This window comes from Geotrypetes seraphini, chromosome 19, assembly GCF_902459505.1.
Source record: "Geotrypetes seraphini chromosome 19, aGeoSer1.1, whole genome shotgun sequence".
In the NCBI taxonomy this organism is placed as follows: Eukaryota; Metazoa; Chordata; class Amphibia; order Gymnophiona; family Dermophiidae; genus Geotrypetes; species Geotrypetes seraphini.
This window is the reverse complement of record NC_047102.1, coordinates 15,025,046-15,313,403: the sequence shown is the minus strand read 5'-3', so window position 1 is coordinate 15,313,403 and position 288,358 is coordinate 15,025,046. Positions and strand designations below refer to the sequence as shown.

General features: G+C 42.3%; 4 protein-coding genes and 1 long non-coding RNA gene across 8 annotated transcripts in view; 1 reads left to right on the top strand and 4 right to left on the bottom strand.

Annotated features, from left to right (window-relative positions):
- The window catches only part of LOC117352143, a 256,878-nt gene extending 205,634 nt beyond the window's left edge, over nt 1-51,244 (bottom strand). The window contains exon 1 of the long non-coding RNA XR_004537594.1: nt 51,173-51,244. This is a non-coding gene — a long non-coding RNA (uncharacterized LOC117352143). The remainder of the gene's footprint in view (nt 1-51,172) is intronic.
- Nucleotides 51,245-79,515: 28,271 nt separating this feature from the next.
- On the bottom strand, nt 79,516-80,532 carry LOC117352297 (N-lysine methyltransferase KMT5A-like). The gene has a single exon (XM_033928684.1). The coding sequence runs from the start codon at nt 80,486-80,488 to the stop codon at nt 79,628-79,630; it is 861 nt and encodes a 286-aa protein (XP_033784575.1). The 5' UTR covers nt 80,489-80,532; the 3' UTR covers nt 79,516-79,627.
- Nucleotides 80,533-104,951: 24,419 nt separating this feature from the next.
- ARNTL (aryl hydrocarbon receptor nuclear translocator like) lies at nt 104,952-189,586 on the top strand. 3 transcript variants are annotated; one of them, XM_033928833.1, is made up of 19 exons: nt 104,952-105,074; nt 127,851-127,979; nt 130,108-130,255; nt 133,375-133,395; nt 135,473-135,511; nt 138,606-138,647; nt 140,830-140,987; nt 149,752-149,831; nt 155,658-155,750; nt 159,799-159,916; nt 164,839-164,988; nt 167,219-167,462; nt 167,643-167,749; nt 169,683-169,833; nt 171,999-172,087; nt 176,614-176,722; nt 182,319-182,412; nt 185,647-185,749; nt 188,631-189,586. In XM_033928833.1, the coding sequence occupies exons 3-19, from the start codon at nt 130,116-130,118 to the stop codon at nt 188,786-188,788; spliced, it is 1,896 nt and encodes a 631-aa protein (XP_033784724.1). In that variant the 5' UTR covers nt 104,952-105,074; nt 127,851-127,979; nt 130,108-130,115; the 3' UTR covers nt 188,789-189,586. The 3 variants fall into 3 exon arrangements, with proteins under 3 accessions (XP_033784724.1, XP_033784722.1, XP_033784723.1); XM_033928831.1 differs by having other exon boundaries at nt 167,216-167,462; nt 188,631-189,584; XM_033928832.1 differs by lacking the exon at nt 104,952-105,074 and adding an exon at nt 112,591-112,688 and having other exon boundaries at nt 167,216-167,462; nt 188,631-189,584.
- A 2,531-nt stretch (nt 189,587-192,117) lies between these two features.
- BTBD10 (BTB domain containing 10) lies at nt 192,118-234,436 on the bottom strand. Of its 2 annotated transcripts, none has more exons than XM_033928802.1 (9): nt 234,270-234,436; nt 228,150-228,296; nt 216,090-216,289; nt 215,252-215,537; nt 212,668-212,770; nt 202,146-202,266; nt 196,982-197,179; nt 195,135-195,245; nt 192,118-193,256 (listed from the first exon to the last, which is right to left on the bottom strand). In XM_033928802.1, exons 2-9 carry the CDS (start codon nt 228,248-228,250, stop codon nt 192,946-192,948), a joined length of 1,431 nt encoding a protein of 476 aa, XP_033784693.1. In that variant the 5' UTR covers nt 228,251-228,296; nt 234,270-234,436; the 3' UTR covers nt 192,118-192,945. The 2 variants fall into 2 exon arrangements, with proteins under 2 accessions (XP_033784693.1, XP_033784692.1); XM_033928801.1 differs by lacking the exon at nt 234,270-234,436 and adding an exon at nt 234,183-234,241 and having other exon boundaries at nt 192,946-193,256.
- Nucleotides 234,437-246,867: 12,431 nt separating this feature from the next.
- Nucleotides 246,868-280,250, bottom strand: PTH (parathyroid hormone). Its single transcript, XM_033928779.1, has 3 exons — nt 280,178-280,250; nt 247,246-247,338; nt 246,868-247,165 (listed from the first exon to the last, which is right to left on the bottom strand). Exons 1-3 carry the CDS (start codon nt 280,219-280,221, stop codon nt 246,868-246,870), a joined length of 435 nt encoding a protein of 144 aa, XP_033784670.1. The 5' UTR covers nt 280,222-280,250.
- Between the last annotated feature and the right edge of the window lie 8,108 nt (nt 280,251-288,358).

The following is a 288,358-nucleotide window of genomic DNA, read 5'->3' as shown; positions in this document are numbered from 1 at the left end:
ATGTCATAATGCCTCATTCCACCAAAGAGCCATCCTCAACAGTGATGTCACAATGGCTTGACCATGCTATACTTGGCTCACATAAGAACATAAGAATAGCATTACTGGGTCAGATTAATGGTCTATCCTAGTATCCTGCTCCCAACAGCGGCCAATCCAAGTCACAAGTACCTGGCAGAAACCCTCATCATAGCAACATTCCATGCCACCGATCCCAGGGCCAGCAGTGATCAAATTGTTTTGCATCTGTAAGACGTTTGTCACATTTCTCCAGGGCCTGGAGGTTAATTGAAGGAGGTACAAGACAAATGGTTTTGCTAGGATGCCTGATACCCTTGCACTAGCTCTTCATAGGAGCAGAAGGAAGCAAGTAGGATACAAAAAGGAATTAAAAACTAACACAGAAAGACATTGGAATAGTCTAATTCTCTTTCCCCCCTTCCTTACTTGGATTTTTGGATGCAGGAATCCCTTTCAATGTAAATTTTGATGTTTCCTGTGACTGAGATTGTAACTGGGAGTTTTAAGAACACATCAAAGAGTCTGGCTCAGCTCTAATCCATTATTATTATATTTCTGCACCAGATTAACCGTAACTCGGACTCACCTTGTGCATTCAAGCCAGCAAAGAAAGCAAAGCCTCGTCAGCCATGCAGTATAGCACAACAACATCCCCCTTCAGCCAGCTCAAGCAGGACTCTGGAAACTGAGCTCACCCATAAATGATTAACTTCTTCTCTTGTTATTCTCTTAGCTTTCTCTCCCTGTTCGGTTATCTGTAGCCGCTGCCGAGTTTTATGAATAGCAGGCCTACCTGTATTGAAGGAACCTTTCCCTGGTGATTCATCTTACATTCTCGTAATACCAAAAGGCAATTTTATTGTGTTGAACTTCTGAATGGGAACAAGCAGATGATTCATTTCTGCATCCAGAACTGCTAAAGCTAACAGTCCATAGCATCTCTTGAAATACTACTATTTATTTCTCGTGGTGTTTTATGGGAAACGGAATCTGGTTCATTGTTTGTAACGTCTGTGAGTTTGATGTTATAATAGGGCATCCCTGTGGAATGTTCAAGAAAGGCCGTAATTCTATAAAAAGATGCTTAAAGTTAGGTGCCTGGATTGGCACACCCGGCTGATCTAGTGGGAGATTGTGACGCAGTGGTTAAAGCTTCAACCGCAGCTCCTTGTGACCCTGGGCAAGTCACTTAATCCCCAGGAACATTAGATAGATTTTGAGCCCGCCAGGACAGACAGGGGAAAATGCTTGAGTACCTGAATAAATTCATGTAAACCTAAACTAAACTAAACCTTAGGTTTGTATACCGCACCATCTCCGCAAGCGCAGAGCTCGGCACGGTTTACAGAGGTTGAGAGGAAAGGAACTACAAAGATGGATATAGGAGAGGTACTAAGAAGATAGAGAGGGACAGGGTACTAGAGAACGGGGGGTGATTAGATTTTTGAAAAGAGCCAAGTTTTCAAGTGTTTGTGGAAGGATTGGAAGGAGCTAGAATTTCTGAGCGGGGATGAGAGGTTGTTCCAGAGTTCTGTGGTTCTAAAGGGGAGGGATGTTCCAAGTTTTCCTGCGCGGGATATACCTTTTATAGAGGGGAAAGATAGTTTCAGTTTTTGGGAGGATCTAGAGGAGAGTGGGTTTGAGGAATTCCAAAAGAGTGGGATAACGGGAGGAAGGATGCCATGTAGAATCTTGAAGGCTATGCCGTTCTGAGCTCCCCTGGGAGAACATTATAGAACATTGAATAAATAAATAGTGTGAAAAGCTCCAGCCTCTGATAACCAGAGCTGGTATTGTGACATCATAATGCCTCATTCAACCAATGCCTGAGAGCCAACCTCATCAGTGATGTCACAATGGCTCGATTGCCCTTTACTTGGCTCACTTTTGCTACATTTTGATTTCTCGAGTGGTGCAGTGGTTAAAGCTACAGCCTCAGCACCCTGGGGTTGTGGGTTCAAACCCACGCTGCTCCTTGTGACCCTGGGCAAGTCACTTAATCCCCCCATTGCCCCAGGAACATTAGACAGATTGTGAGCCCACCATGACAGACAGGGAAAAATGCTTGCGAACCTGAATAAATTCACGTAAACCGTTCTGAGCTCCCCTGGGAGAACAGTATTAAAATAAATCTAGATGACTGTCTTACCCCCAGTGGCATAGCGAGGGTGAGAGGCACCTGGGGTGTGATGCCCCTTCTCCGCCCCCCTCCTCAATCTACTCCTTCCCCAACCCCTCCTGCCCCTTCCCTGCACCTTTTTAACGTTCCCGGCGCAAGCAGCAAGCCCAACCTGCTGCTTGCCCCAGCGTCGGCTCTTCCTCTGCCGTCACTCTCTAGGCGCTGGTCCAGGAAGTGATCTAGGAACTAGGATCACTAGGAAGTGATCCAACCTTTTTTTTTTTTTTAAACCCTGCTAAGCTTACTGCTTTTGCCGCATTTTCCAGCAACAAATTCCAGAACTGAATTACACGTTGAGTGAATGAAAACTTAAGACTTGCCCAGAGTTATAAGGAGTCACAGTGAGAATTGAGCCTTGACCCTCCCCCTTCATTTCCCAGCCCACTGCACATCAATCCCTTGTAACAAAATTCATTTCTGGTCCTTTCTTGTTCTTAGCTCTCTACTGATGTAGCCTACCTGGCTGTACTAGTGTGAAGCTCTTGACATTTGTCTCAGATAACAGCTTACAATTCTGCTTCTGTGTGTGCACAGTCGCTCTTCCTCTGTCTCTTTAGACTTTCTGCCTTGGTCTCTAGTACAGTGCTGGGCTATTCCAAGTGCTTTCCTGAATATCGTCTTTGAGGAGCTTTCTTCTGAAGTTCTCTTGACATGGGTCAAATGACAAAGCCCCGTCAAATCCCAAGAGAATGGCTGCATAATATACAGCTTAAAGCGGCAAGTGGAGTTGTCTCAATTACAGATCCCTAAAGAGGGTTCTTTGAGGACTGTATATCAAATTCTTACACATAAAAACATCAGTCTGTTGCAAGGTTCAATACCCTGTAGTACTTGATAGCTTTAGAAAAGAAAAGCCATGGGATGGCGTCCTTCAGCTCACCTGTTTACTGTACATGTATAATGCATGTGCTGTGGAAAAGCTTTTAGTGTTAATAATTAGGGAGGTGCAAATGTTCCAAAGTCAAACTCTAGTCAGATATAGGCTGATATTCAGTCTCCACATTGGTATTTTATTTAAATGCCAGGCTGTGGCATTTCAGGTTATAGTCCAGTATTAAGAATCAGCTACTATCCTGTTACACAGATATTGGCATTGATTATATGACTGGTTTCCAGAGAACTTCCAGTTCCACCAAGCACCATCCTGGATGGTACCTGGGCTGTACCTGAATGAAGTGGCATGGGTAAGCGTGAATCAATTGATTGCTCTTTCAAAAAGTATAAAGGCTGCAGAGTACTCCCGAAAGTTACACAGTGGTACATTTAAAACAAATAGAATATTTTTTCACTCAATATATGGTTAATAAACATAGTAGATGACGGCAGATAAAGACCCGGATGGTCCATCCAGTCTGCCCAACCTTGCCCACGCTTTAAATTACTGATTTAATTTAAATTTTCCTTCTTCTTAGCTATTTCTGGGCCAGAACCCAAAGCTCTACCCGGTTCCGTCTACTGAAGTTTCCGTCAATTCTCACTCCAGCCCATCTAAACCATCCCAGCCATCGAAGCCCTCCCCAACCAAACGGCCATATACGGACACAGACCCGTGCAAGTCTGCCCAGTACTGGCCTTAGTTCTTCAATATTTACCATTATTTTCCGATTAGAGATCCTCTGTGTTCATCCCACGCTTTTTTGAACTCTGGAACTCATTGCCGGAGCAAGTGGTAAAAGCAGTTAGTATAGCTAGGTTTAAAAAAAGGTTTGGACAAAGTCTTGGAAGGAAAATCTCTTAAGTAGCTTGGAATCTTGCTACGCTTTGGGATTCTGCCAGGTACTTGTGACTGGGACTGACCTCTATTAGAAACAAGATACTGGGCTAGATGAATCCTTGGTTCTTATTCTATGGACGCGCCTTAGTAAAAGAGGGGGTAAGTTATTAACAAAAAAGTCAAATCAAAAGCGGTTAACAATAGATAAAAATCAAAGGGGTATAATAATAAAAAAAACCAACAACAAAAAAAACAAACCAATAAAATAAACACAACAGGGGAAACGTATACTGTACAATTAACAATACTGGATACAAAGTGACAATCAAGGGCAGGAAAAGTTTACAATAGCAAGAGGTAAGAACAGGAGGATGGGGAAGAAGAAAGCAAAGGAGGAACTAAACTGAAGAGTTAATGGTCAATAATAATAATGGTGAAATGACAGGCTTTCAAAGTGTGATTTAAATGATTTAAGAGATTTAAAATATTTCCATTATTTCATTTGTGGACGGTTTAATATCTTTTTCCTGGGTTTCTTCTTTTTCTCTTTGTATTTTGGAATTGATAATATTTCTACATTTCTGTATATCTCAATGGATTTGGTGATGTTAAATTTGAAATGCAATAATAATAATAAAAAAAATCCCCTATGGATGTGTTCCCATTCTGGAACTCACCAGTGCTTTCAGAACGACTTGCAATTTTAATAGGGTTTTAGCAGACTTTCCTTATGTTTTTACCTGTTATGTTTCTTTCCTAGTTGATTTTGTAGTTCCTCCCTTTTTCCCTATTGTATTTGTAAGTCTGTATGTCCTATTTGTACTACTGTATGGACAGGTCATTGTAAAATAACCTGATCTTTTTAACTGTACACCGCCGAGAAACTCTGTAGAGGCGATTTAGCAAATTTTTAATAAAACTTGAAACTACACATCAGTCTTCAGCCAGCACTATACATATTTTGTAAAAGGCTAAGATCTTACAGAGCTTTATATAAAATATTTGCCTTCTTTTAAGTGACCCAACTTAGCCATCCTCTTTGGCACTCAGCCAACTTTTATAGTTTGAAATAGGTGCCCTAACGCTTGCCCAGGTCATGCCTATCCTCCTGGCATTTGATTTGTTTTGTGTGTTGTTGGGGTTGTTTTTTTTCATTGCTTCCTCTCACCCACATCTGTTCTGTGCAAACTTGTTCCTGAACTGCACCCAGCCTGCGACCTGTGCTCAGAAGTAGCCTCAAGCAGGAGGTGCATCTGTGCCCTCTGTGATCCTGGTATGTGAAGAGGAGCGATGGTAACACCCAATCATAAATGCAGCTTTGATTTATGGTTTATTGGGGAAGTCAAACTCGCCTCCTTCTTCAAGCGAGGTAGAAGGTATTCTATTCAAGAGGGAGGGTGGATACACAAAGAGCACAGACAGTTAAATTAATAACTCTGGTTGATGCTCACCAAAGAAAGGCAGGGTGGAAGGCGGATGCAGGAGGACAGATCCAGCTGCTGAACTGATCGACTATAGCGAAATATCTTCAAACTCCAGAATGCGTATGGTAGTGTCTCGCAAACACTAAATCCTGTGCCCCGGTAGGAAGGCACCTGGAAGTGCGCGGACGTCGATGCGTTGACATCACACAAATGCGTGATGTCATTGTGTCGCCATTTGTGTTTTTTTTCACTCTCTGGAAACTTAGACCCATCAAATCATATTTTGATACGTCAGCATTCAGAATCCTGGTACAATCCCTCGTACTAAGTCAACTTGATTACTGTAACATCGCCTATTTAGCAATCTCCCAAAAGAATATGCGACGTTTACAATTATTGCAAAATGCAGCGGTCAGACTAATCTTCGGGCTAAAGAAATTTGATCACGTGACACCCTACTACCACTGGCTACCGATGGAAGCACGCGTAAAGTTTAAGTTCGCTTGCCCCTAAATACATAACCGACCTTTTCTCCTTTTCAGCCAACAGACACAAGAGAAGCTCACACTCGAACTTCGTTTCCCCCCCCCCCCAGTTAGAGGATGTAAACTGAAAAAACATCATGAACACCTTCTCTCATATCAGGCGGCATTATGGGGTAAAGATCTAGAACAATTGCTTTCGCCCACTGCCTATGAGGAATTCAGGAAGTGCCTAAAAACATATCTGTTCCTGAAACATCTAGACAGCTGACCCGTACATCTCTTTCTCCTCAATAATGGTTCTCTTGACCTATCAACCACTTGCTTTCACCTTAAGTTCAATCAATTTGTACCTTCTTTTATTCTTTTGTAAACCGCATAGAACTTCACGGTTCTGTGGTATATAAACTGTTATTATTATTATTATCTGTGCATGCGCGGAGGCCCATCTGGCTGTGACCCGCTTCGGTGGAGGGATCCGGAAGGTGCGGGGAGAGGAGGAGAGAAACCGGCCAGGAAGAGAGTCATCTGCGCCGGCTGACTTGCTACAGGACGTGCATCTCGCCGCGTGGATGACTCTCCTCCTCGCCGGTGTGTCGTGGCGCACCTGAAATCTCAGGAGGCACACAGTCTGCAATACACTGGTGTATGGCATGCTTTTCAAGCTGAAAATCAAGATTTATTTAAAGAATTTCTTACTCCTCTATGGTATGTCTAAATATATGCTTATATTTTTTTTAAATTAATGTTGTATCTCGCTTAGTAAAACTAAATAAGCAATTCATCAAACTAAAATAAAAGTTGAAACTTAAAACTTGTTCCAACCAGTGGCATAGTAAGGGGCGTGGCAGGGGGGTGAGGTCCGCCCCAGGCAGGGTCTTCCTAAGGGCGTGGCACTCCTCCTCTTCTGCGCCCCCCCCCCCGCTCTTCTCCTTGCCACGCACATGCTCCCCTTGCTTTCCCCGGTGTGAGGTTGCTGCCCGCGTCAGCATCGGCGCTCCCTCTGACATCACTTTCGGGACCCGCACCTAGGAAGTGACATCAAAGGGCCAGCCGACATCGACACCGAGGAGGAATTTCACGCCTGCCGCAGAAAACTTTGCCCTTCTAATGTACCCTACTATTTCAAAGGATAACAGTGCACGGTCACTTAGGGCTCCTCTTATCAAGCTGCGTTAGCGGTTTAACGCGTGTAATACCGCGTGCTAAACTTGAGCAGGCGGTTGTTTTTAGGCCAGCGCGGGGGTTAACGCAATGATGAAAAGTCACGCGCGTTAACCCTGCCAGCGCGGCTTGATAAAAGGAGCCCTTAGCGGTCCTTTTAGTAAGGCATGCTAGCTGTTTTGATGGGCGCTAAATGCTAACGCGCGAATGCGTCCATTATATCTTACGGACGTGTTCACACACGTCAGCCTTTAGCGCACGCTAAATCGGCTACCGCACCTGAGTGAAAGGACTACTTAAAGGAATGTGCATTTAGGAATCTTATCTTTTCGACTAGATGACGATTACATAACATAACTTTATTCTTCTATACCGCCATAATCAAACAATTTCTAGGCGGTTTACACATAAGAAGGCTGGACAATCAGCGAAATACAATTAATTAAAAAGTCAACAATTTCTTAACTATGTTCAGTACAAAAATTTTTGTTAACCATAGTATTCACGCTTAAGAAATGAATTTATCAAAAAGCGGCTGTTTTAATTACTTTTCGAAATGCACCATAAGACAACATAACTCCACCGATACAATTACCCCACCAGGGCTGCTGTTTACTTGCTTGAAATGCAAGAGTCTTATCTGCAGCCATTAATTGGTCTTGTATCAAATTGTGGTCATATTTGCTGTTATCAAGAAAGTTCCATTTACACTTCTCCTTGATGCGATTTCAAAAAAATATCTCATGCGTTCATTTTTTTTTTGTGCCTTATAATATGAAGTATTCCATCTTTGGTGGTTGTACTGTAGGGTCATGAAATGGTTAACTGTTGTTTAAAATATTGCTCTGGCCTACATAGCTGAAAACAGTGTACAATCTATTGACCTCATCTGCCTAAAATGTATGTCCCTACCTTCCCACATTGTATGCTAAATAGATAAGAGTTTGAGCCATGATGTACCCTGCCCTTCTGTACATTTAACTGTAAGAGTTAGATAAGTGTCCTGCTAGTGACCTGCTAGTGTGAGCTTAGAACCAATGAGTGTTAAGAAAAGTAACACGTGAAAAGCTTTTTCTAGAATTCAGTTGTATAGCCAGAAAAATGAATAAATATCTCTGTAACTTCCTGGTTTCGGCACTTCTGAGCCAGCTTGGAGCTCAGGGTTCCAGCATGCATTCTGTAATAAATCTCTTGTACTTTCTTCACGCCCCTGACTTTGTGTTTCCAAGTGACCTTTCAGTACAATAGGAAATTGTGGAACAGAGTGTGTCCTCTTTTTTAACTTTAAAAATCTGGTAACCCTCCCCCCCTCTCCACTGGCAGGATTGTAGGTAAGGGACTCCTAATCAGCTTAGAGGGACCAGTGCTCCCTTCCTGCTTCAGTATCTGTGACTAAGTGGCTCACTGGCCACTTCTGTTCATGGAGGAATGGAGGACCTGAGTTTGTAATGTTGTTCATCTGGTCCCCAGTTTCACAAGTGTGCTAGAATTACAATAAAGAGTTTCTGAAATAAAAATAAGATGAACACATTTTCCAACTTTCAAGGTAATAAAATAATGTCAGCATTAATGCTCTGGGCCATGTTTATACCCCTCCCCTCCCCCCCAAAAAATAAATCATCTAAGAAGGGGTCTGTGATAGTTTTCAGCATTTCATCCCAATGGGGAGAAATTTAATGTACCTTTATTCCGGTTACAGTGTTCATTTCACCCCTGACAGCACGGCCTGAAAATAAAACTTGAGAAAGATCCATGTTAAGATCTAGGTCTCAGTTGACTGAGGAAGTTTGGCGTTGAGCAGGGTGGTCCTATTCCTTAAAGCATAACTCTTCTCTAAGCTGCTCCCCTGACCCTAGCTCTTCAAAGAAAAGGGGAAGGGCGGCCTGGTAAGTTTTAATTAGGCAATAAATAATACGAATTGCGGTCCTTTCAATGAAATATGCCGTGACGCTTCCCTTTCCGAGCAGATCCGTTTACCTGCGGACAGCTCCTGAAGATATCGCCTGCCCAACTCAGGTATCACTCTAGATGGCCAAAATGATAAGGCCTCTTTTCGTGCAGAGCTCAACACAGAAGAGCACTTTGGATTAGACGTTCCTCTATCTGGAAACTCCTACCCTGTGGGAGAAAATGTTGGGTTTCAGCTCACATTCCGTTATCCAGAAAAGCATCTATTATCTATTTGGCACTGCAGACGTCACATCTATGCCTAATCCAGTGACTGACACATGACCATGTAACAGACTAATAGCATTTTATATGTGTTATGTGCAGGCCAAAACATTTTTTAGAGCACAGTATTCAGTAAATAGTTGTCCTTTTGTCAGATTTGTACATGTTACACCAAGTTTCGTATTGTTTTCAAGGTTACGAACATAACCATCAGGCCCAGTATCCTGTCTCCAACCATGGCCAACCCAGGTCCCAAGTACCTGGCAGAAACCCAAAGAGTAGCAACATTCCAGAGCTGAGATTGTGATGTCATAATGCCTCAGTCCACCAGTGCCTAAGAGCCAGACTCATCAGTGATGTCACAATGACTTGATTGTCATATGGTTTGCTCTCATAAGAACATAAAAATTGCCACACTGGGACAGACCGAAGGTCCATCAAGCCCAGCATCCTGTTTCCAACAGTGGCAAACCCAGGTTCCAAGTACCTCGCTAGATCCCAAGTAGCAAAACAGATTCTATGCTGCTTATCCAAAGACTAAGCAGTGGATTTCCCCAAGCTATCTCAATAATGGCCTATGGACGTCTCTTTTAGGAAATTATCCAAACTTTTATATAACCCCGCTAAGCTAACAGATTTCACCCTTCTCCGGCAACGAATTCCAGAGTTTGTGTGACGAAATATTTTCTCCGGTTCGTTTTAAATCTACCACTTAGTAGCTTCATCGCACGTCCCCCCTACTCCTAGTATTTTTGGAAAGAGTGAACCCTACCCTTTCCACTCCACTCATTATTTTATAGACCTCTAAAATATCACCCCTGAGCTGTCTCTTCTGCAAGGTGAAGAGCCCTAGCCGCCTTAGCCTTTCCTCATAAGGAAGTCATCCCATCCTTTTTATCATTTTTGTCACCCTTCTCTGTACCTTTTCTAATTCCGCTATATCTTTTATGAGATACGATGACCAGAACTGCACACTGTATTCAAGGTGCAGCCATACCGTAGAGCGATACAAGGGCATTAGAATATTTTCATCTTTGTTTTCCATTCCTTTCCTGATAATTCCTAACATTCTATTTGCATTCTTAGTCGCTACCACACAATGAGCTGTGTGTTTCAACGTATCCTCAACAATGACACCTAGATCCTTTTCCTGGGCAGTGACTCCTAACAGAACCCAGCATCACATAGCTATAGTTCGGGTTCCTCTTTCCCACATGCACTACTTTATACTTGCTCACATTAAAAGGTTCTGGTATTAACTTTTAAAGTCATGCATTATAAGATTCCTTGGTATTTAACATAATTGATGAGGCTTTATCAACTGTCTAGATCATTAAGATCAGATGGAAAATTACGACTATCAACGTGTACATTATGCTAATATGAAAACATCTATAATATCAGTTGAAGGTGCTTTTTTATAGAACAATCGAACAGGACGGTTGAGGTTGATTTTCTGATATTCAAAAATGTCATAAACTATTGAAAACAACTTTGTTTGTGGAGGCATTCTCTTGATTGACCTGGGATCTTGATTGAACATGTTTTAGATATGTCTGTTTACTTATTTGTATGTTGGTTTTATGATGATTATGTTTGTAGTTTTGTAAACCGCTTAGGTCTAGACGGGTTAGAAATTTTTTAAATAAATAAATATGGGGAAACTTCTATTATCTGTAAAGATACAGTATCCCTTGTCAGATCTAAGGTGCTCTGCTGTATATAGATCACACCAGAAACGTTTGAATTTGCATTTATTATGGCTTAATTTGACTACACTTGGAGAGGTATTTGGAGCAGATGCAGTGGTGAGCTCTGGGAGTTTGCTGCTGAGGCTGGTAGGGGTGAGTTACTTGACGGGGAAGTGGAAGGGCAGAAACATAAGAACATATGAAAAGCCTTACTGGGTCAGTCCATCAAGCCCAGTAGCCCGTTCTCACGGTGGCCAATCCAGTACCTGGCTAAAACCCAAGGAGTAGTAACATTCCATGCTACCAATATAGGGCTTCCCCCATGTCTTTCTCAATAACAGACTAGGGACTTTTCCTCCAGGAACTTGTCCAAACCTTTTTTTTAAACCAGCTACGCTATCCGCTCTTACCACATCCTCTGGCAACGCGTTCCAGAGCTTAACTATTCTCCGAGTGAAAAAAAAAAAATTCCTCCTATTGGTTTTAGAAGTATTTCCCTTCCATCCTCACAGCAAGCTTTGTTGGTCTAACTTCTCATATTTCTTTGCAAAGTACGCAATAGAGAGTCGGCTTACGTTGGCCCAAAGTTATAGAATTCTCTGCCCTTGACTTTGCATCAAAAGATTAATTTCCCTGAAGTTCCCTAAATTAAAGTATGGTTATTGCCTCTGTAAGAAGGATCTTAAGTTGCATATTTAGATGACATTATAGCCCTAATTTAAAGATCAGAAGCGTATAATTTATATATGCTTTTGTTATAGTTTTTTGGTTAGGACATACTATATGAGATAGGGGGTGGGGGGTGATTTCACCTATTAATATGGTGAAGAAGAACTTACTGGAGAGCTTCAATAGCCAGGGATGCCTTGCTCCCTATATCACATGAACACTATGCTTGGATCTGGTGGGAAGCAGGGAGAACTTTCTATTATGGTTTGGATCTAACATTTTGGGCTCCTTTTACGAAGGCGTGTTAGGGCCTTAACGCGCAGAATAGCGCGCGCGCTAACTGCTACCGCCTCCTATTGAGCGCAGAATAGCGTGCACTATAGTATGCACTAATCCAGTGCGTGCGCTAAAAACACTAGCGCACCTTCGTAAAAGGAGCTCAGAACGGTTTACATGAATTTATTCAGGTACTCAAGCATTTTTCCTTATCTGTCCTGGTGGTCTCACAATCTATCTAATGTACCTGGGGCAATGGGGGGGATTAAGTGACTTGCCCAGGGTCACAAGGAGCAGCGTGGGTTTGAACCCACAACCCCAGGTCGCTGAGGCTGTAGCTTTAACCACTGCGCCATTCTAGAAATCAAAATGTAGTAAAAGAGAGCCAAGTAAAGGACAATCAAGCCATTGTGACATCACTGATGAGGCATTAGGCATTGGTTGAATGAGGTATTTTGATGTCACAATTCCAGCTCTGCTTATCATTCTATTTTCTATACTGCTCTTCCAGCAGAGCTCAGAATGGTTTACATGAATTTATTCAGGTACTCAATGCATTTTTCTGTCTGTCCTGGCAGGCTCACAATCTATCTAATGGGGGAATTAAGCAGCTTGGAGCAGCATGGGTTTGAACCCACAACCTCAGGGGGCGGAGACTGTAGTTTTAACCACTGTGCCACACACTCCCCTGTGTCACATTTTGGAAGTCTCCCTAGTGGTTCCTTTCTCTCAGATGACTTTAATAACTACTTTTGCCTTAGAACCAGATAGGAATTGGGCCTTGAGACTGTGTTTGTGATATAACGATGTTTTGTTTGTGGGCCAGTGAGTTTCAGTTTTTTCCTGATTTTCCAGAGTCACTTAGGTGAGGTTTAAGGCTTTTTGGCTGTGTGTCCACAGGTTTTGCCCCTGGGATTGACATTTATCCAACAGCTTCCATGCAAGTGTTAAGCATGGTGATAACAGTTCCTGACCCAAAACAATTCATGTAAGGGTTAATTCATCTGGTAAGGTAATTTCTATATCCTTCTAATCACTTTTCTGTCTCACTTGAGGTTATTTCCACCTGGGCTATGCTCCCCACTTTTCCGTGGTTCATGCTTTATGGACCTCAGTATAACTTCTTTTTTCTAAAGAACCCATGGCATTCCCAGATCGTGTATGTAGGAAGGAAAAATAGTACCATAGTAGATGACAGCAGATAAAGACCCGAATGGTCCATCCAGCCTGCCCAACCTGATTCAATTTAAATTTTTTTAATTTTTTCTTCTTAGCTATTTCTGGGCAAGAATCCAAAGCTCTACCCAGTACTGTGCTTGGGTTCCAACTGCCGAAATCTCCATCAAAACCTACTCCAGCCCATCTACACCCTCCCAGCCCATCCCCCACCAAACGGCCATACACAGACCGTGCAAGTCTGCCCAGTACCGGCCTTAGTTCAATATTTAATATTATTTTCTGATTCTAGATCCTCTGTGTTCATCCCACGCTTCTTTGAACTCCGTCACCGTTTTCCTCTCCACCATCTCTCTCGGGAGCGCATTCCAGGCATCCACCACCCTTCTCCGTAAAGTAGAATTGCAAATGTTTCTGGGCTTGGGACACAGGATGAAGGAAGGAGAAAGGCTAGGATGGGGGAAAGAAAATGAGATTCAGAGAGGGAGCAAGTGAAAGGAGAAACCTTTTTCACTTGATTTTTGTCAACATTTTTGTACCACACGTTCGGCAAACAAGAAGAAAATCATTTTGGCAGAACTTGTGACACTTCTGGCTTAATATGCAACATGTACATAGTACAGTAAGTAAACCTAAGCCAGGATCAACACATTCATAGCGGGCAAGTAAAGAGCATGCCTGGCATTCTAATGGGAGCTTTATTGCGGAAACCAGAGTCACTTGAGCTTCTCTATTTACAGGACATCAATAGGTGGCTGTATGGCTGCCAAGTTTAACAATGCCAATAGGTTTACCACCTGGAAGATACACATGATCTTAAGAGTCATTGTACAAGGGGTTCCTGAGCTTTCATTTTAGTTTTGTTCAGTATAGAGAAGCAGGCAATATTAAAACTGTATTTCGAGAAAAAAAAAAAAACAAGCATTGTTTTGTGGTCATAAAGTGAATGTGTTTCCTGACATCTCCAGGCAGACTCAACATTGAAGAAAGCCGTTCCTACAGCTTAAGCCTAAGGTTTTGGGTGTGGGAGCAACCTTTTGTTCTCAAATTTCCATGCACGTGTTTGATTGCCTATGCAAGTGATAAATATGTGATTATGGATTAGAGAATGACACGGTGACAAAATTCATCACTGTTCCCGTCCCTGTGGATAACCGCGGTAAACCATCTTCATGTCATTCTTTAAGGAGAGAGGGAAGAATCAGAGTATGAATGGCCACAACCACTGACCCGCAAGCTTTGCTTTGAAGAATGCTGAGATTGAGCAGCAACATTCCAGAGCTGAGATTGTGATGTCATAATGCCTCATTCCACCAGTGCCTAAGAGCCCTCAGCAGTGATGTCACAATGGCTTCATTATCCTTGGCTCCCATAAGAATCAGTATGAATGGGCCCAGCCACTGACCCACAAGCTTTGCTTTGAAGAATGCTGATGTAGAAGGACTGAGGTTGAGAATGACAGTCTCTGGCATCCAGAGCAGATATTGTGATGTCATAATGCCTCATTTCACCAGTGCCTAAGAGCCAATCACATCAGTGATGTCACAATGGCTTCATTATCCTTGGCTCACATAAGAATCAGAGTATGAATGGCCACAACCACTGACCCGCAAGCTTGTTGCTTTGAAGAACGCTGGTGTAGAAATAGACACTAGAAAATGACATGGGATTATTTCCCGCGGTTATCCACAGGGACGGGAACGGTGATGAATTTTGTCACCGTGTCATTCTCTATTATGGATACCATTCAGTTAGACGATTTCCTTAAAGATAAACCTTTATTGAAAGTTTCATAGAATTTTCTTTGGTTGAGGATAATTTGTGACAGACAGAAAAGAAATTGGCCAACTTATGCCTGTTCCTATGGAGAAAAGATTTATTTAATTAATATATTTGCGACTCCAATAATGTGGACTATATCTTTGTGGTGCAAAAAAATACGATCACGTTTCAACCCTTTTGTTCAACGCACATTGGTTACCAGCTGAACATAGAATTAGCTATAAAATTTTACTTTTAACACTCACAACAAAATTAAATAATCAACCGGACTTCATCAACAGACTTCTAATTCCTTATAGCACATCAAAATCTCTCCGTTCAACTGCTCAGAATCTCCTTGTCATGCCTTCTTTAAAATTGATTAATACGTTGCGTTCCAATAACTTTGCGGTTACTGCCCCTACCCTATGCAATTTGCTGCCTAACTACTTGCACTGTGAATCCGATTTAAAACAATTTAAAGCAAAACTAAAAACATTCTTGTTCCAAGAGGCTTTTGGATAACAACTGTCCTTTTTAAGGGCATTCTTTAAAACAACTGCTTTTTTTACCCTAACCTATTGTTTTTTCCTTTAATGTCACTCCTTTTCTATAATAATTGTAGTTCTTCCCCATTACCCTATTGTTTGAGGTAGTTCCGTACGTTCCATCAAAACCTTTTGTTACGTTTGGATGTTATCTAGTATCCCTTGTTTTTATGCATTTTTATGTAATTTTACATTGTAAACCGCTTAGAAACCCGAATAAGCGGTCTAAAAATTTTTTTTAATAAACTTGAAACTTGAAAGAAAAAGATTTTCTTCTTTCCTTTAAATTGGTTTATTTTATTGTAGATGTTCCTGTATTTTATTATTTTTGTATGTAACAAATATTAAATAAAGTATTTTAAAAAATAGTTTTGTTCAGTATTCATTGGAAAAAAAAAAAGGAAATGAATAGCGGAACCCTTGACAAGGGCACTTGGCGCACTGGCTTCCGATAGAAGCCAGGGTTGCTTTCAAATTTGGATCATTATGTTACAAGGTGTTGTTTGGGTCTTACAGCAAATTTATCTGAAGGATCGCTTTGAACTGGCTGTATCAAGACGGTCTCGATGTCTTTTATCATATTTTACTTTCCCTTCTGTTAAGGCATGTCGTTACAAAAAATACTTTGATAAGGTTATTCTCGTTTCAGGCAGCAATCGGAGCAAGGAGCTTAGTCAGTTAATAGTTACCGCTGTATTGTATAAACATTTCAGAAAACTCTTGAAAACTTATTTATTTGACAAATTTTTATTTGTTGCTTTGTGTAATTCCTGAGAATGTGTCAGATTCATAGCTGTGAACCGCATGGAACTGAATAAGGTTATGCAGTATATAAATGGAAATATAACGTAATGTAATGTAAGGTGACAGTCATTTGAAAATGTATTTCCATTTAGAATTCTCATTCCTCCTTTAGATAATTTCATCACATGCAGGGCAGGATTAATTAGTTGAGGGCCCCTAGGCTTCCAAGTACACTGGGCCCCCCTGCCCCGCCCCACCCCACCATGCGCCCAGGCGGAAACAGGAAGCTGTGTCAGAGGGAAGCTTTGGGCAAGCAACACTGCTTGCACAATTACAGTTCCCGTTGCCTTTCTTACTCGCGTTGCTTGCTTGTCTTATTTTCCGTCGATGGGGGGGGGCATGTTTCCAATCGGGGTGGGGCCCGCGTTGCCGATCGGGGGGGGCCCACATTGGCGATCAGAGGGGCCCATCGCCGTTTGGAAAAAAACAATGTTGATGCCCTCCTTCATTGGGCCCCCCTGACCATTTCGGGCCCTAGGCACGTGCCTACTTGGCCTATTGGTTAATCCTGCCCTGATCACATGAAGAAACTATAGATGGCCTAGGCAATAAACTCAGATAGACAGAGTACAGTATTTCTTTGGTGTTGCATCTTTCTGGTTTGCAAAGCTATTGCTTTTATATCTTTTACTGCTAGCTCCTTCTTAGGAAACAATCTGCTTTTAACACTGACAAGGGGTGGTTTGCTATTTTTAGTTTAAGTTCCGGATATAAGACACAATGCAACAACTTGCCTTCCATAGTATACAAGTACAGAAGAGCAACTAAAGTTCCATCATTATTTTTTTTAATTCCAAATATTTTTTTATTGAAATTTTTTAAACAAGTGGAACATAACAAATAGAACAAACATGGTAGTTGCCAGTGTTCGAGAACATAAATGGACACTTAAAATTTGCAAATAGTAAACACGTAATAAGAATTGTAATGATTAGAAAAATCTTGTTTCCCTTAAATTTACAAGTTCAATTATGGGGTGGGAGGGAGGGTATTTTTATTGTTACATGTTGTATAAGTATTGATTATATGATAGATAAGGGTGGGGAAGGGGGGAGATAAGAGAATATTATATGTATTATTGTTGATTATTAAGTGATATATTTATGGTTATTTATATGGATATGTTATCACACTTATAAGTTTAAAAATGAATAAAGATTAAAAAAAAAAAAAAAAAGAATTCTGTAAACACACACGGCAACTTCAATGGAGTTGGAAGAAAATCCTGGAGAGGGAGGAGAGAATAATACCTTGCTCAGTAAATAAGTACAGATGGGGTGTTTTGCATTGTAATGTAAGTAGCAGGATCTCTGCCACCAAACCTAATATTTCATCACATGCATGCTTATTTCTCTGAAGCGTCAAACCATGGGGTTGCTGAGTACTGCTTATTTTCTGTCTTAGACTGGGCTCACAAATTTCTTTGGATGACGCATATATATAGTTTTAAACTGTATAAAAATACTGTAAAACAGTTTAAGCATATTCTTTTTCGTAAGGGCAACTGAAGAATGAAGAAAAGAGAAGACCAGCTTATAGTGATGTGATCAAAATGAAGGCTGAAGAAAAGGGAAGGCCAGCTGATGGTAATCTGTGATCCAACCAAAGGATAAAGGAAAGGGAAAACCAGTTCACAGCAATAAGAACACAAGAATGGGACAGACCGAAGGTCCAACAGTGACCAACCCAGGTCTCAAGTACCTAGCTAGATTCCAAGTAATAAAACAGATTTGGCTTATGGACTTCTCTCTTAGGAAATTAGTCAATCTTTTTTTAAACCCTACTAAGCTAATTGATTTCACCATATTCTCCGGCAACGAATTCCAGAGTATGTATGATTGAATCAAAGACTGAAGAAAAGGGAAAACCCGTTAAAGCAATAAGAACACAAGAATTGGCATACTGGGACAGACCGAAGGTCCATGAAACCCAGTATCCTGTTTCCAACAGTGACCAACCCAGGTCTCAAGAACCTAGCTAGATTCCAAGTAATAAAACAGATTTTATGCTTCTTATCCTAGGATAAGCAGTGGACTTCCCCAAGCCTTCTCAATAATGGCCTATGGGCTTCTCTCTTAGGAAATTATTCAGTCTTTTTTTAAAACCATACTAAGCTAACTGATTTCACCACATTCTCCGGCAACAAATTCCAGAGTATGTATGATTGAATCAAAGACTGAAGAAAAGGGAAAGCCAAAGTCAGTTTAGAGCACTGTGTAATGGGAAGACTAACTTATGTATGATCGAATTGAAGGCTAAAGGAAAGGAAAGACCAACTTATAGCAATGTGTTATCCTGCTCAAGGCTGAAGTAAGGGAAGAAAAAACAAGGAAGGCAACCAAGTCACATCAAGGTCTGCGTGGGGGAAGCCCACAGTGCCAAACTTGTCTCACAACTTATAAGCCAAATACAGTGTAACAAGTCAAAAAAGCATGTCACACTGTATAATGTTATAGGCCGCTCTCAGTGTGAACCCTCAGTGATAGGAGCACAGCTCCGACACTTCACTTCTGGGTCAAGGCAATAAGCCTCCACCCACACACCATCATCGAGCGCCCTGTGTGTGCAAGAATCAAAGCAATCAACAATCAAAGTGAGTAAATAAAACTCAACACAACACAAGCAAGCAACCTGAGCGACCCCCACACAAACCCTGCCAGCCAAACCCCCTCAAAAAGCACGCACAAAATCACAACGAAATCAAAAACCAAACCAAAAAGTGAAGAACATATCCAAAAATAAACAATACTTATCCAAAACTGTCACACCGACGGAAAAACCGCGCCAGGAGGAAAGGTTCAACCGCGCTGGTTTCGGGAGGAGCCCTTCTTCAGGAACCTGGCCTCCAACAGAACACGAGCAGAGAGGACGGCTGGACGGCTGACCCCGCCCTCCAGCCGTCCTCTCTGCTCGTGTTCTGTTGGAGGCCAGGTTCCTGAAGAAGGGCTCCTCCCGAAACCAGCGCGGTTGAACCTTTCTTCCTGGCGCGGTTTTTCCGTCGGTGTGACAGTTTTGGATAAGTATTGTTTATTTTTGGATATGTTCTTCACTTTTTGGTATGGTTTTTGATTTCGTTGTGATTTTGTGCATGCTTTTTGAGGGGGTTTGGCTGGCAGGGTTTGTGTGGGGGTCGCTCAGGTTGCTTGCTTGTGTTGTGTTGAGTTTTATTTACTCACTTTGATTGTTGATTGCTTTGATTCTTGCACACACAGGGCGCTCGATGATGGTGTATGGGTGGAGGCTTATTGCCTTGACCCAGAAGTGAAGTGTCGGAGCTGTGCTCCTATCACTGAGGGTTCACACTGAGAGCGCCCTATAACATTATACAGTGTGACATGCTTTTTTGACTTGTTACACTGTATTTGGCTTATAAGTTGTGAGACAAGTTTGGCACTGTGGGCTTCCCCCACGCAGACCTTGATGTGACTTGGTTGCCTTCCTTGTTTTTTCTAGTTTAGGATTTGTTTGGCAAATCAGGAGTGTCTTGTTGTTGGTGAAGTAAGGGAAGGCCAAGTACAAAATCAGGACCTGCACATAACATGTAAACTGCCTTGATTGTAACCATAGAAAAACAGTATATATAATCCCATCCTTTTTCCCTTTTCATTATAGCAACTTTTAATCCATTAAAAGGCTAAAGAAAAAAGGAAGACCATTTTATAGCAATCTATACATTTTTTTTATCAACCCTCTTATCCAGTTCAGTTATGCAATTAGGGTAGTTATTTCACAAGTTCAATTTGTGATTTGCACACATATGAACCAGTATTTAGCTGTGCATAACACTTACAGATCTAAATCCCAATTTTAGAAAGCCAGCATGTGCATGTCCAAATCACAAATGCATGTTGTTTCACTTGGCAAATCCTATATAATGCATGGTCTGAAAAGCATATATGTACTTTTCATTAATACAGGCAATTATAAAATGACCCTGAAATGTGGCGATCAGCGAACTGGCGTGTGAATAAGTAGACATTAGTGCATGCTAATGTCATGTTATCAGCACGCTCTGTTTGCTTCTACCGAATTCCAGACACTAATGGCATCAGCAGAGCGACTTTGCCTGTCTGAATAGGGATAATGACAGAAGCTGAGAATACGGGCAGAATTATCCACTGATGCAGGTGTTTTCAGATTTAGGATGCAAATATTTGGATTTGCTCCAGCAGCGGATTTATGTTTGCTTTTAATTTTTTTTCTAAATTTCAAGCTGGGGGGGGGTAATCATTTCAGCCCTGTATGAACAGGCGGAAAGTAGACAACCTCAACGGAACAACGAGTGGACGCGGTTAAAGGCTCCCATAACGAACACTGAACCCAATGCCTTGGTTCTATCCATTCTTTTCCAAGTTTATTTACTGGATTCACTATACCATCTCTCAGGACACATCAAGTGAAATAGTTTACAAAATTAGATTCAGCCAAAAGTACTATTAAAATAAGCCTATCAAAAAGACATAAAAGTTAGTATCTCTTATATCTTTCGTTCTTAGTACAGTGGCTAAGGCACTGGTCTGGGAACCCTTGGATCACCAGGTTCAAGTTCCACTGTTCCTCCCCTTTTGGTTGGCATGGTGGGACTTGTCAACCAAGTGTTTATGCACGGGTGGCTGTGGCCTACTCCACATGATGGGCATGGCTCTGACCACCTCGTTGGGCAGACTGGATGCAGGATAAAACCCAACAAAGAAACACATGGGGAAGGGACTGCGCGCCTCGGCCTCTAGAACAAATGCAACTTGTTAGGAACCATCATAAGGTAAAAACATATCACATAAGTAAATCCAAGCCTAATATATTCCCTCTTTTGTGAACGCATAGTGCGGGTTTTAGCGGCGGTAACTGCTCCAACGCTCATAGACTTCCAAAAAGAGGGGGATAGAGTCCTTTTACTTTTATCTTTGAGGTTGAGGGGTGGTAGATTCAGGGGCAATGTTAGGAAATTCTACTTTACGGAGAGGGTGGTGGATGCCTGGAATGCGCTCCCGAGAGAGGTGGTGGAGAGTAAAACTGTGACTAAGTTCAAAGAAGCGTGGGATGAACACAGAAGATTTAGAATCAGAAAATAATATTAAAGATTGAACTAGGCCAGTTACTGGGCAGACTTGTACGGTCTGTGTCTGTGTATGGCTGTTTGGAGGAGGATGGGCAGGGGAGGGCTTCAATGGCTGGGAGGGTGTAGATGGGCTGGAGTAAGTCTTAACAGAGATTTCGGCAGTTGGAACCCAAGCACAGTACCGGGTAAAGCTTTGGATTCTCGCCCAGAAATAGCTAAGAAGAAAAAATAAAAAAATAAAAAAATTTTAAATTGAATCAGGTTGGGCAGACTGGATGGACCATTCGGGTCTTTATCTGCCGTCATCTACTATGTTACTATGTTACCCAACACGATCCGTGTTTCGGCTTCCATTAGAAAGCCTTCCTCAGGATTGGCCACCGTGAGAATGGGCTACTGGGCTTGATGGACCTTTGGTCTTACCTAGTAAGGCTATTTTTAAGCTCTTATCAGAGAGAGAGAGAATATATTTAAGGCAAAATATGGTATTTGTCTGTCTTTCAATCCCATAGCAGGATCCAGGGCTGCAGGGCAATGCGGAGTAAGGGATAAGCAGAGCAGATAAATGGAAAGGAGTGAAGGCAAGAAGCACCTATCACAATGGAAAACAGGGACTTTTTTTTCAAGGTGGGTCAGGCTAAGCGGGAGGGAGAGATGAGGCTACAGAGTCCGTGATGGAGTGGACAGAAGTGGTCATTTATTCAGGACAGACATGATGAAGGCAGGAGGTGGAAGTGTCACCCAGCAGGAGAAATAAAGAGTTCACAAAGATACTCTGCTCAGTTTCACTGGGTGACAAACAGAGAGCATAATTTGTAATTCCACCCTTCCTGCCCCTTTTTAGAAACGTACTGCATTGGCTGTTTAGCAATTCATTGTGCAGTTTTAAAATGTTTGCAGTAATGTGGTTGGTGCCTGTAATGACGCCATCAGCTGTATAACCTGTTTTCAAATATATATGTTTAAAAATCAAGAGTGGAATGGAAGGAGAAACTGTGTAGAAAAGGGGACAGTATATGCCATCAAACCCTAGAAATCTATGAGCCATTGAAAATCAGATAACTCCCATATTCTGACAGATTGAAGCAGTTGGGACTTTTCTCCCTGGAAAAGCGAAGACTTAGAGGAGACATGATAGAAACCTTCAAGATCCTGAAGGGCATAGAAAAAGTAGACAGGGACAGATTTTTTAAATTAAGGGGCACCACAAGTACAAAGGGGCACTTGGAGAAATTGAAAGGGGACAGGTTTAGAACAAACGCTAGGAAGTTCTTTTTCACTCAGAGGGTAGTGGACACATGGAACGCGCTTCCAGAGGCTGTTGTAGACAAGAAAACATTAAATGGTTTCAAAGAAGGTTTGGATAGATTCCTAGAAGAAAAAGGGATTGGGGGGTATAGATAGGTATAGACCATTGCTCAGACAATGGGCCTGATGGGCCGCCGCGGGAGCGGACCGCTGAGCAGGATGGACCTATGGTCTGCCTCAGCGGAGGCAACTTCTTATGTTCTTATGTTCTTTGCATCATTCTCTGAGTGCGCTTGGAAGCCAGCGATGGATGTGCAGCAGAATTCAGATCCACAGGAGTCTAACAGGAGACGCGATGGGAATGCTTTAGCCACTGGATGTGTTTCATTTTCTGCCTTGCTGTTTTATATACAAGGGATGTACTGAAAGGAATGCAAACACAGGTATAACTTTTTCATTAACTGACATAGGTTGTTCAAACTGTACATGTTGGTAGAGTAACTCTTCGTCTATACAGGTGTTTCAGAATCTTTGTCTTCATTGCAGGTGAATAATGAATTCCAAGCAGAAGCAACATGCGTTCACAGAGAAGGCATGGCACCATTGACAACAGCTATGTGCAAAGATAGATGAAGAGGTTTAAAGAAGGGGAAACCAGTATCGAGGACAAACCGTGTAGTGGGAGACCATTAACTGCGACCACTGACACGAATCGTCTGCGAATGGATGAATTGATTCATGCAGACAGATGAGTCACAATCCATGAGCTTGTTACACAACTGGACTGTGGAAGACTTAGGATATCGAAAAGTGGGTGAAAAGTGGGTAGCTCAGCAGCTGACACCCAATTTGAAGGAGGAAAGGGTAGAAGTCTGCTTTGATCTGCTGGAAGCCTTTGAAGCCAATGAAGACACTTTTTTTCTGATCTGGTGATGGGATGAAATGTGGGCGTATCTTTATGATCCAGAAATGAAGAATCAGTCAATGGAATGGTGTCAAACCTCTTCTCCAAGGCATAAGAAGTTCAAGAGCCAGCGATCAGTATGGAAAATCATGGTAACTATTTTTTTTAGATGAGAAGGGCGTCATTCCCTTTGATTTTCTGGAACGTGGTCATACTGTGACCAACGAGCGGTACATTGAGACCTTCAAGAAGGTTAGAGAAGCCACTAGGAGGAAAAGACCAAACAAGAATCTAGAAACGATCCACATTCACCATGACAATGCACGACTACATGCATCTCTGGCAACAAATCAGGCGATCAGCAATTTGGGCTGGTCATTGGTCCCCCATCCACCGTACAGCTTGGATCTTCTGGTGCCCTCTGACTTCCACTTGTTCGGCCCAATGAAGGACAATCTTTGGGGAAAACAATTTGATGACACAAACGAGGTGAAAGTGGGTACTGACAGTGCACACCTGAATTTTTTCAAAGAGGAATCGAGAGCTGGGTTCAACGATGGCGCAAATGTGTCGCTTTGATGGAGACTGAGTTGAGTAGTACCTTTGTTTAGAGGAAGAGTTACTCTACCAAAATGTGCAATTTGAACGACCTATGTCAATTAATAAAAAAGTTATATCCACTTTTGCATTACTTTCTGTACAGCCCTCGTATCACTGGCCTGTGTACAGACATGAAGAACATGAGAGGGACACAAAGCAAGTAGTGAGATAAAGGGTATTCTAGATGAATCATATCACTGTGTTGAAGCACACCAGCGAGATTAAACACCTGCCCTTGGCTAGAGAATTGTTCTCCTATTCAGAAACTCAGTTTCGTTCCTTATAAAACAGCATAAGCCGGATTTTCAGCAGGGTCAGCCAGCAGTTAAAGTTAAGAATCAGTTCATTGGTGCTGTTTAAATAGCACTACTGAATATATCTGTGAGCTCTTATTGATATTCAGCACTTATATTCACTATTTCTGCGATCTAACTTGTGCATATAGGTTAAATGCCGAGCAGCTGAATTTCACTGCTCAGCATGTAGCTTTTGGCCTGGGCCTTGTCTTGCCTACAGCTTCTCTTCCTCAATACATGTGGAGGGGCATTTTCAATATGACATCCAAATCCGATTTTGGACGGTTTGCGGAACACGCACAAAAATCCAGTAGAGAACGTGACCATTTTTGAAACAGAAAAAAATTCTATCTTTATATTTCGAAAATGTTCGTTTTTCAGATGTATGCAGTGGTATAGTTTCATGTTTATTAAAATTTGAAATACCACCTTATCCAAAATCAAAGCGGGTTTTATACAGTTAATAAATAATATGAAACGAGGGGACAACAAAAACAACACCTAAAACAAAAGACAACATTTTGACAGACAGACAATGACCAACTGGAATGAAAGGAGATGGGGAGGAACTACAATGTTTTTACAGAAAAGAACAAAGAAAGGTAAAAAATAGAAGGAGGGTAGCTGTGCTACCGTAGACTTGAAACATCCTTACAAGGACGATTATGATTTGAACGCATCTTTAAAGAGAAACGTTTTTAAACTGGATTTAAATTGATCTAGAACCGTGATTTCTCTTTAAGTGGTTTGGGGGCAGAATTCCAAAGCGAGGGGGCCATGACAGAAAAGATGCTGGTTCTCATAGTATTGATGTGCCTAAGTGACAGGATAGCTACTAAATTTTGGTTAGCGAATAGGAAGGAACGTTGAGAAAAATGAGGGATCAGGAGTCTGTTAATAAAATCTGGCTGGCCTTGTGGATGATTAGATATTCAATAGGCAGCCAGTGGGCTTTAACCAGAAGTGGAGTGACGTGATCATACTTGCGAGCATTAAGAATGATTTTTATGGCTGTGTTTTGTACGATTGGAAGGCGCCTTATTTCTTTCTTGGTGATGCCTTTATATAGCGCGTTACTGTAGTCTAGGCATGAATGCACCAGAGTGTTAAGTGAAGACTGATCCGGTAATTTGGCGAGGGAACGTATCATGAGGAGTCGATAAAAACATTTCCAAACCACAGAACTTATTTGATCATATGTTAGATTCCTGTCGAAGATGACCCCTAGTAACTTAATGAGTGGAACAGATTGGAGTGGGACAGATTTAATTTCAAGGCCATCCTTCACAGGAAATATCTTAGTTTTGAACTAAGCCAATTACTAATTTTCTTCAGGTTCGGATTGATGTTTCAAATTTCATCAGGGTTGTCAAGATTAATCGGATGTGTTAATTGAATGTCATCCGCATATGCGAAAATTGAAAAACCAATAGACTGTCTAAGAGTAATTAGCGGGGCCAAGAATGTGCTAAATAAGAGTGGGGAGAGAATTGAACCTTGTGGGATGCCAACATCGTTTGAGAAAGTATCTGAGGTAGAGCCGTTAAATGTCACTTTGGATGAACGACCTTCGAAGTGTGAAATAAACCAATCCAAGTAAGGGGGTGTGGTCTTCCTAAGGGCACAGCGACACCCCTCCTCCCCGCCCCCTCACTCGCTCCCTGCTCCTCTCCTTGCCGTGAGCGCGCCCCTTGCCTTTCCATGTACCTTTTTGGTGCTCTCTCTGATGTCACTTCTGGGATCCGTGCCCAGGAAGTGACATCAAAGGGGGGGGGTAAGGGAAAGGGAAGGGGGCACGTTTGCGGCAGAGAAGGGGGTGCCTTTCACCCTTACTACACCACCTTACGTGGGTCTCTTTTTGAACCATTAAGGAAAAAAAAAAAACCCACATCCAAAAGAAAAATGCACAAAACAAGTCACTGGGATGTCAGTATTTATCGTAGACTGGTCACACAGACATCTCAGCAGAGCAGTGGTGCTCCTTAGGATGTACTGCAGTAAACTTCACAAAAGGGGTCCCAGGTACACACCTCACCATAACCCCTTTATTTTGTATGGTGAGCCCTCCAAAACCTGCTGGACCCAACTGTACACCACACCAATAGCCCTTATACCTGCAGGTGTCATCTATATGAAGGTGCCGTGGGTTTCGGAAGGCTCACATATTCCACCATAAGTGTAGTAGTTAGAGCGGGATATGAGTAGGACTGCCAGATTTTCCAATCGGAAAATCGGGATCCCTAGACCCACCCCCAGGTCCGCCCTGTTCTGCCCATCCCCGCCTTAAATCCCGCCCCAGCCCCACCCTACCGGACAAAGAGCCGGGTTTTGAAAAGCCGTCTGGACCCCCGGACATGTCCTTCTGAGAAATCCAGATGTCTGGTAACCCTAGATCTGAGCTTGTGTCCCCATCTCTATAATTGACTACAAATGCACTAGGCTATTCCAGGAATCTTCTTGCTCCTCTACTAGAACTGGCCATAACATCTGAACCTATCATACAGACAGGTATGTACTGTTTCATCCATAGGGTTACCAGGTTTTCAGAAGTAGAAACCCGAACATATGGCCCGGCTCTGGTATGCCCCAGCCCTGCCCCCACAAAGCCTCGTCTTTCTTCTCTGACCTCCAGGTTACGTCTAGAGGGCTTCTGAGCATGCGCAGATGCATGCGACATCATCCATGCATGCTCAGAGGCCCTCCAGACATGGACAGAGGTCGGGGCGTTCCAAAACCCAGACAAACTACCGTATTTTGGAAAGTCCGTCTGGACACCCAGACAGTCCTCTAAAAAGAGGACATGTCCAGGTTTTCCCAGACGTCTGGTATCCCTATTCATTCTCATCTTTGGAGAGTGGTTGGTGGGAGGGGGTGTCATGTCTTCATTGTTCCAGTGGTCACCTAGCCCATATGGGCACCTTTTTGACACTTATTTATTGTTAAAATAGATCTTGCAGCAAACATCCAAATTGTGCCGAGGATATTTTCTAAAATGCTCCCTCCAATTCAACTTCCTTTTTCTGCATGGGAGTGGAAGTGGCAAAGGGGAGGCTCTGGCATCGGCCATAGGCAGAATGAGTACATCGCTACCATTGCCAGGGACCTCTTTAAAAGGGGAGGCGATGAGAGAGAGAGGGAAAGTCACTGGAATGCAGGCAGGTGGGGGTCAGAGATAGAGAATGACACGGTGACAAAATTCATCACCGTTCCCGTCCCCGCGGATAACCGCAGGAAACCATCTTCATGTCATTCTTTAAGGAGAGAGGGAAGAATCAGAGTATGAATAGCCACAACCACTGACCCGCAAGCTTTGCTTTGAAGAATGCTGGTGTAAAAGGACCAAGGTTGAGTAGCAACATTCCAGAGCTGAGATTGTGATGTCATAATGCCTCATTCCACCAGTGTCTAAGAGCCAACCTCATCAGTGATGTCACAATGGCTTCATTATCCTTGGCTCTCATAAGAATCAGAGTATGAATGGCCACAACTACTGACCCGCAAGCTTTGCTTTGAAGAATGCTGGTGTAGAAGGTTGAAATAGACACTAGAAAATGACATGGGATTATTTCCCGTGGTTATCCACGGGGATGGGAACGGTGATGAATTTTGTCACCGTGTCATTCTCTAGTCAGAGAGAAAAGCTTTTGCCCACCCACTGTGGGCCCAGGCCTACATAAAATTGCCTGTCTGAATTTGCTACCGTGTGTCTGCCTTTGCAAAGACTAAATATGATATTCTACAAGCGAAAGGTTTGACACGTACACAAGCTAGCATAATTTATCAAATTATTCAGCTACCAAAAATTAACACAGAAGGCTCCATAAATCCAAAAACTGGCGATGAAGGCCAAGCTTTTTGTTTCGATACCTACTACTTAGAGAAACTATAGACAGGAGAGCACACTCCCTTTATCATTGTGCTGTTGTGAAACTCCACTTTAAAAGCTTTGCGACCTTACTTACTGCCAAAATGCTAGACTACCTTGCAAGCATGAAGCCGGGCTGACTGATCTCCTCCGACTCCAACATGTTCTTCCAAGCCCAGCATTCATCTCCAGACATATAATATCTCTTTTATGGGGTGTGTTTTTCTTTTCTAGAAATGCCTCTAGCATGTACCAGTAACTTCATCGTTCCTCTTTGGTGCATTTTTTTTTTTTTCTTTTCCCCTCCTCTTTTTAATTGTTTTATATGTAAACAAAAGGTTCCTCCCAAATACAGAACGCCTCCGTGCATTTCTGAAGGTTCATAATTTTTTTTTTTAAAAGCCGATGGTCCGGGGTGGCCTCTCTTCTTTAACGTTTGCCTATACAGAGAAGCGGTAGCCCGGAATACATATACAAGGAGGTCATGCATTGGTATATGTACAAAGGGAGATGATTATTAAGAAGTTATTTTTAAAAAGTTGAACTTTTGCCACGTCTTAATTTATTGCAGAAGTCACTAACCTGCAGTGTCTCAGTATATCAACTATGCAAGGTGTGATACTCAGGGCTGGCTCAGCCTATGGACCAGGTTAGGCCCTGGCCAGGGCACCAGTGATAAAGGATGTCAAAATCACAATCTGGTTTACCTTCAGATTTCTAGAGGGATAGATGCCAGATTGGGATTTTGGTACCCTTTATCATCAGTGCCCTGAGCCAATGCCTCTCCTGGTCCAGAAGGAAGGGGAGACACTAGATCAAAGATGGAGGGATTATGGGGGGAGGGGGGATGCCAGTGCAAAAGTTGACTCAGGGCATCACAGTCTCTTGTCGTTATTCATTCTGCGTGGCAGCATCATGCCTGTTTACTACAGCCCAATGCTCCTTGGCTACATCTTAAAGGGGACAGGTAATCTAATGCAAATCGGTCCCTCATCATCACCACTTCCCGTCCCCCGAAGCCCCCTCTCATCCTGAACCATTTTCTCCAAAGATCCTGAACTCTTCCCTCCAAAGATGGATGACTAAGACACCAAACTACTGCACTGGAAAAAGCCTCAGAACCAGGGAGAGCATAGATGTTTGCCCTTCTTTCATGAATCAAAGGCATAAAAAAAACTCCGGAACGCTATGATTTAATGCAGAAACGATGTTAGCACATCAAAACAAGCACAATTTTAAACAAACAACCCCCCCCCCCGCCATGAGGGGGGTTTTATGCCTTTGATTCATGAGAGAAGGGCAAACATCTATGCTCTCTCTGGTTCTGAGGCTTTTTCCAGTGTAGTAGTTTGGTGTCTTAGTCATCCATCTTTGGAGGGAAGAGTTCAGGATCTTTGGAGAAAAGGGTTCAGGATGAGAGGGGGCTTCGGGGGACGGGAAGTGGTGATGAGGAGGGACCGATTTGCATTAGATTACCTGTCCCCTTTAAATACCTGTCCCCTTTAAGATGTAGGTGCTAGTGAACCTATATCCAGTGAAGTAGTTTAGAGGGGCATCATTAAAAGAAACGTCTAAGTCCATTTTGGGTCTAAGTCGCTAGTCGCCCATAGTTGGCAGTGTCAAAAGTCCATTCCCGAAAAATGCGTCCAAAATATTTTGTTTTTCGAAAAGTCATTTAATTATGCGTCCAGCGGTTTGATCGTCCAGACTGCTAAATCGTCTATCTTTATACCCCCCATTCTCGTCTAAAAATTCGTCCAAGTCAAAAACGCCTAGAAGAAGACCTTTTGGACATGGGAGGGACCAGCAAAGTGATGGACTGGACACCCAGACATGGTAACACAGTAGTGGGGCACCTTATAGGGCACTGCTGTGAACTTCACTAAAAGGGTGCCACATAAACATCTCATCACAACTCTCTTATAGGTCATGGTGAGGCCCCCAAAACCCACTAATATCCACCTGTCTACCACCCCAATAGCCCTTATGGCTGCAGGTGCCACCTATAGGGCAGTACAAAAGGGTTTTGGGAGGTACACATGTTTAACCATGAATGCAGTGGTTAGAGTGGCTTATGGGCCTGGGTCCTCCTCATTAGCCCACCCCCCACCTCTGTGCAGCTCTACTAGGCTTTTCTATGCCAGGTGCTGATGTTCAGAAGGCAGATGTGTATGTTTTTATTCCAATTTTTATGGCAGTAAGGGTGGGTGGGTCTGTACTTTGTGTCTGCAGTGGTTCTCTGGCCACTTTGGATACCTTTTTGCCACTTATACCTGTTTTTAGATGGCCTAAGTCACTACGTATAAGTTCCGTCTAGGCAGTCTCGTTAAACCTTTGGTTCTACTTGCAGTATGACTACGTTTAGGCCGGCCCACATCCCGCCCAAATCCCACCCTCACCACTCCTCCTAACACGCCCCTTTTAGCTCTGGGCTGTACAAGGCCTGTTGTTTTTAAATACGTCTACAACCCGGTTCGATTATCGGCACTTGGCTTACTGATCGTCCGAGTGCCGATTTAGACCAGTTTTTAGACGTATTTCCGTTTCGATTATGAGCCCCTTAGTGTCTTAGCTGTTGCTATCTCTCCACTTCTAATTCTATAATTTTTCGGTGGTGAGATCTATGGATGGTACATGGGGGAGGAGGGGAGGAGGGGCTTGGAGGCCTGGACCCCCCAATTTAGGCTTGGTCCCTCTCTAGAACAGCAACACCTCTTCAGCTTTGCTGGCAGGGATGCCATAGCCCTGTCAGCCAAATAAATACAGTACCGCTGCTCTCCTCATCCCCCACATTGCTTCCTGCAGAGTTTGGCAGCTACCACTACTACTATTAATTATTTTTAGAGCACTACCAGACGTACACAGCACTGTACAGAGTCACAAAGGGCAGCTGAAGGCATACAAATCTGCAAATGGTCTTTTTCTAGCTTCCCTTTCAGAGGGCTGTAATAAAGCATGGAGCACCCCCAGTAGAGAATGACCGATACGATATGCTCCATACATAACATGAATAATATTCTGAAATGCTTCCAAAACCAGCAGGTTAATTCCTTGATTATGCAATGTCTTGCCACATTCACCATGCCAACTATCAATAAAATCTCCATTAGTTCTTTAACCTATATTCAAGGGATTCACTGCCATAAAATTTGATGGTACCTCTAAGGGCAGCTCCAAGGGAGTAAGTTAAGCTTCTGAAAATTTCTTCTCAGGTTTTTATCATCTCGCTCACCAACTTTTGTCATCTGAGAATACTGGTTCTTCTGTTTCTAGATTGAATTGCGAAAGTGCAAAGAAGAACACAAAGGCTCTGGATGTCCAGGAAAAATGATTTATTCAAATAGTCAATTTGAAGTCAAAATAAAAGCAACCTTGGGATTTATTAGCTTTGGAATGCGTCACTGATGGTACATGCTCGCAGAAGTGAGGTAGGTATGGGATCAAACGGCCACAGATTTTCTTAATTATGGTAACATTTATCAGAACATCCTAGGAAGCACCCTAGCCATAAGTTCAAAGTCCATGCTTCATTCTCTTCACCGTTCATGCAAAGGCTCATTCTCCTGCTAGGCCACAAATGATATGCATCTGCTTTCCTGGCCACAAATATTCTAGAAGCACAGCTGCCAAAGGAAAAATGCTCCGAAAAATGTTCTGGGTGCAAAAGAGAGTTGTCTGGGCCCTGGCAAACATGTAAATCGATCCCCACTGCCCCCAGGGGGATATGCTCTGCCCTCTCCCCTGGAATCACCGATGACACAGCGGCCGCATCCTCCAGCTCAGGAAGCAGACCAGGAGAAAGGGGGCAGGGGAAGCTAAGGAACCAAATGCAGCAGCCACCAGGTTACTCATCCTCACTTTCAGGGCACTTCTGGATCACCATTTACCTGCTACCAACTGTTTTCTTTTTTTTTTTTTTTTTTTTAATTTAATTTTTAAAGTTTGCAATATCATACCAAACAATACACTTGTAACAAACAAAAAAAAAGTCAAAAAGAAATACAATACAAACTAAACTAAAACTTAGCTTTACATACCGGGTCATCAACCAGAAGAAGCTTGACTTGGTTAACAATAATTTTAAAAAGACATACTAAAAGACAACAAGAATTACAAGAGGATTAATTTTCGAAGTGTTAAGCGAATAAAAAAGTTTTTAAAGCAACAAAAGCAATGTACTGTATCTCGGAGGAAATTAGACTTCTCATTGGACCAGCAAAGACAGGAAGAGTGGTTGATTACTAGGGAGAAATACTAAAAAAGAAAAATACTTTGTAGAAAGGCATATAACATGACTAACCATAGCACTTCATTAACACACTAGACATGATCACTAATATTGTCCCCAAAAAATCTTCTTGAAGTCCAAAAATGATCTCAATTGGTCAGCAGCAAAAGAAAAACATACTTAGTACCCAGATACCATACCATATATGTATATGGATAGGCTAAAAAAAAAAATCCACCCAATCTCTTAATCTCATCTCTCATTGCTAAGAATCCTTTCCCTCTATTCTGTATTGTTTTTGTAACATCTGAATAAATCCATACTTTATGGCCACAGAAAAGTTTTTGAAAATATGATCTCATTATTGTATTAAGATCTTGCTCAATAACCAAGGACACCAGTAGAGCCAATCTCTCTGATACTTCTAGCAATGAGGATTTCAGAATCACCGATATATCTTGTAAGACCTTATCATCTCATTGAACTTGATCTTGGCATTGATTTTGATCAATATTACGGTCGTGACCTACCCCAACAGCCACAGGTCTAGTAGGTAAATAATAATAATAATAACTTTATTTTTCTATACCACCATAGTCAGATAACTTCTAGGCGGTTCAACATTGAAAGGCGGTTCACTCTAGAAAAATTCAAAACTAAACTGAAAACTTTCCTTTTTAATGACGCCTTCACAATTTAACCCCAACGAAAAATTTTTCTTTTTAAAGAATTTTAATAAGTCTTAGAACCAACCTTTTCTTCTGTCCACAATCTCATTTTAATCATCTTCATTTTTTAACCCCTTCCTTATGTGTTTTCCATTTTTGTATCCCACTCTTTAATTATATATTGTAATTTCTTCCCCGACCTATCCCTTTGTTTCCAGTTCTTGTCAAATTGTCTATGTCCCGTCAGTCTTTATTTATTTTATATATCTTTTTAATCTGTAATTTTAATTTCTTGTAAATCGCTTTGAAGAATGACAAAGCGATTAATCAAATACATATTAAACTTGAAACTTGAAAGAAGGCTGGACATTCAGCGAATTACAGAAGCATGAGGGGAAAGTTACAGAGGAAGGGGTGGGGGGGGTGGGAGTTGAGGGAAAAATAAGAGGGGTTGAAAGTGGGAGGGAAAGTGAGAGGGGTGAAAACAAAGGATGTAAACGAACTAAGACCAGTACTGGACAGACTTGCACGGTCTGTGTCCCGTATGTGTTGATTTGGTGTAGGATGGGCTAACTCAGTCTTACCCTTATCCATGTTTTGAGTTAAAAGTCTCCATCTTACTGGCCATCTGGGGAACTTCATCAGCAGTTTTCCCCACAGTCGCATCAAGTTTTTGCAGAACTTGCCAGATTCCTTCAAGGGTAACCACCGCGGGTGTGGCAAACTTCACAGATGCACCCATGATCGATTCTTTGGCAGTCAGCTCAACAGCTCAACCTCCTCTCTGCAGAGATCAGCTGCCGATCCAATGGCCTGCATGTCACCTGTGGGTTTATCCCGGAGCTCTGCTAGAAATGGAGGTACGCTAAGCAGCCGACAGGGACAGCATGGCTTCATGTTCCATCAGAGAAGACAGCACTGCCTCGCTCTTCTCCAAAGCATGACCCCCCTTGACTCGGTGACTCGGGTATAGCTCGGTCGAGGGAAGGCTGGGTTGGGGATGACATTCTAACTGGAAAGGAAACAGTCTTAATGACCCCTTTCCACTTAGTATGAGGCATTTTGTAAAAGAAGAAGTATGGAATTTTCAGCCTCAAACCTCCAACTTGTAAAATGCCGCCATCTTGGCCTCTCCCTCCCCACAAGTGTATTTTAATATCAGGCCATACAATTTCTAATGGCCATCCATCATCACAAAAACTAAATCATTAACATAAACATAACATAAAATCAACTTCTAGACCGCATTACCTTGAAGATCTATGCGGTTTACAATTCTACTAAACACTCATCATGAAACGCTCATCATGAAAAATTAATTATCCCAAAAACCTAGAAAACAAATAAGCCTTCAAACGCCTTCTGAATTCCAAATATGAGAAAGACACTATTCTTTGGCATTCCATCAACTGAAAATCAGAAGGAAGAGAAAATTGGGGTTCAGTGCTACTTTTAAACAATTGCAATTCCTGCAAGAAAATGTTTTGTGCACGACAACTTGTACCCTGGGCTTCCTCACACTGCAGTTCCTGCCAAGAACTCTTTGCAAATTATACCTGAGGGAAACGTGAAGCGTTCACGGTCACGGTTGAACTGACAGCAGGAAAGTCTTCATGCTACACCACAGAAACTAGTCTGATGGAATCAATGCCTTGTAATTTATCAGTGTTCACGTCACGCGGACTTTCAAATGAACAAATCTCTTCTGGAAGAGTGCATAAAGCATGTCTCTTCTTGCTGCGGCCAAACCCTGTTCTGATTTTCCCCCCTTTTGGCACAAGACTACAATATTCCATCTTCCAGAAGACAAAAGACGGGCCAGGCCAAATTAATTGCTAAACTCTGACAAAATGAATTAATCCTTACATGTGCTCACTTTTCCAAATGGGCACACTACAAAGAAAAGCTCGGCATCAATATAAATGATATTGTACTCAATAACCAAAGAAAGACACTACTGATATATCTTACAAATACTGATTGGAGGGAGGGAGAGTCAGCCAACGAAAGACTGGCAGTCAGCTGGGCAAGAAAACTAATTAACCGTATTTCGTTTTTCTAGACAGGCGCTCATGAAGGGAATGATCTCATGCAGCAAGATGAATGGCAGCACTGTGCCCATGATTGCTATCAACCTGGGAAAGATTCACGAGACTCATTTGGATTCTGAACCATCAGTTTTCTTTTGCAAGATCTTGATCTGTACAGAGAATAAAGGACAAGCGCAAACTATCTCCTCCGTACACTGTTCTACACATTCGGGAGAAAGAAGTAAATCCGGCCTTTTGTATCTTGGCTCTTCTAGTCCATTTAGAGCAATTTTAATGCTCATTCTGTTTGACGTGAGATCTCTACAGCGCATTACACGTGAAATGTAGCCCTCGTTCAGCTATGGGCTTTTATTATAACACTGGCAAGCCAAGATAAAGGAGAGAAAGTTGCTGAGTCAAGACTCTGATTAAGAATCTTGTTAGTGCTGTAGCTTAGGAAGTATGAGGGGCCGTTAAAAAATTCTCAGCCCATCCAAGAAGAGAATGATGTAGAGCAGTGGTCTCAAATTCGTGGCCCACGGGCTGCATGCGGCCCGTCAGGTACTATTTTGAGGCCCTCGGTATTATAAATAATGATTCTTTATGGAAAACCTGTGCCTTAAGTGTCCGGTGGTCACAGCTGGTGGTGCAGCTTGTGCGTGTGTCCAGTGCTGGAGGAGGTGAGAGCTAAAGGTGGTTGCACACGTGACCGCCGGACACTTAAGGCACAAGTTTTCCATAAAGAATCATTCTTTATAAAACTGATGAAGCCGTCTGCACAGTGTGCGGTGGCGGCCCAAAGGGAGAACAGAATGCTAGGAATGATAAAGAAGGGGATCAGGAACAGATCAGAGAAGGTTATTATGCCGCTGTACCGAGCCATGGTGCACCCTCACCTGGAGTATTGCGTACAGCACTGGTCGCTGTAAATGAAGAAGGACACAGTACTACTCGAAAGGGTCCAGAGAAGAGCGACTAAGATGGTTAAGGGGTTGGAGGAGTTGCCGTACAGTGAGAGATTAGAGAAATTCCCTTGAACAGAGGAGAATGAGAGGGGACATGATCGAAACGTTCAAGGTACTGAAGGGAATAGACTTAGTAGATAAGGACAGGTTGTTCACCCTCTCCAAGGTAGGGAGAACGAGAGGGCACTCTCTAAAGTTGAAAGGGGATAGATTCTTCTTCACCCAGAGAGTGGTAAAAACTGGAACGCTCTTCCAGAGGCTGTTGTAGGGGGAAACACCCTCCAGGGATTCAAGACAAAGTAGATAAAGACAGGTTGTTCAACCTCTCCAAGGTAGACAGAATGAGAGGGCACTCATTCTGAAAGGGGATAGATTCCGTACAAACGTAAGGAAGTTCTTCTTCACCCAGAGAGAGTGGTAGAAAACTGGACCTCCTCCGGCGTCTGTCATAGGGGAAAACACCCTCTAGGGATTCAAGACAAAGTTGGACAAGTTCCTGCTGAACAAGAACATATGCTGATAGGGCTAGTCTCAGTTAGGGTGCTGGTCTTAGACCAGAGGGCCGCTGCGTGAGCGGACTGCTGGGCGTGATGAACCACTGGTCTGACTCAGCAGCGGCAATTCTTATGTTCTTGAGTTGATACTTTGATAGTTTTTCACTTTCTGCATGTTGCACTACTCTCAGCTGTGTATAGCTGAAATTATCAGAAGCAATTAAGGAAAGATTTATAAACTATAATGAGTTTTACCTTATGCAAAGTTGTCATTTCTGTAATAAGACATTGACTATTTTTTTCTGCGGCCCTCCAAGTACCTACAAATCCAAAATGTGGTTTGAGTTTGAGACCGCTGATGTAGAGCCATGAAACATACAAGTTATTCCACATTTTTCTTGACACTTTTCATTTCAATGATATGAAATGAAGAGTGGAATAACTCGTAAATTTCATGGCTCCACATCATTCTTTTCTTGGTTAGACTGAGAACTTTTCAGCAGCTCCCTAGTATTGCGATGTTATAATGCCTCATTCTACCAATGCCTAAAAGCCAACCTCATCAGTGATGTCACAATGGTTTGTGCCCATTTATTAGATGCATTTGCCTCATTGAAATGAAAGTGTGGAATAGCTTGTACGTTTCATGGCTCCACATCATTCTTTTCTTGATTGGGCTGAGAACTTTTCAGCGGCGCCCCTGGTAGGTAGATTGCATCTACATGACCTGTAAATGAAGGTTTTTTGAAAAGATAAAGTTGAAATGAACCCATGAATGTAGGCGTGGAGTTTCTGCCTCTCTGATCCCTGTTCTAACAGTCTGACAGAGAACGGCAGATCCAAGACAAGAGACACAGGGAGTGCCCTGTGCAAATGAACTCAAATGGCAAACACTTCCTGTAAAGTAGCCTGAGAAAATGTTTCTTCTCAAAGAGGGTTTAGAAGAGACTTCCAGTGGATATAAAGGGGTTTTAATGATAATAGTCTCAGATTCCAAAGAACAGCCTGTGCTCAGAGCTCAGCTTAATAATTCTTTGATTTTGTTTTCCATATTTCTCACTTTAGAAATATCAACTGCCAACACTGGGATAAAGTCTGTAACTACTTTTGACAGATAGATTTGCACCAGTTCTCAGTGGGAAATTTGTATCTGCTTTTAATCTGGGTTCTTTTTTTTTCATAGATCGTATGTATACTCTTATTTGACGCCCACAATTGTGTGCTGAAGCCTGGTGCGTATCGGGTGTATTCCGAAATTGCATGTGTAATTTAATTGACAAATGAGCAGTTAATTGGTAATAATTAGGAATGAACAATTCATTACTGGGGCTAATAGGAAAAAAAATTGAATTTACATGCTCATCTTCCTAGTTGGTATATGCTATAAAGATGCACACATAAATACTTATGTATGGTCTGAAAAGGGGGTGTGGCCCAAGGAGGGAGAGGGCGGGTCATGGGTGTTCCTAGAATTTGCCCGCAGTGTTATAGAACAAAGTTTCTCAACTTCTTCAAGCCAAGTACCCCCTAAGTCTAACAAATATCAACCGAGTATTCCGACCACTGACTGCCCAAGCTTTATCCCAGACCTGCCCAAGCTCCGCCCTAAACCCTGCCCCCCATAATAATAGTACCAATTGTAAATGCAATTTCTTCCATTCATCTTTCATATGTATATATAATATAATCTTATTAACAATACATCATGATATCCACAAAATTAAACTACACAAAGCACACTGTACACAGAGAAAATTTTAATTATCATTTATATTCTATTTTTTTTTTCAAAGAGGTCAAGCAGATGACTTTAAAATATGCAATGTCACCTCAGTGACAGCTATAGAAAAGTAGACAAATATCGTGCAAAATATAGACAGCAGATATAAATTCTCAAAACTGACACATTTCAATCACATAAATTAAAAATAAAATCATTTTCTCTACCTTTGTTGTCTGGTGATTTTATTTTTCCCAGTTTCTAGTTGCACTTCCTTCTGCCTGTGCTCTTAACTGTCTTTCCAGAACCTTCATATCCATTGGCTATTTTTCTCTCCTTCTTCACTTTCTGACCTACATCCGGCTTTGGCATCAACTTTTAACATTCAACTTTTTTTCATTTTTCTGCTTTCTTTTCAAAATCTATTTTTCCATGTATTTCCTTCCCTTCCTATCTCTCTCCTTTCCAATGGTTTGGCATCTCTCTCTCCTTCCCTCCCCTCCTCAGTGGTCCGACATCTCTCTCCTTCCTTTCTTCCCTTTCCATAGTCTGGCAACTCTCTCCTCTCCTTACTGCAGTCTGGCATCTCTCTCTCTCTCCCTCCTTCCCTAGTCTGATATCTCTCTTTCTCTCCTTCCCTCCCCCTTCCCCTTTCAGTGGTCTGACATCTCCCTCCTTCCATCACCCTTCTCCGGATCTGACATCTCTCCATTCTTTGAACCATCTCTCCTTCCCCCCAATGTAACATTTCCCCTTTTCTGGCCCTCTCCGAGTGAAACATCTCTTCCTCCTTTCCCTCCACCAACATTTCTTTCTCTCTGCCTCCTGTATGCTTCCTCATTCCCTCCCCCAACCAAAATCTCTCTCCCTCCATAAGTCCAACTTTTCACTCTCTGCCCTCTCCCCCTTCCCCTGAATGTGTCATTTCTCCTTCCCTCCTTTCTGCCCTCCCCATCCAACTTCTCCCCCTCTCTCTTTCCATGAGTCCAACACTTTCTGCCTCCTGCACGCTTCCTCATCACCCCTTCCCTCAAGTGTGACATCCCTCCTTCCTGCTCCCCAGTCCATCTTTTCCCAACTCCACTCAAAACTAACATGCTTTCTCCTCATGCACCATTTCTTATTCCCCTCTACCCCATGTCCATTTCTCCCTCTCTCACCACTCTTATCCCTTCTGCAACAATTTTCTTTCCTTCCATCCCCACCAACCATACTCAAAACATGCTTTCTCCCCATGCACTAGCTCTCCTTCCCCTTCACCCCATGTCCATTTCTCCCTCACCAGTCTCAACTCTCCTGCAACATTTTTCCTTCCTTTCTTCCCTCCTTTAACCCCAGCCCCACTCACAACTAAAATGCTCCCATTTGCTCTAACAGGTTAGCGGCAGCAATTCCTATACAATACCATCCGCTAACCCCGAAGCCTCTCCTCTGTTGCATCCTGCCTGGGCAGAAACAGGAAATTCTGAAAGAGGGTAGGACCTGGCAGAAGAGAAGCTTCTGGGTTAGCGGCAGGCAGTGTGTAGGAATTGCTGCCACTAACCCACTGAAGGAGCACAGTAGTGCAGAAGAAGCAGGGACTATGGGACCAAGACTGCAAAATTAATTGCAGGGGTGGCATTGGCGGTGACAACAGTGGCTCCACTGAGGAGGAAGGACGGCAGGAAACACACACAGTGCTGTGTAATCCCCCCACCCAGCAGTTCATGTACCCCAAGGGGTACGTGTACTGTGTGTTGAGAACCTCTGTTATAAAATATGACAGATATGAACTTAACCTAATTTAGGCATGAGACTTTCCACCTGGTTTCAGTTGGTATAAACCCTTGCATGCCAAATTGGACATGGATCCAGGCATTAAGCGCTATTCTATAAACTATGATGCCCAACTCAGCACCATTTAAAGAATAGTACTTGGGTTTGAATTCTAGATATGGTACCGTGAGTTAGGCAGTAGTAGGCACTAAACACCACCTATTGTAATTGCTTTAATTGGTTTAAATTGGCACAGTAATTGATCATGCCATTAAAAACCAATAATTGATATTTTTTAAAAGTGTTCCTTTTATCCTCAATGCAAAATGCCCACTGAAATTGCCTTTAACTTTTAATGTCTGATAAGACTGTAGAGTCAAATATTAAGATCCAAAGAACGTTTTCATTCTATATGAGCAAACTTTAATCATTTTCAACCAAACAGAAACAAACTTCTTCTGAGAGAGGAGACAGAATAATCATTCTGATTAAGTAATTCAGGTCTATTGATATTCTGGATTAGAAAATAACATGCCCTCTATATTTGTGTAATTAATAAAAATCAGTGCCAGTTTTCTTCAAATATTTCAGGTTTGTTATTTCTAAGGGCGGTAAGTTTATCCATAAAATATATTTCCCACACCCTTTGTAGCCATTTAATTCCTGATGAGAGGAGGGAATTATTTCCCACAACGCAGAAACACCCTTAAATAGGTGTTCAGTAAATCTTTACGATTTTCCTCTTTCCTATTTTACAGATTCAGTAAAACTTTTAAGGGGTGAAATGCTAATGATGCATTAGTAATAGTTATAACAGGATTAATTATCTTTCCTCCAAATTACTTTCATTTTCAGTAGGACCACTAAATAAGATGAAAATGATGATATGATATGCTGTAGTGGGAGGGGCCGCTGAAAAGGTCTCAGCACAACCAATAAAGTTAGGGCAGTCTCCATCGAGGACTGTATACTAAGGGCCTGATTCTGTATAGCACACCAGTCTCAGCGGCTGAGAATCGCACACTGGCGTTCTAATTAGCGCCCATGTCAACCGGCGCCAGTTAGAGAACCTTGCCTGCCTGATCGCAAAGACAGGTGGCTCAGTTGCTTATCTTTGCCAAGGGATCACTTGCCATCATCTGATCGCGGCATGGACATCCCCGATCAGCTGAGCCGGCAGGATTCCCCGAAACCGCAGCTTCCCCTGCCGCGATCGGCAGAGTTGGCTGCGGCAGAGGACTCCCTGACGCCCACCCTCAAGATTGACAGGAGGGATGCCCACGCCCTTCTAACCACTGGGCCCCCCTCAATCCCCTGATACCCCACCCTGAACTCACGACACCCCCAACTCCCCACTCTGACCCCAACCTGAACACCCCAGGAAATTATCCAAACCTTTCTTAAAACCAGCTACGTTCCATCCCCTTTATCATCTTGGTCGCTCTTCTTTCAACCTTTTCTAACTAATTAGCACATGAACTTCTGCTGCCTAAAAAATAGGAGCTCATGCAAATGGCCGTACTCTAAAGGGAAAATTAACATGTGGCCATGAATAGAAAATCTGAAAACTGACCATTTTACCCCATGGTAAAAATGGCCTTTAGTTGTACATCCGTAGGAACCACATAAGGGGGCACTAAGTGGAGAAGTGATCTAGTGGTCGGAGCTGCTGGCTCGGCACACTGAGGTTATGGATTTGATCCCAGCACTGCTGCTTATGACCCTGGGCAAGTTACTTAACCCTCTGTTGCTTCAGGTGCCACTCGGACAAATAGGAAAAATAGAGTACCTGATTTTAAAAATTGCTCTACACTGGCTTGGATGAATCTCTCTTCATAAAGGTGGTTAATAAATAAGGCCACTTTTTACTGCAGATTAGTAACAGGGCCATAAGAATTTAGGATGAGTGAGCCATGTTGGGTCAAACCGTGGTCATTGAATTCCAGCATCCTGTCTGGGTCACAAGTATCCTACAGGTATATTTATGTGTGCGTGCATATTAATTCGCCATAGGGTTTACCAGACATCCGGGGAAACCAGGACATGTCTGGGTTCCCAGAAGGACTTTTCAAAACCCGACAGTTTGTCCGGGTTTTGGAAAGCCTTAACGAGCTCAGGCCACATCCGGAGGGCCTCTTAGTGCGCGCGGATGATGTCACAGACGCGGTCAGAGCTTGTCGGGGAAGAAGATGAGGCTTTAAAGGCCGGGGGGGGGGCAGGACCTGAGGCGGGATTGGAGGCGAAACAGGGCAGGGATGGGGGCAAACAGGGCAGGGCCATGCGTCTGGGTTTGTGAGGCTCCAGATATGGTAACCTACTTTGCCATCAAAATAATTTCAATGATCGCACCAGCGTCATTAAATGTCTCCAACCAGCTAAAGTGATGCTCCTATAAAAAGCACGCTGCTAACAAGTAGATTTAAAAACATGACTATGAAACATGAAAGGAAGACAGACAAGTTGGCAAGAAATTCATGAACTAGGATTACTCTGTCACTGTAAAGGTCCTTGTGATTAAAAATCCTAGACACTTGTAGTGCAGAAGGGCACCGCGCTGCCGATCAGAACTAATTTATTTAAATTGCTGCAGATGGACGCTGAAAAAAATAAATACGCTGACGCAGGTGTTTCAGTCCATGAAGCTGAAAATTGGCAGCCATTCATAGGATGTATTCTACTCTATCCTTACTGTCAAATATGAACAATGACAGGAGCTGACATGACGAAAAATAACCTCATGCCTGAATGTGCCTGTATTATTTAAAAAAAAAAAAAAAAATATTTAAAAAACCAGCAGATGGATAAGGCAGGAAACACTTAATCTGCTTATTTCACAATACTGCCCAAATTTCAAGCTGTCTGAAAAAAAAAAAAAAAAAAAAATCCGATTAGTTATGAATCTCATCACATGGTAAACAGGTGGCACTTCAGGCCAAGCCATTCTCATACTCTCAGAAAGATTCAAGGTTTGCTAGGACGAACTGAGAATTATTGTCCTTTATCTTTTCTTGTAAATTTGTTTGATTAGAAATTTAACATGTTTACTCATAATGTGGGCTTAAAAGGAATTATGTATGTATGAATGATTATGTATTGTTTTGTGAGATTTCTCTTTTTTTCCTTTTGAATTATTGGATATTGTAATGTATTCAAAATTATAATAAAAAAAAAAAAAAGAAAGATTTATACCCGAGAACAACCGATAGCTTTGCTTGGAAAACTAGGTGCGTCGGAGTTCTCCGATGTGAATAACTCTACAGTATAGGCGATTTTTAAAAAATTTTCTTCATTTATCTATGTACAATCACTAAATATAGTGAAGGCAGTATTGTGCTCAAAAAATAAAATACAAAATCAAAAAATGAACACGAAAATAATGGTAATAGATATCATCTGAGGAAGGGAAAAGACCGCAAATGTCCCCCGTGCCCAAAGCTCATGGCTTGGTTCAAGGGCACCTATGGGGGCAAGGGTATTATCATGGGTCAAAATTACTAACAATAGCTCCGCAAGTCCATTTTTCAATTCTATCGGCACTCTGGGATGTATACCATCCGGTCCAGGCAATTTGCTACTGTTCAATTTGTCAAAATGACCCATTACATCATCCAGTGTTACAGCGTGTTTCTCTGATTCATCAGAACTGAATACCATTTCTGGCACCGGTAACTCCCCCCACGTCTTCCTCAGTGAAGACTGAAGTAAAGAATTCATTTAATCTCTCTCTGTGGCCCCTAGAGTGGCTATCATCACCGTGTTCTCTGTGCAGCTTGAATCTCCAGCAAACACAGGTTGCTCAGCCAAAGTCCCAGCATCTGCTCTTTATATCAAGCTCACCCTGACAGCCCGATGAAGCCTCTTTAACTTCAAGCTACGTCACACAAGCTTTCATTTAATTGCCAAGACTAAAATCATTTTAGAAGGGTTCCTTGGTTCGTAAATACAGTAGTAGGCAGGTATGGAAAGTAGCAATTATAAAAAAGCCACTAATTATACATATATCTTTGTGGCATGGGGGAATAGTTTGGGCAGGCCTGAAAAGTATGCTTGCATTTCCTATTTTACGTGTTGGTGTTTATATCTGTCCCAAGTCACGTGTGCCAGCTAACTGCCCTTTTTTGGGCATAGAAAAAGGGATTGAGAGGGAATTTGTCCTCTTTTACTGTGTAAAATCACAGTTAAAAATCCAAAAACTTATGGGTCCTTTTACTAAGGTGCGGTAGCCGATTTAGCACGCGCTAAATCGATTAGTGCATGCCAAATCAGTTAGTGCGCGCTAAAACGCTTTAGCGGGCCTTTGTATAAGAGGGGGTTAGAGTTTTGTAGCTTGGCTTTATAACTGGTTCCTCTTGGACAGCCACTTTTACAAAGTCCAGCACTTACAAAGGCTGCAAAATTGAAAAGCTCCAGGAGATGCTGTTCTTTCTTTGAACGTGTTTCTTTGTAAAACGGCTGTTCCTGTTCTACATGACACCAGTTACTTGTGTTTTATAAAAGGCTTCGTGCTCACTGAGCCCTTTACAAAATATTGTGAAATTTTTAAATGACCTGATTTGAAAGTCCCTTTTTCTACCTAAAGAACTTGTGCAAAATCAGACTTCACGCTGCAAACATTAAGGACCTGCAGGGCTTATAACAGGATGCTTCTGTGCTGTCCAAAAAAAGTGCCTGTTTTAAGCCTATTTTATAGAGGCCCAAATATCCTCCGACTGCATAAAATATGAGGTGGGCATCATATGAGCAAAATTGCTGCTGAATGTCTTCATTTTGTATTTTCATTTTCTATTTTGACTTTAAGTATAAAACACTATATATAAAATGCATGCTATTATCTTATTCGAAATGCTCCATAATCTCATTATCAAGTCAGCTGTGGAAAACATGGTGAAGAATGTCAAATGTCAAGATAGGTTTCTGCAAGGAACGTTTTTGTTTGTTTGTTTTTTTGCTGATGATTGAGATTGGTGGATGATGTAATATTTAGGCTCACACCATACGCTAAAGCAGGGGTGTCAAAGTCCCTCCTCGAGGGCGGCAATCCAGTCGGGTTTTCAGGATTTCCCCAATGAATATGCATGAGATCTATTTGCATGCACTGCTTTCATTGTACGCTAATAGATCTCATGCACATTCATTGGGGAAATCCTGAAAACCCAACTGGATTGCGGCCCTCGAGGAGGGACTTTCTTTTCTGAGCGTGAAGAGCTCATTGAGTGAATATGTTAAATATTTAAGCCCACATCTTATACATAGAATTTTGGAATTTTATAAAAATAAATAGACACTCAAAACGTTGTTTGCACTCCACCCAAACCACAGACTCAGGAGCACCTAAACAGAGATTAAAGTAGGTGGACGTGTATGCAGTTGCACAAGTTTATAAAAGTCCTTTTACATGTGGGAAAGCTCAGTACAATACAATGCTCCCTTTAATCTAAGATCACATTGCTTATTTATTTCCATGTTTGAACTGGTATTCAAGGATCGCACAGGACAAGTTATAGCAAAATATAGGAAAACAGTCAACGGGTTCCTTCTTCACTCATACAAGAACCCTAGAGGTCTAACTCTTTAATAGACTTTTCTCCTATTTTTCAAGTTCAAGTTTATTTGAGATTTGATAAAATCGCTTTTTTCAAAGATTACAAAGCGATGAACAATAAAAATAAAAATAGGGGCGGGAACTATCAGTTTTTAAGGGGATCACAGCCATACTTTCAACAAGAGAGAGGTGGAGGGAGGAATTACAACTTAAGCTCCTTTTACTAAGCTGCGATAAGGCTAGACCTAAACGCCAGCATTGAGCTGGCGTTAGTTCTAGCCACGTAGCGTGGGTTTAGCGTGCGCTAAAATCCTGCGTGTGTTAGAAACGCTATCACACTTAGTAAAAGGAGCCCTTACCGGGGCTGGTAACAGGTTCCAGGTTTGAGGAGCAGTGACCGAGAAAAGTGTGTTTCGCTTAGTATTTATAGTTCCTAGGGATAGAATTTCGAGGAGATTTTTATCTTCAGATCGTAAGGTACGGAAAGGAGCATACGGGATAATAACTCTCTCTAGGAATAGCGGAGCTTTGAATTGTAGAACTTTAAATGTAATTAATGCCTGTTTATAGATAATTCTGTGGTTGACAGGGAGCCAAGGCGCGTTCCTTAATAAAGGTGCGATATGATCAAATTTCCTTTTTCCTGTGATAATTGGAAAGGGCCTAAGTGCAAGTTTTCTGGTCTTCAAGCAGGTCGCTTCATTTATGAGCACCAGAAATGCTCTGGCTGCTGAGGAGCACGAGGCGAGTGGCAGACCGTCGGGCAAGCTGACTTGAGCGGCACCTCTCAACACCACAACCGTCGTTTCATTTCATCTGCTAAAGCCGCATTGTGCGCTCGGCCTAATTCCCGAGCTGCGAAGTCACGAAATTGTGTTCGCTAGAGCAGAAAGGTGAACTGTGGCCTACTAAGTGAAAGCAGAAAGGGCACCTCCATTTGACTTTTATAAACCACTTGGGGGCCTACAGGGAGCGCACGATGGTTTCCACAGTGACATTCCTGCCTCACAAAACTGAAGGGCAAGCTTCTGAAATAGGCAGATGCAAACAATGGCTAGCATTTCAGCCTTGGCCTAGGTATAGGAATAGGATTAGGGCAACTGAAATGCTTACAAACGGTACAAAATGCTGCAATTCAATTGTTAGGCCGTGCATATATTCGTGATCATGCGACACCTCTGTGTCTGAAATTCCATTGGTTGCCAAGGGAATTTAGAATCAAATGTAAGATCTTGATGCTGGCATATCGAGCATTATTTCAGCTACAGCCACCGTATCTTTTTATGCACCGAGGCGTTTATTACGATCTTTGAATGATAATAGGGTCGCCGTTCCCCATATCTCGAAGGCCCATCTTGCCTCGACTAGAGATTGTGCGTTTTTTTTATTTAGTTCCACGGTTTTGGAATAATTTGCTTTTAGACTTGCGAAAAGAGGAATCGTATATAAAGTTTAAAAGACATCTAAAAGCACACTTTTTCCAATTGGCTTTTTTTCAAATTGAAGAAATGAGTTGGGGATTGCAATCTGTATTTATGTGGTCATGGATTTTTTTTACAGAATATTTTAAATTTGTATTAATTAGTTTATTTTATTATTGATATTTGATTGTCATAGAATTTTATGTATTTTGAAAAAAAAAAAAAAGGAGGTTTCTTTTTTTCTTTCTTTCCTTTTCTATTCTTGAATGGAGTTCTTTACTAAATTACTTTGTAATATATATTGTTAACTGCTTGGATCATTTTTGGTAATTATGCAGTATATAAAGTTTTTAAGAAACATAAACAGAACCGAATCTTATATTTTGCAGCATAAATCAAATATGGTTTAATCTAGGCTTACCAGAGGTCTGGATTTACCCGGATGTGTCCTCATTTTGGAGGACTTGTACGGGTGTCCAAATGGCTTTTCAAACCCCGGCACTTTGTTTGGGTTTTGAAAAACTTCCAGATCGGGACTATGTCAGAAGAGCATCTTCTGGAGGCTGTTATAGGGGAAAACACCCTCCAGGGATTCAAGACGAAGTTAGACAAGTTCCTGCTGAACCAGAACGTATGCAGATAAGGCTAGACTCAGTTAGGGCACTGGTCTTTGATCTAAGGGCCGCTGTGTGAGCGGACTGCTGGGCACGATGGACCACTGGTCTGACCCAGCAGCGGCAATTCTTATGTTCTTATCTGCGCCTGCGCAACGCGGTGATGTCCGAAGAATGCGGTGATGTCAGAAGAACGCGGTGATGTCAGAAGAAGCTTTATCAGCCCAAAACCCGAAGTTATAATGCCATTATAGAGATCCATGGTGAGACCGCACCTGGAGTACTGTGTCCAGTTTTGGAGGCCGCTTTACCAAAAGGATGTGAAGAGAATTGAGTCGGTTCAGAGAATGGCCACAAGGATGGTCTCAGGACTTAAAGATCGTCTGAGCAGTCTGCGCTTTTACTCGCTCGAGGAGCGTAGAGAAAGGGGGGACATGGTAGAAACTTTCATGTACATAACGGGCCGCATCAAGGAGGAGGAGGAAATCTTCACTCTTACGGGTCCCACGGTGACAAGAGGACATCCGCTAAAACTTAGGGGAGGAAGATTTCATGGGGACACCAGGAAATACTTCTTTACCGAGAGGGTGGTTGATAGATGGAATGGTCTTCCACGTCAGGTAGTCGAGGCTAGTAGCAGGCTCGACTTCAAGAGACGATGGGACAAACATGTGGGGTCGCTACAGAGGTATGATAGGGGATAGTTTCTCGAGGGTGGAAGGGATCATGATTGGGCAGACTTGTTGGGCCGCCGGCCCTTTTCTGCCGTCGTAGTCTATGTTTCTATCTGCACAAGCACAGATTCACTCCCGACTTGGCTATAAGCACAAGAACAAGTTGAGGGGGCGGGGCTGGGGGCAAGGCAGGTTTTAATGGGGGGGGGGGGGCTTGGGGCGTGGCCATGGATCTGGATTTTACAATAGTAAAATCTGGTAACCCTAGTATAATCATTGCATTGTCACAAAACTGTTCATTATTACACTTTTCAAATATTTGGTACCTACTAACATAAGACTCTTATAATAACCATGCAATATGTACGAGTTACCAGTTAAACACTGCCTAGCACACAATGTAGAAAACACATATCGAAAACCAAAAGCTCTTCCAAGTGGGAATTATTTTTTTTTCTACTTTGTGGGTTGTTTCTGTGTGATGAATGTTCAACAGTGTAGAAGAACCAGGCAAGCTCTGGAAGCTGATTATAGGGTTGGAACCAAAATACTTTTCTAATTCATAATAAAGTTCTCAAGGCACAAAGGCACCATTGTCTCAGCTCACCGTTTGTGAAATGTTCAGTCTAAATCTTGCATAATGATTATTATTTTTTTTTTTAATAGTCTTCTTCTAAGATGATCAGATACCATTGAGGCCTCCTTGGAGCTTTGATTGATTGTGGATCAAGGTGGCCTTGTAACACTTCAGCATAGTATTCAACTTGGTGGATCAGCGCATTCTGATCGAGTGTCTGCAGGAGACAGGGAAAATCTGGGATTTTCTTGGAACGGTTTCCTTCCAATTTTGGATGATCATAAAGAGAGTGATACTGAAAAGCTTCTCATCTCAGCTCCTGCGTTCTACGTTTTCACAAGTATCCTTGTTATCCCCCTGCTTAGCTTACTCCATATTCAGCCCCTTTAGTGAAATTAATATAAACAATTGATTTTATGATATCTGCAGTAGAGAGTTGCGCAGGGACAGAAATATCACCCATCCCCGCCCGTCCCCACCAGGATCCTCTCCGTCCCCACCAGGATCCTCTCCGTCTTCACCCATCCCCACATAGTAGATGACGGCAGATAAAGACCCGAATGGTCCATCCAGTCTGCCCAACCTGATTCAATTTAAATTTTTTTTTATTTTTTATTTTTTTTTTCTTCTTAGCTATTTCTGGGCGAGAATCCAAAGCTTTACCCGGTACTGTGCTTGAGTTCCAACTGCCAAAATCTCTGTTAAGACTTACTCCAGCCCATCTACACCCTCCCAGCCATTGAAGCCCTCCCCTGCCCATTCTCTACCAAACGGCCATACACAGACACAGACCGTGCAAGTCTGCCCAGTAACTGGCCTTAGTTCAATATTTAATATTATTTTCTGATTCTAAATCTTCTGTGTTCATCCCACGCTTCTTTGAACTCAGTCACAGTTTTACTCTCCACCACCTCTCTCGGGAGCGCATTCCAGGCATCCACCACCCTCTCCGTAAAGTAGAATTTCCTAACATTGCCCCTGAATCTACCACCCCTCAACCTCAAATTATGTCCTCTGGTTTTACCATTTTCCTTTCTCTGGAAAAGATTTTGTTCTACGTTAATACCCTTTAAGTATTTGAACGTCTGAATCATATCTCCCCTGTCTCTCCTTTCCTCTAGGGTATACATATTCAGGTCTTCCAGTCTCTCCTCATACGTCTTCTGGCGCAAGCCTCCTATCATTTTCGTCGCCCTCCTCTGGACCGCCTCAAGTCTTCTTACGTCTTTCGCCAGATACGGTCTCCAAAACTGAACACAATACTCCAAGTGGGGCCTCACCAATGACCTGTACAGGGGCATCAACACCTTCTTCCTTCTACTGACTACACCTCTCTTTATACAGCCCAGAATCCTTCTGGCGTCCCCGTGGGAGTCCCGTTGGGTAGAGGGGGATCCCCGTGGGAGTCCCAAGGGCCAGAGGGGGGTCCCCGTGGGAGTCCCGTGGGTTAGGGGGGATTCCCGCGATCCACGTTCCTGTGCAGAACTCTGATCTGCAGCCCTCTCTGAGCCCTTAGGGGCAAGACCAAGGCAATAGATCATTGAAACTATGCTCGCTCCTTGATGGATATCTGGATGTAACTGATCTCTCGTAAATCAGTGGTATTACGGACTAGAAGATCTCATAATTAAATTAGGCAATGTTAAAATTTTATCATCTGATTATGTAACTTGTGAAGCATATAGGTGGATTTTGCTGTAAGCCTGGGAAAACAACTGTCTTTAACAGTCAGAAACTGCATTTTAGTTTTGCTAAGATTGAGCCATCATATTCAGAATCGTTTTTATCTTAAGATGATCTTCAGATGGTGATGCATTCAGTAATCATATCTAAACTTTGTTATTGCAATGTACGCTTACTGACACTTATTGGGAATATAGGAGACATCTAAATACATATGTTTTTGAAGTATTTAGGCAGTTAATTCGTAAAAATTTTATTATGCACTATTTTGATCATTTTAGTGTCTCTAATTATTGGCTTTTAACTTTTTTAGTTCTATTCAACTTCTGCTATTGGTTTTTTTTTAACTATTGTAAACTGCATAGAACTTTACCGCCCTGCGGTATATAAACTGATTATTATAATTATAATATATTACTATTTTATGAAGTTGCGTAAGGGTTTATCACAGACCCCTACGGTAAAAGCTCCGACACTCAGAATTTCTATGAGCATCAGAGCTTTTACCACAGTGGTCTGCAATTTTTTATTTTTTTTTTTTAAACCCTTAGGCAGCTTGATAAAAGGGGGCTATATTACTTTTATAAGCAATAAACTATTTTTCATAGTAACCTACCTAGACTAGTGACTGTTTTATATTACCTTTGGAAAATGACTTACCCAACAGTTGCTACTTGTTACTTTAAAAGTAATATATTACAGTGATATGTTGCTAGTAATATATTACTGATGCAATTACTTTTCTTACCTTTTCCTTTGATAATTGGCATTCATCCCTCTCAGATTTAGATTGCCTATTGTTCACAGCTTTGATATCTCCTGAGGAAAGAAGAATATTATAAATTACAAAAAAAAAAACAATAAACCATAAGATATTAGTAATATATTACTTGCTCAACACAAAATGTAGGGCTGCCTAGCCAATCAGGTTTGCAGGATTGCCACAATAAATATACCTGAGAGAGATGGGCAAATAAAGGGTCTTCAATAGATGCGAATGTACCTCATATATATTCATTGGAGCACTGGCCTAGCAAGGAGGGTGCGAGGGGTGCGGTCCACCCCCGGGCGCGGTCTTCCTCGGTACGCTGGCACCCCTCCTCTTTTCCGCCCCCTTCTCACTCTTCCTCCTACGGCGTGCACATCTGCGCCCATTCCCCATGAGCAGCGAAGAACTTGCTGCTCATGCCGGCTTTGGAGCACTCTCTGACCTCACGCCGAAGTTAGAAAGGTTATGCGGAAGGGGTCCAGGCGTGGGGGGCAGGGAAGAGGGCAGGAGAGGGGCACCACTGCCCCCCCCCCCTCATGTACCGGTTCCTCTCGCTACGCATTGGGGTAATCCTAAAAGCCTGACTGTGTAGGTGTGCCAGCAGCAGATAGTTGAGAAGTGGCACAGTGGTTAGAGCTACAGTTTTAGCACCCTGTGGTTGTGGGTTCAAAGCCCGCACTGCAAGTCACTTAATCCTCCACTACCCCAGGTACATTAGATTGTGAGTCCCACTGGGCCAGATAAGAAAAATGCTTGAACTACCTATATGTAAACTGCTTTGCGTATAGTTGTATAACTACAAAAAGGCACCCCCCTTGTAACTTCTTAAAAGATAAACAATAACTGACCTTTAATGCTTCATAAGTGTATTTTGCATTATAATTGACTAATTTTGTTCTTTATTGATTTGAGAATATCACCTATATGTGTAGATAGACAGACAGATGAGAGTGCCAAATCTTTTCAGAGATGACTAGCTGATAGTTGAAAGACAAGTCAATGAAATACTTAAAAGCAGATCTATTCATTCCATGTCAAACACCCCTGAGATGGAATGTTTGCAAATTCCTTCAGTAAAGCCCAAATGGTGCATCACACTGCGACCTGAATGACCATCTCTCAGAATAGGCATCTGCAGTATGCCAGACATGCAAAGGCCAACGCTTTCACCATTTAACAACCACATAAAGATTCATAGGTCAGGTAGAGTAGCTTCTTCAGCTGAGAGAGGTCAACAAAGACTGACCATTCAGGACGTGCTTCACTCAAGACTTGCCTACTGTCACAAAGTTTCAATACTAGGCAAATGGAAAAGTGTATAGCTTCCTTTATGGGTATTTAGGCCTGAAATTGCTTTTAAAATACTTTTATCGACTTTTTTCAAGTTTTAATGACAGATGAGCCTCTCTATCTGGCTTGTTTCTTGAATCCGTACACACCAGGGGTGTCAAAGTTCCTCCTCGAGGGCCGCAATCCAGTCGGGTTTTCAGGATTTCCCCCAATGAATATGCATGAGATCTATTTACATGCACTGCTTTCAATACATATTCATTGGGGAAATCCTGAAAACCCGACTGGATTCCGGCCCTCGAGGACCGACTTTGACACCTGTGATATATACCGTCGAGAGCCCCTTAGATCGGAAATCATCCATGAGCATATTAGGGCTGCCACTTTTCTGTAAAAGGTTCACAACTTTGGAATTCTTTACCATTAGCTCTTCATTATTTTTAGCTCTTCATTATTTTATTTTTTTTCTCTTTCTCTCCTTCTCTTCATACCTTCCCTATGTACTAACCCAACCTGCTTACTTTTTTTTTTTATAAATTGTATTTTTTTCTTTCTTCCCCCTTTCCCATTGTTTCGTGTGGATTGTTTACCCCAGTTTGTTTTTAATTTAAAATAGTTAATTTTAATTACAATGTATTTGTGATTTTAGAAATTTAATTTTATTTCTTTGTAAAACGCTTTGTATTCTGAAAAGCGTTTAATCAAATAATATAATAAACTTGAAACTTGAAACTTCAATTATTGGGAACAATCGATAAGTTTAAAGATGAGTTTAAAACATTTCTTTTCTTTTTTTCAGATGCTTATCAAAATAAATCGTGGTAATTGGCACTTGAGAACCTTCTGCCAAACATAAGAGGTTTTAACCTAATGTGTTTTCCTTCCCTTCTAGCCTTTAAAAATTGTAGTTCTTCCTTTAACCTTATTCTTACATTGTATCTTATTTTATGATACTATTTTAGTTATTAAGATTTTTAAAATGTAAGCCGCTCAGGATTGGTAGCCCTCCACTGACAGCGAAATAACTAGTGCATCTGAATGTCTACTGCTTTGATATCTTATATAAGAAAATTAATCTACAATTTCTTTCTTTTTTATTTACCACTTATGTCCTAAGTGGTTTTATATTTAGGTATTTTATCATATTTCCCTGTCTGTCCTCGTGGGCTCATAATCTATCTAATGTACCTGGCGCAATGGGGGGATTAAGTGACTTGCCCAGGGTCACAGGGAGCAGTGAGGGATTTGAACCCACAACCTCAGGGTGCGCATGGTTAGGTGCAGATCGTGGGCCTGTTTTTGAGTTAGGATCCGTTAGGTGACTAACTTAAGCGGTGTCAGGTCAAAAGCGCGCCGGGAAAAGGCGCGCCCAGACAATTGAGCGCAGCACGGAGGCGCGCGCCGCTCTAAATTACTGTTTTTAGGGCTCTGACGGGGGGGGCGTGGGAGGGATCCCCCCACTTTACTTAATAGACATTGCGCCGTGTTGTGGGGCGTTGTGGGGGGTGTGGGGGGTTGTAACCCCCCACATTTTACTGAAAACTTAACTTTTTCCCTGTTTTTAGGGAAAAAGTTAAGTTTACAGTAAAATGTGGAGGGTTACAACCCCCCAAACCCCCCATAATGCCGGCGCGATGTCTATTAAGTAAAGTGGGGGGGTTCCCCAACAAAACCCCCCGTCGGAGCCCCTAAAAACAGTAATTTTGAGCGGCGCGCACCTCCGCACTGCGCTCAATTGTCCGGGTGCGCCTTTGTCTTTCGCGCCGTTGTCTATGAACCAACTTAAGCACAGGCATTTAAGCCAAGAAAACCCCGGCATAAATAGGTTGCACCCAAATGTTAGAAGGCTTAGCACCGTGGATTGAAGACAAAGTTTTATTTTATTTTTCTTTCCAGCTTATGATTTATCTTTAATCTTATCTATTGTTTTGCCTTTTGTCTTTGTTTTGTTCTATTTCTATCATTTAAATTTCTCCAGAATTCTACTGTTCAACGGCTCCCCCTTCTGCTTCTATTCCTTTCTCTCCTCTCTTCTACCTTCCAAAGTATTTAGATCAATGCTGTCTTATTAAAATGTTTATTTTATTTTTATTTTTCCTCTAACTCTACTTTTCACTTCTCTATTACCCTCCAGGTACTTTAGTTAGATTGTGAGCCTTCGGGACAGTAAGGGAATTTTTCAAGTACCTTTCTTATTTCTAATCTTAATGTATATTTTCTGTAAACCGCTTAGAACCTAACGGATGTAGCGATATATAAGAAATAAATTACATACATATATAAGAAATAAATTACATAATGGGCACCTTGTATGCAATCATGCTTAGCGCTGCACTAGTTTGAGCTGATTTTTTTAAGGTGACATATATAGTAACATACATAGTAACATAGTAGATGACGGCAGATAAAGATCCGAATTGTCCATCTAGTCTTCCCAACCTGATTCAATTTAATTTCTTCTTCTTCTTAGCTATTTCTGGGCAAGGTTCCAAAGCTCTGCCCATTACTGTCCTTAGGTTCCAACTACTGAAGTCTCCGTGAAAGCTCACTCCAGCCCATCTACACCCTCCCAGCCATCCCCAGACCATCCTCTACCAAAAGGCCATATACAAACACAGACCATGCAAGTCTGCCCAGTATTGGCCTTAGTCCGTCAACACTTATTAACACACGGCGGCATTTCATCTTTTCTGTCACAGCCCCTCAAACGTAGAATTCCCTCCCTATTTATTTAAGGGAAGAACGCAATTTGGATAAATTTAAGAGCAAACTAAAAAGCTTTCTTTTTAAAGATGCATTTGATAATTAGAAAGCTTGACTAGAAGTTTCATTCCAATTCCATAATCTCTCTGAGGTTCATTGATCTCTTCCTTCCTATTGTTTTGTTTTTTTTACCATAATTGTCTTCTCTCCTATTAATAATTGTATTTCTTTTCCCATCCTTTCCTTTTGTTTTAATATGTTTGTAAAGTTAGTCTCCAATATGTTTCGTAAGGCTTAGTTCTTTGTTTGTTTTGTTGTCCCTTAAACTTTGTAATTTTACTGATAAGTCCATCGCTTAGAATTTTGAATAGGCGATCAATCACATTTATAATAAACTTGAAACTTAAACTTGATTTACTATTATTTTCTGATTATAGATCCTCTGTGTTCATCCCACGCTTTTTTGAATTCTGTCACCGTTTTTCTCTCCACCACCTCTCTCGGGAGCACATTAAAATTTTCAGTACCACCTCGTTTGCCACACAAGTCTAGGTGGCGGTGAGTATATTAACGGGGACGGGCAGTCCCATTTTAAAATATTTAAAAAAGTTCCGGTGCCAGTTCTTGCACCTTTTTTGCAGTCACGCTCAAGCAGCAAATGAGTTGTCTGCAAATTACCCACCCATCCCAATCCAGATAAAAGTATCTATTTTTACCTGCATTTTGGGATGTGTTATCGGTGGGATGAAAAAAGTACAATGTGATTTTCAAGTTTATGCCTTTTGTTTTTTACAAAATGTCTATGTTGTTCCTGAGCACGCCCTAAAATCAGCTGAGGAGGCTGTTCTGGTGGTCCTTTTGGTGAAACATGCTAAGCTGTCTAAGGCTAAGCAGAGAGGATTTTCGTGTGATCTGGAATGTTCTACCAAAGGACTTGTGCCTTTTAAAGGATTATGGGTCTTTTGACGGAGATTTCAGACGTGGTTATTCATCTAAGCTTTTGACTTGAGATAAAAGAGGAGAGAAAGATGTGATCAGAGGTGGGGATGACTATATTAATTTTATATTTTAAGTTAGGAAAGATTTAGTTGATTAATGGGAGTTTCTGAAAGGAAAGCGTCTTACACGTACTTGAAAGTGATGTTTGTAGGCTTGGGGGGTTTCCATGGATGTTATAAGGTAGGCTGGAAATTATCCTAAGACTGGTGGTTTGGTGGGTCAGATAAGGAGGTTTCTATGAATCTTGGAGTGCTCATGGAGGTTTTTGTTTTTTTTAACATAATGTCTATCATACCAATCACAGACAGAAGGAGTTAAAATGGCACATTTGATAATATGTAAGTTAAATACTTTTTAATGATTATAATTGGTTTGAGTGCTGTGTTTGAGCCTGGTAATGTTATTATTGTCTGGATGACCTGGCTTATGTACCCCTGCTGCACTGCACCTCTCCCCTTCCCCTCCCCCCACCCCCAGACACTGGGGATGTAATTAATTTGGTTTCATGCAATCAGCGGCCCAGACCTGTCAATATATGCTTCTCTAACACATGCATTTCAACGCTACCGGCATCTCCTGACCTGTCTCTAATTGTGGATCGTTACAGGCCGGCACTTCATTTTGTGCATCATCTGGGCATCAATGGGAGAGCTCATTTTAATATTGATGAACTCGTAATCCATTTAACAGATTTTTATGCTGCTTATCGAAGGAATAAGCAGATTTCCCAAAGCCATCTCAATAATGGCCTATGGACAGAAGAACTAAGGCCCATTCTGGGCAGACTTGCACAGTCTATGTCCCGTATATGGCCATATGGGCTGGGGAGGGCATCAACGGTTGGGATAGTTTAGAGATAGTACTGGGCAGAGCTCTGGGTTTCTGGCCCAGAAATATCTACGAAAAGTACAATTTAAATTAAATCATTAATGGTTGGGCAGACTGGATGGACCATTTGGGTCTTTATCTGCCATCATTTACTAGGTTATGCTACATATAATTATCGGAGGTTGCTACAAACCACGGAAAAGAATTCGATTAGCCATTTCGGCCATTGGTAGCTGAAACACTTTGATGCTAAACCGGTTAGATCTGGTTTAGCGTTTAAGGCATGGTGAGTTTTGAGCATATGGGGCCTGAGTCCTTTTTAAAGCTAGAAAAAAAAAAAAGAGCAAAAACTGTCTCTTTTCTCCTGACTAGATTTGTTCTGTCTTTCTCTAAAATTTGGAAAGTCCATACGGATCTGTGGTATTACTTAATGGGAGGAAAGTCTGCATCTAGTGGGGCTCCCGGATAAGAAAAAGTAAGTAAATCCTGTATTTAGGTAAATTACAAAGCAATGCATTTAAACTTTCTCTATGCCCTTCATGATCTTGTAGGTCTCTATCATGTCTCCTCTGAGTCTCCGCTTTTCCAGGGAGAAGAGCTCCAGATTGGAGAAGCTGGAGCTCTTCTCCCTGGAAAAGCGGAGACTCAGAGGAGACATGATAGAGACCTACAAGATCATGAAGGGCATGGAGAAAGTGGAGAGAGACAGATTCTTCAAACTTTCAAAACATAAAAGAACAAGAGGGCATTCGGAAAAATTAGAAGGGGATAGATTCAAAACAAATGCTAGGAAGTTTTTCTTTACTCAGCGGGTGGTGGACACCTGGAATGCGCTTCCAGAGGATGTAATAGGGCAGAGTACGGTACTGGGGTTTAAGAAAGGATTGGACAATTTCCTGTTGGAAAAGGGGTATAGATAGAGGATTATTACGCAGGTTCTGGACCTGTTGGGCCGCCGCGTGAGCGGACTGCTGGGCACGATGGACCTCAGGTCTGACCCGGCAGAGGCATTGCTTATGTGCTTATGCATTTAATACCTCTTATTTATAGCAGATTTTCCCATCTCGATGTCTATTTTTTTCCCACTAATTAGCCATTTTCCTACAGAAAAACCAAGCTCTTATAAAAGCAGTAACTGCAACACCCTTTATTTGCTCAAGAACTGGTCAGGCAGCAGTCAGAACAAGCCAAACCATCAACAGCCTCCTTCGGTACTGACTGTAAATTCATTAGGGAAGCAAAAGTAACGTATTTAAGCTTTAAAGGTTTCTTTGTGTTTGTCCCTTCCACCCCTGATGTAGGTTATAGTGTTGCTTCTGCAACAGAACCATGGGCTGGAGAATGTCCCCGCAGACGCTGCTTTCTGTTGCTGATACAGGAAAAATCAATAGAGGTAATTCTACTTCATAAGAACATAAGAATAGACTTACTGGGTCAGACCAATGGTCCATCAAGCCCAGTAGCCCGTTCTCACGGTGGCCAATCCAGGTCACTAGTACCTGGCCAAAACCCAAGGAGTAGCAACATTCCATGCAGAATCCCCAAAGAGTAGCAAGATTCCGGAATCCTCCAGAGTACCAACATTCCATGCTACTGATCCAGGGCAAGCAGTGGCTTCCCCCATGTCTGTCTCAATAACAGACTATGGACTTTTCCTCCAGGTACTTGTCCAAACCTTCCTTAAAACCAGCTACGCTATCCGCTCTTACCACAACCTCTAGCAACGCGTTCCAGAGCTTAACTATTCTCTGAGTGAAAAAACATTTCCTCCTATTGGTTTTAAAAGTATTTCCCTGTAACTTCATTGAGTGTCTCCTAGTCTTTGTAATTTTTGACGGAGCGAAAAATCGATCCACTTGTACCCATTCTACTCCACTCAGGGTTTTGTAGACTTCAATCCTATCTCCCCTCAGCCGTCTCTTTTCCAGGCTGAAGAGCCCTAACCATTTTAGTCTTTCTCCATACGAAAGGAGTTCCATCCACTTTGTCATCTTGGTCGCTCTTCCAACTTACCGTACTTCCAATCCAGGAAGGCACTGAAAATACATCTATTCTCTTTACTGCATTGACCTATTCTAAGGCATTCATTTGTAAGACATCTACGCCCCTGTATCATTTCTAATATTTTCTCACATGCAAGTACGAATTGTCACTGTTGACCAGTTGGTATCTCACTGTTCATTGATTGTCATTGACCAGTTCACTGTTCTGTGAGTATTATTGCTCAGTTAACACAGCACTTTATCTAAAACCTTGTTTGCACAACTTCACCTGCTTTGCCTGATTACCCTGCCCGGCTCGGCCTCCACAGCCAGGCGAGGGATGCACAAAGCGCTAAGGCGCAGGTCCAGTCGGTACATCCCTCGGCTAGGGAGTCACCCATATGTGGCTGACTCATCCTGCTTGTCCTAGGAGAAAGTGTAGTTAGTTACCTGTAACGTAGATTCTCCGTGGACAGCAGGATAGTCAGCCACACAACCCACCCGCCTCCCCATACGGCCGATCCGGCCACAGCTAGGAACATCCTGGGGATTAGGGGGAAGCAGGGGGAAATGGGTAGGGCTCAGGCATGCCCAGTGGGGCCCGGGCACTGCACATGCTCAGAGAAAAAAAAAAAAAAAAATGTCTCTGAGCTATTGGAGAGCTTATCCACAAATTGGGAGCTGTTGGGACAACACCCATATGTGGCTGACTATCCTGCTGTCCACGGAGAACCTACGTTACAGGTAAGTAACTACACTTTCTCTTTACTGCATTGACCTATTCTAAGGCATTCATTTGTAAGACATCTAGGCCCCTGTATCATTTCTAATATTGTGTAAGCCGCAGTGATTCCTAGCCGACACTTGCAGGACACAAGAATCAATATGGTATAGTAAGGGACTGGGACTTGTATACCGCCTTTTTATTAATTTATTGATTAAATTTTCTATATCGTTCTCCCAAGGGAGCTTAGAACGGTTTACATTCATTTATTCAGGTACTCAAGCATTTTTCCCTGTCTGTCCTGGCGGGCTCACAATCTACCTGGAGAAATGGGAGGATTAAGTGACTTTTTATAGTTTTACAACACTCAAAGCAATTTTTACACAGAGCTGTTCTTAAAATGAGGTGTCAATTTTGCGTTCAAAAACATAGACTTACATGTGTGATTGGTGCCATTCAGGGCCTGGCGCCATTCAACGAACGCGGTGTGCACTTTGCATAATATGTAACTACCACTGGGCGGAGTGAGGAGTGTCGTGGGCATGCGCAGTGGCGTAGCGAGGGTGAGAGGCGACAGGGGCGGTGGCGCCCCTCCCCCACCCCTCTTCTCTGCCTCCACCTCCACACGCTCCTTCCCCGCCCCCCTCCTGCCGTGCGCGCGCCACTTCTCTCCCCTGCAAGGTTCCTGGCGTGAGCAGCAACACCCACACTGCCGTCACGCCAGCGTCGGCTCTTCCTCTGACGTCGCTTCCTGGGCACGAGTTCAGGAATTTTGGATAAGAAGGGGAGAAGGGAGATGGGGCAATAATTGCTGGGGTACCTTTCCTTTTATTTGACTTCTTTAAACATCCAGGGTGGGTGGGTGGGGGGAGGGGAATGTATTATTGTTTGCTACACTTAATTATCTATATTAATGAAATTAAATATGTACTTCTTTTATTAATTATGGAGAGGAGGGGGGGAAATGATTGTTTTTTTAAATTATTTCTATATTTAAAGTGCATTCTGTATAGTGTTTATGTTTAAATTCATTGTATGGCACTGTTAACATTTGAAAATTAATAAAAATTTATACACACACACACACAAATAATTGCTGGGGTCTAGTGACTGTTTTTTTCGAGGCGTGGCGTCAGAGAAATACCGCTCTGTGCATTCTGCAATAATTCTGGCTTTGAAGGTCCAGGAAGGTTTAACTTTAAATAGCAGTGTACGAAGTTTCACTCAGAACTGCTGCCACAGATGAGGCGTGCCAGGTTCTGTTTTCAAAAGAATTTATCCATAGGCACAAAAGCGGACTAATCCTTTCAGAAGCAGGAACCGATGTGTTTCAGTAACTGCTGAAAGATTTTAGCACACAAATTGCATTCTGGTGCAGGAACAGAACATACCAAACTGTCACACTGTAAATACACTGCGGGAGAAAAAAGAGACCTAAGCAAATGAACCGAGATGGGGCAGATAAAGTGCATAGATCTCTGCACAACTGAGCTACCACTGCTACTTATCATTTCTATAGCATTGCTAGAAGTACACAGCACTGTACATTAGAACATTCAAGACATGGTCCCTGCTCAGAAGAGCTTACAATGTTTATGTTTTATGAATATTTGATTTAGAGAACTAAAATGATTAACGACCATTCTGTAGTTCGCTGGAAATGTCCAGTTTTTTTGTCTTTTGTGAACCGTGAGGTTTTGCGGTCTATAAATGTGATATGATGTAATATTGTAATACCGCTTAAGCATATTACAGATAGAAGCGGTTACATTAAAATCCAGGTACTTAAGACTTCCCAATCTGTGCCGAAGGCTCACAATCGAGCTAAAGTACCCGTGTAAACAATTATTAAGATAAAGAAAAAAGATATAACAAAATTCCAAGAATGGGTGAGGGGAAAAAGAAACAATATTAAATCACAATAAAAGATAAATAAAATGGGAAGCAGAATACGAGATGTAAAATAAAAATGACGCAAAATAAAAGTTCAGTTTGGCTCAGTTCAGTGTACGGAAGTAGCAGGATGGGAGAGGAAGCAGGCCCGCAGGCAATCCCTCGATGCCAATCTGTCGCCGTCCGAAGACGGCCTCAGGATCCCAACTAAAGGTGAATTGCTCACCTCCATCTCCGGGCTATAAAGTCAGGAGCTCATGCTCACCATTGCGCCGACATCGGAGCCTGACGATACGGCCAAGTAGGCAGGGACCCAGGCAGACAACAGTTGCGTGACATCTCTCCGACCACTGCAGGGCTCTCCAGGCAAGCGGACTGACCAAGAGAGAAGACAACCACACCCTCTCAAGCATGCTGGACGCCCCCCAGGGCCACCTCCTCCACCGAAGCGCATCCCAAGAGAACAAAAAGGAGGACATTCAAGATATGGTCCCTTCTCAGAAGAGCTTACAAACATGACAAGTAGGGTGTTGGGGAGTTTATCAGGCATGAATGCCTTACAGTGAGTGGGGATTAGGAGTTAAAAGCAATCTCAAAGAAACTGGTCTTGAGCCTGGGTTTGAATACAGCCAGGGACGGAGCTAGATGTAGTGATTCAGGAAGTCTGTTCCAGGCGTAAGGCGCAGCAAGAGAGAAGGAGCAGAGTCTGGAGTAGGAATTAGTGGAGAAGGGTACTGATAAGAGAGATGTATCTGATGAATGGAGTTTCCAGGAAGGACTATAGGGAGAGATAAGAGAGGAGAGATATTGAGGACAGAGTGAATGCATTTGTAAGTCAGTAAGAGGAATTTGAATTGTATAGGTAACCAATGGAGTGATCTGAGGAGAGGGGTTATGTGGGTATAGTGACTCTGGCGGAATATAAGTCATGCAGTGGAATTTTGGATGGATTGAAGGGGAGAGAGATGGCTACATGGAAGACCTGTGAGAAGCAAGTTGCAGCAGTTGAGGTGGGAGGTGATAAGGATGTGGAGTTTTGGTGGTGAGCTCTGAGAGGAAGGGTCAAATTTTGGTGATATTATAGAGAAAGAAGTGACAGGTTTGGGGGGTCTGTGGATTTGTGCAGGGATGGAGAGAGAGAGGAGCCAAAGATGACCCCCAAGGTTGCGAGATGAGAAGACGGGGCGGATGAGAGCGCCATCCGCTGAAATAGAGCTAACACATCTAGCAGATTTCTAACCTCTGAGCGATTGAAGGGATTTTGCACATAACTCCTGCCTTGTCACTAGTGGTCCAAGGTCAGTTACATCCAGATCCTGTCCTTCAAGGGCTTACTCTTAACAAGCATGATCTAATGTAGAGAATGACATGGTGACAAAATTCAGCACCGTTCCCATCCCCACAGATAACCGCAGGAAACAATCCCGTGTCATTCTTTCATGTCTATCTCAACCTCAGTCCTTCTGCACCAGCATTCTTCAGTGCAAGGCTTGAGGGTCAGTGGTTGTGCCCATTCAGACTCTTGATTCTTCCCTCTCTCCTTGAAGAATGACATTGAGATGGTTTCCCGCGGTTATTTGTGGGGACGGGAATGGTGATGAATTTTGTCACTGTGTCATTCTCTCATCTAATGCATGTCTAATGCACATTGCTTCTTCAAGATGAATGCAGATTTGACCCAACGCACAATAAAATATAATGAGATGTGTCGTACGCAAATGAATGCAAAGCAGCTCATTATTAAGCATTAAACTTTCTAAGCTATGTTATTCATGTAAACTTAACACCACCTCCAGAAATCAGACTCCAATTTAAAGGAGCCACCAAGTCCTGATCCCTTTTCCAAATTCCTTTGTTAACCCCCCCCCCCCCCCCCCTCCAGCCCCAATCAGACGCAGAAGTGCCCAGGGATTGCTCCTGCCTCTGCCACCTACTATGATGATCCTTAGCCAGTACCAGTAGGGGAGTACAGAAGGTGGATGGATTCTTTGGGGGAGGGGAAGGGAAGGGGTATTTGGTTAAGGGTTCTAGGGCATTGAAAAAAGACCGGGGGGGTGGAGGAATATTTAAAAAGCGATTAAGGGCGGGTATGTTGTTTACAAAGCATTGGTCCAGCCCATTTTAAGATCGTGGTTCTGTCTTGGGCCTGCTGTATCTCTATTGTTACAGCTGAGAATCCACAAAATTCCCAACTGCAGCAATGCATAATTAACTGTATCTTGCGATTCACTAACTTGCGATACAATGGGGACACACTCTTTTATTTCAGGTTAATAAACAGGCCTCGTCTGTATCTGAGGCAATAGAGATTAAGTGACTTGTCCAAGGTCACAAAGAATGGCAGTATGATTTGAACCCTCCCTTCAACAGTGCCCTAGCAACTCAGCTACTCCTAAAACTTTTACTTTATTTTGAGTCCCAATCCTCGGGACTCACCCAGCCAGTGGTTCTCAAGATACCCATTATAAATATGCATGAGACAGATTTCCATAGGATAGAAGCAGTGTATGAAAATGTATTTCATGCATATTCTTTGAAAACCTTATTTAAATAAATAAATTACAGATCCAAATATGCTCCTTGTGACCCTGGGCAAGTCACTTAATCGCCCCTTTGCCCCAGGTACATTAGATAGATTGTGAGCCCACCGAAGAAGACAGGGAAAAATGCTTGAGTACCTGAATAAATTAATTTAAACCGTTTTGAACTCCCTTGGGAGAACAGTATAGAAAATGGAATAAATAAATAGTGTGAAAAGTTCCAGCCTCTGATAACCAGAGCTGGTATTGTGACATCATAATGCCTCATTCCACCAATGCCTAAGAGTCAACCTTATCGGTGATGTCACAATGGCTTCACTGTCCTTTACTTGGCTCACTTTTACTACACTTTGAGTTCTAGAGTGATACAGTGGTTAAAGCTACAGCCTTAGCACCCTGAGGTTGTGGGTTCAAACCTACGCTGCTCCTGTGACCTTGGGCAAGTCACTTAATCCCCCCATTGCCCCAGGTACATTAGATAGATTGTGAGCCTGCCGGAACAGACAGGGAAAACTGCTTGAGTACCTGAATAAATTCATGTAAACCATTCTGAGCTCCCCTGAGGGAACGGTATAGAAAATTGAATAAATAAATAATCTTTGAATTGATGTTAGTCTAGTCCTAATAAAACTAGATGATGACGGCATTACCACATAAACATAGAAACATGAAGGCAGATAAAGGCCAAATGGCCCATCCAGTCTGCACATCCGCAGCCGCTAGCTCCTCTCCCAAAGAGATCCCATGTGCCTATCCCAGGCTTTCCTGAATTCAGTCTCTGTCTCCATCACCTCTTCCGGGAGACTGTTCCATGCATCTACCACCCTTTCCGTAAAAAAGTATTTCCTTAAATTACTCCAGAGCCTATCACCTCTTAACTTCATCCTATGCCCTCTCATTCTAGAGTATTCCTTCATTTAAAAAAGTTTCGCCTCCTGTACATATCATACCTCCCCTCTTCCGCCTCTCCTCCAAAGTATACATATTGAGATCTTTAAGCCTGTCTCCAAACGCCTTATGACATAGACTATCAACCATTTCAGTTTTAGTTGCCTTCCTCTGGACCGACTCCATCCTGTTTATATCTTTTTTTGAAAGTGTGGTCTCCAGAATTGTACACAATATTCAAAATGAGGTTAAAGCTCACAAGAGAATTTGGGTTATCTGTTAAGTTAAATGCTAGCCTGTATATACAAGCCTGCTGCCTGGAGGTTATCAGAAAAGCTGCGCTGTACGTAGCAGACCCAGAAATAAACAGAATTCTGTTTGCTGTAAGTTTGGCTGGCCCCGTGGTCATTTGAGGCTATCTGGCAGCAGTTCTGAGTAGAGGCAATCTCTCACAAATGCATTATCATTCATGCAAATGGGTTAATATCAATCTATCTGTGTTAAGTGCTTGCATTAAGCAACATAGGCATTTAACTTGTGTTAATGTCTGTCTGAATTACTGCTAATGGACTTTGATAAATAGAGGCCTTAATGTGAACAAATTCTGGATGGAAACTCTTGGCACAAAAGAATAGGCTGGCACAACATCCTTAGCAAGGGACCTCTAGATGGTCCTGGCCCCACAGTCTGTTCAAAACCAGCTCAGTCTGACCTGAATCTAGCACTAGATTTACCTAAATACTGAATCCTTATCCCCAGTCATGCTTGCTCTGAAGCTCTCAAGAATAGGGTAGCATCTCTCGCCTCTTCAATCCGTTCAAAATTCTGCTACGCGACTCATAATCCGTGAGAGCCGCTATTCTCACATTACCAAAGACCAGTGCCCTGTTTGAGTCTAGCCTTACCTACATACGTTCTGGTTCAGCAGGAACTTGTCTAACCTGGTCTTGAATCCCTGGAAGGTGTTTTCCCCTATAACAGCCTCCGGAAGAGCGTTCCAGGTTTCTACCACTCTCTGGGTGAAGAAGAACTTCTTTATGTTTGTACGGAATCTATCCCCTTTCAACTTTAGAGATTGCCCTCTCGTTCTCTCTGCCTTGGAGAGGGTGAACAACCTGTCTTTCTCTACTAAGTCTATTCCCTTCATTATGTCGAATGTGATCTTGTGGTTCTCCTTGTGACCCTGGGCAAGTCATTTAACTCTCTATTACCCTCCAGGTACTTTAGTTAGATTGTGAGCCTTCGGGACAGTAAGGGAATTTTTCAAGTACCTTTCTTATTTCTAATCTTAATGTATATTTTCTGTAAACCGCTTAGAACCTAACGGATGTAGCGGTATATAAGAAATAAATTACATTACATTATATTACATTGTGAGCCCACCAGGACAGATAGGGAAAAATACTTGAATAGAAGCGGTATATAAGAAATATAAGTAAATAAATGGAAAATGTAAGCCTTTAACTTTTCACTTAGAACTTCTGAGTTATGGGCCAATGTTGAAAAACCACCCCTCAACCACCAGCTGCCAAGCTGTGGCCTGAGAACAATTCTGTGTTCTACAGGGAGAAGCAGCTTGAGTTTTCAAGAGAGCCCCCCCCCCCCAAGTCTGGCATTATGCAAATGAACCAAATTCTTAGACTGCGTGTATGCAAATCAATTTGTGAATATTCACCAAGATCAAAAAGCAGACGTGTTTGCATTCCTCAAGAGCAGCAGCTAGGTCTGATTCCCAAAGTGATTTAAGCAAGTCACCTGGGCCATTCGCTGCCCCCCCTAACCCCCCCTATGAATATTACAACAACCAGAACAGTCAGCTGCTAGCCGACAGATTGGATAAGTCAAGTGGAGCCAAGGCAGATAATGGACTGGGCTGTTCTTCTCTCCAGCCACAATGACGGTCCAAACGTTGCAGATATCATAATTTACAGTCAAAATGTTAAGACTTTGGCCGCACCACCTGCTTACGAATGAAAGGGCTGTGTGTGAAGCTGCAGCAGATGGTGAGACTTCCACTGCTACCTCTCTCACTATGGAAAGTTTCAGTCCAGGCCTAAATTTATAGCCGAAGGAAACAAAAGTATTTGCATTGATGTTGCCCTGGTCCGTCACTTTGAAGTTGGACAATGCCACATTTTCCTCCTTCTGCACTGGCGTGGCCGTCGTCTAGGCTTTGAACACGGGCTTTTCGGGTAACCCATGATCTGCAATCGAAACAGATGTGGTTCCATGTTGCTTGCATTCTTTTTTTAAATGCTGGCTAGTTTCTACAGTAAATGTATGTGTCACATGGCAGCAATGGGGAAATAGTTTATCTTGTCCAGTAAGAGAAATAATGATCCTTTAAGATGAACGAATAATTACATAAATAAATACCCTTTCTTTAACTGAATTTCATACATTTCTAAGCATTACCCAAAAAGAAATAAGACACTTACAAATCATCCAAAATGCCTCTATTAAGCTCATCATGAGAACCAAGAGAATGATATGGGGGCCATGAAACTTACGAGTTATTCCACACTTTTCTTGACAGTGTTTGTTTCAATGAGACAAATTCATGTAGCAAATGAGCACAAGTATAGGGAAACCAAACCACTGTGACATCACTGATGAGGATGGCTCTTTAGGCACTGTTGGAAGGAGGCATTATGACATCACAATATGAGAAGCCACTGGAAAGTTCTCAGCCCAGCCATGAAGAGAATGATATGGAGCTATGAAACTTATGAGTTATTCCACACTTTTCTTGACAGTTTTTGTTTCAATAAGGCAAATGCATCTAGTAAGTGGGCAGAAGTATAGGGAAAACAAGCCACTGTGACATCACTGATGAGGTTGGCTCTTTAGGCACTGGTTGAATGATGTATTATGACATCACAACACGAGGGGCCACTGAAAGGTTCTCAGCCCAACCAAGAAGAGAATGATGAGGAGCCATGAAACTTACAAGTTATTCCACACTTTTCTTAACACTTTTCATTTCAATGAGGAGGAGTGGCCTAGTGGTTAGGGCTGCAGCCTCAACACCCTCAGGTTGCAGGTTCTAGCCTAGCACTGTTCCTTGTGACCCTGGTCACTTAACACAAACAAAAACAAAGAAATCCACAGAGAAAAAAGTCCAAGAGAAACCAAAGAAACACTGTGGAGAGACAATGTTCCTGAAATGGACTTTATTAAAACTATTTTTAAAAAAAATCAACATAGCAATCCACATAGAAACCTTAAGGACCTAGTCCGCTGGGAGCACTGGACCCAACACGGTCTATGTTTCGACAAGAGAGTCTTCCTCAGGGGTCCCTGCTGGTCCTAGGGTGGAAGATACGTGGAAAAGCTAAACAGTCCAAAAATACAAATTCGTAGGAGCTCCGCAGGATATGCGCTGCAAAAACCAAAACACTCCATTGTTCCAGGTACACTAGCCAGATTGTGAGAACCAGGACAGATACAGAGGAGTAGCTGAATATAAACCATTTAGGCTATAAGTGGTCTATAAATGCGAAAAATAGAATTAGTGGATTTCCCCAAGCCATCTCAATGATGGTCTATGGACTTCTCTTTTAGGAAATTAGCCAGAACTTTTTTTTTTTTAACCCTGTTAAGCTAACTGATTTCACCACATTCTTCAGTAATGAATTCTAGAGTTTAGTTACACGTTGAGTAAAGAAATATTTTCTCCGGTTTGTTTTAAATCTACTACTTAGTAGCTTCATCGTGTGCCCTCTAGTCCTAGTATTTTTCAAAACAGTAAACAAGCGATTCACATCTACCCTTTCCACTCCACTCAGTATTTTATAGACCTCTATCATATCTCCCCTGAGCACCCATTTCCTCTGTCTCCCCTCACTTTCCCTCACCTCTTCTTTTGCTCCTCCTACCCCGCCAAAATTAATGTTAAAAATACCTTAACTTATGGGATCCCCAAGCACTATCAGCTGAAAAAATCCAGAGCCTACACCAAGTCAGTTAAAGTGTGGCAGTCAGTGGCAGCACTTTAAACTTCTGATGCCAGTACCACACGCGTGAAAGCATAGCCACAATGAGTACCATGCTTAAGAACATAAGAAGTTGCCTCTGCTGGGGCAGACCAGAGGTCCATCCTGCCCAGCGGTCCGCTCCCGCGGCGGCCGATCAGGCCCACTGCCTGAACAGTGGTCTCTGACTAATTTTGTAATTTACCTCTAATCCTGTCCCTAAAACCTTACCTCTACTCCTATCTGTACCCCTCAATCCCTTTGTCCTCCAGGGATTGAGGGGTACAGATAGGAGTAGAGGTAAGGTTATAGGGACAGGATTAGAGGTAAATTACAAATGCTTGAACGGACTCAGATCAGGCTCTGGATTTCTTCAGCTGGCAGGTAGGGGATCCCCACGCGTGAATGGTGTGCCTGAGGCAAAAGTGGAGCGGCCCAGACTCACGTGGGCTAACATGGCAACCGTACTGCATTCTGACATCTTCCGCAGGAATGGGAAAGGGATTGGGAGACCACCTCTTTATAGTTTTACAACCGCACTCAAAGTGGTTTTATATACAGGTACTTCAAGCGTTTTCCGTGTCTGTCCCCAAATGAGAAAGGACGCTGAGAAAGAGCTCCTTTAAGAACCCTTGAAAAAAAATAAAAATAAAACCCTTTGGGCAAAACAGGTCCCGTTGGGGCACGCTAGATATATTGCATTAAAAGGATAAGTAAAAAAGAAACATGTGCTGTTGTTTAGTTTTTATTTTTGAATAATGATAGAAAGGAATACAGCAGTAAGTAAACAAGCTACATTTCATAAGGAGGCAATTAGATGAGCCAAAGCTGGACATTCACAAATATTGTGTGTAATTATGGCTTTGAAGACCTTTTTGCCATCCTGTAATTGAACCCGAACTAGTGAGGTGTGCGGCTGTTGTGGCTGTTTCCAGTTTGCCTCACTCTTTCATCTTCTACATCCTTTTAGTGTTTGCTAAGTTTGAGCTGAGGTTGTAGCTCTAACCACTATGGGGAAGGGGTAAAACACAGACCTGACGAACCTCGCGGATCTAAACCCGCACGTCCTTAAAAATCTGAGGTCCGTGCCGCTGGTAGCTAGTTTCTGGCTCTGACAGACCCCGGTGACAATTTAGCGCTGACGGATCCTTCTTAGCATAGGGAGGGGAAAGTATTAGGATCCGTCAGCGCTAAAACGTCACCGAGGTCTGTCAGAGCCAGAGACTAGTGCTGGAGCGGCACTAAAACGAATCCTTTAAACTGGTTTCCTGCAGCCCCAGTAAATCGGCTCTTGACAGACCTCGGTGACATTGTAGCGCTGACGGATCCTAATACTTTTCCCTCCCTATGCTGAGACGGATCCGTCAGTGCTAAATTGTCACCGAGGTCTGTCAGAGCCAGAAACTAACTACAAGCGGCACGGACCTCAGATTTTTAAGGACGTGCGGGTTTAGATCCGCGAGGTCCGTCAGGTCCGTCAGGTCCGCATTTTACCCTTTCCCACCACTATGCGACACTCTCCTGCAGGAATGTAACTCCTTTCTGAAACAAACTTGGCAAACAAAAACATTCCTGAAAATAAAAATAATAATAATTTTATTCTTATATACCGCCATACCGAAAAAGTTCTAGGGATGTAGGGGATTCGGGGGGGATTGATGGTGTGGGGATGACTACCTGAAGGAACAACAGGGAGTTGTCCACATCGGATGTTTCAGTTTATTGAGGGGGGGTGGGGGGATTCGAGTTTCAATGAAGGGAATATCTATTTTTAGTATGGTATTTTGTTATTGCTTTTTTGTGATTTCTGTTTATGATGTTCTTCTGTTTTGCTGCATACTGTGGAGTTGATTGTGCTTTGATATCCACAATTTTGCTTGTATATCATCAAAATTGTAATAAAGATTTTCAAGTTAAAAAAAAAAGTTCTAGGCGGTTCACAACAAGGTGAACTAATACATGGGATACAGATAAAATACAAATTAGAATAATGGACTTAAAAACAGATAAAGACAGAAAGCATTTACAATATAATGCAGAAAATACCGGCATGGCAGGGAAAGAAGTAATACATAGAACAGATAAAATACCTCAACTTGAATATAAGGAACTTGATTGAAAAAATGAAGCAGAATGCATTAAGATACCAGCCTATCAAAGAGTTGGGGCTTTAACAATTTTCTAAAATCAAGATAAAAGAGACCTCTAACATAATTTTTCCATGCCATACATTCAATTTAGCGGCTTGAAATGAGAGGGTTCTCTCAAGGAACTTCTTATAACGACAGGATTTTATGGAAGGATATGAAAACAAGCGCACTCTAAGTGTGGTCTTTTTGGCATGTCAAAGAAAAATTAGACACAAGATAACCTGGTAACAAACCCGAAACTAATTTATAACAAATGCTCCCATTTTTTTAAACCACAAATGAGGCGAACGGCAGTATTCTGAATCACATCTCAATAGAGATGTCATAAAAACTGAATCTACCAGGGCATAGGGCAAGCAACGGAGTACACAGATTTAACAGGTTCATTTGGGGGGGAAAAAAACTCCGCTTTTTTATTCCTGTTCTTTTAGCATGTGCGGGCATATGCTTTACTATACAACTCTGCCCCCTTGTGTCCAATTTACTACATACAGTAAGGAGACTGATGCAAAAACTGACCAGATCCTACTACAGGGGCTGATTCTACAAGAAAAATGGCATCTGCTGCATGGAAATCACGTTCAGGTGCATCCAAACATGGAATTCCTAGATGAGGAAAACCTACGTGATCCCCACCAACACGGATTCACCCAGGGTAGATCCTGCCAATATAATCTAATTAGCTTTTTTGACTGGAGATGCCGGAGAGTCACTGGACGTGGTATATTTGGACTTTAGTAAAGCTTTTGATAGCGTCCCACACCGAAGGTTATTGAACAAGCTGAAATCGATAGGATTAGGGGACACTCTAACTACATGGGTTGGGGATTGGCTGAGCGGTAGACTTCAGAAGGTGGTGGTAAACGGAACCCCATCCAAAATGTCAGACGTGATCAGTGGAGTGCCGCAAGGCTCGGTCTTGGGCACGATTCTATTCAACTTATTCATAAGAGATATGACCCAAGGACTTAGAGGAAGGGTATCACTGTTCGCCGATGACGCCAAACTTTGCAACATAGTAGGTAAAAGCATTTTGCCTGATAATATGACGCAGGACCTTCTGCTGCTGGAACGATGGTCAGCAACTTGGCAGCTAGGCTTCAATGCTAAAAAGTGTAAGGTAATGCACCTGGGTAAGAGAAACCCACGCAGAACTTACATACTAAATGGTGAGACCTTGGTCGAGACCACGGCGGAACGTGATCTAGGGGTGATCATTAGTGATGACATGAAGGCTGCCAATCAAATGGAGAAGGCTTCCTCCAGGGCAAGACAAATGATGGGTTGTATCCGTAGAGGTTTTGTCAGCAGGAGACCTGAAGTCATGATGTCGCTATACAGGTCCATGGTGAGGCCTCATTTGGAGTATTGTGTTCAATTCTGGAGACCACACTACCGTAAGGATGTGCTGAGAATCGAGTTGGTTCAGCGAATGGCCACCAGGATGGTCTTGGGGCTTAAGGATCTCAAGAATGAAGAAAGACTGAATAAATTGCGGCTGTACTCACTTGAGGAACGAAGAGAAAGGGGAGACATGATTGAAACGTTTAAGTACATCACGATCCGTATCAAGTCGGAAGATGATTATCTTCTGCCTCATGGGACCCTCGACAACCAGAGGGCATCCGCTGAAAATCAGGGGAGGGAAGTTTCATAGCAACTCCAGAAAGTACTTTTTCACTGAAAGAGTGGTGGATCATTGGAACAAACTCCCACTGCAGGTGATTGAGGTCAGCAGCGTGTCAGATTTTAAGAGGAAATGGGATACTCATGTGGGATCTCTAAGGGAGTGAATTCAGGGGCGCAGGTATTTGGAATGGGCAGACTTGGTGGGCTATAGCCCTTTTCTGCCGTCATTTTCTATGTTTCTATGAATTGTTGTTCAATTGATTCTTATAGAAAAAATATTTCTGTGTATGTACCATAGATTTGAATCATATGCATATGAGAAAAAAATTACATCCAGAACCCTCACGAACTTGAAGTTTAACAAATCACCTTGGTCATTCCTAGATACCTATGTACGTTCTGCTTCGTAGACACGCCTGTCTTCCTTTTCTTTAATTTCCTTTTCTTTATTTTTCTTTCATCTTTCTCCCTTTTTTCTGTTGTTCTCCCTCACTTTCTTCTTATATTCTCTTCACATGCAGTTCTAATAGTAGGAACCTTTCTCACTGTTATGTTCCTCTATAGTTAAATATAGATTTATATGCTCTTTATACAGAAAGCTTTATTTTGACTTCATGTATTTGAACTGCTTCCTGTATTTTCTAAAAATACTCAATAAAAAACTATTGAACTCAAAAAAAAAAAAAGAAAAAATATTTCTTCTTAATCTGTCGTCCGACAATTCATGCTGTTGCATCAAACCTCAAACTGGTTTTTCAAATGCATACAGATCAGCTGAAACAGCCGAATAAAACTGTAATTTAATCACGCCATTATCCATGGTACATTATCCGTGATTGAAGTAAGGGTACAATTTAAGGCCCCCTTTTATGAAGCCGCATTAGGCTTTTTTTTTATCGCCGGCCATGGCGGTATTAGCTCCGATGCTCATAGGAATTCTATCAGCGTCAGAGCTAATGCCGATATAAATGCCGATAATGCTGGTGATATAAAAGCCTAAAACAGCTTCATAAAGGGGGGGCGGAGTAAGTTGTGCATTTTAATTTTCAAAAATTGTTTTTGCAGATTTACTGGAAACTTTGGTTGGGGGTTTTTTTTTTTATCCGCCTCTAAATAATTGTTTATATAATCCCTAGAAATCCAAATTTGCTTGCTTTTCCCAAAGTGTGTGGGACTTACTTCCCCCAGATTGCTTCATTCCTCATTGGTATTTCAGGCTGCATCGATTTGGTGACATTACCTCATTCCCTGGAACTTATCTGGACAAGGAACACTGTTAAGTAGAAATTAAGTGGGTAAGGTTCCCCAACCTTTTGTTTCCTTACCCATCCTTTCTATTTATTTTTGAATTGTATTTAATCCATTTTTTTTCCTTTTTCTCCCCCCCCCCCCCCTCCTCTTCATCAGTGTTTTTACATCATAACTGTTTTAATGTCCTGTTTGTTGGAAATTTTTTATTTTTTCTATTTTTAATTTTGTAAATCGCATTGGATTTGGATACTGCGATTATATCAAATATTTTAAATAAACTTGAAAACTTGAAACTTGATTTAGGAGTACTTTGCGCTTTCACAAGTTTGTATTTTTTAAAGTTCAACAGTTCAACGCCTCAGAAAACTGGGACTGTTCACCCTCGAGAAGAGAAGATTGCGAGGGGATTTGATAGAGACCTTTAAAATATTAAAAGGATTTGATAAAATAGACCAGGAAACAGCATTGCTAACATTTTCGGAGGTGACACGGACACGGGGTCATGGCCTGAAACTGAGTGGCAGCAGGTTTAGGACAAATGTTAGGAAGTTCTGTTTCACACAGCGAGTGGTGGGCGCTTGGAACGCTCTCCCGGAGGAGGTTGTGGCGGAGACTACTGTTCCGAGTTTCAAGCGCAAGTTGGATGCACATCTTCTTGAAAATCATATTGAGGGATACAGGAAATCAGGGTCTCCAAAAAGGTGTACTTAAATGGGCCACCGCGTGTGCAGATCGCCGGACAAGATGGACCTCTGTCTGATCCTGTGACGGCATTTCTTATGTTCTTATGTTTTTATGTACAATGAAAGCTCTGTTCTTGCCTTTGATGCACAGGCAAGATCTCCAGAGGTAGGAAGTTCATGAGCCTTTAGAAAGGCCCGGGTCCGTGTTGCAGATGTGACTCATCCGAATTCATAATAATTGCCTTCTGACCCCTCTCCCCAGCTCCTGAGCCAGGCTGTATATCAGAGCTGAGTCATAAAGCACTCGGGCTTGCCGGAGGCAATATGCCAGTCTGCCTGTCCATCTGTACAGTGTGTGGCGCAGTGGTTGAAGCTACAGCCTCCGCACCCTGGGGTTGTGGGTTCAAATCCCACGCTGCTCCTTGTGACCCTGGGCAAGTCACTTAATCCTCCAGAGCCCCAGGTACGTTAGATAGACTGTGAGCCCACTGGGACAGATAGGGAAAACGCTTGAGTACCTGATTGTAAAACCGCTTAGATAACCTTGATAGGCGGTATATAAAAAAATCCTAATAATAATAATAATCTGCAGGAAGAGGAGGCGGCGGTATATGAAAAGCAAGCACTCACTGCTATCAGATTCCTATACCCACTATAATCTCCCCAACTCTGAAATGTCCTGTCTAAATTAGATTGTAAGCTCTTCTGAGCAGGGACCTTTCTATTGTGTGTTAGAATGTACGGCGCTGCGTTCGCCTTTCAGCGTTATAGAAATAATAAACAGTAGTAGCAATTCAACTTGTAAAATCTCTCATTTAGATCTGCCCTAAATTCTTAGTTACTGAATCAAAACCACAAATCTTTTTATTCAGGATTAAGAGCAATTTCACAATCTGTCACACATGACTTATTATTACTCGAAAGGGTCCAGAGAAGAGCGACTAAGATGGTTAAGGGGTTGGAGGAGCCGCTGTACAGCGAAAGATTAGAGAAACTGGGCCTCTTCTCCCTCAAACGGAGGATATTGAGAGGGGACATGATAGAAACATTCAAAATACTGAAGGTGATAGACTTAGTAGATAAGGACAGGTTGTTCACCCTCTCCAAGGTAGGGAGAACGAGAGGGCACTCTCTAAAGTTGAAAGGGGATAGATTCCGTACAAACGTAAGGAAGTTCTTCTTCACCCAGAGAGTGGTAGAAAGCTGGAACGCTCTTCCGGAGGCTGTTATAGGAGTAAGTACCCTTCAGGGATTCAAGACAAAGTAGATAAGGACAGGTTGTTCACCCTCTCCAAGGCAGAGAGAACGAGAGGGCACTCTCTAAAGTTAAAAGGGGATAGATTCCGTAGAAACGTAAGGAAGTTCTTCTTCACCCAGAGAGTGGTGGAAAACTGGAACGCTCTTCCGGAGGCTGTTATAGGGGAAAACACCCTCCAGGGATTCAAGACAAAGTTAGACAAGTTCCTGCTGAACCAGAAAGTACGCAGGTAAGGCTAGACTCAAATAGGGCACTGGTCTTTGACCAGAGGGCCACCGCGTGAGCGTACTGCTGGGCACGATGGACCACTGGTCTGACCCATCAGTGGCAATTCTTATGTTCTCTTGCCTATTCATTATCAGACCTCCCCCCCCCCCTCCTTTACAAAGCCGCGCTAGTGTTTTTAGCGCCGGCCGCCGCGGTAACAACTCCGATGCTCATAGAATTCCTATGAGTGTCTGAGCTGTTACCTCCATAGCTGGTGCTAAAAACCACATTGCTCTTATGTAAAAGGGGGAAGAATAGTTACCAAGTGAATAATATACAGAATCTAAATTCCTCTTTTTTGAGAACTGTGGACAAAATGGAAGGTGAACTAAATTTTTTTTTTTGATAAAAATTGCTTCCTAGCCCTAGAGAAAGTATCTGTAGAGCAGAAGGTTGAGGAAGTACAAAATCCTGGAGTGGCTTTGGTGAAAGATAAGAGCTTAGTTCAAAGGAAAATTGAATCTCTGGAAAGCCAGTTAAGGTGACATAATTTACCCAAGTCTCCATTGAAAAATTAAGAGGGGACAGATTCAGAATCAATGCTAGGAAGTTCTTCTTCACCCAAAGGGTGGTGGACACCTGGAATGCGCTTCCACAGGGCTTGATAGGAAAGAGTACGGTTTTGGGGTTCAAGAAGGGATTGGATGATTTCCTGAAGGAAAAGGGAATGGAAGGTATAGAGAGAGGATTACTATACAGGTACTGGACCTGATGGGCAGCCGCGTGAGTGGATTGCTGGGCATGATGGACCTCTGGTCTGACCCAGCAGAGGCACTGCTTATGTTCTTATATCTTCAGTGGACTTGGTAAGAAAATATCTTAAAGAGGTTCTCAGGATTCCAGAAGAAGCTCTTCCCTCGACTGTAAAAGCTCAATAGGTTTTTGGGAGAGAATCTGGGAGGAATTAGACCTCTGAAAGTCCTGATCCGGTTGTAGATTTAACTGGCTTTCTTGAATCTTCCTTTGAAATAGATTATAGATTCAGGCCCCACATGTACAGTCAATTTCAAACTTCAAAAAATTTCTGTGTATAAAAAGATTGTATTAAAATAAAGCTCTGAAGTGACACCTCCCCCTCTAAAATGTCTATGAAAACTGAAAAAAATCTCCAAATGAACCCAGAAACCCATGAAAGGTTTTCCATACATATTCCTACTTGCTATTAACCTGCATGAACCAGTAGAGGGTGCCTATAGATTAAATAAGAGCTCAGATGCCTTGTGGCCTCATTCCATAGATGTCACCATCCTCTCTTTAAGCTGAATCTTCGCAGAGAGCTGTGATCTGAAACTCTGTAATTGATTAACCTGTAAGTAGAAATTATGATTCTGTGAATTACAAGTGAATTATGATTCAGATGTAGTTAAAGGTGCTATTAAGAGATCATTTATAATATGAGTAGCGATAGGCTTTAATGTGGAGTATGTTAATAGGGCCATCGAGGCTGTTTTCTGATATTTTAGACCTTGGGTAACTACTGAAGACAGCTTTTGTTTGTGGAAGCATTCTCTTGATTGAATTGAGATTCTGATTGTAAATGTTTTAGAAGTATTTATTTGTTTATCTATGTATGTGTTAGTTCTATGCTGATTATGTATGTTTTATGTAAACTGCTTAGGTTTAAGTGGGTCAAAAATTTTTTTTAAATAAATAAAATATCAAAACAGGTCAATTGCCAAGCTTATGTTTAGTAGTCTACTTTGCAGACAAGAGGATTATGTTATTTATGTCTCCAATCTATTCACATACCCCAACTGGGCTATCAATTTGCTAAGATGGTACCAGAAATAGAACACAACAATCTGATTTGCAAAGTGGTGTGTGATGTCCTCTGGATTAGCCAAGGAAGGTTACCAGGTCAGTAACACGGAGAGAGAGTGTCATGCCTTTGATGATCTCAAGGTTTTCAGGCATTTTTGAAGATAATTTCCCAAACCTGACTTGGTATCTGATATCCGTAATGAGGGATACATTTGCATGCACTGGCAAATACAGATGTATTCCGTACCTTTTCATTGTGGTTTAACCTAAAACTCAGCTGGGCTGTGGGCTTACCAGGAGAGGTCCTAGAACAGTGGTTCTCAACCCTGTCCTGGGGACCCCCCAGCCAGTCGGGTTTTCAAGATATCCCTAATGAATATGCATGAGAGAGATTTGCATGTAATGGAAGTAACAGGTATGCAAATCTCTCTCATGCATATTCATTAGGGATATCTTGAAAACCCGACTGGCTGGGGGGTCCCCAGCACAGGGTTGAGAACCACTGTTCTAGAATGTCATATTCTATACCCTTCTAGTGGAGGTGGGTGAGAGACAAGGAGTGATGAAATTACTGCTACTATTAATTATTTCTATAGCGCTACCAGACGTACGCAGCGCTGTACAGAGTCACAAAGAGGAAAACAGTCCCTGCTCGAAAGGGATTCAAAAACACACGGGACGAACAGGATCCCTATTAAGAGGATGGAATCAGAGCAAAATTTCAATGGTCCACGCTGGCAGTATAGGGGCCGATGTGGTAGAATTCCTCGCCCCTTGAGATAAGGCGTCATTTTGCAGTTCAGACAAATGGTTAAAACTAGGCTATTGTAGAAAGCAGTTCCTACAGGTGAAGACTAGAACTCTGGCGACAGGAGCTTCATTCTTCTATAAGTTGCCTCGTAAATGCCTTTTGTAGATCCTGTTCAATTGGAACAGTTTCCTCAAGATAAAAATGTACCTCAAATTATTCCTGAAAAAGAATTACTAGCAGTTGAGGATAAAGGTGAATAAAAAAAGTTCTATAAGATTTGAAGAAGAGCAATAAAAGGTTTCCTAAACTTATGTTACTTATCAAAGCAGCCTCAATAACGTGGGCTTGATTAATGCAATATTGTTTAAGAATATATTTCCTGTATTTGATTTTTTTATTTCTGTAATTTTATTATGTTTACGTAATAAATGAATAACTATAAATTTTTTTTAAAAACTAGGCTATTGGAGCGAAGTTTCTCATTATAATTTTGGGGGTTTAGCCTATGGGTTTGGGTTTTTTTTTTCTCTCATTCTTGCTGAGAGTTGTATTTTTAGAGTGTAGTTTTATTACATTTTTGTCTTTAATGATGCTTTTAGTATTGTTGCTTCAGTTTGGTTATGTTATATGTTTGCATTTTATTATATATGTTATGCTGTTACCCGCCTAGAATTGTAGGATAGAAACATCTAAGACTCTGTTTGAGCCTGTTTTAAATCTTGCAATTTCCATTTAGATTCTATGAGGGAAAAAAAAGAGGTAAAATTTAAAACCATGCAAAGCTACTTTGTAAGATGCCTGCAAAAATTAAAATAAAGAAAAAATCTGTTCAACAGGATTCATTCAGTCTACAGAAAAATAATTTAGTGTTTCAACCAGGGATGAGCTTCAATAGAAGCCTTACTTCTATCACTATAGTCATATAAGAGTTCTTCATCCACTTTAATATCCTGTGAGGCAATTAAGATAAGATGAGGTACGCCATTGACGTCATGAAGCTTTGTGTGACAGTTTCCATTTTTACTATGATTGATTAACCTTCCAAGACAGTGGGTCTCCCGTGTAGCATCAACACAGTATGTTTTGCTTAGATACTGAAAGTAGTACATGTAGCAGCCGGTAGAAGAGTCTTGTGCATATAATTGTTCTCGCTTTTTTGCATCTGTGAACTCAATAAGATCCCCATGGTACTCTACTACAAATTCTCCTCTGCAAAAATTCCTGGTAGCAATTACTCCCCTACCTTTACCATCAATGAAATCAATCTTCATTCCTTCTTCTTTCCCACTTTCAATTAATTCATCTATTCTCCTCTTTTCTTCAGACTTCAATTCCGTTTTACTCTTTCTAGAGCTTCTTCTGACAGGAAAATAGTCTGTGACCTTCCGATTCTGAGAATTCTTTCCTTGACCTTTTTTCTTTGGTGCAGACTTTGCTTCACTCTGTTTCTCAGTTTCTAGCTTTCTGCTCACTTTATCCCCAGTAGGCACAGCTCCATTTTTCAGTATTTCTGAAGTTTCTTGGTTCTGGTTATAGATGAGATCACTCTCCTTGCCTTTCTGTTCTTCACACTTTTCAGCAGGCTCCACGGAGTTAACATTTTTCTCTTCAGGTTTCTTGTGCATTTCATTTAATGTTTTCCCCTGACATTTCACCTCTTGATGTGTGGCTGAGTTTTCTTCTTGAAGTGGAGGACGAGTACTTGGAGACTTATTAGGGCTCATGAAAGTGTAAATCTTGGGTTACCCAATAAATATGTTTTCCCCGTTCATTTTCGGATGGTTTTCAATGTTAGCTTCACCTGTTCCCGTACGTATGTATGAAAGAAACGCTCTTTTTTTCTCCTTGACGAGGTACGAGACCTCTTTAGTGAACCATTGGGGTTTTTTGTTTCTTTGTTGTTTATTTACCGATTTTATGTAGCGGATAGTTGCCTCGTGTAGGGTCAATTTCAGGTTTGACCACATGGCTTCCACATTATCAATTGCTTCTTGATCCTGCAGCGTCTGATGGACGAAATCTCCCATACGTGCGAAATCAGTGCCCCGGAAATTGAGTACCCTCGTTTTTATTTGTGATTTAGGGAAGCCTTTCCTGAGGTTGAACCATACCATGTTATGGTCACTGGTAGCTAGCGTTTCTCCCACTGAGACCTCCAAGACACTCTCGCCGATATACGGGTTATACATTTTTAAATAAATAAAGAATGACTTTTGCATTTCAAAAAAGACACCAAGGGGGGTCATCTGCATGAAAAAGCAAGTACAACTTCCAACCACCTTAATTGAAACACTCCTTTAACTCCTGACATTTACTAAGTTATTATGTTACTATGTTCTATTCTTCTGTAGAACAATATGTATCAATGTCAAGATCAATCAAGAGAACTCTGAATGTAGTCTAGTTTATATTCTTCTATCCTTAATGATAGGGACGGCCCAGGACATCAGATGCCCTAGGTGAACCTTCAGCTATACTGTCCTCTTCCACATAGTCAAGCATCTCCCCTTCCCCTCTAACTCTCCCCCCTCCCCCGAGTTGGTCAACTTCTCATTTCTCCATCCCTACCCTGCATCCAACATCTCCTCCCTTCCCGTCTTGCTGACACTGCCTCCCCCCACCTCCTCCATGGTTGACCCAAAGTTTAAGGAGGTGTGCCTCAGAGGGAAGCGGGACAACTCTGTGTTTCAGGGCCTGTCCAGCACTGATGCTTCTTTAATCTTCTGGCTAGCCAACAAGAGTAGGGGCAGCAGCAGTAAGCCCAGCGGCAAGAAAGGACGTTGGAGAAGGATCTCATATGCACTGGAATCATGCTGCCACCCCATTCCGAAGTTCTGCCACTCTAGACAGCCGTGTAATCTGCTTGATGACTGAGCCTTGTATGATGACCTAATATCATGAAATGGGGGTCACATGTACTGGGCTACAACAGAAAGATGCAATCAGGGTGGCAACCACAACAGGATTATTCAGGCGTAAAATGAGTATTTTCTGGCAGCAAAAAAAAAAAAAGTGCCAATACTAAATTGCCAACCTCCCTCCCCCCTCCCCCCCTACACACACACACACACACAATGGCCATGCTTCCTACGATCAGTCACAAAATCCATGAAAAGACAGAACTGATGTGCAGAGCTTGGAATCTTTCATTAATACTTAGGGACAATGGGTCAATTTTAGGACCCCTGAGTACCTCCTGTAAAAAAGGTTCCGTAACGAAAGCGCGCCAGACATTGGCGCGCTGACAAAGACACGCCGACAATAGTGTGCGCGCTGCCGGTCCCGCCACTTTAAACTGGTAACATTACTGCTTTGAGGGGGTATGGGGGAAGCCCCCCAGTACATGTAGCAGTCCTCGCGCTCCTGTTGGGGGGGGGGGGGAGAGGGGTGAACCCCATCCCAGTACACTTAAAACTTCCCTTTTCCATTCGGTTTTTGGAAATCAGGAGTTTTTAAGTGTAGTGGGAGAGTACTTACGTTAAAGGTTTAAAGTGGAGGGACCGGTGGGCGCATCCATCCTGCGCACGATTGTCGGTGCGTCTTTGTCGGAGCGATTTTGTCCTGCGCTCAATTGACGGGTCACCGATAAAAAACCCTGAAAACACTTGTACAGTCCTAGTTTTGGAAGGAAAGCTGGGGTAGGTGGGCGGACGCTGACCTCACCCACCCTTCTTTGCCATCTCATTGTTTGTCAAGTCTCTGCCGCTAGGTGTGCAAACGCATTATGATTTGCAACCCTGTACACGCTACCATTATAGACACAGAGAGCTTGCTGCTCGACTGTTGGCGCTGATGTCAGGTTCAGTGGTCCTGAGGCAGTAATAGAACGCCAAAAAATTATCGTTGACCTATTTTTGATTAGAATTTTGTTATACGTTAGTAGAAAAGATTTATTTTTCTCAAAAGATGTACTAAAGGACAGTTATTCAGTGTGTTCATGAAAGTTTTTTTAATGCCAATGATGGGTAGGAGGGAGGGACCCACGGCAACAAGAGGGCATCCGTTGAAAATCAGGGGTGGGAAATTTCATGGTGACACCAGAAAATATTTCTTCACCGAAAGGGTGGTTGATCCCTGGAATAATCTTCCACAACAGGCAATTGAGGCCAGCAGCGTGCCAGATTTTAAGAAAAGATGGGATTGGCATGTGGGATCTCTTCATGGAGGTAGTTAGGGGGTGGGCCATTAGTGTGGGCAGACTAGATGGGCCGTGGCCCTTTTCTGCCGTCATGTTCTATGTTTCTATGACTCACCCAGTACTGAGGCTTTTTCTTTCATGTGCACTAAAATTACTGGTGTTTAAATTTGACTATTTTTTGTGGAGTGATTTTTTTTTTTTTTTATGCTTAAGTTGTGGTCATTATAGACACAAATACCAGGTGTGCAAACCTAACCTACATCTCAGCTCAGTCCTCCTCACCAGGCTGGTTTTCAGGATCTCCAAAATGAATATGTATGACATAGATTTGCATATACTGCCCTCCATTATACATTGTAGAGCCCCAAGCAGCTGTGAATATTTGTCCAAGGCTAAGATTTAAAGTAAAAAAGCAAGAACCTCACAACATTATATATCAGGAATTGATTACAAGAGCTAATAGCTTACAAGCAATGTCGATTTATAATCCTGCAGTGGAGAAATTTACTTGAAAAGGTACCAGCTTTCAACAATCACAGAAGATACCCACTGCAAATAACAAGAGTCTATTTTTCCTGTTACATGGCTATTTATTTCCATTTATTAACTGCCTTATGAAGAGCTTCACCCAAGGTGGCATAAGCTTGCCATATACACTGGTTTCCCTGAATTTTATTCATTGATTCTAACTTCTTCATGTTGCAAAGAAGAGGGAAATATTGATTTCTTATTTACTGGGCTCTCTTTCAATTAATAGATAAATTGCACTAACCCTAGAGAGACTCTAGATGCTGGAATAATTAAATCTTCACTATAGACTAGATTCAGCACAGTGGCAGACTAGTTTACTGACATTTCCCCCAGCACTTCACATGAGAATATAAGAGCTGCCATACTGGGACAGACTGAAAATCCCTGAAGCCCAGTATCCTGTTTCCAACAGTGATCAACCCAGGTCCCAAGTACCTGGCAGAAATCCAAAGAGTGGCAACATTCCAAAGCTGAAATTGTGATGTCATAATTCCTCATTCCACCAATGCCTAAGAGCCAACCTCAGCAGTGATGTCACAATGGCTTCATTGTCTGACACTTGGCTCACATAAGAACATAACAATTGCTTTACTGGGATAGACCAAAGGTCCATCAAGCCCAGTATCCTGTTTCCAACAGTGGCCAACCCAGGTTCCCAAGTACCTGGCAGAAATCCAAAGAGTGGCAACATTCCAAAGCTGAAATTGTGATGTCATAATTCCTCATTCCACCAATGCCTAAGAGCCAACCTCAGCAGTGATGTCACAATGGCTTCATTGTCTGACACTTGGCTCACATAAGAACATAACAATTGCTTTACTGGGATAGACCAAAGGTCCATCAAGCCCAGTATCCTGTTTCCAACAGTGGCCAACCCAGGTTCCCAAGTACCTGGCAGAAATCCAAAGAGTGGCAACATTCCAAAGCTGAAATTGTGATGTCATAATTCCTCATTCCACCAATGCCTAAAGAGCCAACCTCATCAGTGATGTCACAATGGCTTGATTGTCTTATACTTGGCTCACTTGAGAACAGCCATACTGGGACAGTTCAAAGGTTCATCAAGCCTTTTGGAGGAGAATGAAGGAATAAACAGCTTTAGTGCCCCCACACCTACCTTATACTAATGTACAATCCTGCACATCACATGATTGCCTCCTACTGAACCAAGTTGTCTTGATTTGCTCCTCCTTACCTTTCATCCATACAACAAATGATATCAAAATCGAGGCATGCAATTCACTAGACCTGGGGATAACTAAGGGGCACTTTCACTAGGCCACGGTTAAAAGGAGCCTTAGCACCACCACACGCTTGATTTTTCCTGCACGCTAAAAGCCATTTTTACCACAGCTGTAAAAATAGCCTTTGTGGGCCAGATTCTGCAACCTGTGCCAGTACAGGCTGGTGCCTCCAAACCTGGCGCTGGTCGCGTATCAACCAAGGCCTACATTTCCGGTGCTTACCTTGCAAGTGATACCAACAATGAGGCAGCAAAAGTCACTAGATTCCGAGAGAGGAAACTCAAAAAGCGAAAACCCCTGGAAGTGAAAACGCAACTTGAAAAAAAAAAATCTATTAATCAATAATTAATAATAGTGATGCGGTGCCCTTAGTGTATAGGATCAGCGATGGGAGAATATCTCCAGCGCTTATTCCATAAGGTAGAGGCCCCCCATGCCCCCACCTGCACACCATCATAATAATAATAACAGTTTATATACCGCAATACCGTTAAGTTCTATGCGGTTTACAATAGATTAAGCGAGGTACAAATTGATTGAATTTAAGAGGGGGAGGGGGGAGAGGAGAGTTAATAGAACCGGAAATGCGTTGTTGAGGAGAAAGAGATTAATAGGACATAGGAATCGGTGTCAGGTCAAAAGCACACCAGGACAAAGGCGCGCGCAGACAATTGAGCGCAGCGTGGAGGTGCGCGCCACACAAAATTACTGTTTTTATGGCTCCGACGGGGGAGGGCGTGGTGGGTAACCCCCCCACTTTACTTAATAGAGATCGCGCCGCATTGTGGGGGCGTTGTGGGGGGCCTGTTTTTAGGGAAAAAGTTAAGTTTACAGTAAAATGTGGAGGGTTACAACCCCCCAAACCCCCCACAACGCCGGCGTGATCTCTATTAAGTAAACTGGGGGGGGCTCCCCAACAAAACCCCCCTGTCGGAGCCCCTAAAAACTGTAATTTTCTTCGGCGCGCGCCTCCGTCTTGCGCTCAGTTGTCGGCGCGCGCCTTTGTCTTTCGCCGACTTGTCTAACTTAAGGCACCTGTATAGAATCTGGGCCTTTGTATTTTTTTTTTATATAGATGGCTATAGCACCCGGCCATTTTAAACAAATGTACTGTGTGAGCCCTTACCACCACCCATTTTCAGGGCTTATGAATCCCACCAACGGTGGCCAGTACCTCACTTGGGGGCCTGATTTTATAAATGGCGCCAAGCTCAGTACAGTTGTTAGTCAACCACTAGGTGCCATTTATAGAATCCCGTCTAGTGGCACCTAGGAATGCTTAGGCATCCTGGAGATAAGTGCTGGTATATTAGGCCAGGTTTTACTAGCACCTAACTCAGATGCCTAACGATGCCTAAGTCAACCATGCCTATTCTCTGTCCCTAACCATGCCTACTTTTCAGGTAGGCATTGTTGAGCATTGGAAGGCACCTCTACTTAGGCATCGCAAGGCACCATGCAGAATTCCACGCCTAACTTTTAAAGTCAATCAATTTTTATTGAGAAAATAACAACATAAAAAGCAATAACAAAACAGCTCATGACAGCAAAATAAACAATCCACTAATAAAGAGGTAGTGGTGACAAGCTCGCTGAAATACAATAGCATAGCAGTATCAGTCAGTAATATTATCAGAAGCACCAGCAATACAGCACTATAGAAAAATAAAATAGAGTAAAATAAAATAGGATGCATCGCACAAGAATAACTCACGTGGTACACTCACAGTAAGCAATCAATGGAGACCAGATATTACGAAAAGAAGATTGAGAGCCTCTACACTCAGCCACTCTAGACTCATATTTATATGCAGAGAGAACCATAGACCACCATTGAGAAATAGATATTGGTTTTTGCGTCTTCCAATTAAGTAGCACAGTCTTGATGGCCCACGCCTAACTTTTAATTTCATGTCATTTTTTTAATTACTTATTCTATTACCATGTCATTTAAGCTGATTTAATTTAGGTTAGGCTTGGATTTTTAGTTAGGCATTGCTAAGTGACCTCAGTTACAGCGGAGCCTAACTAGGGCTTCATTTATGGAATCAGGCCCTTTGTGCTGCATCAGGGATTATATGGACCAATCAAGTATTCGCTTAAACCTTTTTGGTGGGACCTACTCTCTAACTTTTCAGATAAGTCACTATAAGCTGATTTCTGTTTCTAAGCACATTTCAGCTTTATTTTGCACAACACAGAACACTGGTTTAATGGAACAGGAAGTTTCTTATGAAGTCACTTCCTGTAAAGCCTGATGTGAAGGTCAGGTTCTCAAGCTATTTCCTCCCTTCAGGATGACCCTTTGTCCTAGTTTGTGAAAGGTTTGGTTGATTTTGTAGAGTTTGCTTAACGATTTTTTAAATATTATTAGCTTTTGTTTCTTTTTATATATGTTCTGCATTTTGAGGACCCCCGAGGCAGGCATTTCTCACCTAAATATTGTCCACATTGGGCCTCTGTGAATGCCATTTTCTTATTTGGAGTTGCAATAAATCTTCCAGCTTGCTGAACTCTTGAATCGTGTATCATCCCACCCTTTAGTCGTCGTCACTCCTTTTTAATTTTGCCCAGCACAGCATCAGCAACCAAAGAGATTGGAGTAGTGCAAGATTTTGGTTTGTTTAGCCCCTCCACCCATAAAGCTACCCCACTACCTCTGCTTCTACAAATACAACTGGTATCATTCTAGTGTGACATGAGAAAGAATCTACCAAAGAAACCAGCTGAGCAGCTGATTTCAAACGAACCATAACCTTTGCTACTTCAATGGAAGAGACTGCCAAGCCCCCCCCTCCCCCTCCCCACACTACTCCTTGCACTTGCTCACTACTTTCCTCATTCGTCTCTAACCCAATAGAGGATAGGATGGTAGTACAAGGGTGATGATGACCTCCCCTTAGACTCATTAAAATCATTCACCGACATTCTAAAGCTTTTATTTATTTGTCGAATTTTCACATATTACAAACACAACATTTGATTTGCAAAAAGGGTCACATAAGAAAAATAACATGATAATATAAAGTTAGCAGGAAAAGGGAATAGGGTTATACAGTCAATCAATGATTCCTTAAAGCTTTTAATGAGCCTTCCCCTTCTCAGACTATATTTCAATGACCTCCCACCTACCCTTCTACTCACCAGCCAACCCTACTGTGTCTGCCCCCCTCCTCTCCAACCTTGCCCCTCCCCCCCCCATCTCCACATAGATATTATTCATTCAGGAAATAAAAGCATATACATCAGGGGACAGACAGGTGCAAGTCGAGCACAGCTGTAGAGCTACAGTAATTACGCTAACCACAGTTAACCCTCAGGTCAGGCTTCAATTGGTTCAGTTCATTGAATAGTAGTTGAACTAACTGAGGTCTGACCTCAGAGTTAATAGCTCTACATCTGTTCTTATTTTTCTTGCCCTTCTCAACACAGCATAATGCTCCATAATGCAGAAAACTGTGGACAATGGGTACTACCTTGTGTGCACACATAAGTTTGTATGTGCACTCCTTTAATGCCACATGCCAGGAGTTGGAGATATTTTTACACATGCATTAAAAAATGCTGCCTTATATTTCAAATAGATATGGCGGCTAAGTTGATCGCAGCAAGGAAATCTCCCTGCTGCGATCAGCTGAGTGATCACGGCAGGGAGATCCCCTGCCGTGAAGTTGACCAGCAGGAGGGATGCCCAATCCCTCCCACTGTCACACCTGAGCCCCCCCTCCCTCTGGCAAATGTCCACGGCAGGAGGGATGCACAATCCCTCCCGTCACCACCACCCCAGAACTTTCCTCCCCTCATCTGATGATACCCTCCCTCCAAAGCCACCCCCACCTGTAGATCCCCCCCTGGCACCCCTCTAACTGGTAGATACCCCTTGGTACCCCCAGCCTCCCCCCATCCCCATCATACCTTTTAAGGTGAAAGTCCAGCTGAAGGGATGCATACACCATCAGGCCGGTAGGCCCACCACTCCAACATGGCAGGCCTTCCCCTTCCTGGTGCATTCTGAGATGCACCATGGAGGGGGCCAAAGGCTCCGATTGGCCCAGATGCCTAAGGCATCTCCATTAGGACTCAGAATGAATTACTGTTAAGAATGCTCTAGCAAAGGTGGACTGAATGAAACAATGGAAAATACAATAAAGTGTCCAAAAGGTAAATTATAAACTTGAAAAGTAAGGTGGACCACTTGTTGTATATATAATGTGATTTAAATCAAGGGAAAAAAGACCTCAAAATACCCCAAGAATATAATCAATAAGTCACAAACTTTTCGGGGTTGGGTATCATCACTGGTCAAAAACCCTTGAATGTATATTTTTAATTCAATTTTTAATCTTTTATAATACTTTCGTGATTAATTCTTAAATAAATAAAGTGATTATGAATCAATTTTATGTTGTTATTTCTTCGTTCTTATTAATGAGCATTGAATGACCAGCAAGCATATATTTCCAATTTGTATCATTTTCTTCTGGCTTAATTGAAAAACTATAAAAGCACTTATCTTAGTGGGTGACTTATTGATTACATTCAAGTGGTCCACCTTACTTTTCTAGCAAAGGTGGAGACACCAAGCGCTAACCAAGTGCGGGACCAACAGAGACTGCCTTTGTGGAACTCCAGTCTCTCAACATTTCTTTGAACCACAGCCAGCAACAATAGAAGTATCACATCAACTCTCAAGGATGTTTTCTGTGAAGCTGGTATGTTTTTATTGCTGTAGTCGAGGACCCCTGAATAAGGCAAATATTACCGAAACACAGCCCGTGTAGAGTCTGGATATCTGTTTACAGCAAGTGACTTTATTAATTGAAGCTTTGTTGGCTTTTATCATATCGTGTATTGCATTTTAATTCTGTATTAATTAATAACTGGATCTGGATGAGCTCCTTAGTTCCTTTTCCCATAGCACAACCTACTAAAGATACCCATCCAAACTATTCAATAAGACACAACAACTCTATTTTTTGGGTAATTAGCCGCAGCTCAGTTTATTGATACAAAACAACTTGTTTACATATTTTTCCACAACAATTAATATAAATCCAAGAGCTCCCCCCGAGCTACCCAAAACAAAGTGTTCAGTGCCCTCGACCCTGCCACTTCAACAAGGGTCTGAGGGGTGGCATGTCCCTCATGCCCCTTTTTCTCGGGTCACCTGACCCACCAGGCACGGCACCCCGCCGGCCCACCGCTCATCACCCGATGAGCCCCAATGACCGAGTAGCTCGGGGATCCGCCCCGAGCTTCTCCCTAAAACCAAGCAAAACAAAGGGAGGGTGGGAGGGAAAAACCGCGTTGGAGGACCCGAACAGTTACGGTCCTCCAAGCCCTCCCCTTTTATCCCCTCGGCTCCCCCGTGCACGCCCCAGCCCACCAATGAAATTCAAATTCGGCTTTTTAGCCTTTTGCAGGCCAATCAGCCACGACGCCGACTCGACCGCCCCCCGACCGCCCCACCGATCCCTAACACGGAGGCTCACCAGCCCCGTATTACATTACGCCCTTCGACACTAGGTCTTGGGCTCACATAAACATCATCGTTTTAACCTCTCGGAGTCCAGGGACTGGTTCCGCATTGTTTTGCTGAAAACATTTGTACTGTTGTGGTACCAGGGTCCATTGCTGTGGGAGACTGGACCATCTTTTTTGGCGTTGACCACTCCACAGGGTTGTTTGTTTTTCAGGAATACAAATATTGACATCACCAAATATAACATAGCAGTTGTGGAATAAGCTGTTGCCCGCCTGAGACTGAAGGAGACCTGGATGTTATTCTACTTGTGCAATAATGTCCGTGCATAATCTGACAAGATACATACAACATTGGACAAAGGCTAGATAATGTATGTGTCAGCTGAATAATATACAGTTTATTTCAGTCACATCAGATAATGTGAACAATCCAATCCAATCATTTGCTTCGTATACCGATTCATCCCTCAAAGAGGGCTTGGCTCAGTTTACAAGTATTAGACATCAAACAAAGAAGGGATCGAAATTGACGGAAAAGAAACCATTAATTAGAAGCAGATGGATTTGTTAGAGACTTTTGAAATAGATGAGTTTTTAACACTTTCCGAAAACTTGATAATTGAGAAAGAGGTCTAACCTCAGACAGAAGCTCATTCCACAATATTAACTGTAATTTTGATATTATTTACGGTAGGAAAACCAAGTTTATATTTCTGGGTCACTTCTGGAATTAAATGGCAAGCAAGACTTGAAAAAGATAGAAACAACAGGGGGGGAGGGGTAATCCCATACAGAATTTTAAAGATCACACTAGCACATTTAAAATGAATTCTCCAATAAACTGGAAGCCAATGAAGTGCCTTTAATAGAGGAAATGTCTGAAATCAAGCCACAGCTCCAGCTCTTTCACGGTTCTGCAGTTTGCACAGTTTCCTCACAGGCTCCGAATGTTCTATTAGGGGATTTAATTGGTTGAATTATTCGTTTTAGTTTTGTGTTGGAGAGATGAGGCAGGAATAGAGCGGCCCGCTGGTTAACAGAAAACAGTTTTCTTCTCCCTGTTACATGAATAAAAGCTAGGGCACGCCCAAGTACAAAATGAAGTGCTGGGGGAAAAAAAAGTAGATGTTGCAAGTTTGTTCATAAATGCTGCTTATTCCCGGGAAATTTACCGAGGATGACGAAGATGAATTGTACAGGGCTCTTCAGGGCCTGGCCTGTATAACACACCATGTATTTATCATTCATCATCTTTCATTTCAACCAGTGAGAACGCCTAAAAGCAAAGCCCTGAACTGCCCTAAAACTCTGTCACGCCAATAAATTCTTCGACAAAACCCTCGCCTTCCAGGCCGCCAAACTAAACCCATGGATAGCCCAATTAATCCTTGAGGCTCCAACCTACCTCAGCTTTAGAAAATTACTCAAAACACACCTCTTCCAACGCCACGACTCTTAAATGCCCCCTCCTCAAAGAATCCCACACCCTCCCCCCCTGTTCATCTCGCCCCACCCCCACCCTTCCTACTCCCCAATTTCATCTACTCCGTTGCCTACATCCCTGTTCAATTTAACACTTAACTCTATGCAAATCTGTTCAATTAACACTATGTTTAATTAATGTGAACCGCATGTAACTATGCATGTAACTATGTTTAATTAATGTAAATCTGTTCAATTAATACTTAACTGCTTGTAACCATGTTTAATTAATGTGAACCGCCTAGAACTCACTGGGTATGGCGGTATACAAGAATAAAGTTATTATTATTATTATTAATGAATCCATGGTGTAAAGACTGCAAGAAGAAATGAGTAGACTAGCTCTTAATGGTTAATGATATTAGTGATGGGAAAGCATCTTCCCTTCACAAAACATCAGCTGAGTAGCTCAGTGCTTTAATAATCCATTACCAATCAACAAATAGGGAAGGTGAAGACAAAAGCACCCTGCTAATAGTCTGCCAGGAAACTGTCATGCAAGTGAAGGCAAATGCATGTAAATCAACCTCATGCATATTCATTGTGGATATCCTGAATGTCTGACTGGCAAAGAGGTACTCCAGGACCAACATGGGAAAGACTGCTTTAAGGCAGGGGTTGTCAACTGAGTCCTAAGGCGACATTCAGCCAGTCAGGTTTTTCAAACTGTCTACTGAATAAACTTCAGGGCAGTATTTTCTTTTTACCATTACAGGTACCAAAGAAAGTGTTCTTTTAATTGCCTGAATATGTTGCTTCATAACTTTCATCAAGTTTTCCTATTTGGAGACATGTTTCCTCTCCAGAGCCAAATCGATTAGCTTTCCTATCCTAATAAGCAGACAACTTTGTCCAGCCAGACTACGCCCTTCAGGAAGCTCCTTGACCTGGGAACTTAATTGTTATTCACTTGCAGAACTCAACAACGGTTCATAGACAAAATCGCGTGAGACAAGGGCGCGCAGACAACTGAGCGCAAGGTTGACGGCGCGCCGAAGAAAAGCACTATTTTAAAGGGTTCCGACGGGGGGTGTTGGTGGGGAACCCCCCTATTTTACTTAACAGACATCGCGCTGGCGTTGTGGGGGGTTTGGGGGGTTGTAACCCCCCTCATTATACTTGAAACCGAACATTTTGCCTGTTTTTTAGGGAAAAAGTTCAGTAACCTTTCTTATTCAGAGTAGATTTCCTTAAAGAAAAACCTTTACAGAAAGTATCCTTTACAAGTTCAGTATCCTTCTGGCTCCCCCTCCCCCCGAGCAAAGCTGTCTGCCCCCAGCACCCACCTCCCCCCCAAATGTCTCTCCATGGCCCTCTTCTGTCTTCCTCCCCCCCAGAACAAAGCTGTCTGTCCCCAGCACACCTCCCCCCAAAGCAGCCCCCTTTCCCTATCTCTCCATGGCCCCTTCTGTCTCCACCCAGCACACCCCTCCCCCCAAAGCTGCCCCCTATCCCTCTCCCTGTCTCTCCATGGCCCCTTCTGTCTTCCCCCCCAGAGCAAAGCTGTTTGCCCCAAGCACACCCCTCCCCCCAAAGCAGCCCCCTTTCCCTCTCCTGCTGACTCTCTCTCTGGCCCCCTTTCTCTGTCTGTCTTTCTGTCCCTCTCCCTGCCCCTGTGTCTTTCTTTCTTTCTTTCTGTCATTTTTCCCCAGTTCCCTGAGCAGCAGCATTTCCATCCCACTTCCCTATGCAGCAGCAACAGCATTTCCCTCCTATCCCCCCTTTCCTGTGTAGAAGTAGTAGCAGCATTTTCCCCCACTCCCCCTTTCCCTTCTCTTCCCTTCTCTGTTCGGCCCCTCCCCCTTCTTTTACTGCCGTTGTCGATCCGGCCTGCTCCTGACCCTCCCACCGCCGACAAACCTCGGGGCTCCAGCCGCGTAGGCAGCACTTTAAACACGCTGCTTCGCGGCCTTCTACTGGCGATTTCCTCTGCCGCGTCTGTCTCCGATGATGTCATCAGAGACGCGGCAGAGAAGGGCGCGAAGCAGCGTGTTTATAGTGCTGCCTACACCGCTGGAGCTGGGAGGCGACGGAGAGGGCAGGGGGTGCTAGCGGCCGGCAGCCGCCGCTCCGCAGGTGGAGAGCAGGGAAAGGCGTGCATGCGCACTTGTCTTGCCTCGCGTGAGGCCAGACCGTAAGCCGCGCATGCGCACTTCCTATGGGTCGCTACAGCTCACGGAAAACGGACGCATGCATAGGAAGTGCGCATGCGTGGCTTACCGTTTTATTATATTAGATTGTAATTTATAGCTAAAGAGACATATGATCAAGAAACTGTTTTATTTTACTTTTGTGATTATGATAAACATACCGAGGGCCTCAAAATAGTACCTGGTGGGCCGCATGTAGCCCCTGGGCCACAAGTTTGAGACCACTGCTATAGATTTATGGACAAGTTAGAGACTTAGGAGTCATTTTGCTATGGTGCACTAATTTAGCTCATGCTAACGATTAGCGCACATTAAATACTAAGACACCCATGCTAATCATTAGGGCACCTAGTAAAAGGATCCCTTTATTAATTAATTACAAAACAGTGACACCCCCCCTTCCCATTCCTGGTACTGCTTGTAGGGTTTTTCCCCCCCCCCCCAAAATGAACATTTTCAATGCAATCTAAAATGAACAGAGGCACTCACTTTGGATTTATATCTATGCATTCTGCAGACTTGTATGTAATACCTAAAGCAAACATTGAAGCCTATCTAGCATCTCTTCCTTCCTCGAAGAGTCCTCTTAGATTGATATTTGTAGAGCTGGGAATGGAGGATAAAATGAGACAGAAACAGCGATTCAATTTGAAGCAGACTAAATATTCTTATAGGGCACGTTAAAGCCTAAGACCAATGGACACAAAATCAAAAGCGTTCCTTTAGCGAGTCAAAAAATAGGGCAGCTCAGTTGTAGATGAATCGATCGTAAACAAGAAAAGAAAAGGGAAAGTTAGGGCCTGTGCAAAAGGTGGAATATTATAGTCATTTGCATTAGGTGGAGTAGAAATCTCCTGTAGCCCTGCCAAAAACAAGAATCTGCATTCTGGATGACTTATATCTTTGTAGGTCAGTAGGATGCCAGGAGGGTGTGAAATAATTCTTCTTGGCTGAGGATCATGCAACGTGTTCATAAAAATACGAACATAAGAACAGTCACACTGGATCAGACCAACGATCCATCTCCTGTTTCCAACAGTGGTCCGTCCGGGTCACAGTACCTGGCAGAAACCCAAAGAGTAGCAACATTCCATGCTACCGATCCCAGGACAAGCAGTGGCTTCCCCCATGTCTTGTCTCAATAGCATGCTATGGAATTTTCCTCCAGGAACTTGTCCAAACCTTTCTTAATCAACCCAGCTATGCTAACCACTGTAACCACATCCTCTGGCAACACGTTCCAGAGCTTAACAATTCTTTGAGTTAAAAAAAAAAAAAAAAAAAAAAAGGTTTCGTATTCCCGTTAATTTCATGGAGTGTCCCCTGATTTCTGTACTTTTTGAAAGGCTGTAAAAATGATTCACTTTTACCCGTTCTAACACACTCAGGGATTTTGTAGACCCCTAATCATATCCATCCCCCCCAACCATCTCTTTTCCAAGCTGAAGAGCCCCTACCTCTTTAGTCTTTCCTCTTATGAGAGGAGTTCCATCCTTTTTATCCTTTTGGTCACTCTTTGAACCTTTTCTAATTCTGCTATATCTTGTTTTGAGATATGGCAACCAGACCTGTGCACAATACTCCAAGTGACAAAGCATTATAGAGGCATTATAATATTCTCAATCTTATTTACCATCCCTTTCCTAATTCCTAGCATCCTGTTTGCTTTTTTTTCCCTCAGCCACAAACTGGGCAGTAGATTTCAGCCTAGTGTCTGCATTGACGCCCAGATCTTTTTTCTTGGGTGCAGACTTCTAAGGTAGACCCTAGCATCAGGTAATTGTGATTTGGATTATTCTTCCCAATGTGAATCACATTAAATTTTATCTGCCATTTGGATGTCCAGTCTTCCAATTTCCTAAGGTCTTCCTGCAATCTTTCACAGTCGTCACGTGTTTTGACAACTTTAAATAGTTTTGGGGCAGCTGTAAATTTAATCACCTCACTTGTTGTTCCAATTTCCAAATTATTTATAAATATGTTAAATAGCACTAGTCCCAGTACAGATCCCTCTGGCACTTCACTAGAGAATGACACGGTGACTGTTAACTGCGGGTACCCCGCCGAAACAGGGATGTAAAAAAAAAAAAATGGTCGCCACAGGGACAAGGCCATTTACCGCCCCATGGAGCGGTGAATGGCCTTGACCCCGCAGTTAGTTGAGGAAGCATGTGCAAAATCCCTCCTTCCTCCCAATTGCGGTCCGGGGCATCTCCCTCCCTCCTTTCCCTTTTGATAGCTTCTTTTAATTTTCTCTTAACAAGCAGCCGGAGCCTTGAAGTCACGTGCGGCTGCCGGAAAGTCCTCCTCTGATGCGCCTTCCTCTTTCCGGTTGCCCCATTCCCAAAAGCTCTGCCTTCACCGCACAAGCCTCGAACATTTAGGATTTTAAAGTATTTGAGGCTTGTGCAGATGAGGACGGAACTTGCAGGAATGGGGCAAGGACAGGAAAAGAACTCGCCGGGACGGGAAAATGAGTTCCCGCAAGGACAGTGAAAAATTTGTCCATGTGTCATTCTCTACTTTACATAAAGATTTTTCATGGGTTGCTGCAGCTGGGAACATGCCAAGTTCCTGGTCATGGCGGCATCTTGCAAAAAGAGTTTTTGCAAAATCTATCTATGGATGTAGATAAACAGGAGCTTCTTTGCATTCCATAGCTAAAAGTTCACAAAATAGATCGTTTTCCTGTGCTTTCATCTTTGTACTGAAGATCCAGTGTCCTTCGCGTAATTCTACTACAAGTCAGCTTGAAGACCTGTTGGGAATGCCTTTTATGTTAATGTTACTTGTATTTTTGCCAAACAAAGATAACTACTTCATTAACCTAAGCCTTTTTGCTCTGTGAAATTTGTCCAACACACCCATGTGTGAAGCAATCCAGTTTCCTCGCAGCTAGTTTAGAATCCTGTAACTGTCTTACTTTTGACAAGACCTAGCATTTAAGGGTCATTAATTATAATAGAGTACTCTAGTTCATCTCTTAAGATTTTACAGCATTGTTTTCTTCCTGTCTTCAGAAAGAAGCTGCCTTACAAACTCAATGAAGCTTTTCTGGTCAAAAAAAAAAATAGTGTTGCAACTTTCAATTTTGGCAACGAGCCATGAAATTAATTATGGCTGTTCCATGTACTGCAACCTATCCTCCTGAAGAAATTCCATCTGCATATCAAAACTCAAAACCTGTGTGTGGAACAAATCTCATTTCCTGTTAAGAAAGGAGTTTTGAAGATCTTTTTTTTTTTTTTTCGTCATTTCTGTCAAAGCTTCTCTCTGATTACCAAAACCCTTGTCCATGCTCTCATCACCTCGCGCTTAAGACTACTGCAATGTACTTCTCTTGGACCTCCCGTGCACCCGTCTCTCGCCTCTTCATTCCGTTCATATTCCGTGAGAGCTGCTATTCTCACATTACCCCTCTCCTCAAGTTGCTTCATTGGCTCCCCATCCATCTCTGACTTACAAGTGCATTCGCTCTGAAGTAGAGGTCTGCACGGGAATGAGGATCGTGGGGGTCCCACGGGAATCACCCCATAACCCATGGGACTCCCACGGGGACCCCCCTCTGGCCCACAGGACTCCCACGGGGACCCCCCTCTAGCCAACGGGACTCCCACGGGGATGGAAGGCTTTGGAAGAAGGGTTCGTCCATATAATATAATGGACACACCAGCCTTAGTAAAAGAGGGGGTTTATAAGTTAATTACCTGGACAGGAAACAAAAAAAGAGTTCCACCAAAGAGATTCCACAAGGAAAACAGCAAAAGAAACTGTGGAATTGATGATCCTGTCAGAAGTAATTGCTGCTTTTTATGGGGACGGGCGGGGATAGAGGTAATTCCTTGCGGGGATGGGTGGGGACGGAGAGGATCCTGACGGGGACGGGTGGGGATAGAGAGGATCCTGACGGGGACAGGTGGGACAGAGAGGACCCTGACGGGGATGGGTGGGATTTCTGTCCCCACGCAACTCTCTACTCTGAAGTCCCCCGATATCTCTCCTCACTCATCTTTCCCTATGCTCCCTCCCTGTGATCTCCGCTCATCGGGCAAGCCCCTCTTATCTGTACCCTTCTCTTCCACTGCCAACTCCAGACTCCGTCCCTTCTTTCTTGTGGCACTGCATGCCTGGAACAGGCCGCCTGAATCAATACGTCGTGCTCCATCCTTGGCAGAGTTCAAATTCCAAGCATTCTGCAACCTTGAAAACAGTTTATCCTCCCAAACCTGCATGCATATGTAGCATATTTCTATTTAATGATATTATTACAATTTACAATGAGTGGAACAATCCGTGACTTAAAATCTAAGGTCCTCTTTTACTAAAGTGTGCTAAGCATTTTAGCGCATGTTTACCGTGCGCTAAATCAACACGTGCGCTAACCACTAACGTGTCCATAGGCTAACATGCACGCATTAGCGTTTAGCGTGTGATTAACACACGCTAATATTTATTGCGCGCTAAAAAGCATAGCCCACCTTAGTTAAAGAGGGGGTAAGTAAATAACAAGTAGACTTGGAGGTGAAAATGGGTCTATAGATCATAACTTTAGTGAAATTAGGAGATCTATGTCACTTAGGGCTAGATTCATTAACCTGTCTTCCGTGGGCGATCCATGGCCAATTCTAGCAGGCCCGACGAATTCACAATAGGGAAAAATTTAAATGAGGGCGATCGGAGGAACGCCCTCATTTGTTAACATGGATCGCTAGTGTGCGATTCCATGCATGCGCAGACCATCTGTAGATGGTCTGTGTATGCATCTAAGACCCCTCTGAGCCGTGACTTTTTTTTATTTTTACATTTTTGTAGCCCAGCGAGCCCTTGGTTTTAACCCGCTTTAAACCCACGGGTTATAACCACGGACTTGCAGTGCGGGGAAGGGCAGGAGAGATTTGGGGTGGCAGGCAGGAGAAATCCGGGGACGAGCAAGGCGGTGATTCGTGGGCAGAGCAGGCAGGAGAGATCGTGGAAGAGCAGGGCGGCGATTCGGGCCAGAGAAGGCATGAGAGATCGGGGAAGATAAGATCTGGGAAGAGCAGGGCGGCAATTCGGGGCAGAGCAGGCAGGAGAGATCCAGGGAAGAGCATCGGGGCGGCAGGCAGGAGAGATTCAGGGCAGCAGAGAGCAGGGCTTCAATGGAGCTGGAGAGTCGGAAAGACGTTTGCGACTGGTCCCCAGCAGTCGTTTCTTGGGTTGATCGTCCAGCCCAGTTGGTTTCAAAAATTTATTTGGTGAATCGCGTCCCTGTCTACTTTGCATGCGTTTCCCCCTCATTTGCATGCACGGATTGGAAGCGGATCGCAGGAGAGGTTAGTGAATCGGGCCGGAGGGAAATCTGGTCGCAAACCGATCGGTACATGATCGGTTTGCTTAGTGAATCCAGCCTTTAGTAGATGAATGTACCTTTACAATTACCTTCCAAGTGAAGTTCAATGACAATCAAATTTGTTTGATTTAGGAAGCTATGCTGTGAACTCACGCTAGTTCCATATCCGTGAGAAGAACAAAATTTTCAAAAAAATGCCGTACAAAATCAATACATTTTCTATTGTGGACTTTCTTACTGCAGCCTCTGGGAATCAGTTTCACAGGCAAGGTAATAAGTGACAGACCTGAACAGCAAGTTGTGGGGAAGTCAGTGCATGACACATTCAAACGTGAATCACTTAGAAGGCCTAGGAAGTTTCTGAGCAGCGGCAGTGGTGGATTCAAAAAGGCAGAGAGCTATAAAGCCTGCTGATACTTATGCCTGAGCAGTTCACAAATGTAACTGAAACATACAATTTTGGGGGGGGGAAAGGGATTTTTTTTTTTTTTTTTTTTGCTGCAGGAGCTAATGAGGCATGGCATAAGCAAATATTAAGTAGGGCAATATTCCTTCTGGCGCCACGAAAACAAAACAAGATTTGTTTTATTCAAAAGCTATTTTTATGCAGGAATGAATGAACAGGATAGAAAGTCAGCTGTAGGTAAAAATACACTAGGATTCAAAACCCACTCATGTTCTAAAGAATAGAATCTTATTGTGTGATTTTTTTATAACACTCAATAGACCCACTAATTACTATAATTGCATCAAAGCACTTCCCTACAGTTTTTAACTATTTCTTCAGCTCGTTAGACCTGACTGGAACCTACAGCTTTCCATAACTAAGGTTGCTTAATTAAAGGAACGAAGCAGAACTGAAGGAGGGGGAAAGTGTTAACAATTGGGAATGAGCCTAATTGACTATCCTAGGGGTAGGCAATTCCGGTCCTCGAGAGCCAAAGCCAGGTCAGGTTTTCAGGATATCCACCATAAATATGCATGAGATCGATTTGCACCTCAAGGAGGCAGTGCATGCAAATCCATCTCGTGCATACTCATGGTGGATATCCTGAAAACCTGACCTGGCTCCGGCTCTCGAGGACCGGAATTGCCTACCCCTGGACTATCCTAAACTAAACTACAACTTAGCTTTGTATACCGCAGGGGTGTCCAATGTCGGTCCTCGAGGGCGGCAATCCAGTCGGGTTTTCAGGATTTCCCCAATGATTATGCATGAGATCTATTAGCATACCATGAAAGCAGTGCATGCAAATAGACCTCATGTATATTCATTGGGGAAATCCTGAAAATCCGACTGGACTGTGGCCCTCGAGGACCGACATTGGACACCCCTGGTATACCGGGTCTTCAGCCAGAAAGGAGCTCGACTCGGTTAATAGTTACTAAAAAAAAAAATACTGAAAAAAGTAACAATTAGAAGTGTTTGGCAAATAAAATAGTTTTTTAAAGATTTATGAAAAAGTTGAAAAGGACCAGGGCCCCTTAAAATAAGAGGAAGTTTCGTTCCATAGTTGAGAAAATTTGAAAAAACCAAGGATTAACTCTCACTTCCTTCACTGGATTTTGTAAATTCTGTAAATCATTGCCATTTTTATGGAAAGATTGACTTTTTAAAATAAGATATAAGCACGCCCAGAGGACGACATTTTCAAGTTGAATTCCTTTTGGAACTCCTTTTGAATTCCTTTTGGAACTCCTTTTGAATTCCTTTTGGAACTCCTTTTGAATTCCTTTTGGAACTCCTTTTGAATTCCTTTTGGAACTCTCTGACCCCAGTAGCTCGGAGCAGACGCTTCATTTGTAAATGTTATGATCCACTTTTAATTCATTTTTGGTTGGAGAACTGTGTGTAGCTCTTTGTTGTGGTGGGGAGAATCTCGGTGAGGATGAGATCCAGAAGGCCTTGAGCATGCGCAGATGCTCAAGGCTCAGAAGCAGACCGACGTCAGGCACTTTTATCACCGGCGGTGCAGGGGTAAGGACAGGGCCAGTCGGAGAGGGGGGGGGAAGAGGCGATAGCAGCGCCGGTGGCCTTGGGTTGAGCATGGGAGTCAGGGTGCATCCGGCAGGAGTGAGCCAGCACTTGAGAGTCCCAGCAGAGGGGGTAGTGGCATCCAGGGGGGGTGCAGCGTCTGGGAGCGGCAGAGCCAACAGTGTCCAGTCGGGCTCTGTGGCGGCGGCGTTTGCTTAGTGAGCACCACTCGCAGTGAGAGGCAGCGAACAGCAGCAGAGGAGGAGAACTGGAGGAGCCACGTGGATGGGTCTGTGGCAGAGGCAGCGGTGGAGGCGTCCCTAATGGTAATTAAGTATTTGGGGATGTGGAACGAATTGTTCAAGTTTACACTAACTCTTATGGGAAAAGTTGCTTTGATATACGAGTGTTTTGGTTTAAGAGCATGCTTCTGGAACGAATTATGCTCGTAAACCAAGGTACCACTGTATTTTACTTCCACCTCTCATGCAATCAGCAGCCCCAAACCTGCCAGTATACTCTTTTAACAAACGTGGTTCAAGGCTACCAGCACCTCCAGACCTGCCGGTAATTTTGCAGCATTAAAGGTCAGTAGCTTTATTTTGTGCATCATCCAGCAATGTCTGGGCATCGCCTGGAGTGCTTATTTTCATAGGCAGTGGAATGCTTTTTTGTTTGGGGGTGGGGCCCTACAAGCTCCACCCAATCTCCGCCCCAATAACAGTACTAATTGTAATACCATTTTTTCCATTCATTTTTCATATATACACACACACAATATAATCTTATTAATAATACATAATGGTTAACCACAAAATTAAACTACACAAAGCACTCTGTACATATGCTTCTCAACATTCATTCCTACCAGAACACAGATAACCCCTATGTAAATACGGAACTACAAACTAAAAGTACTAATATATATAAATTAAACCTTAAGATTTAAGACTCTGCATGCAGTACAACCCCAGAGAAATAGAAACAAATGCATATAGACAGCAGATGTAAATTCCCAAAATTGGCACAATTCAATCACTAAATTGAAAATAAAATCATTTTCTCTACCTTTGTTGTATGGTGATTTTGGTTTTCCAAACCATCTTTTCCCAGTCTCTGGCTGCACTTCCTTCTGTCTGTGCTCTTAACTATGTATCCAGGGCCACCTTATCTATTTGCTGTTTTTCTCTCCTTCACATCCATCTTTTCAACTACAGTAAGGCAGGGTACTATAGTTCAAAAACACAAAGGGAGTGAAATGAAAATACATGACTATAGATAAGAACTCACTCCTAATATATCAGTTTGTATTGAAAAAACTCTTTCATTGATTAGTGATGCTCACATACGCTCAGAGAAGTAGAGCTCTAACGGAGAGTGTTATCCTCCCTGGCGGAGCTCATTGTCCAGTCATAGCGTATGTTTTTTTCACAAATCTCTAGAGCTGATCTTTCTACTGATGACATAAATAATTTTTACATTTTTTTAAAATTTATATTTGTTTTTCTTGGTTGTATATGATTATAAAATGAAAACCCGCAATTCTAAAGATCATTTTTACTTAGCTTGAATAGAATACGGGGGTGTCAACTGACCCCTCCCCCCTCTGTCAGTTATTTTTAAGGCGCAGTGCGCAAGTACTGATCAGTTGTCAAATGTAAATGAAAATTTACGTTTATCACATGCGAAGTTCTAAGTAAATCTCCTTGTTGGCAGTGCAGCTGCCAGTGAGCTTTCTGAGTGTCCATGTCGGATCTCCTGAAGCAGAATCCGAAACGGGCCACGTTGAGACTCCCATATTCTATTCAAGCTAAGATTATCTTAGAATTGCGGTTTTTCATTTGCTAATCATATACAACCAAGGAAAACAAATATAAATTTTAAAAATATAAAAATTATTTAGAAAGATCAGCTCTAGAGATTTGTGAAAAAACATATGCTATGACTGGATGGTGAGCTCTCCGTTAGACTCTACTTCTCTGAGCGTATGAGACTATCACTAATCAATGAAAGAGTTTTTTCAATACGAACTGATATATCACGATTGAGTTCTTATATACATCCATCTTTAGCATTAACTTTTAACATTCAACTTTCTTCCATTTTTCTGCTTTCTTCTCAAAATCTACTTTTCCATGCCTTCCCTTCCCATGTGTACCATCTCCTCCCTCTTTCTGCTCCCCCTACTCCCATCTATCCATAAGAAGCATTTCTTCTCATCTCCTCCCTGCCGCACCCATTGCTGGGCACCATCTCCTCCCTCTGTCTCCCCTTTCCCTCCATCCCTATGCACCATCTCATCCCTCTGCCATGGTCAGACATCTCTGTCTTCCCCATTACCCCTTCATATGTCTGGCATATTTCTCCTCTCCTTCCCATAGCCTGGAATTTCTCTCCTCTCCCATGGTCTGGCATCTCTCTCTCCTTCCCTCCCTCTTCCTGAGGTCTAACATCTCTCTTTTCTGCCATTTGCCATCTCTCTCTCTCTCCTTCTCATTCCAGTGGTCTGACATCGCTCCCTTCTTTGGGTCATCTCTCCTCCCTCCCAGTGTAACATTTCTCCCTTCCTCCTCTCCACCACTATCATGTCCAACAATTCTTCCTCTTTCTTCCTTTCCCCATATACATCATCTCTCTTTCCTTCTCACGCCACACACCTATGCCCAACAATTCTGTTCCTTTTCCCTTCCCCATGGGCAGCATTTCTTTCTTTCACTTCCTACTACTCTACCTGTGCAGCATCTCGCTTTTCCTCCATTCCTAACCCTCCCTCCACCCCTCGCCCATGCATTTGTCCTTCCCAACCCTCTCCCAGTATGTCCGGTATCTGTCTTTCCAAACCCCTGAGCATCTGTCCTCCCTGTCTTCCCAACTCCCTACCCCCTGCATCTCCCTGCACCCAGCCCCCTTCCCTCCCTCCCTACCAGGCTGTGCACCCAGCCTCCTTCCCTCCCCCCTCTCAGGCACTGCACCCAGCCCCCTCCCATCCCAGTCAGACTCTGCAGCCAGCCCCTTCCCTCCCCCTAGCAGACTCGGCCCTCATCCTCCTACCACGCGACTAACTCGGTGGGTGGCGGGAGCCAGTCAAAAAGCCGCTCAGCGCCGAGCAGGAGTACCGAAGCGCGCTCCTGCTCGTTGCCGCTGAGCGGCAGAAGAAACCGCGGCTGCAGCCACCCACCGGGTTAGCAGCGGGCAGGAGCGCGGAAAGCTCGCTCCTGTCCGCTGCACCTGTGGACCACCAGGGATAAATTTAGGGGGGAGGCCACGGCCTCTGTGGTGCCCCCCCCCCCGTTCAAACGCATATGCTTATTTTGATATTAATGAGTTGGTTGTACTACATTTCCATACTATTCTCTTACAGAGAACGGAAAGCGCAGTCATTTGGGGCAAATTCGGAAGCTAAAATGTTTGCACGCTATACCTAAGCGACGAGCGTTAAAGGCACGGTATTGTGAGCAAGGTGGTGGCGGGGCCTTCACCCTTGCAACGCCCATACTGGCCTCTCCCCGGTAAGGAAACTGGTGGCACGCGCACCACACCAGGCTAGAACACATCCGAACGCTCTCCCCTGCAGCCGGAGCCGCGAAGTGAAATCACGTGCGCTCTCCTTCCCTTTTAAGGATGCTCGGCGGGCCGCGCGCAAGGGGGGGCGGGGAGAGGCGAGAGCCGCTCAATTGGTCGCCGGGTTGCGCCTTCCTCGCCCGCCATTGGCCGCAGCGCAGCGCAGCGCCTCCCCCCCCGTATAGCGAGCGCGCTCGGCGGCCGTTCAGGCGCGCCATTGGCTGAGGAACCGGGGAGCGCCCGCCCCCCCCGTCCGGCGAGCGCGCGGCCGCCCGTCGAGGCACGCCATTGGCTGAAAAGTAGGTTAGTGGTGCGACGTCTTAGCCCGAGCCGAAAGTAGGTCACGGACGGGCTGCTGTTTACCAACCTGGGCTATTTCTGCTCCGGGGCCGGGATTTGGCTCCGCGCTTTGGCCGGTGAGTGGCGGCGGCGGCTTCTTGCCTTTTCTTTGCCCTCTCCCAGGCTGCCGTGCCCGGGGAAGCTTTCAAAGCCGGGGAGCGGAGCGGGTGGTTGGTGATGGTAGGGGGGGGGGGGTGAGGGGGTGACGGCGCGAGGCTTTCCTCGCGGGGGATGACAGCTGCCGCCCGCGTGGGTGACAGAGCGCGCTGGGCGCCGCCTCCCTCCTCGTGAGTCTTCTGTCCCTTTTGCTACAGTATCTCGTCCACCTGAGGGGACCTGCGGTGGGACAGGCCAGGTGGAGGCTGAGCGGATACTTTGTTTCCTTTGAAGAGGGTTTTCCCCCGGGGAGAGTTTCGCGTGTTTGGTGTGTTTTTTTTTTTTAAAGTTCATTGCGTTCTTTAAAAAAAATATGTATGCAAATATTATTATTATGAATTTAATTGTAATGAATATCTCTTTGTATCTTATTCGATATTGATTTGATTCCTTCAATAAAATGTTAGACATTTTTTTAAAGTTCCTTGCGTGCTCTTGACAGCACCTGCACCGTCTCGCGCCCAGTGGGGCGCGCGCGACGCTCTCTTTTGACAGGTGACTGATGGCGCCAGGAATCTGTACTCGTCTCTCGCTGGGGGGGGGGGGGGGGGGTTACGCTTAAACGGGCGGCCGGCTCGGCCGCTGCGGGATCCTAGTCCTTTCCCAGCCAGATTCTTGTTGTTAATGGTGCGGGGAGAAGCGCTGTGCGAGGAATGTTGGGTGTGTTTCTGTGACTCGCTCATTTTTTGGTGGTGACCAAACGCGTTAGATGTCTCAGGAACTTGCCTGATCCGGGCTCTTTGGTTTTGAAGGACTTCTCTTCCTATCTGGCGTGTTTCTTTTTTTTCTCTCCGTTGCCAAGTTCTCTTCAAGTGTATTCTTTTTGCAGGTTGCCACCTTTTCTCATTATGAACTGCTTGTGATGTTGCATGTTGTAAAAGATGGTTGAAGCCCTCTCTTTGCACGAAACGTTTATTTCTGCAGGGCAGTGGTAGGTGTTCTTAGGTGCATAAAACCCCTGTAGGTGACCAGGTTGAACTGGGTTCCAAGAGTCTGTTTTCCACTTGGAGTCTGTTAGAAATAAGTGAACAAGTACTATCCTGCAGAAAATCCGTGCTAAATTTATTAAGGTCAAGTCCTTGCTTGATAGCATTTTCAGCACTGTAGAATTGATAAATGGTAGCAGCATTCGGTGCTGTTGAATTATGAAGTCAATAACAGCTAGACAAGCCTTGACACCATATTGATCTGTGCTTCAGAAAAGGCAGTAGAGCAAGTTAAAAAAATAAAATAAAATAAACATAAATGTGCAGAGAAATTCTAGAAATTGTGTTTAATATTACAGGAAAACAAGCTTGTTAGCACTAATAATCGGGTGATAAAAATTAATTATTGGCATTAATTAGTGACAATTTGGATGTATAGTCACATCTTGCTAAGCACTATTCTATAAAGATGCATGTGTGAATCCTTTAGTGTGCAACAGAAAAGGGGGCGTGGCCTTGGGAGGGGTCAGGGCGTTCACTGAAGATGCACGCACTATTATAAAATTCAGGGTATCTGGGCCTAATTTAGGCTCCGGGATTTACACCGGAATTCAGTTGTGTAGAAAGTTGTGCCTAAAAGTTGGGGTGGATCCCAGCGCTATGCGCTATTCCGGTGTTTCTCACCTCGGTCCTGGAGTAAACCCCCCCCCCCTCCCCCTTGCCAGTCAGGTTTTCAAGATATCCGCAGTGAATATGCATGAAAGAAATTTGCATAGAATGGAGGCAGGGTAATGCAAATCAGGACCGAGGTGAGAAACGCTACGCTTATTCTATAAACAGTACCGAACATGGAGCACCATGTAAAGAATAGTGCTCTGCATGCACTTATTCAGTGCTCAAAATTGGGTGCCATTTTGTTCTTGAGTCCAAATAGATATTACCTATCTTTCTTCCTCCTCCACAATAAAGGAGAAAAAAAATATATATATATATATTTTTTTAAACCCTAAGCCACCATTGCCTAGTTCAGTCCTCTAGTGCCAGACCCAGTATTCCACTGCACCTTGCTTTCTCACCTGCTGCGGAGGCATCGCTGCAGCTCTCCAATGTACTTTGAATTACCCCAATATTTAATGTACCTTAGCTCCCACCCATTCACCCTGGGCTTCTACTGCAGCATTCCAGCCTACCTTGTGCCCCATCCACCATGGACAGCAGCACTCTTCATACCCTTTTCCATAGCTGTGTTTTGCTCTAACTCTTAAATCTCCAGTGCTCTGTCACCACAGTATCCACCCTGGAAGCTACGGCTGTAATAGCAGCACTCCACTCCATCACATCCCTTTCCCTTCTATAGATTTTGTCACACATCACCCTGTTCTCTGCAAAAGTCCAGAGGACCTTGTTCGTTCAAATTTGTTTGACATCTGGAATATATCAAAAGAGAGAGCCACAAAGCAGAAACATCTAGCTTCAGTGTATTTGTGTATCTAACTTCAGTGTATTTGTAAATTATGAATTTAACTCTCAAAGATGTGTTCTTAGCAGCTTAAAAAAAACTATAAACATGTGAACACAGAAGTCAAAGATTGTGAATATTTTTAGGGCTCCTTTTACTAAGCTGCGATAGCAGTTTTTAGCGTGTGCAGAATTGCCGCGCGTGCTAGACGCTAATGCCAGCATTGATCTGGCGTTAGTTCTAGCCACGTAGCACGGGTTTAGCGTGTGCGGCAATTCTGCGAATGCTAAAATGCTATCGGAGCTTAGTAAAAGGAGCCCTTAATGGGTTCATTAGAACTTGTTATTCCGCATAGGGCTAATGCATAGATCTCAGCAGTTTACATATCAAAAATACCATATATACTCGAATATAAAACCATTTGAAAATAAACTGAGATGCCATTTTTACTCCCCTTTTCAGGGGAAAAATGATAACGAATATAAACTAAGGGTTTATATTCTACTATTTCTCCCCTACATCCCCCAGACATTCTTGCCCACTCTCCCTCCCTCCCAGTGGTGTCCCTCCTCTGCCCAGACTGCACTGCAGTGCACCCACAGTTCTCCCAATGTCAGTAACCCCCATCCCAACAATTCCCTACTGTCAGCACACTCCTCCCTCCCTCTTCCCCCACCCCCTTCCGGCTAGACCCCCAGGTCTACTGAGCTTACATGGTGGTCTAGCCGGACATTGGGGCAGGAGTGACTCTCATTCGCTCCTGCCCATGCTCTCTGGGCATCATTTTCAGCGCCAAGAGAGCGTGGGTAGGAGCGAATGAGAATTGTTCCTGCCCCAATGCCCTGCTAGACCATTAGGGGAGCAAGGTAAGCTTAAGGATCCTACCGTTGGGTCCAGGAGGGAGGTAGGCCATGCCTCTTTGGATTGGGGTGAAGAGGGAGGAAGGGCTGTGATGACGATGGGGAAATTGCTACATCAGGGGGGGCTGATGATGGGGGAACTGCTGGTTCTGGGTGGAGAAGAAGGAACACTACTAGGTTACTAGGTGGGTAGACTCAAGTATAAACCTAGATCCCCATTTATTTTGGCCCAAAAATCTCGGTTTATGTTAGAGTATATCAGGTAATAGGTCAGATTGAAAGAAACTGCAATAATGATAGGACAAGACACATTCATAAGAGACATAAGTGGTACAAGTGGATCAATTTTTTACTCCAACAAAAATTACAAAGCTAGGAGACACTTGATGAAGTTACAGAGAAATACTTTTAAAGTCAATAGAAGGAAATATTTTTCACTCAGAGAATAGTTAAGCTCTGGAACGAAGTGGTTAACATAGTAAATGACGGCAGATAAAAACCTGAACAGATCATCCAGTCTGACCATCAGTTACATGCATTATAAATTCATGATTAAATTAAATTGACTTTTTTAAAATTTGATTTTTCTGGGCCAAAGACCGTAAAGTCCACCCGGTACTATCCTTAGGTTCCAACTACTCGAGTTGCCATCAAAGCTCAATTCAGCCTATCCAACCATCTCATCATTTGCGGGATACATACCATAAAGTCTGACCATTAATTCCCTCATGTTCCAAGTAACTGGAGTTCCCATCGGTGCCCTCCCTAGTCCATCCTACACTGGGCAGACTTGCACGGTCTGTGTCTGTATATGGCCGTTTGGGGGAGGATGGGCTGGAGAGGGCTTCGATGGCTGGGAGGGTGTAGATGGGCTGGAGTAGATTTCGATGGAGATTTCGGCAGTTGGAACCCAAGCACAGTGCCGGGTAGAACTTTGGATTCTTGCCCAGAAATAGCTAAGAAGAAAAAAATTTAAAAAATTTAAATTGAATCAGGTTGGGCAGACTGGATGGATCATTCGTGTCTTTATCTGCCGTCATCTACTATATTACTATGATTCACCATATAAGGGACATAGACCATGTATGTCTGCACAGAACTGGCCTCAGATCTTCAATTTATACCAATAATTTTCTAATTATAGATCTTCTGTGTTTATCCCATGCTTTTTTTTTTTTTAATTCCATCACCATTTTCCTTTCTACCACCTCTCTCAGGAGAGCATTCTAGGCATCAGCCACTCTCTCCGTGAAAGATAATTTCCTAATATTACTCCTAAGTTTAGCTCTCCACAACCTCAATTTATGCCCTCTAGTTTTACCATTTTAACTTCTCTGGAACGTTTTAAGTATTTAAACGTCTGTATCATATCTCCCCTGTCCCTCCTCATCTCCAAAGTATCCATATTCAGGTCTTCCAGTCTCTTCTCATACGGTTTTTTTTGGGTGCAAATCCCCTACCATTTTCATCACCTTCCTCTAGACTGCTTCTAGTTTTCTTATATCCTTTATCATATACGGCCTCCAAAACTGAAATCAATACTACAAATATGGCCTCACTAATGACCAGTACAGGGACATCAACACATCCCTTCTTTCTATGCAGCCTAGCATCCTTCTGGCTACAGCTACTGCTTTATCACACTGTTTCATTGTCTTCAGAATGTAGCTGGTTTTAAAAAAGGTTTGGACAAGTTCCTGGAGGAAAAGTCCATATTCTGCTATTGAGACAGACATGGGAGAAGTCACTGCTTGCCCTGGGATCGGTAGCATGGAATTTTGCTACTATTTGGATTTTTGCCAGGTACTTGTGACCTGGATTAGTCACTATGGGAACAGGATACTGGGCTAGATGGACCCAGTATGGCTATTTTTATGCTCTTGTAGTGGGAAAGCAGAGTTTATGCTGATCAGTTACATACAGTAGAAGCTTTGACTTCCCTCTTAATATTAACCTTGCAGATCTTGTATATTCCTATGTGGCTTGCATCTTATTCTCCACATGCCTCTCTCTTAATGAAAGTATTGAATACATGAAAGAATGGATTGTAGGTACTGTAATTATAATTAGAACATGATTAATAGAAATTACTTTATACATTGTTCTGTCAACAGCATGGTACAGTCATATAAAATAGCATTCTTTATTTTTTATTTAGTAGATTTAAAGCAAACAGGAGAAAATATTTCTTCACTCAACGTGTAATTAAACTCTGGAATTTGTTGCCAGAAAATGTGGTGAAAGCAGTTAGCTTAGCAGGGTTTGAGAAAGGTTTGGATAATTTCCTTCAAGAAAAGTCCATAAGCCATTATTAAGATATGTTTGCCAATTTACTTATTTAAATATTCAGATAGGCAAGTTAAGCATTCATAGCAAATGCACAGCATGCTTTTAGTATCAGGCCAATGATATTTATGGGATGAATACATGCAGTGCATCTGATGTCCTGTTTGCCATGAAACTAATTGAGTCAATATTCAGCATGATTTAACCAGCCAGAGATGGATCCTGGCCAGTTAAATTGCTTTTTCGGGGCTAACCAGTCATTTTAGCAGACATAACAAGTACTACTACTAATCATTTCTGTAGTGCTGGCAGATGTACACAGTACTGTACATTAAACATGTAAGAGACCATCCCTTCTTAACAGAGCCTACAGTCTAATCAAACCAGACAAACAGAACAAATAGAAGTTAGGGAATTTCTTACAGAGGGATTAATAAACAGACATGGGTACTTTACAAGAGAGTAAGAATTAGGAGTGAAAAACAGCCTTGGAAAAGTGTTTTTTTAACCTAGACTTGAACACTTAACCAGTTAGCACAGCTGAAAATAAACTCAAACTGGCTATTTGGGGAGTATTCTGAGGGCAGAGTCGGAGGCATGTGGGATCTCATAGAGATAGGAGGAGATAGTGGATGCTGTAGAGAGGCACATTTGGCCTTTATCTGCCATCATATTTCTCTGTTTTTATAGCCATAATACTCTAAGACTGGAAGGGGTAAAACGCGGACCTGACGGACCTCACGGATCTAAACCCGCACATCCTTAAAAATCTGAGGTCCGTGCCGCTTGTAGTTAAGTTTCTGGCTCTGACAGACCTCGGTGACAATTTAGTGCTGACGGATCCGTCTCAGCATAGGGAGGGAAAAGTATTAGGATCCATCAGCACTACAATATCATCGAGGTCTATCAGAGCAGATTTCCTGGGGCTGCAGGAAACCAATTTAAAGGATTCGTTTTAGAGCCGCTTCAGCACTAATCTCTGGTTCCGACAGACCTCGGTGACGGATCCTAATACTTTTCCCTCCCTATGCTGAGACGGATCCGTCAGCACTAAATTGTCACCGAGGTCTGTCAGAGCCAGAAACTAACTACAAACAGCATGGACCTCAGATTTTTAAGGACGTGCGGGTTTAGATCCGCGAGGTCCGTCAGGTCCGTGAGGTCCGCGTTTTACCCCTTCCCTTCTAAGACCTCACAATGCAAGTGTTAAGAGCCTTAGTCTATAACCATAAAGCTTTATGATCTCGCAATGCAGGTGTAAAGAGCCTTAGCCTATAGGGAGAGCAGGAGATAGTGGATGTTGCGGATGGGCAGACTGGGTGGGCCATTTGGTCTTTATCTGCCATCATGTTTCTGTTTCTATAATTACCTGGATAACCACATAAATAGGACCACATAAAAGTCAGTCCTATCTTTATTTGGTAACACTTAATGTCACACTTAAGTGGCTATATTTTAGCCGGCTCTGCAAACCCAGAAGTTCAATGCTGATGCCAGGACATGGTCCGTCATTGAATTTCTGGGTTCAGCACCAACAGCTGTCGGCAAAATGCCGATCGCCGTCTGCTGAATATTGGGCCCAAAGCATTTTTGAATGAACATCTGCTTTGTTTTAGAAATATCACTTTTTTTTTTCTCAGACAGAAGCTTGGACAAAACGGATGTAATGCTCGTATTTGGAATTTTTCATGAAATGCCATTGAAGTACAAAGCATGTATTTTCAGCACTTAGTGGTTGAAGTAACCTTGTTTGGGTCTCCATAGTAACTAACTAGAATCAGGTGTCTTTTTCTTGATGTGTTCTAGTTTTGTTAGAATGTCTAAATAAAAGGTTACATTGTTAGTGCAATCTGCAGTGCTCTAACCTATTCTAATCCAGGAAACCCAGGGCCTGAACCCACAAACTTCCAGCTCCACAGCAGGGTCAATGAACATGAGCTAAAGGAGCAATTCCTTTGACATAACAGAGAAGAAGCTTAGCAGACTGTGATATTTCTACAGCTGGTTAGTTTCTAAATATATATATTTTTATTTATTCAATTAGTTTTCTGGCACATCCGTCCCGGGAGCCTAGAAGGGGTTACAGCGAGACATTCACAAAGTTATGAGGCTATGGAATGGGGGTACATTCACATTACATTGCCATAAGGTACATGCATATTGTATTGCCTAGGACTAAGGCATATGAATAGGGCACATTCATATTATACTGGCCTAGGACTAAGTGGACATTCATACTTGACTAGAGATAAAGCCAAGAGATATAGCAGCTTATTCATAACTAGTATTTAAGCCCGTTACATTAACGGGTGCTAGAATAGATGTGTGTGTCTTTATTTCTTTTTCTCTCTCTCCTCTTGACCGCTTTCTGTCTCTCTCTTTCCTCGGCTGTCAACCATCACCCCTTGCCTGTTCCACCTGTCCAGCAGTAGGCCTTCTCCCTTCCTTTTACCTACCCCTATCCAGCAGCACTCCTTACCTGCTCCCCCTGTCCCTCTTCCCTGCTCCCCCTGTCCAGCTTCTTCCCTGCTCCGCAGTCATTATTCCCTGCTCCCCCTGTCCAGCAGCACTTCTTCCCTGCTCCCCCGTTCCTCTTCCCTGCTCCCCTGTTCCTCTTCCCTGCTCTGTCTGTCCAGCAGCACTCCTTCTTTTCTCCCCCTGACCCTCTTCCCTGCTCCCCCTGCCCAGCAGCATTCCTTACCTGTGTCTCTCTTTCTCCTTAGTGTTTTGTTTTGTTTTTAAATGTCTCTTTAGCCCCCTGTCCTTCTGTGAGTGTCTGTGTGTCTCTGTCGTTGTGCACTGTTGTTTGTTTGTTTTTTAAAATCGATGTTTAGCTCCTGATCCCCTCTGTTTCCATGGCAAGCATGTTCGCGGATGTGAGGGCCGTTTTGTGGTGCCGGATCTGGCGGCGCCGTGTAGGTCGGAAGACGGGCCTCAGCGTTTTGTAGGTCCGGGTCTGGCGTCGCCGTGTAGGGCGAAAGCGGGAGGCGGGGCCTCAGCACCGGCCGGGCGGCTCGCGCCGCCGGCCCCCAGTAGCTCGAGGCCGGCGGCGGACATGGCTTGCGTTGCATGGTGGAGGAGGAACATTGGTGACGTACAACCCGCGCATTCGCACTAAAAAAAACGCGACAGCTCAGGGAACACGATTTTTTTAGTGCGCATGCGCGTCCTACCATTTTATTATATTAGATATATTGGTGGCACAAGGTGTTGATCTCAACATGTGCTCAGTCTAAGCATATAGAGATGCCATCTTATTGAATTAGAGTTTTTTTGGTTAAAGTCTCCCCATATTGAGGCAAGGATTAAGTTGACAGCGGTATGCTCTCCCCTGAGCTGGAGATATGGGGCTAGTGGGACGCTGAGCTGTTGGGAAGGTACCCGTAAGGGAAAGTGTCCCATGGTCGGTAATGTGGCTTAGTGAGCAGTTTTAGTTGCATGGTCATTAGGGTTCCGAGGCAGGTATGCAGGGAGATCAGGAGCTGTATGGTTTTTGGGTGCTGCTTTCCAGTTTTGGTCACATAATTTTAAAGCCTGGTCATTTTGAGGTTTTCATATTTGTTGCAATGCATTCTGGGGCTCTTGTACTAAAGTGCAGTAGATTTGGCATTTACTGCATGTCAAGATTAACATGCAATAAGTGCAAAGCCTGTTTGGTAAATGCAGGGGGGGGGGCGTGTCATGGGTATATCGCGCAAGAAGACGCAGCTAGCACATGCCCCAGTGCTCTCAGGCCTGCCCTTAAATGGCCCAAAGGGCCAATCAAAACATTTCCCCCCACCTGTCACTCAAGACCCTCCCCCACATAAGGAAACATGAAGTAGTAGCGTGCAGTGGCATGGCGAGGGAAGTTGGCGCCTAGGGCAGAAGCATCTGACATCGCCGTACTATGCATCCCCAATGCACTCTTCCCCAGCAATGAGCAGGCTGTCTTACCTCTGCTTGTGCCAGCTGCGGCTTCCTTCTGTTATCACTTCCTAGTCCTACGAACAGGAAGTGATGTCAGAGGGAGGGGTGGCACCAGCACAAGCAGTGCGTCAGACAGCGTGCTCACTGCCAATGAAGATTTGAGGAGGTAGGAGTGCTTCTCAGTGACCTCTTTCATCATCAGAGGGACGAGGACAGGAGCTGGTACCTCTGCCAAGTCCATGCCCAGGGCACTCTGCCCCCACACCTCCTTACCAAGCCACTGGTAGCACGAGACTACTTCTAATCCTTGGACCATCAGGTACAGGGCCCTTAAGTCCTTGATGATGGAAGGGGGGCTTTTGATCGATGGGTGAGGAGTGTTGATCTGGCAGGGGAGAGTATGATTGGGGGAGGGGAGTTACGACTAGGGTAGGGGTTTCTGATTGGCCCCCATGGCCCCCCTGTAAGGTCAGGCCTGAGAGCATTGGTTCATAGCTTTGAGGCCTGATACTTCCAGGCCAATGTAATAAGACTGCTTGCAAGGTGGCTCACTAACAGTCATTCATGTACCATAAGAGTCAGCAGCCCTGAGAGACTATAGATTGCTGACTCCCATTATAAAGCCAAGATGCAATAAAAGCATGCCTTTTACTGTACCTTGATAAGAAATTAAGAATATCCTTACTGGGTCAGACCAATGGTCCATCAAGCCCAGTAGCCCGTTCTCACTAGTACCTGGCCAAAACCCAAGAGTAGCAACATTCCATGCTACCAATCCAGGGCAAGCAGAGGCTTCCACCATGGACTATGGACTTTTCCTCCAGGAATTTGTCCAAACCTTTCTTAAAACCAGCTATCCACTTTTACCACCCCCTCTGGCAGTGATGATGTAACTTGGCACCACCATTAGTCACCAGCCACCTTAGGGTCAGGATGTTACTGGCAGACCTCCATCACTTCTTTTTTACCCTTTTTAAAAAAATTTTTGTATTGTAAACCATCTAGGTACAAGTTGATAGATGATATATCAAATTTGGAATAAACTTGGAGTCCCCACATCAGGCTGCTCACAGCACTGTCTCTTGCTCTTTCATCCTTAAGTATCTTTTTAAATTAATTTGCATAGGAACTACACAGCATTTGAAGAGCTCTGACTATCTTCAGGCTAATTATAAGAAACATATTTTTCAGTAATTTTGGCGTGTAAAGCTAAATATGAATATTGCCTGAATAACAAATTAATCATAAAATGTTTACAGTGGAATCTTGGCTCGGATAACTTGTTCTCCTTTAGGGTATGTTGTGATTTGTGCTTGCATATATAAAATTTATTTCTATATTTTAGCACTGTGGGACATTTTGAGGCCCTTTACTAAGCTGCATTAAGCAGCTATTGCGGAGTTTACCACAACTTACACCACTATCTCCTAAGCTATGACCCTGGGCAAGTCACTTAATCCCCCCATTGCCCAGGTACACTAGATAGAGTTTGAGCCCACTAGGACAGATAGGGAAATATGATAAAGTGAATGAATGTAAAGCCACTTAGGATATAAGTGGTATAAAAATAAAATAAATTAATAAATGAAATAATTAAAAAGTCGATGCTGTGCTAAAAATCCCATGTTATATGCCTAATGCAGGAGATTATCATAGGTGGATAGAGGAGTGGTTTGCTGTGACAGCTAATGAACGGATTTTTAGTGCGCGCAGCTGAAGTTATCTCTACCTCAAAAGGAGGTAGTAATTTAAGAAAGTTCTAAAAACCACTTTATTCCTGGAAGCTTTTAATTGATCGACTGATGTTTAGAGATTTAAAAATGTTCTGAAAACCATTTTTGTTTATGGAGGATTTTACTTGACTATATTGAGGTGAACGTTATATAATTTATATTTTGTTATTTTAAATGTTTGTATGCCATTTTATGCTTATGTTTGTCTTTTGGAAACCGCTTAGGTGTAAGCGGGCTAGAAATTTTTTAAATAAATAGTTAGTGCATCTGCAATACCGGCAGTCAGGTAGCACAGGACACTATCAGGGGTAAGTGCCGCACCCTTCCCCCTCCAATCTGTAGAACTCCCCCCTGACTGCATTTGATCCCTGCCTTGTATCCCTGATGCAATCACCAAGCCCCACAACACCCAAACTCCACCCCCTTCCTGGAAACAAGTAGAAGGCAGTAAGTGGTCCCCAGTGTTAACTTTTCTCAACAGGTACCACATTTACATGTTACATTGACATTTATAGTATTAATTTATATTCTGCTATACCTCACCGTAAAAGAAGCTGAACAACATCAGAAATTAAAAAACTAAAATGTTTAACACATACATTATTTAATCATAAATCTTCAAAATAGCAAAGTCTATAATTCACTCTTAAAATATTTAAAAGTAAAAGCAGCTCATAACAACCCCAAAACTTTCCCATCCAATTTAAGTGCCTGATAAGCATATAAGCTCTCCAATAACGTCATTCCTTTCTCTCTGTTAATGGCCGGGTAGCTGAATAACCCTTGACCCCTACGATATTGTGTATTTTCCAACCATTTAAATCTAGAGATCAAATCTGAAGGGGCTATACCATATGGTATTTTATAAAACTTAATCATCACCCATTCTTAAATTGAAAGCCAGTGTAGTTTCACATAAAAATCTGAGATATGATCCAACTTAGATAAAGAACAAAAAACATCACTTGCAGCTGTATTTTTGGACTGTCTGCGTTTGTTTTAAGAGATCCCCTGAGCAAGACGGATATAAAATATTGCAGAAATCAAAGCTTGAAATAATCACATAACCTGAAATAAAAACAGTGAAAATGCCCCCAAAACTGCCGCAAAAAAAAATGCATAGCTACCATGTGGTAAAACACCACTTTAAGCCACGGTAACTTCCAATTATAATGTATTTTAGTTAAAAGGGCCCCTTGGTGATTTTCCGTTACAGTATAAACATTTTTTTTCTACAGAAAATAAAATTGCAATGGTTTATGACCAATTTTTATGTTGCAATAAGTGCTGTGCCTTTTCAGAAATTCATTTATAAATTGCAGAAGGAGAGACTTTGACTATTAGGTAAATGTGCTCTGAATGATGAGTCTGGTCAGAGGAGATCTTGTTTCATTACTGCTTCACCATTTCTTAAATGGTTTAAATAGGAAATAGCACTTTGAGCCTTTGGTAGAGGACCTGTTTTGTCTAAAAGGCAGTTGTTATGATGTGATTTTCTATCAGAGGAACACTAGACCAGATACTGTAATCTAAATATGTTAAATATGTTATTTATTTATTTATTCAATTTTCTATACCCCTCTCCCAGGGGAGCTCAGAATGGTTCAAACATGTTTCCCTGTCTGTTTATCTAATGTACCTGGGGCGATTAAGTGACTTGCCCAGGGTCACAAGGAGCAACATGGGTTTGAACCCACAACCTCAGAGTGCTGAGGCTGTAGCTTTAACCACTGCGCCACTCTAGAAATCAAAATGTAGTAAAAGTGAGCCAAGTAAAGGATAATCAAGCCATTGTGACATCACTGATGAGGTTGGTTCTTAGACATTGGTGGAATGAGGCATTATGACATCACAATACCAGCTCTGGTTCTCAGAGGCTGAAGATTTTCACACTATTTGTCTATTCAGTTTTCTATACTGTTCTCCCAGGGGAGCTCAGAATGGTTTACATGAATGTATTCAAGTACTCAAGCATGTTTCCCTATCTGTTTATCTAATATACCTGGGCAATGGGAGGGATTAAATGACTTGCCCAGGGTCATAAGGAGCAGCATGAGTTTGATCCCACAACTTCAGGGTGCTGAGACTGTAGCTTTAACCACTGTGCCACACTCTCATGATCTAATTATTAAAGTACCACCATAGAAATAATAATCAGCAAGTAATGAGCAGCATCCCTTTTCTTTTCATTTTAGACTAGTGGACTCTTTGTTCTGCGATACAAGATTCTCTTGTTCATTATTCTGCTTGTAAGCTTGAAAAGAAGGAAATGGAAATGTCTGCAGAGTACTTGCCAAATAATTTTATTCTTTCAGAGGAATCTATTCCTGTGAGAACAGAGCCTGTGCTGTGTTAAGAGTGTCTCCAAAATAGACATAGCTGCAGGGTTTCAGTGCTCAAAGCCTGAAGGACATCAGCCATTGTCCGGGATATAAGAGTTGCCTTTTGAGAATGGTAAAATGTTGTAGAACAATTTTCTTCAGGTAGACTTGGAGGTTCCTACTCCCCTTCCCCCTTCTGTAGGATGCTTTTTTAGTGAGAGAATGGGTGGGAACTTTGTTCTCTCTGAAAACTCGTATATCTCATTTTTGTTCTAGCAGGTGCTCAACTTCAGATGGGATACTTTGGGCTCATCTTCAAAAGACAAAAACATCCCAAAAAGTACCATAAAGGGGCTGGTGGATGTTTTTCTTGCCAAACTCTTCTACTTCACTATTTATAAAACCTACCATATTTTTCTGCACTATAAGACGCACCTGACCATAAGATGCACCTAGGTTTAGAGGAGAAAAACAAGGAAAAAAATATTCTGAACCAAATGGTTTACTAATATATTTAATAAAAAAATATCAGGCTTTTCACAAAAATGTAATGCTCTCCTCCCCCTATACTCAACCACCAAACCCAATGTATTATACTTTCCTTTATTAAGCATTGGTTCTAAACCTGTCCCCTTTCAGTTTCTCCAAGTGCCCCCTTGTTCTTGTAGATTCTTCAGCCTATTGGGAACTACAAGAACAAGGGGGTACTCGGAGAAACTGAAAGGGGACAGGTTTAGAACCAATGCTAGGAAATTTTTCTTCATTCAGAGGGTGGTGGACACCTGGAATGCGCTTCCAGAGGATGTGATAGGACAGAGTACATTAAGGGGATTCAAAAAGGGATTGGACAAGTTCCTGAAGGATACGGGGATTGAGGGATATAGATAGAGGTAGAGATAGGACCATGAAAGGGTATAGATAGAAGAAAATGGGGATTAAAAGGTTTTAAACAAAGGATCACTTACAGGTCATGGACCTGATGGGCCGCCGTGGGAGCGGACTGCTGGGCGCGATGGACCCCTGGCTCTATAATCATGGAGAGGACGTGGTATATAAACTTAAGGTTTAGTTTAGTTTATGTAGACAAGGAAGGCTTTGATTGTATGTATGATGAAAGAATTCAATTTGAATATTGATAGATACAATGTAAAATGAAATAAGGTTATATTGAAAGTCTTTAATAAATGTTTTAAATATGGGTAATAGCTTTTTCTATTTATTAGGATATGCAGGACAAGGTTGAGAACCACTGCCACAGATCATTGAACCCAATTAATTACTCAACTGAATTCTGGTTCTAACATCCCTATTCTCAAAAAAAGAACTGGGACAAATGTTTTAATTTCTTATTCCTGCTCAGCCTCCCACTTCCTAAAATGCTTACAGCAAGTAGGAGACCCTGCTCCTTTTCACACAATACAGGATTTCATTCTGCAAGCATGCTCTTGTCCAGCGCTGTGAATAAAGAAGGTTACCGGAGATGAGCTGTTACTTCCCTGTGACCCCTTGGCAGCAAAATACGTATTTGTTACAGTTCTAGAGAAAAGCAAATTACCTTGTCTTTTTGAAATAATACATTTTCTCTTTCTTAGTCATCGTTACAATGACTCCCTTTTTGTTTTGTACTGTGCAAGGGATAATTATTCCATTTTACTAAATTAGCATCCTCATGTTCAGTCTACACTGAGGCTTTTCATATTGCTTTTTCACTCCAAGAAGAAAAAAATAAATGGAAACACGGTGCTTGTATTTTGCTTTTGATGTTTATTTTGCAGTTTCAGGTTAAATTTTAATATTCTGCTGCTATCTCAAAGTCTTGCAGGATGATATAATCAGTTAAATATAATGTTGAAGTTAGAGAAGTGAATCCCCTCCCTCGGTGGATCTTACGTAAAGTGGAGTGCTCTCGCAATGTCTTCTGTTCTGTAGGAGAGCAGACATCTCAAGTCTTAGGGGTCCTTTTACTAAGGTGTGCCAGTGCATTTTAGCACGCGCTAAAAATTAGCATGCATTATAAGCTAACACGTGCTAACGCTTCTTAGTGTCTCTCTTCTGCTTGCCTGTTTTTCTTAACTCTCTCCAGGGTATCCTGTCATTTTGGCATTTCTTCTCTATGTCCAATATCTATCTTTCTTATGCGTCTCTATCAATTCTTTCCAGTGTTTCCCCTCAATGTCCCTGTCCCTATGCTCCCTCTAGAGCAGCATCTCTTTTGTGTCCCTGTCCCTCCTTATAGCCAGCTTCTCTCCTTGCTTCCTTTTCTTTTGTGCCCCCTGACCCACCACCCACATTGTAGTCTGATATATCTCTTTCTCTTTCTCCCTCCCCCCCCCCCCCCTCCATTGGGCTAGCAACTTGCCTCTGTGTTTGAGGACTGGCAGGGGATGGGAAGAATAGACATAATGTTGGACCCACATAGGGAAGAGGGAGTCGAGAGACACCAGACCTGAGCATGGAAGGGAAGGGGGTATAATGTCAGGTGGCCCCTACATTAGGCAGCCCTGGGCATTTTGAGGAGCTTGTTCAGTGGTATTTACACCCATGAGAAGTAGGGGATGCTGGAAAGGTAGGGGGAGGGGGTACAGAGAAACCAGATGCTGAAAACCTTGAGGGCAGGGAAGGTGGTAGGGAAAAGAACGGGGAGAAAGAAGGGGTGATACTGGATACCTAGGGGGGCAGAGAAGGAGACGGGAAGTACTAGACTAACCCCCTCTTATACTAAGGTGCGCTATGCGTTTTAGCGCATGGTAAAAATTAGTGCGCGCGGTAAACATACGCTAACGTGTGCATGTTATCTTATTGAAGCATTGGAAACTTCGGCATCACGCCACGAAGCTGTTTCTTAAATTTATGAATTATCTTCTTGTCTACATCACCCTGCTTTTCTTTGGCATTGGAATTTTTTTCCATTTCTTCCCTCCGGGTTCCTTGAAAAAGACCACGAAACATGGCCCATGTCGAGACCTCCTAACAAATTTAAGTTAAGTAGGATTTCTTTATCCTTCCTGCCATTGAAAAATTTACTCAGATATTTCAGAAGTTTCAAGTTTTATTAATTCTTGATGAATCGCCTATTTAGTTTCCTAAGCGATGTACAATACAAATTTAAAAAGTAACAAGTAATACAATAATAAATAAATAACAAACTACAAAAAAGACAATACACGAATAGGGAGGAAAGAAGGGAGAAGTTACAATTTCTTTTCAGAAGTTAAGGAACATATAAAGGAAAATAACATAAGGGAAATAGGACTTTAAAATAGAAAGTTAAAAGGAAGTTTTGGTTAAAAAAATCATAGATTAAAAGCATCTTTGAAGAGATAAGTTTTTAGGGATTTTTTAAAAGAGGCAAGATCTTTATCATTTCTAATACATTGAGGAATGGAGTTCCATAAAAGAGGTGCTGTGACCGAGAACATATCCTGTCTTCTGGTCCCGATTATTTTCAAAGATGGAACTGTTAATAAATTATTGGAGGATGATCGAAGAGTTCTAGCTGCAGTGTACGGAATAAGCATCCGTGTAATATAACTGCGGTTCCTTATAAGTTAGGGCTTTGAAAACTAAAAGAAGTATTTTGAATGTGATTCGATGGCTAATTGGTAGCCAATGTGAATCAATCACCTTATTTTCAACACTTAACAGCCATACACAGTGATGGGACGGTGGGTTCGGCTATAGGAGCTTTGGCTCTTGGTCGGACTACACATATTCTGAGTCAAGTGTCCTTTACAGTAACTGAATCTTTTTCTAAAACTAAGTTTGTGACCTTTCTTCTGAAAAGTCTTTTTTCTGTGTTACATGTTATCTTATGGACACATTAAAGCACACGTTGATTTAGTGCACGCTAAAATGCATAGCACACCTTAGTAACAGAGGGTCTATGAGGGGGTAGACTACTGTGATGCTTCTTGTTCCATAAAATGTTCAGCCTTGGAGTGCATGCCCAATGCTTTTTAAAGATTTTAAATCTTCTATGAAGACCTGTTTTGTTGGGGGGGGGTTTTCCCAGCAGGTTTTTAGAGAGTTGGGCTGTGAGAAATTTAAGAGCAAACTCAAAAGCTTTCTTTTTAAAGATGCATTTAATGACTAAAAGAATTGTCTAGGAGTTTCATTTTATCTTCATATCTTTTGAGATTCTTTGTTCTTTCCCTTCCTATTGTTTTTAACCTTAATTGTCTTTTTTTTTTTTTTTCTATTAATTAGATTGTATTTCTTTTCCCAGTCTTTCCTCATGTTTTATTATGTTTATAAAATTAGTCTTTATTATGTTTTGTAAGATTTAGTTTTTTGTTAGTTATGTTTGTCCCCCAATTTTGTAATTTTATTGATTTGTTCATCGCTTAGAATTTGGAATAAGCGATTAATCAAATTTTACAATAAACTTGAAACTTGATCTTTATGGACATGGGGTTAATCTTTTGATTTATGGTTGTTTAACGGTTCTTAAATGTGGTCTATAAACATAGCACAACGTAATCAGTATTTGTAAAATTGGGCTTGTAGTTATTGAATTCAATTTCCCCCCTGTTCTGTAACAAAGCCATAGTTCTGCCAGTTTAAATTCATCTTTGAAGTGCTATCCTGAAAAATGATTTACAATTAAGAAAATGAATACCCTTGCTTCGAAAACAAACAATAACACAAAGCAAAGCAAAAAGCTACAAATCACCCAAGGGTAAGATATGTGAGTCACTAAATGCATGTCTGTCTAAATCTCAACTTCACACCAGTGCCTAAGCAAATTCAATTGACCTACTTTTTTACTCTGACCTTGATTTGCTCACAGAGGTGTTACTGTACACACGGTTAGCTTCCCTGTATGACTAAGTCAATCATGTGACCTTATTCATCCTTAAAAAAAAAAAAAAACCCAACACAACAGATGAGCAATAGGCATTTATGGTGTTTTGTTTCTCCTGATATAGTTAAAAACAAAACAGAGCCGTGTTTTACACACAAAGGAAATGGTGACAGAAGAATATCTAATCTTATCTATTGTTTTGCCTTTTGTCTTTGTTTTGTTCTATTTCTATCATTTAAATTTCTCCAGAATTCTACTGTTCAACGGCTCCCCCTTCTGCTTCTATTCCTTTCTCTCCTCTCTTCTACCTTCCAAAGTATTTAGATCAATGCTGTCTTGTTAAAATGTTTATTTTATTTTTATTTATTTTTCCTCTAACTCTACTTTTCACTTCTCTATTACCCTCCAGGTACTTTAGTTAGATTGTGAGCCTTCGGGACAGTAAGGGAATTTTTCAAGTACCTTTCTTATTTCTAATCTTAATGTATATTTTCTGTAAACCGCTTAGAACCTAACGGATGGAGCGGTATAGAAGAAATAAATTACATTACATTACATTACATTACATGGACCATTTGGCCTTCATCTGCCATCATGTTTCTAGGTTTCTATAACCATAAAGCTCTATGACATCACAATGCAGGCAAAGAGCCTTAGCCAATGGGAAGAAGATATGCAAATGTTAAGAGCCTTAGCCAATAGGGAGAGGAGGAGATAGTGGATGCTGCAGAATTCTACTGTTCAACGACTCCCCCTTCTGCTTCTATTCCTTTCTCTCCTCTCTTCTACCTTCCAAAGTATTTAGATCAATGCTGTCTTGTTAAAATGTTTATTTTATTTTTATTTATTTTTCCTCTAACTCTACTTTTCACTTCTCTATTACCCTCCAGGTACTTTAGTTAGATTGTGAGCCTTCGGGACAGTAATGTATATTTTCTGTAAACCGCTTAGAACCTAACGGATGTAGCGGTATATAAGAAATAAATCACATTACATTACATTACATTACATGTACTATATATATATATATATATATATATATATATAGTGCTGAGCTGAACAGACGTAATGGAAGCGACAGGCACAGCATGCTTTGGATTTGTTTCTCAGAGGAGCCTAATGAGGAAATGGCCTACATGGCATTCTTTCAAGTAGGTCCTTGAAGTGCCTTGGCAGAGGATTCTGGATCATAATTGGAAGAGGTTAGCTGCACTTACATCTGTTGGTGTTTAAAAGCCACACTATTTCCAGACACCATTTCAGGTTTGATTGGGAGGGGGAGGGAAGGAGTTGTGGTTTTTTTTTTTTTGTTTTTTTTTAACAGGTAGCAGGTTAGGGGAAAACACCAGGAAAGAGGGACTGCAAAATGAGCTCGTATTAAAGAACTGAGGAATATATCAACTCGCCGCTTACACTAACAAATTCTCCTTCCTTCACCCTGCACAGTGTGGCTTCTGGAATGCATTGCCAGAGGTTGCGGATGACATAGTTGGTTTTAAGAAAGGTTTGGACAAATTCCTGGAGGAAAAGTCCATAGTCTGTTATTAAGACACGAGGGAAGCCTCTACTTGCCCTGGATCAATAGCATGGAATGTTGCTGCTTTTGAGGTTTTAGCTGGGTGCTTGTGACCTGGATTGACCACTGCGGAAACAGGACACTTGGCTAGATGGACCATTGGTCTGACCCAGTATGGCTATTTTTATGTTATTTATGTTTATGCGCATATCACAGCGCAGAACCCCTATTATTGACCTTAACAACCAAAATCAAACAGATGCTGAGTAAAGGACAACAGTCAATCCTGCTCCAGTTTGGCATATCAGCTGCCTCCGACTCAGTTGACCTTAGAATATAATGGGTGCCTTAGCATTTAGTGCGCGCTAATCGTTAGCATGCACTAAATTAGTTAATGCGCCTTAGTATAAGGACCCCTAAATGAACTAGGACTAACTCTACTCTCTCATACGAACCTCTGATTTCCAACTTATGCAGAAAAACCTTCTGTAGACTAAAGCGATTAAGATTGACCTGACCTCACTTCCATAATCACCACTTTACCATCCTACTCCAAATACTGGTCTTAGGTTATCTACTGAAACTCACTGTATGCTGGCTTGAGCTCCTCTCTACAAATACTACAAATGATTCAAAGCACAGCAATCAAAATGATCTTCAGACTAAAAAAAATAAGAACATTACTGGGTCAGACCAATGGTCCATCAAGCCCAGTAGCAGATCCAGGGAAAACAGAAGCTTTCGTCATGTCTTAATAACAGGGGAAGAGACGGCGGGGGGGGGGGGGAGAAAAAAGAAGGGAGGTTTACTGCTGGACAGGGGGACAGGAAAGAGGTGCTGCTGGACAGGGGAGAGATTAAAAAAAGGAGAAGGGCTGCTGCTGGATAAGGGGAGCAGTGAAGGGGTGGTGGTGGACATGGGGAAGGTAAAAGGAAGGGAGAATGGATGGACAGCCGAGGAAAAAGAAAGACAGAAATACAGAAGGAGAGGAGAAGAAGGAGAGAGAGAGAGAAAGAAATAAAGGCAGACACACACATATATTCTAGCACCCGTTAATGTAACGGGCTGAGGTCCATTCCTGTTGCTCACTCCTCACAATAAGCAGAAACCTCCCCAAGTCTACTAAGTCTACCTCCTGCCCCTCTACTAATATCTCCCCAATGACCCTATCAAGTAACCAACCCTGAACTACATCTTCCCTACTTTTAATCCTCAATTCTCCTGCCTTCCTCAATTTCTTCCCTCTGCCTCTACTATTTAAAGTCCCCTAAATTGTAACTTCCTGGAAATGTCCAGCTATCTTCTACTGTAATCCGCTTAGAACTGCAAGGAACAGGCGGAATAGAAGTCACTAATGTAATGTAATGTAATATATGAAGAAAAATAAATAAATAACTGCAATTCACATGTCAGAACTTCCCTATACACTATTGTAAAACTTTTTTAAAAAAAATTGTACTTAAAATCTCACTGTGTATGTAATACCTCATAGTAATATATGGGCCTCTTTACTTGTAAAATGCCTTGAACCTATTCTAGATATAGAAATTCAAATTAGATTAGATGACATAGGGGTCCTTTTACTAAGGTGCGGTACCTGATTTAGCATGTGCTAAATAGCGCACGCTAAAATCTAATGCATCCATTATATTCTATGGATGCATTAGCGTTTAGTGCACGCTAAATTGGCTAGCACGCCTTAGTAAAAGAGGGGGATAGTCTTTAAATCGTTCTAGGTAGAGAAGGGATATTTTTGTTGAAAAAATGCAAAGCTGATCTGTGACACTTTTCTTGTTGGCAGGGAAATGTCTTTTCGTTGGTTTGTTTTTAGAAGCAGATGAGTGGTTCATCTTTTCCCCACATAAAACTCCCCCCCCCCCCCCCCCCCCAGGATTCTCTCACTGGACTTGAAAAGAGATTGAAAGCTGATTTTGAGTCTTTGATTACTCCGGATCTCTTCCTCTGAAATAACCTCCTACTGCTATATCTGTTAGGCAGAGACGGTCTGTGGCTGAAATGGAAGGATTTAAAGCCATTGCAGGGTCTCAGTTGCATAAGTCTCTAGGGGGCAGAGAAGTGGGGCCATATGTGATAAGTCATCCAGACAGCTGGAAGAACTAGGCAGAAAGCAAGAGAAACAGGGAAACATGTAATAAGGGCAGATCTGCTTGAGTGAAATAGAAGCTCTATAGAATGCATCAAAACTATTCATGGTTTGTATAGTCTCAACGGACCAGATGTGCCAAAGAGCTTGTCACATTTTAGGGGAAACATGCCTATCACATCTGGCCTAATAAGATTTCAAATCACAACCAACAGGAAAAGTTATCAGTGTGGGCTGCTGCTATTAAGATGGGTTTTTACTTTTAACTCGGAATGGACTTCCTGGTGCTACTAGAATGATAGACCAATTGCAATTATTTCAGAGAACCTTAAAAACCCTGCTATTCTCACAATATCTAATTAGCTTATCTACAGAACCTACTAATTGTTAACATTGCAAGATTTCCTTCTATGATAGACTAAACTAATTTTTATTATCTTTTATTTCTCCTTATTTTATGCATATTCTAGTCTCTTGACTTCTTGTAAACCGAGTCGAGCTCCAACGAGAGATGACCCGCTATATTAAGTGAAGACCAGATTAGATTAGGTTATTAGTAACTAGGTCTCATTGCCTAAAATGGAACTCGTCTTAAATGGCATGAGTTAGTAGTCAAATGACCCATCTGAACAGTAGTCCAAATTGATAACTTCTCACCATATGAGTTATGCTAAAATCTTGGTTTCATACCTAGTTTTGAGAGCAATACGTTAACTGATTGGAATTCAGGAACAGAAAATGATTTCAGAGTGGCCTAAATGCATTTTTCTTGTGTCTAGACTCCGAAAGACGTAAACCAACAGGAGACAGGCATGAAGCAATTTCTAAGGTGACTGGTTAAATCTGCCTCATCAGCAGGCTAATCCCTCCAAACTGGTGGATATTGGTTCTCCAGACATAGTTCTCAAGTAAGAATTTCTCACGTTGTCATGCTAGTTCTTGCCAGTTTTGAGTTGATATTTCTTCTTTGAATTTCTTTTTATGGTGTTTGAGGGCTCAATTACCCAGAATTCCTTTGGCCTCCTGAGTTTAAGAATTGGGTAAAAAAAAAAAAAAAAAGAAAAGAATAACAACTCACAGAGTATTTGGGAGTTAGTATGCCCCAAAAAAGTATCGAAAAATGTTCATGGTCTGTAGAAATCTATTCAGAGCACCCAGTAGAAGGTGTTCCCTTGACTCTCCTCCAGGCCACTTATCAGCATGCCTTCAAATGTTTGTTTACTTATAAACACATGTGCTTTTTTGTGTACTTCTGCAGTCCTGAGTCCTGAATGAGGTTGATCTTGCTCCCGGCTGGCACAAGCTCATTTGGAGTATTAGTACAAGCCTCTGTTCATGCCCATGCATGCCATTCTTGACATGCTTAAGAAAACTAGCTGCAACAAACCTTCTTTTAATCTATTGGGAAACACTTGAATTTTTAGTTAGCAAGCTTCCATTTTTTTTAATTTTTTTTTTTTATGCTGGATAGTTTTTCACATGCAAACCTGCTTTTGTTTTTGACCCAGTCCTTCTCTTATTCCTGTGGGCATCCAGCTTAGTCAGAACCACAAACTGGGATGTGCCATCATGTCCTTCATTCACAACTACCCAACAATTCAACCTCCACCCCACCCCCAACCTTTTTATATCTTTTCTCTAAATCTGAAATGCCTGGACTAAAGTATATTACAGTCTGTTTCTGGAGGCCATGCATGGAATCCTGCTATCCTGGGCCCTAATCTTATCCAGTGGAATAGTAAGGGGGGGGCAGGGGGGCACCAGCACCCCTCCTCCTCTCCACCACCCCACCTCTTCCTACTCTTCCCCTGGCCACACGTGTGCCCCCCCTTTCCTTTCCCCCATACCTCTAGTTGTTCACCACCGCAAGCAACAACTTCAGTGCATTCTTCGCGACTGTGTTGTCTCTCCCACTGATGTCACTTCCAGGTGCCACATAGGATGTGATGTCAGAGGGGGACGGCCCATCATTCAGAGCATGTGGCCCTGTAGACAGGAGAGAGTGGGCTTCCCTCTTGTTGATCTGTCATTGGCAGGTATGGGGGTCCCAGGATGTGGGAGGGGGTCCAACAATGTTGGGGGATGAGGAGATGTTGGGGATAGTCCAGAGATGTCAAGGGGGGAATCCAGCAATGTGTGTGGGGGGGGGGGGGTTTTGGGGGGGTCCAGTAATGTTGGGGGATGTAGGGGAGATATCAGGGAGGGTCCAGGAATGTCAGGGGGGGTCCATCAATTTGGGGGGATGTGGGGAGGGTCCAGGAATTTCAGGAGGATGTTGGGATATCAAGGGGAGAGGTGTAGAACTTTGCAGTTCAGCTGATCCTGGCAGGGGGGAATCCCCATGATCTGGCAGGAATCCAGAAAACTGGCTCAGCTGATGGGGGATTCCTCTGCCTCCATCAGACAAGGTGGTTGGTACGTCTACAAAGCATGCTTTTGTGTGTTTTTCATGTGGATGTTTTTATTTTTGAAAATGGCCAAAAAAAATAGATGTCCTAAGGACCAAAACTTATACATAGGTCATTTTCAAAAATGAAAGATAAATGTTTTGCAGTTTTTGGAAATGGACATTTTTTTCTGCTAGGTTTGTGGATATTTTGCCCAAAACGTCCAACCTCAGACTTAGACATCCTATTGAAAATATCCCTCCACCTGTATAGCCGTTGATAGAGACTGCATTTCCGGCACTTATCTTTGAGGTAGCCTTGATTCTACAAAGGGCTCCATTGCGCATTGCTATTGATACTGGCACCGTTTGTAGAATCTCCCTGTTTCCCACCGCCCCCTGCCCCCCAGCTCTACCTTTCCCTTTGAAACTGTCTGTTTATTCTGATATTGCCATCTTTTTCTCATACTTTTCTGTCCTGAGGTAGAAGGCTCTGGCTTTCAAAAGCTAGTCAAAAATGTATTGTGAGACCTATAACAAAGTATTCTTTTCTTATAATTTATTGTCTTTTAAAGCAACCACACTGTTCGCTGTAGATTTGACATCAGCTTTAGTGAGTGAATTCAAATGCTCTGTTCTGATTGTTGCAGATGATCCAATGGCTGACCAGAGGATGGACATTTCTTCTACAATTAACGATTTTATATCGTCGGGTCCCACTGACCTCATTTCTACCTCTCTTGGAACAACAGGAATGGAGTGGAATCGGAAAAGGAAAGGAAGTGCTACAGACTATCAGTGAGTGTGTTTTTAGTCATGCTACAATGTAGCAGAACAAGCACACTGACTTGTCACAGGACACTTTGGGGTTGATTCTGGAAGCGTCCTGCCGCATGTCATTCACCTTATAGAGCAAGCAGGTAAAAAGATGGTCAAAGAATCATCATTCAAAAGGGTTTCTGAATATCCCCTTATAGTCACTAAAACTTGCTGATCAAAACTTCCTTCACAACAATTTCAAATGAATCTCTTAGAAAACTTTTACATTTCAATTTCAATTACAATGGAAGGTGAGCATATCACAGTGTACTAGGAAACCAGATCATAGGACCTCTTATGATCTAGATATCATTTCAAGCCCCTTGTTTAATCATTTCTGCTCACTCCTTCTTCTCCCTATCCCTTACTGATTGCTCATAAATAATACCTAAACACTGGTCCCTCAAACAAAGCAACACTGTTGCAATCAAAAAACTTTGTGTCAATCCTGTTACAATGTTTACAAACCTACTCATGGAAACAAATGTATCACAGTAAGGCTAAACATCCCCACATAGAAAGGCAACACTGATCTCCAGTGGGTCCAGCCACCACCAGCACTGATATGCATTACAGCAGGGGTGCCCACACTTTTTGGGCTTGCGAGCTACTTTTAAAATGACCAAATCAAAATGATCTACCAACAATAAAATTTAAAAAAAACACAACGCACACTGTACGCATAGAAAATGTTAATTATCATTCCTATTCCAGGGTTTTTCAAAGAGGTCAAAGCAGATGACTCTATGCACTATCACCTCAGTAACAACCATACAAAAATAGACAAATATACCCCCCTCCCTTTTTACTAAACCACGATAGCAGTTTTTAGAGCGCAGGGAGCTGCGCTGAATACCCAGCGCTGCTCTCGACGCTCATAGGCTCCCTGCGCTAAAAAAACTCTATTGCGGTTTAGTAAAAGGGGACCTTAGTGTAAAATATAGACAGCAGATATAAATTGAGACACATTTCGATCACTAAATTTAAAATAAAATCATTTTTCCTACCTTGTCTGGTGATTTCATGAGTCTCTGGTTGCACTTTCTTCTTCTGACTGTGCATCCAGTCTTTCTTCCCTTCTGTCAGCCTGTATGCTTCCTCTCCTCCACACCTCATTCCCTCCCCCAACTTTTCCTTCCTCTCTCCCTGCCCTTTCTTTCTCTCTGCCTCCCTTTCCTTTTTTTCTGTTTCTCTTCTTTCCTTCTGTCTCCTTGCCTGCCCTTTTTCTTTCTTTCTTTCTCCCTGCCCTCCCCCAAGACACTGCCACTGCCATCGGGGACCCAAACGGCCATCGGGGACCAGGACCCAAACCGCCACCAATAACACGCCCAAAAGCCGACGCCGCCCCAACCTCTCCCTGCTTCAGCCGACCAGCATCGTGAGGAACTGTTGGGGGAAATGCTGCCGGGTCCTGCCTTCGCGGAAACAGAAAGTAGGCAGGACCCGGCAGCAAGAAGAGGAAATGCTTCACTAACATGTCTCCCGCCTTAGCCCGTAGCGAACGCTTGCTTCAGGGCTCTCAACATGTGCGTGCCGGCTTCCCTTCTCCCCCCCTCCCCCTCCCCCTCCCCGGGCATAACTTCCAGTTTCGGAGGGAAGAGAAGAGAAGCCTGCACGCACACGTTAGAGCCCGGAGCATAAGTTCGCTACGGGCTGAAATCTCCAAGCCGGTTTTTTGTTCAGCAGCGGCAGATGACAGCTGGGCGGACCGCCCAGCTAAAAGGCCCTAGGGAGAACACTGGAGAGGAAGGCTGATCGGCCCGTAGATCAGGACGGCAACACGAGTGCGATCGACTCGAGTTGCCTTCCTGAGCTACTGGTCGATCGCGATCGACGCGTTGGGCACCCCTGCATTACAGACTCCCAACGCCCTCTTGTGGTTGGGCGTTTCAATCCACAACAGATCTTCCTTGGGGGATTTGAAAATGCGCTGCCTCTCGAAACGTTTCCTTCAAATTTTCTATTAAATTTCCTTTTATGATTTTAATTTCCCTAGTGATGCTGCAACAAGCGGCCTGCAATCTTTTTCATTCACCGACAGGCACCATTTCCAGAATTGCAGATACCACAGATGCTAGGCGCCTGAAATGTCTAGAGGGTCTGGATTTTACTGAGGTAAAATCTGGTGACCCTAGGTGTGGTCAATCCCTTTATTCATTAGGGATATCTTGGAAAATTGACCTGCAGGTGGTCTTCAAGGACTGAGATTGAAGATTACCGCATTGGGCTATTCCTGCACTCAATATGAGTTTGTGATTACACTTCCCACTCCTTATTCGTGGGGGTTAGAGGCAGAGCCGGCCCGTGCATATTAAAAAACCACAAATAATATTCAGGCCAGTTCTGCCCCTAACCCCCGCTTCCCCTAGCTATTTTAAACATTGAAAGCCCCCCCCCCCCCCCTTAAGCCTTACCTGGTGGTCTAGCGGGTTTTCAGGCAGGAGCGATCTTCCCTCGCTCCTGCCCCGTGCAGATCGCTCACAGGAAATGGCTGCCTTGAGCTCCCATAGTCACGCGAGGCATTTCCTGTGAGCGATCTGCACGGGGCAGGAGCGTAGGAAGATCGCTCCTGCCATGAAAACCCGCTAGATCACCAGGTAAGGCTTAAGGGGGGGGGGGTGGCTTACAGGGCTTAAAATAGCCTGAAAAATGAAAATGCATTTTTTGGGTTTAAAACCGCAAATACTTTCACAACTCTTTAGTTAGCAGTAAAGAGCCATTATATTTATTCATGTGTCATGATAATTTACAAAACCCTTTGGAATCAATCCAAACAATAATGGGGACCCTGAGTTCTCTGATGAGCACTGGGAAACATTGACTGGGTCAGTATGACCAGTATGATCTCCTCTGTATGGGAGCTACACCCTGGCAGTGGTCACTGGGATCATGGATTCACCTATAACTAAAGAACTAAGTCATTGAAAAGCAAAAATCTGAGTTTCCTCGAAAATTGCTTTGTATTTTATTGAAATCAGCAACTAAGTCACCAATCTGCAATTAAAAACATTTGGCAGAATGTACCATATCAGATGCTAAAATTGTTAATTACATAGTTTTTGCTGCCTCGTATTTTAACATTGTCCTTTCCTTTTCAGACTTGATGGCTTTTCTTTCGAGTAAGTAAACAAATGCATCATTTTTGGATTATTTTTCTTCCCCCCTCTTAGCATGTGCCTTTTAAATTAAATAGAAAAGCTTTACACAAGAATAGACAGAGGCTGCCTTCCATTTTCTTTTCTTTTCAATGCTAGCAGTCACTTGGCATGAAAATGGATATTTCTCTATTGATCAGGAAAATGCATTATTCAGGCAGTTTGTTTTCATTTGTGTACAGTAGCCACAATTAACAAATGAAACAGAATTACTTATTTGCCAAGTATGATCATGGTGATGGTGGATTGTGCTTTTCATATGTTTTTGGTGAATATGAAAGAAATTCTACACGTGCATTTGATTTAACCATATGGTTGAATGCCATGCAATTAGAATACTGTTCTGGGAAAGACGGTGTTTAGTATATGTTTAGTATCACTTTTCTTTAAAGAGTTGGCCACTTTGGACTTTTATCACCATTCTCCCTCTAGAATAGTGGTCTGAAACTCAAACCCTTTGCAGGGCCACCTTTTGGATTCGTAGGTACTTGGAGGGCATCAGAAAAAAAAAATAGTTAATGTCTTATTAAAAAAATGACAATTTTACATGAGGTAAAACTCTTTATAGTTTCTAAATCTTTCCTTTTGGCTAAGTCTTAATAATAATATTGCAATTTATAGCTAAAAGAGACATATTCAAGAAACTGTTTTATTTTACTTTTGTGATTATGATAAACATACCGAGGACCTCAAAATAGTACCTGGCTGGCCGCAAGTTTGAGACCACTGCTCTAGAAAGTCTTTTTATTGGTCCTTTCCTTCCTCTGTTGCAGACATGGCAATGCCATTTCCTGAAACACCTACTGGTGGGGTTGCAAAATGATACTCCTTTGAAGTCAGGAAATGTTGAAACATGGCACCGCTAATATCAATGCTAAAAAAGAAGTGAATTTGCAGTAGTGTACCTCTACAATAAAATAGCCCTTGGTTCCTTCATTTCTTTGTTCCTGAACAGGCATAGTGCAAAGGTGGGATTAGGGCACTGAGGCTGCCAAGTTCTTGCTTTGCTTCCCTTCTAACAGAGAAGAAGGGGAGTATATTTTAAGATACCTCACAAATAAACTTGCACAGATGTGATATATTGTACACTTCTCCCTCGTCATTCGCGGGGGATACGGGCAGAGCCGGACCGTGAATGCCGAAAAACCGCGATTATCCGGCTCTGACCCACCCCCACCTCCCTGCCGCCTTCCCAGTCTTACCTGGTGGTCTAGAGGGCTTTCGGGGCAGGAGCGATCTTCCTACGCTCCTGCCCCATGCAGATCGCCATCAGGAAATGGCTGTAGGGAGTTCCTGACGTAGTCTCGAAAGACTACGGGAACTCCCAGCAGCCATTTCCTCATGACGATCTGCACGGGGCAGGAGTGTAGGAAGATCGCTCCTGCCCCGAAAGCCCTCTAGACCACCAGGTAAGGCTGGAAAGGCGGTAGGGAGGAAAAAAAGATGGATTTTTGTTACATTTTTTTATTTTCCCCCCTCCCCAGAAAAAAATTGCGATTATATGAAACCACGAGTGCAGGAACCGCGAATGGGGAGGGGGAAGTGTAGATGAAGTATAAATGCTTGTGGTTTGTGCACATGAAGTAGTCCAAAGAAAGAGACTGAGATGTGCCTAAATTATTATTTTTGTGGAATCCTCAATCTGATTTTTGCCCATTTTTGAACTTGTCTTTTCTATTTGTACATTTTTTTCCCCCTTCTGTCAATTTCATCTCATTCCATTAAAGTTTCAGACAAACTGAAGACGGATGTACAGACGGACAAACAGACAGACATTCTCTACCCCTTTTGTATAATTCTTTCCAACTTCCATTGGGTTGGAAATAATTTTTTTTAAAGGATATGTTGATGTGGGAGTTAGCTAAACCATTTTAGCCTAAAAATGTAAAGATTATAGTTTTAATTTTTAAAAAATTGACTTTGACAAAAGCTCTGAAGTTTCCCTTTTTATAAGTTTGCTCTTAAAATTATTTGTAAACCAAAGACTGTGATCAGCATCACAGCATCAGTTAATGGAATTATTTTTTGTTTGCTTTTACAGTGAAGGCATGGACACTGACAAAGATGACCCACATGGAAGGTAAAGGAGTGTACAATTTGAATTTTTGTACCCTTTGCAGCATTCTTTTGTCCTGGAAAAAAAGTGGCTTTTTCCCCCCCTAAAAGCAGTCCAGAGGCTGGTGATACCCTGTAGGCAAACAGATTTATTGAGGCATAAGCTTTTGAGGACAAACCATTTCATCAGGTTCTTTGCCTATTGCAATAATACGAGGGCTCTTTAAGTGCAGTAGGGTTTTGCACATACTGCTTTTTAATAGCAAAAATGAGCATGCGGTATTGCCCAGATTCTGTGAACAGCACTGGAAAGTGAGACGCCTAGATGGGCAGCTAACTTATTTTTTTTAAATTGGCTGAATCAGTGTTAATAATTAAAAGCACCATTAAAAACCAATTAAAAGTGCTTACAAATTAATTTGCCAATAGACACCTACCACTTCGAGGTAGGCGTCTATACCAGGGGTGGGCAGCTCCAGTCCTCGAGGGCCAGAATCCAGTCGGGTTTTCAGGATTTCCCCCATGAATATGTGCATTGAAAGCATTGCATGCAAATAGATCTCATGCATATTCATTGGGGGAATCCTGAAAACCCGACTGGATTCCGGCCCTCGAGGACCAGAGTTGCCCACCGCTGGTCTATAGGGATGGTTAGTGGCAGGTTTGGTGCAAATTTGGGGCAGAGTTTTGGCACGGATTGACTAAGGTACTTACCTTAGGCACACACTCATTTAGGCCTTGGAAACCCTAGCCTAAATGGCACTGTACCTAAGGATAATGCTGTGGGGAAGGAGGAGGGAGGGAGAGAAGGGAGGGAGCAATGCAAGACTAGGAGGTGGAGAGAGAAGGGAATAAATGTTGGACTTAGGTGATGGAAGAGAAAGCTTAAGCTTTGCGGGGGGGGGGGGGGGGAGGGCACTGCCATCAACATTTGCTCAGATCACCATAACCCTTTAAGCCAGTTCTGCCGATGACATGATGCTGGGCACTCCCCCATTCCCGTCTGACCTCTGTTCTTGAATTACTCCAACACCTTCAATCACAAAACAGAGTACCTCCCAACACACCTGGATCCCATCATTTGGCTAAGAGCCTCCCTGACCCCAGCCCTGCCCATGGAAACCCTTCCCCACTCCCAGACCCTCTAACACCCCTGGGATGTACCTGGAAGTGAACGGTGTGGTATAATAGGCTAGAATGGTTGACATTGGAGGTGTTTGGGGAGGAGTGTTGGGATTGTGACTGGGAATTTGGGGGGGAGGCGAGGGGGCCACCTATCTACCAGTATTGTGCTACGGTTAGCACCTCCTTTATGAAGTGGTAGTAAGTATAGCCTTGCAGTCATAACAGTTAGCATATAGTATTGGTCTGCCACAGCCAGCCACACCTCCAACCCCTTCCCATGTTATGAAGCTGGTGCGGGTATTGTTACCATGCTGCTGGTTTTAACACACAATAGTCATTAGCATGGGTCCTTGCAAGCCTCTAACGCTCACTAAAACCAACAATGCAGCTTAGTGCAAGAGCCTTTATATTTTTGAATAGCTTCCATATCTTTTATAATACATTCTGCATGAACTTGCTAACTAAATAGGTCACTTCTTTATCTGACAACCGTCTCTGTTCTGAAGGGCTCAATGTGCACCATTTCCTTGGATTATTCTTGTATTGATCTGGTGCAAATTATGGCAATCTGCAAGGAAATCATTTTTGTCTCATTTATAATAAGTATTTAAGTATTTCTAAGATTGTTGCAGATAAATTCTTTCATGGATACTTCCTGAAATATGTTAAAGGACTGTCTCCCTTGTTCTATAATCTTGCATGCACATTTCTTGCATTCACATTTCATTAACATGTAAAATTGTGTGCATAGGTTATAGAAAGTCGATAGTTACACAAAGCTGCTAATTTGCATTAACAACCAATAACTGGCCATAATGGGAGTTAATTGATGGTAATTGGGATGAATTTGCAGTTGCACATGTAACAGCTCTTAGTTGGTATTCTATAAACATAGGGCCCGATCCTATATAGTCAATCTAAAAATTGACTAGTGATTATGTAAAAGGTGCACTATATAGAATCACAGTTAGTGCCATCTAAGGGCTGGATGCACTAAAGATACCGACTGGATCGCTGTTGGCCGATTCCCCAGCAGCGATCGAAGCACTATCAAGTTTGCATGCAAATTATTTGCATGGAGGTGCAAATCATTTGCATGCAAATGCAACCAGTCGATCGCTCAGTGAGTGATTGACACATTGCGCAGAGCCCTAACAGCAGCGACAGGGGAAGCAGCCTCCTGTCACTGCTATTAGGGCTTCTGTTTTTTTTTTTTAATGGCACAGATGTTGTGTATGTGTTCATTGCATCACAATACCTAGTAACGTGTCATCTTCCATTCAGGGAGAGGGAAGGGAAGTGGGGAAGGGGAAGGGGGAATCTTCCATTTGGGGGGGGAAGGGAAGTGGGGAAGGGGGGAAGAGGAGGGGTGGGGGTATAAGATGTTTTGCAATGGGTCATTTGGAAATATATTTTGAAGGAATGATAAAAATATGTATGAAAATATAATAATTGTGAATCTAATTGAAATGAAAATCTATGTATATTATATTATATTTAATTATTTCCTTCAATAAAATGTTATAAATTTAAAATACAGACTGCCAAAAAGAATCTAAAGTAATTACATTACATTACATTACATTAGAGATTTCTATTCCGCCATTACCTTGCGGTTCAAGGCGGATTACAAAAGAGTAATAGATGGAGGGTTACAAAAGAACTCTGGTTATTTCTAGAGAGGGTAAAAAGATGTTTCTAAGATTGCCTTTTCAGTTGTATTTTATGTCAGTTTGGTATCAAGTATCCCCCATAAAATAAAAAATAAAAATTTTGGACTGATATGGATTTAAACGTTTCCTTTTATTATAAGGAATTTAGATATAATCCTATATCTTCAGCAGTTCCATAAGGTCAAATAATGTATAGCACTAAAATACAGAATAAGAAAGAACATAATTAAAACTATATTGACTGTCAAGAATTCATAACAAAACAAACCTATGGAGATGATTATCTTGTACTACACAAGTCTGTCTTCTTCTTCTTTTTAGATTGGAGTATTCCGACCAACAGGGTAGAATCAAAAATGCTCGGTAAGCACTTTGTTTGCCAGGTTTTTTTTGTTTTTTTTTTAATATTTCTTTATTCATTTTATAATTCACAAGTGCACAGTAAATATCAAACAATTAGAATACAATATCACTTGGAAATCTACCATATCATACAACAAAAAGATATAACCCCCACCCCTCCCACTTCCATATACAACAAAAAATATACCACATGAATATAATATCTTATCATTCATATATATTATTAATAGAAATCCAACCCTCCCCCCCCCAATCCACATGTAAGAATTAAATTTGGGAATAATTCAACCTTGTACAATATTTCCAGTTATACGTTATTTGTTGAATGGCAACTCCTGTCAATATCATCAAAAGCTTATTATTATTAGCAGATATTTGAGGCTTAGCTCTCATCAGCATGCCAATAAAATTGTGTCGTATGATAATGCTACATAATCTTCCATTAAATGCCAGTTTTATTAAATGTTGGCTAGACTGTGATAATTTCTGTCCATCACTGGTTAGTCATCCTTGGTGTCTGCTTTTTCTTGCATATACACTACTGCTGCTTTTTCTTGCATATACACTACTGCTCTGCATTTAGCCTACACTTGTGTTTTTCATGCAGAAACCCTCCTCTGTACTTTAGTTCCATTCATTAGCTGGAAACATTCTGGATCAGATTCTATAAACAGCGCCAAAGCGCTCCTACATTATTGGCGTCACTCAACGTGGTTGTCAATCAACTACCAGGTGCCACTTATAGAATGCTGCCTATCAGCACCTAGGGGTCTTAGAGGTAGGCGCCTGTATATTAGGCCAGGTTTTACTAGGCCTAATTTACCGTCACCTAACTCAGATGCCTAAGTCATCTGGTACAACGTCAATAGCACGCAGGACAATTGCGCTCCGACAATTGTGCTCCGTCAAATGCAGGCACAAACAAGTGCGCACATGAAGGGAGCAGGATTTTTGGGGCTCAGTTGTAAGTGTATGGGGGGAGGGGGTTAGCGGCAATCTTCAACATGGGCATCCCCCTGCACGAGAGCGCGATTGTAGTGTGTGTGTGTGTGGGGGGGGGGTATTCCCCGCACACATACCCCTCGTCAGAACAGAAGAGCAGAAATGGGAAGGCTTCGGGAGGCGAGCGTGAGTTTTAAGTGTTTTGGGGGGGGTTTCCTCCCACCTCTCTCAATGGGAGAATGAGTATGTTGGGGGGTTCCCCTCTCCAAACCCCCTCCCCCTCAGAGCACAAATAGGAAGGCTTAGGGGATGGTGGGGAGGCAGCGCACATTTGTTCGGTATGCAAAGTTGGGGCAGAATTGTCAGCGCGCTAATGTCCTGCATGCATTTGCTGGGTCACCAAGTCAACCACACCTATTCTATGCTCTTAACCATGCCTACTTTTCAGGTAGGTGTCATTAGGCATCGGAAGGTGTCTTTAATTAGATATTTCTAGGCATCCTAAGAATTCATCTGAAAACTGGTAGTCCAGGCAAATTGTATACATTTTGGTCCAAATTCTGTAAGCGGCGCCTAATGTTAGGCTCCTATTTCGGAGGCGCCCAACTAGATAGGCGCCTATCTAAATTGATTAACAAGCCCAATTAAGCTTTTTAATCTGCAATAATTGAAACTTAGGCGCCTATCAAGAAAGAGCAATTCTGCAATAAGGCGCCTCTAAAAATTTAGGCGGCCTTAAAAAAAAAAAAGAGGTGCTATTCACGTTAGGCGTGGGCGTGGCTACCTGTTAGGCGCCTTGTTGCGGAATCGCTGCTCTTGAGCGTGCTTAAGCACTCAGCTAGGCGCCTAACTTTTAGTTGGGCCTAGAGCTGGCCTATTTATTGGGCGCCTCCAAAATAGGTGCCGCTCATCGTGATTCACTAAACGGCACCCAATTTTACTTGAATCGCGCTGAATTTGGCGTCTAATTTTTGGGCGCTTCTTATAGAATTTGCCCTTTTATGTTTTTCTAATAACCAGGATTCTGCATTGCTCATATCACAATATATAGAATTAATGTTGCTACTGAACACTATGATGTAACATTTATTGCATTAATGTTGAGATTCCTGCAGTTAATTCTCACTGTAACTTGGCGGACTGAAGGGTCCAGGTGGTCTTTCTTGCCATCATCTATTTTCTCGATTTGTTTGATGAAATCGGTTCATAGTTGCCTAAATTAAAACCTTTTATTGTTCAGGGAGGCTCACAGTCAAATTGAAAAGCGGCGGAGAGATAAGATGAATAGTTTTATCGATGAATTGGCTTCTTTGGTACCAACGTGCAATGCTATGTCTCGAAAGCTCGATAAGCTGACTGTGCTCAGAATGGCTGTTCAACATATGAAGACATTACGAGGTAAGTAATGCATATATTCAAGTGCTTTCCTGAAGATTTTTGGTTGCACAAATTAAACTTTGTGATGCTCCTTCATTGATTTTTCTAAATGTGAAGGACCATCCGAAATTAAACATGTCCGTGCCTCTGTAAATAATACTATCATCGTTCCAGTTTCCTCTGCTCGCAACCTTGGAGTCATCTTCGACTCCAACCTCTCATTTTTATTTATTTTTTTTTATATCTTTATTGATTTTCAAACTTTGACAGTGCAATACAAATAATTGAACATAAAATAATGCATAAAACGCACTACTAATTACACAAGTAATACATAAAGTATTCATTTTCTCCCACCCTCCTCCCAGTTATTAATACAAACGATCCTACAGCCACTTCATTCCACACCTCTGGAACCAACTTCCCCCCCAACTTAGACAACAGAACTCATTACTAGCTTTCCGTAAATCGGTAAAGACCCTCCTCTTCAATTAAAGATCTCCTCTGTCCCTCCCCCCCTTAAGCGCCACCCTCCACTCTCCTATCTCCCTCCCGAAATTCCAGTATGACCCTCTCTTACTCTATCCACTAAAAATTTGCATCTATATGCTTATAACTTTCCGTAAATTAAACTACGGTATTTCCCCCTTCTCTCTCTCTGCTTAATCTCCCTGTATTCAATTCTCTCTAAAAACTATAAATCCAACCACTAAACCTGTTGTACTACTTATATGTCTAGTTACTCCGCACTGTGTATGTTCATTTGTAAACCGTTCTGAGCTATTGGGAGGACGGGATAAAAATCTAAATAAATAAATAAATAAATAAATAAATAAATAAATAAATAAAAAATAAATAAATAAATAAATAAATAAATAAAAATAAATAAATAAATAAAATATTATGTGACTACAATATTATAATTAAGTAAGTTTAATCCTCAAAATACACTTCCCTCCCCCCACCCACCCACCCTGGATGTGTAAGGAAATCTAAGAAAAGGAGAAATAAAGGTAGCAAAGGCAGTCAATGGGGCTCCACACTTTATTAAATGAATTACTAAACCCCAAACATTCCGCATTCATTCTCTCATATTTATATGTGGTACACACATTTACCCACCAAAATGCGTAACCTCTCATTTTCTAAGCACAACCAAAAGACTGCTAAAACCTGCCCTTATATCTCTACAACAGGGGTGTCAAAGTCCCTCCTCGAGGGCCGGAATCCAGTCGGGTTTTCTGGATTTCCCCAATGAATATGCATTAAAAGCAGTGCATGCAAATAGATCTCATGCAGATTCATTGGGGAAATCCTGAAAACCCGACTGGATTCTGGCCCTCGAGGACCGACTTTGACACCTAACATCACCAACCTCTCTGAGCACACTACCCGGTCCCTTGTCTACACTCTTGTAACCTCATGCCTAGACTACTGCAATTTACTTATAACAGGTCTCCCACCGAGCCGCCTCTGCCCCCTGCAATCGGTGCAAAGCTTAGCTGCACAACTTATCTTCTGCCAACGTCACTACACTCGCCTAACCCCTCACCTCAAATCACTTCACTGGCTCCCTATACAGTTCAAACTCCTATTGCTAACCTATAAATATATTCACGCTCTCTTCTCTTCTCTCTCCTTAGATAAGCTGCTTTTATCTGTGCCTTCTCCTCCACTGCCAATTCCAGACTTTGCTCCTTTCAGGAGGGAGTGTGTGGCGCAGTGGTTGGAGCTACAGCCTCAGCACCCTGGGGTTGTGGGTTCAAATCCAGCGCTGCTCCTTGTGACCCTGGGCAAGTCACTTAATCCTCCATAGCCCCAGGTACGTTAGATAGATTGTGAGCCCACCGGGACAGAGAGGGAAAAATGCTTGAGTACCTGATTGTAAAACCGCTTAGATAACCTTGATAGGCGGTATATAAAATCCTAATAAACTTGATCTAGCTGCCCCATATTCCTGGAATAAACTACCTGAGTTCATCAGTCATGCCCCTTCCTTTGGGATCCTTATATTCAGAATCTTTCACCAAAAATACGAAGTTTGGTTATCAATGATTTATTATGGAAATTAGGTTTAATAATTACATTCCAGTTATTTATTTTAATTCTTTATTTTTGTCAACTTTCATCCAGGGTGAGGGATTTCATTTAGGGGAAGATAGTGGGTAGGGGGATGGAATTAAGGGGGGTGTAGATAAGATTGAATTAATTCATATGGAAATTAAATTTGAAAGAATGATTTAAATTTGTATGAAATATTATTGTAATTCTTATTGTATTGAATGTATTTTTGTATTATCCTATTGTACTGATTATTTGATTCTTTCAATAAAAATTGTTATACATAAAAGTAGACTGAAAACCCACCTTTTTGATATAGCTTCCAATCCATAAACCTATATCCCAATGCCCACTGCTCACCACCCTGGCCAGAAGATTAACCATCTCCCCTAACTTTATCTCCTTCCTGGCATCTTGTTTGTCAGTCTGTTTAGATCGTAAGCTCTTTCGAGCAGGGACTGCCTCATTCGTGACTCTGTACAACACTGCATACATCTGGTAGCACTCTAAAAATAATTAATAGCAGTAGTAGTAATTCTACAATTTGGTACTTAAACTTGCATAGAACTCTATCCTTTCAGGCAGGACTTTGGAACAAAAGATTTAGTGGTTTGATCTTAAATTCTTCTTCTTACCAGGCCTTTAGAAGATCATTAAAAACTTATCTGTTTGATAAATATGTATAATCTAGATAAGTTAATAATTTCTTAATGTCTTATTTTATATATAGGGGTCCTTTTATCAAGGCGTAGTAGGGGTTTAATGCGCGGAATACCGCGGGTTCAACCGCCTGCCGCGCTAGTCGCTAACGCCTTCATTGACGAGGCGTTAGTATTTTGGCTTGCCACGGGAGTCAGCGCATGATGAAATATCCGACGCGCTAACCTCCGTAGCGCACCTTGATAAAAGGAGCTCATAATGTACTGTTTTGGGGTGTAAATTTGCTGTGTTTTTACAGTTCTTGCCTCATATTATACACCACACTGAACCGTGAGGTATTGTGATATATAAATACATTTATTATTATTTGTGCATGTTATTGCTACAAAAAATGGCAGCTACACACTTAAGAGGCATAGGCGCAATTGTGCGTAGGTGGCATCATGAGTAATTGTAAGGGGGCATAGACCTGGGTGTTCCATGAACAGGAAGCCACATTGCATGCATAACTTACAGAATACTAAGGGACATACCTCTCTTTCTGTTGCCCAGAGGATAAGTATGCACTGTCTACCAGGGCAACTCCGGTCCTCGAGGGCCGGAATCCAGTCGGGTTTTCAGGATTTCCCCAATGAATATGCATGAGGTCTATTTGCATGCACTGCTTTCAATGCATATTCATTGGGGAAATCTGAAAGCCCGACTGGATTCTGGCCCTTGAGGACCGGAGTTGCCCACCCCTAGCCTACTCCTAAAGGTCATAGGTGTGATTGCTGGTGAGCCTCAGACAGGTCAAGCATAGATTACAATGGCACTGAAAGGAAGCAGTGGCACAGGAAGGGTGAGAAGCGCCCGGGGTGGAGGCAGCCCTCCCCCGCCCTCGTCTCTGCCCCTCCCTGCTCCTTCACCGATCCCGCCTGCCGCACGCTCACACCCTTCCCTTCCCCCGTACCTCTAGTTGAAGTTGTTGCTCGTGGCGGTCAACCACATGCTCCTCGAGACCCCATTGGCTCTCCCTCTGACATCACTTCCAGTGGGTGGCACCAACGAGGTCACGAAGAGCACGTCATTGACCACCACGAACAACAACTTCAACTAGAGGTATAGGGGAAGGGAAGGGGGGCATGTGTGGAGAGAAGGAATGGGAAGAAGAAGGAGGGGGCGGAAAGGAGGAGGGGTGCTGATGCCCCCACCAATATGGCACCTGGGGCAGACCGCCCCCTTTGCCCCCCCCCCACCTTACTACACCACTGAAAAGAAGGGACCCATAACAATCTGACTTCTATAGAAGGACCATATCAAAAATAGCCTGACCTTGTTACATTTTTCCATTTGTTTTAAATGAATGCATCCCTGCTATGTAGTTTTGGGTGCTTTTTGTCGGTGTGTTTATGACGAAAAGGAATATGGTAGGATGAATCTCTCTTTGAATCCACTGTCAGACTAGAAAATTACCCCACTGTTTTCAGACCACAGACTGCTAAATTTAATGCATCCTAAATTTAAACCACTGAAGCTTAATGTATTTACTTCACAATCTGTGTGTATTTTATTGCAAATCAATTTCCTGAGCTCTATTTATTCTACTGTACTTTTTTTTTTAATGTAGTATTTCATCATACTTTTAATTTATAACATTTTATTGAAGGAAATAATTAAATATAATATAATATAAATAGATTTCATTTCAAATAGATTCACAATTATAATATTTACATACATATTTCTATCATTCCTTCAAAATATATTTCCATATGACCCAAATCAACCCCCCTACTACTCTCACCTCCCTTCCTTCCCCTCACTTCCCCCCTCCTTTTTCCCTCTCCTATTCACATTATATTGAAGTAATTAATAAAACTATAATATAAAATGAAATTTATCATTCCTTCAATATACATTTAATTTCCTATGTTTTTTAATTTAGTATTAAACTAGTCTTGTGTTTACTGTCTCTGTAACAAGGGAGGAGGGGAGCCTTTGAATGAAAACTTTATCGTTGCACTACCTTTTGTCTTGATCCCCGAAGATTTCCGTTTAAAAAATCTACTGTTTTCTAGTTATTTTTATGAGGAAAGAAGGGCATATTTTTTCCAACACTTCTTGAGTTTTCCATAGCACTTGCAGATGAGGAGCGGTCTAGTAATAGAGCCGCTTCAGCACCCTGAGGTTGTGAGATCAAATCCCGGCGCTACTCCATGCGATCCTGGTCAAGTCACTAAATCCGCCATTGCCCCAGGTACAAAAAAAAGTACTTGTATATAAGTAATCCGCTTTGAATGTGTAACCACACACAAAAAAAGCAGTCTAAAAGTCCCATTCCCTTTCTCATTTTCCATTGTTCGAGGTTCCAGGACAGATTTTATAAAAATTCCAAAGTTCCAGGACAGATTTTATAAAAATTTATTAAACAATCTTACAGCTATTCCATTAGGACCCCTTCAAAGTACTCCCCTTCCCTACGTATACATGTTTCACAACGTCGTTTCCGCTTCCGGAAACAGTCCTTAAGCGCATCTTCAGGAATCGCCAAAAGTTGCTGCATTGAATTTTGCTTTATGTCTTCAATAGTGTCGAATTGCTTTCCTTTCAAAAGGAGGACATGTCCGGAGAAATCCAGATGGCTGGTAACCCTAAACTAAAGAGCCCAAGAGCTGGTCTCAAGGGGCCACTATAACAATGGGCTGGATGGCCCAGGTTGGTCGCCCATGGAGAAGCAGCTCATAGGCGATAGGGAGGTACAGGGTCCGTTCCTGTCCCTCGGAGGCAGTTTTCCCTCCCACCCTCGCCTTTGGCATAAGAGGCTCGCTTAGGATGCGAGGTACTTGGAGATGTCGCAGTGGCAGTGATCCCGAGCTACAAGGTTTGGCTCATCGGAAGATGAGCGGTTATGTGGTAGTGTGATCAGCCGAGTGGTGACATCACGGGTCATGTGACTAGGAATGGGGGGGGGGGCATGGAGGTCCATGCCATCTCCTAGGCCAGAGATGTCAAAGACCCTCCTCGAGGGCCGCAATCCAGTCAGGTTTTGAAATTTTCCCAATGAATATGCATGAGATCTATTAGCATACAATGAAAGCAGCGCATGCAAATGGATCTCATGCATATTCATTGGGGAAATCCTGAAAACCCGACTGGGTTGTGGCACTCGAGGAGGGACTTTGAGACCCCTGTCTTAGAGCATGGGTGGGCAACTCCGGTCCTCGAGGGCCGCAATCCAGTTGGGTTTTGAAATTTTCCCAATGAATATGCATGAGGTCTATTAGCATACAATGAAAGCAGCGCATGCAAATAGATTTCATGTATATTCACTGGGGAAATCCTGAAAACCCGACTGGGTTGTAGCCCTCGAGGAGGGACTTTGACACCCCTGCCCTAGGCTCTTGCTGTTATGGCAGGGTCAGGCGAAATATAATGTTGATTTGTCAAATTGCAGTGTTTTTGTAGCCGGGAGGTGAAGCAATTGTTACTTGCTTGTTTATTTATTGTCCCAATGAACAAAATAGAAACCACAAACAGCAGCCAAAAAAGGTCTAATGGACCTTCAAAGTAAATAACTTCTGTCTCAAGCACTGGATTACCAATCATATGCCATATAAATGATATAACTGAAAAAAGGAGGGAATCTCAGTGTGAAGGACCAACGGAAGGAGAAAGACATCTCCAGCACTCACATGCTAAGGTGAAGGTCTAATAACCTCCCAATGAACAAAGCTGCAGCCTGGTTATTACCATCAATAAAGTGTCTGTGGTTTATTCATGGGTGCTATTATTGTTGAGAGCCATTCCAGATCCATATGTTATTGTGCATTCAGGGTTTACATTTGTGTATATCTTGTCATTTAATATATGGCTTAGCAGTGTGCTTATTTTTATTGTTTCAATGAGGTTTATTTCATTAATGATGGTGTCAGGGGAAGGGGCGTTCAGCTCTCATAGTTGTATGTCTGGGTTGGACTATCCATGGGTTTTGAAATCAACAGATAGTCATAGGAAAAGTCTGATGGTGGCTTTTATGGCTAGAACGGGGCCTCCTTACCCTTAATGAGCTTACAGTCAAAGGTTTGTAAATGGGGTTAGGATTGGACATTCCTTGTATCTACAGCTTGGATGGGGCCTTCTTACTCAACAATAATGAAATGTTATCACTATGAAATAAAGGGAAGTTGGGCTAATTTGTGACTCTTGGTGGATAAGTAGTGGCAATTGGATTCTATGTACGTATTAACAGTCTTAAGAAAATGCCTTGATGGACCCAATTTATCATTGAGATAATTTTTGTAATGAACCAAGAAATAAAGAGCTGTGCTCATGTTATTCCCCAAATCAGTTTTCTTGACATTCTTAGTATGAAATGATTTTCTTTTTGGAAGAGAGAGCAATAGGGCAGAGAGCGAGGGGTTGGGGGGGCTTAGGATGGAAGGGAAGGGGGCTTGGCCTAGGGTGCACAGCTGGGCAAGGTTGAGAAACGTAGGTTTTTCATTAAATTGTTGGATTGCAAAGCCAGCTTCGTGGATTAACTGCACCTCATTAGTCATTTATTTGAATAAAATTTCATATGTAGAAAAAACTAAATGAAACCTTTTAAACGTTCTGACCCCAAAAAGCTCTTTTTGTGCTCAGAGCCACTTTGACTGTAAACAGTGCATGCTATCGCAAACAATGCATATTAAAAGCTGATATATTTTAAAGTGTTCTACTGCATTAGTACTTCATACAATGAAACCTGTGGTAAATGTACACTAGTGAGCAGAAGCCCTTTGTGTTACAGCATACTGCTTATTTAATTACTAGTCTTTAAGCCCGTTACATTAACGGGTGCTAGAATATGTATGTATGTGTGTATTTCTTTCTTTTTCTTTCTCTCTCCTTAGCCCGTTTCTGTATTTTTTTCTTTCTGTCTTTCTTTTTCCTCGGCGGTCCACCACCACCCCTTGCCTGCTCCCCCTGTCCATTTTCCCTTCCTTTTTCTTCCCCTGTGTCCACCACCACCCCTTCACTGGTCCCCTTATACAGCAGCAGCCCTTCTCCCTTTGTTTTAACTCCCCCCCCTGTCCAGCAGCACCTCTTTCTTGCTCCCCCTGTCCAGCAGTAGGCCTCCCTTCCTTTTTTTCCCCCACCCCCGTCCCTCCCCCGTCCATCAGCACCTCTTCCCCTGTCCAGCAGTACCTCTTTTCTGTTCCCCCTGTCCAGCAGTAGGCCTCCCTTCCTTTCCCCCCGTCCATCAGCACCTCTTCCCATGTCCAGCAGCAACCCTTACCTCCACCGACATCTGCCTAAAGCCGCCGCGGCCTGAAGACACTGACAGCCTCTGCAGCCTGCCCCCCCTCCCCCCCTGGGAAGCTTCGTTTCCGGCTTCAGCAGCCTCCTGTCTGTGGGCCGGCCGCCCACGCCGCAGCTCCTCTCTCGATCCCCGCCTGGTGCGGTTCAAGAGAGGAGCCGCGGCGGGTGGGTGAGGAGGGTGAGAAGATCCTGGCAGGTGTGCCTGTGCCCCCCCTCCCCCTCCAAATCAGTGGCAGACTGCAAACCGCCAAATGCTCCACAGTGCGCGCGCCTCCAGCCCCCGCATGCGCCCTGAGGTTTAGAATGTTGCCACAGAAGCACACCTCAGGACGCCAGCGCTCACTAATTTTCAAGAGCGCATGCGCCTCTAGCATTTTATTATTATTGATATTTAACTACTTTTTTTTTTTTTTCCAAAATCTTTATTCATTTTAATACATACATCAAGTGTACATTAAATACAAACTATCAGATATTCACCCAAAGTGGTTTGCAATACATTGAAGAGTACTCAGGTATCTTAAGTATTTTCCCTGTCTGTCCCAGCAGTCTCAGATCTAACTTTGGTACCTGGAGCAACACAGGGATTAGTGACTAGGCCACTCCCTCCATTTGCAAGGTTTTTACATGTTTTAGTACCTCACCTTATATGTGTGAAGCCATGTGTGCTCCTAGAATTTACTCTGTTGAAATTGATAACACGATCAATACAAATTGTTAAAACATCTTTGTATAATTTGACTACCTCTTTTTCCTTTTTTTTTTTTTTTTTTAATTTAAGGCGCCGCAAATCCTTACACGGAAGCAAACTACAAGCCTTCTTTTTTGTCCGATGATGAACTAAAGCATCTTATTCTCAGGGTATTTAAAATTTATTTTTATTCTCCTTTGCACCAGGATATGATAGAGCAGTAGTCTCAAACATGCGGCCTGGGGGCCACATGCGGCCCTCCAGGTACTATTTTGAGGCCCTCGGTATGTTTATCATAATCACAAAAGTAAAATAAAACTGTTTCTTGATCATATGTCTCTTTAGTTATAAATTACAATATTATTATTAAGACTTAGCCAAAAGAAAAGATTTATCAGCTATGAAGAGTTTCACCTCATGCAAAACTGTCATTTCTTTAATAAGACATTAGCTATTATGTCTGAGGCCCTCCAAGTACTACAAATCCAAAATGTGGCCCTGCAAAGGGTTTGAGACCACTGTGATAGAGCTTTTTAAAACTCTGAATGATTCACCAAACCAGAATACTGTATGTGTTTTTATATCTGCTGGTTCTTCAGTAGCTCATTTTAGTTTTGTGATTCAGAACAGCTGAGAGCTTCTATTGAGCAGCTGTGGTTTTGTTTACCAAGAGATTTATTTAAAATGAAAAATATGAATTTGAGTTACTAGGGTTACAAATAAAGGGCTTACCACGGGATGCAATCAAGAGCCCTGTGGTAATCCCTAAATCTGGGCACGCTATCCGCACACTTAAAATTATGTTTTTTTTGGGTTGCTAGGGGTGTGTCTGGGGGTGGAAAGCAGGCGTTTCTGCGCTAATCATCACATTTGCTTTAGCATGTGCTAAGTAATTAGAGCAGGATTACCGCATGATCCCTTATTGCCTACAAAATGGTAATATTTTTTAATGGCCGCACGCTAATGGAGACAGTGCATGGCCATGAAAACAAAAAAATAGAAAATCAGCTACAATATTTTACTGCTGCAGTGAAGTAAAGGTGCCCCTAGCAGTGGTTTCGCAAGACTACCACTAGGGGTCACATTTCACATAACGAAATATTTCCTTATATGGAATATATGACACCCACCCACCCCCCTAGCAATAATCACACCATTATTTAAGAGGGTGCAGGACAGGGCAAGAGCAATTGGGTTTTGCTCCCACCTGAAGACCTCCCCACTGAACCCAGAAGACCCAGAGGACCCCCCTGCCCTTGATCACCAATGCAAATTACTACTCCTATTATTTAACATTTCTATAGTGCTGATAGGCATATGCAATACTGTACAGCAACATATTTAATCCTTTAATTAGCAGATGGTGAAAACGGCTGCTTTATGTAACTTGACGTTGAACGAGGGCAACAGTGCCAAGAAACAGGCATTTGGGGATGCTGATCTCCCATAAGAATCATAGAAACACTTTACATAGACTAAACTGTGTGAGAGAATTGCGTGCGGACAATGCCGGGCAGTCAATCGCACACAGGAAGTCAGCGCGCTGGATTGAAACACTATTTTAAAGCGCTCCGAGGGGAGGTGGGGGGGGAACATCCCCACTTTACTTAGAACTGTTGGTTCTAAGTAAACCCCCCTCCCCCCTTTATAGAGGAAACAGCCTTTTTCCCTCTTTTTTAGGGAAAAATTACAGTTTCCTCTATAATGGGGAGGTTTCCCCCCCCCCACCCCAACAGGAGTGCCAACAGTTCTAAGTAAAGTGGGGGTTACCCCACACACCCCCCTCAGAGCACTTTAAAATAGTGTTTCAATCCAGCGCACTGATGTCCTGAGCGTGATTGTCTGCCCGGCATTGTCTGCGCATGATTATCTCGTGCGGTTTTGACTCGTCACCTAGAAACACATGTTGCTTCTGAGCAACAATGCCAAATAAAAGGTTAAAAGATGGTCTCTGCTCAGTAGAGCTTACAAGCTAACCTCCCCTTTTACAAAACTGCAAAAGGGAATTTTAGCGCTGGCCAGCACATTGAATGCTCTGCACTGCTCCGACGCTCATAGAGTTCCTGGCCAGTGCTAAAAAACACTTTTGCGATTTTGTAAAAGGGGGGAGGGTAAATTAACAAACAACAGGGCAAGTAGGGGCTTAGGGAGTTTCTCAGGGTGCTTAGGGTGAAGGGGTTATGAACTAAATGCATTCTTGAAGAGGTGGTCTTTTACTCTGGTTTTGGATAGCTCAAGGGACGGAACTTGACGCACTGACTCAGGCAGCTTGTTCTAGGCCAAACATGGGCAACTCCGATCCTCAAGGGCCGTAATCCAATCGGACAGAAACCCGAGGTACAGCTACACAATGGGAGGGCTGTTATTGAGTGAGAGTTTCCAAGAAAGGGACTTGGGGGTAATAGTGGACATGACAATGAAGCTATCGGCACAATGCACAGCGGCTGCTAAGAAAGCAAATAGAATGCTAGGAATAATCAAGAAGGGTATTACAAGCAGAATGAAAGAAGTTATCCTGCCATTGTATCGGGCGATGGTGCGCCTGCATCTGGAGTATTGCGTGCAATATTGGTCGCCGTACCTAAAGAAGGATATGGCGATACTCAAGAGGGTTCAGAAGAGAGCGACGCGTTTGATAAAAGGTATGGAAAACCTTTCATATGCTGAAAGATTAGAGAGACTGGGGCTTTTTATGCTGGAGAAGCGGAGACTTAGAGGGGATATGATAGAGACTTACAAGATCACGAAGGGCATAGAGAAAGTGGAGAGGGACAGATTCTTCAAACTTTCGACAACTACAAGAACGAGAGGGCATTACGAAAAATTAAAAGGAGACAGATTCAGAACCAATGCTAGGAAGTTCTTCACCCAACGGGTGGTGGACACCTGGAACGCGCTTCCAGAGGGAGTGATAGGACAGGGTACGGTATTGGAGTTCAAAAAGGGATTGGACAATTTTCTGAAGGAAAAGGGGATAGAAGGTTATAGATAGAGGGCTAGTATACAGGTCCTGGACCTGATGGGCCGCTGTGTGAGCGAACTGCTGGGCATGATGGACCTCAGGTCTGACCCAGCACAGCTTATGTTCTTATTTCCCCAATAAATATGCATGAAATCTATTTGCATGCACTGCTTTCGATGCATATTCATTGGGGAAATCCTGAAAACCCGACTGGATTCCGGCCCTCAAGGACCGGAGTTGCTCATGTCTGTTCTAGATGTAAGATGTAGCAAGAGAGAAAGGGCGCAGGCTGGAGTTGGCAGTAGAAGAGAAGAGAGATTTTCCTGATGAACAGAGCTCCTGGGGAGGAGTGTAGGGAAAGACAAGAGAGGAGAAGGGAAGGGGGAGAGGAGGCTTCAATTCTGGGGGAGTGCTTGAGTGGGGAGAAGCGGTTCGGGAGCATGAGGCTGCTGTTTTGCAGCCCAATGCTCCCAGTCCGCAGGAATAGCCCTGCTTTGCAAAGTGGCTCACAAGCAGCATTATTCCTCTAAGGTGGTGTCAGAATTCCGCAGGTTGCTGAATCACATGGGGAATGAAGGTACGGTAAAGGGCAATCTTATATCACACCTTGATGAATCCCCCTCTAAAAATGATGGCCAAAACATACATACATCCTAGGCGAATTCTGTCATGTAGAACTTATTTAAAATATCTGAAATGAAATATGTACTTTCTGAAGCTTAATTGCAGTGTTTTTACAATAGCTGCTGATAATACCATGGGCAACTCTGGTCCTTGAGGGCAGGAATCCAATCGGGTTTTCAGGATTTCCCCAATGAATATGCATGAGATCTATTTGCATGCACTGCTTTCAATACATATTCATTGGGGAAATCCTGAAAACCCGATTGGATTCCGACCCTCGAGGACCGGAGTTGCCCACCCTTGCCATAGTATTATTAGGTGAATAATTAACATCTTACTTCATGTGGCTTGCCATCCTTATAATCTGCATTGTAGATAACTATATTTATATTAGTAAGAAATCTGTGTCTTGTCAAACTGATTATCTCTTGAAATTAGCAATAAGGGGTAGATAAAAATAGGGTTACCTCCTAGTATTGTAATTGTTAACAGATGGCATTGGTGACTCAGGCTTACTTAGCTCAAGTGGTGTTTGTGGATGTAGAATTACTAATAGCAGCCAAAAGTGAGCTGCAAGACTAATCCATTTTTCTCATCCTAAACTGAAAATCAATGCAAAATTAATACCCATGCATTAAGTAATAGTTGGTCAAAGATAATGCACTTTAATTTCTAATATGAAAAAGAGCATAAATAAATAAAACAAACCGCTCAAGTTATGAGATTTGAATGCTCTATGTTGTAGTTGAAAGAGGCAGGAGTTTTGGGATTTCTTCTCTGCTGGTGTTTGGAACCATGTATTGTTCAGGAAATCTCGCATTTCCAGTGCTAAGAACTTAATAAAGAGCTTAGTTTTAACAGTGGCTTATTCCAGATACAAATTTCTTTTCTGGATGATTAAATAACCTTGGGCTTCATTTGGTTTAGAACAGGGGTGGGCAACCTCGGTCCTCGAGGGCCGCAATCCAGTCGGGATTTCAGGATTTCTCCAGTGAGTATGCATGAGATCCATTTGCATGCACTACCTCCATTGTAAGCATAGAGATCTCATGCATATTCATTGGGGACATCTTGAAAACCCAACTGGATTGTGGCCCTCGTTGCCCACCCTTGGTTTAGATTAGAATGTGGAGATTAGAACTGAGATGTTCAGTTCTGGTGGTATTTTAGAAAAGGATCTGCTGGCACGGAGATTTTCTAAAATACCCACTAGAAATACAGGGTGGATCTGCTGGCATGTGCAGTGGGAGCAGCCATTCTAAAGTTACAAGTTAAAACAATGAACAGTATGGACCCAGCAGCTTCCTTGTGGAGATGTCAGTGTTGCACTTGGAAGCGGCAATTTCATAATTTACATCTGTGAGGGGCATCTGGCACCCCTTTTCCCCCCTGCCATGCGCATGCTCCCCTTTCCCTTGCCCTGTTCCTCTATTTCCTCACCACTGCAAACAACATCAATGTGCTCCTGGTGACCATGTCAGCTCCAGGTGATGTCACTTCCGGGTGTCATGCACAGGAAGTGATATCAGGGAGAGCCGATGTGGTCGCAAGGAGCACATTGAAGTTGGTCATGGCGGTGAATAATTAGAGGTACAGGGAAAGGGAAGAAGGGCACAGGGGTGGTCAGGGAAGGAGTGGGGGGGGGTGGAGACTAGGGCGGGGGAAGGGCACCACTGCCCCAGGCACCTCTCACCCTTTCTACACCACTGCCCTCATGTAATAAACCTATGCATGCAAGTACTGGCAATTAAATAGTGAGTATCCAAAACAAAAGGAAATGTGGAGTCTGATGTTTACTGATACAGGCTTTATTAAGATTCAAAAGTGTATTCAAACTTAAAAATAGTACAATTTATCCACAACTTGGTAATTGGAGAGAACCCAACACGGTCCGTGTTTCGACCAAAAAGTTCTTCCTCAGGGATCCCAATTGGCCTCGCCAAACATTTTGGCCCAGCTTAGGTGAAAGTTCTCCTCAGGCGTATCGCTAATTAAATAGCGAGGCCACAATTGTAGCTTGTTTAATTTTGGAGGAATAAATAAAAAATGGGAGTTAAATGAAAGTGACGCCCTTAGCTCTTATGTTAAGCCCTGACTGAAACGAGCACTTGTTTAATAATGCACATGTGCCTTTGAGTTGGTATAATGCCCGACATGGATATTTCCCCCCATCAACATGTTCTCCCTTTGTAACATGGGGAAAATGTATCTAGATTTTAGCTAGAGATCTATATGGCTCCAGCGCACTCTAGCCAAAGCTTGTAATTATTCTGCCCATGAGGTACCTGCTGTGTGACTGAGTTTCCAGCAGAGCTACTGCAAAGGTTAATGTGAAGTATCTGAGAAAATGTGAACATCAGGTGTTTGATAAAAAATTTTCTCCATTAACGTTCATGCTTCTCTTAATTAGGCAGCAGATGGATTTCTGTTTGTTGTGGGCTGTGACAGAGGGAAGATTCTGTTTGTTTCTGAATCTGTTTTCAAGATCCTCAACTACAGTCAGGTAACATTCTGTACTTCATTATTAGATTACAAACTGGGAAATGTGAATATCAAGAGTGGTTTTTTTCTTAGCCCCTTTTTTGTATTGTAGAATGCAGGAAATGAGAAAAATAACTTAGGGGATTAGTAATTAAGGTGTGGTTAAAATTCAGGCTTTTACCACACCTTAATTTCCTACTGGAGTGACTAAACTGTGGTATGTTAGTACTGGAGGTTAGTCATTCCCATGGTATATGGATAAAGCAGCTTGCAATCAACTTTTGCCGTATATGGCAACTTGATCTCTAGTGGTGGTAGTACCTCAAGACTACTGCTAGGGGTCACTGGCATCATCTGAACCCTGCACTGGCAGGAGCAGAGGTGGCTGGGGATCACTTCTGCCCCCACCCCAACAGACCGCAGGGATTTCTCAAGATGGGAGGGTCCCAAGAGAAGGTGAAGGTGGGGGATATGCCTGCTGGGAAGAAGTGGGAAAATGAATGCCTGCTCCCCCCCCCCCCTTTTTAAAAAAAAAAACAAAACAAAACAGGGGGCTGAAAGCATTGGGCTGCTGCTTTAGAGCATGATACTCCTGGTCAGGAAAAATGCAGCTTTCAGTGTTCACTGCAAGCCACATGATTTGATTTGTACAGTAATGAGATGCGCCTATATCTGCATGCTTTGCATCTCTTTACTATGTATCCTGCAGTAACTAATGTTAACCTGCAATGTGGTAATATAATGCACTATGGGGATGATGCTGGAGGACCTTTCCGGACTAGCACAAAACCGATTTCTTTTTAGATCCGCACTTCATCAAGTCGCTAGGGCTCGAACACGAGTCGATGGCAGCCAACGATATATGGGCATTTCCTAAATGCAGTGGCACAGCGAGGGTGAGAGGCAGCCAGGATAGCAATGACCCTCCCCCGCCTCTGCCACTCTCCTCTCCCCACATTCTTTATCTGATTCCGCCTGCCGCATGCGCCCCCCCTTTCCCTTCCCCCATACCTCTAGTTGAAGTTGTTGCTCGCGGCGGTCAACGACGTGCTCTTCGCGACCTCCATTGGCTCTCCCTCTGACGTCACTTCCTGTGCGCGGCACCAGGAAGTGATGTCAGCGGGAGAGCCGACGGGGTCGCGAAGAGCACGTGGTTGACTACCGCAAACAACTTCAACTAGAGGAATGGGAAGAGGCAGGGGACAGAGAGGATGAGAGGTGCCTGTGCCCCCACCAACATGGCGCTCAGGGTGGACTTCCCCCCTCACCCCCCTCACCTCACCTAAATGTTGTCCTTGGAATCCTTGAGCTTTTCAAGATAATCAAACTCTGCAGGTCGGCCAGCTTTTTTGACCAAATGTGTACAAACATAGCTCATGCATATTCATCATGCTTATCCTGAGAAGTCCTGATTTGGCATCCCAAAGCCTGAGTTATTTAAATCCTAAAAACTGATGTGTGACAGTAGTGATTCTCAACCTGGCCAAATGTACTGTTTACAGATATATCTTATTTTCATTTCCTGGTGGATAGACTGTACCGAAACCTAGATTTGCCATTTGATTCCTGAGGATCAGGTAGCAAGCTGCTGCCCCACAACCTAAGCGCAAATTCACATGTGACAGGCATTATTACTACTGATGCAAATATGCTGTAATTTCTTTAAGACCTTTGTGATGGGCAGAACAGAAATATTTATATATATATATATATATATATATATACACACAAAAGTTGAAAGGGGATCAATTCCGTACAAATGTAAAAGTTGAAAGGGGATCAATTCCGTACAAACGTAAGGAAGTTCTTCTTCACCCAGAGAGTGGTAGAAATCTGGAACACTCTTCCGGAGGCTGTTATAGGGGAAAACACCCTTCAGGGATTCAAGAGAAGGTTAGATAAGTTCCTGCTGGAACAGAACATACGCAGGTAAGACTAGACTCAAATAGGGCACTGGTCTTTGACTTAAGGGCCGCCGCATGAGCAGACTGCTGGACACGATGGACCACTGACCCAGCAGCGGCAATTGTTATGTTCTTAGATTAAAATAAAATAGACAAATAGAGCTGAAGGGGGAGAGCGATTTTTGGAAAACCTGGATTGCTTTAATTTCTATTTGCTAAAACCAAAGCAAGAGAAATTTTAATCATTCTATGATTTCAGCTGAAACCGTGCTGCTGGTTCCTGATTACTTTGCTTGTTACAGTAGATGCTACCAGCCACCTATTCTGCGGGATTAACCCATTATATTGCTGAAATTCTTTATCATAGCCATAAATCCACTGTTCTTGGCTCACAATGTTATATTCAACTAAGAACATAAGAAAAGCCTTACTGGGTCAGGCCAGTGGTCCAAATTGCTCAGTAGCCTGTCCTCACAGTGGCCAATCCAAGTTCCTAGTACCTGGCAAAACCCCCCAAAAGTGGCAACTGATCCAGAGCAAGCAGTGGTTTCCCCCATGTCTTTCCCAATTACAGACTATGGACTTTTCCTCTAGGAAATTGTCCAAATCCTTCTTAAAACCAGCTATGCTATCCACTCTTACCATAACCACTGGCAACATGTTCCAGAGGTTAACTATTTTCTAATTGAAAAAAATATTTCTTTGTGTTGGTTTTAAAAGTATTTCCCTGTAACTTTATCGAATGTCCCCTGGTCTTTGTAATTTTTGACAGAATGAAAAATCGATCCACTTGTACCCGTGGTCTGAGCAGCGGGAAAAGTACAGTCCCTTCTTTAAAATAGTTCGGAACCAGTTAATTTTCTTTCACTAATTGCTGAGATGTTGGTAATATCTGCTAATTAAATTCATAGCACTGATGTGCAAAACATTATGCACCAATGCAGACGCTTTATTTGATGACTATCCATACTAAGGGGGAAATTCATCAAGGGACGCCAACTGATTTATTGCACGCTAAATGCTAAAACACCCAAAGGAATATAATGGGCATCTTTGCATTTAGCTCGTACTACTCATTAGCATGCATGACTTTTTATTGGCATTTGTCTCGGTACTCGTAGCTACTCTTTGCTGGAGTATGTGATTGAACCAAATTCGTGGTCAAAATATAAACGGAGAACAGCACCAAGAATCCAGAGAACCAGAGGTAACCTGAACAAAGTGCCACACAAGCACTGCCACGGTGTCTTCCTGTGAGCAGGAGCTGGATAACATTGCTCTGAGGAAGTGGCAGGTGTGTCTTAGGGCTAGATTCACTAAGCTCACCGATTGTGTCCTGACCAGTTTGCGAGCATTTCCCAACCCGATCCGCACCCAATCTCATCCGCACATGCAAATGAGGGGAAATGGCATGCATAAGTAGGAAGGCAGCGATTCACTAAACAGAAGAAGGAACACCGATTGGGCTTGCCAGTCCAAAAAGGACCAGTCACTTCCTGTCCCTGCCAACTCTCCTGCTCTCTGCCGCCCTGAAATCTCCCTGCTCTCTGCCGCCCTGCCTCTCTGCGAGCCCATGGTTTCAACCTGCGGGTTTAAAGCGGGGCTGCCCTACGGCATGTTCTATTCCATGTTGTTTCAGTCTGGCTGCAAAGCATGTTCTGTTCCACTGAAATGAGTCCACTCGTGGGACCAGTGAGTGCAGCCCCCCTCCCCCCCGCCCCTTTCGTTTTGACCTCAAGCTTTTGCGGAGAACAAGTGCATGCGCGGATCACATCTACAGACAAAGAGGATGGTCTCCACATGCGTCTGGATCACTCTGCAGCGATCCGTGGGGGTCGCTGTGGGGCGTGCGTCCGATCATTTCATTTGCATGAGAACTCTGTAGTTTATTGGTCGCCCGGCAAGACTCGGTCACAGATTGCCCAGCTCGGTGAGTTTAGTAAATCTAGGCCTTAGTCCTTATTGCTGTGATGGCGGAACATGGCCACGTTGGACACAGTATCTAAGTTGAATGAACTTTCTTCAAGTTACTTCTGGTTCTTTGGATTCCTGATTCTTTTTTCTTTTTCTAGTGTTACAGAACTTTTTTCTCCTCTATACTGCCTCTTAACCTGGGATGAGCACTTTATTGTAGGATTTAATTAATCTGTGGATGTGTTTTTACAGAATGATTTGATTGGCCAAAGCTTGTTTGACTACCTTCATCCAAAAGATATTGCCAAAGTGAAGGAACAGCTTTCTTCATCAGACACAGCACCCCGGGAAAGACTCATAGATGCCAAAAGTGAGAACCGTTTCATTTTGAATATTAGGCAAATTTTAACATTTTTTTTCTATTTCTTAAGTATACTACCGTGTTTCCCCGAAATATTAATTTTGGGTTAAAAAAATGCACTAGGGCTTATTTTCAGGGATGTCGTTGTTTTTTTTTTTGTTTTTTTTTTTCATATACAACCATCATTTCTCCCTTTCTCTCCTCCACTCCATTTCTTCCTCTTTCCCTACCCCCCCCCCATGTGCAGCATTTTTCCTCCCCTCTCACCCATCCCCTTGTGCAGCATCTTTCTATCCCTCCCTCCCATCCCCCTGTACAGCCCTGGCTTGATTATCCTATACTTGGCTCATATAAGAAGATAAGAGTTGCCATACTAGGACAGACTGAAGGTCCATCAAGCCCAGTATCCTGTTTCCAACAGTGGCCAACCCAGGTCCCAAGTAACTGGCAGAAACCCAAGTAGCAACATTCCAGAGCTGCTATTGTAACATCATAATGCCTCATTCCACCAATGCCTAAGAGCCAAGCTCAGCAGTGATGTCACAATGGCTTGACTGTCCTATACTTGGCTCACATAAGAACATAAGAGTTGCCATACCGGGACAGACCAAGGGTCCATCAAGCCCAGTATCCTGTTTTCAACAGTGGCCAACCCAGATCCCAAGTACCTAGCTAGATTCCAAGTAATAAAACAGATTTTAAGTTGCTTTTCCTAAGAATCAGCAGTGCATTGGCACTCTATCCTATCTTGCCACTCTTACTGTCCCTTATGTCCCTATTCGTTTTTTCCGTTCACAGGTTTCCCTGGTCCTCCTTCTTCTTGTTCAGAATTCACAAGACATTCTGGGCTGGTTTCTAGTAATGGTGCCTACATCAACCAGCACCTTCAAATACGGCGCCAGTCATGTGTCAATCATGCCTAGGTGCCATTGAGAGAATCGGGGTTTAGGTCTAACATAGGTGCCAGTAATTCAGGCTAGGTTTTGCAGGCCTCCCTTACCAACACCTATGTTTGATGAGAATCGTGTCTACAGAAGCGTCCAGTGGCACCTAAGGCCATTTCCACACCGATTAACACGAATTAAAAAAGTTACGTTAGGTGGTAATAGGGGCCTACTGCCCCCTAACGTAAAGGACCATTTTGAGCAGTGTATCGCAAATTGTGTGCCGCAGCAAGATTCCGGGTGTGCCGCAGGACGCAGGAGAGGTGCTGGCATCAGCTGACTGCCTACAGGACATACCTCTCATGGTGAGAGGCATGTCCTGTAGGCACTTAGCCAGCACCCGTGCCGCTTCTCCTTACCGGTGCCTCTTCTGCTTTAGCATCCTCTACCAGCAGCTCAGTGCCCCATCTGGAGCACCATTGTGGCATGATGACATCTCTGGAATACTTTGCCCTCCCCCCTCCCCTCAGTCTTCCATTCAGAAATATAGGGCATTTTTTTTTTCTTATTGTTTGGTGGCCTAGTTGGCAGCACCCAGATTGAAGGAGCCCATTGTAGCTGACTGATTGCTTCTCTGCTTTGCTGATTCTTGCTGTGCAAGTGTTGTTCTCTTTCCTATCTTTGCATGGTATTTTTTTCTTTTATATTTCTGATATCCCTAATTCATTCACCACTTTGCCCTGTTAACTAGTAAAGACATCGTTTATCGTTTATCTTTTTTTTTTTTTCTTCTTTTTACTAATGGCTCCTTTTACTAAGCTGCGATAGCGTTTTTAGCGCACACAGAATTTTAGTGCACGCTAAACCCACGCTAGGCGGTTAGGGGGGGGTCAGATGAAGAGGTATGTTTTTATTGCTTTTCTGAAACTGAGGAGACCTTCAAGAGATCTGATCTGTGATGGCAGTCGATTCCAGTGGCTCAGTATTGAAGTGGGAGTAGGACCGTCGTTTGGCAGTTTGCAGTTGAAGGGTACGATCGGGGGGCTTTTTGAGGCGTATTTCATCCTGGGAGTGGAGGGACCGGTTTGGCACATACAGAGGAAGTGTAGCCATCACATAGGCCGGCGCCATGTCATGCAAGGATTTGAACACTAGCATCAGGCCCTAGAAGACACAATGTTTAGCTACAGGCAGCCAGTGAGCCAACGCTAGAGCCTGGGAGACAGGGTCACGGGCATGGAGGTTTTTTAGAAACCATCTATTGAATGCTAAATATACACCTCTACATATGCCTTTCAGTGCTATAGAAATGATAAATGGTAGTAGTAAGACATTAATCTAAATATACCATCAAGACAGAAAAGATCTAGAATTTGGATTAAAAAGTGAAATGTGGAGCAGGAAACCAAACTACTACCGTATTTTCACGTAGATAACGCGCACCCGTGTAAAACGCGCACACGGGTATTGCGCGCGGAAAACACAAATTTATGTACAGAAATTTTTGTATACCGCGCACACCCGTATACCGTGCATGCTGCCCGACTCTCCATTCGCCCGCCCCGACTCTCCTCTGGCCACCCCGACTCTTCTTTCGCCCGCCCCGACTCTCCTCTCCCCCTTGAAGTCCTGTCCCCACCCTGAAAGCCTGATGCCCCCCCCAACGTCCGATTCATCCCCCCCCCCGCAGGACCGCTCGCACCCCCACCCGAAAGACCGCTCGCACGCACCCCCACCCTGAAGGACCGCTCGCACCCCCACCGCCCCCCGCCCCCCCCCCCATCATGTAGAAGCTCCTACCGGTGTCCTGCTGCTTCCCCTCTTGCCCCGCCGACTCCCCGACACGATCGGGGCAAGAGGGAGCTCAAGCCCTCTTGCCCCAGCCAACCGCGGCACCCCCGACACGATCGGGGCAAGAGGGAGGTCAAGCCCTCTTGCCCCCCCCCCCTGACTCCCCAACACGATCGGGGCAAAAGGGAGCCCAAGCCCTCTTGCCCCGCCGACTCCCCAACTCCCCGACAATATCGGGCCAGGAGGGAGCCCAAGTCCTCCTGGCCCTGGCGACCCCCCCCCCCTAGTTGTTCGGGCCAGGAGGGAGCCCAAATCCTCCTGGCCACGGCGACCCCCTACCCCCACCCCGCACTACATTACGGGCAGGAGGGATCCCAGGCCCTCCTGCCCTCGACGCAAACCCCCCTCCCCCCAACGACCGCCCCCCCCCAAGAACCTCCGACCGCCCCCCCAGCCGACCCGCGACCTCCATGGCCGACCCCCATACACCCCCACCCCCCTTCCCTGTACCTTTCTGTAGTTGGCCGGACAGACGGGAGCCAAACCCGCCTGTCCGGCAGGCAGCCAACGACGGAATGAGGCTGGATTGGCCCATCCGTCCCAAAGCTCCGCCTACTGGTGGGGCCTAAGGTGCCTGGGCCAATCAGAATAGGCCCGGGAGCCTTAGGTCCTCCAAGTACCTACAAATTCCAAATGTGTCCCTGCAAAGGGTTTGAGTTTGAGACCTTTGATTTAGATCATTATAGTGTCTCTAATTATTAGCTTATCTTTTAGTTCTATTCAACTTCTTTTTAATTGTAATTTTTTTAATTATTGTAAACCGCATAAGAATCAAATAAGAAATACAATGAGATAATACAGAAATATATCCATTACAATAAGAATCACAATAATAATATTTCATACATATTTATATCATTCCTCCAAATTAAATTTCCATATGAACTAAACCAGTGGTGTCCAACCTGCGGCCCCATGAAGTATTTTGTGCAGCCCCGGTCAAGGGCCATGCAGTGTTTTCCTCTGCTGCCCCCAGATGTTTACCGTCTTGTTGACTCCCTCCTCTGTCTTGCTGCAGCGTTTGCACATTTCTGCGGCCCCAGAAACATTTTTTTTCAGCCAATGCGGCCCAGGGAAGCCAAAAAGTTGGACACCCCTGAACTAAACCATTCTTTTATACACCCCCTTATTTCCCTCCCTTACCCCACTACCTTCCCCTCCAGATGAAATCCACCAGCCCGGATGAAAGCTAACAAAAATAAAGAAATAAAATAAATATTTGGAATGTAATTAGATCACCTAAACTTCATCTTAAATCATTAATAACCAAACTTCTTATTCTTGGTGAAAGATTCTGAATATAAGGGATCCCAAACCTCCATAAAAAGATGAGTTTTTCTAGGCGAACGTCGAACTTCCAAACTCTCAAATACAAATAAACGATGTAATTGATTCCTCCAATCCCAGAAACTTGGAGGATAGGCTGGGGCTCTTCTCTCTGGAAAAAAGGAGGCTCAGGGGTGATATGATAGAGACCTTCAAAATCATGAGGGGCATAGAGAGGGTGGATAGGGACAGATTCTTCAGGCTGAAGGGGACAACAGGTACGAGGGGGCATTCGGAGAAACTGAAGGGAGATAGGTTCAAAACGAATGCAAGGAAGTTTTTTTTCACCCAGAGGGTCGTGGACACTTGGAATGCGCTACCGGAGGAAGTGATCAGGCAGAGTACGGTACAGGGATTCAAACAGAGACTGGATGGATTCCTGAGGGATAAAGGGATCGTGGGATACTGAGAAAGCTAACCAGAAAATAAATGTAGAAACCCAACCAGGTCGTGCAGGTGCAAGACCGGAGGGCTAGGACTTTGATAGGAAGATAGGACTCAATTAGGAAACCAAGGAGGCATGGGGGCCCCTTCTGGTGATTTAGACAGGTCGTGAACTGTTTGGGCCACCGCGGGAGCGGACTGCTGGGCAGGATGGACCTATGGTCTGACCCGGCGGAGGCACTGCTTATGTTCTTATGTTCTTATGTAGCCTATAGTCAAAATTGCATAATACATGCGACAGCTTTTAAGTCAAGGCGTGTTTTACTTACTGCAGATTATAGTTATTTGAACACATTGAAATACCCCTAGGAAGAGTTACATTTTTACAGTTCAAATTTTTTTGTGATATGGAAAGTTTCTAAATTTTTACTGCTTATAGCACTTGAGATTTGCTTAAATTATTATTATTATTACTATTAAATGCAGCTGGCCTGCCAGTTAAAACTGACATCACACCAGGGCCGTCCCGGCTATGCTCTGGTGCAAGGCGTTCCTTCTTCTGCAGAATGAAATGCAATAGACCGTCGGTGAAAATGGAGGAGAAGGACTTTCCATCTACCTGCTCAAAGAAAAAAGGTAAGAAAGGTCTGTCCACTTTAATGAGAAATCCGTGGAACGCAGTACACAAAACAAGGAAATTACCTTCCAAAATAACTCAACAGCTGAGTTTAGGGATGGCGAGGAAACATTTTTATTCCCCCGTTTGCACTTGTTTGTGTGCCTAGTAAGGTGATTTATGTAGCTGTTGAGATAGTGGCCACTGCAAACATTTCCATTTCATTGTCAGGGGAACCCTAAAAATTGGCACCTTGGTTTAGGCACCCCAAGGCCGGGCACTTAGCATAGGGTTACCAGACGTCTAGGAATACCTGGACATGTCCTCTTTTTAGAGGACTGTCTGGGCTCCCAGATAGATTTTCCAAAACCCGGCATTTGTCTGGGGTTTGGAAAGCCCCTACAACAGGGGTGCCCAATAGGTCGATAATGATAGACCGGTAGATTGCCAAGGCAAAGTGAGTCGATCGCGGAGCCCATCCCGGGCTCCATGATAGACTCACTTTGCCTTAGCGATCTACTGGGCCAATCAGCCTTCCTCTCCCTGACGTCAATTCTACCATTGGAGAGGAAGTTCGGGCCAGCCAATCGCTGCCTGTTTGGGCCGGAATTTCCTCTCTGACGACAGAATTGACGTCGGGGAGAGGAATGCTGGTCGGCTCAATGCAGGGAAGCAGGGAGAGCTTGGGGCGGCGGTGGCTTTGAGGCCTGTTACCCAATGGCGGCGGCGGCTTGGGGGCTTGTTCCCCAATGGTGGCGGCAGTGGCTTGGAGGAGGGCAGGGAGAAAGAAAGGGGGCAGGCAGAGAGACCGAAGGAAAGCAGGGAAACAGAAAAAAAGAAAGGGGACATGAAGAGAGAAAAAAGAAAGGGAGGCAGGGAGAAAGAAAGGGCAGGGAGAGAGGAAGAAAAAGTTGGGGGAGAGAATGAGGTCTGGAGGAGAGGAAGCATACAGGCTGAAAGAAGGGAAGAAAGATTGGATGCACAGTCAGAAGAAGAAAGTGCAACCAGAGACTCATGAAATCACCAGACAACAAAGGTAGAAAAATTATTTTATTTTAAATTTAGTGATCAAAATGTGTCTGAATTTATATCTGCTGTCTATATTTTGCACTATGGCCCCCTTTTACTAAACCGCAATAGCGGTTTTTAGCACAGGGAGCCTATGAGCATCGAGAGCAGCGCTGGCCATTCAGTGCAGCTCCCTGCGCTAAAAACTGCTATTGTGGTTTAGTAAAAAGGGAGGGGGTATATTTGTTTATTTTTGTATGGTTGTTACTGAGGTGACAGTGCATAGAATCATCTGCCCTGACCTCTTTGAAAAAACCCCGGAATAGGAATGATAATTAACATTTTCTATGCGTATAGTGTGCTTTGTGGTTTTTTTTTAATTTTATTGTTGGTAGATCATTTTGACTTGGTCATTTTAAAAGTAGCTCACAAGCCCAAAAAGTGTGGGCACCCCTGCCCTATAAGTTCTGGCTGCATCTGGAGTGCCTCTGAGCATACGATGATGTCACATGCATCCACGCATGCTTCAGGCCCTCCAGACGCAGCCAGAGCTTGTCGCAAAGAAAGGAGACTTTCCTGGGGCGAGGCTTGAGGGTGGAATGAAGCGGGACTAGAGCAGAATTGGGTGGGGCTAGAGGCTGAACCGGGCAGGGCTGGGGCAGAATGGAGCGAGGCCATGTACCAGGTTTTCTTTTTTTAAATATGGTAACCCTACACTTAGCACCAACTCTATAATGGCATCTTCGTACCAAGATTCCATTATAACATATTAGCCACGCCCATGGCCCATCTATGCCCTACCCATGTCTAATTCCCTTGCAGTTAAACACAATAGCTCCTAGTACAGATAAGCACCTAACTGGCACCTAACATGGGGACAAATTTGATCCCATCCCCGCGGGATCTCAGTATACCCGTCTCATTCCCATGAGCTCTGGCCCTGCCCCATTCCTGCAAGCTCTGTCCTTTTCTGCACAAGCCTCAAACACTTTAAAATCGTAAGTAGCAACATTCTAGAGCTCAGATTGTGATGTCATAATGCCTCATTCCACCAGTGCCTAAGCTCCGTCCTCATCTGTACAAGCCTCAAACCCTTTAAAATCATAAGTAGCAACATTCTAGAGCTGAAGGAATGACATTTTCATGCCATAGGCTGCTTTTTCCTATAGCCCACGTTCACGTATGCAGCAACATCCTTCAAAAGCATTGGTTATGATGCCCACACTATTTGTTTTACAGCAGACCGCAAAAGCTTTTGCACTATACATAGTACAGGATATTTGAAAAGTTGGCCACCTACGAAGATGGGCTTGGATGAAGACAATGAGCCAGACAACGAAGGCTGCAACCTGAGCTGTCTGGTCGCAATCGGACGCCTACATCCTCACATAGTTCCACAACCCGTCAACGGTGAAATTAGAGTGAAATCTACGGAATATGTTTCTCGGCATGCGATAGATGGAAAATTTGTGTTCGTGGACCAGAGGTGAGGCTTTCAAAACATTTAAAAAAAAATTTTATTCACTTTTTGCTATAGAAAAGCTGTAATAACTTTAGTTTTACAAACCTGAGCAGTAAGGACAAAAAATAAATGTATAGAAATGGTTTCCTATTTAAAAACTGGTTATGAAAAGTAAATATAATTGTTATTATTTTCACATTTTAGGGCAACGGCTATTTTGGGATATTTACCACAAGAACTTTTAGGAACGTCTTGTTATGAATATTTTCACCAAGATGATATAGGGCATCTTGCAGACTGTCATAAGCAAGGTAAAAGTATATGAATTTGTTTTCTTATGTTTAGAAGTATGAAAATTTTTGGAAGGCAAATTAAACACAAAACATTTAGGGTGCGGATTCTCCAAACAGTGTCCCAATTGTAGGCCAATCCAATCGGGACACATGTTTCTAAAAATAAAAAAGTTCATCTACAGAGACACATAGGGGAGTCCTACCGGCTCAGCTAATCGGGGATTCCCTTGCCGCGATCAACTGATGGCAAGCTGTGTCTACTGTCAGGATCCCCCCCCCCCCCCGAAATGTAGGCCAGGGTTTTCCGTCCTACATTTCAGCCGCCTATCTTTGCGATCAGGCACGATCCTCTAACCCAGTGGTTCCCAACCCTGTCCTGGAGGAACACCAGGCCAATTGGGTTTTCAGACTAGCCCTAATGAATATGCATGAAGCAAATTTGCATGCCTATCACTTCCATCATATGCAAATCTCTCTCATGCATATTCATTAGGGCTAGCCTGAAAACCCGATTGGCCTGGTGTTCCTCCAGGACAGGGTTGGGAATCACTGCTCTAACCGGCACTGGTTAGAACAGGGATAGGGAACTCCGGTCCTTGAGAGTATTCCAGTCAGGTTTTCAGGATTTCCCCAATGAATATGCATTGAAAGTAGTGCATGCAAATAGATCTCATGCATATTCATTGGGGAAATCCTGAATACCTGACTGGAATACGGCTCTCGAGGACCGAAGTTCCCTACCCCTGGGTTAGAAAATCAGGGGGTAAAGCATTTGAGCGTCAACTTAGATGCGATTCTGTATCGGACACCGGTATGCGATTGACTCGCAATCGGCGGCCACTTCTTAGGCGGCTGCTCAACTGTATTACCATGCATTAATTAGAACTCCGATTGTGTTATCTGCTGCATTAACCTCTGCATAAGTAAACAGCGCCAAAAAGTAAACGCCAGCAAAAAATTTGCATTCAGTGCTAGTCTATAAAGGGTTCTCCGGACTGAGCGCTCTTTATAGAATTATATCTAACGCATATTCCGGTGCCTAACTTTGAACAGGTGGACTTACACCAACTGAAACCTAGCATAAATCCCAGCACACAGTCCCCAAATTCTGGAACACTGCGCATATTTCTTTGGAATGCTCCTGACCTACCCATGCCTCCCATCACCACGCCCCTTTATGGATTGCACACAAGAGGGTTTGGGTGCAGATCATTTATAGATTGCAAGCAGATACAGATTAGAGCCAATTAACCTCAATAATTTATTAATAGCCAATTATTGATTGTTAATGACTCCATTAACTAATTTGTTTATGTGTGGATCTCAAGGTCACATGCAAATTTGGGTGCCATTTTTAAAATCTGGGGGATGGAGCGCTTCACATGAATTTTCATCTTAAGTATTTAGTAAAACAATTAACATGTTTTTACACCCGTTTTTAAAATACCTAAAATAGTTCATTACATAGGGTTTGATACTATATTTCACGCAGTTTACTGCATGGGTGTGGGCTGGAAACCACAGAACATCAGGTACAATGATACCCTGACCACAGCATTAACTCATTTCAAGTAATCGAGGCACCTCGAGGGTCAAACCCATTTCAAAAGCATTCATAGAATCAGTCTACCTTTTTTGTCTAACCAACACTGGACACACTTCATGTCATGTGGAGAGAAGGGGATAAGGAGATATGGAAGCAATACAGATTTTTTTCCACCATAACCTGCCGCTTTCTACTCTGTTTTTGAGAAAAATATACTGTTGGGAAAATACTACTGATTCTCTGGACCCCGGTCACCTCAACTTGCAGGCAGAGATGGTGGTTAAAGAAAGCACAGAATTATTGCTCTATGGGACAAGGATTAGTACCTGAAACCCCTACATTCTGTCAGGATTTGTTAGCAAAGAAATTGTTATCACATTCTTAATATTCTTTTATTCTTTTCAGTCTTGCAGACAAGAGAAAAAATAACGACCAATTGCTACAAGTTTAAAACTAAAGATGGCTCTTTTATAACACTGAGCAGTCGATGGTTCAGTTTCATGAACCCTTGGACCAAAGAAGTAGAATATATAGTTTCAACCAACACTGTTGTTTCGTAAGTACTCTGTCTACATGCTAAAACTACACAGTTTCAATAAAGAGGTGTAGTTTAGTTTCAGGGATAATCATTGCTTTGCAACTTTTTCTACAAGCAGCTTTGCTATGGAAAAATCGCTAGCAAGTTGATTTGTATGGCTCTTCAGTGCATTCTCGATTTATGCAAATGTATAATCCAATGTGAAAATATAGTAAACAGATCATGGAAATTCACAAATTTAGATTTTTACATTATTTGTATTTTTATGTTTGTTATCATATTCACAAGGCTGTCACAGGTCCCTGCATTGGCTACCTAGTTATTATACTTTATGTCCCATAATTGCCAGCTTAATTTTTTGTGTCTTTTTGCAAAACCTGGTTTACTTTTAAAGATGGTTCTGCATTCCTTCATCAACATTATCTGAAAGCAGACCTGAATCCAGTTATTAAACTTCACTTTTAGTAAACTAAGGCCTTCATGATCTAGGGTAGTGTTTCTCTACTCGGTCCTGGAGAACCCCCTTGCCAGTCAGGTTTTCAGAATATCCACATTGAATTTGCATAAACTTGGTTTGCATACACTGCCTCCATTATATGAAAATTATTTTCATGCATATTCATTGTGGATGTCCTGAAAGCCTGACTTGCAAGGGGGTTCTCCAGGATCAAGTTGAGAAATACTGGTCTAGGGAAGGCACTTTGGAGCTGAGCTCAAATGACATTTTTTTTTTTCTTTCCACTTGGAAGCAGCGTTAGGCTCATGGTGTCATAAACCTTCATTTACAAGTACTGTACCTGGGAATTTTCTCCAGTTCCCTTACATCATGTGGTCACTGCAGTGATAACTGTATACCATGGTGCCTTCTGCATCATGGACCTTAAAGCTGCTTTTATTGATGAAGATACAGGTCTGTAAATGCTAATCTAAGAACTGAACCATGAAGATTTCACCGTGACACTGAGGGCTACTAAAAATGGACATTAAGACTGTGCGGGTCACTGTGGGCCGATTTCTAAACAGCGATCAATGCTCAAATGGCTACCCATGCAAATGAGTTTTGCAGAGGACAGTCATAATCCCATCTGATCGCTCGCTTAGAAACCGGCTCTTGCACGTGCAGAGCCAATTTGGGGAATCCTGAACAGCTGAGTGGCAGGGGAAGCCCCAAAGCAGCCTTCTGCTACGCTGCTGTTGGGGCTTTTTTTCTTTTTTAAGAACATAAGAAGCGCCATCTCTGGATCAGACCTTCGGTCCATCAAGTCCGGCGATCCGCACACACGGAGGCCCTGCCAGGTATACACCTGGCTTACCCTATAGCCAACCATATCTCTATATGCCTCTCTCAAGGAGATATGCATTTTTTAATGCTACAGATGTTGTTTGTGTGTTTTACACATGCACAATATCAGTCCCCATTAAAAAAAAGAAATACAAGCGCCTCCCCCCCTCTCCCCCGACAACCCCGGAACCAAAATAGAGGCAGGAGGGATGCCCACTCCCTCCTGCTGCCACAAAACCCGCCTGTGTCAGGGCAGGGACCTTAGGCATTCGAGCCTGCCCAAGGCATATGAGCCAATCAGGGCCTTAGGCTCCTCCCTGTGTATCCCGGGATTCCTGTCATTTTTTAGGGGTCAGTATTACTGATCCAATTATGGCACGCAATGTTAGGCCATCAGTCAGATGATTAGTTTTAATATTAACGACCTAATTTTAATAGTAATGAGGTCATTTGCATGCCAGAATCGAAGAATGTACAACCGCATAGAAAACGACAGGGTGAACCGTTTTGAGATTATGGTCAGCAAATTCTGTCGGTCGCTAAACCAAACTGCTTTAGCGACCATCAGTATGCCATCGGAGAATTTTGTGCATCTGGCCCTGAGCCACTAGATGAGCCTGGAAATCGCTTTTTACTGTTCCTACTGTGGTGCAGCATGGAAACATTAGGACTTGGGACATTCTAACAGCTCGAGCGCTGTACGCCGGTTGAAGACGCATGAGATTTTCAGCACAGTTAATTGTTTTAGTTGTATGCAAATTTCCCATAAATATCAGAAATAGCCAAAAACCCAGGACCATATTGAAAACATTTGATTGTTAATTATCATCCACCTTTGAATTTATTTATTTATTTATTTTTTACTTGGCATCTGTTTCTCTTGCTGTCTTTAAACCTGCAGCACCAGTGTACTTGATGGTGGAGACCCAGCCTTTCCTCAACTAGCAGGTTCTCCTCATAGTATGGACAGCGTGTTGCAGTCTGGAGAAGGTAAATATCCCTGTATGTCTTTTATCTTCACTCCTATTCCGCAAGGGCCACCAAAGAGGTTGCATTTTCTTTATTGTTTATTGAAAGCTTCTAGACCGCGTATCAATTCAGAGCAGTTTACATAATAATAATAATTTATTTTCTTGTATACAGCCCTACCAGTAGTTCTGGGTGGTTTACAGCAAAAGAAACTGAAACATTTCAGTGAAGTAATGCAATTCAATAAGATACATATACCTATTTTTTTTTTTAAAAACGACATCATTAATATATTGTTACAGAGTAACATTCGTATTTATCAAATAGATAAGTTTCAATAGTTTCAATTTAAAATAAGATTGAGATTGAACAATCAAAGGGCATATCCAGGAGTTCATCTTCCCTGCTTGAAATGCAAATGTCCTGTCCAAAAAAGTTTTATAACGACAAGCCTTTGGAGCAGGGAAGATGAACATACATGGGCTTCAGTAATAGTGTTACAATTCAGAGTTTGGGTGTTTCTGTGATTGTTTTCCATGCAGGAGCTTATGTAAAGGTGTTACAGTACTGTGCAGGATTAGAGAGGTTAAAAATTTTATTTTTTGTAAGTATACAGTATGTACACACCTTCCCTACCCACCGCACATACACACACATGCGTGCACCCTTTCCCTGTACCTTTTTTTTCGGCACGAGCAACCACGAACTTGCTGCCCCCGTCGGCTTTGGCGCTGTCTGACGTCACTTCCTTTGCAGAAGTGATGTTAGAGAGAGAACAGCAGCCAATGTGGCAAGTTTGTGATGGCTACTTACACCAAAAATAAAAAGGTACGAGAGACGGGAAGGGGGCACACGAGGCATAGAGCAGGAGGGGTGCCAGTGCTCCAGGGAAGACCGCACCCCTCTTACTATGCCACTGTCCCCACCCTATATAACCATGTTCACCCTATATATACAGTACTAGAGAATGACACGGGGAAAAATTATGTCCCTGTCACCGCCCCGTCCCCGGACTACCATCCTCTGTACCGCCCCGTCCCCGCTGTCCCTTTCACCGCCCCGTCCCCGTCTCTGCCGTTCCCTTCACCACCCCGTCACCGCCCTGTTGTCGCTTTCACCGCCCCGGCCCCATCCCCGTCTTCAGCGTCTTCTCCTCTCCATCCCCCCATCCCCAGCACCCTTCACGCGGTCCAGCAGTTCCCTCCCACCGGCCAGCCGTGCATTTCCCTCACCTTTTCTTGTTAAAACACGCGTTTTCTATAAGACTAGGAGCTGTATTACAGCCAGAGCCTTGAAGTCACGTCAGGTTGCCGGCTAGAAAAGTTTCCTCCGATGCAACCGGAAACAGGAAGTTGCGTCAGAGGAGACTTTTTCCAGTGTGCAACGCGACTTGACTTGAAGGCTCCGGCTGTAATACAGCTCCTAGCCTTATAGAAAACGCGCGTTTTAACAAGAAAAGGTAAGGGAAAAGAAGGGAGGGAGGGAGATGCATGGTCGGCCGGCCAGCGGGAGAGAGTGGGCTGCTGCTCGTTCACCTCGTGTTCCAGATGGTTCACCGCCCCGTGCTACCATTCACCGCCCCACGGGGCGGTGAATAGCCTTGTCCCCGAACTTGCGGTGACCATTTTTTTTGGTCACCATTTTGGCGGGTTACCCGCGGCTAAACGCAGCTAGCCGCGGGTAACCGCCACTGTGTCATTCTCTATACAGTACATCCATCTTACTCTATATGTCACAATGCACTCATGTTACTTTATACACACATAAAACTAGTATCATACACTCATGTGCCTTTATACCATATCCCATTCATTGTAGTTATCTGTCCTTTATCTTTCAGTGTTCACCCTATCGTGTTCCTAGTAGGAAATAGACAGATATTCTTCTATGTAGCTACTCCCCATATGTTGCATTATTAGTTCAAGACCTCACTAACAAATATGCATGAGCGATTTGCATTTAATGGAGGTATATCCTGAAAACATGACTTGTCAGAGGCCTTTGCACTGCGAGTAAAGACTAAGGTGGTATATATTTACTGGATTTGAACAATACACATAATCTAGTCTAATCTACAACTTAGGACTCCTTTTACTAAGCTGCGATAGCGGTTTTAGCACACGCTTAGCGCCCACTGAATTGCTGCGCACGCTAGACGCTAACGCCAACATTGAGCTGGCGTTAGTTCTAGCCGCGTAGCGTGAGTTTAGCACGCGCGGCAGTTCCGCATGCGCTAAAAACACTATCGCAGCTTAGTAAAAGGAGCCCCGAGTTTTATAAACCGGGTCATCAACCAAAATGGAGCTCGACTTGGTTAACACTAAATGATAACATAATACAGAGGAACTGAAAAAAATAATCTAAATTAATTTAATTTAATTTAATTCTTATATACTGCTAATAACCGTGAGGTTTCTAAGCGGTTTACAAAAATGATACATTAAAGATACAATAAATACAAATAAATAAGATAGGTACTTGGAAATTCCCTAACTGTCCCAAAGGCTCACAATCTAACTAAAGTACCTGAAGAAACAGTATGAAAAGTAAAAATATAAATATAAAGACAGAGATAGAGATAGAAATGAAATATTCCAACAAGTAATAAATAAATAATTTAAAGATAGAATTCAAATAATAATTAAAGTAAACAAAATAGAGATAAAAATAAGCATAGAGAGAAACAGAAACACACTCCAAAAAAACATCAAGATCTTTGACTTGTAATTATTATGATCATTTAACACCAGATCTTAAATGCCTTTCCGGAATACATCATATCCCTATCCCTCTCCATACCCACCTCCATCTCCGCCCCAATTCACTTCAACCACCATTCCCATTCTATTCTTTAACTGCTGTCAATCCCAGTTCCGATTGCTATCATCTGGGTTCCAAAATTGTTTATAAATAAATCTTGACTCCTAGCAGCTATGAAACACTGAGTATTAGTTCCAAGCCACCTTTAAAACTCAGAACATTTCTAAGATTTAGTGAGAAGATGCAATGCAATGTTGCAGTTAAAATGATTCACTCCTTTAAAATGTATAAATAATTCTGTGTTAAGATAAGCATTAAAGCTTCTTGTTCACATTTAGTATGTTGAGAGATAAGCTTAACTTGAAACTGCCCTTCTAGCTACATAATTGAGCTTCTCATTCCACGCTCATCACTTCTAGACCTAGCAAACGAGTTCCACGGGTCACATGTGGATGGCAGGAGCATAGCCAGGGCTCTTCTATTTTGAACATAGTACCACCCAGTCAGTGACAGGAGCGCAGGTCAATGAAAGGAGAACGAGAGGCGATGTCAACATTTGCACCATCTTGTGCCCAACCAGGTTAATCTCAGGCCCCGCCAAAAAAAAATCAGGTTTGGCTACACCACTAAAGGGTGGAGGAGGAGGAAGTAGAAGCAGGACAAAACATTCTGCACACAATGAGAGAAAAACACAGCCGCCCTCTATCACAGTAAAACTGATCAGGACACAAAGCTAAAAATGTAGTCTAAAAAATGACAAAAGAAAAATCCAACAGGTCTTCAGTAAAAGGCGAACCTCAAAAACAAAAAAAGATCGCAGATTGCAATGTACAAGGTGCAGGAATGTTTATTAAAAAAAACTATATAAAATTGTAATCCAAAGAAGTGACTCTCACATACATGGAGTACGGACCCAACACTCCTTCCTCAGGGGTCTGAAAATACCCTATGAGTCACGACTAGAGAGTCATGTGGAGAACATGATAAAATGATTAAGATTCGTGAGTGCACCGAAGTCGCAGGCGTACTGTGGCGAAACTGAAATGACAAAATTATAGAAATAGATCTGAGCATACTCTATTTTATAGCCTATCAAATCTCTTCCCTCTTCTGAAATTGTGTGGAATTTCAAAGGCTGTAAAATATGATTGCAGGAGCTATGTCTGGGTCTTCGCATTGGTTGCCTTTTGAAGCTAGAATATTGTTTAAGTTTGGTTGTACCTGTTTTAAAGTGTTGTTTGGTATGGCTCCTATTTACTTGCCTTTATGCTTTGAACGATACAAACCTAACAAAATTACTCGAGGGCAATATTTATCTGTTTTCTCGACTAGCAAGCCTTGTCGTTACAAGAGATTTTTCAATTTTTCAATAAATTGCTCGGTTGTCAGGCAGGTAAGATGGATCTATGACTAAGCACCATTATTTCTCAGGCCCACTCATATAGGTCCTTTAGGAAACTACTAAAAACTGATTTATTCGACAAATTTGTTAACTGATGTTCCAGAATATCGACTGGTAAATTGCATATTGATCTTATAGCTAGTACTTTTTTGTGGAGTTTTGATTGTATTTTAGCAAATTGTATTTTATTCATTGATTGTATAATTTTAGCACTGTATGTGAACCACCTAGAACTATGTGGTAGGGCGGTATATAAAATAAAATTATTATTATTATTCATCTGTGTTACCCTCTGTATAGTTTTCAGATTTGTTCTGTGTTTCATGATATAAAGAAGCATATACAGATGCAGGATTGTCTCATAAGTAATTTATCAATAATGCAGGTGGCACCAAAAGAACTCCTCCTACTGTACCTGGTATTCCTGGGGGAACAAGAGCAGGAGCTGGGAAGATAGGGAGAATGATAGCAGAAGAAATCATGGAGATTCAAAGGTAAGGAAGAAGTGCATCCTAGTCTTCACCAATTTCTATGACAAAGCACAAATATCGGAAAGAGTAGCAAATTATCATTTTTAGCAATCCAAGAAAAGACAATTTTGCATGAAAGATTTCCTTTGGAACCAGATGCCAGTTTTTCTCCTTTTGTAACCTTCCCACCAAAGATGTAAATCTACATTGAAGACTTGGTTCTTTGCCAAGGCATTCCTCTGATTCGGCCAGCAAGTAAATTCCATTCTTTGTTCTGCTCATGAGGTGTATTCCTTTTGTGTTCAATTTAGATGTTATATGATTAACATAATCACTATGTTGGAATATTTACTATTGTCTTATTCATATCCTTCCTTTTGTTCTCTCTTTTTATTTTTCTCTATTGTGGAGGCGTGGCCTAATGGTTAGAGGAATGGGTAGGGAACTGGGTTCAATTCCCACTGTAGCAACTTTTGAAAAATTGTCTAAAAACATCCTTCTAGAGCAGTGGTTCTCAACCCTGTCCTGGAGGATCACTAGGCCAATCGGGTTTTCAGGCTAGCCCTAATGAATATGCATGAAGCAGATTTGCATGGCAAATCTCTCTCATGCATATTCATTAGGGATAGCCTGAAAACCCGATTGTCCTGGTGGTCCTACAGGACAGGGTTGAGTACCACTGTTCTAGAGTACCATGTGCACCAAATAACTGAGATGCCAAAGTGCAACACAAATGAGTGAATTTACTGTACTTTAAACAAATTGTCTAAGGCAGGGATAAGGAACTCCGGTCCTCGAGAGCCGTATTCCGGTCTGGTTTTCAGGATTTCCCCAATGAATATGCATGAGATCTATTTGCATGCACTGCTTTCAATGCATATTCATTGGGGAAATCCTGAACACCCAACTGGAATACGGCTCTCGAGAATCGGAGTTCCCTACCCCTGGTCTAAGGCTTTAAAGTTCAGCATTTCATAGTATCATAGTAAATGTCGGCAAATAAAGACCTGCAACAGTCCATCCATACCACTGTAAAAGCCAGTTCGCCCTACTGATGGGCTGGAAACAATTCGCCAGTCTCATAGGCTGTGGCGTGGTGAGTGTGAGCGGCACCCCTCTCCTGCCCTCTTCTCCACCCCACCACTACTGTGCAAATGCGCCCCTTCCCTGCGTCAGCTTCAGCGCTCTCTCTGATGTCACTTCCTGGGTGCAGGTCCCGGAAGTGATGTCAGAGAGAGCGCCGAAGCTGATGCAGGCAGCTAGTTCGTGGCTGTTCGTGCTACAGTTAAAAAGGTATGGGGGGAAGGAACGCATGTGCAGCAGGGAGAGGAGTGGGAAGGGGTGGAGAGCAGAAGGGGTTTCAGCGCCCCAAGGAAGACCGCCCCTCATCCCCCTTATTACGCTACTGCTCACAGGCCTGCCTCACTCATCCTTTGTGGCCCACACAGCTGACAAATCTCCCAGGTGAACAGGTTAATTAAGTATGCCTTATTTGCAAACTGATTATTTGCAGAAATCATTAGAATAATGTCTCACACGCACACATAAACATACATGCAGAAATGGCAAAATTCTGCCTAAGCACCATTCAGGTTTCAGGTTTTATTAAAATTTAATATACTGCTTTATCGAAAGTCAAAGCGGTTTTACAAAGTATTATTAAAAACAAAAAGGGATAACAGAGCAACATGAAAACCAGCAACAGAAGACCGACAGACAGACAATGACTTACTGGAATGAGAAGTGACAGGGGCGGAACTAGAATGTTTAGAAAGAAAGGAACAGAAGGGAGGGGAAGCAGGAGCATCAGCCAAAGTGGCTGGGCTAACAAACACTTAAAACACTGCATGGGCACAGCATGGGCAGACGCACATTATTCATATAACTTACAGAATACTGTATGCACATCTCCAGTATTTAGGCACATACACTTGTGCCAGCTTTATGACTTGCATAAGTAGCTTGTGCGTAAATTATAGGCATGTATTTTTGCTATACATTAGTATTCTATAAAGGAAAGTAGTGGCTATATGCTTCTTTCTATAGACTCCTACTGGGCCAGTGATTCCCAAACCTGTCCTGGGGGTTTTCAGGATATCCACAGTGAATATCCACAAGATAGATTTGCATACGTGGAGGGGCATTTTGGAAAAAAAAAAAGGTCTGAGTCCAACTTGGATGTTTCCAGCTGAATGTCCAAAGTTGGAGGTACAAAAATGGTCATTTTCAATGGCAAACTGCTGGACATCCAAATATCTTTATTTCTGTTAATCATCTACTTTGACGTATTGGCCACCGGGATATCTAACTTTATGTCCCATTTTCAATCAGAAAAACATCCATGTTGAAAGTGTCCTACCCCTGACCATTTGGACATGGGTGGGGCCAGCATCGTAGTGGACTGGCCACATCGAAATCCCAACAGAGCAATGGGACACCTTAAAGGGCACTGCTGTGAACGTCACAAAAAGGGTGCCAGCTGTATAGCTTACCATAACCCCCTTATAATTTAGAGTGAGCTCCCCCAACCCCCCCCCAAAAAAAAAAAACCCTCAAACAAACAAACTCCTCTGTACCACCCTAATAGTACTTATGGCTGCAGGTGGCACCTATATGGCAGTATAGTAGGTTTTGGGTGGGCTCACATGTTCTACCATAAATGTTGTGGTTAGAGTGGCTTATGGGCTGGGTCCTCCTCTCTATGGTTCACTAGCCCTCCCACCAGGCTACTTAAGCCTGTGTGCAACTCTACTAAGCTTCCCCAAACCAATGCTATGTGGTGGAAGGGGGTCAGTGAGCACTGAGGGAGTGTGGGGGGTGTCTGGTCAGTTTGGGCACCTTTGTGGCACTTAGATCCGTCTAAAACAGGTCCAAACATATAAGTTCCGTCCTGGATGTCTTGCAAAATGTTTGATTATTGCTGCAAGACATTTATGTCTTTTCTTTTTTTTTTTTTTCTCAATTCTTTATTATTTTCAAACTTACAGTAAGTGTTACAATAAATACAACATTTTATACTTCAATATCACACTTAATATATCATTAATATCCATTTCAGAATTAGTCCCCCCTCCCTCCTAAACAATCATAATGCCCAACATATAAAATTTATATAATAAACCTCAGTACATTATATTTAAATTAATTATCCTAACAGATTTCCCCCTCCCAGAAGTGCTGGTATATAGGGGAAAATAGTACTTAGACGCTACAATACTTTGCTAATGGCTCCCAAGTCTCTTGAAATTTCTTAAAATTCCCTTTCTGGATGGCTAATGTTCATTCCATTTTATACATATGACACAATGAATTCCACCAAAAGCTATAATTAAGTCAGCTCCAATTCTTCCCAATTGCTCGTAATTTGTTGTATGGCGACTCCTGTCATTATCAATATAAGTCTGTTGGTCTTAGATGATATTTGGCTTTTTGCTCTCATTGACATACCCATGCCCAAATTGATTTCCAAAAAAGCATAATAAATGGACAATAGAACAATAAATGATCTAAAGTCTAACCCACCCTTGAGACGGCCCATCACACACCTCCACCACACCCATCTCATGCTCAGGACGTTCAGAATGACTGTTTCAATTATTGGCTCTTGGACGTCCTGGAGCTCAGGATGTCCAAGTACCAATTTAGGATGCTTTTTGGATGTCTATGTTTTTTTATTATGACCCTATTAGGAAGCAGTGTATGCAAATCTATCTCATGCCTATTCTAGAACCCTGACTGGCAGGAGTTCCCCCAGGACAAGTTTTGGAACCCTTGTGCTAGGTACCTATTTGTAGAATTGCCTCCATCGTGTTTCTTGGCAGCATGAAAGACACCCACCAAGTTACTTCACTTCATCCGCACACGCTGCTGCTGCTACCATGTGACACAGGTGACAGGAAATCTGCTCTGCACAGCCTACGCATTACAGAGTATTTGGTGCAAATTAGTTTGGGTAAAAGGAAAATTCTAGAGCCGTGATTTAGTACATGGGAGAGAAATCAAAACAAGATACTGGAGTTTATAGTTTTATTTTCTAAATTTGGAATTGGAGATTGAAAAACTAGACCATCAAAAATGTCAGCCCACACCTAAGCAGTAACAATCTTTGTATGGAAAGTCACCATCTTAAAAGAAATAGAGAAGACTTAATTACACAAACACATTCAACAGCCAAAAATAAGGATGAAAAAGATGTGAAGGAATTTCATCTCCCTTTCTCTGTTCTGGCTGAGATAAGTGACTTGTGCATTTGTATTTAAAGAATTACCAGGAAATTGGTTTGTGGAGTTTTTTTCCTGACCGATGATACATGTGCTACAGTCTGTTCTTTATTGAACTGCCTTGTCATGAGGTCATTTTTCCTCCATCTATTTTTTCATTCCCTTGTTTTTGGTTGTTGAATATGTTCATGTAGTGAAGTCCTCTGTTTGTCTGTCATGATAGCAGATTTCCATATAAAGATTTTATTATACTTAAGTGTGGGCTGATATTTTTAGTGTTCTAAGTTTGATCTATGCAGCTGTAGTACATTATTATTATCACAAAGACTAAAAACCAGTTGCATAGTAAGGAGCAGTGGCAACCCTGCCACACGCATAACTTCCCTATCTCCGTATCTCTTTAATGTTTTGTTGATATGAGCAGTTATCTCCAGCCTGCTGCCCAGGGTGACCTCGGCTCGCCCTCTGACATCACTTCCTGGTCCTGCAACCAGAAACTGACTTTAGAGGGAGAGAACATAAGAACTGCCGCTGTTGGGTCAGACCAGTGGTCCATTGTGCCCAGCAGTCCGCTCCCTCAGCATCCTCTAGGTCAAAGACCAGTGCCCTAACTGAGACCAGCCCTACCTGCTTACGTTCCGGTTCAGCAGGAACTTGTCTAACGTTGTCTTGAATTCCTGGAGGAATTCAAGACAAAGTTCCCCCTATAACAACCTCCGGAAGAGAGTTCCAGTTTTCCACCACTCTCCAGCTGAATAACTTCTTTACGTTTGTACGGAAGCTGTCCCCTTTTAACTTTAGAGAGTGGTGAACCTTGGAGAGGGTGAACAACCTGTCTTTATCTACTAAGTCTATTCCCTTCAGTATCTTGAAGTTTCAATCATGTCCCCTCTCAGTCTCCTCTTTTCAAGGGAGAGGAGGCCCAGTTTCTCTATCTCTTGCTGTACGGCAACTCCTTCAGCCCCTTAACCATTTTAGTTGCTCTTCTCTGGATCCTTTCGAGTAGTACCTTGTCATTCTTCATGTACGGCGACCAGTGCTGGACGCAGTATTCCAGGTGAGGGTGTACCATGGCCCAGTACAGCGGCATGATAACCTTCTCCGATCTGTTCGTGATCCCCTTCTTAATCATTCCTAGCATTCTGTTCGCCCTCATAGCCTTAAGGCCAGCGAGAGCCACAGGTTGGAAATGCTGCTCACACCAGCGAAGAGCCAAAGAGGAACAGAGGTGCCAGTGCCTGGGATGGTCCACCTTCCCACTTGCTACATCACTGCTAAACAACCTATTATTTGTAACGGCTTACAGTGCTGTGACTGTAAATAATTCTGTAGAGTTATATTGTTAAATGGTTTGTTGAAATATGAATTGAGTCACCTGCCTCACCTTATCTATGCGACAGGATAAGAGGGTCATCACCTTCAAGCTGTGGTTCCAGTCCTTTGAATATCACCAGTACACCGCCTCCAGCTGCTTCTTCTCCAGGAGGCAAGAAGGTACGTGTTACTAATAAATCCTAGATGCAGTTAGAGGGGAAGTTATCAAAGTATAGCTACCGTTAAAGATGGGGGTCATGTTTATATATAACATTTAATATACTGCTAAGCTTTTTCAGATCACAGCAGTGTACTTCAAAATAAAATTATAAACGAGTTTTTCTGGAGTTAAAAGAACCCCATAAAACATGGCAGGAAGAGCTTAACATGTTCAAGCTTACACACGCAATTATTATGACCTATCCTCATCAGTATATTTCCCTCCTCCCCCTCCCCCCTTTACAGAAAAAAGTATTTCATATAAAATGAACAGATTATCATATTTGCTGTATCACATAAGGAATTTCTCATCCCACTAGTGCTATATGTGGAGTTTCCCATTCTGGTAATTAAAAAAAAATGCACTAGCAAGTTACATAAGCCCTGCATCAAAATATTCCAAACCAAAAGGATGGCGTAATGAGCATCTGCTTTTTTTTATGCACGAGACTGTGTGCTAAAATAGTCTGATTTGTGGTAAGATAACCCATCTTAATAGTAGCCCACTTTGATAATTCCCCCCCCCCCCTTATTCTGTATAGCCGAGATGGTCTTACAGTATGAACATGAAGCACAATCTTTCATTAATTAGCCTATTTTTCAACAGAAAATGACGGAGAGATTTTTGTAGTTTTAGGCTTCTCCCACAAAGATTTACTTGTTGAAAAAATGACACTACTGTCATTTCCAGTATCCAAATCCCTGAAAGGAGAGTGTGATGATGTGGTTAGAACTATAGTCTCATCAGCACCCTGAGGTTGTGGGTTCAAACCCTGCACTGTTCCTTGTGACCCTGGACAAGTCACTTAATCCTCCACTGCCCCAGGCACATTAGACAGACAGGGAAAATGCTTGAGTACCTGATTTATAACCCATTCTGAGCTTACTTGGGAGGATGGACTAGAAAAAAAAATTAAAAATTAACTAAAGGTGAGATGTGCCACTCCATGAGATCCAACATACTGGTGGGCCTCCCAGAACATCAATAGTGGTGTCAGCCAGCCAGCAGAGGAAGTGATGTGAAAAGGCTGCTCACAGCTGGCGCCTTCCCTCTGTCACGTCATCCATCTACAGGACGTGATGTGGTAGAGCAAGGGTCTCAAAGTCCCTCCTTGAGGGCCGCAATCCAGTCGGGTTTTCAGGATTTCCCCAATGAATATGCATGAGATCTATTTGCACGCACTGCTTTCAATGTATGCTAATAGATCTCATGCATATTCATTGGGGAAATCCTGAAAACCCAACTGGATTGCGGCCCTCAAGGAGGGACTTTGAGATCCCTGATCTAAAACCATATGACCACCTAGTGGAGTCTCTTCTAGCAGCCAAAGATCTTTAACACGCTATTGAGCTGCTAGATTTCCCTTTCAACATCCAGGCTGTGACGTTGAAGGGCCTGACACTGGGGTGCAGTATTGTCCTGTGCTTGATGGGTCTCCCTATTTATTACTACAGAAGGAAAAGAAACCAGATCTGCATTGGCCATTAAGGGGCTATGAGAATCGTGGTCACCTGAACCCGAGACAATCTTAACTATAAGTGAAATTGGAGAATATGCAAGCAAATGCTCTCTCCTAATCATGTTGTGTGAGCCTACTTAGTATTAAGGGAACTAGATAGCAAGTTAAATGTACCCTGGAATAAGGCAAAGTGGTCTCATAAGTTAAAAAAATTTTTAATCTTGATTTTGGAGGAAATCAAGTTTGTTGGGATTAACACATTAGTTTACACTTTTCCCAATTTTAATACTCATGTGGATTTGGGGTGGGGAGGGGGATTCTTGGTTTTCCACTAATAATATATTTATGAATGACATAAGATTATTTTCATGTGGTATATTTTAGTTGTATATGAATTTGGGAAGGGGGGGGTTAAATCTTCTTGTTGTATGATATTGTAGATTTTCAAGTGATGTACTAGAATTGTTTGATATTTACTGTACACTTGATGTAAGTTATAAAATGAATAAATGTAAAAAAAACCAAACAACACATTAGCTCAAATTCTGCAAGACAGCGTGCTAACATTTCCAGTACTCTCAATCTGCACTATAGCTCTCTCTTCTTTCAAATGGCGTCACAGCAATGCTTCCTTTATACTTTTTAATGTAAAATAAGATACGAGTGTGTGTAATCTGTTTTATAGAAGTGACCATATAGCTTCCAATTTTTATGAGTTGTTGAGAATTGTAAAGCTCCAGAAATACTGCTTTGATGTCAGTCTGGAAATATGAGATGCAAAGTGAGCTGGCAGAAAGCTTATGGCCTTTAGCTCTGGTCCAACACCACGTGCTCATGCATCTGCTCAGGGTATGCAATTTAACTTTAGTTACACAATCCATCTCATCTTGATAGTAGGTGCTGGTCTTGTAAACATGCACAATGATCTTGTGTGCATTTTATATTACTGTAGTTTTTTTACATCCTCTTTGGCATGCAATGTGGGAAAGGATTTCTGGATTTTACCCTTCTAGTAGACTCTTTTCTATGCTTCTATCATACGTAAGTCTACTCTTTTGTTTTCCAGGACAGTTTAGCACCACTGCAGTGATGCCTTCTTGATATTATATCTGTTGCTTGGAAGCCTTTTTCACCTATTTCCATTATAGGTCAATATAGACTTTAGCTGGTGAAAACCAGAAAGAGTCCTGTAATAAGCTTTAGGAAATGTTAGTATTTTTTTTCAATTTTGTAACTCCCAGTATGCAGCAAAGTTATAGTCCACTGTTTTCAGCGTTTTTGTTGTTGCTTTTGTAATAAAAGATATTTAAATGCATAGAGTACATACACCAAATATATATCTTCAGACTCTCCTGTTGTCAGATATACACATAGGGAGCAATTTTAAATATTATATATATTTTTTTTTACCATGGAATAAAGTGAATGGGAGTTTGACTACCTCAGGGATTATCTGGTACTGCTAATAGTACTGGTCATGAGATAGGATTGCTGGGGGGAGGGGAGTGAGTGAGCATCAAGATAAAAACAAATTACACTATTGCTAACTTTAGAATATCCAAATAGTTCCATAGCTAATCCAAGTTTTTAACTTATATAAGGAGCATTGTTAAATACATCACATTTAAATCTACCATTTTTGCTTCTGGTTCATATATAGCTGATATTATCCAAGATTATTAAAGTGATGTTTTATCTAAGTAAGTTGGGTTTTTTTTTTTCCTTTTCTTTTTAGATTTTAAATGGAGGAACGCCAGACCTTTCTTCAGCCGGCTCTTTGCCAGGACAGATTCCAGATAATCCTGGTTACCCATATTCTGACAGTTCCTCAATGCTTGGTAACTAATTTTATACATTAAGTTCAGTAATGCAGTAGACACATAGTTGCAAAGCTGGGTTGTGCTAGAATAGAGAAAAAAAAAGAGAGAGAACTGAAAGGAAAGAAAGTGGGCTTGTGTAAGTAGTGAAACATCTTCAGAGAAAGCAGTTACTTACCTATAGCCGGTGTTCTCCAAGGACAGCAGGTATTCTCACATGTGAGCAATGTCATCCACAGAACCCACTCTGGACACTACCAAGTGCACTATCACTTTAAATTTAAGACAATAACCGTACCACACGTATGCAGGTGCCTTCTCACATGACATCCGCTTGCAGGACCTACAGTTCAGTAACAAAGCTAAGAAGCCAACTAGGGTTGGTTGTGAGAATAGATATGTTGCCCTCAGAAAATACCTGAGCACAAGGAGGTATTATGTTCTTACATGTGGAACTCCTACACTGCCAGGATGATTAATCTGGAGAAAAATCAAATAATATATAAACATGAGTCTGGCAAAACCCAAAAGGCTTGGAGGGAAAGTTGGTGCCTAGGAAGTAAATAGATTTTGCATAACTGCTTGCCTAAACAGACCGTCTCTTCTGGAGTTTTGTTCTAAACAGCAGTAAGAGGTGAAAGTGTGATTTTAGGACCAAGTGGCTGCTTTGCATATGTCTTCAATAGCTGTAGAGCAGTAACGAGCTACTGCGGCAGCCCTAGCTCAGATATTGTGAGCTGTGACATGACCCTTTAGCATCAGCTCAGCCTGAGTATACATAAAGGAGATACAGTCCGCTAGGCAAGTAGAGATGGTTCTCTTGGTAACTGGAATTCCAAGTCTGTTAGGCTCAAAAGCAAGAAAAGGTTGGGAGAATCTTTGATGTTTAGTCCAGTCTAGATATTATGCTTGATCACGTCTGCAACCATGAGGGGGCTATGAAGAAAATAACCTCGACTGCAGGCCTAAAGACCAACTCAGTCCAAGAACACCTCTGTATCATTAGTGCATTTCATGTTTCCTTGAGCTGCTTATCTTGCTCTCTCAAACTTCTCACTTAGAAAGTAATTGTCCTCATTACCCCCACCTGAAAAGGAGACATCATAAGAGCTTTAGAACCACATTAGGATCTCAGGCAACAAGTGGAGGATTATAGGTGGTTTAGTATGGTAAAGTCCTTTGATGAACAGAAAGATGTTTCTTGTGCAAGGGAACATGAAATGCACTGATGACATAGATGTTCTCAGACTAAGTTGGTCTTTAGGCTTGAAATAGAGAGATGAAGAAGGTAGTCTCTAGAAGATGGGAATAGAAATGTCACAGGTTCAAGAGAATGCAGCCCACACCAAGCAGAGACTCTGGTTCATTAGAAGCAATAAACAAGGCATGATGAAGTGAAGGAAGCGGTGCTTATCTGGTTTCAGGAACAGCCAAAAAACATCATCTTTGTAGGAATGCAAAAGCTAGTTGAACGGTACAACAAATGCATTGTCTTGCATGGGGACTATGTCGAAAAATGACATGTTCAAGTGCTCAGTTACTTCTATTAAAGCTGGTAAATGGATTTTGCCTTTACTTTTTGATTTACCCTCGTACGATATTTTTTTTTCCCTAATGCAGAACTCTAGGGTGTTCCCACCACTCAAGGCTGAGAAACACCTCAGCTTAGTTTCTTGAGTAATAATTCCTGCAAGGTTGGCAACCAAATCAACCTAGGCCAAAAAGAACATCCTTCCAAACCAGTAAAGATGCTTGGGTTATATGCATTCCTACCAGCAGAGGGAGACAAACACTTAACTCTGACAATTGTATAAAACCCCTGCACCATCTGCTGGAGCCAGAGAAATACAGATGAACTGAATGCAGAACCAGCCTTTAAAAAAGGAATAAGCTCTGAGCTGTTTTCCTTTGGTTCTATCAAATGTCAAATTATGTTCCCTAGCTTTCAAAACACAATATGGTCTTGCTCCAGATAGTTTCCCCAGATTTACAAAGCTATTGGGAAGGCAACTTAATCCATCATTCCCAACTCTGAAAGGTCTAAAATACAAAACACACCACAGCAAATCATTTAACTACCAAATAGCAAAAGTATTCACACAACCAATGTATATACAATTTATTTTGGAGAAACTTAAAAATATGGTAAAAAAAATCCCTACTGATGACTAAGAAACGCAGACTAAAAATAGAAGCCAACAGGACTAAACTTGGAACAAAGACAGTTGTTTCAGAATCTGCTTCTTATCTGAAATATCATCCATACTGTTGTAATGTGTTGATAAGTTCTACATATTACATAAAGTTATGTTAAGAATTATCTCCAAAATAAAAAAAAAAGAATTATCTCCGATTGTTGTGTTACTACTTTATAATAATAGTATTGTACTGTTGTATTATGTTCATAACTCCACGTAATATCAATAGCTCCCATAATAAGCTTTATCTTATTCAGCACTCTATGCAGTATTGTGTCACTCTTCTGGAGGCTGTTATAGGGGAAAACACCCTCTAGGGATTCAAGACAAAGTTAGACAAGTTCCTGCTGAACAAGAATGGGCGCTGGTAGGGCTAGTCTCGGTTAGGGTGCTGGTCTTTGACCAGAGGGCCGCCGTGTGAGCGGACTGCTGGATATAATGGACTACTGGTCTGACCCAGCTGCGGCAATTGTTATGTTCTTATGTAACCCACCTAGAGATTTGTGAAAATTTGGCAGGATATAAGACTAAATATAACATCTACTGACAGGGGGTCATAATATACTTGTCTAGACTGGTCTTACATGACAATAAGTAAACAAATGCATATAGCTATGCCATACTAAGTGTTAATCTTTAAATAGCTAAGCCAGATTATTTCACAATCACAACTAAATCCAAAATATCCCTTTTTATACTTACAGGTGAGAACTCCATGGGTATCGACATGATTGACAATGACCCAGGTTCTAGCAGCCCCAGCAATGATGAAGCTGCTATGGCAGTTATTATGAGCCTTTTGGAGGCTGATGCAGGTCTTGGAGGCCCTGTTGATTTCAGTGACTTACCGTGGCCCTTATGAGCATCAGCAACATCTTCAGCATCAAAAGTGCATTGCCAATGGAGTTTCAGTATATGAAAATATCGGATTGAAAGAATGACTGCTTTTATGTACAAATTTCATAAAAGCTGTCAACAGAAGATACCATGTGTAATTTCAGACAAAGTGGAAAGCATTCTGCTACAGTGTTCTTGCATCATTGATTTGGTTAGTTGTGTATAGCTTGCATTAACTGTATATTTTGGATTATGTTTGTGTTTTTTTAAAAAATCATGTGCAAATAAAGACGGATCGTGAACAGTAGCTTTTATATGCAAAGGTCATTTCAGATGTAATGGTGTTTTTACACTACAAAGATTTCCATGTGGATATTTCTTTTATTACTTGTACTATAAAGCAGTTTCTTCTCTTGTAAGAATTCTTTATTATAAATATGGTAAAAGTATAATGTATTAGTTATTTTTAAAATAAAATGTTTCCTGCATTCTATAATGCTGAATTTTTTTCTGTATAAAACAAATTTGACAATAGAATGTTATGGTTTAGAAGCAACTTCTGGTTTAGATAAATCTTCAGCTACATATAACAGTACTGTATATGCTGTTTTTGGCAAATAAGAAAACTTTGCTACTGCTAAGTGCATTATTTGAGAAATCAGTATGTATGTATGTAGGTGAAATGGAAGAGCAATACATTAATCTTGAATGAATACTGTATGAATCTTAAACCCCAATGTTTATCAATAGATAGAAAAAGGATCACCCTAACTGAGGGATGTTTTGAGTAGTTCTATATTTATGGAGTTGGCTAAATATAAAAATCAACTAGTCTAAAGCTTTGCTTTATTACTGCTGTGAAAAATTGGAAAGACCATACTGTGGCTGTTTCTGTCTGGAGAGAAATTAAATTGTAGGTCAAGGTAAGTTCATAACCTTTTTGATTGCGAGGACCCTTAACTCCAAGAAGTTCAGGGTGTGTGGTGCAGTGGTTAGAGCTACAGCCTTAGCACCCTGAAGTTGTGGGTTCAAATCCCACACTGCTCCTTGTGACCCTGGGCAAGTCACTTAATCCCCATTGCTCCAGGTACATTAGATAGAGTGGGAGCCCACCTGAATAATTTGTAATCTGTATAGAATTGTAGGATATGCGGAATATAAATTATTGAAACAAAATAAATCCCTACCATTCTTACTGGAGCCTTCCCCCTCCCTAAGCCCTCTACTAATATCTGTCTCCACATCTACCATTCTCCCCGCCTCCCCACCCACCAATCTCCATCAGTCTTGTGTCCTACAGATCTCAAGCAGTCTACTAACCACAGATTGGAAACCACTGATCTAACCAAAGGAAACCAATTTGTCTTTAAAATGGTTCTGGATAAAAAACAAGAGAACCAAAGGTTAGAGATCATTCCATTGTTGTATGCCCCTACTAAATGATGTACCAGAGCAGATGCTTCTCTCAAAAGATAAGTATCTGGGGACCTGGATCTCACTGTGCGCAAAGGTGTTGAATGACATGAAGAAAGACCTAGCAAAGCTTGAAGAATGGTCTGAAATTTGGCAGCTAAAATTTAATGCTAAGAAATGCAAGGTCACGCATTTCGGCTGCAAAAACGCAAAGGAACGATAGTTTAGGGGGTGAAGAACGTTTGTGCATGACAGAAGAATGGGACTTGGGTGCGATTGCATATGATGGTCTTAAGGTGGCCAAATAAGTTGAAAAGGTGATGGCAAAAGCTAGAAAGATGCTAGGGTGCACAGGAAGCGGTATGGCCAATAGAAAAAAAAGAAGGTTTTGATGCCCCTGTATAAGACTATGGTGAGACCTCATTTAGAATATTATATACAATTCTGGAGACCACATCTTCTAAAAGATATAAAAAAGGATCGAGTTGGTCCAGAGGAAGGCTACTGAAATGGTGCGTGGTCTTCATCATAAGGAGTATAGGGATAGACTTAAAGATCTCAATATGTATAATTTAGAGGAAATGCAGGAGAGGGAGATATGACAGAGATGTTTAAATACGCTTCACTGGGACACACTTGCTGCCAACTCAAACTTGGACTTTTTCCCCTGGTTCTCTCACCATCTGGATACTAAGTCCTCCCCGAGGGACTAGGGGAGGCTAAGCCATTGTCTCCCCCCACCCCATCATGCACCGTGCAGCAAGTGGGACATGGACGATCCTCAGATGGCTATCCATTGTAAATCTGGTCTGAATCCAAGGTATCCTGGCCTGAGGAGTTCATCACACCTGTTTTAAAGCAAAATCATGGTGTTTTGAAGCAAATAGAGGCTTTTATTTTCAAATCAGGAAATTTAAAATGGCCTCCGTGACAGCGATTTTAGCACCAAAAACAGCCCAGAGGAGCTACACTGGGGTCTAAAAACTAGCAATTTGGGGATTTTAAATGTGGGGGAATCTGACTAACCCCTGAATCCAAAAAAAATCCAATTTTAAATACCCCAACCTCCCAATTTTGTTATACAGGCTATCAGCCTGTTATTCACTGTGCCATGCTATGTGCTGGGAGCTGCACTGTGCTAAATCTGCAGACAGTTTACAGGGAGAACTTCTGCCTCTACAAGCCTAGAATCCAGACTCAGACTGCCTCTTAGGCCCAACAAACTGGCCAGAGAACTCAACTTCCACTGGACCTCATACATGCAAATGAGGGGAATAAAGCAGTTGGACCCAATCCTGGAAAAACTGCCACGGAACCACTCAGCCTGTGCTCAAGCCCACTGCAGACGAACTTGGAGTGAGCCTTACTCCCAAGAGATTGGGCCCTGAGCCTTCAAACTTTTATTGCAGACTGTCCAAGTGGGTGCACTGCAAAGCAGTCTGCCTCTTGGAAGCAGACTCTTCACCTCAAAGTCTGTGCTCTCCTACTTCCAGAGATGCCCCACTATTGGGACCCTCTACATCACCAAAAAGCCTTGCAACTAGTCAACAAAAACTGAATTAATTGACAATAAACATGAGCAGAAAAGACAGGCTCCTAACATCTTGCTTGTAGACAGACAAACTGAGGAATTTAAGGATAGCCCAGGATTGGGATGCAGAGCAAAAGAAAGCTAAAGAAGTTCCCTACTAGAATTCTCATGAGAAAGGATGGACTATCCATAGGTTCAATAATGGAATGTCTGTCACACCAGAAAGTAGCCTTACTAAGTGGAATAAGTCTGTATTCATTGTTCATCTCTTTTCACTAAGTATTCAATATCTCAAATGTTCTAATGTTTGGAAATCATATTCCCTAGAATAAGCTAGCACTCTGACATTTAGCAATATACTTTAAAGTGTATACATTTCAGTTCAAAGATTTTACTTTGATATAACAGAACCTGATATTAAAATAATGGAACTTTATTTCAATGAAAAACTTGCTTACAATCATTTAATAAATGAAGAGTGAATAATTCTCACCTTCCTAACCCACTTTAGTTAGGTCAAACTATTTTTAAATAAATAAACGCTTTTAACAGAAAGCCAAAACTTCAGCTAAACATCAACAACTGTTCACAATCCTTAATACTAAATCATAGTGAAAAAAGTCAACACTGAATGTCTTAGAAGAGAATTGAACAGGATGTCAAAAGGGTAGCTGAATGTTGACAATCAGAATACTCCTGTGGTGAAAATATTCACCTTGTGCTCATCCATATATAATAAAATCACTTAAAAGATTTTTCAATTCTATAATTAGATTAAGAATATATATTTTTTGATAGAAGCACTTTAGGTAGTATTGTGCATTACAACTATAAAAATGGCTTTAGAAACTCCTATCAACCAATTGTAAAGTGCTACTATCAATTTCATATTCTCTATTTTGCTCACCATGTAACAGGGAAAAACAACCTCTACCCCATCACCCTTAAATAGCCATCAACTCTCATTATTTGAAAAGAAATTTGTTGAGGGTTTTAAGAGGCAAGGAAGAGACAGTCTAGTTTACAAAGAACCAACATCACAAACCTACTAGTAAAGGAATATATAATTAGAACCATAATGATAGTTTTACTCCTTTGGTCTTTGAAAATCCACACTGCAATTCCCTAAAATTTTGTTATGCTCAATACACAACCAAGCCACATTGCAACTGCAGTGCAATATGATTAGAGCTACTGGGCTCGAAGAAGCATGCCAGTTGTTGATTATAAAGTCTAAATCAGACAGATGGATTCTGGCCATCAGCATCAATTTCATTGTTGCCCAGTGGAGGATGGATAGGCAATATATCAAGCTCATCCACTTGTGGTGTTGGATGCATTACCACCAGCTGGTCCTGGGGAATGTCTGCTGCAGCAGCTGCAAGGTTTGTAATAGACTTGCTTTTCACACACTGAAAGTCGACATGCCTGCTCTTCCCTTCCTCTTTTTCCCATGACATCCTAATGAATGGTCTTTGGACATAATTGTAAATCACTTCTGGCCTGCCACCTGGTCTTTTCTTAACTTTTTCTTTGTATGTAGGATAACCTGAAAAATAAAAAAAACAATCAGTAATATTGCTATTTTAATTATAAAAACAGTCACTTAATAGTTCATTCTGCTATATAGCACAGTACCTTACCGTAACAGGTTTCATCCAAGGACAGCAGGCAGATATTCTCACACATGTGAACGACATCATCCACAGAGCCCGGTATGGACCGTGAAAAGTGTAGTATCACTTTAAGTTTTTGAAAGCTTTTAGACTGTCCACACTGTGCCTTCCTGCCCAATGTCAGAACGCGAGGTCATCAGTTCTATGCCCAAGCAAATCAGCCAACTAGGGAAGTGGGCAGATTGTGAGAATATCTGCCTGCTGTCCCTGGATAAAGCACAGTTACGGCAAGTAATGGAAAAAAATGAATAGAGGAATTTCATGCTCTGCTAGAGGTAAACGGAGGATTCTAAGAAAACCTATATGCATAGAGGTTGAGAAAATAAAAAACGACCTCCTAGAGGTAGGTGAATCTAAATATAGGCGATGGAGATGCATCAAAAGACTTGAGCCATTTAGACCTGCGACGGCTTAAAAGAATGTACCGGTACTTATGGCTCAACAGCCGGTATCATCGGTGCAGCAGGCTGTCTCAAAATGGATGACCTCGATGAGGATGCATACCATGAAGGAGAGACAACCTGTTATGCTGGGAAGCGTCACTGTCGATGTTCGGTCTGCATCAAGAGACTCAATGCCGTTGAGATCTGCGATGCTAGGAAGTATGCACCCGTACTGATGGCTCAACAGCCAGTACCATTGGTATAGCAGGTTGTCTTGAAATGGATGACCTCAATGAGGATGCATACCATAATAACCTGCGAAGCTGGTGTCATCGATTGGTCTGCATTAAGAGACTTGATGCTGTATGACGCTTGTTGGGTAGTTGATGCTTCTGAGCTGGCTCCCCCGATGCTGGAAGTTCGAAGCTGATATCGATCTCAATGCAGAAGCTGTTGGTGTCGACAGCTAAGAAGATCTGGCGATGTCCATGGTTGGACTGAAGAACAGCACCTGCTAAGTTCAACAGGTCTTAAGAGAGCGTGTTTAAAGAGGAATATCGAGTACAAGTCTCAATGTAGAGTCCAGGGTTTAAACTCTGCAGCCACCCATTATGAGGGTCGGTTACAGAAATAGACCACTGGCACATACTTCCCTTCTTAAAACCCGTCAAAGGTTTCGACATGGACGGAAAAATTTTCTTGGTGCTATTAAACTCAATTTCGAAGCACGAAACTCACTGAGGAAAAAACCCTGAGATACGGGAAAAAATGACAAAGATTTCTCTTCTTATCTTTAATTAAAGGAAATAAAAACAAAAGAAAAAAAAAAATTACACGCAGCAGGAAGGCAACGCCAACTGAATGGAGTTCAGTCAAAAAGATACTTCTTCGTTTCGCGGAAAACAAAGAACTGAAGCACCTTGAGCCTCTTCGGGTGGGAAGGCAGTCACACACACGGAATGAGGGTAGTCGCAAAGCGGACTGCTGGGCAGGATGGACCACTGGTCTGACCCAGCAGCGGCAATTCTTATGTTCCCTTAAAATTTAAAGTGACAATTCATTTTTCAGACTGTCTGTGGATGATGTCACTCATATGTGAGAATATGTTGCCTGCTAGTCCTAGGATAAACTCCTGTACCCACCAACCAATAGTGAAGCTGGGAAACTTCAAACTCAATTAAGAAAAAAAAAAACCAGAGCAAGTACACAAACTTAAAAGCACACTATTCACTCGAGGCAAGATGAAAGCATGGCTCTCAATCTATTACTAAAGTTTGCAATGAAGGTCAAACCACAAATGTAACACAAGCAAAATTTTAGCTTTTGTTAGCATCTAACTTAGAAACAATACAAAAAAGGGTTCCTTACCTTCAATACCCAGTCGAATCTTTTTAAGGCCTCGCTCCTTCAACACAGATTTGGCAACATCTCTGTTTTCTATATACTTGAAAAATCTATACAATTTTGTGCTGTAAATAACTGAAAAATAAAAATATTGTTAATAACGTGTCATTTTGACATTAAGTTGTTGGTAGTAATTACCTTGAAACAAGTATTTTATAGACAATTACATTGTACACATAAGGTTAATAACAAATACTAATTCAAGAACAGACTGAATCCAGTTACTTAAACTTTTCAACCTTTGGACTTCTAGCATAAAACCAGATCCAGGGCTGGCTGGAATATAGTACCAATAAGCCTTAGTTTGCAACTACTCAGGGACCTTCCCTCCTATTTTATATCACCTCTCAACTCAATCATTGTAGCAATGGTCCTTGACTGGTGACCATATAATAAGGCTCTTTCCACCAATATGAGGCTTAAATCTGACGTACAGAACTTCTAAATTGATATGCTTCCCGATTGGCTGATCATAAAATTAAAGATCCAAAAGGCTCCTTCAATGTAAAAATGCTCACCACTCCACCTCCCAATTAAGGTCGAGGGGGGCAAATGTTTCCCATCGGAATATCCACTCTTGTTCCTTCTGACACAACCAGACCGATAAGATTCCCTCCTCGTGATAAAGTCATTGATTCCAGTACAATGCAACGCAAGTCTGTTAGATGGCCTTTCGTTAAAATCTCCCATAAAAATAAATACTATGCCCCTCCAAGAAGTCATAAGCATTAAAATTCTGGGAGTTATTTTGAATCAGAAATGATCATACCAGACCATTTTCGCCAAGTAGTCAAAAATAGTTTTTTCAAGCTTCGCATGATTAGATCCTTGGCAAAAGTACTTGACTCTTCAGCACTCAATATTCTCATTCATTCTCTTATCATCTCTAAGTTAGACTACCGTATTGCAATTCTCTTTTCAAAGATATCACTCAGAAACAAATAAGGTGCCTACAACTTATACAAAATTCCGCAATCAAAATCATAACAAACTCCAAGAAATATGACCATGTCACGCCTCTCTTAAAAATGCTCACTGGTTGCCAATTTCGCAATGAATTTCATATAAAATCGCACTTTTAACATTTAAAATCCATTTTAATCATTCCCTATCTTTCTCAATACATTCTACCACCAGAATACTACGTTCAAATGCTCATAATCTCCTTGCAGTTCCTTCTTTAGAAATTATAGGTACAAGACGCAACAAGATTTTTTCAGTCACCGCCCTTGCTCTGGAATTCAATCCCTAATTACCTTAAAGAAGAATCTATATTAGTCAAATTTAAGTTGTCTCTTAAAACCTTCTTATTTAAGGATGCCTTTGAAACCTAACTCTACTTTCCTTAGTATATGAATCCTACCAATTAGGTTTTTCATTATATTTTCTGTCATTTTTCAAAATTTTATTCTCATCCAGGTCTGTCCCGCTCCTTTCGTCCTTTCCTTTCATGTAAACTTTTTTTTCAACATTGTAGTTCTGTCCGTTACCTTATGTGCCTGTTAGTCATTGTCCATTGAATAGTACGTACATTTTTGTATGCACTGAATAATTTGAATAGAAATCACTAATGTAATGTAATGTATTTGTATTAATGTACATTTCTGTGAATTTTTTGTACTCTATTTTAAATTGTACAGCGCTTAGGTTTTTATCAAATTTTAAATAAACTGTAATCCAATGCTGAACCAAGATCTTTGTTGTTACAACCTTCTGATCGTTATATTGTTCTAGAATCAATGACTTTACCAGTAGTAGTAAATCACAGACTAGTGAACTATTTATATCCACAATAAAAAAACACAACTTACTTTGGGAATATTCTTCTCCCATTTGTGGAGGATATTCTTCATCCCAATCAACTACATCATCATCAGTAAGCACCACAATGTGACACTCTCTTTCCCCACTATGGGCACTGGCCACCATAAGTGGGAGAATCATTTCTTCCAAGTAAAATTCAAACTGTCTTCGAGCTCCATCATTTGAGAGCTCATGCATAAGGGCACCTGAAACAAGATCACAAGCAAATTTGGGAAACTGAAAAAAAGTTGAGATGTTTTAAAAGTTGCTCTCTAAAAATATCAGTCATACAAATAATGGATTTAAAGATTTTTGACCCCTTCCTCACAAAAAATTAGCACCTTATAAATCTATGTAACAAATGAACTATGGCCCAGGTTTAGCTGACCCCAATACTTCACCCACCCTCCACAATATACAACATCCCTCTCCACAAAATTACAAGTTGTTCCACATGCTCTCATATATTTCAAATCCGGCAAAATGTGGCCTCAGGTACACCTCCTCCACCCTTAGTAATGTTCAATAGAGGTAGGGATACCGGTGTTTTTATTCCTCATTGGCTCACATTCTTTTATTGCAGTTATTTAGGTAAACTTTTTAACTTTTATCCACCAAAATCTTTTTAGAAGTTTTAGAAGTTTCCTTGAGATTATACCTATTTAAACATATTAAAATAAATTGTATACTTAGCTTAGTATGCTACTGGGTTACATGATCTGACATGTTTCGTAACAATTTGCTTTATCAAGGATCCCCCAGAGCCATTATGTCCACCATCTTACTCAGAGGTTTAGCTGAGCCACTGGTAATACCTCAATTCTAACTTATAGTACCAAAGGGGTATTAAGAACAGCAATCATGACAAACTAAATGAAATGTTTAGGGTCCAACCGAAAGGGGCTACCTAGTTAAGATAACAAGATTTAGGTTCTCCACAACCTTACTTAATATTCCAGCTGTTATTCCTATTGGAAGTCTTCAAGTTGAATGAGTACCTGTGGAACTCAGCTCATCTTCAATGCATGAATACAAGGGATGGGGGCAACTGTTCTGCATTTTAAGAAGACAGTTTCATATTTGAGGTAAACAACTTTTCTTTCATTCAGTCCAGCAAAAATTTCAAACTGAATGTATTATACCCCTTACCATGGATGCTCCAAAACAGCACATAAAGAGCTGTCTACTCAAAGTGAAATGAGCTGAAATCAGAGCAGCAAATGTGCTCTCAGCAGTACATCTCTCACATTTACAAAATAACTGCTAGTGACCTACTTGTATCTAGAATAGATTACTGTTAAACTAGGCACAAACCTTTACTTGGCTGGACAAAGTACTTTATTCTGTCATAACTGTAAATTAAGGGCTCCTTTTACAAAACCGCGTTAGCGGCTTTATCACACGCTAGCCGAAAAACTGTTGCCTGCTCAAGAGGAAGCGGTAGCGGCTAGCACAGCCGGCAGTTTAGCGCCCATTAAACCACTAACGCGGCTTCGTAAAAGGAGCCCTAACTGTTCTTATGGAAGGTAAAAAGAGGATAAATATCTCAAATAGAAATTCCTCCTTTATAGTATATTCAGGATTCTAGGACCCTGATCCCCTGAGTTATATGTATACTGTAGAGGTAGCCAGATGCTTAGAGAAATTTTCTGCCAGCTTCCACCAAACTATTAACCAGAGAGAGACAGGCTGTTTCTCCCTACTGAAAACTGCTTCCTTTCTCACTCCAAGTACTTTTTGGGTTTTTCTCTACACTGTTTCTCAGGCTGAAAAAAAACACTCTGTGGGAGCAGTCTACAGAATGTGCATTTTCCCTGTTGCTACAACATCACAGACCTGTTTGCTGAATTTCTGCACTTTGAAAGATTCAGTGAACACAGAAATCCCCCCTCCTTACACAACCTGGCCATAGCCCGGCCCACTGCAATCTATCTCTCTGCAAGCAAGTCCTGTATATGGATTCCTGGGAATTGGGGGGCCTCAAAGACCCTTCATCATGGAAGCCTTCTGAGACCCTGAAGCAGAAACTGAAGAAACCTTAATAGACAGTGCAGCCAACGCATTGGATGAGGGAACCCAACTCATCACAGCAAAAGAGATACAATAATTTTAGGGTTATCCCCTTCCTCTGGGGGAAACTCCCGAGTCCCCATCCGCTAAGGGCTCCCGAGCTGAAACCCCTGCAGATCGAGGCAGCCTCAGAAGGAGGAGGGACAGCAAAGCCTGGAGATAGAAAATACTGAAGGGTGTGGTCGGATAGGACCTATAGACAACTCTTCTTTGTGAATTCTCTCTCCACCTACTGCGAATTACAGGCCAGTGAGTCTCATATCAATAGTGTGTAAACTCATGGAAACTCTACTTAAAGGAAAATTAGACACGATATTGGATGAAGGAAATCTGAGGGATCCCTGTCAACATGGATTCACTAGGGGCAGGTCATGCCAATCCAATCTCATCAGCTTCTTTGACTGGGTGACAGGAAAGCTAGACTCGGGAGAGTCTCTGGATATAGTGTACTTGGATTTCAGTAAAGCTTTTGACAGTGTCCCGCACCGTAGACTATTAAACAAGATGAAATCGATGGGGTTGGGTGAGAAACTAACTGCAAGGGTCAATGATTGGCTGAGTGGAAGACTTCAGAGGGTGGTGGTCAACGGCACCCTCTCTGAGACATCGGAGGTGACTAGCGGAGTGCCGTAGGGATCAGTCCTGGGACCATCCCTTTTCAATATATTCATAAGGGACTTGACCCGGGGGCTTCAGGGTAAAGTAGCACTGTTTGCCGACGACGCCAAACTGTGTAATATAGTAAGTGAAAGCAATCTCAAGGATAGTATGAAGCAGGATCTGATCACGTTGGAAAACTGGTCCTCGACATGGCAGCTGGGCTTCAACGCTAAGAAGTGTAAGGTCATGCATCTCGGCAGCAGAAATCCATGCAGAACATACACCTTGAATGGAGAAGTACTAGCTAGGACTTCAGAAGAACGGGACTTGGGAGTAATCATCAGTGTAGACATGAAGGCTGCCAAACAAGTAGAGAAGGCCTCATCCAAGGCAAGGCAAATGATGGGATCTATCAAGAGAAGCTTCGTCAGCCGCAAACCTGAAGTCATAATGCCACTTTACAGAGCCATGGTGAGACCTCATCTGGAATACTGTGTGCAATTCTGGAGGCCACATTACCGTAAAGATGTGCTTCGAGCTGAGTCGGTCCAGCGGATGGCCACTAGAATGGTCTCCGGACTCAAGGGTCTCTCATACGAAGAAAGACTGGGCAAATTGCAGCTCTATATTCTAGAGGAACGCAGGGAAAGGGGTGACATGATTGAGACATTTAAATACTTCACAGGTCGTGTCGAGCTGGAAGACGACATATTCGTTCCCAAGGGACCCTCGGTCACAAGGGGGCACCCGCTTAAACTCAGAGGAGGGAAATTTAGTGGTGACACCAGGAAATACTTCTTCACAGAAAGGGTGGTGGATCACTGGAACAAACTTCCGGTGCAGGTGATCAAGGCCACCAGCGTGCTCGACTTTAAGAATAAATGGGACATCCACGTGGGATCCCTACGAAGGTCGAGCTGAGGAACTGAGTCATCAGCACTCAGACTTAAGGGGGTGGGTCAGTAGAGTGGGCAGACTTGATGGGCTGTAGCCCTTTTCTGCCGTCATCTTTCTATGTTTCTATGTTTCTAGTTGATGGACAAGACTATCCACTGGTCTGGAATAGTGGGAAGGATGCTATGAAAACTTTCGCTTTACCTGCACCTTTGTATTCCCCAAGCATGCTCAGTTCATGCTGATGATCTGAGCAAGAACAGCAGTGTGGGACTGAGACAAGCCTACAATGCTAGACTGCAGGAAAAGCAAGGTAAGCTGATATAAAGGAAATTTTTAAGTTATTGGCATTTATAATGCCAAAAAGAAAGTCATATACAACTGATGTCAAATTATTGGCAGTTAAATATGCAAAAGAACATAGAATTTATGAAGATGGGTGCTATGTTTTCTCTGAATGGTGCAAAGCTGAGTAAAAACAAAGAAATTCACTCCAGGAAACACACATAAAATGGTAAATCAGACAAATGGTCAAATCTGAAACAGTAAGTACTTTTGCAACGAGATAGACTAAGAGTTGTTTTCACCATCAGTATCAAACAGAAGACCATGAAATGTAAAGACCAGTATAACCCACACCAGGCATATCCATTTGTAAAAACATATACCCCATGGGTTATTTTCATGAAATATTGAAATACAGTAAATAAAGAAAATAAAGACAAAAACAGCATTGCAAATGCAGTGTGCAATTTTAGTTAAATTTCTTTTGCCTTTTCCTTCTCAGGTTGCAGCCTCCTCTGTTTTCTCTTTCACTCCAACTGCAGTTTTGTTTCCCTTCCCACCTCCCCTTTCTGGTCTGAGTCACTCTCTCTTCCTCTAACATCCCCCCACTTCAACTTGTAGGCCTAGCATCTCTTCCCACCCTCCTTTCTGGTCCGAGTCATTTTCCCCCCATCCTCCTCTTATAGGTCCAGCATCCATGTTCCTTCCTTTCCCTCCCTCCAGCATCCATTCCTCTCCCCTCCCTTGCAGGTCCAGCATCCATGTCCCTTCCTCCCCCCACATACTTTTGGTCCACCTCCCTCCCCAGGAGTGGTCTCTGAGGGACTCCCTTCACCCTTGTAGAGCAAGTATCTCTTACCTGCGATTCTCCCAAAGCAGAGGAAAGGTCTTGCACGGGCCTGGGGGGGGGGGGCTGTCAGGTCAGGAGAGCAGGAGACTTTTTTTGTCAGCAATTTTTTTTTTTGCTGGTTGGTTGAATGCCAGTTAACTGGGATTCTACTGTATTTATAAGGTGATAAAAGCAATGGTTGGTTGTTTCAACACTTCCCCTTTCTTAATGTTAAATATTTCTGCCTGTAAATGCCCACCTCGTATTTTCACCACTCTTTTTCTTATTCAACAAATTTACCATAATTTTGTTAAAAAATGCCAGTTATTCTTGCTCTCTATAGCTATAATTCTGTCAAGATTCCTGATCCATTAAAGTAATCCTATCAACTAGAGGAAAAAAAATATTTTCTGTGTATCTGTAGAGCACTGTTATGTACTTTGTAACACAATGGTGAGATATTACTACTAGACATTCACAAATTCCATACTTACTGAGATCTCTACATTTGATAGTGCTATATTCAAATGAGATACACAAATAGTCACAAGCTTCTCTTAGTTCAGGAATAGATATTCCATCAGGACACCGGATTATCCCAGTCTTGTAGTAATCCTTATGAATTTAAAAGAAAAATAAATACCAAAATGAAACCACTATGAACAGAGCATGACTTTTAAACAAAAAGGTTTGTTTTTGTTTTTTTTATTAATCACAGTATCAGAAGTAGAATATTAAGTAATCACAGTGATGATGTTGCCTGTAGTTTGCTACCAAATGAGTATGATACCTATTTATTTTCAGGGGTCCTTTTATAAAAAGCTTAATAGAATTTTAACAAAATTTCTTTGGCTTGGTAAAACATCTAGAATAGCTTTAGTAACCTTACAAAAATCAATTAAGGAGGGAGGGGTAAATTTTCCAAATTTTTATAGGTACCATCAAGCCTATATTCTACGTCAGGGTATGTATTGGATCCTCCCAGAACTTATAGATAATGCACCAGATTGGTTATATTTGGAATGGCGCCTTATGTTTCCCCTAAATTTAGTTCATCTACCAAGTATTAATATACCTAAAAGATACAAAGAAAATAAAATAATAATGGATACTTGGAAAACATTGAGATTTACTGATAAATTAACACCCATCCCAATATACAAATCAACTAATCAATCCATATGGATAAACTCCAAGATCAAAATTGGCGGAGCTCAAATCCTTTGGAAGAACTGGATTAATGCAGGCATTAGATCTCTAGATGATATTATTTCAGAAGGTAAACTGCTGGATTTTCCACAATTGCAACATAGATTTGGTCTCAATAAAACACAAAGTTTTAAATGGTTGCAATTGAAGCAGGCCATTCAGGTTGGGTTCCCTGAATGGAAATCATTAAACAATCAATATAGTTTAAAGTTCTTATGCTTTAAAGCAGACTTCCTAGGACATCAAGCCGCATTGTGGTATAAATTAATATCTGGATATTTAAATAAAAAACCAAAAAATGGTCTAAGAGACATTTGGAGCATTGAGATTGGACATCAAATTAATGCATCTCAATGGCCACTAATTTGGTCTTGGAGAATGGGATGTACAGTGTCAGCATCTATGAGACAAACATGGTTCTTTTTATTACATAGAGCTTTTTGGACCCCTACTCGTTTACAAAAATTAGACAGTTCTAAGTCTAATAGATGCTGGCACTGTAATCTAGAACCAGGGACATTAGATCATTTATTATATCATTGTCCTTATATTAAAATTTTTTGGAATTCAATTTGGCCACAAATTAATAAATTAATGGAAAATCATATTGCAATATCATATGATACAATTTTATTTGGAACAATGATGAGAATAAAAAGTCAAATTTCACCAGAAAATAAGGAGAAATTAGGTTCTTACCTGCTAATTTACTTTCTTTTAGCTTCTCCAGACCAGTAGAGGTTAACTTTACGATTGGGTATATATCTAATCATGACCAGCAGGTGGAGACTGAAAACAAAACTTTGGGACAGTATATCCTAGCCCCTCCTCTCTATTTCCCTCAGTCTGCCGAATAGCCAAGCAGAACCAAGAACTGGAAACAACAGAGAGAAAAAACAATACTCCGAAAGGAGTAACCAATAACATACCCAAAAAATGCTGTTGGAAAATGCAGAGGAGAAATTCCCGAAGGAAGAAGGTCCCCACAGCTCGCCAGCTAAGCCAGCCGAGCCACAGCCGCTGTTCTTCAATTCTCCCCGGCCCTAGAAAAATACTAGAACCCGCAGCAAAAACCAAAAACTGCCCGCGCAACAGCCCCAACAACAACAACAACAGACAGGGTGGGGACCTCTACTGGTCTGGAGAAGCTAAAAGAAAGTAAATTAGCAGGTAAGAACCTAATTTCTCCTTCTTTAGCACTCTCCAGACCAGTAGAGGTTAACTTTACGATTGGGACGTACCAAAGCAGTCCCTCTCACGGGCGGGACCCCCGAAGGGCCGATACCAGAACACGCTCACCGAACACCGCGTCCCGACGCGCCTGAACATCTACCCGATAATGCCGAACAAATGAATGCAAGGAGGACCAAACCGCAGCCTTACAAATATCCACCGGAGGCACGAGCGACGACTCAGCCCAAGAAGCCGCCTGACCCCTAGTGGAATGAGCCTTGAGAAACTCCGGAACCGGCTTCTGACTCAGAAGATAAGCGGAAGCGATCGTCTCCTTGATCCAGCGCGCAATAGTAGCCTTAGAAGCGCCAGCCCCCCGACGAGGACCCGCCAGAAGCACAAAGAGATGATCGGAGCTCCGAAAATCCCGGGTCCGCTGCACATAAGCATGGAGGACCCGACCGACATCCAACTTGCGCAGCTGTCGTTGCTCAGAAGAACCCTCCCGACTACCCAAGACCGGGAGGACCACCGATTGATTGACATGAAAAGGAGAAACTACCTTCGGCAGAAAGGAAGGAACAGGCCGCAAAACAACCCGCTCCTTTGAAAACTCCAGGAAGGGAGCCCTACAAGAGAAAGCCTGTAGCTCCGACACCCGTCTAGCGGAAGTAATGGCCACCAAAAAGACCGACTTCAGCGTAAGGTCCTTCAACGAACAGCCATCCAACGGCTCGAAAGGAGGGCGCACTAGAACAGAGAGAACCAGATTGAGATCCCAAGAGGGAATCGAGGGCCTTATGGGAGGCCTGAGCAACTTGGCCGCCCTAAGAAAGCGAATCACATCAGGAATGGCTGACAAACGCTGACCTGTCACCAGCCCCCGAAAAGCCGACAGGGCCGCCAGATGAACCCGAAGAGAAGACCAGGCCAGGCCCCTATCCAGGCCATCCTGCAAAAACTCTAGAATGTTAGGCAGAGAAGCGCGAAAGGAGACCACTCCCCGCGCTCGGCACCATTCCTCAAACAGACGCCAAACCCGTACATAAGCCCGAGAGGTAGAAAGCCTCCGGGACCCCAAAAGTGTAGAGATCACCTTGTCGGAATATCCCTTCTTACTCAGGCGGCCCCTTTCAAGAGCCAAGCCGTAAGACAAAAGGGAGACGGGTCGAACATGGGAATGGGACCCTGCGTCAGAAGATCGCACTCGAGAGGCAGAGGAAGAGGATCCGCCACCAGATGCCTCACCAGATCCGCATACCACGGACGACGAGGCCAATCCGGAGCCACCAAGACCACCAGCCCCGGATGGCGAACAATGCGAAGCAGTACTCTGCCTACTAATGGCCAAGGAGGGAACACATACAACAGCCCCTCCGTTGGCCACGGTTGGACCAGAGCATCCAGACCCTCGGCCAGACCGTCCCTGCGACGACTGAAGAAGCGGGGTACTTTGGCGTTGCCACTTGTAGCCATCAGATCCATCAGGGGCTGCCCCCAAGCACGCACTAGCAACTGAAACGCCTCGGCGCCGAGACACCACTCTCCCGGATCCAAGAAGTGACGACTGAGGAAGTCCGCCTGAACGTTTTCTACCCCGGCAATGTGAGAGGCCGAGAGGTCCAGAAGATGCGACTCCGCCCAAACCATGAGCCGAGCCGCCTCCTGCGCCACCAGAGTGCTCTTGGTGCCCCCCTGACGATTGACATAAGCCACCGCCGTGGCATTGTCCGACAGGACTCTGACCGACTTGCCCAACAAAAGGGAGTGGAAAGCCAACAGCGCCAGCCGGACCGCCCTGGTCTCCAACACGTTGATCGACCAGGAGGCCTCCTCCGTGGACCAGGTTCCCTGAGCAGAGTGACCCAGACACTGGGCCCCCCAACCCAGGAGACTCGCATCCGTAAGGAGCACCGTCCACTGCGGAAGATCCAGACCCACCCCCTGAACTAGGTGAGGGGTCCGGAGCCACCAACGCAGACTGCAGCGCGCCAAGCCTCGCAGGGGAACCGGAACATCCATCCCGAGCCTCTGGGGAGACCACCTCCGGAGCAGAGCATACTGAAGAGGACGCATGTGGGCCCGCGCCCACCTCACCACGTCCAGGGACGCCGCCATCGACCCCAGGACCTGGAGGAAATCTCGCGCCCGAGGACACCGGGACGCCAAAAGCAGGCGAATCTGAGACTGCAATTTGCTCACCCGGGCCTCTGGGAGGAAGACCTTCCCCAAGGAGGTGTCGAACAGCACCCCGAGGTACTCCAGACGCTGAGCCGGAACCAACCGACTCTTGGAAAGGTTGACCACCCAGCCCAGCGACCGGAGAAACTCCACCACCCGAGCCGTAACCCGGTAGCTTTCCTGCAACGACTTGGCCCGAATTAACCAGTCGTCCAGGTAGGGGTGTACCAGAATGCCCTCCGACCGCAAGGCTGCCGCGACGACCACCATCACCTTGGTGAACGTCCGGGGAGCCGTGGCCAGCCCAAAGGGAAGCGCACAGAACTGATAGTGCCGACCCAAGATCGCAAAGCGCAGGAAACGCTGATGAGAGGTCCGAATAGGAACATGCAAGTAGGCCTCCGTCAGATCGAGAGAAGTGAGAAACTCCCCCGGCTGAACCGCCAGAATGACCGACCGCAGCGTTTCCATACGGAAAGAGGGAACCTTGAGAGCCCTGTTGACCCCTTTCAAATCGAGGATGGGCCGAAAAGTCCCCTCCTTCTTGGGCACCACAAAGTAAATGGAGTACCTGCCCGTGCCCCACTCCGGGGGGGGCACCGGAACTACTGCCCTGAGATCTAGCAAGCGCTGAAGGGTCTGGCGAAAAGCCTGCTTCTTCCCCGGAGTCTGACACGGAGAAGCGAGGAAAAAATCCGGCAGAGAGCGGGCGAACTCCAGGGCATAACCGTCCCGCACCACCTCCAGGACCCACTGATCGGACGTGATCTCGGCCCATTTGGGAAAAAAGTCGCGCAGCCGGGCCCCCACCGGAACCAAGGGGGGCGCCGGCAAGGCGTCATTGTGCAGGACGGGAAGCGGGGGAACCGGCGGAGGGGTTCCCTGCCCCCCGACGGGCCCCCCGAAAGGGCTGCATGCGCTGGAAGAACCGACCCCGGGAAAACCCCGGAGACTGGAAAGAAGCAGCCCCACGCCCAGGGCGATACTTGCGAAATTCCCGCAAACGCCCCCGGGCCGCACCCCCCCGAGACGCCGGGCGGGCACGGTCCTCCGGCAAACGGGGAACTTTCGAGTCCGACAGAGTCTGAATTAACTTATCCAAGTCCTCTCCAAATAAAAACGACCCCCGAAAGGGAAATTTAGTAAGCTTAGCTTTGGACGCAGCATCCGCCGCCCAAGCGCGCAGCCACAACACACGCCTTGCGGCCACGCCAAAAGCCATGGACTTAGCCGAGATCCGCACCAAGTCATACAGAGCATCCGAGAGGAATGAGGCAGCCATCTCAATCTTTGCTACCTCCTGATCCACCAGAGACCAGTCGTCAGACTCTCGATCCAAGACCCGCTCCGCCCACCGAAACACGGCGCGAGCGACCAGTCCCCCACAAATAGCCGCCTGGACCCCAAAAGCAGAGACTTGAAAATTTTGCTTAAGGATGTTCTCCAATTTGCGCTCCTCAGAGTCCCGCAAGGCAGAACCGCCCTCAACAGGCACGGTATGCCGCTTGGAAATAGCCGAGACCACCGCATCCACGACTGGCGAAGCTAACGTAGCCCGATCCCCTTCAGGAATGGGATACAGGCGAGCCATGCTGCGCGCCAGCCGAAACGGCGTCTCCGGCGTTTTCCACTGCTCAAGAATAATATCCCGAATATCCTGATGCATAGGAAAAGAGCGGGAAACGGAACGGATCCCTCGTAATAGAGGGTCCCCCACACGCGGAGTCTCCGGCGGCGCGTCCTCAAAACGCAAAGCCGAAGAAACCTGTTGAATAAGGTCAGGCAGCTCATCTCTCTGAAAAAGGCGCACCACGGACGCCTCGTCACTGGAGAACGGGAAACCCGACAACCCGCCGCCAGCTTCCGTCCCCTCCAGAGGGTCCTGGAATTCCTCAGAAGGGTCCAGGTCCTCCTCCATACCGACACGTTCCTCCGACCACAAATCCTCGTCCCACGACACCCGCGGACGCTTGGACAAGAGAGGCGGCGGAGGGGACGTCACGTCAGACGAGAGAGGCAAAGCCGCAGGGAGCGCGGAGGAAACCCCACCCCCCGAGACCCCCTGGGCGCAACCGGGACCCCCAGCCGCCTGAAAATAGGCTTTGCATAATGAAAAGAAAAAATCAGGGGAAAAACCCCCCGAGGGTCCCAAGGGACTCCCTGCCACAGCAGGGGACCCAGCAGAAACCTGCCCCTGCTTAGACAAAACAGGGGGAAGGTCACCTGAGGTGGAAGACAAAATGGAGGGGCCAGACAGAGAAGATGGCGTCTTTCCCGCCAAAACAGCTCCCTCCACAGCCTGAAGCGGCTGAGAGACCTGAATAGTCTCAGCCGCTAAAACAGGCAAGCCGGCATCAGCTGTCAAAATATCAGCTGAGAGGGAATCCTCTAAAACCCGACCGTCGGCGGCTCGGGGAATCCCTCCGTGGGCGGACGGAGAAGACCGGGCTTCTCCACCGTTCCCTGCCGACTCGCGAGGCACCATCGGCGGGGAGCTCTGGGCGCCTGCAGCCGCTGCCGACGGAGCTCCTCCACCGCACCGGCCTGAACACCGCTTGCACAGGCCGGCCGCGAGTGCCTCGCGTCTGGAGCACAATGAGCACTTTTTCCCTTTAGAAGTGCTCATTGCTCCATACGCGACCTAGCTGTAAAAAAGTGCCGGTTAGATGAAAAAATACAGTAAAATACAGTTTTCTTAAAGGGATACAACCCTCCAGACCAGCACTACCTCAGGATTTTTTTTTTTTTTTTTTTACAGAACAGACTCCACAGGCTCTCGAAGCAATATGCCTTGCTTGATTTAGGGGGCAAGGCTTACTGCTGAGGCTCCTCTAAAAAAATATGGGGAGGTGGAGGAAGTGGGGGGAGGGACCCCGCTCGTGACCCGCCGGGTTTGACACCCCCGAGGTCGGACGAACCCCCAAACAGAGTCCGTCCAAGCTCCGTCCGGCTAAAAACAGGGACAATAAACCTCTAAACAAATTCCAACAGCCCTACCAAGGGAGATGGGTACAGATCACTCAACACCTGCTGGAGACTGAAAGAAGACTGAGGGAAATAGAGAGGAGGGGCTAGGATATACTGTCCCAAAGTTTTGTTTTCAGTCTCCACCTGCTGGTCATGATTAGATATATACCCAATCGTAAAGTTAACCTCTACTGGTCTGGAGAGTGCTAAAGAATAAGCTTTTATTAATTATGACAGGGGTTGCCATTCAACATATAACTAATAATTGGAAAAATTACAACAACCTAAATTACACATTTTGGTGGAATACAATATGTCATATTTTTAAAATGGAAAGAAAAATAGCAATACAAAAAGGGACATATACTAAATTTATAAAAATATGGGGGCCATTGACAAAATACTGTAATGAATAAATAATATGATGTTTTCTTCTTCTTTTCTTATTTTAAGGATCTTTTTATGACACACATAGAGGGGGGGTAAGAAAAATTAATTTATACATAGTATGTTATAATATATTATACAAAATGTAACGTATGAATAAAAGGTAATAAAAGGGTGGGGGGAGGGAAATGGGACAAAATTTGTTTAGATTATATTGTATTAGATATAAAAAAGTTATTGAATATTTATCAATTGTATTCTAATATGTTGTATACTGTTTTATAAAAATTTGAAAATTAAAATATTATATTAAAGTAATGAAAGGGAGGGGGGAGGGTGAGGGGGAAAATCAAATTCAGATATATAATGTATTAGATATAAAAGTGATAATATGCATTTATCAATTGTATTTTATTATTATGTACACTTTATGAAAAATTAGAAAATAAAAAATAATGGAAAAAAAAAAAAAGTAATCACAGTGAAATCAAAAGATTCTAGTGCCTTACAATATCTGAATCTATGAAAACTGCAAATTACTGAATACAACAGCACATTTACCAGTATAGGTTACGTATGAAAAAAAAAAACATATGCAATTTTACAGTCATCCTATGCCCAAGAGTTCTCCAGTCTAACCAAGCAGTCACACCTAACAAATATTTGAATGTGGTCAACCACACTACATGGCCCTTTATGGAGAAATGAAGCTTTTTAAGATTCAAAGCCACTGGTTGATTGGAAACACTGGCAAAAAGTGGGCATATGGCAAGTCAATCAACTTTATGATGGGTCTGCATGGATTCCTTATGGCTTTGTATGTGATCGCTACAAACTGTCTCCTACATGTTATATCAGTGGCTTCAACTAAAACACTCCATTCAATCCTATATGGGTTCCACGTCTATATATGTTGCATGTCTGGATGTTATAGAGCTCTGCTCGGCAATCTCTTTCAAGAAAAAAGAAGCCTCCAATTGGTACAAATTCATACAATCTAAGAAAGTCACGAGACCTACTGGTGTTGAGAAGAAATGGAACTATGATCTGGATATCTATCACAGATGACATCTGGCAAAAAATCTGGTCATGCACTTCCAAAGTATGCCACTCTGCCTCCTTTCTTCAATCCTCCTTTCTTTTTACTTTTTTCTACTCCACAGAGCTTATTGGATCCCTATTCATCTATCAAAGCTGAAGTCCATATCTGGAGATTGCGCCTGGTCTTGGGGTAATTCAGTTGGTACTTTATGCCACATGCTCTATGTCTGTCCATTATTGCTTGATTACTGGCACAAAATCTGCTCTATTCTTAAGCTAACAATTCCCTTGTCTTACAATATTATCATCAAAGGAGCTTATGGCATGCAATTATCCATCTCAGAAGATAACACTAAACTATTACCACTCATTGCCTTGAGAATAGTTTTGTCCAATTGGAAGAATATGGCTGCTGCAGAGTATGCGACCTGGTAAAACACAGTTCATTTAGTTACCAAGTTTGAACATATTGCAACCGAAAGAAAGAAATCTATTAAAATTTTTGAACAGATTTGGGCACCTATTCTAGAACTCTCGGTGTCACCATACAACTGATAAAAGTTATTCTACTCTCTCATATTGCATTGATAGATTCCATTGCATCGATTATTCCATTGACATTTGTGCAGATTCTAGACTTCATCTTTATTAGTCCTATTGCAAGTGACATCCAAGACTTTTGTGTTATCTTGTGCTATTTTGTGTTATGTTATATATGCTTAGCTTTGTATTGTACACTTTGTACTTTGTATATTTACTAAACTCAATTGAACTAAAAAAACAAAACAAAACCAAAAGAAAACAGTTAAAGAAAACAACAAAAGAAAAATTAAATGTTGGCAACTGCCATTGACTTTTCGGGTTTGCTGTCGACTGCTGAGCTGCCTCCCACAATCTGAATATTGGCCCCAAATCTCATGCATATTCATGCTTGGAGTACTCGCCTAGTGTTTAGAGCAGTGAGACAGACCAGTTCAAATATAACTGTGGCCTTGGGCAATTCACTTAACCCTCCACTGCCCTAAGGGGGGAAAAAAACTCAGATTATGAGCCTACTAGGACCAGGGAAATTATGTAGTGTACTTAAATGTAACTCATCTTGGAAAAAACACTGAGAAAAATGCTTAAATAAATAAAAATAGCAGATATGCCAAAAATCAGATGTTAGTTTGCATCCATGATACAATTGATAAACAGCAATATAAACTGCTGTTTCACTTTTCTTTTATAGACTTCAATATTGTGCTTCCAATCTTAGCCCACTTGAATACCTAGAAACAAGTGTCAAATGGTCCAATAAGAAGATATCTACAACTTAACTCAGATTATACTGACCTGATGAAGGGAGCAAAGCTCTTTCAAGTTAAACCACAGATGTCCTGAGCTAATCCATTAAAGTGGTACCATCTAAAGCTTGTTGACAACCTCATTTCTACATTCTTTGGAGTTATTAGAGAGCTCAGTTCAGACTGCTCAAAAAGTAAACAGTGATTGTTAACTAGTACTGCAGAGTTAACAGTTCTGATTTTCAGAATAGCCAACTAAGCAAGTCAACCTGGCTAATGAATCAAATGCGTGCAAAATGATCTCTCTCATGTACATTCATCATGAAAATCCTCACAGACCTCAAGGCACTGGGGGCCAGATTCTGTAACTGGCACCTAAAAAAAGATAGGTGCCCTACTACATGTCAATCATATTACAAAATCACATCTAACTTAAAATTTAGGTACCGCTAATGTAGGGCAGGGTTTTAATGGTCTACATTATAGGTGCCTATATCCTTTAGTGAATCATGCCTAATGGCGCCTAAGTCTTTCTCCACCCCTAAACACACCTACTTTGGTATTAAGTGCCTATCTCCCAATTAAATTTTTTTTTTTTCAATTATGAGCTTGTTAAAGCTGATCATTAAAGTCAATTTACTAATTAAGTTAGGTGCCTCTTATAGAATTTTCCTCTTGGGTGCCCAGAATTCACCAGAGTTGTATGACCCCCATTAACACAAATAAAAGTAATAATGTGCAAGGTATTCCCAACTTGAGAAAAGAATCTCACCAGAATTGCACGGAACACAGTGGAACTGATCCCATCTGCTACTTCAAACTCTCCCTTGTCATTGGGCCGTGTGAAATTATGTTCTCTGCCCGATCCAAACATCCTGTACAACAAAACCATTGTATTTAGGAACTTCAACAGAAGAGTTTTTCTTTCTATGACATTAACAAAGACAAGTTAGATTTTCACCACGAGTGTGCACTGCCCCAACATTTGGAACTGTATGTGTTGGAAACAGCATGACAAGTTTCTTTAGTCAAGCAACACTGCCTTTTCCAAGACATAGGCCGTTGCTACCCACCCAATTCACTAAAAGGCTCACCGCCTACTTAACGATCCAATCCAAACATGCAAATGAGTAAAACCCCATGCAAAATAGCCAAGTGATTGATTCACCAAGTATTGCTTGGCTATATTACCAACAGGTCTGCCTGGGTTTTTTTTTTATTTTTTTAAAAAAGCACCCCCTCCCCCTGAACAAAAAAAAAAAAAATGCCCGCCGCCGCAAATGAATGGCAGGAGGGATTCCTACTCCCTCCTGCCATCAGCCCCTCTTCTTCTCCCCCCCCCAAAAAAAATAACAAATGGCAGGAGGGTTGCTCCCTCCTGCCACCGGACAGCAGACACCGACGCTCCCGCCCCCTCCTTTAAGTTGGGAGCAGGAGGGGTGCTCAGTCCCTCCTGCTCCTCCGGCCTCCAGCGACGAACTACAGGCCTTAGGCTCTGATTGGCTCAGGTGCCTTGGGCTCCTCCCTTGGGAGGGCCTGGGGAGCCTGAGCCAATCAGGGACTTCCTTAGGGAGTAGATTTAAATTTGTGTTAATGCACAGGGCTCATTATAAAAAGCTCCTACTTTACCTTGCTGACTGTCATCCTTTATGAGCCACGCAGGATGACATCCCAGCACCATCTGGGATGCATTGAGAATTTATGAGGGTTGGGTTGTTTTTGGTTGTTTTTTTTTTTTTTTGCTTTGTATGTTCAGTGTGGAATGGTCTTTCTGGATGCTTGCGCTTAGTGGTGGTTTGCTAAAGAGGTTTAAAAGGACAGCTAAAGGCTTACTTTGTTGCATGAGCTTGAGGGGGCAATACTTCCTATGGTTGTTTTGGTATAGATATCTGCACTTTCCCTTTCATAATGTTGGAGTTTATATTTTATGTTAAGTAGTTTTCAGATTATAACAGAAAATAATGTGTTCTAACTATTTTATTGTAAACTGCAGATCTGCAAAACTAGGTGGTATAGCAAATGTTAATAAGCTGTGAATTCCCATAGGGTGTTGGGAGAAGGATTCTTATTGTCTCTGGAGCCCCAGTCCAATCTGGCCCATTTACTACCTATATCTTTTGCACCTGTCTTCCCCTCATAGCCAGTTTCATCCTATTCCATTAAATTTTCAAAGAATTATTTAGCCCCTAGACAAAGATTTATGACTCCTTTTCTACGATTCCTTCCAAATTCCATTAGGTTGGAAAGAATAAAACAAAGGGCAGCAATTCTGTTTTCTGCTAACCCAGAAAACTGTGGATAAATAATCTAATCTAAACCTTAAATTTATATACCGCATCATCTCCATGAGTATGGAGCTCGACACGGTATCAATATTCAAACTGTTACAAACATTTGAGAGAGAATGAAAATACAGTGGTACCTCGGTTTACGAGTGCACCAGTTTGCGAGTGTTTTGCAAGACGAGCAAAACATTCGCAAACTTGGTGCCTCGTAAACCGAGCTTGCCTCGCTGTACGAGCACCCCCCCCCCCCCGGCGATCCGGCATCCCCCCCCAGCGATCCGGCATCCCCCCTCCACCGCGATCTACTCCCCCCCCCCCCCCCGAGCAGCCAATGACACCCTTTACCCGACTTGGCACCAGTGCCGGTGCCCGAAGATCCTCCCTCTTCTGACGCAGCCTGGGCTGGGCGGTGCGTTGGAGATCCTCCTTCTTCTGGTCTGGGCTGGGCTGGACTGGCTTTGAGCATTTGCGCATGCTCAAAGCCTTCTGGTCTCGCTCTCAATCTCAGAGAGAGCGAGACCAGAAGGCTTTGAGCATGTGCAAATGCTCAACGCCAGTCCAGCCCAGCCCAGATCAGCAGAAGGAGGATCTCTGACGCACTGCCCAGCCGCGCCAGAAGAGGGAGGATCTTCGGGCACCGGCACTGGTGCCAAGTCGGGTAAAGGGTGTCATTGACTGCTCGGGAGGGAGGAAAGTAGGATCGCGGTGGAGGGTGGGCAACGCGAACGGGGGGTTGGGATGCTGGTTCGCAGGGGGGGGGAAGCTGGATTGCGGGGAGGGGTTTGGAACAGCGTTGGATTCCTCAAGGGGGGGAGAATGGAGCAGCGCCGGTAGCCTCGTGGAGGGGGGGGAGGAGGTGGAACCAATCAAAGCAGTTTCCCTTACTGCCTATGGGGAAACATGCTTTGATATACGAGCAATTTGGTTTACGAGCATGCTTCTGGAACGAATTATGCTCATAAACCAAGGTTCCACTGTAACTATAATTTCTAAAACATTTAAAAAGAAACCAGAAATGTTCAGATTACTGAAAATAAGCCTCTGAAGTAATAAATGAAATGTATTACAAACCTCCCTAACATTGTGTTTGGCTGTGCAGTGAAAATAGATGGATCAACAACAAATCTGGTGTTGTCCACTATCAGCGTCACTCGTTCAGAAGTTCTCACATTTCGAGCGCCATCTTTTGCATTCTCGTAAACAAATATCATCTCCCCAGCAGCTTTACAGTTCCCATCTGTACTTGACTGGCTACTATTCCTGCTACTTAGCCCAACACTACTGCTAGAGCCATTTGGAGAAGCTTTCTGAGGACGGGGGCTGCTTGGTCGAGATGAGCTGTGCTCTTTTTCTCTATCTACAAGACATAAATCAAGGATAAGATTTTAACATAAGATTATGTGCAAGAGAATCAACAGAAAATTATGAATTTGACAGTATATACTAAGATTTAATTGGTTGCAACCAGAGGCAACAGAGATGAGCATATTATATCCACCAAGAAGACCCTTCTGATTCAAAGACCCAAAATTTGCATAAAGCACTTTTGAGTTAGAATGACTGAAGTTTAAACAGGATACAGATTTATATACACAAAGGTGATATACGTATGTAACCTTGAAAGAAGATGGAAACAAACAAATTTACTACGCTCTATCCAGCTATGCCATTCATACATGCATGATCGGGGGGGGGGGGGGGGAGACTAAAAGCAAAAGTTTGAAATACAGAGAACTAAGGGAAGGAACAGCATCTTGTAGTTAAATAAGATAGTAATTGTCATCACAGTATTACATATAAAGCCAAAATAATATTCAATATTCACCACTTCCAGCAGAACAAAAGAGATTACAAATTACAATAAGGTGTAATTCTTTTTTGGCCAATAAATGCAAAAGCCTTAACATACCACCATGATGCTGCCTTGTTGGTGATGTAACATTTCTGATACATGGTGTAAGCTGACTTTCTGTCCTTTCATGGGATGAATCACGAGACCTGTCACTTGAACGGCGCCTGTCTCTTGAACGCTCATGACCACCAGTAGCACCATGAAGACTCATTTTTGTGTGTCCTGTTGATCCTCCTTTACTACAACGAGATGGAGTACTAAAAAAAACAAAAACAAAAGAGACACAACACATCACATGTAATATTCTTTGGGGGCTGATGCCTTATACCTGTAGAGGTCCTCTAATGGTATCAAATATCAACAGTAAAGCATCAATTTGTACAAGGTTAAACCAAAAAGTAAAGGCAAAATGCATTTAATGGCTTTAATAGAAGTAACTGTGAGCAGTTTATTTATTTTAAAATTTTCTATACCGTTTTATATCAAAACAGTTTACAAAATGGTTATATACATAAAATGTTAAAACAAATCAGGACAAGTAGAAACAGACATAGTCCCCATGCAAGGCAACACATTTGCTGTATCATTCAACTAGCTTCTGCATTCCTGCAAAGAAGTTTTTTGGCTGTTCCCAAAGCCAGGTGAGCACCACTTCCTTTACTTCATCATGCTTTGTCTTTTGCTCTCCGGGTCACAGTGATGCACCCATGTCTTGTCACTGGTGACAATTCTCTCCAGAATACTCAGATCTTCTTCAATCCGTCTCAGGAACTGGGTCACACTGTTGCTTGTGCAGATCAGTAAACTGTTTGGGAACCCATCATGCGCAGAACTTTCCTGTATCCAAAGTCATCATGCATTATGGTAAATGCAGATCCAGAGCTGATTTCAAATCTGCAGCCAACCGAGACACCGTTATCTGTTGGTCTTCTCTAATCAAGGCATCCGTCCTGTCAATGTGCTTTTGTGTGCGCGATGTTGATGAACAACCTTCATTTACTATACCTGTTCTTCCCACTTTAAACATTTTTTACTCAATCATAAACTTGTTGTTGATTCACGGTGCTATGTCCATAGTGAGTCAATATCAGACAGTGAATTTCCACAGGTTTCACTCCCTCTGCCCAAAGAAAGCGCACTATCTTTATCTTTAATGTTATCTATTGTTTTGCCTTTTGTCTTTGTTTTGTTCTATTTCTATCATTTAAATTTCTCCAGAATTCTACTGTTCAACGGCTCCCCCTTCTGCTTCTATTCCTTTCTCTCCTCTCTTCTACCTTCCAAAGTATTTAGATCAATGCTGTCTTGTTAAAATATTTATTTTATTTTTATTTTTCCTCTAACTCTACTTTTCACTTCTCTATTACCCTCCAGGTACTTTAGTTAGATTGTGAGCCTTCGGGACAGTAAGGGAATTTTTCAAGTACCTTTCTTATTTCTAATCTTAATGTATATTTTCTGTAAACCGCTTAGAACCTAACGGATGTAGCGGTATATAAGAAATAAATTACATTACATTACATTACATTACTACTGTACGTTGTTCTTAGATGATGCAATCTTGCAATGGAGCGTCCGTGTTTCTGACCTCGTAGCTGCCACACGACTAAAGGCTAAGCACTGCACTGTGCATGAATGAGTACATATGTTGCATTTCGCTAGCTCTGTTCCAGTTATCGCGTAATTTAACAATTGTCTTTAATTTTTGATTTGCCCTCTTGCATCCCTATCATGAACATATATCTCCAGTTTAAAAATGTATAATTTATAAAATTAATTTCTGGAACTAAAAGATATAAACTAGCATGCAGTCAGGTCTTTAACACATTAGCAATGAATATGTATGAGAAATCGGCCAAGAATGGTACAACTGAATCCAGCATCTGTAAATGGAAATGCTTTTTACTGTGTTGCTCACTGACACACAACTAAGAAAACAGAAAGAACATACATTTATACAAAATTGTTTTCTTGATGTGTATTTATGAACCACATTGTGTTCCTGTGTCTTTAAAAGACTGATAGTACAGTTTTACCTGTCAAAAAATCCAGCAAAATAATTTTGTCCAGTATTCTCAAGAATTGTGAAGTATAAATTGCCTCAAACATACTAATTGTAATATTTGGGTTTGCAGCTAAAGTATCACCCACAATTTAAAGAAAGATTAATGAAACATGTTAAAAACTCTTCCCTCTCCTCCCCCCCTCCCACACACACAAAAAAATTCTTGCATCTTTAAATTGTCAATACAAAAATGATAATACTATTTAATATCCAGCATTGTGTGATAAAAGCATGCTTTCCCCTAATGCAATGCCTGTGGTTATGGAACTCCTTATCAATACGCACCTCCTCCTGGTCAGTGACAGGGCAGAAACACAAAGACATGGCAGTATCTTCGGAATCAGAGTAAAAAGGAACTGTGATCCAGCAAACAATGCAGCTTTCCAAGTCAGTTTAGCATCCTTGAGCATTACTTGCCAAGTTCAGCATATTTAATATTGCCATCATCTTTTCACTGTTCCACTGCACCAAAGATCTACCTTCCGTTTTCTTTTCTCTTTCTCTCACAGCTAATTTCATTGTAGCCAGTCAGGTCTTTTCATGCTCAGGCAATGCAGCCTTTCAGGTTCAGATATTAATAAAATCATTTTCTTAGTCATTTACTCTAATGTGCGTAGTGTGATGCTGACGTCTCCAACCTCACGGCCTCTTGTTTGTTAGCACACGTTAAACTACTTCCCCGTCCGCAAACCGCTATTGGATAATACAAATGACAGACAAGGCAAAGAAAGTCAAGAAGCTGGGTGTGAGGAGGAGGGGAGGAAAAGCTCTTGGGCATACAGTACTGCCAAATACCATCTCTGAAGCTATTTCCAGTTGAATGAGCTTGCCTTTTTTTTTTTTTAGGATTCTGCAATACATCTCAAAAAGGTGACAACTATTTTCTATCATACAGAAGACTCATTTTAAACACACATTTTTATTCAACTGAATTTCCTGAATTTTAAACTTACACAAAGGCAGCTAGCTAGGTAGTTTCTAAAAGAAAAAACAGGCTTATTCTGTTTATCACACCATACCTCCCTGTCTCAAAGTATTCCAGCAGTCTGGTTGCATTTTTTTTTTTAAAGTGAGCCACCTTATATAATATTTAAAAAAGAAAGAGAGTATCTCCATGATTTCAAATCTCAGTTTAAAGCTCTCATACTTAACACGTTTCTGACACACAAAGGACTAAACAGAACAAAGGGAGTGGGCGCCTTTAACATTTTCTAAATCCACTGAGTGAATATTGTTGCTCTGTAAGCTGGGAGAGAAAATAAAACTGGGGTAGAAATATCCCCATGAAGCTGTGAATGGGATTCATGGTGCCAAATCCCTGCCCTAGTTTTGACCAAAATAGAAACCCAAAAGGGGCAAAGAGGAAATTACAGGCCACCCCCATCCACCTCCAGAAACGTCTTTTGTTCCATCATCTGTCATTTGTTAACGTACTATATGCATTAGACCAGAGGCGAGAGGTCTTTTCAGTTTACTTGCTGAAATCTAATCTATATTCCGCCTTCGCTTTAATTTTCACAGTTATAAGCATGAGAGCATCACAGGACTGAACTTTTAATCTTATTCACAGACTAATGGATCCCTGCAAAAATCTGGACAATTTCAATCCAACAATTTTAGAGACCTTGTGTACCAAATTAAGAAAACTAAATTTGTGATTTAAGAGAGCGTAAAAAATAGGTATTTCAGGCCCGATTCTATGTATAGTAGGATGCCTATATTAGGCGTTTTAGGAACCCTAATTGCAGCCGCCTAGCAATGCCTAAGTTCAGGATCCAAGCAGAATTTTTATAATTGGCTTAATCAGCATACAAATTGACCGCGTTGATTTTCAGCCAATCAAAAGAAAACATTAAACCATTTAACTTTGTTGCATACTCTTAGGATGCTTAGCTGCACTCACACACCCAGCAAGGCCACCGCAAAATGACTCCTCCCCCTTCCTAAAAAAAAAAAAAAAAAAAAGATTTGGCAGGAGGGCTGCCCACTCTCTCCTGCCACTGGATGCCCCCAGCTCCCCGTACCTGGAAATTAGGTGGACAGCAGGAAGGATGCCTAGGCCTTCCTGCTCCTCAGGCCCACCACTCCAAAATGGCAGGCCTTCCCCTTCCCGGTGCATCCTGGGATGCACAGAGAGGGGTCTAAGGTCTTGACTGGCCCTGTCAAGCCAATCAGGGCCTCAAGATCCTCCCTCTGTATCCCAGGATACAGAGGGAGGAGCCTAAGGCTCTGATTGACTCAGATGCTTTAGGCCCCTGCACCAGGAAGGGGAAGGTCTGCCTTTTTGGAGTGGCATCCCTACTGCTGTCACCTAATTTCCAGGTATGAGGGAGGTTCTGGGGGGGGCAGGGGGCATCTGGTGGCAGGAAGGAGTGAGCATCCCTCCTGCTGATTTTTTTTTTTTTTTTTTTGGGGGGGGGGAGCACGGCTTTTTTTTTTTTATGACCCAGATATTGTGTCATACACACACACACCATTTGTGTTCATAGGAAAAAAAATAAACAAAAAAACAGGCAGATCTGGCGGCAACACGGCTTTTCCGAATCAGTGCTACGAAACCGATTCTGGCATGCAAGGTTCTGGCATCAATCAGATGCCTAGATTTAATATTAATGACCTCATTTGCATGCCAGAATCTGAGAATGTAGGATCGCACAGAAAACCACGCGGTAAGCCATTAAGAGCAAATATGATCAGTCGCTTAGCGATGATCGTTAGACGAACGGAGGCTTTCGTGCATCTAGCCCTGTGTGCAGTTCAGGTCATTCAATCTAAAAAATAAAAAGATACAATGCAACTATAAAAGGTTCAATAAATGGTAAAAGGAATGGAACACCTTCCTTATGAGAAGAGACTAAACAGGTAAGGGCTTTTCAGTTTGGAGAGAGAGGGGATATGAGTGGGATGGAATAGTTAAATAGGGAACGGTGTTTAACCCATCAAGATACCTCTAAAAATTGAAGGTGTGAAAATTGATATTTCAAGTTCTTTACAAATCCTAAGGGTTCTTGACAAACTTTCAAACACACATTTCCTCTGTGATCCAAAAATGATTCGATCTCTTAAACCTTATTTTGATCAAACAGCTTTACGAAAACTACTTCATTCTCTGATGCTAGTTTTAAGGTCTTCATCATTGATATCAAACGTTTGAAGATAGTATCTTAACTGCAACGTTTTGTTTAACAGGAGCCACTTGATGGGATCATGTTATCCATTTGCTTAAGCAAGAACACTGATCACCACTTTCAGCAAAAATTCCTTTCAAGGTTTTAACTGCTGTGCATGATATTCATAGAGGTTTGCCATCCAAATTACTGACTTACTAATCTACACACTTGTTCTCCAAGATCACAGCAATAACTTCAACAGCATTCATTCATTTAGGGCTCCTTTTACGAAGGTGCGCTAGCGTTTTTAGCACACGCACCAGATTAGCGCGTGCTAGCTGAAAAAATACCGCCTGCTCAAGAGGAAGCGGTAGCAGCTAGCGCGCACGCTATTCCACACATTAAGGCCCTAATGTGCCTTTGTAAAAGGAGCCCTTAGTGTGGTGGGATCATCTTTACAAGAAAAACAATAAGGAAAGACAAGGAGGATGTCTTTACAAAATAATCTACCATTATTGTTTACATATGAAGCCATCTAGTCAAAAACTGACATTTGATAAAGCCCTTAATGTTAGTTGGTAACACCACTGCGGGGTAGGTCTCAATGGTGGAACAGTGAGGAGGCTGAAAAATACCTACATTAAAACTTCTGTTCTAAAAGAAATGTTGTATTTCTTTTCTATTAGCATTTACCTGTATTTATAAATACCCATATGAAGTTGTAGATGGTATGGTATATCAAGAAATGCATAAACTTGGAAACACCAATAAAAGAGGACATGCCACATGTCATAGAAAGTTATTCAATCAGCACTGGAGGATTAAACAAGGCAACAAATATATAGTACGATTCAAAAGACGTTAAGAATTTCATGAAGAAATTTGGGGGTGGGGGGAAGAGACAGGCCACTGTGAGAGATTGCTGGGCTCGATGGACCTTATATGACTCAGCATGGTGGTCTTGGGTTTTTTGCAACAAATAAAACAAAAAAATACCGAATACAACAATTCTCCATTTAGTACAACATCAAAAGAAACATTAAAAGGACAGCAAAAAAGAAAAGGAAAAAAAAAAAAAAAAAAAATCAAAGCATTTCCCTCTGAATATCAAAATAACTTGAAGCTAATTAAAACTTTGTGTGCCTGCATCAGCCACTGGCACTGACTTCTAAGCACCTTCTCTCTTTAAAATACAATTTATACATTCAGCAATATTTTTCTTGATACCCTATTCTTTTTCTTAAGGCATTCACACTAATGGCAACCAGAAATCCAGAAAATGACAAAAGGGTATGTGTTGTGTGGGGGGGGGGGGACCTCCACAGCCTATCCAACTCAATCTTCCTATCCAAACCAATATCCATACATCTCTATGATCCTTTCCCCTCAGCGATCCACAGTTTATCCAATTTTTTTTTAATTCTAATACTATACTTGTGTCTAGCATGTCTACTGGAAGGTTGTACCACAAATCTATTACCCTTTCTGTAAAGAAATATTTGGTAATTGAACTTCTCTCTGGAAGAAAGACATTCTAAATTATATTAATAAAAATGGAGAATTTCCACACTATAACAAAATGCATAAAATAGTCAAATGTTTCGATGGTGCCTAAACATGTACCCTAGAATGATAAAGTAACATAAAAACTTTTATATGGTGGAAGTTCACTCCGAGCACAATAAAGCACCACGCGATACAATCCAACACAACAATAGCATTATAAGCGGATTCAGATATAAGACTGCCCTAAACTGTTTACAATCAGACAGCTCAAGTCACCAAATTAGAGCCAAAATAACATTTGTCAGTGTGATTGAACAATGTTAAGAGATATGAAAAGCCAAAACAATTTTGGTTCTTTTTCAGAATTTCTGGATCTCAAAATTTCCTTCTACTCATTTCATAGCTTTGCTTTGCTTTAATTTATTATTTATTTATTTTTTGCATACAAATTAATATGCACAAATATGTGAACTCATAGGTCGACATGCATTAAATTGATTTTGAGCACATTAATGAATACACATGCCGGAACATATATTTCAAGACCACCCTTTCTTGGACTCAGCCCAGTTAGCCAGAACGAAATTAAATATATATACTCAGACATGTACAGTGTATATGAGATAGAATAGGACTCAAAAAGAGTGGGAGGAGCAGTGAGTTTGTGCCAACCTGTTTAGTACCTAGGCTTCCAACCTGTACCCAATACATAAATCTTAAGGAAGAAGGCAATAAAAGGGACGATAAAGGTAAAATGTCTCTGTGCAATAGCTGTAACCTTCATTTTGCTACTTGATGCTCAGGCACCACCACCACCATGACATGCAAATTTGGAATAAAAACAGAAATCAGAATACTCTGATGTCAAAGGAGTTCTTTTACTAAGGTGCACCAACAGATTTAGTATACACTAGATGCTAAGAAGTCCACAGGTTTAAAATGGGCTTCTTAGCATTTAGTATGCAATAATCATTAGGACCCCAAAATGGAGTACACACCAAGAAGCCATGAACTTGCATTTTATTCAATCATCTATGTCAGCTACATTGTATTATTAATTGAAGGACAAAGATTAATTTTACTTGGCATACAGTCATGTGAAAAAATTAGGACATCCTCTTCCTCATTCCCATAACCAATAACCATCCTAATATTGGCAAAAGAAATCTCAAATATAGATAAAATTCAAACCTGGGCATCGAACAACAAGCTGAAACTGAACACCACTAAGACTAAAGCCATTGGTTTCTGCACCACACAACAGAATGTCATACCTAACATCACTCTTTCATCAGGCATCACTCTCATAAATCCACCAAAGTACTAGGCTGCATCTTAGACAACACTCTCACAATGGAACCACAAATTTCTAACCTTCTGAAAACGACCATCTACACTATGCATCAACTGCGACTCAAGATCATACTTCCACCCACACCACTTTGCTCTGATCGTTCAGATGATGGTCCTACCTCAACTGGACTATTGCAACTCCGCCTACTTGGCATCAACACTTCTCTCATCCACAAACTACAACTCATCCAGAACACAGCAGTTAGACTAATCTACAAATTAAAGAAATTTGACTCAATCACAACCTTCATCAGGCAACTACATTGGCTCCCAATATCATCCTGAATAATTTTCAAATAGTCTTGTATCCTACATCAGATCCTATATGGAAGCTCAGCAGCCCCTCATCCAGTTATTCTCTAATGTTTGGTCGACATAAAAAAGAATCCTTAACAGAATCCAACTAAATCTACCATCCACAAAAAATCTCCACTACAAGCAAATTTTCCCCTCTATGCTAACATATCTGGGTGTAAAAACCTGGAATGACCTACCAGAAGTTATCAGGACAGAGACAAACTACACTGCATTCAGAAAAAACCTGAAGACTCACTTCTGACAATTAACAGTCTTCATTTCTGTATAACTCCCCCTACTTCTATGTCCCCTATCTTATTTTCTCCAAACCCACTCCCCTATTACTTTCCCCCTTCCTCCTTGATCTGTCACCTTGAGCCTGTATAGGTATGTGCGAAGCTCAATGGAAGATAAGATTAGAAATATTCAGTTCTTTTTTAAGAAATGTTCACATAGCGGTGTCAAATCTTTTTTTTATTATTTATTTCTGGAAAAGAAAGTGATGTAATTGCAGATAAGTAACAAACATTTTCCTTGATTTACTCATGAAACAAAAGATATCCATAAAAATGTGAATTCTAACTGAGGAATAAATTAGGACACTCCCACATATCCTCCCACTTAAAGTGGCTCAAATCACACACAGGTGTATCACCTCAGACAAAGTACCAACTTTACACGTTGCACCTCAAGAGTCAACTTATCATCTCATTAAAACTAACTATGATGCATACGATATGATGTCTCGAACTGTAGCAGTAGCGATTGCATCTCGACGCACAGCAATGCTTAAGGTGTCTAACCTCGGAGAAGGCCTCTATGACAGACTGGCAGATGCACCCTGTCTGGGAGATAGTCTTTTCAGTGAAAAAGTCAAAGATACAATTTCACAGCTCTAAGAGGATTCTACAACTATGCATGGACCAATCTCGGCAGTTCCACCGACCATCCCTCTCTTCTTATCGAAGAGCATATCGCCAACAATTTTTTCAATAGTACTATCCACACAAACAGTTTATCCCTTATAACTGACCTAATCCTCTGCATTTCAGCTACCTTTGCTCAAACCTAATTCTAGTTTTTGACCAATTACCAAGTTGAAGATCATGGTGTAGTTGCAGAACAATAAACTCCTTAGATGGAGTTTTGCAGTTTTCCTGCCATTGTAGCAGGTTTAGACTAAGTAAGGTGGACACTTTCTGTAAGAACTTGGGATAGGAATATTCCTCCGCTGGTTCTGGTTGCTGAGGTGGATCTATTTGAGAAAGAAGATCCTGATAGAATGCTTGAGGGTCTGCAGGATCAAGCCACCCTGGGGATAAAGCTGTATCATGTAGTGGAGAAGCACAAATAGAGATACGAGTGAAGGTCCTGGTGGATTGAAACAGACTTAGGGAGGAACGCATCTGGGGTAGGAGGGGTTAATGGACAAGGGAAGGCTGCTGTAGTAATGTAGCACTATCCTGCATAAATCGCTGTAACAGTGAGAAAAATTGGATACTATGGAAATAGAATCCTGCCCTGGCGTAGAAGTTGCTGGCAGTAGGTGAAGGAAGAACCATTGGCAAGATACACCTCTTCTGTCCTTGTTCTTTTTTTTATGAATGAGGGTTTGTTAAAGTCCAGTTTGGCACCCCCTTTTTTTTTTTGATGGACGTTCTTGAAAAGGTTTCTAAACTCCATATGCTCAGTAAGTTTTAAAAATCTAGGGATGAGTATCAACAGGCTCAGTCGGAGAACTTCACCTTCAGTGTCCCTGCATTTCCCCTGCTTGTCTCCGGACAAAATTCTTCTCCAACTGCATCCCTATACAAATAAAAATCCTAGAGGAAATGGTGCATTATTTTGAAACATCAGTCTATAAAACTGAAAGATGCAAACAAATTCACGCATAGGGCAAGTAACATGAAAAGTTCTGCACATTGTCAGTTCATTACTGAAGCTCAAGTATTAACATCACTACTGAAGCTCATGTATTGTTGAAGCTCATGCAACTCCCGTCATTAGTAGCAGTATAGAATCTTGCAATAAAAATTCCATTATAGTTATTATTTTGACTCCTGTTCACCTTTTCAAAATCAAGTTTAAGAAATACTACAAATTCAGGTACAGTTGCCATTTAAATTTGTACCTGGAGGCAATGGAGGGTAAAAAATGGCTTATCTGAAGATGACAATATTAAAGACAAGTGTTATTGACATCATTACTATTATTTCTTCCACTAGTCTTATAGCCCGTTACATTAACGGGTGCTAGAATATGTGTGTGTCTGTCTTTATTTCTTTCTCTCTCTCTCCTTAGCTGCTTTCTTTCTTTCTGTCTTTCTTTTTCCTTGGCTGTCCATCACCACCCCTTGCCTGCTCCCCCTGTCCATTCTCCCTTCCTTTTACTTCCACTGTGTCCACCACCACCCCTTCACTGCTCTCCTTATGCAGCAGCAGCCCTTCTCCCTTTGTTTTACCTCCCCCCTGTCCAGCAGCACCTCTTTCCTTCTCCCCCTGTCCAACATTAGGCCTCCGTTCCTTTTTCTTCACCCCCCCTGTCCATCAGCACCTCTTTCCTTCTCCCCCTGTCCAGCAGTGAGCGTCCCTTCCTTTTTCTCCCCCCCCTCCTTCTTATCCCTATGATACACTTACCTTGCTCTGCCCCTGATCAGAGGTTCCCGACAGCCGCCCAGTTGCACCCATTGGAAAAGTTCCCTCTGCCACATCCCGTACCCCTCCTGACGCGACTCCCGCTGTCTTTCTTTCTGTCTGTCTCTGTCCCCCATTGTCTTTCTGTGTATCTCCCTGCCCCTGTGTCTTTCTTCTTTTCTTTCTGTCTCCCTTCCTCCCTCTGTCTGTCAGTCCAAAGCAGCATTCCCTCCCCCCCCATTTCCCTCCCCCCACACCAGTTCCCTGCAGCAGCATTAGCATTTCCTCTACCCCCCTTTCCCTTCCCGCGGTACAGACTACGAACCTGGCGATTCCAACGTGTGCAGCAGTCTTCACATGCTGCTTCGGGTCCTTCTACTGGCCTGATTTACTCTGGCACGTCACTGATAATCTCATCAGAGACGCGGCAGAGCAAATCAGGGCAGTAGAAGGGCCCGAAGCAGCGTGTGAAGACTGCTGCACACGCTGCTTGAATCGCCAAGGTAGTCGGATCCGCGGGAAGGGAAGGGGAGGGGGACGGCAAAGGACTTGGGTTCCAATCCGGGGCGGAAAGTTGCTAGGCTCCTCGGTGGGGGCGCTGAGCGGCTGCGATCCCTCTCCTCCGAGACACCCCCCCGCCCGGCTGCTGGAGGAACGGAGATCGGCGGTTGGCTGCGGTCCCGGCTTGTGGAGGCATCGGCGGCTGGTGACGTAAGCGCGCATGCGCACTCCTACCTAAGGTGCCCTACATCTCACGGAAAACGGACGCACGCAGATGGGAGTGCGCATGCGCGGCCTAGCATTTTATTATATTCGATGTAGAAATATTATTGGTGGGGTTGCAAAAAAGTGGAGGTTTTTCTGACCTATGATTGAGGTGGTATCAGTGTCCTATTTGAACACAAGGCTGACCCGTGGTTCTCCAACATCTTTTCCTCCTCTTTTTATAGTTACCTATTTGTTAGTTGTACAAATACTTAGTGTTGTTGTACAAATACTTAGTGTTGCTACTGGACAGCACTGTCTTGTAAAATTTAAATATTCTTACTCCAATATAGTGTTAATCCAGTTCTAGGTAGACAGTAGATTCACCCTTCCTAAAAAAAATTAATATGCTAGATTTGACATTGCAGGCACTCTATTATTCACATACCTTGAATGTTTATAAAGTTTACGAGTTCTGTTATGCAATTTCCAATCCCAGTTCTCTGGATCACTGGAGTTACTGTCATAAGAATGAGGCCGTCCAGCCATCCCACGCCAGACTTCCTCAAATTATTGCTCTGGAAGCAGACATAACCTATATAAAAAGAACAGAATCAGTTATATATACATATATACACAGGGCTAAATTCTATAAACAGCTTCTCGATTGTAGGCAGCAGTAGGCATCCTACTGCTGTCTGACCAGCCAATCGGGATGCACATTTTCTAAAAAAGAAAACTTTGAAGTAGGCCGCCTACACGGTAAGCAACTGGCGCGGGTGCAGGGAGACACATCAGAACACTTAAGCTCGCCCAAGGCCAGAAGTGGCCTTGGGTGAGCTTAAACAGTCCTCGGCATCTCCCTAAGGCTGCAACAGATGCTTGAAAAGTAGGCCAGCAAAATGCTGGCCTACATTTCAAATAGATGTAGTCGCTGAGCTGATCAAGGTAAGGAAATCTCCGTGCCTCGATCAGCTGAGCGGCCGCAGCAGGGAACTCCCACCCTGCCGCAGTCGACCAGCAAGAGGGATGCCCACTCCCTCCTGCTGCCACACCCAAACCCCTCGTGAATGTCTGAGGTAGGAAGGATGGCCACTCCCTCCCGCCACCAATTCAGAACCCCCCAGCAGGAGGGATGCCCACTCCCTCCTGCCAGAACCATCGACGCCCCCCCCAAAATCCCCTGACAAAAGGGATGCCCATTCTCTCCTGCTTCTACTCTCCCCCCCCCTGGTGACACCCCCTCCAGAGCCCCCTCAGGCACTTCCCACCCTCACCCCACACATACCTTGTACCTTTTTAAGATGAAAGTCCAGCTGGAGGGATGCATAAACCCTCCAGCCGGTAGGCCTGCCACTCCAAAATAATGGGCCTTCCCCTTCCCGGTGCATTCTAAAGCTCTCATTGGCCAGATGCTCAAGGCCCCTTCTACGGGAGAAGCCATAGGCATCTGGGCCAATCAGAGCCTTAGGCCCCTCCTCAGTTCATCCTAGAGTGCACTAGGAAGGCCCATCATTCTGGAGTTGCAGGAGTATGCATTTTGGTGTATGCATCCCTCCGGCTGGACTTTCATCTTAAAAAGGTACAGGGTGGGGAGGTAGGGCATTGGCAGTTCTAGGAGGAAGCAGTGAGCATCCCTCCTGCAGCGGTATTTATTGGGGGGAGGGGGGTTCGGGGGTGGCAGCGGAAGGGAGTAGGCATCCCTCTTGCATGGATATTCACAGGGGTTCGGTGGTGGCAGCAATAGAGTGGGTTTCTTTCCTGCTGCAGACATTCGTGTGGAGTTCAGGGGTGGCGGCGGAAGTGGGCATCCCTTCTGCTGGCCAACTTCGCGGCGGGGGGGGGGGGGGTGTTTCCCTACCACAGCCACTCAGCTGATCACGGCAGGGAGATTTATTTGCTGAAATTAGCTGATGGCAAGGGATCAGGGGCAATACTCTAACTGGCACCTATGACATGGGCAACGGTTAGAGAATCGGGGTAGTTAGGTGTCTGTCCATTAGGGCAGACACGATTCTGTATAGGACGCCAGTCTGCAATTCTCAGCCACTTCTTAGGAGGCAGCTGACACTGGCATCCTATACAGAATTTCCCTAGTACTATATACACATACACGTGCATGAGGAGCCGCTGAAAAGTTCTCAGCCCAACCAACAAAGTAGTCCAGCGATTTTTCTGACGGAACAAAAAAAAAAAATTGGGAAAATTAGTGGACTAAGTGTATAGCCCTCAATGGGAGACTGCCCCAACTTTGTTGGTTGGGCTGAGAACTTTGTAGTCCTTCGTATATACATATACACACACACAAAAAGCAAAGTATTAAATCTTGAATAGTACAGCTATGTCATCTTAGCAATTTGATATTATAGTACTATCATTCAATAATCATCATAAGCAAAAATCATTTTTTAAATATTAAGTTTTCCTCACATCTGTACAATAATAAACTAAGTTCATGGCTTCACCTTTATGAATACTAAACACGTTACTTAATCTTTCTCTTAGTTAATGGAGACATTGTAAGTTACAAATATTCTTTGAAAGCGAGGCACATTTTAATTTCAAGAGCACTAACAATTCACTGGTATTCTTATAAACAAACTTAGGGCTCTTTTTACAAAGCCGCGGTAGTGATTCCTATGGATTTCGGTGCATTTGCCATGGGAGAATCGATATCATGACTTTGTAAAGAGGCCCTTAGCAAACCGAGAGGTCCTTTTACTAAAGGTGCATTAATAATTAGAGCACACTAAATGCTGCTAAGCCCATCATAAACCTAAGGACTGCATAGCACTTAATCCACACTAATTTGTTAGTGTGCACTGAATCCATTAGTGCACCTTAGTAAAAAGACCCCTGAGTTCTCACTGTAAGACCACAGGTAATTATGCAAGCAGGGAGTGGGTTATTGCATGTAGGAAGCTTTATATGGTAATATGAGAAATGTCTGCTGCAGTGTGATGTCTATATTAAATATTTTTTGGCTTGAGGATTATACAGTATGTTTGTTACCTGTCCTATATGGAGGATGGTGTGGGCTACATTTTTAACCCTTTCAGGACCAAGGGACATATTTGTCCCATAACTTTAAAATCCTATACATTTTGATTGGGATAGTCTACAGTTTTAAATTTGATATGTACGGATTCCATATGATACTGCCTTTATGTAAACAAACTGGTTCCGACATTCATTTATTAGCGTCGTTGCTAGATTGACGAGAAGATTCACTTGCCACACTGTCCATAAGCCAGAAGTGTGATTTTTTAAAATAAAAATAATGATATTTCACAAAAAAAATCAATTTTTTGGCATCTGCAAGCCCTTTTTACCATAAAAATGTCGTCAAAACCACAAAAATTGGCCTACGATCCTTATGGTCCTGAAAGGGTTAAATAAATACACTAAAAAAAAAAAACCTATCATACTATACTGTGGCATATAAATTAAAGAAGACTAATGCATTAAGTCTAAATAAATGAAAGTTAAATAGCATAACCCTCCTCACCCTTGGAATAGGAGATGAGAGCTAAGCAGTAATGGAAACTGCAGATAGTGGATTAAAAATTGGGATTACCCCCTCCTTCTATATTAAGATGGTGGCGCTCAGCATTTTCAAAAGCACTGACCATCACCAGCTGAATCTGACTGGGATATTAAATGATAGGCCTAATATAGGCACCAGCATTGAATAATCCAGGTCTTAGATGGCCACCGCAACTTATCCAGGAATCAGCATTTATTTAGGACAGCCTTTTCACCACCCCACCGCTGTCCCAACACTACCTGGATAGTTCTAAAGCAGACACAATGGATTTCAGCAGTACTGTGCTGTTAACTGCTACCTAAAATATGGGGATGGCCTGCTCACTGCACTTGATGGTTACAATCCTTTTAAAATATCTATCCCTCAGATATTTGCTATTGAAGACTCAAGATGTTATAAACTGTAACTGAGATAGAAGCCCAAATGAACAGGAGGAAAACTGCTAGACCAAAATAGTGTTTTTCCATCAATACACTTAATGTATATGCTCAAACATAAGTCAATCCGAATATAAATCGAGACTCCCATTTCCCCCCCAAAAAGGAGGAAAAATGGTTGACTCAGATCTTGTGGCCAGGCATGCAGGAGCGAGACTAACGACAACTGGCGGCAGTCATTCAGGGAGCAGCGAAGGGCCAGGGGGAGCTCGAAAAGCTTGCTCCCGCTTGCCAAGTACTCCCCTGGCCACAAGATCTGAGGCAGCCATCCAGGGAAGGAGGGGCTCAGCACTGGGCAAGAGTGCGGAAACCTCGCTCCTGCCCATACAATGCTGGACCACCAGGGATTCAAGAAAAGATGAAAAAAGGTACGTGGGGGGAGGGGGATCCCTCCTGTCCCGGCCTACCAAATCATATGGCAGGCCAGCAGAGGCCTGCAACAAGTCTGGGAGGGGGTTGGGTGGACACTAAGTGACGACTCAAATATAGGATGAGACCCCCATTTTTGGGCCTTTTTTTGGCCCCAAAATCTCATCCTATATTCGAGTATATAAGGTATTCAGAACAAAACATACTGTATTTCAGAGACCACAATGAAAGTTAATAATGTTACATATACACTTTCTAATAACCACATGAATTTACATTATCTTAGTGACTGCTATTGAGATAGACATGGAGGAAGCCATTGCTTGCCCTGTAATCGGTAGCACGGCATATTGCTACTATTTGGGTTTCTGCCATGTACTTCTGGCCTGGATTGGCTACTGTTGAATGTAGGATACAGAGTTACATAAGACACTGGTTATTCTTGTATTCTCATGGGAAAAAAAGATTTGGTTGAAGACCTCAAGCAAGGTTTGGGAATCTATTGTCTGAAGGTCCATTTTTTCAGATCTAACTAATACTTAAAATTTATCCATCCAACAATATCAGCTTACTTCTTAGTTACTTAAGTTCCTGATGACACACATTGAATAGACTCAGGGAGGTAAGAGCAGTACTTGAGTCATTTTATTTTCCATTTAACACACTTATCATGTAAAATAAATTCCATTTAGGATTATGCTTCTCCATAGTACACTGCTACAAACTATTCCACTTGTGTAAAGCTGAGAGCTCACTAAATGGAAGAAAAGCCTCAGGTTTTATCGGCAGAGCTCAAGCTCAAACCATCACATCATTGGCAAAAACTTCCAGAAAGTGACAATCCACTATTGAGGTTAAAATTGTTGAGGACTGAGATATTTTGCAACTAAAAGAACTGTGTTCTAAATGTATAAAGCAGTCTGAAATGTTGCCGACATTTCACAGCACTAAGCCTTTTCTTCAGGGCTTATCGACTTCACTTCAAGTGGAGTAGTTTGTAGCAGTATATATTTATATTTTTCCACTTCCCCTATTTGCAAAAATGTTAATATTCTCTGTAGTACACTACATAAACATATTAATGGTGGCACTTTATCTTCAGGAGCAGAGCTAGACTTTTAATACAAAACATATTATCAAATGACCAGGCAAGTATTAAAAACCATCTGAAATACAAAGTTACTTTAGCTCTAGTAGAGGCATTTCCTGAATAACATATCAACGCTAACCAAATTCTATTAAAATTTGAAGACTCGCCTGATAGCAAAACGGTAATACTAGAAATGCAGGGAGTTTGCAGAAATCTAGTTTTAGTCTTCGGGAAAATGATGTTTTGGACACTTTCTAAAAGTGCTTTTACACATGTCTGCCTGAACCTGTCCCAGAGACCCCACATTTCCAGTCAGGTTGTCAGTGTATCTACAACGACTTTGCACATGTTTCTCTTGTACATATTCAATGCAGATAACCTGAAAACCTGACCGATTGCGAGGTCCTCGAGACAGGTTTGAGAAACTCTCCTGCAATCATTTGTTTAAGTTTTTAAAATTCAGATAGGTTAACGCTACAACTGAATAAAAAAGGGTCAATTGTTGAATCACTGAACTACGTAGAAACATAATCATAACTTTATCAGGTATGTTTAAGGGGCAAAGCATATTACTTTTTTAAAGAAAAACAACAAAGATTCCCTCTTAAGCAAAGCAAGGTCAGAACATAATCTTTATTTAAAATGTAGACAAAACTTGGGTCTCCATTCCGTAACAGCTTCTTCTTTTGAAATTTGTTTAAAACTACTGTTCACCCCTGAACTGTTTGAAAAAAAAAAAAAAAAAAAGGTATTTCTCAGGCACTCCTAGAACAGACCTCCCTTCCTCCCATCCCAAGGATTAAAGCCACTCCACACACGTCCATTATGAGTGGGGGGGGGGAAGCTGTTACTCCGAAAATAAAGAGAAATGTCCCGAACAACCATAGGGTTGGGAAGAAACCCGGAGCAACTGCACCAGGCCCCGAGGCAGACCGGAAGACGAGGCCCATTCAGCGGCCGTCGCCCACCGCAGAGACAGAATAAATAAAAACCCTAAACCCAGCCCCAGCGGCGTGGACAGAAGGCAGAGCCACTTACCTCCTTCGAAGTAAAAAAAACCGCCAACGTCCAAACCCGTCCCTATCCCACCCCCTCACTCTACCACACACACACCAGGACACCTACCGACACTTCCGTTCTGCTCTCCCGCCGCCGCGCGCGTGCCCAACTCAGCTCTCGCGAGAGGAGCTGCGCCCAACCGCCACCGGCGCGCGCATGCTCGCACCGCCCAGCGGGGAATGTACGTCAGGCCGCGGGCGCTGTGACGGCGGAGGCGTTTGGAAGGGGCGGGTAGACGTGAAGAGGGAGCCGTGTTGTGAGGCTTTGCTTTATTAGCTTTAGGTTCCGAAACCTTTTTTTTTTTTTCTCTCTCTCTCTCTCTAGTTTACTTACTTGTATCTCTTGTCGCTGTTCCACAAGAACTAGTGGGAGGGTCCGCTGCTCCTCCCTGTTCTCCTCCCCGTTTCCAGATTTTCCGGCTCAGCTGGTCGTCCCAGATGTCTGGGGAACGGTGCCAAGAGGCTTTATCGGCTAGTTTCAGCTAAGATTCATTTTGGAAAGTATATTTGTGTTTCTTATCAACTACAGTAGTAAAACCTTGGTTTGCGAGCATAATTTGTTCCAGAAGCATGCTTGTAATCCAAAGCACTCGTATATCAAGGCAAATTTCCCCATAAGAAATCATGGAAACTCAGGTGATTCGTTCCACAACCCAAAAACTTTAATACAAAATACACCGAAAACATGCTTGTAATCTAAAACACTTGTATATCAAAGCGAATTTCCCCAGAAGAAATCATGGAAACTCCACAACCCAAAAACTTTAATACAAAATACATCGAAAACATGCTTGTAATCCAGAGCACTCGTAATATCAAAGCAAATTTCCCCATAAGAAATCATGGAAACTCCACAACCCAAAAACTTTAATACAAAATACACCGAAAACATGCTTGTAATCCAGAGCACTCAAGTTCAAGTTCAAGTTCAGGTTTATTTTGATTAATCGCCTATATAAAACTTTCTAGGCGATGTACAATAAAATACAAGTTATAAAAAACATAATATCATTTTAGTATTATAAAACATCCAAAACATCAACACAAGCAATTATTAATTAATTAAATAAAATAGAGAAGATTTCTCTTTACCTAAAAGTTAACAAAACATAACAGGAGGAAAGGAGGGAAAGGGTTACAATATTTCTTTTAATAAAGGGAAAGAACATATGGAAGGGAAAGACAATATAAAGGAGGGAGAAAAGAAAGGAAATTAATCATTAAAAGCATCATTAAATAAAAAAGTTTTCAACAATTTTTTAAAAGAAATAAGATCTTTTTCCTTTCTGATAAAAAGAGGCAGGGTGTTCCATAGTTGGGGAGCTAGTACAGAGAACATATCATTTCTCCTTGTTCCAACAATTTTTAGTGAAGGGACCAATAATAAGTCTTGCTGGGAAGATCGAAGGAGTCGAGTTGTACAATAAGGAGTTATCATTCTAGATATGAATAATGGCGTATTGAACAATAGTACCTTAAAAACTAAGAAAGCTATTTTAAATGTTATCCGATGATTGATGGGTAGCCAATGCGACTTGATAAGAAGAGGAGTAACATGATCGTATTTTTTTCCTTTGTGTATGAGTTTTATGGCAGTATTTTGGATTATTTGAAGTCTTTTCTTTTCTTTTTGAGATATGTTATACAGTAAAGAATTACAATAGTCTAATTTGGAAATTATCATAGAGTGAATCAGAATATTGATAGATTTTGGTTCTAGAAAAGATGAAATAGATCGTATTAGGCGTAATTTATGGAAACAGGATTTTACCGTTTGACTTATATGATCGTGGAAAGATAGATTCGTGTCAATGATTACACCTAGAATTTTTATAGATGATACAGATTCTATTGGATTATTTTCAAGCATAAATGGTGATTTAGATGTAATATCATTTTTCCATGTAAATAACATAGTTTGTGTTTTTTTAATATTTAATGAAAGTTTATTGTTGTAGAGCCAGTTTTTTATTATATCAAGTTTAGTATTAATTTCTGTAATTTCGTTATCGTTCTCTGGGTCAATTGGGTGAAGGAGTTGAATGTCATCAGCATAGGAGAATGAAGTAAAGCCCAGTGATTGACTCGTAATATCAAAGCGAATTTCCCCATAAGAAATCATGGAAACTCAGGCGATTCGTTCCACAACCCAAAAACTTTAATACAAAATACACCGAAAACATGCTTGTAATCTAAAACACTTGTATATCAAAGTGAATTTCCCCATATGAAATCATGGAAACTCCACAACCCCAAAACTTTAATACAAAATACTATAAGTACTTGTATTGCAAGCCCTCGCTCATTTAGAACAGTCATTCCACTCCTGCAGCGTCGGAGAGAGAAGAACCATTGGCTCAATTGTGATGTGTGTATACTGTATGTACTTGTATTGCAAGACATTGCTTGTAATTTAATAAAATGTTTTGCTGTCTTGCAAAACATTTGCAAAGCAAGGGCTCCATTTACAAAGCTGCGTTAGCGGTTTAACGCGTGTAATAGCGTGCGCTAATTTGCCGGCCGCGCTAGCCGCTACCGCCTTCTCTTGAGCAGGCGGTAGTTTTTCGGCTAACTTGGAGGTTAGCACCTGCGAAAAAGTTGCGTGCGATAAAGCCGCTAACAAGGCTTCGTAAAAGGAGCCCCAAGTTTCTTACAATCCAAGGTTTTACTGTAACTAGACTGCTTTAAATGACTTTGCAGGGCAGCACTGAGTACTGTACCTTGATCATAGGAGCCAACTTCTCAAAATGATTTGGGGTGCTTAAACCCCAAAGAAATAACACCTCCTTGGACACAGTCGAGGAGTTTGCTCAAACAGTCACAGCTGGTTCCAGTGATCTAGATTAGACTGTAACTTCCACGGAGCAAGGACTGTCTTGTATATTGTATGATGCCATGTTGATCTTTTGCATTGGCGGGATATCAAGTACTTTAATTAAACATAAATAGTAGCAACATTAGGAGTAGTGATAATGGAACAGTGTTCCAAAATGAAAGCCGTTTTGCATTTTTGTAGTGTTAAAAAAACACCTAGTAAGAATGTAAAAGAAAATATAACAAATATTTCTGAATTTAGCGGCTGAGATATAAACATAGAAGTTTATAAATGTTTATTTTTAAAACACTTAAATAGCAATATTTCTTTATCCATCATAGCTGCTACACTGGTACTCCCCAAGGTATTGGACACTCTAGACCAGTGTTCTTCAATGCAAGACCTGGGGGCCAGTGGCAACGCCCTGGAGACCTGTTGTGGCCCCCATTGGCTTCCTGGTTTTTTGTTTTTCCTGCTACTCTGCCTCTACCAAAGCTCAGGATAGAAAGGGGAAAATGCATGGTGGTGTACTACTACTACTTATCATTTCGATAACGCTACTAGATATACCGAATATACTCAAATATACCAATCCAATTATAAACCGAGGTAACCTTTTTCACCTCAAAAAGGAGGAAAAAGGTTCACTCACCTGAAGCTGTAGCAGCAGCCAGTAAACAGGCTGCTTCTGGCCAGCCCCAACAGGGCCTTTCCTCTGATGTGTCATTTCTGACGCATCAGAGGAAAGGCCCTGCCGACACTGGCCAGTTTACTGGCACTTCCTCAGCCAAAATTAATCATTTCATGCTACAGGGCCAAATTTAAAATGTCACTTGCTGATCTCACATGTCATATGTTAACTTGATAGCTGATACAGTAACTTAACTTTTGGTAAGTGTAATTAGATTTTAATGGTAGCTAATCCTAATTCTAGTGCAATGTGTCTAGTCGTCCTGAATGCTAGAGTTATCCATCTTAATCCGCAAGTTGTTTGCTGCAGGATGTCATACATCTTTCAACTCCGCCTCCTTCCCAGTTGTTTCTTCTGCTAGCAAGCTGAGAAGATGTCTTTCTGATTTGTTCTGCGGGGTTTATTATTTTGAGTTTTTTTTTTCTTACATCCAAAGTTTAAGGCTTGGTGCCTGGAGTTCCCACGAGTTTGGGACCTTTGCCTTGGAGAAGACACAGACTTGCTGGGCAGAAGCCTGCTGTCAGCAGGATCAACCCTCACAGATACCTGTCTAGCTAGCCTGCTTTAATATTTTTTGAGCTCAGGGTCCGTTCCCGGTGTAGCTAGCTCACATTCCTGATTCAACAGGAGCTTGAGCACAGGCTGTTTGGCTCTGTTCCGGTTCACCAGGACTTACCGTAATCGGGGGCTGTCATGGTGCTAGGATTTGAGGGGTTGAGTCTTAGTCTGACTGGCAGCCCGAAGACCACATTTTATGGAAAAAATTTGAGGCAAAAATCTTCTCCAGTTTTCCAGCTGCAGTTCTGAACTGAAGCAGGCAGGTACCATATGGCACAATGAGAAAAGCTATTGCAGCCTGTGGGGGAAATCAGGGGGTGGGGTCTGAATTCTGAGGTTTTGAAGGTTCCTGGGGCCAGGGATAGGGTCCCCCACCACTAAAAAGCCCTTTCTAATGCTTTTTAGTCTTTTAATTTTTTTCCCGGGCCATCTTGGATTTCCCAATTTTATTTCTAAAGCCTCTATCTGCCTCAAAACCCTTCGATTTTGCTTAAAATGACAGGGATGGATTTCTCAGGCCTTTCTACCCCTGTATCATACCAGGTTTGTGCTGGATAGTCGGTCAAATAGTGTCCATATTCTGCATGCTATGCAGCACGTAGGCCATGAGAGTTATGGGGTTAGCCTCCTCTGACTACTCTAGGGCAAGGGATCCACAGGAGACTTGTTTTCAGGGAAAGAGGTCCTTTCCAGAGAACTTCGAAGGTGAGTTGGCAAAACACGGAGCCCAAGAGGACACACAGGGAGCCTCTGCAGGGGTCTTTTGGGCTGTGAGTGCAGGGCATTACCCTGGATTTTGTGAACCTGATGTGGTTGTGTATACTGGGATTTTCCCTCAGGTCACTCCCTGACCAGCAACAGACCTGTTGCAGGACCAGGATATCCAGTCAGAGAATGACTGGGATGATTGGGGGTCTCATTCTATGTCATCATTGTCCCATGGAGCAACACCCTCCCTGGTACTTGGGACCTGGGTTGGCTTGATAGACCTTCAGTCTGTCCCAGTATGGCAGTTCTTACGTTCTTATATTCTAACTTGAAACTCATGTTGCTCTGAGTCGTTGTGTATGATGTTAGTACAAATAGAGCACTTATCTTGGACCCCAAAGTAGAAGACTGTGAAGCCTGCCACCTGGATTTGGGACCCCAGCCTTTCTAATATTGGTTCTAGTCATGCAAACTGAAATGTTATGTAACTATCATACCGAAGATATTTTTATTTTATGGTGTATTAATTGAATAAAGGTGACAGTTTGGACATAAATTATTTACATTTTTCTCAGTGTATAATTATAATCATTCAAGTTCCACTACATCAAAGGGATTAAATTGGAAAGAGGAAAGTTATTATTGACTGTATTGCACTTTCTTAATTCAGAAAAAGGGATTTTGTGCAATATATTTCTGTTCTCTTGAATAGGTCTTTCTTGGTTTGTTGCTGCAGCTCTGTACAACTTTAACTTGAATAGTTCTACCCAAAGTCAAAGATACCATAGAGCATATGCACAAAACTAACCCGTTCAGAGAAAGTTCCTCCAAGAGAAACAAAGATAAAATACAGTTTAGGACAGTGCGTCTTAAAAATTTCTTGGAGATGCATCTAGACCAGTGGTCTCAAACTCAAACCCTTTGCAGGGCCACATTTTGGATTTGTAGGTACTCGGAGGGCCGCAGAAAAAATAGTTAATGTCTTATTAAAGAAATGACAATTTTGCATGAGGTAAAACTCTTCATAAATCTTTCCTTTTGGCCAAGTCTCCAATAATAATATTGTCATTTATAGCTAAAGAGACATATGATCAAGAAACTGTTTTATTTTACTTTTGCAATTATGATAAACATACTGAGGGCCTCAAAATAGTACCTGGCGGGCCGCATGTGGCCCCCGGGCCACATGTTTCAGACCACTGATCTAGACCATTTAGGTTTTTAGGATATCTAAAATGAATCTGCATCAGATAAGTTTGCATATAATGGAGGCTTCTTGTATTTAGATCTCACTCATATATATTCATTCTGGTGAACCTGAAAACTTGACTGGCTAGTTTTGCCTCCAAAAGAGGGCTGAGAAACACTGGCTTAGGAAATAATAAAACCAAAACAAAATGCAGGCAATGTCAGGAAAAAATGCACTGTTTCACTTACTAAAGGATAAAGTTGGAAGAAAAAACATTTTATGGGAGACATGGAGGGGCATTTTCAAACCATACCTTTAAATCTGATTTGGATGTCCAAAGTCAGCAATAAGAAAATGCCTATTTTAGAAAGCAAACCACCATACGTCTAGAAATAATTTTTTTAAAATCCTATATCTGGACGTCCAAGCCATTGGGCTGCCCAGACCACCATATTTATACCATATTTTTGATCAAAATTTCATCCAAGTCCCAAATGCCCAGAATAAGACCATTTGGACATGGGAGACATGGCAACAGAGCAGTGGGGCACCTTAGAGGGCAGTGCTGTGAACATCACTTAAAGGGTGCCAGATAAACATCTCACCCAAACTCTTATAGGTTATGGTGAGTCCACCTAAATGTAGTGGTTAGAGTGGCAAATGGGACTTGCTACTCCTCTCTATGGTTCACTAACCTACAGGCTACTAGATACCTTAATGCATTCAGTGGTTATCTGGTCAGTTTGGGCACCTTTGTGGCACTTAGACCGTTCTAAAACAGGTCTAGTTCCAAACGTATAAGTTCCGTCCAAGATGTCTTGCAAAATGTATGATTATCGCTGCAAGTCGTCCATTTCTAACCTACCCTTGAGACTGTCCAAAGCACGCCCACAACTCACTTCCACAACGCCCATCTCATGCTCTATACCAGGGGTGCACAACTTCGGCCCAGGCCAGGGTTTTCAGGATTTCCAAAATTAATAAGCATGAGATCAATATGCATACAATGGAAGCAGTGCAGGCAAATAGATCTCATGCAAATTCACTGGGGAAATCCTGAAAATCCGACTGGATTACAGCCCTCGAGAGCCGGAGTTGTGCACCCCTGCTCGAAACGTACAGAGGCTGGAACACCTTGCTAGATATACAGAAAGACAGTTTTGATTATCGGCACTTGGACGTCCTGACGATTAGGACGTCCAAGGGCTGATTTAGAATGCTTTTTGGACGTCTATGTTTTTTAATTATAAGCTTTAAAAGAAAACCAAATAATATATACATATTTTCAATATTGCTTTTATTTGTTGGAAATTAGTAAAATAGTAAACATTTGAAACTCCTAATCAAAATTTTTGCAGATCAAGGAGCTAAACAGTTAAATATTCTTAATACACTTTCCAAAAGATCTTTGTTTCAGTTTTATTAAACATAAACTTTCATTATGTGACTGGGACAAGGCACAATAATGCACTTTTATAAAATTATAAATTATACAATAAATATACTAACAAAAATAAATATTAAAAGTGCTTTTTAAACCAGCAGAAGTAGTTAAAATACAGTTCTTTAAAAGTACTTTTGACATTTTAATTTTACATTTTTTTTTTTTTTAAAATAAATACAAGATAATCATAAATTAGCAGCATTAGAGCTATGGGGAGAAGGACCTGAAACACAGTTCCAGTTCATTTTAGACTCCAGAGTAGCAGAAGTGTTCAGCTTCAGCCCTTCCCTTCCGGAAAGCCTGGAGCAGAACAAAGAAGTTGCCCTCTTCCTTAATCCAGAGCAGACCCTCTTCTCCTGCTCCTATCCCCTTTCAAGTTCAAGTTTCACCTAATTAGCATCCCCTGACTCCACAGTTCAGCTTCCTTTATGTCCAGAAGTTAAGCCCTAGCTACAGGTGGTGTACTTGTTAACAAGATGAAGGCCTTTCATTTTCTGAGTTTACCAATTTCTGCTTTATCCCTCCACTTGTACATGCCCTGCTTCTTTTACCTTTTATTGTGGCCTACACTTCAAAAAAGGCTCATGATATTATGGGCTCCTTTTACAAAGGTGCACCAGCGTTTTTAGCGCGCGCTGCCCAAAAAACTAGAGGAGGCGGTAGCGGCAGGCACGCGTGGCAATTTAGCACGCACCATTCTGCGCGTTAAGGCCCTAACACACCTTTGTAAAAGGAGCTCCATGTCTCTTTCACTCTGATAATTTTGGCATGTGGTGTCCTATCTACACTGTATTTCAAGAAGTTAATAAGGACTGGAGAACTCCAACATAGGTGGAGTTTTTCTGATTGACACATCTGCATCTTTTTAGTTCTGGGTGGAAGTACTTGTTTAATCATCACATTCTCCCCAGATTCTATATATGGTGCCCAAAATTGGATGCCGATCCAAGCTGTACACACAAATTGGCTAAGGAGCCAACTAGCCAATAATTGGGCACAAATTGGCATTAATGGACACCAATTCGGAATTTGATACACACTATTCTATAACAATGTGCATCCAAATCCCATAGCGTGATCATGGGGGGGTACATGAGTGGGTCAGGCACATTCCTAAAATTTGCAGTGTTGTAGGATATTGGGGATAGGCACCCAAATTAGGAGCCAGAAATTGCACCTAATGCTAAATAGGCGCATTCCTGGCAAGAATCCAGAAGAGGAGAGCCCAAGGACTCCATCCCATCAGGTTTCTAGGCAAAATTTACAGTTTTGAAGAAGCAGGGAGCTTTAGGAAAAAAGATAGCTAAAAATCCAAGATGGCTTCTGTCAAAAAAATTGTGCCAAAATTGTGATTTTTTTTTTTTTTTCATACTTCCCAAACTCTAAAAACAGTGATTTTTAGGATTTTTCAGGAGGGGGAACATTCAGAAACACTCAAAACCCTACTTTTCAAACCTCCCCTGATTCCTCTTACAGGCTTTCAGCCTGTGTATTCACTTGTGTCCTGACAAGATCTGTGCTATAGCTGCTTTCAGCTTTCTCACAGTAGCTGGATGAGAAAATTCACTACCACAATGCTGGGAATGGTTCTGTAAAGATGATCTTCAGGCTGTCTGCCAGACTCCTATGTCTGACTACACCTCCACCCTGCAGACCAACGGATGTGCACCTGTATGGGCAGAGGCATGACGACGTAGTCAGCACCCTACGAGACACCGCCAAGCCTCCTAAGGGCGCCTAACAGCCTGTGCTCAGTCCCTGATCAACAGTTAGGTGAGCTTCCTCAGAGACAGCCCTGAGCTCCAGAGAAAACTATGCAGGCTAGCTAACAGGTACCCAGTGGGATCATCCAGTTAGCTACAGACCAAAGTCTGTGAATTCTCAAACAGGCAGAGCTTCAAATTCTCCAAGCACTAAATTACCCGAAAGGGGACAAATTTACATCAAATTAAAAATAGTAAAATCGGGAGAGCAGAACATACACTCCTGCAGGTACGTGTGCAGAAGGAAAGAACTGAACGTGGAGCTAGAAAGACCAGTGAAGTGTAACAGATGCAGAGTGAAAAATCCAGAGTGGATTCCTTCTGCAGCAGCACAAGGCTACAGATAAATAACCCTACTGTCTAGAATGTCTCACCTATCTACTGGAAAAGAGCTTACCAGGGTAAGAACATAATCTCTTTTTCAATAAAACTGTTGTTTTAACTTCTACTGGCCTCCTTTTGGAAGATCATTTATCTTGTCTTACTCCTTATGACTCCTTTTTAATAATACCACATAAGAACAGCCTTACTGGATCAGACCAATGGTCCATCAAGCCCAGTAGCCTGTTCTCACGGTGGCCAATCCAGGTCAGTAGTACCTGGCCAAAACCCAAAGAGTAGCAGCATTCCATGCTACCGATCCAGGGCAAGCAGAGGCTTCCCCTATGTCTTAATAACTGATTATGGACTTTTCCTCCAGGAATTTGTCCAAACCTTTCTTAAAACCAGCTACGCTATCCACCTTCTATTTCCCATTCTAGTGTGATCAGCATTATTCTATATGATTCAATTTTGAAATATTTTTCTTTTCCCTTTTATGCTTTTCTTCAACTATCTGTTCTATTTGGCTTTTCATATCACTGTTACTCTGATACACAACTCTTGTCATTTCCTTCCTCATTTCTCTCACACAGTGGCGTAATAAGGAAAGACAGCACCTGGAGCAGAGGGTGCCATCCCCTACTCCCAGTGATGGGGGTCTCTTAACTTCACTCATCTCCCTCTACACACATACCCAGTACCTCAAATCCTTCTGTTCTTCAGTGGCAGTGAGCAGGAACTCCTACCCACTCCTACCAACTCAAGCCTTCCATCTGAGGTAACTTCCTGGTCCCGAGAACAGGAAGTCACGTTAGAAGGACAACTCAGAGGGCCGGCCATAAGCAGGGGGGTGGGATTCCTTGCTTACTGCAGGCAAAGAATAGAAGGATTTAAGAGGTACCTGGGGAAGGAGAGTGCAGTTAAGAGACACCCCCGTCATCGCTGGGGAAGAGAGGAGAGATGCTTAGGGATCCCCACCAGCCACATTGCTGCTGGATGGTGCCTAATGCGCTCCGGCCTCTCGTACTACGTTACTGTTCTCACATCACTTGCTTTTCTGCCATTTTCATTTTGATATTGCACGTCAGACTGAGCATGGATGGTCCTCCTACCCCATTTTATCACCTTCATCATTCTGTTTTTCTGTCAGTTTTTTTTTTGAGGAGGGATGGGGGTGGCCATTTCTCTCTTTCCTTTCTGTAATATTTTATTACTATTGTCTGTATTTTTTCATTTTCCCATCTCTTCATGTCTTGTGCTAGCTAATGCCTTTCTTTTCAATACACACTACAGTAACATGCTGTAGATATTCTTTATGTCCACGCAACTTCCTTTCCGCTTTTCACTGCCCCCTTTCCACATGTCTTACCTTTCCTTCACACTTATGACTTCTTGTTGACCTCTACTTTCAGGAAATTTCTCACTACTACCTTCTCCATTTTTACTGACTTTACCCCTTCCTCTCTTAGTCCATTCTTTGCCATGTTTCCCTTGTGTCTTTGAACTGCTCTGCCCTCCATCACCATGTCAAACTTCATATATTCTACTTTAAATTACTGTTTCTTTTTCTCTTTAAATAGCTTCTACCTTCTATTCACACCATCATTTGCTTTATTCTTTTTCTCTCCTTTACTCTTTTGGTCCTCCTGTGCCTTTTTAAACCCAACTTCATACTGGACTGGCTGATTTGTGGGGGAAATAGGGGTGGGGGAAACATGTTTGCTTGTTTCTCTGCAGTAGACTTAATGCCTTTTGCCTCTGAAATTCTGGGGATCCAGAAGGGGCTGTGCAGATGTCTAATATTTCCTAGGTTACAGATAGCACCTATCTTACTCTCCCCCCCCCCCTTTTAATCAAGTTGTGTGTGTGGGGGGGGGGGTTATCGCAGACCGCTATGATAAAAGCTCCGACGCTCATGAACGACAGAGCTTTCACCGCAGCAGTCTGCAATAAAAAAACCCTTACGCAGCTTGATAAAAGGGGGGTTATTTTTGCACATGAGCAGATTCACTTCCTTTTGCAATTGTAGAGCAGTATATTCTAGGCAAACTCCCATTGGCAATTTGTGCTTGACTATGATTTATATTTACTCCATTTAGAGAATACTCTTTTAAAAAAAATCAAAATAAGCTACATTTCCTTTTCATTTTAACTTGCCAGTCTTTGAGATACAGATGAAAATCTTTAAAATAATTATTCTTGCCTCCTGTTTTACAAAGGTGCGCTAACCGATTAGCGCGTGCTAAACGCTAACGCATCCATAGACTAACATGCATGTGTTAACGTTTAGCACGTGCTAATCCGTTAGCAAATACGGATATTAATAGGAGCCACAAATCAAGCACAAATTTTAATTTTTTTTATCCAGTGATGCATCAAGATGAAGATACTTGCAGCAAACTAACAGGATCACCCATCTTGCACAGACACTGGAGTGGGTTGCAGATGTGCAACAAGGCATCTTGGTAGTCTTCTAATTTTTGGGAAATGCAGCCAAGATATTAGTTGCACAGATTTTAATTTGTCCCCTCATCTGTCAAAGAGTGTCCAAATACACTTCAAACAGTGATCAAGGGCTCCTTTTACAAAGGTGCGCTGGCGTTTTTAGCGCACGCACAAGATTAGCGCGTGCTAGCCGGAAAAATTACCACCTGCTTAAAAGGAGGCGGTGGCGGCTAGCGCGCGGGGCAAAACCTGCTAGCGTACCTTTGTAAAAGGAGCCCCGAGTTCTTCAAAATGGCTGTTTAACAGCGAGTGACAGAACCTTTAAGGTACTGGTGCATTTGAATTCCAGGCAACTGTCAAACTCAGAACTAAAAGTTTGAGAACCCAAGAATTATTCTAAACTAAAAATAACAGACCTTGATAATAAAATCACTCATCATAATAAATAGGCAGGCAGGCAAACATATAAGGATCCTTTTATTAAGGGATGCTGACAGATATAGGGGGAATTTTGCTAAAGATGCCCATATGAATTTAATGGACATGTTTAGCACAAGCTAATGGACTTGATGCTTTTTGATGAATTCCCCCTTAGCATGCTAACGAATTAGGGTAGGTTAAGTAGGTTAAGTACCATGCAATCCATAAGTATACAGTGAGCTGTGTGGCATTCAGCGCATGCTAAATCCACTAGCACACCTTAGTAAAAGGATCCCATAATATACTCTTTTTCAATGAGAATTTCTTTTTAAAGGTATACCTATAAAAACTTTGTCAAGGACTTTCTTCTGTAGTGCATGCATTTGGTCTGGAAATAACCTTCTGGTCTTAATTTCTCTCCATTTCTCCTCCTTCCTTTTGGGTCTCTGACTCCTAGAGTCCAGGGCTTCGGTCTGGATGCCCTCTGGTGCCCTGGCTGAGGCAGGGTGCACATCCTGCAGTTTACGTTCCAGCCATTCTTGCCTCTCAGTAGCATGTCTGTGCTTCCCAATGCTATGCATGAGCTGCATTTCACTTATTGCTCTTTTCCTACAGGCAAGAAAAATCAACTTTTAAAATATTGTTTTAAGAAATGCACACTGAAAATCAAAGGATACCAGCACACTTACCTAACTGGTTTTCCCACACACTTTGCAAAGAAACACACTCCACAGAAGAAAACGGCAAGTTTTGCCATATCTCTTTTGAAAATCATGTTAACTCTAGATAGAGAAATGATATATTCAGTAAGTACTTCCTTATTGTATTTTTAATATGCTATCAATAAAAGAAATACAGTATTGGCAATGTATTAAAAATGCAAGGTTAAGAAATATTTGTTAGAAGCAAACAAAAAAATTATTTGTAAGTTACAATGGTACACTATTTATATTATGAGTATTATAATAGCAGCCTGGTTTCCTATTCTTAAACTTGTTCATTGTATCTATATCTAGACAGCTAAATACAGATATAATATAAACAATAATATAATTTAATTGTTGAATAATGAAATGTTAGTAAAATCATTTTCTCATACATGTAAGTAGAAAACATAATGAATGATATTGTACTTACCACTTAGTATTTCACGGTGGCTGGCACTTTGCTAATGAATAGATTTGTTTACTAGACTCTTTATGTGAACCTTTAATATATAACCCCTGAGAGAACATGAGGAAGCCCTTATATCATGTCAGCTGATGTCACCCCCCAGCCCTTAAGAACATTCAAGCTACAGGAGCTTCTTGGCATCCACCCAGTTCCCCAGTGCCCACCCCTCGTGTATAGGTTAACTCATTCCAGGCTGTTTAGCTCATCATATGTTATCACTCTATTGTAATGACCAGAGCTCCACACGTACTTCAGGCTTTTAACTATACATTAAAAGGCTGAAAAAACAAGAAGAATGCATGAGGAGAGAAAGGCTTATCTCAAAAATGAAAGTATGCTGGGTGACTTAAGTGTGACTTTTATACGGTTCAGTTTTATTTGAAAACAACTTTATATTTAACAGGCAATTAGGTGTTATATAGAATTCTGAAACAACTACATCTTGACCTAATAAAACATTTCCACCATATATTTCTATTTTGTAGTTACTCCCTCAAACCTGTAGACTGGCCTCTCTTTCCTATTCTCTACCCCATCCATTGGAATTAGGGTATAGATGGATAGGTATCAGCAACTGCAGATTATTGATCAGTTTAAAATGTTAGCAAGTTCCAAAGATAAGCAAAATCTGAAAATATGTTGAGGCTGTCAACATAGGTGGCTAAATTTGCTAAGCTCTTTTTCCATTCCCATAGAGATAATTTTATAAAGGGTTTCCACATGTAAAGCATGCTTTACACACAGAAAAAGGTTCTTATAAAATTTTATGTGGTTATACAACAGGGGTTCTCGACCCAGTCCATGGGACACACCAAGACAGTCTAGTTTTCAATATCCATAGTAAGTATGCAAATCTATCTCATGCATATTCATTGTGGGTATCTTGAAAACCTTAGTGAGGACCGGTTTGAGAACCCCTGATAAGAGTAGATGCACCTATGTTATGTGGCTCACACATAGATGTGGGTGGGTTTCAACGTATGCATGTATTTAACATCGAGAATACATGTACATATTTAACTTTGTATGAGGAGATTGGTGTGCTGCCAGGAGCTAATTCAGGGTCACAGTTTTACAAAGCACTTCTTTTGTCTCTATAAAATAGGTGCTTTTTAGGTATTCCACATAAATGCTTTGTCAGACCTTTACCAAAGATCTATCTGGAAGTTGGAGTGATGAATCAGGTGATTAGATTTGCAGATGACAAAATTATTCAGTGCGGTCAGATCTCAAGCAGATTGTAAGAAATTACAAGAGGATGTTGGAAACTAGAGGCTGAACATTCCTATGGCAGATGAAATTTAATGTGGATAGGTGCAAATGATGCATGTAAACATAGAAACATGACGGCAGAAAAGGGCCAAAGCCCATCAAGTCTGCCCACTCTAGTGACCCTTCGCCTTGAATTTGTTCACCACCCCCTGCCTTTACATCATTAGAGATCCCACGTGAATATCCCATTTATTTTTAAAATCTGCCACGCTGTTGGCCTCAATCACCTGCAGTGGGAGTTCGTTCCAATGATTGACCACCCTCTCGGTGAAGAAATACTTTCTGAAGTCACCATGAAATTTTCCTCCCCTAATTTTCAGCGGATGCCCTCTGGTGGACGAAGGTCCTATAAGATGGAAGATATCCTCTTCCACCTCGATACGGCCCGTGATATATTTAAATGTCTCAATCATGTCCCCTCTCTCTCTTCGTTCCTCAAGTGAGTACAGCTGCAATTTATTCAGCCTTACTTCATACATATGTAGGAGAGAATAATGCAAACTATAGCTACCTGATGGAAGGTTCCACATTAAGAGTCGCCATCCAAGAAAAGGATCTAAGCATCATCGTGGATGATATGTTGATATGCTCCAATCAGTGTGTGGATGCTCCAATCAGTGTGTGGCAACAGCCAACAAAGCAAATAGGATGCTAGTTATTATTAGGAAAAAATGGAAAATACAGCAGTGAATATCATAATTCTTCCTAATTGCTTCATGGTGTGAGTATTGTGTGCAATTCTGGTCACCCCATCTCAAAGATTTGGTAGAATTAGAAAAAGCACAGAGAAAGATGAGCAAAATGACCAAGGGGATGAAAACTTCTCCAAGAGGAAAGACTCTTCAGCTTGGAGAAAAGAAAGCTAAGGGGAGATAAATCTTGTTTTCTCTTTCAAAGGTTCAAACACTAGGAGGTATGCCATAGAGTTACTAAGCAGTACATTTAAAATTAATTGAAGAAAATATTTTTTTCATTCACCACATAATTAAACTCTGGAATTCATTGCTTGAGGGTGTAATAAAAGTATTTATTGCAGCTGGTTTTAAAAATGGTTGCACAAGTTCTTAGAGAAAAATTCCATAGACTTATTAACTAGGCAAATTTGAGAAAGTCACATCCCTAGAGATGAGCAATATGGAAGCTGCTGGTGAGAAGAATCACCAGCAGAAAAAGAGGTGTTTTGTACAAGTCATTGGTAATGCCTCACTTGGAATATTTTGTTCAGTTTTGGAAGCTGTATCTTGATAAAGATGGAAGTTTTGAAAGTCTAGAAGAAGGCAACGAAAATGATATCAGGATTGCACCAAGAAACTTATGACAAAAAACTTGAACACCTGAATTTGTAAAGAAGGGATAGAGGAGATATGATACAGCCATTTAAATACTTAAATGGTATTAATCTACAAGCAAATCTTTTCCAAACAGAGAAGTGGTAAAACTAGAGAGAACGATTAGATTTTGCAAGGTGGCACTGGTGTAGTGAGGTTACGAGAAACCTGGGGTAGTGTCACCCCCTCCCCTCTTTTCTATTCCCCCTCCTCCCCCCATGACCCTCCCCATATCTGTTTAGCTTCCCCGGTGCAAGCAGCATCTCCAACTTGCTGCTCTCCCTCTGATGTCACTTCCTAGTTGCTGGACCTGGAAGTTATGTCAGAGGGGAGTACCAAGGCACAGCGAGCAGCAGGTTGGAGCTAGAGGTATGGTGGGGAAGTGAGGGTGTGCACACGGTGGGAGAGAGGAGGAGAGGTGCTGGTGCCACCACTAAGACACTGCCAGGGGTGGTCTGTCCCCCTTACTATACTACTGGACTTAGGAGTAACATCAGGAAATGCTTTTTCATGGAAAGGGTGTTAGATGTCTGGAATGCACAGGACTGGTGCTTAAATGGCAGCTCCAGCAGTGGGGAAGTGAAGCCAATGCCGGATTGACTTCTGTGGTCTGAGCCCTGAAAATGGCAAGGATGGATTGTGAAGAAAAAAAGAGAACGAAGGTCCTAGGCCTCGGGGTAAAACAGAGCAACAAAAGAAGAGGCACAGGAGATGTCAGAACCAACCTTCAGTTACAAGTCCTTGACATATAATGTAAATGTGGTCCTGACTAGGATCCAAGTTTCGGCGACTGTCACCTTCCTCAGGGGACAATAAGGAATTAAAATGCAATAACATGACATTAAAACAATACAAAGATAATATGAAGCTTTTAACATAACTATGTATATGCAGAAATACAAGCAAACAAAAGAAACATGATGTAATGAATGTGACATGCAAATATATGAATATAAAAGGGATAAAATATGAAAATGACTTATAAAGGTATAACTTGAAAACTTTTTAACATAGATGTGCTAATATATAAATGACAAAGATTTAAAATAAAGATGTTTGAGTATCAACTTATTGATTTTAGATGAGAGGGGTGTGTATTTCTGAACAAAAATTAGTCCCAGATTCTCTTTCTCTTCAAGGTAATTCAGCAGTAGATCTCTTTGGGTGAAATTAGCACAGGTATATACTTGATGAATGCTTCCTTCGGGTACCTCCGCTGGTGAAATCTTTTCTTCATCTTTTTCGCTTATACTTTGAAATCTTCAAAAGAGCAAATCTGCCTAAGGCGGAGGAATTAGCTAATAGAAAGACTATTCCTTAACCGTCGAGGGTGAAAACTGTGATACCATAGAAGACTTTTTCTATTGGTGTTATTTTGAAATAAGGTAGTCTTAAATCCATTATCCTTCTGTATATTGATATCCAAAAATACAATTTCCCTAGTATTGATGGTTGCAGACTTGCACGGTCTGTGTCTGTGTATGGTCGTTTGGTGGGGGATGGGCTGAGGAGGGCTTCAGTGGCTGGGAGGGTGTAGATGGGCTGAAGTAGGTTTTAACGGAGATTTTGGCAGTTGGAATCCAAGCACATTACCAGGTAGAGCTTTGGATTCTTGCCCAGAAATAGCTAAGAAAAAAATTTAAAAATTTAAATTGAATCAGGTTGGGCAGACTGGATGGACCATTCGGGTCTTTATCTGCTGTCATCTACTATGTTACTATGTTAAAACTTAATATTTGGCTCCAATCTATTCAACCATTCAATGAAGTCCCTTAGCTCTTGCATCGAAGCTGTCCAAATAAAAAAGATATCGTCCAGAAATCTTTTCCAGACACTGACATTCTTGAATCCATCCGAATTATAGATGTGTTTCTCTTCCAGACTTGCCATGTACAATGTGGCAATGGACGGCGCTACTGAAGCGCCAATGGCTATTCCATGAATTTGTTGGAAGAATTCTTCATTGAACCAAAAATAGCTCCTTGTTAATACTAGTTCAGTTAATTTCATTAGGAATTCCAAGGAAATTCTAGGATGCATGGTTTTCCGATTGAATATTTCCTCCAACAACTTCAGCACTTCTTCTGCCCGAATCATGGTATATAGTGATGCCACATCCAATGTGACAAGTATCCAATCATCACCGACCTCTGTTACATTAGATAAAGTTAACAGCATATGTGTGGTATCTTTAATGAAGGAGCGGACTTTACTTGCTTCTTCTCTCAAAAAGATATCTAAAAATTTTGATAAGGGTTCCAGAATGGAATTCTTTGTTGAAATGATGGGACGTCCCGGCGGGGATTGCACATCTTTAAGGATTTTTGGAAGGAAATATATCTTGGGAGTCACGGTGGTTTTCCTTCAAAAATTCATACACTTTTCGTGTAATCATATTGCTTTTATTGCTCGGGGTCAGAATCCGGGCAATTTCCTTTTTGATATCATCCGTAGGGTTCATAGGTAAGCGCTTATAGTAAATAGTGTTGAGCTGTCTATAGGCATCTTGATTATATTTCTTTCTGGATTGAATTACTGTCGCCCCCACCTTTATCAGCCCAGGAAACTAAAATCATTGGATTCTCACTCAATTCTTGAATGGCTGTGGTTTCCTCATATGACAGTTTGTATCTTTTGATGGATTTCCCATATTGATCCTCTATTACTTCTAATTCCTGTACTACTAAATCCCTGAAATCAGCAGACCAAATCTACTGCTTGCGAATCGATAGCCTGGATTGCTGGTGTTGAGGCCCTGAAGCAGTGGTTACTGGCCACAAAACGATTGTCGGCCTGGCCTGTTTTCGCTTCTAATTTTGGCTATTCCTATGCTCCCACCCGCCATAGCTTTAACTTTTGCGAAAGTTTTTTGCCTATGATGTCTGGGTGGAAGAGTGCGGCTACACCTCTCCGTTAGTCTGAGGCTTTTCTTTTGCTTAAGTACTTATCCCGTTTTTGTGGTTGCTGTGGAGTGTTTTTGCATGTTTTGTGGGCTTTTAGTAAATAGTCATAATCCATTGCGAGATTGCACACAAATATAATATACAGTACATGCTTATATGCTTTCTCTTAGAAACTAATTTTATAACAGGGTGCCTATGTGAAAAATCCAGAAGACTCATATTTTTTGCCAATTTTATAAAGACACATTATCCAGCCACAAATTGAAGAGAACTACCGGTAGTAAACAAGCATTCAGTTTTATCCAAACTGATTGTAAAAAGCAGAAATTATTATTTTCATAATACAATGCTTCTTTTATGTAACCAGTTCAATATTTTTCAAATGGTTTGGCATTAAAACCAAATATACTAAATGGTCACCATTCAAAGGAATTCAGCCAGCCACAAATGTCTCCTGACTGGTTAAATCACCTGTTCAGGGCTAACCAGCCATTTTCAATAGTACTTAACTGGGCATCTATCTTACAGCATTCTTAACAAAAATGGCCAGATATCCCTGCATAGTAGAGGGGGCAGATTAGTGGTTAGTGCCGTAGTCTTTAAACAAAAGGGCCCAGGTTCAAATCCCATTTTAACTCTTTACATTTTTGTGAGCCCTCCAAGAATAGAAAAATACCTACTGTACCTGAATGTTCATCCCTTCAGTAGTCTTCAGGTTTCCATGTGGCTTATATACCCCCTCCTCCTTTTTACAAGACTGTAGTGTGTATTTTAGCGCTGGCCGTGGTAGTAACGGTTCCGACACTCATAGAATTCCTAGGTGCACGGAGCTACAGTTTTTAGTGCCACGGTCGGCACTAAAAAAAACATGCTACAGTTATGTAAAAGGGAAATTTTAGGTGCAGTAGGTATTTTTTTTTGTTTTTTGTTTTGGAGAGCTCAGAGTAACTAAGGCGCGCTAACTGATTTAGAGCATGCTCTATGCTAAGGCGCCCATTATATTCTATGGCGCTAAATCGGCACGCCTTAGTAAAAGGACCCTAAAGTCACAAAAGAAACATATATATAAAATTAGCATAACCTCTTATCCTGTACAAAGCATCATGACCTGCTGTCTCCTCATTAGATTCTCCTCTCTCCATTTACCTGGCTATCAAATGGTTTGGTAAAAGAAAAGGGTTTCAGCATCATTTTAAATGTCTTTACATTTGTTTCAGCTCAAATAGGACTCGGTGGTACATTCCATAACGTTAAGGGCTAGCTAAAAACTACATCCTTTCACTTGTTTCCCAGGCATGACCATCCTATGATTTTGTTTTGTTTTTTTTATCATTCTTACTTTTGTTTTATTTCTATTATTATATGTTTATACTTTTATCCTGTGCCCAAATGATTGAGAGGCAGAAAACAAATCTGATAAATAATACACACACCCTATTTTTTTTTTTTACAAAGCTGCATTAGCGTTAACTGCCCCGAAGTCCATAGGGATTTAAATGGCTTCGAGGCTTTTGCCACATGGCAGCTGCTAGCACAGCTTTGTAAAAGGGGAGGGGGGGTAGAGTAAATAAAACAAATGAATGGCAGGCCTAAATTTAAGCATATTACTTTTAGGGCTCCTTTTGCAAAGCCGCAGTGGCAATGCTGCTGCAGTAAATGTGCCAAAGCCCATTCAGTTACTGTGGGCGTTGGGGCATTTACCACGGCAGCTTCGAAAAAGGGGTTCTTAAGCTCCTAAATCTAAGTGAATGTCAAGCAGAACCCTTAGGCTTTTGCATTTGACTGAAAATAAGGGTTAGTACTCACTGATTGTTGATTACCTTTCTCAGCCTATACAACCTTTAGTCTTCATTTTTATTTTGTAATATTATATTATATTTTCTCGCTGATGCTACATCTTGCTTTATTTAGAGGACTTGAGTTAAAGTTAAGCTATATATACATTTTCTTATTAAGATAGTAGATAATCTGTTTAGTATTGTATTTTGCATTACATCTACTTTTGGTTTGACTTTACCTTTCTGTACAAGTGGATACTTGATATGTCATTGAAAAATGAAATAAAATAATTGAACACAAAAAAGAAAAGAAAATAAGGGTTAAATATAGGGACTCTGCTTTTTTAAACTTTATCTTTATTAAATTTTGAAAATGTTTAGAAAGAAAGCTACATCTAATACTGGGCTTGTGCAGGGAACAACAAAACAAAGTCACCCTACATATAGGCACTCTTATCAAGCCGCAACAGTCGCGCTGCTGCTGTGGAAAATGCTTTGACCCTCATTCAATTCCTGTGCGCTCTGGAGCATTTACCCTGCTGGCCCATGCTAAAACGCTTGATAAAAGGGGGCCATAATGATTACTTAAAATACACCAACAAAAAACTACTAATAAATATACATTTTCTAAATTACGAATAAAAATCAAACGCCCAGAAACAGTGCATTTCATATAAATAAACAATAATCAGAAAGCATTGAACAATGGACAATTAAAAATTTAACAAGCTTAAATGATTTAACCTCCAATAGATTTGTATCATCAAAATGCAGAAAGCCATGAGCTACCAATAAACTGATATATACCATTAGTCCCATCAATAAAGGGGGGAAAAAATTACTACTACATCTATGATGGGGGGGGGGAGCTGGAAAGTTCTCAGCCCAACCAAGAATAGAATGATGTGAAGGAGCCATGAAACTTACACTTTTCATGGCACTTGGGAAAATATACAATAGTTTTACTCTGCGAATCGATAATCTGGAGCGTTAGTGTCACGTACTGTGATGTCATAATGCCTCATTCCACCAATGCCTAAGAGCCAGCCTCATCAGTGATGTCACAATGGCTTGGTTTCCCTATACTTGTGTCCATTTGCTAGATGCATTTGCCTCATTGAAATGAAAAGTGTCAAGAAAAGTGTGGAATACCTTGTAAGTTTCATGGCTCCACATCGTTCTCTTCTTGGTTGGGCTGAGAACTTTTCAGTGGTCCCTCGTACTGTGATGTCATAATGCCTCATTCCACCAATGCCTAAGAGCCAGCCTCATCAGTGATGTCACAATGGCTTGGTTTCCCTATACTTGTGTCCATTTGCTAGATGCATTTGCCTCATTGAAATGGAAAGTGTCAAGAAAAGTGTGGAATACCTTGTAAGTTTCATGGCTCCACATCGTTCTCTTCTTGGTTGGGCTGAGAACTTTTCAGTGGTCCCTCGTACTGTGATGTCATAATGCCTCATTCCACCAATGCCTAAGAGCTAGCCTCATCAGTGATGTCACAATGGCTTGGTTTCCCTATACTTGTGTCCATTTGCTAGATGCATTTGCCTCATTGAAATGAAAAGTGTCAAGAAAAGTGTGGAATAACTTGTAAGTTTCATGGCTCCACATCATTCTCTTCTTGGTGGGGCTGAGAACTTTACAGCAGCCCCTCGTATTGACATTATGGGAAACTAACCAAAAAGAGCAAAGTGAGACCAATTACAACAAGGTATTATACCCTAGTATGTAATAATCTTCTACCCAGTTACCCATTTAAAGAGTTACAAAGAGCGAGAAAATGAATTTACAAAGGAAACAAATTATTCATGAAGAAAGTTTCCAATTAAGAAGGATCATTGTAAAGATATTTAACTTCTTAGTAGGTAATAAAACATTTACATGGAGAATGCAAAAAAAAAAGCTCAGTAATACAGTTGTTTTATATATGTGTGTACTATTGGCCTTATATATATGTGTGTGTATATAAGCCAATAATTAAGTGTACTGCAATAAAACTCATCTATAACCTAGGCAAATATGATCACGTTACGCCAGCTCTGAAAGATGCTCACTGGCTTCCCGTGATGCATTGTATCACTTACAAAATCATCCTCTTGACATTCAAAATAAAATCCTCTCACCTGCCGTTATACCTTCACAAACTCCTCATTCCTCAATGCTCTACTCGAACTCTGAGATCTACAAATCAAAATCTCTTAGTGATTCCGTCTATAAAAGAGTTCTATTACACACGAAAAATAAATTTTGCGGTGTCTGCCCCGACATTGTGGAATTCTCTTCCACAACTACTTCGTGACGAACAACACCTTGACAAATTTAAGAAAAGCCTGAAGACTTTTTTATTTCGTGATGCATTCAATTCTATTTAGACTCTTCTCTAGTATCAAATTGCTTTCATACTGCTTTATTTCTTATAAAAATTTTCCCCACCCAATATGTTTTACTCCTAACTCCTCTTTCTCCTTTTTCTTTCTACAATGTAACTTTACCCTCCCACTCCCTTTTATCCTCACTGTCAAGTTTGTCTTGTTAATGTCTTTAATGTTCACTATATACTCTTCAAATTATTTAATATTTCTTCAATTGTTTCTATTCTTTTTGTCTTTTTAAATCTAATGTAAACCGGCCAGATATTTGCTTGATGGTCGGTATATTAAAACCTAATAAACTTGAAACTTGAAACTACTTATGCTTTGGGACATTTTGAACTTCCTTTTCTTATATTTAATTTGTTATACCTTGATCAGAAAACATAATTGTCAGTACATAAGAGGAATGTGCTTTCACCCCAAAAAGAAATTGGTGTACAGTATTGTGTGTACAAAGATTACCCTTCACAATACTAGCAAACTATTCTTTGCAACAAATTTAAAGCATGCCCAGCAAAGTATGATATCAGGTAATTGTTGTCTTCTTCCTTGTTTCCTGGGGTGGAGAAGATAAGTGACAATTCAGATGACTTGAAATGTTTTTTTCTAAACGTGGATGCAGAATGCCAAGCAAGCATCGACCTGTAGTAAAAGTCACCTAAAACTTATGTCGTAATGGAGTTTAGGCAAAGTTGGTGCAAAATTCTAAAAAAAAATGAAGATGAACCAGCTCTGCTGTGATTTTTGTCAATAGAAAATATCAATTCTGATATTTAAGAGAGCACGTGTGGCTTTTTCTGGGGTGAAGTACGACAGGCACAGTGACATGTTTTCATGACATGTGCACGAATGTCGGAGAGCTTTGCGGTATGCATGAGACCTTACACCTTGAAAGCAGATAGGCTCAGATAACGTTACATGGCTAATGCTGTTCTGAAGCCCAAATGTGGCAATCTGGTTGCCTCATTGCTCAGTGATGCAGAGAATGCTGTGTGTGTGTGTTGTAACTGACCACCGCAGCACAATGGAATGTTAGGAGAGTCATGATGATGGCATATGGGGCATCCTGATCTCTGCAGAGATGTTTTCATTATCGATGAACGTTTTCCAAATAAGGTGCAAAGCATCCAAAAGGCCATCTTTTTGCCTTCTCCCCCCCCCCCCTCCATGCTCTGTACCCAAACTGCAAAAGAACTAGGTTTCACTTTGATTCTACCAATTAAATTAAAAGGACATGAATTTTGATCAAAATATCCAGAAAGAAACCTCATCTTCTTCTCCTCTCCTGCTCCTAGTGCACAGATAAGACAAATTAATTCACTGTTTAAAGGATGCAGAATTGAGCCGCCTTTGAAGAGATCTTCGACAACAGTAAGCGCAAATTCTTGGAATGCCCATGACTTGTCCCTCCCATGGCCACACCCCCTTTTATGGGCACATCTCTCTAGAATACACCTAGCAAGATGTGCCTATAAATTCTAATTGTTGCCAATTAGCATAGATAATTGACCATTAGACCCCAATTAGCGGTACTAATTGGTTCTATATTCAATTGTGCACAGAAATTGGTGGGCACACACCCAAATTTCTACATGCAATTTTGAGTGCTATATAAAGAATGTGGGGGTATCGGGGTACTTTTTCTATAAAGCATATACTAATTTGTGTGCATAATTCATTAAAGTAATGGCATTCAAGTGTAAATGACACAACTTTACCAAAGCACTATTCTGTGTTTTGTGCATGCAAATCATGCCCTAAAAATATATTTTTTTAATTTTATCGCAGAGACAGCGCGTCCGTAGGTGGGGATGGGATCTTTAGTACTTTGTCTTGAGCAGCGGTTCTCAAGCCTATCCTTGGAACACACTTTGCCAGTCATGTTTTCAGGATATCCACAATGAATTTGCACAAGATAAATCTGCATGCACTACATCCATTATATGCAAATCTCTCTCATGAATATTCTTTGTAGATATTCTGAAAATCTGACGAGCTGGGTGTGTCCCTGGAACTGAGTTGAGAACCTCCGAAGTAAAACTGTGATCACCCTTGCTGCTATGTTCTGCCTGATCAATTGTAATCAGCCAAAAATCTAACTTTAGGGGAGTTGCAGTTACAAGATGTGACGTTCCCTATCTTATCTCGTGTTAGAATGCTAGGCGTATACTTTGATGCAAAGCTCACTATTGCAGACACAAACAGTGGCGTAGCGAGGGTGAGAGGCGCCCGGGGTTTTGGCGCCCTTCCCCCACCCCCGTTCCTTCCCCGATCCCTCCTATCACGTGTGCCTCCCCTTGCTACTTCATCAACCCCACCTGCCGCGCACCTCCTTCCCTGCCCCGTACCTCTAGTCGAAGTTGTTGCTCGCGGCAGTCAACAACGTGCTCCTTGCGACCCCATCACTTCCTATGCGTGGCACCCGGAAGTGACATCAGCCACCTTAATTTGGAAAACTAGTGTTTGCATGTCATGAGTGTTCTTAAGCTATGTTTTTTTTATTTTTCATTATATTTTCAATCAGTTTATTAAAAAAATTTGGGGATCTTCAGACAGCTGCTCCACTGATATCAGTTGTCTAAACCATAAGATAGGAATCATCCTTTATCCTCATTGATCCTTTTTATAAATAATTCTTCACCGCAAAGTTAATTTATAAAAACAATTCTTCACTCCAAAAATTAATTTTCATAATCTCATCAATGTTCTAACGCTACAACACTTATCTTTCATTGCCCGACTTCTAATGACATAGGGCTCCTTTTACGAAGGCGTGTTAGCGGGTTTAACCCCCGCACTAGCCGAAAAACAACTGCCTGCGTAAAAGGAGGCGGTAGCATCTAGCGCGGCCGGCGGTTTAGTGTGCGCTATTACGCACATTAAACCGCTAACGTGCCTTCGTAAAAGGAGCCCATCGTGTTGTTTCAATATCCAATAATAGGCTAATGCTAGATCAAGTACGTCTCTGCAGAAAATTTTGTTGGAGACTATGGATCTCAAGTGCCCGCGGCTATTCGCCGTTAGAATCAGTCTTGGCTAATAACCTGTGTGCGGGCTATCACTGGTCCAAATATCTCTTTTTATAATTTTTGATTTTTGAATTTTATATAGAAACTTTTTGCTATTATTCTTTAAATACTATTGCCTCTATGGGATTTATAGTTTCAAAATCTGAATCACCTCTCCTGACCCGAAATCATGTTTCAACACTTTCTTCAGGGTCGAGGCGCAGAGTAGATGATTACATTCAATACACCAGAAGCCCGCAGTGGCTTTGTAAGGGTTAGCGGCAGCCAGTGCGTTGGCACCCCTTCCCTTTTCCTGTAGTTTATTTAACTTCTCTGGCATGAGCAGCCTGCCCGTGTCAGGGTTGGTTTGCCCTTTGATGTCACTTCCTAGGGGCGGGTCCCAAAAATGATGACAGAGAGAGCGCCGATGCTGATGTGAGCAGCAACCTCGCACCAGGGAAGTAAAAAAAATTACAGGGGAAAGCAAGGGCGCGTGGCAAGGAGGAGCATGGGGCGTGGAGAGGGGTGCCACACTCTTAGGAAGACCATGCCCAGGGCAGGCCACTCCCCTCTTACTATGCCACTGGACATCTGCTTATTCATATTCATTAAAAATATAAAGAAAAATTTTAAAAAAGCCCATATAGTTTAAGAACACACATGACACGTAGACATTAGTGTTCCAAATCAAGGTGATTATATATTATGATCAATTGTAATGCCACTAATAGGACAACAATGTCATCAGCTAGTCTGAGGCAGAAAAAGTGGGACAAGTATAGCAGAGGAATGTTGATTCCAATCATTCCAACTCACTTGTAATCCTGTTCCTAAATGTGATGTACCACATTGGTATGTCATTCTGGGGGAGCATCCCTATTATCACTACCAGCATGTGATCAAGCCTTTGCAAAATGGTGTGGTCACCTTTATGGTCTCTATATTTTTTATAGTGATTCACTTGTCCATTTATACTTTTTTATTTTTTTAAAGCATTGCAATACTGTGCTTGCCATGCTGTGTCTCACCATACCATGTTTTGTCATGTTATGTTTTTTACCATCCTTGTCAGACGTCTTGCCACGCCATGTTTGCCATTATTTTGTATAAATATACTCCCCCCCTCTTTTGCAAAACTGCAATCACGATTTTTCGTGCAGGCTGGTACGCTGAATGCTCTGCGCTGCTCTTGACACTCAGAGTTCCTATGAGCGTTGGCAGTAGTGCAAAGCATTCAGCGTGCTGGCCTGCACTAAAAACTGTTATCGCGGTTTTATAAAAGGACATGGGGTTATTATAAAGTTTCTCTTATTGACCATTAGTGCCCAATTACCAGAGCTAATTGGTTCCAAATTCAATTAAATTGTGCACCCAAATTTCTACATGGGGGGTATAGGGGTATTTCTTCTATAAAGCACGTACTGGATTGTATGCATAATTCATTAAAGTAATGGAATTCACATGAAAATGCCTCAACTCCTACTAAGCACTAGTCTCTGTTTTGTGCATGCAAATCATGCAATAAAAAATATTTCTTTATTTTATTGCAGAGATGGCGTGTCTGTAGGTCGGGATATGCACCTGTTGTACAATTGTTACTAAAAGAGAGCCCATCTGGGGCTAGTAGTAACTGGCACTGGTAGAGTCTCATGAGCAACAGCTACAGATAGCCACTATCAGTGATTCTGATAGCAGGCATTAATAGATATTTCTGTGCCTTTCAGTTTTGATTGCCTATGTAGGGAAAAAAAAAGAAAGCCCGAAATTTCAGTTGATTCATCACGGCCCTACAGAATATGAGAGTCGGCCAATTCTGAGCTGCATTTTGATGTTGGCGTTAGTGTGTGGTTCATGCTGTGTTTGTTTTCCTTGACAGCTGCCAGAAGGTCTTACAGTGTGTCAGAAGAATTTGGTTGATTTTGGAAAGCCACGCCATCGCTCTCATGTCGTGTGCATCTGCTGACAGTTAATCTCCATTTCATCACCTATTATAGGATTATTAATTAGTCTCTGAAAAATGTTTAAAAATCTTTTCAGCAGGCTTATAAAAGACAACTGTAATAGTGGGATTAAATTTAATAAATCATTTTTTTAAATGTTTTTAACTAGATCTTTAATTAGGGACAGCTGGAAGCCACATTCTTTGATCTGTAAAGCAAGGGTTTCATATCCCAGTCCTTGGAACACACCAATCAGTCAGGTTTCTAGGATAATGAATAACTTGGGGACAAGTTCTGTCCCCGTCCCATTCCAGCAAGCCTCGAACACTTATGATTTTAAAGGAGCCTAGGCATTGGTGGGATGAGGCATTATGACATCAGAATCTGAGCTCTAGAATGTTGCTACTTATGATATAAAAGGGTTTGATGCTTGTGAAGATGAGGACGGAGCTTAGGCATTGGTGGGATGAGGCATTATGACATCACAACCTAAGCTCTAGAATGTTGCTACTTATGATATAAAAGTGTTTGAGGCTTATGCAGATGAGGGCGGAGCTTAGGCATTGGTGGAATGAGGCATTACGACATCACAACCTGAGCTCTAGAATGTTGCTACTTATGATTTTAGAGTTTGAATCTTGTGCAGATGAGGACAGTTTGCAGGAATGGGGCAGGGACAGAGCTCATGGGGACAGGGATAGAGAGATCCTGCGAGGACGGGAAAAATTTGTCCTTGTGTCATTCTCTAAGTGCTCACAATAAATATGCTTGAAAGAGATTGCTTAGCATGGGAGTAATGTATGCAAAAATATCTCATCCATATTCATTATGAGTATCCTAAAGTCAGATTGGCTAGAGGTGTCCAAAGCCACAGTATCAAACTTCATTTTGATATGGGGGGAAAAATGTACATGAAATGGATCAACATGGGCCTAGGGTTGAGGAGGTGGGCACTTGGACTTCTAGATTCTCTAAGACTGGTAAATCAATTCTATCAATTTTGAAAAAGTTTAAAAACCTGGTTATTTAATTTGATTTTTAGCTGTGGAATAGTAATTTTAAGCAATTCAACATACTTTTTTTCTAACTTTTTCCATCCATCTAATCTAACCAATTTCTGTTTTTATCCCACAGTTTTTACTTGTTATGTTTCATTTTTTAATGAACTGTAAACCGAGTTGAGCTCCTTAGGAAGTAGATTCGGTATATAAAACGAAGATTAGATTCGATTCGAGATGGCACTAGCCAGCTTAAATAGGACTGCATAAAAGTCAGTCCTATAGCCAGTTAAGTGCTGGGTATTACACTTAACCGGCTTTAGAAACCCAGAAATTCAATTCCAGTGCCTGGACATAGCCCAGGAACTGGGTTTAACGGCAACGGCAGTCGGTAAAATGTTGATCTCTGCATCAGGCCCCAGGTACTTACCTGACATTATGCTGTATCTAGTTAATGGATTTGGCCTTCCTATTTCCTCTCTCCCGACCAATAGCATAGCCAGTCCTGCAATTTAGGGGGTAGGGGCAATGTATTAATCTCTTTCCCCCCCCCCAACCCAACCCCACCATGCAAAATTATAACAGCGCTGCCGCTCCCTGCTTCTTCCTTTCTGCTCCAAACATGCCAGCACCTTCTCACGCATGCTTGGAGTGCACCTGAAGGAACTCTTTATTTTTATTTATTAAATTTTTTTCTGTACCGTTCTCCCAAGGGAGCTCAGAACGGTTTACATGAATTTATTCAGGTACTCAAGCATTTTGCCCTATCTGTCCCGGTGGGTTGACAATCTATCTAATGTACCTGGGGCAATGGGGGGATTAAGTGACTTGCCCAGGGTCACAAGGAGCAGTGTGGGATTTGAAACCACAACCTCAGGGTGCTGAGGCTGTAGCTTTAACCACTGTGCCACTCTAGAAATCAAAATGTAGTAAAAGTGAGCCACATATAGGACAATGAAGCCATTGTGACATCACTGATGAGGTTGGCTCTTATTGGTGGAATGAGGCATTATGATGTCACAATAGCAGCTCTGGTTATCAGAGGCTGAAACTTTTCACACTATTTATTTGTTCAATTTTCTAGACTGTTCTCCCAGGAGAACGGTATAGAATGGTTTACATTAATTTATTCAGGTACTGAAGCATTTTTCCCTATCTGTCCCGGCGGGCTCACAATCTACTTAATGTACCTGGGGCAATGGGGGATTCAGTGACTTGCCAAGGGTTACAAGGAGCAGCATGGGTTTGAACCCACAACCCCAGGGTGCTGAGGCGGTAGCTTTAACCACTGCGCCACACACTCCCCTTTGTCTGTCATCCCTGCTCTAGAGGCATACGCCCGTTTCCCAACCTCCTCTTTTCCCTCTCTGACCCAGAGATGTGAGCCTTCTACAGAAAAGGCCCCATTCCCGGCTTAATGGCTAAAGCACTGGAGAACCAGCTGTTGACAAGTTACCTTCAGGTACCTTGGCCATTTTCCTCTAAGTCTCTACCTGAGATAATATAGAGTTAAGTGATTTGCACAAGAGCTCAAGCAACTGCAGTAGGAATTGAACTACTCATTCACTCCATTTTAGCTCAAATAAGGTAGTACAGTAATATATTATAGGGTTTTAAATCTTACATAATTGAGTATGCTGCTTGACAAACCAAGTAAAGAGTGTAAAACAGTTGTTTTAAGGCTGTAATATACACTTATAAAGAATAAGGGGGTACTAGAAAAGAAATAAAACAATAGAAATCTCTAACAACATCATTCCCATTCCTTACATTATTTGAATGCTCCTTAGGAGCAGCTGTTTCGTTGTTCCCAAGTCTTCATTCAGTTTGTCATGTAATAAAACACGTCTCTGCATTATCTCAGTAAGCCAGTATGATAAACACGTTGTCAGTGACACTCACTTAGATCTGCCTAATCCTGCCTGACTGTGAAACACAGGTGCCAGTCCGCCTTTCTGCTTTTTTGGGTGGGACGGCCAATAAGAAGGCGGTCATTTACTGACAAACCTATTGGTATGGCCTAATGCTTAAGCAGGAGTGACAAAGGTCTTTCATCTGTTCGTAAGAACATAAGAATTGCCAAACTGGGACAAACTGAAGGTCCCTCAAGCCCAGTATCCTGTTTCAACAGTGGCCATTCCAGGTCCCAAGTACCTGGCAGAAACCCAAAGAGTTGAGATTGTGATGTCATAATGACTCATTCCACCAATGTCTAAGAGCCAATCTCATCAGTGATGTCATAATGGCTTGATTATCCTATGCTTGGCTCCCATAAAAATCTAAGAATTGCCATACTGGGACAGAATGAAGGTCCATCAAGCCCAGTATCCTGTTTCCAATAGAGGCCAGCCCAGGTCCCTATCTAGATCCCAAGTAGTAAGACAGATTTTATATTGCTTATCCTAGGAATAAGCAGTGGATTTCCCCCAAGCCATCTCAATAATGGCCTATAGACATCTCTTAAAGAAAATTATCCAAACTTTTTTAAAACCCCGCTAAGCTAACTAATTTTACCACATTCTCCAGCAATGAATTCCAGAGTTTAATTACATGTTGTGTGAAGAAATATTTTATCCAGTTTGTTTTAAATCTACTACATAGTAGCTTCCTCATATGCCCCCTAGTCTTAGTATTTTTGGAAAGAATGAACAAGTGATTCACACATAACCTTTCTATTCCACTAAGTATTTTATACCTCTGTCATATCACTCCTGAGTCATCTTTTCTTCAAGCTGAAGAGCCCTAGCCACTTTAGCCTTTCCTCATAGGGAAATCGTCCCAACTCTTTTATCATTTTCATTGCCCTTCTCTATACCTTTTCAAATTCCGCTATATCTTTTTTGAGGTACAATAATCAGAATTGCATATAGTAGTCGAGGTGCAGTGATACAGGGGGCAAACCGCTTAGAACCTAACGGATGTAGCGGTATATAAGAAATAAATTACATTACATTACATTACAGTATAACATTTCCATCTTTGTTTTCCATTCTATTCCTGATAATTCCTAACATTCTATTTGCTTTCTTAGCTGCCGCCGCACATTGAGCCAAGGGTTTCAATGTATCCTCAACGATAATACCTAGATCCTTTTTCTGGGCCGTGACTCCTAACCTGGAACCCAGCATCACATATCTATAGTTTGGGTTCCTCTTTTCCACATGCATCACTTTTGCACATGCTCACATTAAATGCCAGCTGCCATTTTGAAACCCAGTCTCAGTCTCACAAGGTCCTCATGCAATTTAACAACTTTGTGTCATCAGCAAATTCGATCCCAGCACAGACCCCTGGGGAACCCCACTATTTAAATCACCAATCACACTATTTACTCTTCTCCATTGAGAATAATGACCATTTAAACCTCTTTTTTTTTTTTTTCTGTCTTTCAACCAGCTCTTAATCCATAATAGGACATTACCTCCTATTCTATTCTATTCTTTCATGAGGTACTATGTCAAATGGCTTTTGAAAATCCAAATACACAATATCAAACGTCTCACTTTTATCCATATTTTCATTCATCCCTTCAAAGAAATCTTTTTCAAGGGTCCCACGACAACAAGAGGGCATCCGTTGAAAATCAGGGGAGGGAAACTACGAGGTGACACCAGGAAATTCTTTTTCACTGAAAGAGTGGTTGATCGCTGGAATAGTCTTCCACTACGGGTGATTGAGGCCAGCAGCGTGCCTGATTTTAAGGCCAAATGGGATCGGCACATGGGATCTATTCACAGGGCAAAGGTAGGGGAGGGACATTAAGGTGGGCAGACTAGATGGGCCGTGGGCCCTTATCTGCCGTCTATTTCTATGTTTCTATGTTTAGATTGGGTGAGGCAAGATTTCCTTTGGCAAAATCCATGTTGGCGTTCTCTCATTAATCAATGATTATGTATATGTTCTGTCATTTTATTCTTCTCTGCTAACACATTTGATCCACACAATGCATTAACGCTTTTCTTATGCTCTGTTAATTTATGAATCCTTCCACAATCCTGGGATTTGCTTTCTTGTATTACAAATAGAGAATTCTCGTTTCTGGGTGGTTTGGTTTTTTTTTTTAAATGAAAAATAAACCATGGATATATTAGATTTACTGTATTTTCATACATTCAAGGAGAAAGGTTCATTGGAGGAACAGTGAACAAGATGACTAACCTTGCAGAACAATTGTCAAACCCATGATACTATACTGGGTATTTGCACTGATTTTCCCACCTTTTTCTCATAATTATGTTGTGGAGCTATGAGTGTCTGAGTTGTTACCACCACGGCCGGTACTAAAAATGCTAGCGCAGCTTTGTAAAGGAAGCGGAGAGTTCCTATGAGCATCGGGAGTAGCGCAGAGTATTCAGCGTGCCGGCCTGTGCTAGAAACCGCTTCCATGGTTGTATAAAAACAAGAATTTAAAAAATCCAACTAAAGAAAAGATCATTGTAACGAATGAGTTCTACATGAACTTGTATGGTTATTTCTGACTATGGATGTGAAAGAGTTTGCCATTTTCTCATAGTAACATAATAACATAGTAGATGACAGCAGATAAAGACCCGAATGGTCCATCCAGTTTGCCCAACCTGATTCAATTTAAACTTTTTAATTTTTTTCTTAGCTATTTCTGGGCAAGAATCCAAAGCTCTACCTGTTACTGTGCTTGGGTTCCATGAAGAATTACCTATTGTTTGCCCAGGATAAAGACCTCCAAGACTATAATATCTTTGTTTAATTGAAAGAAGGCCTACCTCTTTGTTCTGCTCCTCACACAGTCTAGTTCGGGGCTGGAATGGGAAAGGAACAGTCATTTGCCTCTTAGCAACACATGTATTTTACACTGGTCACAATTTTATAAAAGGTCATTTACTCGCCTATGTTAGCACATATACATACATGTTAACGACTAAAATAACCCAAAGCTAGGCACATACTTCATTGCCATGCCACTGGAGCCTGCACGCATCTGAGAAACTGAAAGCTATGCCGTCGGTAGTTTCACTGCCAGCAGGGCCTCCCAAAGCGGACAGGTTTCAGCGGAGATGTCAGACTAGCTATGTACCACCCATCTGGGCAGCAGCAGATGGGCAGTGCTGGAGGCGGAGGATTGCGTTTCATGTGGCAACAGTGACATCAAATTTATACTATGCAGAAGAAAGGCCCGCCAATCTACTTCTGTATTCTACCATGAAAACTTGATATCATTATGAAGTCGCGAGGACTCAAATATGAGTCAATGGCACCTAACCCAGGTACATATTTCAACCTAAAACTACATTCCCCCTTATAAAATTACCTATAAGGTGCCCAAAGTCATTACCGAGGGCTTGGGTAGGCCAACACCATGCTGAAGAGACAAACTAGATCCCAAACAAGCCAGGATCACTGGACCTGCCAATGTCTTTCTCCGTATTTTAAATTGAGGATTAAAAATGTGTAGAGCTTCCGATGACCCCGGTCCTCTGGAGTTCTACAGATCTCGGCCTCTCTGCTGTGTATTTTAATTTTGAGAACTTTTATTATAGCACCTGGTGGATATTTTCATTTGCTGAGTTTATCAAATTGCCATGCGGATAGAAAATGTTCTCTGACAGGAGGGACTAAAGGCAAACCGTTTCAAACACAGAGAGGCTGGGAAAAAGGTACAGTACTAACAAAGCAGGTGAAATGGTGGCAGATTTTGTTAAAACCATCAAATTGCATTAATGGGTCCAACGGAAAAACAAATGTCAACAAAACTTGAGTTATTCAAAATGTCAGTCAAGGGCAGAGATTCCAAGCCTCACTCGTTAGGAGTGTGTCACACTCATTTGAAATCTTTCTTGCTCTCACACTCTTTGAGCACTATTTCTCACTCATCAGAGCTCTCAGTAAATTATTTCGTAAGGCTATTCTCTCATTCTGTCTTCTGGTGAAACAAAGGTTCAGTGGATTCACTAGATGGCACTGTCCTTCTAGTTTAGAGGACAGTAGGACTATCCAGAAGAATGCAACAGACACAGGAATTCCCAGTACCCAAGCGAAGAATGATATTAATCCTTCTAGGTTCAAGCCTTAATTTACTTGGCATTATCTATTCTGGTGTGTGTGGTGGGGGGGAGGGGAGGGGCAGTTGTTTAAGCCTGACTTCAGTGCTGGGCAAAATAGAGAAAACAATTTACAAAAATAAAATTGTGGATCTTGTAGACAATCATGATTAAATGGGACAGAGTTAGCATGGGTTCAGCCAAAGGAGGTCTTACCTCACTAATTTGCTTGTCTTCTTTGAAGGTTTGAAGGCGTGGATAAAGGTGAGCCGGTTGATGAGCTATATCTACATTTTCAGAAAGCTTTTGACAAAATTCCTCATGAGAGGCTCCTGAGAAAATTAAAGAGTCATGGGATAGGTAGTAAAATTCAGTTGTGGATTAGGAATTGCTTATTGGATAGAAAACAGAGGGTAGGGTTAAATGGTCATTTTTCTCAATGGAGGAGAGTAAACGGTGGAGTGCCGCAGGGGTCTGTACTGGAACCAGTTCTATTTAACTTATTTATAAATGATCTGGAAATTGGAACAATGAGTGAGGCGATTAAATTTGCAGATGACACTAAACTGTTCAAAGTTGTTAAAACGCATGCGGATTGTGAAAAATTGCAGGCAGACCTTAGGAAATTGGAAGACTGGGCGTCCAAGTGGCCGATGAAATTTAATGTAGACAAATGCAAAGTGATGCACTGTGAGAAGAATAATCCGAATCACAGTTACCGGATGCTAGGGTCCACCTTGGGGGTTAGCGCCCAAGAAAAGGATCTGGGTGTCATCGTAGACAATACGATGAAATCTTCTGCCGCCCAATGTGCGGCGGCGGCCATAAAAGCAAATAGGATGCTAGGAATGATTAAAAACGGGATGATTAACAAGACTTAGAATGTTATAATGCCCCTCTGTTGCTCCATGGTGCAACCACATCTGGAGTATTGTGTGCAGTTCTGGTCTCCTTATCTCAAGAAAGATATAGCAGAACTAGAAAAGGTTCAAAGAAGAGCAACCAAGATGATAAAAGGGGATGGAACTCCTCTTGTATAAGGAAAGACTAAAGAGACGGCTGAGGGGAGATATGATTGAAGTCTACAAAATCCTGAGTGGAGTAGAATGGGTACAAGTAGATCGATTTTTCACTCCGTCAATAATGACAAAGACTAGGGGACACTCAATGAAGTTACAAGGAAATACTTTTAAAACCAATAGAAGGAAATATTTTTTCACTGAGAATAGTTAAACTTTGAAATGCATTGCTAGAGGATGTCATAAGAGTGGTTAACGTAGCTGATTTAAAAAAAGGTTTGGACAAGTTCCTGGAGGAAAAGTCCATAGTCTGCTATTGAGACAGACATGGCGGAACCCACTGCTTGCCCTGGATTGATAGCATGGAATGTTGCTACTATTTGGGGTTTTGCCTAGTACTTGTGACCTGGACTGGCCACCATGAAGATGGAGTGCTAGGCTAGGTGAACCATGGGTCTGATCCAGTAAGGCTATTCTTATGCCTATAGAAAGCCTATCACAAATACATTGGACAATATTGCCCCAGGTACGAAACCTAGTTTGTGAGCCCATCATGGATAGAGAAAGCACCTGCATAAGATAAATATATAAACTGTTTTGCTGTTATATGAAATCCATTACCTTTTACAAAAGCATAGTGCTGTTTTTTAGTGCTGGCCATGGTAGTAACAACTCCGATGCTCATAGCATTCCGGTGTAAAAACCGCTCTATGCTTTTGTAAAAAGGGTGGGGGGGGGGAGGGAGTTAAAGATCTGAGCATTTTAATAATATGTTTCATTTTGTTTGCTGGGAATAGGTGAAAAATCAGTAAAATTACTCAAAACAGAGGCAGTAACATGAACCAACATTCCAACTACATTTTCCCCAAATATCTGTTGTGTCTCTGGCTAGTTATTCATTCACCATTCCTCAGCTTTGATGATACAGCCTTGGAAGATTCCTTCTCCTCATACATCAGCTACAACTGTATATTGTAATACGCTGCATTTTTAAGATTCTGTATACTGTAAATTCACTGTCTATCTACATGTTGTAACTCGCTGATTGTCCAGCTCTCTTTGTTGTGAACCGCCTAGAAGTCACACGATTGTGGTGGTATAGAAGAATAAAGTTATTATTATTATTATCCTTTCATATCTCTAGTTTCAGTCCCCTTCTTTCCTTCTCATTACTGATACAAATGAACAAAATATCTTGGCACATGTGATATCTCGGAAAACAACTTTATAAAGTAAATTAAAATGGTACATCATTTAATATTTAGCTGGATTTGGATCAATCCAAGGGTGCTAAACCCAACTGAAATTGCCTCTCTGTAGTGGACATAATCAAGGACTGCTCAAGCACCCACAGGGCTGGCTCCTATGTTTGGATCACATCTTTTTGGTGAATGCTTGAGTGTTTGGGAACACCATTGGAAGATGATATGTTTAGCCAGGGCCGGATTTAGATGAAAAGAGGCCCTAGGCTATTCCACTTATGAGGCCCTTTCACCTCCCATTTTTAAGTTTGTAAATTACATGAGAGATAATAAAATACATCATTACTGTGATATATATCAATATGTTAAAATGAAACATGTTGTTATTGGTACTAACCTTTATAAAAAATGTGACACGGATAATAAATAAAAAAAAGTCGAGAACACTTATTTGGACATTTATTCTCAGCACCATATATAGTTCAGTGTTTTAGTGTTCACTGTTTTTAGAATAGTATCATTTTAATTTTGCTAACAATTTGAATGTAGGCCCCTCTTGATCTTGAGGCCCTAGGCTGAAGCCTAGTTAGCCTATAGGAAAATCCGGCCCTGTGTTTAGCTCTTAGCAAAGTACTATATGTTAAATTTCTATTCTATAATAAAGTGCAGATATTGAAGGTTCATTTAATAAAATACTGCTAGATTATTTGCATAAAATGTCTTTTTATAAATGTATCATTGCTGAGTGTGAAAACATAAAAGTTATAGCTATAATATCAAGAAATTTGCTCCATTAACCCTGGAAGGCCTGGAAAGTTTTGCAACCACTGAGTCCCACTGGGGTCATTTTGACCCCTACATGCTATATCAATACTTTATTAGCAGTTTTGTTATTAATTTGACCTCTAAACATATGTATATGATTATAGTGACTATAATTCGAGGAAATACGAGTCAAAATTAATTCACGCATCCCCTGGTGGGCGGGTCCTGGGTGCAGGATTACTTCCTCTGGTTTTGCAAGATAATGTACCTGCTCAAAAAGCTGACATAACAATGGATGTTTTGATGCCGTTGGGGTTTCAGTGACTAGACCATCCACCTTACTCTACAGATCTTGCTCCAACTATTTTCTGTTTCCAAACCTTAAAAAGAGTTTGAAAGGCGATCATTTGGGAGTGATTCGGAGGTGATTGCAGCAGCAGAGCAGTATTTCAGTGACTAGCCATCAGAGTATTTTTTGGGAAGGGTTACATCAACTCCAGACACCATCTGTCAAGTGTGTTGAACTTAGGGATAAATATGTGGAATAACTTGTAAATTTCGTAACTCCACATCGTTCCCATCTTGGTTGGACTGAGAACTTTTCAGTGCCTGCTCGTTGTCTATATTTATTCGCACCGTGTCAACATTGGATGTTCTTCACACAAAAGATGAATTCCAGTCTTAATTTACTTAAGGCCATTGCAAAATAATGTCAATAGTGACAAAAGGCTATTGATAAAGCTAGTTCCACTTCTACATAGTGAGAGAATCTAAACAGGATACTTCAGCCTAACCCATTTAGCTTATCTTCAGTGGTGTTGCAAGTTCTAGTGAAGGAGCTAATTCAGCTTCTGTATGAAAATAAGGGTTACTTTAGCAGAGGCTAACACGGTATGCTGTACACCCCATATATTGCAGACGCTGAGATCAAAGATATTTCTCATTGTAAGTGAATCTGCACTGTATCAGGTCTATAGTGTAATATGCAATAACATTAAAAAAAAACTTGGTCCAACCCTTGATGGTGTATAAGTGATCCTACATTATAACCAGGTATGTTGTGTGAGGTCGACGCTAGAGCTGCCCGATTCCTGATTCGAATCGATTCACCAATTCACTTCAGCTGGATCGATTCGATCTGGTACAAAAATGAGCCTCACCGATTCAGTGCAGGTCTAGCATCATGGTCCGGGAACTTCTCCACAGTGGCAGCCTTCAGAACATGCTGCTCTTGCCAGTGTTGGGCCTTCCTCTCCGCCAGGTCCTGTCTTCAAGGAAACAGGAAGTAGGTGGGACCTGGCAGAAAGGAAGGCCCAATGCCAGCAAGAGCAATGTGCTGTGAAGGATGCGCTACTGACGGTGTGTATAAGGGGGTGACAAAGAAAGAGAGTGAAGGAGGAGGGGAAGGGAATAAGGGGAGTTATCAAACCTTGTGTGGGGCATGGATGAAGGTTGCAAATCTCGGGGCGGGGGGAGGGAAGATGCCTTACTACAGGGTAGGTAGGGAAGGAGATGGCTGGAGACAAGAGAGAGATAAGGCAGTGGGGAAGAGGAAAAGAGAGATGCTGGGGCAGAGGGAAAAGAGAGAGAGAGAAAAAGAAATGAGAAGAGTGGGAAAGATGCTAAATCCATAAATGAAGAAAAAAAAAGAGAGAGAGATGTTTGCTCTGGGATGAAGAGTGTAGGAGGACAAAGGAAACAGAAGGGGGAAAGCTGGACAGAAGGAGAGGCAAGGCCACAAGGGGATGGAAGGGGAAGAGAGAGAGAGAGCAGCCGATGCTTGGAAGAGAGAGAGAGGACAGGTGATGGATGGAAAGAAGAGAGTGAAGAGAATGATTAAAGCAGAAATGACAAAAGGTAGAAAAAGATTATTTTGTTGTTTTATTGTAGTTGAATTGATGTTTTTAAATAGAAAATGAAAATAAAGTCATCTTTTTATTAGACTCATTGTAACACATTTTTTACTAACCAGGACAGGATACCGTAATAGCAGTATACTGTACTGACCTGAAGAATGAGGTTTTGGCCTCTGAAAGCTAATTTTAAAAATGGATTAGTCCAATAAAATGGTATTTTCTTATTTCCCATTTTTGTTTTATTTCTGTTTGTTAATTTGTAAAGTGGTGATTTTTGTCAGTTTTTTTCCAATTTACATCTGCTGTCTTTATATTTTACACAGTGTTAGGGGCCATGTGTTACTGTTTCTGTGGTGTTTCACTTTATGCAGAGTCTGGCTTCTTGCCTGTTCAGTTTAACTTTTGTCTTTATATATCTTTTTTTTTTTTATCATGTTTTTACATGCCTTTTATATATTTCTATCTTTAGTTTCTGATTACTTATGCCACACTGGGCGAGGGTATATCTGTGTTCTGTTTGTATGAAACGGACATGGTTTTCTGTTGCCATTGACTGTACATGATCGACTTGTATTAATCTGGCTCGTTTAATTTTACAATAATAATCTGTTCAACTTTAAACTTAAAAAACTGTGTGATTGAAAGCGAATTGAATTGAAAAATCATTTCAATAGGCCAATCAAATTGAATCAAAATTTTTTCTCTGAATCAGGCAGCTCTAGTCTACACTAGTTAACCTTCTGGCTGCCAACAATGGGGAGAGTGTGGCACAGTGGTTAAAGCTACAGCCTCATCACCCTGAGGTTGTGGGTTCAAACCCACGCTGCTCCTTGTGACCCTGGGCAAGTCACTTAATCCCCCCATTGCCCCAGGTGCATCAGATAGATTGTGAGCCCACCGGGACAGACAGGGAAAAATGCTTGAGTACCTGAATAAATTCATGTAAACCGTTCTGAGCTTCCCTGGGAGAATAATATAGAAAACTGAATAAATAAATAGTGTGAAAAGTTTCAGCCTCTGATAACCAGAGCTGGTATTGTGACATCATAATGCCTCATTCCACCAATAAGAGCCAGCCTCATCAGTGATGTCACAATGGCATCATTGTCCCATACGTGGCTCACTTTTGCTACCTTTTGATTTCTAGAGTAGTGCAGTGGTTAAAGCTACAGCCTCAACACCCTGAGGTTGTGGGTTCAAATCCAAGCTGCTCCTTGTGACCCTGGGCAAGTCACTTAATCCCCCAATTGCCCCAGGTACACTAGATAGATTGTGAGCCCACCAGGACAGACAAGGAAAAATGCTTGAGTACCTGAATAAATTCATGTAAACTGTTCTGGGAGAACGATATAGAAAATTGAATGAATAAATAATCACAACTCCAGATAGGTTTTATGGCTTCAGACTTCACTGTAAAAGATGTCGCAACACAAGGGATTGCATAATCCTCCCATGCAGTAGAGCCAGCCCGGGCAGTAAGCAAGCAAGGTTTCCACCTAGGGTACCAGTATCTGGGGGATGGCAGCATCACCTCTCCCATTCCCAACCCCATCTCATGTCCAGCTTCTGCCCTCTCTTTCTTAACCTCTTACCTGTTTCCAGACCTGGGCTGAAGTCTCAGCAGATTCTGTACTGGCGCATGGCCTTGAAACCTAGGCTTCTGCTGAAATGCTGCCGCCTCTCTTGACAATTCCTGTGTTGGAAGGGAGTGGAATGAGGCAGCACTTGAGCACAGGCCTATGCTTAAGGTTATGTGCCAGTATAAAGTCTGCTTGAGAGTTTGGCCCGGGTTCAGGACGAGGTAGTGCAGCGGGGGCAGGGACATCAAAGAATGGAAGATGCTGGACAGGGGGAGGAGGGATAGGGAAGGGGAGAAGAGAAGAGATGCTGAATGAAGGAGTAGGGAGTGGAAAGGGGTATGTTGGCCACCTGGAGAGAGGGAAAGATGGGAAGAGGTTATACTGGCCTTTTGAATGGAGGAGGTAGAGAAGGGAAGTGGGATGCTGGAGGGGATAGGAGATGGAGGGGAAGGGAACGAGAAAGGGGAGATGCTGGTTTATGGGGAGATTAGAACCTTGAGCTGCTCCAGGGAGGGGGAAGGATGCATGTCTGAAGATTAGCCTAGAGTCCAATATACCCTTGGGCCAGTCTTGCAGCCAGGTCAGGGAGTTTTCAGGTTTCTAATCAGCCAATGCTTCTGGCTGTCTGCTCATTTGGCATCCTCAATGTACAAGTTTCAGGAGAGTCTCCCAAAACTTTTTTCACACATAACCAGGTTTCCCTTGGACCTAACCATCAGAATCCCACCACAGAGGGTTCCAGATCTAATTGTCATCCATACAGCCTGAGAGTGGTAAGGGCAGAGAAAGAGAGCCAGACAATTGATTGCTCATCACAGTGAAGGTCACCAGGACTGAGCGAACACTCCTTTTCATCTGGCTGACGTGAGAATCTGAGAACTCATTTGCAGAACCTTCCATGTGATTGTGTCCACTACAGTCTCACTAAGTGCACATTCACTTAATGTGGACCTTAGTGAAGGACCTTTACTGTGGTGGACGTTTAATTACATGGAAGCTTCTGCAAATGAGTGCTCAACTTCTCATGTCAGCCAGATAAAAAGGAGTGCTCACTCAATGGTGGATACTCAATATTCTATCCACTTATCTCTCAATGAGCACTCCCTCAAGCAGACTTCATTTCATCTGGATGAAACAGAGCTCTCCCTCCCCTTATCACATATGCTGGCTTCCTTAAATCCACTCAATGACTATGCACTAACGTAGGCTTCCTTTTTACAAACTGACATGTAGATCTATCTGCATTTGCACTCAGGCAGGCTTCCTTCTATGTGGCTGATCTGTACATCTCTCTCACACACACACTTACTCCCTCTTCCCTTACTATGTTTGAGTACCTGAATGTACACCACTTAGGTTATAAGTTGTATATAAATAAATATTCAAATTTCAATGAGTATGCACTCATACAGATTTCCTTCGAATGTAGATCTCTCACTTCTTCTCACTGAGTGCATACTCGACTGGCACTCGTGCAGACTCCTATGTTGCTGAGATGTGTGTCTCTTTACCACTCAATGAGTGCACATTCAAACTGGTTTCCCTCTGACTGATATGCAGATTTTTGTGTCTGCTTACCACTCAGTGAGTGAACATTCAAGCATACTTCATTCTATCCAGCTGAAATGTAGGTCTCTCTTTCATTCTCTTTATCCCCTTAGCACTCAACCTTCATGAATGTATGCTCACTAAGGTCTAGATTCACTAAACTCACCGTTCATGTCCTGATCGTGTCCCGACCAGTTTGCGATCGTTCCCTGACCCAGACCCAATGCACTAACCTTCTGCCCGATCAATCTCCCACCCGATCCGATCTGCCCATGCAAATGAGGGGAAATGGCATGCATAAGTAGAAAGCCATCGATTCACTAAGCAGAAGAAGAAACACCGATTGGGTTTGCCGATCCAAAATGAAGCGACCGCTGAGGAGCAGTCGCTTCCTGTCCTTGCCGACTCTCCTGATCTCTGCCGCCCTGAAATCCCAGTATCGAGTTTAGAACCCCCAACCATCAAAATTAAAAATATAAAACTGTAAAACTGCAAAACTATAAAATATCTATACATATGCATACGAACTTCCTTTTTATATATTCTGCGAAAATATATAGCCCGTGGTTTTAACCCGTGGGTTTAAAGCGTGTTCGGTTCCATAATCTGGCTGCACAAAATTCATTCCTTTTAAAATGTCCACTCGTAGGGCCAGCAAGTAAACTGCAGCCTCCCCTCCCCCTTTATTTTGAGCTCGCTTGTGCGAAGAGCAAACGCATGCGCATATGGCTTCTACAACCAACAAGGATAATCTGTGCATGCATCTCGATCGCTCTACAGCGATCCGTGGGATTGCTTGCGGGCGGGCGTCCGATCGGATCATTTGCATGCTGAATCTGTAGTGAGTTGGTCGCGCGACAAAACGTGGCCGCGAATCGCCCAACAACGATCCAGATTGGTGAGTTTAGTTAATTTAGGCCTAAGTGGTAAAGGGAGGGAGAGATCAACATTTCAGCCACATAGAAGGAAACCTGCATGATTTTGCACCCATTTAGTGGGTGCAAAATACTTACATTTGAGCTGAATAGGTAACCGGATTGACTAAACTAAACTAAACTAAGCCTTAAGTTTATATACCGCATCATCTCCACGGAAGCGGAGCTCGACACGGTTTACAAAGCTTAAAAATACAAGAAGAGAGGGGAGAGAGAGTTTACAAGAGCATATGAAAAAGAGGGGAAGTAAGAAGGAGATGTTATATATTAGAGAAAAGCCAGGTTTTCAGTTGTTTCCGGAACAGTTGGAGGGAGCCCAGGTTCCGCAGCGGGATAGTGAGATCGTTCCAAAGGCCCGTGATTTTGGAGAGGAGGGATCTTCCCAGTTTGCCTGCGTGGGGGATGCCACGTAGAGAGGGGAAGGATAGTTTATGTCTGTGGGCGGATCTGGTGGTAGCAGGCGTTTGGGCGAGGAAGGATAGAGGGATTAGTGGCGGAAAGATGCCATGAATTATCTTGAAAGCTAGACAGGAGCATTTGAAGTGAATTCTGGAAAGTACAGGGAGCCAGTGAAGCTTGGTAAGTAAGGGGGAGACGTGATCAAATTTGCGTTTAGCAAAAATCAATTTGGCCGCAGTATTCTGGATGAGCTGGAGTCTGTGAAGACTTTTTTTTGTTAGGCACAGGTAAATGGCATTACAGTAATCGAGTTTGGATAAGATGATGGATTGTACCAGGACGGTAAAGTGTTTTTGGTGGAAATAGGATCTAACTTTCCTCAGCATGTGGAGGCTGAAAAAACATGATTTTGCCAAGGAGTTCAGGTGATCGTTTAGGGAGAGGGAGGAATCGATAATGATGCCGAGGACCTTGCTTGAGAACTCAAGGCGAAGAGCGGGACCTGTGGGTAGAGTGAAGAGGGTGGGCAGGTATGCTAACTTTGGGCCGAGCCAGAGTAGTTTTGTCTTTGATTCATTTAATTTCATCTGAACAGAGAGGGACCAGGCATGAAGTCTCATTATGCATGAGGTGATGTTCTCTTGGAGGTTTGTAAGGTTCTGGTCTGTTTCGAGGAGGATAAGGATATCGTCTGCATATGTGTAAATTGTTTCAAGGGGGGATAGTTGACTGCGCACTCAGGTGATAAGAGAAGAAAGATAACAAACGAAGTTTGGGCTCAAGACTAAAATGTGCCTTTAACATGCTCGCCAAACCAGTTCCAGGTTAGCATGCATGTATTTTAGCGGCAGATTCTCAAAATGGCTTGCCATGGTCTTTTCCGAGTTTCTTAGCACTCTCCGATCCTGCCCTGCAAATGTAGTACAACGAGGTCATTCATATTAAAATGAGCAATCCAAGCGATTCTCTATAATCGCCGAGTGATTCCCTAACCTTGTTGTGCCACATTTTGCGGCCACAATTTGGCAACAGGTCTGAGCTGGCGTAGCCTTACTTCCTGATCAGTGTCTGAGCACCGATTGGCTCAGATCCCGACAGGAAAGTAAGGTGCCGATCACTACCACCAGCGACTCATCTCAAGTAAATTTAGCGAGCCTATGCTCCGCAAATCTCATTTGCATGCACTGTTTTTGGAGAATGACTTGCTTTTTTAACATCGTTACAAGAACGGCCTCGACAGTAGCCTGTCGGTTTTTACTGCAACGCTTTGAGAATCTTCCACTGAGTGTTAAGGAGAAAACGAGAGAGATCTACACGATAACGAGCACACCCTCATGTAGGCTTCCTTCCATCTGGCTGACATTCAGCGCACCCATTGCTGGAGAACCTCACTGCAGTGAGTGGACAATCAATCGAATGTCTATCTCCCTACCTCTGCTCTTACCACTCCCTCACCAAGTGCACATGGGGGAGAGAGAAAGCTGCCATGTTTTTTGATTCGGAGCTTCACTAAGAGATTGGTTACCTGCACGTCCTGAGGCAGCTTTGTTGAAGCGAAACACTGGCCATCGTCAACGGGTGGTATATCTCTTCCAGATTTATTTAGTATTGCTCTGATGAAGCATTAGTTGCTTTATCATTTTGTAGTCTCTCAATGTAGTATAAACAACTTAGGGATTTCATTGCATTGCATAAGTCTTTCATTTAGTGAAACATTAATAGAGGAGGTTTTTTATGCCAGTGATTATACTAACCCCTATAAAGCCTCCTATTGATCTACAATTGTTATATATTGTTGGGATGGAGGAGGGGATATGAGGCTTTTTCCTACCTCGTGATAATTTTCACAATACCAAGCCGGTTTGTCAGTGCTTGCTAATCCCTATTTTGTTTCTATTTAGGGTTTTGAGATACTATTTGTGAATTACTCCTTAGCATTCACGTGGCGTGTGCGTTTACTGTGCTGCAAACATTTTGAGAGTGTGGTTGTTTGAGAGAGAAAGTCAGACAGATAGAAAGAAGCTTGCATGAGAATATGATCAATGTGTGGTAGAGTGTGTATTTATGCACGCTTCCTCTTTATCTGGTTGTCATGAGAATCAGAGCTCTCATTTGCACGTGCTTCCATGTGATTAAGTGTCCGCTGCAATGAAGGTCTCAAGTAATGAGTGAACATTCCCCTTACCAGTCAATGAGTTTACACTCATGCAGGATTCTTTTCATTTGGCTGACATGTACATCTGTCTCTCTACTAGTCGATAAGTGTCCACCGCAGCGAAGGGAAGTGCACACTGAGAAGGACAAAAGTGCCTAGCCCTGGAGATAATGAAAACCTACTAGAATACATAAGTGTGCACACTCAGTGACAGTCCTGGAAATAATGTAAGCCACACTCTGGGGAGTGCACATTCAATGAGTGCACACTCTGGTAATGGCTTACGATATTTCCAGGGCAGTCATTGAGCGCGTACTCTGGCTTTACATTATTTCCAAGACAGTCACTGAGTGAGCACATAATGAGTATACTGTATTCTAGTAGGCTTTCATTATCTCCAGGGCCAGGCATCTTTTGTCCTTGTTGCACACTGGGAGGAGTGCACACTCAATGAGTGCATACTCAAGGACAAAAAAAAAAAAGCACACAGAGGGCCAGATATTCAAAACGGCACCATTTGCACACAGCCTACCAGAATACACAGAGGGCCAGATATTCAAAACGGCGCCATTTGCAGCAGCTGCCTAAAAAAGGTGATGCAGATCGCGTATCATGCAACAGTGCCACTTCAAGAATCACAGCCATGGCAAAGACAGGGCTTTAAAGTCCTACATTTCCAGTACCTATCTTTGACGTGAGTCATGCGTCTGTGTATGGCCGTTTGGAGGAGGATGGGCAGGGGAGGGCTTCAATGGCTGGGAGGTTGTAGATGGGCTGGAGTAAGTCTTAACAGAGATTTCGGCAGTTGGAACCCAAGCACAGTACCGGGTAAAGCTTTGGATTCTCGCCCAGAAATAGCTAAGAAGAAAAAAATAAAAAATAAAAAAAATTTAAATTGAATCAGGTTGAGCAGACTGGATGGACCATTCGGGTCTTTATCTGCCGTCATCTACTATGTTACTATGTATGGAAGTGCCTAAGGGCACCCAAGGTCACTTCCAACCTTAACCACGCCTTCTGTGACCTTAGGTGCCTCCCTAGTCGGAAGAACAGCGCCACTGCTGGAAGCACCTCCATCTTTTTAAAATAGGAAAATGATTGATTTTAAACTATGCCATTACTGCGCCAACTAAAATCAATTAAGCCAGTTAAGACATCATCAACATCTCCTCTCACACAAGGCAACATTATGGGGTAAAGATCTAGAACAATTGCTTACGTCTACTACTTATGGGGAATTTAGGAAACGCCTAAAAACACATCTGTTCCTAAAGTACTTAGGCAACTAACCTCATCCCACAATAACTGATCCCCAGAGTTGTTAATCACTAGTTTCTAACTTTGTTAAATCCACTCAACTTGTAGCATCTTTCAATCAATGTTAACCGGCAGAACACTGACAAATCCATTCAATTTGTAACATCTTCTAATTATTGTAAACCGCATAGAACTTCACGGGCCTGTGGTATAGAAACTGTTATATTAGTATTATTATTATTACGGTGCCTACTGCTGCCTTAGTGCGCTGTCTGTAGAATCGGGGCCTGAGGGCCAGATTCTATCTAGGTCGTCTAAAAAAAAGCAGGGTTAGGTGATGCTAGGCGTCCTAACTTTTCGTGCACCGTATTTAGGCCAGGGTTTTCTTCACCTAAATACCTGTGCCTAATTCAAAAAGAAGCCCATGATCTGCCCCTAATCACATCCGCTTTTAGGTAGGTGCTTTGAACTAGGCACCTTTTTACAGAAGCACGTTTTTCGAGTTAGGTGCCTGTCAATTAAATCCAATTAATGGCAAATATGAGGTGATCAGCGCCGATTAAGTCTATGAGCCAATTAAGTAAGGCACCTTACACTGGCTAGGCGTGCCGATGTGGGCATCTAAATTTAGGTGGACTATATAGAATTTGCCAGTGAGTGCACAATGGGAAGAGTGCACTTGATGAGAACATGGCCGTCAAGATGTAACAAGGACTAATGTGGCAGGCCCTGGAGATAAAGGAAGCCACTTGATGACCAGTCCACATTTGAGCAGATTATGTTGGGACACAGCTTGGCAAAGGGGCTTCTTTCTGTTCAGCACCTTCATTATGGAATGAACCCCGCCTCCACCATCACACACATAAGAACAGCCTGACTGGGTCAGACCAATGGTCCATCAAGCCCAGTAGCCCGTTCTCACGGTGGCCAATCCAGGTCCCTAGTACCTGGCCAAAACCCAAGGAGTAGCAACATTCCATGCTACCGATCCAGGGCAAAAAGTGGCTTCCCCCATGTCATTCTCAATAACAGACTATGGACTTTTCCTCCAGGAACTTGTCCAAACCTTTCTTAAAACCAGCCACGCTATCCGCTCTTACCACATCCTCCAGAGCTTAACTATTCTCTGAGAGGAAAAAATTGTCCTCCTATTGGTTTTAAGAGTATTTCCCAGTAACTTTATCGAGTGTCCCCCTAGTCTTTGTAATTTTTGACAGAGTTGTGAGGTGGATCCTAAAAAGTTCAAAATCTTCTCTAAAATCTTCCTTTTCAATCAGGCTTTACAGTGTAGGGTTTCTTTGGCCTAACACTACAATTTCCCAACTGTTGTAGTATGGCTTTTTCTTCTTTTACTCTTTGCAGGGGATATGCTGTCCCCATATCCCTGGTGAATATTGTGTGACACAAAAGAGGAAAGGAGGATGGGGACAGGGGTCACCCTATGGAGGATTTATCAACTAGTGGGAGGACTCATCAGTGACTGCACAATAAAAGCCACAGTATGTTTACACTGGCTGATTATGGATCACACTCAAAGTGATAGCTGGCACCATAAAATCTTGCCAGGTGTCACTGTAGCTTAATATAGCAAATTAGAATGCATAATAACTATCAGAGAAAAGATTCCTGTTATCAGTATGGCCCAATCACAATTTGATAAACTGAAGCGCAAATTGACACTTGGAGAGGCAATTTCAGAGCAGGACCGAGAACCTTGAGTTGTATCCAGGTGCTCTAACCGCATCACCACTCCTCTCTTAAATCAATAAAGGTGATGCACAATTGCACATAATAAATCCATTAACAAATTAAATGAGTCATTTGTAGGTATCTAGGTATGAATATATTTATTTATTTAAACACTTATATATTGCCATTCCTTTAGTACTCAAGGTGGTGCCCAGGTAGCAAGTAAAAAAATTCCACATATCATTACATTCAAAAGAAATCAGAGTAATAAAAAGTTATTTATTTCAACAGTATATAACCCGCCTGACACTTAAGTTCTTATACAAAGGCTTCTCAAAAAGCCAAGCTTTACATTATTTACTAAAGGAGAGCAAATTCACCAATGATTTTCAGTGCAACAACCTGGTAATTGCAAATGGCCTTATAGTCAAGAACACACACGGTACTAACAATGGCACATATTGTGTCATTCGACTGCCACAAATGTACCCACAATGTTTGGTGTGCAATCTTACGCACTACATAAAGAATTTTAAACTCTTTTTTTTTTGCTGAACCAGGAGTCAAAAGTAATGATTCAAGTTTCAAGTTTTATTAAAATTTTGTTATACGGCCAAATCAAATTTCAAGGCTGTGTACATCCAAAGGTTAAAAAGTACATATGTTTATAAAAACAGAACACTAACCCCCTCTTCTACGAAACTGCGCCAGCAGTTTCTAGCACGGGGAGCCACGCTGAATAGCCTGCGCTGCTCCCGACGCTCATAGAGTTCCTATGAGTGTCGGGAGCAGCGCAGGTCATTCAGCGCAGCTCCCTGCGCTAAAAACTGCTAGCGCAGTTTCGTAGAAGAGGGGGTAAGTTTTAGGTTGTCATACAAAGACTTGACAAAGCGAACAAACAAACTGGAACAAGAGGGAACTGGTAGAACTATATTATTTAAAATAGAAAGCATAAATGGGAAGAACACAAAGAAAGGGATCAGGTGCCAGATAAGGCAATAAAGTTCAGGGAAGTCACATCCTTAGCAGGACGGTTATACATTAAAAGCATCCTTAAACAGGTAGGTTTTTAATTTGGACTTAAAGTCAGTTAAAGATGTGTCTTCTCTTAAGTAGTTCGGTGTAGCGTTCCAGAGGGTGGGAGCTGTAACCGAGAAAATGTTTGAGCGCCTTGTATTGATGTGTCTCAGGGATGGAATGGTGAGTAGGTTTTGAGATGTGGATCGGAGGGACCTTGGGGGGGGGGGGTGTATGGAATAAGCAATCTGTTCATGAAGTCTGGCGAATTGGTGGAATGGATTTTGAATGTTAATAGAAGGATTTTATATGCTATTCTATGTTCTATAAGAAGCCAATGGGCCTTAATGAGTAGTAGCGTGACCTGGTCATATTTTTTAGCGTTGAGTATAACTTTGATTGGGGTATTTTGCATGATCTGTAAGCGTTTTATTTCCTTCTGAGTTATGCCTTTGTAGAGAGAATTGCAGTAATCCAGGTGTGAAATTATCAATGAATGAATTATGATATTGATGGGTGCTGGATCAAGTAATTTGGAAAGTGAACGTATCATGCGTAGTCTTTGGAAGCAGCTTCGAACTACTGTGCTAATTTGGCTGTGGTAAGTTATAAGAGATATATCTTCTGTGTTGTCAAGATCTATTTGATGGACTAACTGAATATCGTCAGCGTATGCGAACACGCTGAACCCTATTGATTGGCCCAATGTCAAGAGGGAAGCCAAGAAAATATTAAACAGTAACGGGGATAGAATGGAGCCCTGGGGGGATATCGAACTTATTAGGAATGGAGTTACTAGTCTCTTTAAAGATATATGTAGAGGTTCTGTCAGAAAAGTAAGAAGTGAACCAATCCAAAATTTGATCTCTTAATTTCTATGTCATACAAGTGCTGAAGAAGTAGTTTATGATCTATTGTGTCAAATGCAGTGGATAAATCCAAGGAGATAAGGGAGATCTGTGGTGATCGAGATGGAAAAGAATCTTTGTAGTCAGTCCGATCAATGATTCCAACACTGGGTGCACAAGCTGCTATGATTTAGCTCCAGGAAAAAATACGGGCTGCTGTATGTTGGGTGTCAGGTCAAAAGCGCGCCGGGACAAAGGCGCGCCCAGACAATTGAGCGCAGCACGGAGGCATGCGCCGCAGAAAATTACTGTTTTTACGGCTCCGATGGGGGGGCCTTGGGGGGGAACCCCCCCACTTTACTTAATAGAGATCGCGCCGTGTTGTGGGGGCGTTGTGGGGGGCGTGGGGGGTTGTAACCCCCCACATTTTACTGAAAACTTCACTTTTTCCCTGTTTTTAGGGAAAAAGTGAAGTTTACAGTAAAATGTGGAGGGTTACAACCCCCAAACCTCCCACAACGCCGGCGCGATCTCTATTAAGTAAACTGGGGGGGGCTCCCCAACAAAACCCCCCGTCGGAGCCCCTAAAAACTGTAATTTTCTTCGGCGCGCGCCTCCGTCTTGCGCTCAGTTGTCGGCGCGCGCCTTTGTCTTTCGCGGGGTTGTCTATGAACCGTATTTTGTACCAATTGCAATCTTTGTACTCAATATTTAGGAAGTGGCCTAGAGGCTAGAGTTGCTGCTTCAGCACCCTGAGGTTGTGCTCAATCCCGGCACTATTCCTCGTGACCTGGGCAAGTCACCTAACTCTCCACTGCCCCTGAGCCTGCAAAGAGTACCTGATTTGAAAACTTGCTGTACGCCACCTTGTGTTAATAAAGCCCAATAAATAATATATAATGAGTTGCATTAATTCAGCCGAGAATTTACAATGGCGTGTATGATTAAACGCAAATATTTCCTCCTAAGTATTTCAACAAAATGCAAAAAGAAATAGAAGCGTAAAAAGTGACCTTTCTGTGCCACCTTTATAGCACAGTGATGGTCTGCAATCAACTATTAATAACAGCAGCCCAATTTAGCCACGTCTGGATACTTCGCTGTCAGTGCACAGCAGCGAGAAAGTTTGGGCAGCATATTGTTAAGGTCAAATGGGTCTCAAATACAAGAGATCTTGGATACTCCCCAAATATCCTGACTTCAAAGCAGACAACAGCGTTTAGTCCCAGGAGAAATGGGATCTGCTATGTCATAGGTCAGCAGTAATGTGCTATCAATTCTTTTTAATAAAGGAATTCTGACCAAAAGCGCTGTGCCTAGCGAGCGAGGCCTTTTGTGGACATAAAATAGTTTAACTGCGGGCCACAAACGAATCTGGGCAGCGTGAAATCGGGAAAATGCTTAGGGGCGGAATCATCACAGCACGGCACTTCTGGCCACCAGAGAGCCAGTGCTGGGCCAAAGTAATTGAAATGTCTAGTAGCTACTCAAGCCAACCACCATGGGCTGATCTCACCAGGATTGCATTACATTACAGTACATTTATAGATCGCAAAACTTTCCAGGTCGATGTGGTTTACATAAGCAAGAGACTGTACAAATCAGCGAATTATAAAATTTTATGACTTAGGAGTCCTTTTACTAAGGCATGCTAGCCGTTTTTGATCACACCTTAAGTAAAAGGACCCCTTAATCATTAATTTCCCCCCAAATCTTATAAAGATGTTTTCAATAGTTTTCAGAAGCCTGAGGTAGCAAACAAGATACGTAACTCGGAATCCTGACGGGTTGCCTCGGAATGCAATCGTTCGATGTAAAAATTTATTGTCTAGGCCAGTGATTCCCAACCCTGTCCTGGAGGAACACCAGGCCAATCGGGTTTTCAGGCTAGCCCTAATGAATATGCATGAGAGAAATTTGCATATGATGGAAGTGATAGGCATGCAAATTTGCTTCATGCATATTAATTAGGGCTAGCCTGAAAACCCAATTGGCCTGGTGTTCCTCCAGGACAGGGTTGGGAACCACTGGTCTAGCCAGCAACGCACTGAAGGAAATACAACCATCGAAGTCATCCGCAGCGGACGCTCTACTTTAAAGAGTGCAAACTGATCCAGCAAATAACTGGGAGCTTGACCGTGTAAGGCTTTATAACATAAAGTCCCAAATTTAAACAATACCCTGGCCTCAAAAGGCAACCAATACAGCTCTCTATAATAGGGAGTCACGTGATCCGACTTTCTCAAATTAAAGCTCAGACGTACAGCTACGTTTTGAATCTTGCGCAATCTATCTAGATTTGAACGTAGACCTGCAAGATGAACAGAGTTACAATAATCCAATGTATTGAGAACCAAAGACTGAACCAACATTCTAAATGTCGAGGGACTGATGCAAGACCTAATCCTACGCAGCTTCCATAACATAAAGAAGCATTTCTTAACCAAGGCAGCAGTCAATGTTTTCAAAGATAAATTCTTATCCAGATACACCCAGAGTGGTGCAGTGGTGAAAGCTACAGCCTTAGCACCCTGAGGTTGTGGGTTCAAAACCCACACTGTTCCATGTGACTCTGGGCAAGTCATTTTAATCGCCCCATTGCCCCAGGTACAATTCTGGAGGCCGCATTATCAAAAAGATGTGCGGAGAGTTGAGTCGGTTCAGCGAATGGCCACCAGGATGGTCTCAGGTCTCAAGGATCTCCCGTATGACAGGGGTGTCCAATGTCGGTCCTCGAGGG

What these genes read in the sequence shown, in the direction of transcription:
- ARNTL (XM_033928831.1), top strand. Translation starts at nt 130,116, where the DNA reads ATGGCTGACCAGAGGATGGACATTTCTTCTACAATTAACGATTTTATA. An exon ending in AAGACTCATAGATGCCAAAA is followed by an intron (nt 159,917 to 164,838) that starts GTGAGAACCGTT and finishes TATTAAATGCAG; the next exon opens with CTGGCCTGCCAGTTAAAACT. An exon ending in TACCTGCTCAAAGAAAAAAG is followed by an intron (nt 164,989 to 167,215) that starts GTAAGAAAGGTC and finishes TTTGTTTTACAG; the next exon opens with CAGACCGCAAAAGCTTTTGC.
- PTH (XM_033928779.1), bottom strand. Translation starts at nt 280,221, where the DNA reads ATGGCCAGTGTTTCGCTTCAACAAAGCTGCCTCAGGACGTGCAG. An exon ending in AGCTGCCTCAGGACGTGCAG is followed by an intron (nt 247,339 to 280,177) that starts GTAACCAATCTC and finishes TTCTCTATCTAG; the next exon opens with AGTTAACATGATTTTCAAAA. An exon ending in TGTGTGGGAAAACCAGTTAG is followed by an intron (nt 247,166 to 247,245) that starts GTAAGTGTGCTG and finishes TCTTGCCTGTAG; the next exon opens with GAAAAGAGCAATAAGTGAAA.
- LOC117352297 (XM_033928684.1), bottom strand. Translation starts at nt 80,488, where the DNA reads ATGAGCCCTAATAAGTCTCCAAGTACTCGTCCTCCACTTCAAGAAGAA.
- BTBD10 (XM_033928802.1), bottom strand. Translation starts at nt 228,250, where the DNA reads ATGGCTGGACGGCCTCATTCTTATGACAGTAACTCCAGTGATCCAGAG. An exon ending in CTGTGTTCCGTGCAATTCTG is followed by an intron (nt 202,267 to 212,667) that starts GTGAGATTCTTT and finishes TAAATTCATAAG; the next exon opens with GATTACTACAAGACTGGGAT. An exon ending in TATCAAATGTAGAGATCTCA is followed by an intron (nt 197,180 to 202,145) that starts GTAAGTATGGAA and finishes ATCTTGTTTCAG; the next exon opens with GTGCCCTTATGCATGAGCTC.